The 275,979-nt window shown below is 41.1% G+C and overlaps 7 protein-coding genes across 40 annotated transcripts in view; 4 read left to right on the forward strand and 3 right to left on the reverse strand.

The window, feature by feature from the left end:
* The window catches only part of ptprfa (protein tyrosine phosphatase receptor type Fa), a 316,842-nt gene extending 305,466 nt beyond the window's left edge, over window positions 1–11,376 (reverse strand). For 16 of the 18 annotated variants that reach the window (XM_058637888.1, XM_058637886.1, XM_058637892.1 and 13 more), the window contains exon 1: window positions 11,062–11,375. The gene's annotated coding sequence lies outside the window, so the exon portion shown is untranslated. Of the gene's footprint in view, window positions 1–11,061 lie in introns of all 18 variants that reach the window. The other 2 variants (XM_058637876.1, XM_058637872.1) reach the window with 1 other exon arrangement.
* A 24,662-nt stretch (window positions 11,377–36,038) lies between these two features.
* Window positions 36,039–43,385, forward strand: hyi (hydroxypyruvate isomerase). Its single transcript, XM_058638913.1, has 8 exons — window positions 36,039–36,311; window positions 37,372–37,483; window positions 38,877–38,991; window positions 39,855–39,933; window positions 40,011–40,060; window positions 40,142–40,211; window positions 42,996–43,130; window positions 43,225–43,385. Exons 1-8 carry the CDS (start codon window positions 36,113–36,115, stop codon window positions 43,281–43,283), a joined length of 819 nt encoding a protein of 272 aa, XP_058494896.1. The 5' UTR covers window positions 36,039–36,112; the 3' UTR covers window positions 43,284–43,385.
* A 775-nt stretch (window positions 43,386–44,160) lies between these two features.
* szt2 (SZT2 subunit of KICSTOR complex) lies at window positions 44,161–146,646 on the reverse strand. Of its 14 annotated transcripts, none has more exons than XM_058638912.1 (75): window positions 146,472–146,646; window positions 145,523–145,648; window positions 145,036–145,209; window positions 144,312–144,482; window positions 143,329–143,451; window positions 141,734–141,899; window positions 141,377–141,483; window positions 140,852–141,062; window positions 140,109–140,279; window positions 139,785–140,016; window positions 139,269–139,398; window positions 138,313–138,458; window positions 138,049–138,201; window positions 137,073–137,187; window positions 135,951–136,156; window positions 135,602–135,838; window positions 134,459–134,537; window positions 134,269–134,357; window positions 133,417–133,585; window positions 133,214–133,331; window positions 132,639–132,752; window positions 132,347–132,547; window positions 132,158–132,255; window positions 131,035–131,173; window positions 130,106–130,420; window positions 129,217–129,412; window positions 128,904–128,951; window positions 127,191–127,318; window positions 125,699–125,966; window positions 124,193–124,376; window positions 124,011–124,103; window positions 123,819–123,897; window positions 123,222–123,509; window positions 122,027–122,162; window positions 120,814–120,930; window positions 120,648–120,717; window positions 119,296–119,481; window positions 118,325–118,573; window positions 117,068–117,314; window positions 114,879–114,953; window positions 113,294–113,432; window positions 112,639–112,777; window positions 111,989–112,109; window positions 111,621–111,773; window positions 111,118–111,220; window positions 110,552–110,666; window positions 109,379–109,466; window positions 104,415–104,533; window positions 103,962–104,126; window positions 101,258–101,342; window positions 94,595–94,762; window positions 92,201–92,392; window positions 89,146–89,345; window positions 88,753–88,922; window positions 87,445–87,542; window positions 86,450–86,582; window positions 82,319–82,449; window positions 77,355–77,402; window positions 73,709–73,830; window positions 73,344–73,529; window positions 67,903–68,158; window positions 67,685–67,764; window positions 64,669–64,794; window positions 64,203–64,405; window positions 63,396–63,492; window positions 58,136–58,216; window positions 57,114–57,188; window positions 53,581–53,646; window positions 50,380–50,593; window positions 49,124–49,301; window positions 48,917–49,039; window positions 48,228–48,738; window positions 47,304–47,414; window positions 46,419–46,487; window positions 44,161–46,325 (listed from the first exon to the last, which is right to left on the reverse strand). In XM_058638912.1, exons 1-75 carry the CDS (start codon window positions 146,493–146,495, stop codon window positions 46,167–46,169), a joined length of 11,202 nt encoding a protein of 3,733 aa, XP_058494895.1. In that variant the 5' UTR covers window positions 146,496–146,646; the 3' UTR covers window positions 44,161–46,166. The 14 variants fall into 14 exon arrangements, with proteins under 14 accessions (XP_058494895.1, XP_058494881.1, XP_058494887.1 ...); XM_058638898.1 differs by having other exon boundaries at window positions 49,118–49,301; window positions 57,114–57,209; XM_058638904.1 differs by having other exon boundaries at window positions 49,118–49,301; window positions 57,114–57,209; window positions 132,185–132,255; window positions 132,347–132,550.
* Window positions 146,647–147,996: 1,350 nt separating this feature from the next.
* Window positions 147,997–153,054, forward strand: ddx10 (DEAD (Asp-Glu-Ala-Asp) box polypeptide 10). The gene is made up of 2 exons (XM_058639067.1): window positions 147,997–149,561; window positions 150,614–153,054. The coding sequence occupies exons 1-2, from the start codon at window positions 148,212–148,214 to the stop codon at window positions 151,784–151,786; spliced, it is 2,523 nt and encodes an 840-aa protein (XP_058495050.1). The 5' UTR covers window positions 147,997–148,211; the 3' UTR covers window positions 151,787–153,054.
* A 901-nt stretch (window positions 153,055–153,955) lies between these two features.
* Window positions 153,956–169,003, forward strand: LOC131465220 (transcription initiation factor TFIID subunit 4-like). Of its 4 annotated transcripts, none has more exons than XM_058637658.1 (16): window positions 153,956–154,307; window positions 156,986–157,483; window positions 158,776–158,897; window positions 159,031–159,141; window positions 160,422–160,526; window positions 160,882–161,004; window positions 161,097–161,186; window positions 161,605–161,739; window positions 162,678–162,816; window positions 162,930–163,008; window positions 163,105–163,265; window positions 163,768–163,898; window positions 164,343–164,468; window positions 165,491–165,547; window positions 166,595–166,702; window positions 168,555–169,003. In XM_058637658.1, exons 2-16 carry the CDS (start codon window positions 156,994–156,996, stop codon window positions 168,678–168,680), a joined length of 2,103 nt encoding a protein of 700 aa, XP_058493641.1. In that variant the 5' UTR covers window positions 153,956–154,307; window positions 156,986–156,993; the 3' UTR covers window positions 168,681–169,003. The 4 variants fall into 4 exon arrangements, with proteins under 4 accessions (XP_058493641.1, XP_058493643.1, XP_058493642.1 ...); XM_058637660.1 differs by lacking the exon at window positions 153,956–154,307 and adding an exon at window positions 155,374–155,954; XM_058637659.1 differs by lacking the exon at window positions 153,956–154,307 and adding an exon at window positions 155,374–155,950.
* Window positions 169,004–170,495: 1,492 nt separating this feature from the next.
* LOC131465735 (uncharacterized) lies at window positions 170,496–178,998 on the reverse strand. Its single transcript, XM_058638603.1, has 5 exons — window positions 177,634–178,998; window positions 175,360–175,553; window positions 173,391–173,535; window positions 172,130–172,435; window positions 170,496–171,202 (listed from the first exon to the last, which is right to left on the reverse strand). The coding sequence occupies exons 1-5, from the start codon at window positions 178,990–178,992 to the stop codon at window positions 171,041–171,043; spliced, it is 2,166 nt and encodes a 721-aa protein (XP_058494586.1). The 5' UTR covers window positions 178,993–178,998; the 3' UTR covers window positions 170,496–171,040.
* Window positions 178,999–221,085: 42,087 nt separating this feature from the next.
* LOC131466060 (NACHT, LRR and PYD domains-containing protein 12-like) lies at window positions 221,086–238,233 on the forward strand. The gene is made up of 19 exons (XM_058639129.1): window positions 221,086–221,198; window positions 223,498–223,621; window positions 224,461–226,222; window positions 226,782–226,958; window positions 227,186–227,359; window positions 227,509–227,682; window positions 227,828–228,001; window positions 228,231–228,404; window positions 228,505–228,675; window positions 228,760–228,930; window positions 229,015–229,185; window positions 229,335–229,478; window positions 233,899–233,939; window positions 235,274–235,350; window positions 235,518–235,573; window positions 235,698–235,915; window positions 236,021–236,262; window positions 236,547–236,910; window positions 237,260–238,233. Exons 2-19 carry the CDS (start codon window positions 223,597–223,599, stop codon window positions 237,562–237,564), a joined length of 4,620 nt encoding a protein of 1,539 aa, XP_058495112.1. The 5' UTR covers window positions 221,086–221,198; window positions 223,498–223,596; the 3' UTR covers window positions 237,565–238,233.
* Window positions 238,234–275,979: the final 37,746 nt, after the last annotated feature.

Consider the following 275,979-nt stretch of genomic DNA (forward strand, 5'->3'; position numbering starts at 1 on the left):
AAAATAAAGAGCTCATTCTGAATCAGAAGAAGGAGTTACGTCGTCTTCAGACAAGTTAAAGTTTTTTAATTAAACTGATCAAACTCCGCTCACAGCATCTCCACCTCAGGGTTAGAATTTTTCTTTTGAATTACATGTAACATGGATGTAACGAAATAAGACAAAATCTGCGGGACCCAGGTCAAAGAACATTGGATTTACTGCTTTTATCTCATACAACCAACACAAATCCACTGATCCTTTCCTCAGTGTTTCCTCTACATTCACATCATCATTTAGCACAATCATTAATATTATTGTGCCACTAATGATTACCACTCATAAGTCGCACCAACGAGGAACCGAAAAGCTGCAAATTAAGACACAAACGTCAAATATTTTGTAATGTACAAGGATTATTAGACCATTTAATTCATTTAGTTTGAAGCTATTTTTGACTGGTTGTTGTGGCAGTTTTAAAAAACAACTGCAGGATTTAAATACTGCAGTTTATATTTCCTTGAGAAACCTTTCAAAGCAGTTTACACTTATTTGGATTTTCTTCACCCATTTGATTATTATCAGGTTATTGTTATCATTATTATTATTGTTATCATTATTATTATTATTATTATTATTATTATACGTGTTGCCCTAATCAGCAGTTGCCGTGGTTATGATGAGTGGTTGAATCCTCGATTCCACCTTTGCAATCGCAGGTTGAGACCGTGATGCCGTTTTGATCAATATTCGATTTACTTTGCAATATTCCAAACCGAGAATTGTCAAAAAATGTTCAATGAGTGACTTCTTCTGCCACCTTTTTCCAAAAAAACTCACTTTCCATATCTGGCAGTTATTCAACCGTTTAGGATTTACGGTATTGAGAAGCTGACGCGCTGGTGAATCTTGGCCGGTGATTGGACAGCAGTCGTGCTACCGTAATGACAAGTATATGGGCGCACAGCTCTATTGCTCTGCTTTCTGGTCTCCACCGCTTTATCCTCCACATGAGGGTCACGCGGGGTGCAATCTTAGCTGACATAGGGCGAAAGGCGGGTTCACACCCTGGACTGGATCGCCAGTGCATAGTTTTTTGAAATTTCTAGCGAACAGTCTAGGATTTACGGTAATAAGAAGTACACATGTCAAATCCTGTTGGAGACGACAGGATAACAGAAGGGTTAAAATGGTAAGATGATGATAATAGAGAAGCCAGAACATTGTCCAGCACTGACAGAAATGCATAAACATGTCTCACCCTCAACTGAAGAAGAAGTAGCTCTATACATACAGGCAAAGCCTTGATTTAATACTGAGGGAAGGTTTTACATTCAGAGGAGCATCCAGGGCCACGTCTCGGTCACAGCTCCAACACTAGAGTCTATTCATGCCAGCCATCCAGAGCAGTGAGGAGACGCACGCTGTCAGCGATCACTTCATTTCTGTCTGCTTCAAACTCTTTACGTCTCATTTCCTTCAATCATTTCAAATGTCAGCACAACATTTAAGGCTTTAAATCGGGCTTCAATCAGCCAACAGCTCCACGACCAGCTCTCAGCCCTCGTTTCCTCCACACAGTTCCGTAAAGACAGTAGAGTCATGTGCCGCGGGGCACAGCTGACAGCGAGAGCCCCAGAACCTCTGTCACTTTCATTTACCTGTGAGTCCAACTTATTCTAATGACATCTCACACTGCAGTGGAACCACACTGAGCTGAGCTGCCTGTGTTTCAATAGTGCTGCAATAACCGGGACCATTCAGTAGGTTTTATAATCAATTCAACTGTGGATTATTTTCTCCATTCATTGATTCATTTTAATTGTATTAATCCCTGTAGGGAAATTTCCTCACCTTCCTCGAATTAGGAGCAGTGGGCAGCGACTGAGCACTGCCCTGGAAGTGATACGGGTTGGGTGCCTTGCTCAGAGACACCACTGCCCTTGGCCTGTCAGGCAACCCTCTGGTTAAAAGCTGCTGAGTCCACAGAATGTCATGAAATGCTGAAAGATGTGGGGTGCTTTTCTCAAATCCCATGGTAGCTCAGTGGTAGAGCGAGTCGTCGTTCAACTCAAAGGTTGTGGGTTTGATTCCCGGCTCCACTAGTCTACAGCTTAACCCCACATAGCTCCTGATGTCTTCTTTGTCTTCTTTTGTCCACAAACCAAAATTACACCGTTTTAATTTTTCCATACAAAGCAAAGAAACTAAAAATATTCACATGTAAGAAGCCGAAACAATCTGAGAACTTTTGCTGATTTAAAAGCAAGAAGATTTAAGATAAACGATTAAGCGTTGCAGCCCGAGTTTACAGTGCACGCTTCTGTGAAACAGGGCCACAAAAAAAATGTAGGAAAACATGTGATATGCTGTATCAGACTAATGTCTTTAGATTACACTCAGATTACAACAAGATGGATTTAATGAGGAAAAAAAGGCTGTTAATAAATGTAAACATAATAATTTAAATCCAACTGTAAAGTCTCTTGTGGCAGGTATACAAGAAACTCTCTGGGGTGCGACGGGTTAAAGTGAAGAGAGCTGGATTGGAACAGAATTCTGACTTTAATCTCAGAATTCATGCCGTTTTATTCATTTATTTTTACATGTGGCCCTAATACTCATGTGTCTAGTGTCTACATGTTATTGATAACATTTTTGATTTACATATTAATTGTACCATAAATATTCTTTTTTTCGAGCACTGTCCATCTTTCCCCAAACAATTTGACTTTGAATTTGTTAATTCATTATTAATTCTTAACCATTTTCACCTCATGTGACCAGAATGAGACTCTTTGGCCCCTGGGGTGATTTCAGTTTGAGGTCTCTGGTCTAAACACCTCACACACGCTGCGATCGGGCTCCTGTCAGGTTCTGCACAGCCGCAAAAAAAGGTCATCAGAAAGATAGAGATATTTTCTCATGTGCAACCAGTCTGTGTCACAGCGAGGAAATTGTGTGTGTCAGCGTTGATAGGAGTTCACCCTCTCTGAAAGTGCGACACGGTGGCTGAGCGGTCAACCACCAGCAGCATCATTGTTGGAATAAAAAGCTCTGTGGACTGTTTCAGACCCAGGAACAACGCACGCCGGAGACACACTGTTCACTGCCATCCAATCATAACCACACACACACACACACACAATAATACACAACAAATCACTTCCCTGCTACACACACACACACACACACACACACACACACACACACACACACACACACACTCTGGAAATGAAATACTTGCAACTTAAAGGGAACACCATGTCTTGGACTCGCACTTGTACTGAATAGTTTATACAGAACACTGTTCCATATGATCCTTAAATATCCAGGATATTCAGGTCATTTCAAAACAGGCAAAGAAGAGGATTCTCACAACATCTGAGTTACAGAAATGAGTATCAAAGTATGTCTTGATTCATTTCATTGGCTAACTTCATTTTAAGTGTGACTACGATGTGAATAAATGGTTCAAAACTGCACATAATTCAGAGATGAATATGCAGCAATAGTGAAATAAGGGAATAAAAAAGAAAAAAAGAAGTCAAGTCAGAGTCTAGAGATGTTGACGTGGTGTCATTTTACTTTCAGAATCACAAAATACTTGATAGAGTCTACACTGAACCTTCTCACGAGGGACTTTAGGACACTTTTAAGGGTTAATACAACTCATTTTCATACATGGGACCTTCAGTTTATGTTTTGGTCTGTTGTGTCACCACTGCCACACTTTAACCTTTCTGTTACCATCTGTGACCATTACTGTAACTCTGTACTGTAACTGTATTCAAAAACTATGGACTGGGTGATCTGTCCACGGTGTGACCTCTGTCAGCTGAGATTGGCACAGCAAAAACACAACCCCACCCCCCGTGTGACCCTCATGTGGAGGATAAAGTGGAAAAGGCGTGATGGTCATAAGAGGCCATCATGAAACACACAGGTTTCCATAGCAACTGAAGCTACAAATCACAAATGCAGAACATTACCAAACCTAAAAAGCCTCAGTAGCCTTCTTAAAATCGTCTAAACCAGTCTGCATTTAATTGTTTTTAATTTACTTTTTTTCCTCATTGTGTAGCTTTTTGATATCAGTCATACTGTACACACAGCTTTTACTGTATTTCTCTGAAAAAAAAAGAATACTTTAATAGCGTGCAAGCACAGAAGTTAGTTTATTCAGCCTCGTGTTTTCTTCATTAGTGAAACTGCAGGATCTCCACATGTTTGGTTAATATTGTGGCGAGAATATCGTGGCTCTCCAGCTTTCTTGTTTCCTTATTATTTATTCTATTTATTCGCTGACTCAATCATGTCCTCAGGACAAAATGTCCTCGTACAGTAACTGTGTTTGTGTGTGTGGACAAACGGCAAATCAAATCTTGACTCGTGAATCTTGGGGGATTGTGTCCACTTGATATGAGGTCTGTGATTTCTTTTCCTTTTTTTTTTACAATTTACTTTTGAAAACTCAGTGGGAAACATCAAATCATGTCATTTTCCAAGTTTTTAACAGCAATTAAAGCAAACTGAGGTGGATCTGTGAGTGTGTGTTTCTCATCAAACACTGATTAAAAAAAACGGATTTTCTTTTCTTTCTTTTTTTTTTTGTCCTGAAACACCGAGCGTGTGTTTGGTTTGAAAATGAGAAAAGGGATCAATGGCGGCTCAGAGGAGCGCTGTGTTTGTCTCATATGGTTCAGCAGAGATTCATTCTGATACCAGAGTGAAAAAGAGATGCATCTGCAACAGCAGTCAGGGATCTTTATCACGTTTAGCATGTCAGGTTGTCTCACAGTTAGCCTAGCTTAGCATCGAGGCAGAAAGCAGATCCTGTCAGTAAAAATGTACTAAAACTAAAAGAACTGTCTTTTTACTTTTTTGTACATGTAAAAGCACCAATATTTGGTTCTAGTGGGAGTTAAATGCTAAAATGCTAAAAAAAAAAAAAATATATCGTGATGTAAAGGACACTTAAAACGTAAAAAAAAACCTCAGTCTGGACTTTTTAACTTATTTTAATCACAAAAGGGCCAGAAAATGATCCTGTAACTAAGTTGCTTTTGCCCGTTTTTGCACAATACCTTTCAATATCTGGCAGTTATTTACAATTTGCTGCATGTTAAGATAGTGTATTTATTATTTAAAATGAAGAAGAAAAGGAGAAAATGAACACTGCAGTTGTACACAAACAACAGGTTTTAAATTAAAATATGTGCGTGTTCAGGGTCAGCTTCTTGTGTCACGTATAAAGTTTTAGGGCACTTCTAAAATGCTGATGTTGCCGTGGCAACGCCCCTTTTGAATCCGCAAAACTTGTCGATAACGTTTTGCCTTTGATGTGTCTATCACAAATTGACATGTTTTTTTATGTTGGTATGACAAATGCGCCCCAAGTTTTGGGAAATTCAGTGGAACTCAAGTTTGCCTCTATCTTCACCTCAGGAGGTGCTATAGAGCCCTTGAGCAACGCACGGGTCTGGGAACTATGCCAATATTGCATTTTCGCCACACCTGACCTCCAAGCCAAGTTTCAAGTTTTATGCACATTAACCCCCTCAAAAATTGTGTTTTTTATGTCAGTACGGTGACCGCGCTCTGACGAGTTTGTTCATTTACGATGCGTGCAAAGCGCCAAGATGGACACCAAATTCAAAATTCGCCGACTTCCTGTTGACTTGAGGCCGTGGTCCCAATGGACATTTTTGTTCGTCTTGGTCGACTACAAGATCCCACCAAGTTTTGGGAAATTCGGTGCAACTTAATCTTGGCGTGCTCTATCCACGTTTCACTTTAGGGGCGCTATAGAGCCAGTGCAGAATTTTGATTGTAGCATGTAGAGTGTATCGTTGTTAGCTGTGAGCCTGTACAGTGTGGTGAATCAGCCTCGGTTGACACCAGACTGTAGGAACTTTTTTTAAAGGGCTAATTATGGAGCCATTAAGGCTGTGAGCAGAGGAGTCTGAAGAGCTCGGGGCAGGGTTTCCACGCCACGGGCCTGTTTGTCTCCATGTGCACATGCTAATCTGGATGAAAATATGCTGTGTACACAGAATGCCAAAATACAGCAGGAGCAGCAGCAGCAGCAGCAGCAGCCCTCTCCGTCCATATGTTTTCATGCTTGTTCATCCCTGAAATTACACACAATTTATCAAAGTGGAGAGGAGAGCAGAGCTGAGTGTGTGAGGAAACCCAGTCAGTCCAGAATCTACAGCTGACACCAGCAGCAACGCCTTCACAGGAACAGTGTTTAAACTCATGCTGCAAACATTCATCTATTATTCACCAATCATTCAATGAATCGCCGACTATTTTGATATTCGATTACTCAGCTCTAGCGTTACTCAGATTTTTCAGCTTCTGAAAATGCAAATATTTTCCGGTTTCTTTGCTCCACAAAACAACAACAACATTTTGAGCTTTGAAAAACACCAAATAACTTATTAAGTTATGTTAAGATTAATCAATTAATAGAATAATCTACCGAGCTTGCTGTCTGAAACCAGATGTCATTATATTAGAGCTGCAATGATTCTTCAATAGTTGATTATTAATCAATTAAATTATGACTTTTTAATAATTAAAACAAGATTACAGCTTCTTAAATGTGAATTTTAGTCCATATCACAAATAAATCATCATTTCGAAGTTCGAAAAACACCATTTAATGACAGATATAAAACAGAATCATTTTCATAATTTTCATCAAGTTTGCATTTACATGTCTATATCGTTACATTAAACTATTTGCAATTAAATTAAATTAAATTAAATTAAATTAAATTAAATTAAAAGAATATGCCTGTTTAAGCAGTGATATCAGATATCAATGAAAATAGACAGGATTTATATTTACAAATATAAATTGTTAGATGTTAGTTGTTGCCGAATTTACATTTTCATATAATTATTGCACACACACCAATTAATTAGGTGAGGTCAAAGGGTGAATTTGAACCCGTCCTTTTTTCTGTAATGGGGAAATGGATGCCTTGCTCATGGTACCGGGATTTGAACCAGCGACACTACTGTTACAAGCCCAATTCCTTTCCTCTTGGAGTAGATTCTCATGACTTAGTTCAGGCTTCACTTTTACAGTAAACAAACTGACTCATGTTTTATCGACTGATTATAATACAATTTCACCAGAAGACGTGAAGAGTCTCTTACGTTTCTGCAGCATCAGCATCGATAACAAAAGCTTCTGGGATGCGTGTTTTTCAGAGAATTGTGTGTCATAGTCTTTGCTCGTATTGTTTTGATCGCACGCCTGCTGCTCTGCTCAGCGATTTGGGGAGTTTCATGATCATCATCTCCTCTGCTCGGTCACGTCTTTTAAACGTACTAAACGTGCTGTGACAGATTCTCAGTCAACATCTTTTGTCTCCCTTCTTTTAAAAACAGAAGCTTCTAAAACTGTCATAGGGCGAAAGGCGGAGTCACACCCTGGACAGAGGGCCCAGAATTTTCTAGATATCACAAACAGTATTTACAGCAATGAGACGTACGTGTGACGACAAGATGCTAACAGAAGGGTTAAGAGAAAAAATAACCACAATCAACTGTTTTTTCCAGTTAACTTGTCCAACAACTATTTTAATGTAGTATTCTTAAGGGATGGGAATCGGTATAAGTCCAATGTCACAGATAAAAAATGTAGAATCCGATACTATCCAAAACTATCAAAAAAAACAAAATATCCTATATTATTGTAAAAATGTGGGCACAAATGTGTTAACAGCTTCATACGTTCATAAATGGTCTATAATGACTGTATCCGATAAACATCAGTAGATACATGAGTTTGTGATATCGGTATCAGGCACAAAAAGAATAATATATACTTCAATGAAAAAGAGATGTTTAATCTCAATGTGTGTTTTTGTTGTGGTTAAATAAAGGTTTAATAAAAATAAAATATATATATTTAATAATTTAAAAAGTCCAGTGTGAAAGAATCTACTGGTGAAACTGCAGATTGTAACAAACAGCCTTCATGCCCCGCCTCCTTCTCCCAAGCAAATCACAGAACTACGGTGGCCTTCACACACCAGAAAGGATGTTTGTCTGTACAAAAATGTAATGGCAGAACAATATGGCCGCTTCTGTATAGCATTGAATATTCACTTACACAAACACACTTAAGGTTAGTATATTTAAATTATTCCAATAAACCCAGCAAAATGTTACATGTCCAACCTTAAATGTGATAAAGCTCTTAACCTTAATATTATAATGTAATGTACACAATTATACACACACTCTTCAACAAAAGCAGCTGAATAATACCGATTTATTTGGAATTAAGTATTAGTTTGAATGCAAATGAGAACAAAGCCAGTGAGACAGAAAAGTTTCACACACAGACCATAATACCAGAAAAAAGAAGAAATGATGTTATTTAATTCCTGCAAAAAGCCCCACTTCGACTGAGCCGTCACTGAAATGTCAAGATGACTGTATCTTATGAAAGTTTCTGAGAAAAGAAATCTAGGATTGAATTGCAGTTACTTAAATTACACTTAGAAAAGTCCATTATTTGAATCACTATCGTTTTGGGAGGAAAAATGGAGTTATTATACTTACAATATGTTGTTCATAATGGGTTGTAATATATATTTATTGGTTTATACTGTATTTACCATATGACATCATATTTGTGTCAATAATGTATTAACTGCATGCTGGTGGAGGATAATTATTGTTGAAGATATACTGACAATAATGTTCAAGGTTCTCAAGACACAGTACTTATAATATATATATATATATATATATATATATATATACATATTTATCTAGAGAGTCTAGTCTGGTCAAAAAAGGGAGAAAAAAAAAAACTTTCAGTAGAGGGTGGCCAATACCACCTTCAAATTATGACATTCAATGATGATATTTTGCCTGAAAAAGTTGTGAGGAGCAAACAAGATGTCCTCACAAAGACACACACACACACACACAAACACACACACACATCCATTGATTTGGACAAAACTAATCAAAACTATATTAATAACCTAACCAGTTAATAACTTAACCCAAACCTTAAACTAACCACAATTCAAATCTTAGCCCTAAACTTAAGCGGTTCTGCCTCAATCGGACCAGTATTTGGTCACCATGAGGACGACTGGTCCTGACAAGGTCAGTGTTTGGGAGTCAGATTGTGAGGATCAGACAAAATGCCCTCACTTTCCCAAAATGTCCTCACTCCCTATGGTTTATAAGGATTTAGGTCCTCACAAAGATACCCACACACACACACACACACACACACTTGCACAGCAGTCTTAGGTTTTGGATCAGACAAAATGTCTTCACTTTTACAAAATGTCTTCACTTTTACAAAATGTCCCCAAAATGTCCTCAAAATGTGTGTAAGGATTTAGGTCCTCACAAAGATGCCCATACAAGAACACACACACACAAACACACATCCCGGCAAAGCAGACTTCTCAATCATCACAAATAAATGCCTCACCCTAAAACCAGGTCTTAAACCACCAAAAATGCCCTTTAAAGTTGTGCGGAGCAGACAAAAAAATGTCTTCTGGTCCTCACAAAGACACACAGACAACACACACACACACACACACACACACACACACACACACACACACATAAACAGGTTAACACACTGCATTGACTTCCATCCATATGTACAGACTTAACCAAAACTAACCAGTTAATAACTTATTTAACAATTTAAATATTGTCCCTAAAATTAAGAGGTCCTGTCTCATTAGGACCAGATTTTGGTCTCTCCATGAGGACGACTGGTCCTGACAAGGTCAGCGTTTATGCCAGCACACACACACACACACACACACACACACACACACACACGCACAGTGTGTGTGTTGGCATCCAGCTGAGGCACAATAACCAAGATATATGGACAACACACAGTGACAGAAGACAACACTATAACACTGTCTGTGTGTCTGTATCCTGTGCTCCTGTGACTCCTCCTCCTCCTCCTCCTCTGTCTCTCTCTCCTCTTCCCTCCATCTGTTGCACTCTCTCACTCCTCCTCTCCTTTCTTCCCAGCCTAATTTGGGATTCTGTCAAAATGCAGGTGAACTGACAGCCAATTATCAGTGTGTCACACAGAGCGATGCACTTTGTCTTCCTCTCATTCTCCTCCTCTTTCTCCTCTTTCTTGATTATAAATGATGAAGCATTTGAGATTTTTTTGGGATTGAGGAGCAGTGACAGGAAATGGAAAATCTGATTTATAATAATCTAGACTGAAACATACACACACACACACAGTGAAAGTGATGCTGTTAAAAAAAACACACACATGATTTTTTTCATTCATTACCATCTCTGTGCTTCATTATACAGGATACAAAATTACTGGTGGGATGACATGGTCATCATATTCTGGAGTTGTCAGCCCTATTTCCCCCCCACCACCACCACACACACACACACACACGCGCACGCAAAAGGTCACACACAAACACACGCATAATTAATGCATCAAACCAGTTCCAGAGTCATTTGTGGTGGAAGAAAAGAAAAGAAAAAAAAAAGTGCGCCCAATCAAAGTGAAATTCAACAAATACATAATTTAAAATAAATAAATAAACAAATATTCTAAAAATTCTATTTTTCCAAGCTCGGACCTGCAAAGCTTTTTTTTTTTCATTGCGCAGCAAAACTGAGCCACAATTCGCAATGCTTCACCAAACGCATTTAATTATCAGGAAACCATTTAAAAAAACAAACAGTTTAATGAATAAACAATTAAATATGTCAATAAAAAAAACATTTTACAACTGTTTCAACGCACCATCTGTTTTACGTATTTTTTAATCAGAAAAAATTATATAAAAGTTGATTTTAATCAGGTTTAACACTCATATTTAGAGTAGATATCACATCACCGTTATAGGATATTAAGTAGGTTCGGGGAAACTACGATTAGAGGGGTGATTTGTGCCATTATTATGATTTAATTGTTGTTTATTTTGATATCATAGGGGCGTCTATGTAAGGTGCGTTCAGGTGCAGCAGGGGTTCACACTATCTTCTTTAAACAATGTGAATTTAATTTAATTAAAAACTCACCATTTTCTAGGTTCTCCTGGAGGATGCGTGCATTCCGGAGGAGATGCTGAGGAGCAGAGAGGTCCCCGCTCACAGTTGAGGAAGAAAAGAGTGAGTCTGTCTCCTCCACTTCCTCCAGTCCCGCTAAAATCCTCCGAGTTAAACGGGAGAAAAGGCTCCGTGTGTCAGTGAAAGGTTTTCGGGTAAATCCTCCGCTCAGCAGCCGCGGGCTGAGCTGCTTCGGTCCCCCGTCAGAGTGCGTTCAGTGTTCCCGGTAACGCGGAGCTGCTGCGCCTCCTCTTTGACCGTCCGCTGCTCCTCTGTCACAGCAGCATCCTCCAGCAACCGTTGGCGCGCGCCCTCGGCTGTTGTCGGCAAAGCTCGGCTGTTTCCGGAAGAACTGACAAAAGAAGTGTGACTGTAAATGACGTCTGTGGCGACACATGATCACTAACGATAATAATAATGAAGTTACATCAGTGATTAATATTCATCTTTATACACACACACACATATACATATATACACACACACACATATACATATATACACACACACATATACATATATACATATATATATATATATATATACACACATATATATACATATATACACATATATACATATACACACATATATAATTCATTAAAACTCATTTATTAAAATTAATGAATATATAGAGGGGGGTAATTTCGGGTTTGAAGTTAGAAGATTCTTTCGGGTCTGAATTTACGAGATATTTTTCTTCTTTTTTCAGGTCAAAAATCGGAAAGCAAAAATTCAGGCCATATTCACATAAAAACATAACTTTTCCTTAAAAAGTCATAAACACAGCATTGTTAAAAAAAATCTTAATGTCTTGATATAAACAAAAAAAAAAACTAAAAACAAGGCTGTATTGTCACAGTTCTGATGATGCAGGAAACCTCAGGGGTAAATGCAGATAAAAATCCAATTAATGTATAAAATAAAGGCAGAGACGAGTGAAAATAAAAGAAAGCAAGCAAACTTACAGAGATGAGCCAAACCACAATCATAACAGCAACAATCTGACACACAGAAACAGCAACAGGTGAAACTAATTAGGGCGGGACAAGTAATCAACAAGCCAAGGCAAACAGACCGGGGAGTGTCCAAACAAAACAGGATGTTTCAAAATAAAACAGGAAATCCACAAAAACACAACACCAGTAACTGCAAAACAAAAAATAAAACTCTAAATAAATGGGTAGAATAAAACAAATAGAACAATCTTATCATATATGGTATATATTGTATATATATGATAGCTTTATATTTCATGAAGCTTGAAGAAGTAAGACAATGACAACATGAAGAAGAGAAGAAGAGATAGAGTTGGAGCTATGACATCACTGTTTTCCAAAGCTGCATTTTGGTTGTAAACACAAAATCATAAGGGTGAGTTGTTTTTCACTCTGGGACCTATTTACCAAAAATAGCATTTTTACAGCTCCCAAAACATCGATTCCGTGTGAATAAAAAGTCGATAGGATGTAAAAAATGTTTGCAGATTCTCCTGAAGTCATCGTCGTCCTCAGTCACGAGCAAAGTCACCGATAACTGCGCCTCGCTTTAAAGAATCCCTGTAAACAAATATAATCAGAAAGACAGGGACGAGCTGTGATTGTAAAAGCAGATTTGCAGTTGTAGACGTACAGAGTGTTGTGTGTGTGTGTGTGTGTGTGGTGGGTCTTTTATTCCAATACATAAACATGAAAAACTACATTAATTATACATTTTCTTCACGTTTAAATTGACCCTGAGGGAAACAAAGGAGAAAACAGAGTTAGAAAAAGTGCAGATTAAAAGGAGGCTTAACAATATCAAGGTTATATTTATAAATATTTTATGATATATATATTTATATATGTATATATATATATATATATATATATATATGTATATGTCTATACTGTATGTACATATATATACACATACATATACTGTATACACATATATGAGCTGCTATACGAGGTCAGATAAAAGAATAATAACATGTAAACATCATGAAGTATTTAAGACTATCTCGATCTTAGTCTGACTGATGTGTTTACATGACATTCAGAACCGAATGATTGTCTTAGTCTGACTAAGATCGGACTTTTGACGTGTAAACTCACTGAGTTAATCATGATCATGTTAGTGACGTAAGACTGAGAAGATTTAAGGGTCTAGACGTGCTAATAACTACCAGTGTGAGAGAAACCATGACTTCATGTGGAGCCATGAATCTACTGTAACATGTGCTCCCTGCACCTCCTCTGTTCACTCATTCACTCACTCACCCATCATCCAGCCGTGTTGTCTGTTTTCTCTCTCACGCGCTCATTTTTGTCTTACCTTGATGAACTCGGTGCGTCCACTCTCCCTCACCCACTCACCAAACCCGGCGTGACCCACGCCTCCGCTCCACATTAACATACTGTCCTCGCTGCTGTATCTCTGATGTGAGTGCTATTACTGCTGAACCTATACTTTTATTTTCACATGATGGTGTTGAATTAAAGATCATTCCCCTAAATAAACACAGAAAAATACATCATATATAATACAAGATGGCAAATATGCAAAAAAATGTGTACAAATACTGTGTAGAAAGAGATTTATACTGTTTAATCAGCTGTGTTCAAAAGAAGAGTAACATTTTTGAGGCTCTAAACTTTGTTGAAAATGGATGAAAATTGGCAAGAGAAGTTTATAAAATAATGCAAATAGGTAAAAGTGGTGCGGGGCAAAGCTGAAACTAAGTTGCACCAAATTTCACGAAACTCGGTGGAAACAGGCCACAGCCCAGAACGAACAAAAAGGTCTATTGGGACCATGGCCTGAACTCAACAGGAAGTTATTCTAGGAGGCTATTCTGAGTTTGGCATTCATTTTGGTGATTTGCGCGTTCCGTAAATTAACGAAATCGTCTGAGAACTTTACTTGTACCAACATTTAAAAAAAATATATATATTTACTAGACACATCAAAGATGAAAAGTTATCAAAAGGTCTTGCAGATTAAAAAGTGCATGGTCACAGCAACCATTGGAATTTTGGTGTATTTTGACCATTCACCCACAAAACAGGAAGTGTCCTATAATTTCGCAATACGTTGACCGATCTGCACAAAACTTTATATGTGACACAAGAGACTGACCCTGAACATGTCTACAAACAGGAGCGTCTGCAAGCCATGAGCTGCACACAGGAAGTCAGTAATCCAAAACAGGAAGTGACCTAAAACTTTGCCGTACATGGACCCATTGGCTCGAAACTTCATACTTGAGATGTGAGGAAAAACATCTGCAAGCCAAGATCTCCCAACAGGAAGTCAGCCACCAGAAACAGGAAGTGCACTGTAACTTTGCTGCACATTGACCAATCTGCACAAAACTTCACATGTGAGATGAAAGACCTGACAAGAACACATAAGCAGAGTCAAGGACTTACCCCACCTACTGGCATGGGCAGTGGCTGCTTGCAGCTTTAATTTATATTATTATCTGGTATATGAAGGCCACTGTAGTTACCTGATGTGCTTGGAAAAGTGAAGAAATCCAAAAACACAAAACTGAAAACCTTAAGAGTGACAGTAGCTCACACAAATGCAGAAGTCACATGATTCTGCCTCAGTGACAGAGTTACTGCTGGGGAACAAAAAAACAGAAACAACTGAAGAAGCAATTAAAGTTCACTTGTGCTTGCACATGAATGAGGCTGTTTACCCTGCGTGAAGCATCATAGCCGCATCCTCAGGCTCCAACACAGGCTGCTGCTCTGGGACCACTTTACTTCCTCACTGTTGATGCAGTGAAACCCCATCCACATGCTAATTCTGTCCCACTGGAACATACAGTGTAGGGGTGAGGGCAATGTATGGAAATTACACTTGTGTTTAAACATACATTTAAAACCCAGTCAACTCTCTTTCTGTAGATACTGTATGCCCCCCCCCCAAAAAAAGCTGCTTTGATTCCTCATTTTTTCACTTGAAATATGTATAAACCAATTAATTGTCTGGACAAAGCAGTTAGTTTTCAGCATGCAAAGCCACAGTCAGACAGGATTTATTTTTTCTTGGAGAACTGAATCAAAAAAAATCTGCAGAATTTTCCCATCCATTTAATTAAGATTTCTGCAACATATGTAATATACGAATTCATTTTTACTAATACTTTCTGCAAGAATTATCTCTCGTTACAATTTGACAAAAGAACTGAAACATTTTATAACGAATCCAGAATACATATAAAATCATTTGGAACTGTAATGTTTGTCTATTGTCATGAAGGGTGTGTTGTGGAGGATGATAAATGACTATAATATTTTATAATCCTATGTGGAATGAACCAGATGTCATGACAAATAAATAAAAAATTAACTGTATACAGCTTACTTCGATATATATATACATATATATGCATCTCATGACTTACATGAGAGGATTAGTGGCCAGATTTTTGGTCCCAATCTAGGTCCTTCTGACAATCGTGGGAATCTCCTGATTTTAGGCTGATTTTAACAGATTATCTGGAGTGTGAGGGATTAACAGACTCTATTTTAACATCACTGGACGCAGCAGAGTTTTCCTAATTTTAAGTCCTAAGAATTAAACATGCTTGATATTTATGACAGTCACGTCATTTTGTCCATGGCTACTGGTTTTCTCTTTTGTCATGCCACCAAAAAAGAAGCAAATCAACAGGCAACATTAGAGGATTTTAAGGAGGATTGTGAAATATTTTGAAACTAAAGATGATCCAGACTTGATACTGTCACACTGCAACAAAAAAAGCACTCTTTCGAGGAAAGCTAAGAAACAGAAAACCACTCTTTCAAGTGACGAGACAGTTGCATGGAGCAAACACTGAAAATTCCTGCCACGCCACAAGCACAGGAGTTGCGCTGGTACTCTGGTTCACAAGACAAGACAAACTGGCAACAGACAAAGGGAGACAGACCAAAATATACACAAGGTAATGGGGAACAGGTGGAAACAATCAGGGGAGGGCAGACAATCAGACTGGCAAGAAAACACAAGGGGAAGGAGCAAGTTACCTGAAACGAGAGGAGAGAGGAATTTCAAAATAAAACTAAACACCAGCAGCTTTCTGTTCTGTTCACCTGAGCATTTGTGCATCACTTCAACGATTGTCCATTGCAAAAGAGAGGCAAATCAGCAGGAGGATTTTTTGTTTACTTACTCACGACCTGAAGTCAATTTTTACTGGAAAATATAATGTCAACTAATGTTAGTTCATCATTTTCAATCAGGAAACTTAACTAAACTAAACATGTGTCCTTCAGGTTGCCAAATATTACGCACTTCATTTCGGTTTTGTCTCCTGAACTTAGGACAGTTTGCAGGAGTTTGCAACATCATTGCTTTTTTTTAGAAGTTTAACTTGTACAAGTTGATTCCTCGCTCGCACAACAGCTTTTAACTGACGCCGCTGACATCAGTCAATATTCTGAAGTCACGTTAAATCACGCGAGATTCTGTGAGATTCCAAATCCCTGAATTTGTTTGATTAAACGCCAAGTGTGACTGGATCGTGTCGTCTGTGATTTCTCAGCCCACGTTTTTCAAATAAAGTCAGATTTGAAAAATCCTCTGGTGTGGATTTTAGACTTTAATCTGATGCAATTAAACAGTGCACTGTGTTGGATTGAGCAGCAGACATCTCTCACCTTACCTTTCTCTTATCCTCAGACATATAATCATAACTTTGACTCAACAGCACATGGGAAGACAAACACCCCCCCCACACACACACACATTTATTAAAGCCTGAATATGTGACCTATTAACACACACACACACACACCCCAGGATGTCCATATAAGGAGTTGTGTATTATTCCCACGGCCATTTACCATGGGTGCACCTGCGGCACAGATCTGTAAACCCATGCAGACGCAGGAACAAAAGGCCGGGGGTGAATCCTGCACAGGTCACCATTCCATCGCAGGGACAACAACCATTCACTCTCACACTCACCAGTTCATCTAATCTGCATGTTTTTGGACTGTGGGAAGAAACTGAACCCACATGCACCCACACACACAGGGAGAACATGATAACTCCACATAGACCTTCTTGCTGTGAGGCAACGATGCAAGCCACTGCAACACCCTGTGACCTCCAGTATATGTAATAAAATGTGCTTTATGAATAAAATTGCTGTTGCTTTTCCCCAAGGTAATGACAGCCACGCAAATGCAATCTAAAACCATTTCCATTTTGCATATGGATCCGTATTGTGTCCAAGCACACACACACACACACACACACACACACACATTATATAATAGAAACCTTTTTGTATGAAAAGATCCTGCTGCAGTCTTTGTGTTGTTTTCAGCAAACTCAGTGTCACTGTCACTTTCCGGCTGCCACTGGTCGACAAATGGGGGCTTTGTGTTTTCCGGAGTTTCATTAAATTGGTCACACAGTGTACTTGTGCGCACAAAGACCTCCCTCACACACACGTTTTATTGAATGTCTTGAGTTTTTTATTAGACAGATGAAAGAAAGTTTTCTCTCTCTCTCTCTGTGTGTGTGTGTGCAGACAAAAACAGAATATTCTGAAGAGAATTCAAAAATGCATGGTCTGCTGCAACAGTCAGTAATTCTTCACGTACAGTGTATGCATGCTGTAAAAGCTGCTCGCTCCTCCTCCTCCCTCCTCCTGTTGTACAAATCCTAAAACAAGCCACCAGATGGTCTCCCCCAAGATTCTGCCACGGAAGGGATGAAGCCTACGCTGTGAAAAGCAGCTAATATTAGACATATTAGAGCATTTCTCCAGGTACTTTCACTGGCAGATGGTATTAAAGCATCTTTTGACTCACAGCACAATGTGATTGAAATGCGTCCGTGCAGAGCCACACTGGAAAACTCACTCTGTGTCTGAGGATAAAGATTTATAACTGTGCGTTTAAAACACATCAGCAGCTCCTTCTGAAATCCTTCACTTGTCGAGGCGAAGACCATGATAACTGTTTTTCGCTCCCCGTCAGTCTTTGTCAGCGGCTGGGTGACATTTTTCTCAGTGAAATATTCTTGTCTAAAGGAAAATATCAAAACTGTAACAAAAAAATATTGTACCATGAAAGTTAAATCAGCTCCAGTAGCTGACGTCACGCAACCAAGGCAGGCAATAAACCGCCATAGTCCCTATAAACCGCCATGTTGGCAGGCAAAGATGAACGGGACCGGTGCTGGATTCAACCTGTCAGAGTTCAAAGTCACCTTAGATCCATGGAGATCAAACAATATAACGCAAAACTTGACAGACTGAATGTATCTGAGCCGCAATAGTGCCCCCTGGTGGAGAGAACATTATTCTAGACCTGCAGTATCCTGACATGTTCAACTTCCTCATTAACTTTACTCACTGAAAGTTTAAAAGAGTCTGGAGGGAATCTGGCTTTGTGACAAACACTCAGCTCTGGAGTCTACCGGCTAAAGATAGTGTTGCGTTAGCATAGCATTAGCATTAGCAAACCGCAGTGTAATGTAAATAATTGCTGTCTTAACGTTGTTAACTAGCTTTGGGTTAGTCCGACAGAGGCCATGTTTTACCAAGAGTTAACCCCATCACTTGTGTCTGCTCCTGCTCCCTGTGAGCACGTTTCATAGCAGTGATTCACCTCCACCGTCTCTCTGGATCTGTGGGGATCTTTGTTTTGGCACAACATGAATCCAACATCTTCACAAAACAGCCGGAGAAGAGACGAGTCGTGTGACATATTGCCTGATTTAAGTGTTGCCTAGTATACGTCTATAGAAGGGAACAGCCTAGTGTCCTGCCAGGGGGGGTTAGCTTGGTTGTGTGACGTCAACTGCCGGAGCTCTATACTAGACAGAGACAAGCTTGAGCTTCAACTGAGAACTTTACTTGGTAGAAGAGGACCCCATGGATGTAGTACCCTGATTGTACTGTACCATTTTACTTTGGTACCCCAATGAAACAGCGAGGGCTGGTTATTTAGGTACTATTTCTAATGGAAATCCAAAAAATACCGAACTCTTCCGCTCTATTGAGTGTCTAGTTTGGTCAGTCGGGGGAAAAAAGTCAAACTTTTGAGAGAAATCCTTCAAAATAATAATATTTATGGGGATATTTCACACAGTTTCAAAACAAAAGTGTTGTTATGATATGGAACGATAAATAGTTTACAATATAAACGTATGTATGGTGCAAAATGAATCTTTTAATGTATTGATTAAAAAAACATATAGAAATAGGTCATTATAACTAGATAGTATGTGGCGGGCCGCATGAAATTGATTGAGACCTCTGTTTTAAAGGGTAACTGAACGCCTTCTGAGGCTAACTCCGCCCAATGCCTGATTTTGAAAAATGCCAAGAAGTGGGCAGAGAGCTGAGTGAGGGAGAGTGGGGAGGAGTTTAGGGGGGACGTGGTTTGGTAGCGAAAATCTGACATTCATTCCTCTGAGTCACAGCTGTGTGAAGGGATTGAGTCTCTCAATCGGCGACACCGCACTTTAGTGTATTTTTAAATTCTGTTCTTAAAAGGGGGAGGAGTCTGGGACAATGAGCCTCGCGTTGATTGGAAGAGAAGGTGACAAAAGTGTGGGTGAAAGAAGCCAGTGGTGAAATCTGAATGCAGTAGCTGGTGTCTGGGGGAGACAGTGGATACACCAATTTTACCAGATCCACATATAAACCGGTTTACACCTGACAAAAGTGGTTTAGGGGTTTCACTTTAATCTTGTGTGTCTGTGCTCTTTTTTAGGGTAAAATATGCATGTTCGGTTTTGTTCATATCAAAATCTTTTCATATCGAATCACATTTGGATTACATTACTAACCCCATAAAATGGCCACATCATTTGTATTCAGCAACTGGTTTATCTGACCAAGCTCTGCCAGTGCAGACCTCCCAAACAGAACAGTATCTGTATCTGTTCAGGCTTAATCACTGGAGCATGGGGAGCTAATCTCTGTGGAAATGCAGCTGTTAGCAGCGTGCTGCACATATCTCACCACTGCAGTGTCACACTAATCTCTGTGGGGTCACCAGCAGCAGGAAATGAAGCCTAATTCCCTCCCAAACTGAGTGTGGTATGCTTGCTTTGAATAGTAATGCATGTTTCTGTACACCAGAGGTTCAGGTGGAAGTTAATTATACTGTGCGTTGTATGTCCTGCGCTGGGACACCGCCGACCCTTGAGCTATTAAACCTGGAAAAGGCTGGTTTATACAGGAAAGTTACTTCATATAAGCACTTTTCTCCATACAAATGAGTTTAGGCCTTTGTTTTGTTGCTCTATAATAATAATGTGCCAATATTAAACTGTACATGGAAAGACAAACTTGCTTTGTGGTTAGAGTGAGGTTAGTTTGCATATCTGCCAACAACAACAACCCACAAAAGCTTTTCATTTAAACCTACTGAGGCTTAAACGTTGCATAGGCTCCTGCAGTGACTTAGCACTATCAGGAAATGGACCGTGGAAAATATCTCGAGGCTTACTGTTGTTCAGACAGAGGATCTGAACGCATCCTGTGCCAGGAAAAAGTTACAAAGTTGAGTTTAATTTTATATCTGTGATGTTGGATCAATTCTTGTCATGTTAAGCCTCTTTCACACGAAAATTAAGCGGGGTAGACCTGGGGTTTTTTAACCTGGGTGAAACCAGGATTCCATTATCAGTGGTTGTTCTGCGCTGTGGTGTTTTTCTGTGATGTCACAGACGTGCTAGAACACAAATGAGTCTCACTTATAGTGTTGCAGTGGTTACGACCCAGCAGCATGTCCATGTGGGCCCCATAATGGCTATAATAGGACTGACAATATGGATCCCAAGTGGGGTTGTACATGGTTTCCATGTCGGTCCCACCCGTGTTTGCCAACATAGGCTTCACATGTGGGGTGTACTGCTGTGTTTCCATCATGGTAAAGACGTGGGTCGGGCTTGCGTTTTGACTGAGAACAGTACCTTTACCTGGGAGGCGGGGTGTGGCCATGTCAGTGAGATACAGGTGCAATGACAACAGCCGGACCATACCATTTTACTCTGGTACCCCGAGGAGAAGGTGCCAAAAAAGGAACGATTGGGGCTGGAAACACGGCCTGTGTTATATGACCTGTATAACTTGCCCACTTAGTGTAAAGGTAGACTGGAAAGTGTATTAAGTGGGTATGGGCTTGAAGTGGGCAAACAGAGGTGGGGCCACAATGGAAACTATGGATAAACTTGCTTGGGACCCAGACCTGGGTCAGCCCTAATATGACTCTTATGGGGGGACTCTTATTTTACTTCAGTCTGTGTTTAAATGAATTGTTTAGATGATTTGATCACTGTCCAAAAATGTAAAAGTAGGGATTGCAACAAAGTCCAAACCACATGTGCATTGTGTCATTTCACCTACGATTGAAACCCATTCAAATCAGGGAAAAGGTCAGGTGAGTCAGTCTTTGTTTTGTTCTACCTGATGGTCCAGTGTGTAAGAATTAGTGACACCTGGTGGTGAAATTGCAGACTGTAACAAACACAGGACCCAACCGGCAGTTTACCAAGTCTGTCAGCGAACCACGGTGGTATATGTGCTCTATGCCTAGAGCATGTATAAAATGCTCTAAAAAGCATTTTGAAGCACTTATACAAACATACTTAAGGGTAGTGCATTCAGACTCTCTCTCATGTTTCACACTGGACCTCTGTGGACTCTCAGTAAACAGAGTTTTGAATGTAGGAACATACTTCTACTTGCCTCAACTCACCTCGTATTGAATATTGGAATGCACTTTTCACCTCGCTCAGTGCGTCTGCAGGCAGTTCACAAGGCTGCTGCGAGATGGCACACAAGGTCACGCGGAAGGTCTCGCTCACATCACTCCTACACTCGTGTCTCTTCACTGTGAGCTCCCTGTTGACATGAAGTTCTGAGCAGAACATTACACCAACACGTTCCTGCACACGGTGCCAGTCTACTTCAGCGCACTCATCAGCTTGCTCTCTTAGGTAATGAGCTAAATTTACTGTCTGTCCTACACACCCACTTACAGACGTGTTATGTTGGACCTAAACGAACTGAGGGACGTTCATGAGTGTGCTGAGACTTTTAAAAACCAATAATAAGGCAGGTACAGTTTGGTTCTAATGCATCAGGTATTTTGCTTTGTGTGCAAAGCTAAACAGCTAAAATCTGTGTGTGCTTGTATTTGTTAACTTTTTCTGGCATAAACACTGCACTTAGTTCTCATGGGGACCAAAACCTGGTCCTGATGAGGCAGAACCTCATTTCTAAAGGAACTGGTTAAGATTGGGGCAAACCTTGACTTGTGGTTAGGTGAAGGTTGGGGTTGGGGATTACCTGGTTGTATTTAAGGTTATAGGGATAAAGTTCTAGTAAGGTCTGTGATTCCCAAAGACTGGGTCGGGACCCACAGATGGGTCACAGGAGATGTTTTTGGGGTCCTCAAACGAATTTGTAGAAAAATAAAACACTCATTAAATTACGTTTCAATGAATTTGCGCTTTTCATTTTTATTAGGTGTTACAGATATTGCTGTAAAATTAGTCGCGACATAACACACACATTTGCTTTTTCCCCAATTTATATTGTGATTTGGTTCATGATCAGTTTGTCATCTTTAAAAAGTGGGTCCACATATAGGAAGTTAGGCTGTCGAAATGAATGGAAGTCGATAATGGTGTGTGAGTGTGTGTGTGTGCCCCCAGTATTTCCGTTGGCCTGCTCCTCCAGGAGTACTGGTTTTCATGGCTCCAGATTTAATTTTCACTTTCAGGTTTCCTCAACCCCCATGTGATGTTTCTGATTTCGGTCTCCTGCACTGCGGAGGGAAAGGATACTTGACTGGCAACAGGGAGAAGAAAAAAACCCTATTCTTATCTTCTTTTATTCCTGTTTTTCTCAGTTTGCCCTTCAAACTGCACACACTCTGATCCTCACTTCAAATCACAACACTTGACTGTGTGTCACCTTAAGGGCAAATTGGTGTGCCACAAAAAACATTTCATAACATAGAATAGATATAAAGTCTGTGATTATTGTGGGAAAAATGACGACAGGGTGATGAAGCATGCTTTATTTTGTTTATCTGTTAGCGACTTCCTGTCCGACAGTTTTTGACGGATCAATCTGATCCCAGTAAATGTGGCAGCAATTTAACTGTAACAAGGTTCAGTCGTGGTTAACACGTCCAGACGTGTGAATCTCAGCGACGTCTCAACAGATCTGGATGTGTTTTGTCATGTTTATGTAAGACGGTAACGGCTATAAGCAGGTAAAGTCCTATACAGATCCTCATGATGCATAAGAACAAGACAACCTGACCCACAGTTTTTCAAACAGCCTTTTTTTTAGTGGCCACTGCCGTCACTAGGGCTGTTGGAACAAATTTCAATGATAATCGAATGGTGTAGTTACTGTTCGATTGTGTATTTTTTTTAATACACGTGTTAAAACGTGGCGACGGAAGCCTGGTCCTCTTTCCTCGGCCTCTTTCCGTGTGAAAAACAAAATGCATTGATCACATACGACCCTCGCAGAACAGTAACGTTTTCTGAATCACAACAACGTCACGTTCAGTCAGAAATGGCTGATGCCGATAGAACGCCCACGGAGATCACCACTTTTTAAGTCCGAGCAGGAAAGTGTTACGTATTTTTTGCCTCCCTCAACATCGCAGGGTTTACAGCTGCTCGTCAGAATGCTATCACGGACAAACTGGTACGCTTTATTTACAAAGACATGAAACTGATTAACATCTCGCAGGCGTCCGGGTTCAAAGACTTCATCCAAGAGCTTGAGCCAAGGTACGAGGTTCAGAGTTTCCACCACGCTGCAGAGAAATTCAGTTAAATCAATGGCGATGGTTCAAAGTGGAGTTTCACATAAATCAGGAAAAAATATACGATTTTTTGAAGATTTCTGAACTAAAGAAACTGAAATAAGAATCAATTCCACATCTCAGTGGTCGATGGTCATTGATCGTCTGCACTCGGTTACAGAGTAGATAACATACAACAGTGATGACAGGGTGAAGCCTGTGTTTAAAGTGATGAAAGAAATGAACGTGTTTGGCCGTGATTGCCACAACATTGAAGGCACTGATGATAATTGTAAAATAATCCTCTTCCTACCTGTCATGACGAACCAGAGTGAAATCAAAGGCTGCATTTTTGTGTGTTTTTTTATGTAGGAACATAAATACACGGCTACTCTGGAGAAGTGACCACAGAGTCTTCAGAGGAGAAACATCACGCTCATGTGCGGTGACCTGTGTTTATCTTCAAAGCGCCATGAATATTTAAAGATTAGAGCGTCTGCCATTAGAGGAGGAAACACACTGGACTTTGTTTACACGGCTGTGGTTTAACACTCAATGTCTGTCTGTCCTTGGAGTTCGTTCTATCCCAGCCATTTCCAAATTTAAGAGTCTCAGGCTGAAAATCCTCTGAGGTCCATCCATATCTTGTAGTTTTCATGTGAACATGGGGAAATAAAGTAAGAGAATCAAGGTTGACGTGGTTTGGTCACATGCAGAGGAGAGATTGTGATTATATTTGGACACAGGATGTTGAAGACGGGAGCTGTTGAGAAGCAGGACATGAGGACGGTTGGCGTAACAGAAGAGGACACAAGGCAGAGGACAAGATGGACGAGAAACCCGAAAGAGGAAGAGGAAGTTGTGTTTAAGGTCAGTGTCCTGCTACAGTATGAAGACGTTTCCACACAACTGCAGCATGTAGCACAGCACGTCTGAAGAATAGAGTGTCCCGTCACTTCGGTGCAGGTTTAGACTCTCTCTCCTGTTTGTCTCCTTACACAAACCCTTCTCTGAGAGATATAAATCTTAGATTTATCAGTGAACACTTCAGTTTCCAGTCATCTACTGAGACTTGCTGGTGTTTCTCGGTCCACCTCAAGCGTCTGGTCCTGTCTCCCCCTCCTGAAAAAGTGCTCCTCTGAGACCACTACCACACAGCCTTCTCATCTCAGAGTTATCACAGATTGATATCTGTGATGAAGTTGCTTTCTCTGGAAAACCAGGCCTGATGTATTGATCCCCTGGTGCTGTGGTCAATTTTAGTCAGACTGTTTGTACTCTGAACTCAGCAGATCCACTTTCTTTAAAGTGTTTGACAGTTCCAAGCACTTCCTTCACAGAGACCGTCATCTCAACCATGAGCTGATGCTGGAAAAGACTGTCTTTACTGAATAACATGTCTGTTACAGAAGAGTCAGACGAGTTCACACAGTGCACTTTAATTTTAATGTCTGCGTGACACATCACATCATGACAGAGCAGCAGAAGCACAAGAAGCACACAGTGCGAGTAAAGCAAAACAGCTTCCCCAAGAAGAACACACAGAAAGTTTCACTAGTGGATTCTACAGCCAAAAAAAAAACCTCAGCAGGACTTTCCACATTTTAGTCACAGTCATAATTTCGACTTTCGACTCACGCCGTACTACGTTCTATGTGCTGTACTACGTGCCATACCATTTATTACATGCAGTATTATGTGCCTACTTTATACTGCGTGCCGTACTAGGTGCCATATTACACGCCTACTACGTACTGCATACTATACTACGTGCCGTATTATGTACTACATACTGTACTATGTTCTACATGCCATGCTACATACTACGTGCTGTACTATATGCCGTATTACGTACTACGTGCTGTACTATGTGCCCTACTGCAGGCCGTATTACGCACTACATGCCGTATTATGTGTCTACTAAGTGTCTACTACATGCCATGTGCCATATCACATGCCTACTACGTGTCTACTATGTACCACGTGTTGTACTATGTGCCGTATTACATACTACGTGCTGTACTACATGCCGTATTATGTACTACATGCGCTGTACTACGTGCCGTATTACATGCCTTATTATCTGTCTACTACATACTACGTGCCGTATTACTTACTACGTGCCTTATTATCTGTTTACTACGTACTACGTGCCGTATTACGTACTGCGTGCCGTATTACGTACTGCGTGCCGTATTACGTACTACATGCCTTATTATCTGTCTACTACGTACTACATGCCGTATTACGTTCTACGTGCCTTGTTATTTGTCTACTACGTACTACGTTCCGTATTACGTACTACGTGCCGTATTACGTACTACGTGCCTTATTATCTGTCTACTACATGCCGTATTACGTACTACGTCCCTTGTTATCTGTCTACTACGTACCACGTGCCGTATTACGTGCCTTATTATCTGTCTACTACGTGCCGTATTACGTACTACGTGCCTTGTTATCTGTCTACTACGCGTTACGTGCCGTATTACGTACTACGTGCCTTATTATCTGTCTACTACGTTCCGTATTACGTACTACGTGCCTTGTTATCTGTCTATTACGTACGACGTGCCTGTTATCTGTCTACGTACTACGTGCCTTGTTATCTGTCTATGACGTACTACGTGCCTTGTTATCTGTCTATTACGTACTTAGTGCCGTATTACGTACTACGTGCCTTATTATCTGTCTACTACGTGCCGTATTACGTACTACGTGCTTATTATCTGTCTACTACGTGCCGTATTACGTACTACGTGCCGTATTACGTACTACGTGCCTTATTATCTGTCTACTACGTACTACGTGCCGTATTACGTGCTACATGCCATATTACACGCCTACTACATACCACATGCCTTATTACATGCACTACTTCATTCTACATTCCTTAGTACATGCTGTACTTCATGTTGTACCACGTGCCTGCATGTGTAAATGACAGCTGCTGCTGTTTCCTTCATTATGCAGTTCCTAATTTTACAGTTCTGATGCTGTTGTGTGTTCAGTAATTTATGTTAACTATGGTGTTTGTTTACTGGCAGAGAAGAACCCAACAGCATGAGGCGGAAATCAGTTCAAAGGAGTGACTGTGACTTTTACTTGGTCACAAAACAGTCAGGGGTCCAAAATACCAGAGACTCAGTCCAACAAGGCAAAGAAATATGATCAATAGCAGCTTTGAATCCAGGGGTCAGAACACAAACCAGGTCAGATTAAGTAGATTATAGAAACTAAAGAACACAAGACAATCCAAAGAGGTTAAAGAGGCCTGGATCAGTTGCACAGAAAATCACAGAAAACGTTATTTAAACTAAAAAATTGTAAATTAAATCACTACACAGGCTTTCAGGGAGCCGCCATCTAAAGCCAGGCCCAACTTCAGTCTCCCAGGCGTCAGGAGCAGGTTGTCTGATTGCTTTCCACCCATTGATGGCAGAACGTCCACACCTGGGCAATAGAAGCTGCAGCAATCCTAAACATAAACACACACCGTGGCGCACATGCACGCGTACGAGGGGAAGCTGCAGCGGCCACAACAAACAGCTTCAGAGTCTCGTGAAGTCTCAGGTCTGACAAGAAACATGAATTGCTTCACGGCACCACACACACACACACACCCTCTTACCAGGTACCAGCTATAAGACCAAGGCAGTGATATTGTTATTTTAGACGTTCATTCTGGCAGAGCCGGCGAAAAACCATTGATGGATGAAGCGAGGAAGAGGAAATGACTGTCTGACTGAGCAAGAGGCCACACACACACAAGTCAACATCGGACCGGCTTTTTTCAAATGGCGAGAATTAAAAAAACACAGAAGCATGAAAAACATGGACGTGGTTTCACAGCTTGTGTTCACCAGCACCGATGAAAACAAATGCGGGCAGGAGAGGGGACGCGTCAGTGAGGATAAAGAGGTAGACGATGGATAGATGGATGTTTACAGTGGTGTCATAGAAATACATACTCTGAAACTGTAGGGGGCGCTCTGTAGAGGAAAAAGGCAACCAGACTTGTAACGTTCTGCTTAAAAAAAAAGAACATTTATGTCTGGATTTATTGAGTTTTTACTTTAGAATTCAACGAGATATTTTCCCTCAGGGTAATACTGAGCGTAAAGAGTAATTAAGCTTTTTCAAAAGTGTCTAATTTACTCCTTTGAGGAGGTAATTAGGTTTTCGGTCGTATTCGTCTGTGAGCAGAATAACTTAAGTAAAAGGATGAACTTAAAGTAAAAGATGAACGTTCTCAGTAGAAACCTAAGGAAGCACACTTAAAGCTTTCTCTAATTTATATCATATACATTTTTTCCCTTTGGCAAACTGATATACTTCTGTGTCAGTATTTTAAAACGCTGGAGAACTACAATAGAAACAAGCTATAAAGCTCACTATTACTGCAGGGTTATCATATATTTTGAAGAATCAAATAAACACACTTGATGGACGGTCACATTATTAAGCTGCTGCTGCCGGTGAAAGCCCGACCACCGACTGGAAGCTCCAGCCAAACCATAAAACCACAAACATCTAACTCTGCTTTGAGAACATCGTGACACGTGTAATTTACAGCTGTGCACAGCGGCGAGTTACTGCGGCTGGGATTATATTTGCTTCAGCGACCATGGAGGCTTCCCTCCGCCGTCCCCCGGGGCAGCGCTGCACACGAGCAACAGTCAGTCCAGACTTCAGAGGGTGTCTCAGTCTTACTGTATGTTTGTCGCTCGTCAGCAGCAGCAGCAGCAGCAGCGTGTTTAATGACCACACAACCTTCGAGTCATATGTGAAAATGAGTGTGATGTAAAAATGCCTGAGCTGATTTCTCAAATGATTGACTCATTTATACTTGAGGAGCAAAGTGGCAGTGGAAGAAAATCAGATCACGAATGGTTTTGTGTTTTTCCTTTTCAGTGATTGTTGTTTTTCCTTTCAGAAAAACCCTGCGTTGCTTAAGACTGAGAACATATGCAGTCGAGATACCACCACCTACCTACGTCTGTTTTCTGCTATAAAACTAGCATATTTGGGCTAAGATATGTTTTTTTGTTCGACTGCAGGCCTGGTTAGTATCTCCCAACACTTTTTTTGTTTTTGCAGGAAAATCACATAGCTATCTTTTTCCGTTTTCAATGATTGTTTTTTTTTTTTTTTTTTTCATTTCGCTATTTCAAAATGCTAATCAGGAAAAGACTTGCTTTATGATTTTTGGTTCTACTTTGGCAAACCAAAAATCCGTTGGCCATCAAGTACATGGACCTCTAACACACTGGCTTCTCTGGCAAATCACTCACATCAACCCCAAAGCTGCCTTCAGGGTCACCTCTGTTATTTTCACCAAAGGAAATTTCAGCCATTTTTGCCAATAAGAATAAACAGGACACCAGTACAATACAAAACAAAGTTGTTTGGAGCTTTTCTACAGAAGGCTTTTTGATGTGTTCGAGTAAGAGAAGGTGTGAACAATAAAATAAAAATTGTGGTTGAATTTAATGTAGTTACAGCAGATTCGGGAGAATGGTGGGCTACTGTATTATTCATGGTGCATAATGGATCTAACGCCGCATCTTGTCATTATGGAGGAATGAACACGCTCTCTCTCACTGCTCTCAGTGCTTTTCCAGGGAAAGTTCCAAAAAAGCAAAAGCCACTGGAAGTCGGAGGGAAATGGTGTTTCCCCGCAAAAGTCTTCCCCGTAAATACAGTTCACAATAAATATTAAATATTATATAATATATATATAATATGTCACATTAACACAAATAATTCTGCATATTCTGTAATGACATAACGATGACTTATTAACGACAATCAAAAAACCATGGAAACACAGTAGAAATACTATCCCACAATCTTGGATTCATACGAAATTCTTCCAAAGAATTTTCCACAATTTTGTTTCTGTGTTGTGTTGTGAGTGTAGAAGACTGTAATGGAGGATTACATCCAGAAAAAAGGCAGTGCCACGCCACTGAGATTACAGGAATCGTACCAAGCTACGATCGGATAGTAGCTTGGTTTAATAGTGGTATTCCACAAGGTTCCATACTGGGACTCATAATCTTCACCTTTATTTAAGGAAAAATGGGAAAACACAAAAACTGCCAATGCTACGCAGATGACACAACTGTATTTAACTAGGCAGCAGTATGACACAAATCAGATTGCTAAATTCTAGAATGTCTTTAAGACATAAGGCCTAGACGACCTGGAAATATTTAGTTCTTAAACTGACGTTCTTTTTATCGTCCCTGAACATCTTAGCAAAACATTATCTGAATCTGTAATTACTTGGATTTAGGCCTTCAGTTTTACTGTGAGGAACTTTGGAATTATTTTTCACCAGGGTATATTCTTTGATTCAAGGAGAATCTTCTTCCATCTGTGCAAATTATTTTAAATTGGAAACAATTAGTCTCAAAATTATTCAAGGAAATTTTGGTTTTATAGTGTAATGCCAAGGATTCAGTGTCCAATCAGCAAATGATAAGATACCATCACTATCTATGACGTCAGCATCACCTCACACTCATCAAGATCCATGTTATTACTACTTTACCGCAAATGTTCACATATTTTCAGAAGAACTTTGAGTTTGAAAAGACAGCACTTCATTATGTTCTTGGAAGCGCTTGTAAAAACTATCTTTAGTGAGTGAGAGCAACTCATCCAACCCAGGACGTAATAGGAAAGCAGCGCATGTTCTGTTTTATCTTCAGCACATAAAATCACAGATTACCCCCCAGTGAGACAGGGACATTCAAAAATAGGCTCCACTGTAACTGCTTTTCTTAGCCAAACTGTTCTCACTTGGTTGGTCAAAAAAACAACCCCACAAAGAATAATTATAATCTGAAGCACTTAACTCTTGTTGCTGGGATGAATCATGTTTGCTCAAAATACACTTGTTAGTTTTTAACCTCTGCATGACTATGGTGATGGCTGGTTCAAGTAGGTTGGTTCTTGCAGCTCTGACAATCTGTCTGTCAACAATTAAAAAACAGGAAGGAAAAGCTTTGAAAACAGTTTGAGGCCAAGAACACATGTAGTCGGGTATTTTAGGAGGAAAATTAAACTACAAATTGTAGAATTCTTTCAGCAGGGCTCCACTTTTTGTTCCCTTACGACAACTAAAAGGCATTTTTCATTTTAGGCCACGTTGAACCATTCAGGGCTAAATATTTTTGGTGTTTATCTGTAACGTTACCTTAAAAGTAGCAACAACTAACCAGAAGTTAAGGAACTAGCTTATATTTAAGCAGAAGATTTAAATGGCCACCCCCCCGGTGGCTATTGTTATAAATGATTACTTGCTGGTTAGACTCCCCCTGCAAACTGGGAGCCTACGTCCACTTTTTATATTCCGTCTATAGTTTTGACACGTCACATGTATAAATCTAAGGTCCTGCATGTTCCCGAGGGTGAACTTGTTTGGCAGCTCAATAAATAACAATAACAGTACCCTTCCCTTGGGGTACCAGAGTAAAATGGTATGGTACGGTCTGAAGCAGCTGATTGGGCGACAGAAAAATGTAACACCCTTGCGACCAGTGTTTCCTCAACGCCCTCAGTCTATCCTCGTACAAAGTTTGACTTCTTGTTGAGACAAACAGCCACAAACAGAGTAGGAATAAAAGAGCAGCTGGACGTCGTCCAATGTTGTTGTCGTGATATTACGAGGTGTATGAACACACACCTACCAAGTAAAGGTACTGTTCTCAGTCGAAACACAAGCCTGACCCAGGACTTTACCGTTCCAAACCGTACCGTACTGCACCACAATGGAAACACGACACAAATGCAGTTCCTATGCTCCGACACAAAAGAGAGAATTGCGTCAGGTAGAAGGGGCATCCTGAGTTTAAATCTATGCCAAATCAAATAGGAGGATTACAGAGCCGGTGATCCACTGTGGCGACCCCTAGAGAGGGAAGAGATGAGTCCAGGAGATGACCTGGATATCTGTTGCTATAGCTTCATTTCCTGTCACTCAGTGCTCACTTTCTAACAGTAATTTATGGTTTCCACACTGAGATCACCAGTCCATGCAATCAAAATAATAAACCCATCATTATCTTGTCACAGTCCTCCCCTTCCCGAGGAGCTCCGTCTTGTCAGGGCTGAGTTTGAGATTGCAGATCACCTGTCAGCGAGAGCAGAGCCGGCAGACAGTGACTGTGAGCTGGTGTCACAGAGGTGATAGGAGGAGGCAGTGAGTGGCTGCAGGGAAGAGCTGGAGGGAAGCTCACTGACTGAGGAATCCTTGGATGTCATCAGGCTTCACATGAATAAGTGACAAAATCTCCTTGAAAAGCGGTTGCAGTAGCAGTAGCAGTAACGGTGCTACTAATAAAATAAGATTAGAACAACTGTGCCAAAATGTTCTAATTTGCAAGAAAAATAGGTTTGCAATGTCATTTGACCATCAACATCAAGCCAAATGATTGAGCCATTTCCTGTGTTCAAGTGCTCATAATACACCCATTCATTCATCAACATGAGGCCAACTTGTCTTTGTCATTCAACCTCCAAACCTTACAATGGATCATTGATTCAGTTTTGAGTTCAAAGAAACGTCTGTACCAAAAAGTCCTTTGAGGTTGAAACACATGCTGTATTTTCTAAAAGTGGCCTCTGACCTTCAACCACTGCACTCGAATCAGTGAGTCCAGGTGAATGTCCAGCTGCTGGATCAGACAAACCAGCCAGGGGGTACTTTTGTGTTTTAAAGTAAAAGCTACTAATACAACTCTTGACTTAGCAGCAAGAAGACCTAGGTTCACGACCCGGTCAGAACAGGGGTCTTTCTGCATGGAGTTTGCATGTTCTCCCCGTGTGTGCGTGGGTTTTCTCCGGGTTCGCCAGTTTCCTCCCACAGTCCAAAAACATGCAGATTTGGGGATTAGGTAAACTGGACACTCTAACTCAGGGCCTCTCAATCCTGGTCCTGGGGACCCACTTGCTCTGCATGTTTTAGATGTTTCCCTGCTCCAACCCACGTCATTCAATGGTCAGCTCATCAGCAAGCACTGCTGAAGCCTGATAATTATTTCAATTTATTTGAATCAGACATGTTGGTCCCAAGGACCAGGATTGAGAAACCCTGCTCTACATTGACTGTAGGTGTGAGTGTGAGAGTGGATGGTTGTTTGTCTCTATGTGGCCCTGTGATAGACTGGCGACCTGTCCAGGGTGTGGTCCCGCCATTCACCCTATGTCGGCTGGGATTGGCACCAGCGCCCCTCATGTGGAGGATAAAGTGGTAGAAAAAGAAGAAACAGCTACTAATACAAATGACGAATGACCCCCTGTAGTTCCATGCAAGGAGTGGGTTGAAGCAGAATTTTGCAAATCTGGTCGCTTTTTCGCCTTCAACTCTATGGAGCTCCCAACTACGGAGTATTTTCTCCTGACCAAGTGCATTTGTTTTCAGCAGAGCCAGCGAACACAATCCGTGGAGCCATGTCCATGCTGATTGTTCGAGAAAAGCCAGTCCGATGTTTTCTTGTGTCTAAGAAAGTTGAGGCTTGTTGGTTCAGGCACTAATAGCCTTCACGTGAGTTTGTTTGCGGTGGATTGCAGGTTGTGAGCCTAAGACCCACGCACTTCGGGCACCCAATTGGGGATGAAGACGTGCTGGTTTTGGTTGGGGTGCTTGCAGTGAGCTGCTGGAAGACTTGATAAGAGTCAAGGTCTGCCTTAAACCATGCCAGCCCGCCTGGCGCTGCTCTCATCCGCCAGTTGCAAGACAACTGCCATTGAAGACTTGAAGGTTCCAAATTCTAGTAATGCAAGGGCCTGCTTAGTTTTGTGGCGCCGACCACAGTCGCCAGTCACAGAGTGAGTAGTAACGGGGTCACCTGTGCGCCGTTTATAGGTTTCAGGTTGGGGTGCACTGATCCCACTCAAAACCTCCCCACTCCACCTGGATGCAGTTTAGTGTCATAGCCAAACAATGACATTGCTGCCTTGATCTTATAGCTGGTACCTGGCTAGGAGGTGTGAGTGAGTGTAGTGCTGTGAAGCAATATCCTGTTTATTGCGAGACCTCCTGATTATGAGGACTTTCGTTTCGGCGGCCCTGATCTTGTAAGGATGGTTTTCCTCTAACAGACAGTAGGGGGCAGTGGAGACAGCCCCCAATCTCCCCACTAACCATCACAATGACTCTGAAGCTGTTATCACAGTCTCACCATTAGATGTCACCAATTCTCACACACTGGAACTACAACACTGACACTTCTTGTGCGTTCCATGTGTCCATTGTAGTTGGAACTCGGAATTTTCAACTTAGAAACTTGGAGCAACCTTATCAACCCTGACATGGCATACCAAGATGGCAGGCACTGTACAAACACTGCTAATAACTGTTAATAACACTTGTGTTCCACAGTAAATCAGTCATAAACATAGTACTGTTTAATTTTGTAATGTTACTAAGCGTTGTTATTGACTTGTATTGCCAACACTGTCCATGTTTTTTTCTCTCTTTTCAACTGGAACACTGTGAACTCCTGACTACTTCCGATGTTAATGAAACACAGCATTCCTTTGTGTGTCAGGTGAGGACAAACGGACGATCTCTGTGGAAAAACATGCCGATTGAGTGGGTTATTTTGTGAAAATGACAGTCTTCTCTGTGTGCAACAACTTATTTGTAGTTTTTGATGCGTGTTCCTGCCGAACTGCACTCTCTGCCGCAACAATAACAACAACAGCAGCAGCAGCAGCAGCTAAAGTGTGATTATCACTTCTTGTCAGAGGTGCAACCGTGTTAGCATTTGCATACATTACACTGAGTCAGCGAGGCTGTTTGCTCGGAGATAATGAGTCCAGCAGTGACTGTGGACACCTGTACACAAACACAACTCACCTACTGTATCTGACAGCTCAAACAGAAAAGTCCATGGAGAGAAATCGGGGGAGTTTTACATCACAGCACACAGGAGCTGTTGATCCACTGCACCGGTGAGTTCAAATGTGTTATTCTGTCTCTTTGGTTAGTGTGAGAGGTGAAAAGGGTAGAAGGTGGTGGGAGGTGGACACAGAAGACAGAGACCAGGAGCAGGTGTTTGATAGGTGTAGTTAAAGCTACAGTAGATCGCTGGAAAAAAATAGTGCTGACTGCTGATTTTCATTCACCAGGTGAATGAAATGCTTGAGTTTTGGGGATCAGAGCTCTCTGTCCTGATAAGATGGACAGATGGTGCGTTCCATTTTCATCGGAAGTCAGAACTGGGAGTGACCACATTCAAATTGAGAAGTTACAAAAAACAGGGACACACTATTAACAATACAGCAAATACAATTTTAACAGTACTATGTGTACGACTGATTTAATGTGAAGCAATTAAGACAGAAGTGCTATTAAAGCATCAGCATTAAAAGGGGCCAACGTGACTCGGGGTGGGGGTGCTATAGAGCCAGTGTGCCACGCCCAAGCCTTCCGACCTGAAATCCGACCTGAAGGAGGCGTTCCAGTTAAAATGTCTGACTCCCGACTACAACTGGAATGCACCAAGCAGTATATTCTCTCCCTGAACTGGCCTGTGATTGGTCAAAGTCTTCTGTGACCCTACAGATTTAGTTAAGAGTCCAAAGGACTTTATAGTAAAAGATTATGTATTTTTGTATCAATAACTCCCAAAGAAATCTGCCCAGTATAACTTGAAGTAGTTGTCTAGTTGTTGTAATGCCATAGTAATGCAGTATATTGGGTTGCATTGTGAAAATAATCACAATAATAGTCTTTTTCCAGTTGTTTAAACCTGATTTTACAGTTAAAAGTAGGTGCAGGAGTTTATTATTACACATTTATTGCAGTTTAATTTGGAGAATTTCAGTTTCATCTGTCATATCAGCAGCTTTTTAAGTTTACGTGCATCTGCACGGTGCCAGGAAGCATGGGGACAAGTCATGTGACAACAACACGTCTTTACTTCGGTCAAAACTGCTGTCAGTGCGGATACTTTCAAAATAAAACAATCAAGCCTCTTTTATGATAGAACATATAGAGTACAAAAATAATACGAACATTAATATTGCTGTTTAATAAGAGTTTGATTGAATTACTAGATGTATTTGTACCATTGGTTGTGTAGCGAACGTGCCGCAGTGTTTGTGAACTTTTATTTTGAAGGCCACTCCTCGAGTTTCCGCTGTGAGCACAGTAACAGTAGTGTGTGTGCGTGTGTGGTCAAATCTGAAGACGTTGACAGAACAGAACCGTCATGGCTCCGCTCAAGTTTTGTGCCAACCTGACGTGGCTGTTCACGGAGCTTCCGGACTTCAGCCAGCGGATCCACGCCGCCGCCGCGGCCGGTTTCAAGGCCGTGGAGGCGGCGTGGCTCTACGACTGTGAGCCGGGGGAGCTTCAGCGAGCCAGGGAGGACACAGGTGTGGAGGTGGTGCTCATTAACACCCCGCCAGGTAAAAAACAAAAAACAAAAAAAAACGGCTGTCCTCACATAGACACATACACATTACTGTGGAGCATACCACGACAACGAAATGACTAACCATAACCCCTTAACTTAACGCTTATTCCTAACCCTAAAACCAGATCTTAACCCTTAAAAAGGCCTCTAAAATTGTGAGGGCCAGACAAACATGTCCTAATTATTTTTTACAAAGAACGTGTCCTAACAGCTACACACACACACGCTGGTTTTGCATTATTTGTGTGGACGCTAACCTTAACCTTGACCCTAAAACCAGTACTTTATCTTCAAGAAGCTTGTTAAAGTTGTGTGGACCAGCCAAAACTGTCTTCACAAGGTCTAAATGTCCTCATAAAGACAGATTTGTCTGACAAATGGTCCACACGAGTATTTTAAGACATGTACATTACATTACATTACATGTCATTTAGCAGACGCTTGTGTGTTTGTGTGTAGACACACACAAACATAACTTAAATGTTGAACCCTTAATAATCCAAACCCAATTCTCACGTTAACCCTAAAACCAGACAAAATGTTGTTGTCCTCACTCCCTATGGTTTATAGCAGAGGTGTCCAACTCGCGGCCTGTGGGCCACAGGTGGCCCGCCAATCAATATCATGCATCCCGGCACTTAAATGTATTTTTTTTTCATATTTACAGACTTACAGTTTTGCCTCATAAATGTTTTATTTCATTGGGAATATCAAAACAAACACTGTGATTTTAATATTACAAAAAAAGTTGGACGTTTTCTGGTCACATACAACACACACACACACACACACACACTTGACTGTCTTTCATTTGGACAGCCTAAACAAAGCCTTATCACTAACCTTAACCATAACTAGCTAATGTCTAAGCCTAATTTTAACTTAACTACAATACAAATCTGAGTTCTTACAACTTCACCAGAACAATCATAAATGAGGTTCTGCATCATCAGGACCAGGTTTTGGTCCCAACAAGATCAGTGTTTATGCCAGAAAATGTTCTTTACATTTATTGAGTCCACTGTGTGTGTGTGTGTGTGTGTGTGTTCCAGGAAATTTAAAGGCAGGTGACCTTGGTTTGGCAGCAGTTCCTGGCAGAGAGACAGAGTTCAGACAGGGTCTGGATGTGGCCGTGAACTACGCTAAAGCCCTGGACTGCAAGAGGTGACGCCATAGTTAGACCTCATATAAAACTATGTGGATGTTGTCTTCTATTGAAAAGTCACCAGGGGGCGACAAACAGTGGTCGTGTTTTCAGTGACCTAAGATGGAGTTTGCATGTGTATTAGAGATGTAACGATATGAAAATTTCATATCACGGTTATTGTGACCAAAATTATCACGGTTATCAATATTATCACGGTATTGTTAGATGTGTTTAAAATGTTCAAAAAGTACTGAACACACACACTGAAATCTTTTAACAAAGTTTTATTTAAAAAAAATATATTTTATATAATATTATTATTATTATTATTATTATTATTATTATTAGGGACCGAGCACTCACACAGTGTGCAAGGACCTATTGTAATTGAAGGAACTATTATTATTATTAATTATCATCTGACTGACTGACTGACACGCGCGCTCACACACACACACACACACACAGGTCCTCGGATAATAATTAAGTAGCAGTGGTCGTACACAGCATAAAAATAAAATAAAATAAAATAAACACAGAAACAAACACATTTTGCTCTGCTACGGTACGTGTCGTCTGCACACTATTCGCTTTCGCTGATAGCGCCCAATAACATGTATTTTTACAGGAATAACGTTAGGTAACACTTAACTTAGGTTTCCTTTATTGAGAAAATAGGAACGTTTTACAGACAAACCATGACGTTTCCCACTATTCCGAAATCCCGTTTTTGTGGACTTACATTACACTCGCTGAAAAGTTGTGGGTGGTGGACACGGAGATGGCTCATCAAATTGGAAGTGTTACCCCCTTCACGGAGTTTTTTTTTTTTTGCATTTTCTGCACAAGGGTTGATTGTCTTCAATTATTTTACCGTGCCCAGACTTCTGATCTTGTTTTATTACTGGGGAGGAAAATCTCTGGAGCGCAGGTGGCTTCAGCCGTGTTGTCACAGGACAGACAGTGGAAACTGCGCATGCGCGCCCGCTTCTGAGCGAGTGCCGTTCAGGTGCTGCTGCTTCTCCAGGAAAAGAGCAGTATCACTGTGAGTTTTTCGGTAATCAGTTGCGGTAATCAATCACGGTTTTCACGATAATTAAAATTTGAAACGGTAGTACTAACCGTCGGGAATTTTACCGTGGTTTATCGTCATACCGGTAATCGTTACATCCCTAATGTGTATGAAAGACAAACACACATTAACAGGTAACAGTTTTCACATAGCCTCAGTGAGAAGGTCTTTGGGGTCAGATTTTACGTGCGTCGCTCTGCTGGCGGCCACTTTGTTCAATGACGGCGAGCAGCGAGCTCACTGGGACAAAGTCAGTGCTAAACTACAAACTCTCCCTTTATTAATTATATGACAATTTAATGACTGGTTCTACTTTTACCTCCACATTCCGTCGTCAGGATCCACCTGATGGCAGGGAGAGTTCCTGTGGAGTCACACAGGTCAGCGGTTGCCAAGGAGATGGAGGCCGTCTTTGTCCGGAACCTGAGCTACGCAGCAGACGTCCTGTCAAAGGTCAGGTGACCGTCTTACTGTCCCCCTCACGTCAACAGAAGCAGCACAGTTAGAGTTCAAGATGATATAAAGTGTACTCACTGATAATATGAATTAGCAACTTGTTTAGTTACCATGGTAACCCCCTGTTCTTTTCCATCTATGGCACACAAAACAGCTGAAAACTTACCAAAATAAAAGCACACTCTGCACATCATATACACGTCTGTTTAACTGCCACTGCCACTGCTTTTAAAAGCATTTACTAACAGTTAAGTCATGTTTTAAATAACAATTTGTTAATGTTATTCAGATTAGTGAAGTGAAAAATTACGTTAAAAGCTTTCATTTATGTATAATAGTACTGAATACTGAACATACTGAATCATTACTTAACACATACTTTACCTTAATAATGTATAATTTAGCATTTATTTAACCATTATTACCCTTAATTAATGTTCCCTCTGACCCTTATTTTAAAGTACTCCACAAGTATTTTATAATGCATGAATTAATACCTTAGTTACTCGCAATAACAGCATTAAACATTGCATTAAATCACTAAATGGTTAGTAACATTATTTAACATTACTTGCTGAGTGATATTTATCTTTTTATGATAAATTTAACCAATGAGGTAGTTTTTTTTTACAGTTTGACACAAAATATTCAAATAAGCAAAAGCAGACAGCTGTGGCTGACCTTCAAAATTTTAAAAAACTTCTCTTACTGTAACCACACATTTCTTTTCTTTTTAATAAAATAAAATAATATTTTCTGTAGTTTATTCATCATTTCTCTGTGATATAAAGGGTAGATGAGTTTAAATTGGACACTGTGTCCTCACAATCATCACTATAATCAGACCGTGTTCCTCACAGGAAGGAATCACTGGACTGATTGAACCAATCAACACGAGGATCACTGATCCCAGGTATTTCCTGGACTCTCCTCATCACGGTGAGACACTGAGAACACTGACCACTGTGGACACTTAGAGTCTGAGTAAATAAGAGTTTGTTTGTTTGTGTCTGCAGCGGCTGAGATTCTGGAGAAGGTCGGAAAACCCAACATCCAGCTGCAGATGGTGACTGACCTGAAATTAAATTCATTAAGAAATATAAAATAAAAATGTGTTGAATGACCAAATGTTTAAAAACTGTTTCAGGACGTTTTCCACTGGCAGATAATGGACGGAAACCTGACTCAGAACATACAGAAGTATTTACCTTTAATAGGTGAGTAACATGTGACCTGTGTCACCTTATTTATCGACTTTCTTTTATTGAGACACCCAAGCTTACTTCATTCACCATGTCATTTAAAATGGATCGTTTGGGTTGTTATTCAGCATTTTTTGTGTGGAAAAAGTAGATTTTCTCACACAATCTTAATCTATTTTATTTTCCTTCTGAAAAACAAAATTACACTGACAGACTATGACAAAGACATTTGGACAAAATTGACACTGAAGGGTTAAAGTGCGAGAAAAATACAAGCCTATAAAGAAGACTGGATGCCATGATAATGTAAACATCAAAAATAGAACCTTCTCTGTAAGTTCACTGCCTTGAAACAATATCCCAAATTCCAAGGATCTTATCTGAAACGCAGGAGCCCAGGAAGTTAAAAAGAAAACTGTTACAAACCAATTCTACTGAACTACAAATGCATCAATAAAATGGATTTATCGTTCAACCCACATAACAAACAAGTAGTAGACTGGACCCAAAAAACAATAAGTGGAGCAGAAGTCTGTGAAAAGAGGGAGGAAACTAAATGAGGAGACACTTTTTAACCCACATTTAAAATCAGAAAACAGAGAAAAAAGAAAAAGTCAACTGCAGATGTTGACTTTGTGTCTGGAGCAGAGTTTTCCTGTCAGTCTGTCTCTAAAACCTCACACGATGATCAGGCTGATCGACCTCAGCTGTGAGGGGAACAACACAGGTGCAGACAATCGCTGCTGATTAACAGAGAAACCTGTGACCCAGATTCAACGTCTTTGTCTGAGACACCTGTCAAACTGTCTGCTATTTATATTTATATAGAAAAAAAAAGACAGCCCATGACATCTCAGAAATGGAAAGAATAACTAAGAAAAACATGTAATAACAACATAAAATATGGATTTAATTGTTTAATGAGGCTGTTTAATGTGCTAGTTTTGTAAAACTATGTATAAATGAAAAGTATAAAATAAATACAAAAAATATGGAATAAAATGTACACATTTGCAAGTAGACATGATATTAAAGCTACTTGTTAACAGTATGGACTAAAATACCACATAAAATGCTTAGTTGAATAGACCTGTTTCTATTGATGTTAACCCTTTTTAAAAACAGCCGTTTTTTGGGAAGCGGACATTTTTTCGCCTCTAGGAACGAATGTGTCGGGTTTTTGTGAGAAACGACAATTCTACATTTTTCCAAAAATTAATATGCAATATGAAAATGTGCACTATATTCATTCAGTACAGTAAGAATTGAAAAAATATAAAAAGTGAATGGCACAAAATGTACATAGGGTTAATATTATTTCGTTTTCCAAATAAAGTATTTAAAAACAGGCACTTGAACTCAATCATTGAGCAATTTGAGCATGGGTGTTAAAGGTCAAGGGTGAAGGTCACTTGTCAGCCTTATAAATAAACCCTGTGACTATTTAGATTTTTTTTTGTGGTCCACTCAGACTTGTTTTTACCCATTTTGCTAATCTCAATAAAAACCAGTGGGTGGAGACAATAATTCTAGTAATGGAGTGAAAGTTTGTTCATCCACAGAGTAAATGATGTACATAATGGCTGGTGTGTGTGTGTGTGTGTGTGTGTATATAAAGGTGACTCAACACTAACACAGCACAGCCGTGTCTCCATCTCATGGTCCATTAAACCCTGTGCTGTTTGCTGTGCCTTTTAAAAATAATAATTTTGTGCACTGCCACTTTCATTAGGTTGTACTGTCAGGAAAAAAAATGACCAGTCTTACAATTATGGTAACTTGTAAAAATGTTGTAATATTTAAAAGGACAGTTCAAGTCCGATATCTTGAGAATAAGTTGAGTTTCAGCTGGAAACTAAAGGTTGTAAAACGTTTGCTCTCCTGCACCAAAGCCCAATGAGAAAATCAGCGTTTTTAGCTCACATGGACACTGGAGCTGCAGGTCTGCTGTTGTAAATCCAAACACCAAAGTCACAAAATAACACATTTAAACTTACCGATGGAGGCAGCAGTAGATCAAACAACTTGGGTGTGCCGTGTTGTAAAATTTCTGATTTTCTCTATGGACTTTGGTGTGGGGAGGGTGATTGGACTAGAGGCAGAAAAAAGACACATTGCAAACTCCCTGACATCGCTTACACTGGTTAATCTTTGAAGATTTATGATATTTAAAAGTTGTTTTCATAGATAAAAAGTTAGATTTGAAGGATTTTACCCGGCGTTTGTCCTCACGTTGTTCTGCTTCACTTATTAAAGCCTGTCCTCTCGTCGAGGATTTAAAAAAAAATCTGACTTGATTTTAAAAACCACAGAAAACAACCAACTTTGAAACCAATTTTCAACGTTTTAATCCGGAGAAAACACAGACTAGACCAGTGTTTCTCAGTGACACACCTGATTCAAATGAATCGGTCGTTACCGGGCTTTTGCAGAGCTTGTTAATGAATCAGGTGTGTTGGAGTCAGGTAAACATCAAAAACATGCAGGGCAGTGGATCCCCAGGACCAGGATGAAGAAACCCTGGATTAGATGATCCAGTCAAGACTCAAGGACCACACAATTGGCATTTAATCAAACCATTTCAGGAAGGACATTCCAGTGGACGCCATGTAGATGCAATGTCACCTATCGTGGACAAGTTGCCACGTACTGTCACACACTTGCCAGCGGCCAGACGCCGCTAATAATGGGCACTTGCTCTAAAAAAAAATCGCATCTACAGGACAGGATAATTTGGTGTGAGGGGCTGTTTTTGAAAATGATAACCACGATGCATCTGTGTCGCCGCGTGATTCTCAGGTCACGTTCAGGTCGCTCAGATTCCAGGCAGGAACGAGCCCGACAGCGACGGAGAGCTCAACTACAACTACCTGTTCAACCTGCTGGAGAGACTCAACTACCAGGGATACATCGGCTGTGAATACCATCCTCTGTGTAAGTGTGCTTTTGATTATTTGTTTATATCTTTACATGGAACAGATTTAGAAAAACAAAAATCCTCATCATCATCTCTCTCTCTTTACTGAAGGCTCCACAGAGGAAGGTCTGGGATGGATCAAAAATTACTGGACATGCAACAAGCAGTGATGGGACAGTCTCCTGACTGTTACACTGATTTAAACACAAAAAAAACACCCTTGCATTGAATTCCATTCATTTGGGCAAACCTAAATAAAACCATTTTTCCCTTAGTCCATTCATAACCAGTTCATTAACCAAACCAGTTCCTCAGAAATGAGCTTCTGCCTCACCAGGACCAGGTTTTTGGTCTCCATGAGGATGGCTGGTCTTGACAAGATGAAGACCTAAATACAAGTTTAAACACACAAACGTTTCCAGCCAGACTCACGGAGTCTATTGCTGAGTTGTAGTTTTACAAACACCAGTGCAGTTTTTGGTGTGTTTGAAAGTTTGCTAACTGACGGATGTTCACGCAGGAGCCAAACATGAAGCCTGTCATGTGACCCATCAACAGATTAACAGACAGGTGAACAGATTATCCACTGATGCTGTGCTTTGGGGCTTGGGGAGGTGCATGCTCTGTGAGTGGCATTGTTAGCAATATATATATATATATATATATATATATATATATATATATACATACATACATACATACATACATATGACCTGTTGGACAGTTATGGGATTATTAAATGTCTTTATTAGATAAATGGTGAACTGGTACTGAAATACAACTGGTACTTTGACCTTAATCTGCACAAAACAGAAATAATCTCATTTTCTATGTTTAGAATGTTGCATAATAGACCTTTAATGGGGAACTTTATGGGTTTTAATTGAATTTTAAATTGTAATTACTGTTTTTGATGTTCTGCCTTTTGATGCACTTTTTTTAATGCATAAAGGGTTCTATAAATAAAGTTATTATTTTTATTATTATTATAATATAGTCTTTGTTTCAGTGGCCTGGTTCCCACACACACAAAAATGATTCATGACATTCTCATTTATCCTTCGCGTTTTATTCATGATTTTTAACATCCTGTATAAAGTATTCTGTACATTCATAATAATATACATTATACAGTCAGTGAAGGCTGCAGTGTTTTTATATTACAGTGTCAACAGGTTCTACTTCACATTTATGTTTTCTCCAGTGTTTTCACAGAGTAGAATTCTTCTATTTTACATGTTTGAGTCGCGTGTTTTTATGAGTGGTGGAGTTTTTCTCAGTGATTTTAACGACTTTTTCACGCCCCCCCCCCTGTAAACTATAAAGTGTGATAAAGCAGAGTCGTCGTCGTCGCCACCTCAGAAACACACGAGTCACACGCTGCCGCGGAAATGACATGTGGCATGTTATTATGCAAATCGTCAGAGTTAATATGACCCATTTTCCTGCTTTGTGAGAGGCGACATTTGTCACATTTATCCAAACTGACTCAGGCACTTTGACTGCAGAGGGAGGACTGTGTGTGTGTGTGTGCGTGCAGGACTGATGGAATGACAACAGTATCGCTGCAGACGTTTGAGGAACTCAGGAAAAAAGAAAGACAGAAACGATCAAACAAACAGCAGAAGGCACTTAAGGGCAGCGGGAGGGTTTTTTTTTTTCTTTTTTCTCGGCAGTGAGGTGGAAAACACGGAGCAGGTCTGACACTTTGCAGGAAATGTAACCATTAAAGTCTCACTCTGCTCTGACACCACAGCTGTCTGTCACTGCGTATGAATTATACAACAATGACTTACATGGTGGTGAAAGAAACACCATCAGAAGGCACAGGGTCTGAGAGGCTGAAACTGATCTACATGACGTCACAGACGCTGGACCTCGAAACCTCCCTCGAGTTTCAGCAGAATTCAGTCGAGTAGAAAAGAAAATCTGAGCTGAAAAGTCACCACCGTTTTCTCTTTTAAATGTGTGTCGTGCTGCTCGGGCTGATTGATATGAGAGAATGTGCTGACGCCTGCTGAGCTGAATTTTGCAATGTGTCTTAGATTACGGAGGTCGTTACCTCCACACCAGGGAGGTGAGCTTTTCATCTGTGAGTCTGTCCTTCTCTCAGCAACTTCAGTCAATCTATGTTCCCATTACATTTAGGCAAGAATCCAGTCACTGATGATGATGATGTCACCGAAACACCCACCGTCTCATACCATGGACAACATTTAAGTAAGTGTACGCAGAATCAGGCGAACTTTCAGATTCAGCAGCAATTGAAATGTTTGTAATGGAGCTCCAAAACGACGCCATGTTGGCAGGAAAATCTGTGGATTTAAAACAGGAAAAGTGAGCGGAGAAGACGGAGAGCGACGGGATTCAGCTTACTGTACTGTGATCACTTTATATAAGGCACGATCGCTGAAGTAAGCCTTTCCTGATCGGCAGTTAAGGGAAAAACTTAACCGACAACCGTTTTTACACTTCTTACTGATGTTTAAGTGCAAGCCTAACTGTAGTTTAAGACACACTGATATTAATAAAACATTCATTCTATTTGAAAATAGCAATTAAGCAGTACACCGTGAAGTCTGTATGCCGACGTTAGCGTTGTTAAAAACTGACTAATAAACTGAAATGTCATGATTATTTTTCATGATTAATGTCTGCTTCCATACTCAGGAGAAACACCAGGGGGCAGTATGTGGATCAGATATTCTTTCTGTTTGTCAGGTTCTGGGAAGTCTCGCTCAAACTCTGTGGATTTAAAGTTTGTCTTAAAGTTTCATTTTTACAGAGGATTTTCCTGCCAACATGGCGGCTTGAGCAGAACGAGTCACGTGACGTCCGGAGCTCTACACAACATGGCCGTTATCTTATCGTCAATGGTCAGTACGACAGAATGAAGGTGGACATGTTTGACATGAAAGTGACATCATCACGATTCAGAATTCTGCTCTATCACAACAACAACAACACTCTCACACACACACACACACACTGTCCTCCACGTCCTCCTCTCTGCCGTGACTCCCCGTCTCTGTGTGCGTGCACACACATCAGCTCTACAACAGTCCAGTCCACAGGTTGTAGCAGGCGGTGTTGATGACGGACTCCAGGTGATGATACATGGACACCAGCTGAGGAGGAGGACTGCTGCTGCTGCTGCCGCTGCCGGCCTGAGGCGGAGGCGGCAGCGGCTCCCGAAACACAACCTTTAGACTCTGATCCAGGAAGGAAACGACAACGTCAGCACGTCTGTGAAATACTGTCAGTAAATCCACAAAATCACAGAACATCGACTTGTGAAAACTCACGGTTTTTCCCGCCTGTGCGTCCAAGAAGACCAAAACAAAGCAGTCGGTGAACTTCTGGTTCAGGACGGCCTGAAACAACGACATTAAACTCATTAAAGTCATTAAACTCATTTATTCTTGTGCAATATAACAATTGTAATTCACATAAATGCATCTCATGTGTGCAATCGTTTACAATGTGGAAAAAAAAATTATTTTCTACTTTTTATTATCTGAAGAGTCAATATTCTTCTATCTTGTACATTCACAGATTTATTACCTTTAGTTCAACTCATCTTTGCTGCTGTAACACCTTAAGTTTCCCTCTCGTGGGTCTAATAAACGATTGTCTTGTCTTATTATTATGTTACTGCCACTGCAGATTTATTTATGACAACATCGATTGTTATTTATTTGGCAAATAAGTGAAAAGTGAAATTACCTTTTTTTTTTTGACCCAAATGTGAGACTTCTTCTGAGAAGTCAGAAATGAATCAAGCGCAACAATCAACCACTAAAACTTGCTTTTCTGTTCAGAAATGCAAGTAAATAACTATAATTTGACATTTTAATCAAGAAATAATTAGTTTTTTTTTTGGTTTTTTTTTACCAAACAGTTCATGTATAACAATATTAATTATAATTCAGCATTTCAGTGAATAGTTTCTACATACTGTTGTACTAACCTTTACAGAAACATCCAAAAATGACCAATATTCTGTTCATTTAGGGCGGCTGTGGCTGTGGGTGGTGATCTAATAAATTGGTTCAGTGTCGAGCGCATAGAACACGACTTGTTTTCATTAAAGGTAAAGTGGGCAGGGCAGTTTTTGGCGTTATTGGTCAAAGCCTCGTGTCATTCTACAGTTTTCGAATCACTTCATTCAACACTAAACGCCTCCTCACCAGGTACTGGGTGCCGCTGTCGTCAAAGTGTCGGCAGCTCTGAGGGAAACGGCTCAGCAGGACTTTGATGAGACTCTGGTACCAGGCTGGACCCATGGTCAGAAAACAGTCCTGCAGCAACAGAACCACACACACACACACACACACAGTGCAAAACATTGTATAAAAGTCCAACAGTTCAGTTGACAGACTTGGCAGGAGACTCACTCTGGACACCGGTGTGTCCAGCGCCAACTTTGGTGACGTTTGGATTAGAAATTCTACAGATATTACAATTAATGTGTGTGTTTAGCAACTATAGAAAAACCAGGCACATATTAATGCACTCACAATATCCAAACAACATGAATGTAGTAAGTCTTTTAAAGACAAATGACTTCCCTTCTTATTATTGATTTGTCATGAATCATGAGCTGCGTCCACTAAAGCAGTCGTTTATCAAATGTTTTTCGACCGAAAACGACCAGGACACAAACCCACAACATGAACTGTTCATTTACAGCCACTTCTGTGACACGTTATGCTGTTCTGAAAAGTTAATTTAGTAAAGTTTATTTATATAGCATATAAATCACAGAGTGCTTTTTCTAAATAAATATTAAAAAAGAGACATAAAAGAGTTTTAGCTGCTTTTTTAAAAGAATCCACACAATTTTAGCCATTTCCAAGTAAAAAGGCTGGAAATAACTCGAAAGAAGAAATGAGACAGCTGGTTTGTCCATTCGAGCTGCCATAGAAAGACGGCTGTCTCTGTAATATAAAGTTTGTATAAAAGGCTTCTTTTAAGGCTACGAAAAAGCTAAAACTACTTTGTTTTTGAAGCTGTTATACGCTCATACAAACTGCTAATAAAACCTCTCAAGTGTTACATACTGGACCTTTAAAAGACAGTGAATGGATGAATGTAAAAGTCGGACGTCTCACCAGCTGCGGGTCGATCTCTCCCACTGAGCGGCTCTGCACGGCTGCCAGCAGCTCCTCCAGCTCGCTGAACGACAGCTTGGTGAGCTTGAGTTTGTCCAGTGCCAGGTGCTCGCCGTGGAACAGCCTCCTCCACAGGTTGTCCCTGCGGCAGTGACCCATGGCCTGCTCCACGATGCCCTGGATCTGTCTGCGCGCCGACGCCACCTCGTTGTTAAGCAGCGGGAACAGAGACGAGGGGTAGAGCAGCCCCTGAGACTCCGCTCCACCTCTGGCCAGAGGGTAAAACTCGTTCCCGTCACTCGGGGTCGAAGCAGCCGCGACTTCAGACGGCGTCTCCTCCCAGATGTCCTGCTCGCGTGACCCGCAGGCCTCCGCTCGGTCCGGCGGGAGCCGACCGCCCGGCTCGCCGGGGTCCCTGTGGATCTGAGGCAGCTTTCTGAAGCGGCGCATGTCCGCCGTGAGGCGAGGGAAGAGCTCACGCTGACTGGTCATGATCACAAAGAAACGCAACCTACACATAAAAGAGAGATTTAGAAGAATCACAACATCAATAGTGATTTTCTCCGTGGGCATTCTCTTCTCTTTCTCCCTCTCACTTTCTCTCAACACCGACCGCACTCTGCTGTCACCATTCCTCCGTATTCTGCACTTTTCTGACTCTTTTAATCTGTTCATTCTCATCGTCTCACCTCAGCAAATGCCTCTCCCCGTCCGACTGCTCCTCAAAGGGAACCGCATTGTGGCAAACCACCAGGGACACGTCAAAGTCGTCGTGGTGGTGCAGGCCCTCCAGGTCTTTGTAGGAACCCGAGCTAAAGCGGGACACAACAGTGAAATAAGAAAGTGCTGATCTCGGCAGCGGGCTATTTCTGTGTTTCAGTGGCGTGTACCTGTACCTGTTCCACAGAGCCACGAGAGCGTACTCGTGCAGGTCAGGCGAGCTCTTCTTGCTGTCGGTGGCCAGCGCAGTCTTGGACATGCGGAGCGGCTTCATGCCGTAGGTGCTGGCGTGGTCGGTGATGTAGTTGTAGAGCTGGTGAGCCGTGATCATCCCGGTGGAGATGGAGAAGCTCCCTGAGGAACAAGGAGAAAGTTCAGCAGTTATTTATATATAAAACCAGTGAGTGTGCAGTGTTCACTCACCCGCCACTTTATTAGGTACACCTGTTCAAGTGCATGTATGTGGAAATATCTCAGAAACTGATGAGATATTAGGAGTTTTCTAGGCACAACTCTAGGGTTTGGAGAGAACAGTCTTTTACCTCTTCTAAACAACGTTGCTGTTAATACGATATTTGCACCACGTTATAACCAAGCATTTTAAAATCCTACTGCTCCACACATCCGCAGTCATCACTCATATGACGGTGATGGTGGACATCTCTCTGTTTACAGCATTTTGCCTGTGTTAGTTTAGAGTTTATGTCATATTTAGGGTTCATGGATCACATTAGATTTGACTTTTATCTTCTGAGACCTTGTATTAGTTTTAAACAGAGGGACACATGGTGACAGTATGAAACAATAGCCAACATAGGGTGGAAATATGAGGTGTTGCAGGTAATGCATAGAAACTACGTAGCTACGATGGTAGATCTTATTTTTTAGTGTTCTGTGAAGCTGATAATCGCTGTGATTGGCTCGTCTGGTGGGGGCTGAGTTGAAAACAACGGAAGGGACCAGTCATGAAAACATACAGTCCTCCTGTGTGTGACTGTAAAGGTTCTCAGGAATCTTCAGTAAGTTAAACAGAGGAGGTTTTTGTCCAGAGAAGACAGAGGGTCAGATGATCTACATTAAAACGGGAGAAACCATCGCCCCACAGAGGAAGTGGGTTAAGGCTCCAGCTATCAGCCACCGACAATGCTGTCCTGAGCTCAGCACTCACACTACAGCAGACTGTTTCTCAGGTGACTAATGACCCTCTTTCACTCCTAGGCTAAAAAACTGAAACTGGGTGAGGGGAGAGAATGACCTGAATTGTTTCACTTATCGACTCTGGAGACAGGTTTCCCACTCACAGAGGCTAAACACCTGGGTCAGTTACTCAGGACTGAAGAAGCCTCCTTGGATGAGAGGTGAACGGTAAACCTGGTCTTCCAGAGAAACCGCAGTAACACACGGAAACATCATCGCGTCACACCGAAGTCACCTTGGATGACGTGATTGCGGCCAAACTTGGGGATGTCCGGGTGATGGGAGATGAAGTCGTCCAGGAAGTCGGTGAGCTGGTAGCCCTGCCGCAGCGTCATGTGGCATCCGAGCAGGTACTGGTGAACGACGCGCAGGTGGAAGTCGTAGCTGAAAGAGTGGACGTGCATCAGGTCCCGCACTTTGTCACACTCCTCGGTGAAGAGCATGGAGAGCTAAAAACACAGGGATGGACACAGTCACCAGCAGCACACACAGAGGCCTCGTTCAGACCAGGTAATAACATCCACCCCAGTGATCTGACTGTTAGCAGCTGGCGTTCGTGTCCTAGACGTGTCTCCTGTGACCACATGGGATTGGATGTGGCTTAAGGCCCATTATTTTTTGTCCATTTTACGTCCTACTTTTGCATTGGTACGGGCATTTGCGTGATACTTCCTCTCAAGGGCAGTGCCGAGTACCAAGTCGCAGACATCGACAAACATGGCGGCCATTGAAGAGGTTATTTTATTGTGCAAATATTCCAAAATTAGACTGAAACGCAAGCATATTTCATGGGGGTTGAATGTAAGACCACTGAACGTTAAGTCGTCCCATTAATGGGGAACATTACTCGTTGGTATTGCCCATGAGAGAGACTGATGACGAGTGGCATTTTCAATATTTCCACATGTCCTAACCCAACTTCTTTTTAAAGGCTCATTCTTCTTTGTGGTTTTACGAACCGATTGGACTGTCTCCATCTTTAGTGTAGTTAAAATGGACCTTTACCCCACTCTTCATTCAGTTCCACACTGACGTCGCTCAGACTGTGGCCTCTAAACTGTCCTGATGCTCAGGATGTGGTTTCTGTGATCAGGTCCGAGGACACATTGGTTGCTCAGGGTGGATGTTAATACCAAGTCTAAACAGGGTGATTATGTCTCTTTGTCCCGACTCCAAAACTTTATTTACAAGCACCCCCTCTGGTTAATGATCACAATCTGGCAAATTCTGATTCCCTCAGCATTACCTTTGCAATTATCCACGACTGACCCTGTTTTGCATTTGAAGGCAACGCCTAGTTGTGCTTGGAACTGTGCACCTGAACGACCCGCTGCTCAGCGACTCCCATTTACTGCTCGGGCGAGAGCCTCTTGTAAGCAACTTTGATATCAATCTCCCTCATAACAGTATCTTATTTAATTAAAACCAACATCAAAGGGGAGGGGAATGACAAAAGCATTAATTGCGAATGCAAATAGCTGCACAGAAAGGCCAAGTTCTGTGTAATTAATTAAAGCACAAAAGGAGTTTGGAGAGAGAGCAAAGTACTGCTCTGTGTTTACTTTCATCTGGACCATTTACCTGGAACACATACAAATAGGCTTCATTAAATAAAGGGGGGGGGGGGGGGGGAAGGTGCCCGTGTTAGTGTCTGGAACCTTTTCCCTGCCTCGACACAAAGACAAAAAAAGAGGAGTATATTTTGGCACAGAGGTATGAAAAGATAAGACAATAACTTTTCTGTCCCTGGTGGTTGCTCCTGAAGTCTGGCAGACAAATTAAGTGTGACCTTTTAGCCTGTGATGTGCTGAGCCACGATGCCACGGGGACTCAAAGATCTCTTTAGCCTCAGAGCCACTACATTTCCTGTGTGTGTCATCCTGACTATCGGGCCAACATTTATTATTCTCTAACCTGTAATCCCAAATGCTTCATCTTCTTGCTAATTAAACACAACCCCGGTGTAAACTTTGACAGGAATAAATTGGTAGGTTGATTTGTGGGGGGGGGGGGCTGCGGATCGTCGTCTGCCAGCGGAAGAGAAATTAATGACAGTGGCTGCATTGACGGGAGAAGCTGTAATCATGAGGTCATACAGGAAAAAGAGAACAGACACACTGATCAAAAAACAGCAAGACAGAAAGCTACACCCACATCCATGGGTGTTTCCCTCTGAGGTTGCAACCCTAGAGTTTTATACACTGACACTATCAGTGGAAAATAAAGAATTTCTTATAAAAGATTTGCTACATGTGGGTTCTATATCCACGTCTTTGATGGTATCATTTGTCGAATATTGTAAACTCCAAGTTGAGCAGCTAGGAGATGCATTCAAAGACCCTGCTGAAATTCATCACCTCTGCTGGATTGTACAGTGTGTGTTGGGCTTAAAAGAAAGAGCAGCTTCAAGACGATTCAAGAAGATTTCATCACTTCTGCAAAAACACACATGAAGTCCAGAAACTGAGCACTCACTGCTGCCGTTTTGTTTTTGTGTTTGTGGAGACACAGAGTGATGCAGAAGCACAACGGCTACGCTATTAAAGCGAGACAGCAGCAAAAATTCAGGTTAAAGAATTAACTCAAGCTCTCTGGAACGTAAGTGATGTTAAAACAGATCTTGAGGTTAAGGAATTAACCCAGGTTCTCTGAAACATGAGTGTTGGAATACAACAATTCTGAAAGTGTTTTTTGCGGCACAGGGTTGAACGCTGTAGTTTTAAATTTCACACATGAAAAAGCTGAAGACGACTTACCTGCGTCACCAGCCTCTAAAAAACAGATTGTGACTTCTAATCTGACAACCTGAACACCCAGGGAAACCCACATCATTTCATCTGCTTCAGCATTGGGTCAGTATTAACACAAAACAACTATTTAAGCAGTATCTGAACCAATCAGAAGTGGGAGAAAAATACAGACTGAGCCCCACCGCTACAAAGGAAGCAAGGAGGAAACACTGTAAGTCTGTCAGAGAAAAAGGCAGAAGGGACAAAAGGTGGTTGCACAGGCACTTAAGAGAATCACAAGCCGAGATGCCCACGACACCCAAACCAGCAAGCACGGACATGAACAGCCTTTGGAAAGTCAAGGAGGAAAAAGGTAATCACAGGGGAGCCGGACTTACACCGTCAACCTATTATTTCCTCCCAACACCTGACCATCTTTGAGACTCTACATCCATCCAAACCTGGGAGCTCCTACGCAAGCTGTGGGGTGTAACATCTGTAGCTCCCACAGATGTGAAAGCAGAGCTCATTAAACACTGAGACCCATTCACTCCCACAGAAACACAATGACAAGGTCAGTAGATTTGGAAAGAGAGAGAGCGAGAGAAAGAGAGACTGATGGCAGCAAGCAGAGCGGCGGGGAAGGGGCGAAGCCTGATTGGCATGAGACACGGCCCCTCCCCCACTGGAGAATGGCTGGGACATACCGCACAGTCAGATACTGGGGTGGCGTCTGGAAACGGCTTGCAACGAGGTTTGGTGAGGAGGTTGCCCTGATGGAGAGATGACATAAGGTGGGACGAGGCAGACACACACACACACACACAGATGGGTGAAGACAAAGACTGAAGAGATCCTACAAGCATCAACACAACAAAAATATGGTTTCTCATGAGAGGGCCGACAGGACGGTGTGGGCTGTATCTCCGGATCTCCTTTACCTGACAGAGTAAAAATAATTTACTAACTTCAGAATGACAGTTAAAATGGCCCGGGACACATTTTGATTCCTTTGTAGTTTTGCCCTCCACCCGCACATCTGTTCTTCTTTTATTTTGTTGGTTTGCCATTGTAGCCAACAGCCACCGGCTGAAGCAGTGGTGGAGTAATGTAATAATAATAAGGGACAGTCAAGAGAAACCGTGTGAAGCCTTGTGTAAAGGTAACTTAGCGGTCTGACTACGACCACGACTACAATAGCAGCACAAACCATTTTTCACCGTTCAGTTTCACTACGTTGAAGAGAGGAGTGAAAGAACAAAAGGATCAAGAATCAGAGGACGACATGGTGGACACCACATCTCCATCACTTCAGCAACATTATTAGCCACTCTTGCTATGAAGTCGGCCATTAGAGATGCTGCTCTGCTAACTTTCAGCTAAACACCAGGTTCACGTGAGAAAGACGTGTAACCAAAATATGCTGCAGTGATTCTTCTTCTTCTTGTTCTCCTTAGGGGTTTAAAGGCACCTTGCATCTACAAAGTTGAACTCCTGCCATCGTCTGGAATTAGAAAACTCCTGCACTACCCATATTCTTTCTAGTCTCTTTGGTCCCGTCCTCTCCTTTCCTCAGTCTGATCTTCTCCTCTCCTCAGTCTCATCCTCTCTTCATCTGCTCCTCTCCTCAAAATTACGACTCTTTTATCTCATAATCTTGACTTTTTATCTCATAATCTCGACTTTATCTCATAATTTCGACATTTTATACCTCCTTTATTTTTTTTGTCTGGCAGTAACAGGCTCCCATATCATCCTCTGCTCTGCATTTGCTGATGTAGTTTAACAATCCCTCACCAGCAGGTACTGCACGTTCACATCAGCAAAGGATTAGCCTTTAATACAGAGATGCAGGGTCATCAGTCAGTCAGTCAGTCAGTCAGTCATGTTGCACTGATCTACGAATAAAAACAAGTGATTGTCATGGACTCCAGGTCTTTGTGCTCAGAATAACAGACCTACATGAAACCCAGAGGCCACAAAGCACCAAACCCCACCAGCTTCACCGTATGTGTGAAAGCTTGAATTTAAAGTCTGGACTCACACTGGATGAGACCAACGAGAACCACCAGGGGTTTCCTTTGACTCAGCTTAAATGTCTCCCAGGTGATCAGAGCTGAGTCACTACGTTCTTGTTGTCTTTTTTTCCACCTGACTTCAGCTGCAGAGATGTTGCTCAGATGTTTGAGCTCAACTTCAGGTTGAATAATATCATTAATTGTGTTTCTGTAGACACTCGCTCTGCAGCATGAGAGAAGGTCATGGAGGAGATGACATACATCACATATTCCTATACAAAAAGGTCATTTCAGCTGCTTTTTCCTGCAGAAACCGTCTCATCACGAATGCATGAGGGGTGAGATTTGTCCTGCCAAAGATCAAGCTGAAGTCACACTGGAAGGATACACAAGCATTCTGAAGTGCTCTCCAAAGAGAGTCAAAGTTAGTGGTTTGTTCCTGGTCGGAGGCTTTTAGTTATTTATACTGTGTGTTGTGGGATTGTATTTTTGGTGAAGAATGAATTCTCTCTCCTCCCTGTGCTGTGATTGCTGTGGAGCATGTGCTGCTGCTTCTTAGCTCGTGCTCTCTCTCCCACATCGTGGTCACGACTGTGAACTCCACTTTTACCGGATGAAGACTCCCATGTAACTGTGTGGTTAATCAGGGCAGTTTCTCTCACACACACACCTACTTACATTTGAGTGCACAGATAACACACACTGGCATGAACCAGTTTCCCCAAACAGCATCTGATTGTGAGGGACACGACTGTTATCATTGCCCCTTTTGTGTCTCACTCTCCCAGTTTAAAATATTCACTCCTTTCTGCCACGTTGAGCTTGTGTGACAGGTCATTGACCACAGGACCTCAGGTCTCTCACCAATCTACGCCCTCACACACACATAACATGTCCACACATGCACTGTGTGTGAAGGACTGGCCACTTTCATAGCATGTAGTTGTAGAACTACAGTATATATCTATCATTATCTATTCTTTCATTTTAGTTTATTTTACTTCCCTGGAAATCCTCTTATTTTTAGGACTCTATTGAAACTGAAGATAATTCTTCTTCATTGATGGCATTTTTGAGGACCTACTGGTGCACGTTTACGTTTGAAAGTGGTTCGGTGAATGGGCGTGGTCAATTGGAAGTGGGAGGGGCAAAGAGAATTGGGGAAAAAAATTGCTTTTATTTGGCAATTTGTACAGGTGAAGTTGGTAAACTCTCTTGTCGAGTCTTGATCCAGTTTTTGTTCAATGAGTCGGGCTGCAACAATTAATCGATTATCAACCGATGACTAAAATTAGTCGTCCACTATTCTCACAACAAATTTGATCATTTGAGTGTTTTGGTTTTTTTTTACAATTAAAAGAAGGTCTCTGTGTTTTAGCTGCGTAAATGTGAGTATTTTCTGGTTTCTTTGTTCCAGAAACAACAAAATCATAAAAATGTATATGTTTTTTGTGGACAAAAATAAGACATTTGAGAACATCATCGTTTCTTCTTCCATTTTCTTTTTTCTTTTTTCAATTGCAAAGATAATCATTAGTTGCAGTGTTTATTTTGAGTCCATCTCCAGTGGTTCCTCACCGATGACCGGTGAGATTTATGATGGGGGGGGGGGTTTCTCAGTGTAGTTTATTTTGTTTGATTTGCTTTATGTTTTGGTTAATACGTGATAAGTGGCTTTGTATTATCCTGTGAAGCAATCTGAAGTTCCATACCCATGTATGAAAAGTGCTATTGATTGAATAAATAATGTCATGCTTTTTAGCTGTGAATTAAAGGCAGGGCAGGGAGGTGTGAAAGTGCTGGAGAGATGGCACGAGATCCCTGAAGCCCAGTGTTTCATCAATCCTCAGAAAACACGACATAGGACAGACTGTAGTCAGCTATTAGAGTAAACACACCACAAAAGTGACCTAAAACAAACACTACAGTGTCCTGAGAGTGGTCTGAATCCTATCGTTTACCATTTAAATTGCTCTTCACATCAAACATTATCTACACCGGCTTCTATCAGGGACAAACAACTAGACACTAATGGTTTATGACAAGGTTACAAGAGACTTCCAAGTAAACGCACATTATTCTCCAGACTTTATCTCCACATTAAAGAGTTCAGGTGTATTGAAATGTGCTTTTTCTCCTTTCTATTGTCTCCATTTCAATCCCAGAGGAAATAAGAAGCGCTCAGTGTTGTGTATCCCCCGGCAACGACGTGGTGTGTTTACCTGGGAGTTGACGGTCTGGCCCATGGGAATGCGGGAACACTCCAGCGCATACTGCTTCACACAGAAGTAACAGCCCTGGCAGAGAAAGGAAACATGCTGAACACATGCAAAACATTAGAAACACAGAGTAAACAGTGTTTCCTTTCAGTGAGATTTACTTTTCATAGCTTCATTCAGCACTTGATGGAAGCTACAATCAATTTAATTTGTAAAATCTGAAAAAATAACCTGTCATCCATCAATGATCTCAGCGTGAGCCCCGAAACTATAACTAATGAGTATGTAAGGGACATGACAGTGAACTAAAAGTCAGAATCTCTGTTACTTTTTCCTCATCACTTTAAAGGAAGAGTGGCTTTGGAGACTTTTCAGGAGTTATGTGAAATTTCCAATCATGCTGCACAGAAGATCAGTGGTGTGGTTATCTTCTGTCTTTTCCTACCATGAGATTGACATTTCACTGAGCAGTGGAAAATATCAAAAACCCGGAGACTGCTACGACTGCATTTGCTTTGGAAACAGTATATGACTGTAGGTCGGGGTGAATTATTACTTTGATGCTGCTTTGCCTTTAAAGCAGCATCTAGCATCCAGCCTTAGACTAAAATAGTCGAGTCTAAACATGGCTTCGAATCAAGGGTTTGGAGAATCGTGTCGCTCCTACACAGTACTGTTCAATTATTATCCGTGGTTTATTATCTATGCTGTTTGTGTGTGAGCAGAACACTGCATAGAACGTTGTTATCTACAAACAAAGGCTAGCCCAGAATATTTTTGCATCCATGTTTCTTTTTCTAACTTCTCAACTGGTGAAATCAGAGGTGACGTCGCTCCCACTTCTGACGTCTAAATGGTATGATCTGAGATGAGCTAAAACTATACACAACAGGTATTTACTGAATGTGACGTCAGTCTCTAATAACAAGCTCAATACCCTTGTATATTACATCTTGTAATGTGCAAATGTGCCAACAGGAGGAGCAATAACAGGTGGTGAGTACCCTTCATGATTCTCATCTCACCTGAAAAGCCAGTTCCATCAGCACGATCCCTCCTGGCAGCGCCCTCTGCAGGTGATATGCAGTGGTGCCTGCTGCTACAGTCTGAAATGTCAAATTTACAGATTAGTTATTCAAATTCAGTCTGAAGGTAACTTACGTGAAGCTACTGATGAAAAGCAAAACTGTGGCTCACGGTTCATGCCAGTTTATCTCATGTTATATTTTAAATAATGAACAAAATAATAACTTTAACTGTTTTTTCCCCTGCAAGTTGGATGTGACTCAACTTTACAAAAGTGCTGCTACTGCCTCCAGCAAACCAATATGCTTGCACTCCAAATGCAAGTCCAAAGCTGACAAAAGCTTTCACCTTCTCCAGCCTACTCACCTGTTATATAACACTACCAGAGCTGGACAGGGACGAAGACAAGAGGCAATGGCATCAATACGCCCTGGAGTTAAATTGGGTTTTGTAAGGACAGGGAGCCTTAGAAAGGAGAAGGGAAACTAATTCACTAACTAATTAGTTTATTTTTTAAATGGTGGACATAATGTTTCCAGCATTCTTTGAATCCATAGAATTAAGTTTTTCCATCCTCTTCTATTTCTATTCATTTTTTATCAACTTTGCGTTTTACATAAGGTTTGCCTTTGAAATTTGCCAAAAATGCTCCTCTGTGCTGAACGAAATGCCCAGACTTTGCAGTGTGAAGCCACACATTCACTAGTCCCTGCAAATACTTCACAATAAAGGCCTTTTTGAAGAAGGGAAACAGAAAACAGAAATGCTAGAGTTATTTTAATTTGAAACAAGTATAGGAGGACGTGCTGAGATCTGGTCATTGTTTTGTGTTGTATGTAACCTAAGAAAAATATGGAATACAAAGCTCACACAAAGCTGCAGCCCGTTACTCACGTTCAAAAATTAGATAAGCACTAGACCAGTATAGTATAGATCATTTGTTTATTTAATTCCAGGTAATAAAGTAAGAATTTAAAAAAACAGATTCCTAATTCAGACATGAGTTTGGGGGGCATCGCCTCATGAGAGTTGTTCAAAAGTATCTGTCTGAACGTCTGGTCCACACCACCTCTCAGTGATGTTAGCAGCTTTGAAAAGGTTACCACTGCAGGACAAAAAACACACATATTTCTTAAAGGCCCTGCAGGGAATTCACCACCACAGTCATTTCTCATTACTACAGCGTGAGCAGTGGTGTAGTTGGAAGCTTAAGTCTGATTTACTTGGAAAAAGGAGCGACAGGCAGAGTATTTTTCAATGTAGACAGACGGCCCAGTCAAATGCTGAGCATAATTCATTACCAACTAGTATTTTCTCTCATGAAACCTCCACATGTTCATCCACATCCACTATCGCCTCCTGTGCCGGGAAACAACTTAAGACAATGTCAAAAAATTAGGGATGCACCGATATGACTATTTCCACCGATACCGATATCCGATATTAATATTGCTGCTATGGCCGATAACCGATATTTACCGATATCGATATATGTTTTTAAAAAAAAGTTTCTGAGATGATAAAAGTTTGTACAGAATGAAAATCATGCAAGCTGAATTTTTGAATGTCTTTCTTTATTTTCAAAACATGTTTTACCTCCAAATAACAAGGTCACATAAGACACAAGTAACCAACTACAAGTAAAGGTTTTTAGAAACCTTTACCACTTGTAGCAAGTGTGTAACTAAATTAAAGTACAGTTTAACTCCCTCAACTCACTAAACTCCTGTGAGAAAGTTTGGATCATAAATTACAAACATGAACATAAATAAAAATAATACCCTGCCAAAGTTACTGTAACCGAGATAAGGGCGTCTATACTGGGTACGTAAATAAAGTCAACAACCCTTCCTCCCGACAACAACAACCGCGCCACTTCCCTTCACAATAAAACTACACAACAGATATGAGAAACAATACCTGACAAGCTCTACTAAGAGCTGCCATAATTAAAAAAAACATGTTAAAATACTTTATCAAACTTGCCAGTATTCATGGCAACCAGATATTTATTCAATTGCAAAACATCGGAAAAGTAGCGCCGACTTGGCAGGTTGTTGCGGGGTTCAATATGCGCTATCAACCGTCGGAACCCTCGGCTGGTCGTCAAGAGCAATCATTTCCATTACCTTGATCGTTATTGCCCTGGCCACTGTCTTCCTTTGGTCGAGTCCCAGCTGCGCTGCTTTCTTTTTGTCTGCTGCCTAATGTTACTAGCGTTAGCTTCCTGCCGTTGTTTGTGTACTTCTGGGTGGCGGTTTTTCAAATGACATGATCAAATTTGTGGTATTGAATGACTTGACGCGGAACCCTCCTCGCATTACCTCGACTTTGCAAGTGTTGCATAATGCTTTTCGCGTATCTTCTATGGACACCCTGAAAACTCGCCCACACCGCTGACATTCTCTCTCCTCCACACACACACACACACACACCTTGTGCTGCGCTTGCATCACTGACGCTGTCCCCTTCCCGACACGCATACACAAACAGCAATTAGACGGGTATAAACATCGGTTGTTAAAATCGGCGCAGTTTTACTCATTGCACCGATGCCGATATGTTAAAAAATGACGAACATCGGCCGATACCAATATTAATGCCGATATATCGTGCATCCCTACAAAAAATCTTTATTTCTTTTTAAAAATGTATGTTGAAGGAAAACAGTCAACTTTAAGCTAACTGTTACATAATGTAACAAATCATACCGTCTGACTTTAAAATGGCTAAGGTTATTCCTCTATTTAAAGCAGGTGATCCTGGATCTTTTACAAACTATCGTCCAATTTCAATTTTGCCATGTTTTTCAAAAATCTTGGAGAAACTGGTATACAAAAGGATCCTTGAACACTTGAATAAGTACAACATTCTCTATAACTACCAGTATTGGTACTGTTCATAAGTGGCTTTATAACTATGTTCATAACAGAAAACAGTATGTTTTTATTAACGGTCATGAATCCACAAGAACGTTAATGCAATATGGTGTACCTCAAGGGACCATATTAGGACCTTTATTATTTATAATTTATATAAATGATCTTCCTCATGTTTCTAAATCTATATTCCCTTTGCTTTTTGCAGATGACACCAGCCTTATTCTCGCAAACAGAGACAAGTTTAATAGATGAGCTACATCACAATCTTTTTCAGTATTCAACTTGGTTTCAAACAAAGATGTTATCTCTAAATGTCAAAAAGTCAAATTTCATGTTATTTGCTGTAAATAAGATCCATGACAAGGATCAAATTAAACTTTATATCAATAATGACGAAACAGTTAAGGCCACTAAATCTCTAGGGATCCTTTTTGGTTTTGTACACAATACATGTTTGTTAACACTATATTACAGTTTGATTTATCCATATTTAACATATTGCAACATTGTCTGGATGAGTACATTTCCATCGTATTTGTATAAAATCTTGCTACTGCAGAAAAAGTTTGTTAGATAAGTGACCTTCTCTAAAGCTGTCCCAAGCGCACAACTCTTTTAAAATTCAGTTGTTTTTGAAGTGAGATATAAGAGTACAGACTTACCTTACAATTTTAGATGTTATTTTGTTCAAAACTCAAAATTTCATAATTACAGTACCAGACAGGTTGAAAATCTTCATCTTCCTCTGTATAAATCTTCCCGCAGCCAGTTTTTTAATAAATATCGTGGAGTTCTCTTATGGAATGAAAACATTAATTTATTAGACTCTTCTGTCTCACTGTATACAGAAAGAGACTATGAAATGCTCTACTGTCAATGGCAATTAGTTCTACTAAAACTCTTCTTGTTGGTATGTTCATTGATGACTCTTTGCTATTTGCTAGTTAATTTTAACCCCACATATATGCCCTACACCTATACTGTTTTGCAATAGATTTAAACATGTATTTGATTGTTTTGTATTTGTTTTTAGGATTTTAATTGTTCTCTTTTTTGTGTATTGTATTTTCATAATCAAAGGTTTTTTGGGTGTGGTTTTCATATAAGCCTTTACAGGTTTCTGCTGCACCCTCACATGTACTTTTATGCATTATTATCTGTGTGTTTTTTTATATTGTTTATATGTGAAAATAAACTAAACTTAACCAACATGAAGCTAAACAATTATGTTTAGGCCAAACGGTTAACTTTAAGCTGTTACAATACGTCACATAATGCTAAACAATTATGTGTAAGCTAAACATTAAGATAAGTGGTTATCTTTAAGCTAACAGTTACATCACGTAACATAAAGCTAAACAGTTAACTTTAAGTTAACTGTTACATAACGTAACATTAGGCTGAATATTATGTTTGAGGTAAAATGTTTAGAGCTGCAACTAACGATTATTTTCATAATCGATTAATCTGTCGATTATTTTCTCGATTAATCGTTTGGTGTTTAGAATATCAGAAAACCTTAAAAAATGTGGATCGGTATTCGTCAAACCTGGAAATGATGATGTTCTCAAATGTCTTGTTTTGTCCACAAACCAAAATGATTCACTTTTGATGATTTATTTGTTATCCAGAGCAAAGAAATTAAGAAAATATTTTTTAATCATGTAAAAAGCTTCAAACCGATTATTCGATTATCAAAATAGTTGTCGATTAATTTAGTAATCGATTAATAATTGTTTAATCGATTAACTGTTTCAGCTCTAAAAGGGTTAACTATAAACTGCAAGCTAAACAATTATGTTCAAGATAAACATTAAGCTAAGCGGCTAACTTTAAGCTAACTGTTACATCATGTAACATAAAACTAAACAATTATGTTTAAGCTAAACAGATAACTTTTAGCTAACTGTCACTTCACATGAAGCTAAAAAGCTACTTTTCAGCTAAACATTATGCTTAACAATTGCTTATGCTAAACATTAAGCTAAACAGTTATGTTTAAGCTAACTGTTACATCACGTAACATAAAGCTAAAAAGCTACTTTTCAGCTAAACATTAAGCTTAGCAATTATGTTTAATCTGTTACATTACGTAACAAAGCTAAACAGTTATGTTTAAGCTAAACGGTTGTGTTTCAGCAAACGGTTACAACTGCAACTATTAATCTCGCCTTCTGTGAAATTTAGTAAGGTTCATGTGTAGGTTTCCAGAAGTGAAAAAGAAGGTTTAAATGCAAAAAAACAAAACAGGACAGAATTGTTGTTGTATCACTGGGGAACAGTTAATGTTAAAAAGATAGGCTTGAATGTGTTTTATGTCACTGTTACAATACCACGGCCAGAATTAGATTTCCTCGTCTCTGGGGTGAACACTAACCTTAGGGCTGTCCTCGCTCTTCTGTTTTACATAAGAAAAAGACATCCTTCCTTCAGAGGACATTGAATTCAGCATGGCGGCACGGGCCCGGGCGGTGCTGGAAGAGATTGGAGTGGGGTGGGGTCGGAGAACAGGTCAGTTAAGAGTCTGGTCAAACCAGCAAGGCCAAGGCCCAGAGGCTAATGGACCACCGCTGGACCAGATTGTCTGAGTCTGAGCCTGGAAAGTGACAGGCGGCAGCAGAGACGGACATATGCCCTGCTTCTTCTCTGCTCACATCAGCCAGTGGGCGGCAGAGCAGAGGTCAGAGATCAGATGAGGATCAAAACACACAAGATGACTAATGGATGAACGCTGCTCACTATGGAGGGAGAGAGACTAAGGGGCTGGAGGAGAGGCAGAGATAACGTGATGATTAATTAAGTTCCTCACAAACGACTGAGCAGATAGATGAGGAAAACATACGCATACACCCATTAACTAAAGGGATGGTCAGGAAATTTTTTTTTATCTCTTCATTTGGGAAAATCTAAATATTCTACTACAGGAATCCATCTGTAAAATCCACATCTTATATAAAAAAAACCCTTTGGCTCTTCATTACTGCAGTGCATAGAAATGGATAAAAGTATTTTTCACTTATCTACTGCTGTTAGGGTTTAAAATGCAGGACGTGTCCTGCTTCACAGTATTGGTTTCAAATGGATTCAAGTGGAGTGCTGCTCAAGCCACAAAAAGTATCCTTCATTCAAACACAGCAAAATACCCACTGGCAAAAAAGATATGGATGCAAATGCAAATACAGACCTGCGAGCTGGAGACTGAGGCCGGACTTGGACCAAAATGAAGCCCATGCTCTGCAGGTACTGGACGTACTGCTGGAGGAAGGTGTTGCAGATCTCCTGCAGCCAGGGTTCTTCTTTCAGTCGACTGGGCAACATGTCAGCGGAATCGGTGCTGTAGCTTCTGTCCCGACCTGATGCTGTGGAGTCACTGGAGCGATGCCGTTTCTGGCGCACACACACACACGCACGTCACAAAACATTCAGCATTTATAGAACAGAACACCTCAGCTAAATATAAAAACAGAGTCCCTCCAAGTACGAGCTACCACAGTTGAGAGTACAGACGGACAACCAAAGGCCTTCGGGATGAGAAGGTCATAGTGCACTCAAGACTTCCTGGAATATATATGAATTCTATTCAAACTCTTAGTAATCTACTAAGTTTAGGCTGCTACGATAGTTTTCCTTGAGTCAGACAGCAAAGGTACCTTCACTGGAGGCTGAACAGCCTGTTCCTCTTGGATCTGCTTGCGGAAGAGGGGGTCAAAGAGGAGGGGGGTGGCACAGTAGTGGACCAGCCTGGACGACTGCTTCAGGGTCTCCAGGTCTGCCGCCTGTTCACACATAGAGTACACGGTAACTGTCACAAACAGGAGGATAATAATATGATGATACAGCCGCGGATAATCCCGGTTAAACTGCGTTACTCTTCACAGGCAGCTGTGATTTTTAAGGATTCAGCAGATGTAAGTACATCCCAGTGAAGCGGGAACAAAAGCTTGACATTCAAATGCAAACCTGTGAGTGTGCTGCTGATACATCACATCTAATAATTAATTTAGTTCATCCAGGGTCACATAAATAAAAAAAAAACCCAAATGCCATGAGAAATGGCTGCGAGGCCTGCTGCACCTGGATCAGAGGAGTCTTTTTTTGAATGAGCCTGAATTCGTCTGCTGTGTGGGCGTCTGTTGAAATACCAAATTTGTAAATTTAATGTCACCACGTAACCTCTCGAGATGTCACCGTGGCAGACAGAACCTTTTTAATTAGCTCCCAAATTCCCCACTGAGGAAACACGGCGACGTTAAATGATTTCCCACAGGAGTGAAACATAATCCCGGCTCTTTAAAAAAACCCAGAGTGTAGTGAGAGGCTTCATTCCCCTGTGATTTGTCAGGTCCCATTAGTTATATTTGATATTAAGCTACTTTCACACTACAGGAATTAATACTCAAATCCGACGCCCCGGTCAGATCCAATTTGTTGTTAGACTATTCAAATTATGTTTTTTTCAATGTGTCCAATATTCAACTCCACTTAAAATCTGCCACCCGCTTTCAGTGCAGCACCACAGTGGATTTCAGAACCACTGATGCTAATGCATGAGATCACATTCTTGCACCTGCACTTTATAATCACACATGTCACTGTTGTATGTAACAACGTCTAGATTCATATGTGTCATTCAATTTAATCTTCTTTTTTTTTTTTTATTAATGTCTACTATACAGAGCCTGTAGGGGGCAGTGTTATGATCTGGAGTTGCTTCAGTTGCTCATGTCAAGGGTCAACTAAGTTACATGAACCAAAAAATTAGGTCAGCTGACTTCCTAAATAAACAGAATAACCATTTTTTGGACTGGTCCAATGTCAGATTCAGGCAGGAACCATGAGTCATCATTTCCACACATGGATTGACCACCTTATAGATGGATAGATAGATAGATAGATAGATACTTTATTCATCTCACAGAGAAATTCACAATATGCTACGCTGCAGCTGCTGAGAGACGATGAGAAATCATTCTGCTGCTTTTCGGTTCTCAGTTATTGAAGTAATCGATAACTAAATGAATAGCCCACTATGCTCGCCTTGCCTCGGCACGGCACGGCGCGGCATGGGTTGGTTTTCCACTACAAAAATAGTACCTACTCAATGTGGGTGGAGTCATTGCTGCATGGCTGCATGAAACTGCCGTGACTTTGTTTTACATACGACACACACACACACACACACACACACACACACACACACAAAACAGTGACTAGTGACTTGTAAAGCATTTGTTTTCAGTGTAACTGAATTGTTAGAATCAGTTCATTAAAACTATTTGTTCAGTACTTCCTCCACAACCGGAGCACCGACTCCGCCTGATACTGGACTGAAATGACAGGGTTTGTGATGCCACTTGCCGGTAAATACACCAGACTCCTCTGTTAAATATTGAGATTTTAGACATTTCCCTGGTAGTTGTTGGAGATTAACCCACGTTTTTAGGCTTGTTAAGTCTTTTTAACTGACTCAGCTTTGTTCGGCTTGATTCTTGTGTCGGACGTCTCTTCCTGTGACGACACTCTGACCAATCAGTGGCCGGCAGTCTGGCGACATTACACATAGTACCTACTCAGCGCACTTGCAACCTTGCCAGAGCAGGTACTCAAAAAAGTACCTGGTACCTGGTTCGATGCTACGCTCTTCTACGTTGCTCCTTTATCTTTACATTTTTAGGTTTTTCTTGTCTCCAAATCAAATGTTTTATGGTCACAATTATCAGTGTCAGTGCTGATGTGTTAATGGCAATTTGCAAATTAAAGGCCATTTTTTTGTTTGTTTGTTTTTAAATTGTATTAGTTGCGTGTAAAAAGAAGGCTCAATCGCTTAATCAGGAATTGAAATAAATCAATCAATAAATAAATGACGCTGCAGCTGCTGAGAGACGATGAGAAATCATTCTGCTGCTTTTCGGTGTCACACAATCATTCTGCCACATCTCAGTTATTGAAGTAATCGATTACTAAATGAATTGCCCACCGATTATTCTGTTTTATTTGATTTTTTTTAGTAATTAAGAGAAGCTTTCTGTTTTTTTCAGCTGCTTAAATGAGAATATTTTATGGTTTCTTTGTTCCATATAACAAATATATCATGAATCAAAACTGAATCATTTCCATGTATGGGAAACATTTTTCAACCTATTTTTTGACATTTTACGGAGCAAACAAGTACTCGATCTATAAAGAGCCTGTATAAAAAATAGAAGGCATGTAAACCGGAGCAAATACTGTTGCAGTAATATTTCAGAAACACTCAGGCTTATTGCACTTCTTTTGATTTAAAATGATGAAATAACTAAAAAGTCAAATTCATTAAGTAACTTTCTATGCATTCATTTAATGCCCAGTCAAGATACACTGGCAAGGGTTGTTTTACAACTAAAAACTGTGGTGAATTGGAATTAATACAGTTTTACACGTGATGATTAAGAAAATACAAGAGGAAACTCTCAATGTTAGGATCTCCATGGAGATTTTACTTTTTAGTTTCTTTTGTTTTGAAACATGCAAATATCGAAGTTTATTTGATTGTGAGAGTTACATAGACTTGTTTCACATTTGTAATTTGTTATATTTGATATTAACTACATACTGAAGGGAAAAAACTCTACAAGAAGGGAACGCATTTCAGATTTTAAATTAAACAAAAACACTTTTGTGACTTACTGAGATGGGCATGTTGGACTGCGCTGACCTCTGCTGCCATGTCACAAACAGGTTCTCTATCTTCATCTGTTTCTCCATTTCTGTCAACACAAAGTTCAAAGAAGTCATTACACCTCCAACCCAGTGTGGAGTTGGATGAAAACAAATGAAGAAAATAAATTATTCTAATTATATTTTTTGGGGGGGGCAGAAGTTGTTGTAGTCAGAGGAGGATTCACCTCTTCGCTCAGCGGCTTTGATGTCCAAGAGTTGGCCGCCATGTCGGGCCACCACATCCCCCTCCATCAGGGGTCGGATGGTGCACACGTCCCTCAGAGCCTCGTCAAAGGGCAGCAGCTCAGAGGGGAAGTGGAGGGGAGCGAGAATTCGCCCAGAGCTGCTCAGTCTGCCCTGTTCTTTACTGGGAAGAGGAGGAACTGCACTGCGCAGCAATGCATCAGGCTCCATGGAGGGGCTGAGGAACTGGTTAGGATCCTGGAAAAGACACACACACCCACACACACACACAAATGAACAAGTTAAACCTGAAGAGATCCAAGGGACATTTTGTGCCATTCAATTTTTTAATTTTCAAGCCATTTTGAATTGTCGTCTCTAAATAAAAACTGACACATTTGTTCCTAGCGGCAAAAAATGTCAACTTCCCAAAAACAGCTGTTTTGAAAGTTTCAAATCCCCAAAATATAATGAATTGTTGATATGTACAGACCAGGCTGAAGTAGTTTTAAAAGTCATTTAAAGTGGAAAAAAAATATTGAAAACATAAATAATAAAATAATAACTACTACACTAAACACTCCACTGCTTTATAGTGCAGCTTCACTCTTAGGCTGGACTCTCAGGGGAGGGGGGCAGCCTCATAAAAAAAAAAAATGTCTCATTCCACTGACAGCGTGGCAGCTGGCATCAACACGAGAGAGCTTCTGACACCTCTCTGTGAGTGATTGCTCCACGAGTAAACAGAGCTGAAATCACAACCATCACACCACAGTCTTCGTCTGATTTATGTGCGAGTGTGTGGCGATTTTGGTGAGAAGAGGTTATTGATGCTGTTGTGGGCAGAGTGGAAATGGCTTGGGTGTAAACATAACATATGTTTTAGTCATTGCTACCAACAGACGCAGAGAAAAGTGTACATGAGGAGGAATGTGGCTAAAGTTGTACATGGGTAGGTGGAGTAAGTAAGGATGGGTCAAAATATAGATTTGGTGATAAACCGTGCAATATGAACATATTTTAATGAACAAACCAAGGCGCTCTAAAGTTAACAGTCCCTGCCCGTTTCACTCGCTGGGCCTTGTTACTTCATGTCTCCTCATGGCGTTGCTGCTCAAATGAATGAGGGAAAGAAGCCCCATCCACGTTCAACTGACTTTATGACCTTTGTTCTCTATGTTGTGAATAAATAGAAAAATGCTGCACTTTTAAATTTTCACAGACATTTTGTTCTCTTCAGTTAGACAGATATCGCGATGTATCACAATACGACTGTCTTGCAATATACTGATCATCACAGAATTGTTGTATGGTGATATTGCTGGTATCGTGGACCATGTGTTGCGTATCACATCGTGAGGTACCCTGTGATTCCCACCCCTGAGGTGGAGTAATGTGATTTTACCAGAGGACATCTGTAATATTAATGGTTTCAGTTTGACCACACACCGTTTGGGAAAACTAAACTAGACTAAAACATCCCAGATGCCTAAAATATGAGTCAAACTAAATGGTATTTTAGTCATAAGACACAAGATAACTAAAACTAAATCAAAATTTGTCGTCAAAATTAACACTGGTGGTCGCATGGTTTCATTAAACACAAAGAGTAAAATCTGATGGTAAGCAAAGCACCAGTCAAATATGAGATGTCAGCAGCTCTAAATGTTCTGGAATACTGTTAATCGCTCGAAGAAGCTCGATGTTGTTTCCTGTGGCCATCAAAGTTAAAGAGGTGTGACTTCAGTATTTTGGTCGGTGGCACCTGTCATCAAAAAACGTATCATTCTTATAACCTGAGAAGCTCTGCATTTTCAATTATTTGCCGATAAAAGTCACAGTTTAAAGCACTGCGCGCCATATTTTCAAAGCGTCAAGGATAAACCCGTGTAGTCCCACGTCGCTTTGAGAAAGAAAGTCCAGGTGACAATGGTAGCTTTCACATCCTAGCAAAGACGATTTAGGGGATGTAATCTCTGGCAAAGGTGCTTTCACTAAGTGCTGAGTGAAAGCTCTGAATATTAACGTGGTCACAGTGGTATAGAAATGTGCCATTTTGCTTTTGTCACGACCGCAGAAAGAGACGACGAATGTGGGGGAAAATGCATTTTAAAAGATTTAGCACGGACCAAACTAAATGTTAAAAAAGGAACTTCTGAACACTTTCTGAGTGTGTGCACGATTCAGGCCTCAGGTCATCCAAGCATTAGTGTGTGCATGGTGAGCTTTTACACTCGCCTGACACAGATCTCACACTGCCATAACCTGTGGCGACGACCACGACGGACACACAGACAGAAAGAGAGTTTACTGATTTATATTCAAACACTGAGAATTCACTGCATCATACATTTAGTGCTGATTGGTATTATTAATTATTTTCTGAGCAGGAATTGTTCATATGCCCTGCTTGCTTGTTGACAGGAACTTTTGGGGCGAGTTTGTTCAGTGGAGCAGCTCTGGACCCAGATGCCCCACTGTGGCAGAGTGGCCGTGCCATGCCCACAGGCTGCAGGGTCAAACTGTGCGCTGGTGCTGCCTCTGCTTCCCATCAGGACCGTGACAGATGAAGCTCTGTTCAGGCAAATTTTATGCTGCTCTGACTCTGCCTTCTGTCTGCACTCATTAGTAATGCAGTGATGAAGAGCCAGGCCGTCGGAGGGAAAGGAAAACTTTCTTTCTATTATTTTGAGTTTTGTAATTGGTCATGGGAGGCGGGCTAAAAGGGCATGTGGTGTCCGTCTTTGCTCCAACAAATCCCCACTTCTGCGTGTCCCACACAACAATGCGAAAAAGAATGTGTGACATTTGTCTGTATTTTTTTTTTTTTCTTTTAACCTTTTTTCATTTCAAATCAACCACACTGACACGGTAAGAAGGCCCTGAGGCAGAAATGCACTGCAGCGCCCCTATTGACCCATCCACCCACCAGCACTCCCTTCCACCCACTCATTTAACACATTCTGGATGTTATTCCTGTGCTGTAACACAAGCATGACAGTTTGTTTTTTCCCCAGCTCACTTTGAATCAACACAAATGCTTCTCGGGAAGAAGCATAATGTCATCAATGAGACCTTTTGCTCTTTGCAACTGACACACAGATGTTCTCGGAGAAGCACCAACGCAGTTTGCGCAGCCAAGACCTTCCACTTGACCCTGATTACATTAATTCAGACTCTGCTTCAGACGTACGTGTTAACTAACACGTTCTCATTTTATCGTCTTACTACGACTCAACAAGACAAACTGTTCATGGAGATGTCACGGCCCCACTGAAGGGAACAGTTCAGTTTCAGTTTGCAGAAAAACCAGCCCCAATTAAAGTGACAATATACTGACTTGCCAACTGCTGCTTTGTGCAAAACACTCAGTTTGAATGGAAGTTTATGGAAAAATTTGATTTCCCTGAGAAGTTAAAGGTCTAAATCCCTAATTTCGGGCCTTCCTCAGTAGCACATGATGTTTATTTTTGTAAATGACATCACATTTATGATTGACAGCTGCTATTGTCCAATAGGAGCCTGGTTGCATAGGATGTCTGTTAACTTTTGCAACAACAGCAACTTGGTGTTGACCATATCGTGAATGTGGAAGTTTCAAAATGGAAGTTCAGATTGTTATGGGTGACGATTGGCCCTCCACTTGAAGCCTACCCCTCTACCTCAACAAGAATCAGGACACACAACACAGAAAACGGAGAGGTCAGGGGTGAAATGGGATTGAACCGGCATCTCTTGAGCTTTACGACAGATTAAAAGTTGTCTAGTTGTCTCCAGTTATCTATAAAAGGCTATAAAATGTAACGTTGTGTGCTGGTACGGCTGGTGAATGATGACATTTACCTTTCCAGGTGTACACACCAACTCCATATTTAATTACGTGATCTCTGGCTGACGAGACGAGGTGGCATCAGTGCCAGGCTGAATAACTATCGCTCTGTATTTGTGTTCATCCTCAGCCAGCAGTTTGCAAATGATAACTTTGCCCGCTTGGAGCCCAGAAATATGTCTGAGTCACTGAAGTGAGGATGATTTAACAGCTGACTCATGATGTTACCATGGAGGGGAGCGGAAAACATTCTCTATGCCAAAGCTGATGACAAAAAATCAAAGACGACAAATGAAGAATGGCACTGGTTAGATTACAGTCAGGTCTTAGTCACATGGCTGAGAAATCTTATTTTGTTTTGTGCTGCCGAGCTGCTGCATATTGATAAAAAGCTCAATATTAAATACAGATGGTCGAGCAGTTTTGCTGAGGCGCTCAGAACAGAACACAAGCCCAAATAAAGCAGTAACAAGCTCCCATGTATCCACAGATGACAGGGATATAGAGGATGATTTAGTGACATCCTATGAATGTGTGTACAGTTTGTTTTTTCCCCCGGAACAAATAAGTCTCTTCTGACTTAGGGATAAGAGTTTTCCCAAGTTTGTTGCTGAAAGCACCTTTTTTTTTTTAAACTTTTACTCCCTTAAACATTTGCACAGAGCCAGACATCCATCAAAATAACAAACTGGCTGTTTTTGTGCACTCTGTGTGGCCACTGAGCACAGACAAGAACCAGAGTCAAACCTCAATTACAACTCCTCGTTTCTCTTCTGAGAGTAAGATAAAAGAACTGACATTTCTTTAATAACTTGAAGACATTTTAGTTTCCTACTACTTTGCATCTTTCAGGCCATTGATTCGGTCTCACGGTTCTCAATATGGATTCCAGCAGCACTAACATAGCTAACATATATCAGGGCATCCCTTATAGATACAACACTATAAATGTTTTCATATAAGCCAATGTAATAATAACGATAAATATCAGATAATTAAATATGGATTTTTTTCTCCCGAGTAAAGGCTGAAGAACAAAGTTAACTGTGGTTTTGAATTTCTTTATAGACAGAAAATAGCAAACAAGTATTATTGCCCAGCCCTAATATCTTTATCTTTTTTATACATTATCAATAATCAGCTTCAAACTGAACATTAGTAGATGATGACGCTGATAACCTTACGATTTATATATATATACACACATACATATACATATATACACACACATACATACATATATGTATGTGACATGTAATGTGTGTATATATATATATATATGTATATACATACATACATATATACATACTTCTTTTGGGCAATATCATCACACAGTAGAACACTATATGCAGATGACACCCAGCTATTTTTTACCAATGAAGCTGAAAGAAAAGTATCCTCCAAATCAGTCAGGGTTAACTTGTATCCTCTTTGGAATTAAGGGGCGATTCAATGAAATATCCCGGATATCATTTTAGTTTTCCTGATTTCAAGTAAATGGAAAGACCCATCATTAAATAATCTAATACTGATGTGTGCTTTCTACTGGCTTGCAAAAGCCTTTCTTTCGTTCTGCTGCTGACTCACATCAGAAGGCATTTTCAGTGTTTTTACCTGCTTGGAGTCTATTTCATGGATTGGTGCATCAGAGAAGCAGTAGTGATGGAAGAGGCCCATCTTCTGGTTGAGCAGGCAGTGAACAACATGGGCCCTCGCATTCTGCCAGTTGACAAGGCGAACCAACTCCCGATTCAGGGAGGTGCCCAGGTCCACAGACCAGTTATAGCTGTACAGAGTCACCTAAAACAAATGACGGTTATAATATCAGAATCAGAAAACCTCCATGCAGGGGAAACAGCTTTGATTAAACTATTCTGCAGTCACTTCATAAAGAGTTGTCTGGAAAATCAGTCACAGCTAAACACAAACAGGATGCTCTGCATTTGTAGGGACTCTTGGATATCCATGTGTCAATTCACCTTTTTCTCCAGGACTCTGATGAAAAGGAACCTCTGGCGAGGAGCCAGTCCTGCCCCGGCCTGGCCCGGAGTGAACCAGTCACTCTGCTCCAGAGCCTCAAAGCGCTGGAAGCCTTTATGAGCTGTGTGGAAGAGAGAGAAGGAGAGAGGAGAATCAAAGCCAGACAACAGTAACAGTAGCAGCAGCAGCAGCAGCAGCAGCAGCAGCAGCAGCAGCAGCAGCAGCAGCAGCAGCAGCAGCAGCAGCGTGACCAGTGCTTTCAACACAGGTCTTTAACCTATTCTTCACCTGTCTGAGTCCAGTCAATGCGACAGCAACAGCGAGGTAAAAGTGGATCTCTGAGAGGCTAAACTCACAGTTACATCAGGATTGTCTGAGAAATGGTGGAAAAAACTAATCAAAAGAAGAACTTTGTACTTTGGTTCTTTGGATTCCACCAGTGTCTGTGGATATTATGTCTTACAGTGAGAAAATGATGCGACATTGTGATTGAGCAAACATCATCTCTTAACTCTTTAAACTAAAAGGTGACAGTTGTGGTTGTAAAATTATCTTGTAATGTGATGTCAAATTTAAAAGAAAGCAAATGGGCAACAACTTCCCCCAGATGTGCAGTTCAGTAATTGCAAAGCCCATGGCCACGTTGTAAGAGGAACTGGTGACTGGAAGGATGCTCCCACCACATCACAGGCTGGGCTACCCCTGAGCAAGTTACCCAATCCCCACTGTTCATTATAAAGTGGACACAGCCATGAGGGCTACATCCAGTGCACTCCGAGTGCTGGTCCTAAACTCGGATTAATGGGTAGGTTGCATCAGGAAGGGCATCATGTGCAAAAATCTCTGTCAAATCATGTGTGCGGATCAGGTTTGTGTAGCTATTCTTTTTAGGACTTCCAGTCATTTGAACAGTCTAAACACAGTGTTGTCTGTAGCCTTAACCAAAACCAGAACCACAAACATGTCTAACCTTGGCCCCAAACTTAACCAGTTCTGCCTCAATAGGACCAGATTTTGGTCTCTATGAGGACGACTGGTCCTGACAAGGCCAGTGTTTATGACAGAAAAATGTCCTAAAGAGGTAACAAATGCAAGTTCCTCGCACAGCATGAGAGCACACACTGTGCACAATGTTCAGTGAGATAAAAAGAAGCCCAGAGTAACAGCTCAAAGCTAAAAGGAGTCACTGGAGCTGATTAACATCTCTATTAATGAGTCTGTCACACACAGATCATGGAAACCAATGATGTCGAAAATAAAGCATCACTGTGTGCCTCAAGTTTGACATCAGAGAGTTTTTACTTTTCACAGCATGACTGTGAAGACGTTTTCTCGAACTGATGCTGACTTAGAACACAGCAGGATACAGTGTCGGGGTGAAAATGAAACCCTCACCTCAGCGGTGACATAGAAATGAACTCTCAGGTTTATCAGTGTTTATCTGTTCAACGCGTTCTCATCCGAGAATGTCGTACAGGCGGGTTCTGTCAATAGCAGCCAGTAACCAAAAGCAGCTCAGTAGGTTTGACAGGGTTCAAATTCAAGGACTTTTCAATGACTTTCCAGGACCAATTCACACAAATTCAAGGACAGAATGTGCTGACACAGCTTAAGATGGGAGGACAACTTGTAAGAGCGTCTTCTTCCATGATGGTGTCCACTCTGATTGATTTGACATGTGATTGTCCTTGGGATCTTGAGTCAAAATCAAAGTCTTTGTCTTTGGTGAGACAGAGACAGAGATGTTGGTATTTTCATTTCTCAGTCGTCATGTCGTCATTTGCTCGCGTCAATGGTCGGAGAGAGAGACAGTGGACAGTCTCCACAACACCACTAGAAATGATGACTCTGTTTGTCCTGCGTAGGCCTCGTCTATGTACATCAAACAATGCAGGGCATGAAACAGTAGGTGTCGTTGTTACAAACAAGGGAGACATTTACCTAAATATCCACCTTACTTCATTCTTGCACAGAAATCAAGCACTTTCAATGACCCATGTCTGTTCAGGGTGATTTTCAAAAACTTTCAAGAGCCTGTGGGAACCCTGGTTTAAAATAACTGCTGCCACAAAGTTACTAAACCCAATGCTTGACTTACTCTCTCCACCAGCACTTTGGTGTCAGTCCTTGAATCGATTGGGTCACATTCTACCACCGGTTTATGGAGAGAGAGAAAAAAAAATGTAATTCCATAGTTTCCAGACATTTTCTTTCTGCTTGGCAGACTGAGAGATTCTGTTCCTGAAACTGATGTGACGCGGACATTCAATCTTCTCACCACAGAAACATCCCTCTGTTAGAAAAACAGAGACACTCAGTCCACTCTAATTGGTTAGTGGTGTTTCAGAGAGCACTCTGGCTGAGTGCACCGGCCTGTAGACATTCATTTCAACTAACAACGGCCAAAAGATCATTTTGGTCTCTTATCACTTTACTTGTGAGATCTGGGTTCTGCCGCAACACTGGTCAATTTACTTTTTTTTTTAAGTCGAATGAGAGGATGTGGTGTGCAAAATCCAGGGACTCTGAGGAAGGTTTAGATTAAAAAAAAATAAAAATACTGTAGCCTGAGACGAGGGGAAGTGTTTGGTGGTGAGTCACTCATCGCGTTCATCATACGTTTGTTTTTCATGCTGTCAAACATGCAAACATCTTGATTCCACAAAATTGCCATCATCTTGAAAACAACAATGCGTAATTTTGGTGTTTTTTTGTTGTTGTTGATTAGAGGTAGGAATCACAGGGTAACTCATAAAAAGGTTTGTGACACATGGTCCACGATACCAATAATATACATAAGATACAATGCTAATCAATACATTGCATTATACTGTCCAACAGAGGAAAACCAAAGGTCGTAGCTTTCTCCATTATCCCGCTTTTCAGCCAGATAACTTCAGCACAACTTCCCCCCCTCATTCATTTGAGAAGCGCTGCCATGATACAAACATTGACATTTGCCCTGGTGTATGGATAATCATATTGCACAAGGAAGGATATTTTACAAAATGGATATTTTTGACCCACCCACAGCTCCTTCTCGTCTGTGACTCTGTGTCTCTGTCTTTCTCTCTCTCCAGTCAGACCAACTCTCCATCCACAGTAAATCCTGCTAGATATGGCTCACTCATGCGCCATAACTGCCAATTTACTTCTCGGAAAGTTTGTCGCTAGTTGCTTTTTTGAAGAAAAAAAAGGTGCCACCAGGCGTCTAAAAATTCTTTGTTTCCCCAAACCTGGTTCATTCTGTCTCTGCTGCTGTGATTATAAACAGTACATTGTAACCTGTATAATGTCGCCTTTTCCCTTTTTGGTGAAGCATTGAAGCCTGAAACGATGCTGTGTTGACGGGAAAACTTGAAAGTTTTGTTCCATTTCCATGTGGATTGGACTTAATCCCAAATTGCGTGAATGTGTGAATGACTATGAAAGTTGTATATTCGGAAAAGCGCGTTGTAGGGTTGAGAAGCTTTGAGTGGTCATCAAATAAAGACCATTTACCATTTGCTATCCAACTCCAGCTGCTTCATTTGACAAATACATAGATATTGTATATAAAAAAATTCAGAGAGGAATACAAACATGTATATAGTAGTTCAAACATCCCATCAGCATCAATGTGTCGAGCCTTGAGGGCAAACTTACGTGTGAACCTATTAAGCACTGGGGTGTTTTCCTCATCTGAACTGTCTTCTGTAGGCAAACAGAGATGGTGCAAACAGCGAGGCGGCATGGGCGGCGGCGGCGACACACACACACACACACACACATACAGTGAGAAAGAAAGGAATGTAAGCAGACACTTGCAAGTTAGAGACAGCTGCTAGCATGGACAGAGAAACACAGAATCAAAGCAGAGCATGGTGGAGGACTCGTAATGCTATAACCTCCTCGTCAATACTACGCACAGCTGTTAGCAACATGCTGCTACAAGGTGGTTATTTACCATCATAGCACACACTTTTATACAGTTCAGAGGCGGTTGGTGCTCTTTGAAACAGGGGAAGCTCATTTCAGTTTCTACATACATTCTGCAAATGTGTTTATTTTTTGACTTAAACTATATTTGTTCTGTCTGTTCTACTGGCTCAATGTTGCTGCTGCCTCCAAATCACTTCCTGTGTGCAGTAATAGACAGTGTGTTAATGTTGTAGTAATGTGACAATGAAGGAGACATGAAACTAAGAATTCAGAACATAAGCTCCTCAGGAAAATGTTTAATAACGTTATAAATCGAGTGAGATGTCTGGGCTCATTTTCTCAACCTCGTAAGTGCAGGTAAGTGGAGTCCCCCCCCCCGATTGCCATTCAAGAGAATACACGTTTAAGGCACTTCCACACTGCTTTTACTTTGTGAACCTATAGAAACATATTTATTTGTTGAATAGACGATGTTTGATGACTTAATTTCCAAATGTGTGAAATTCAATAGCGTCATAAACTCTAAGTCCCATAAAGCCTTGTGATAAAGATCCAGTAACAAGGTTTTAAATTCAGCCACTTAAATTCCTCTAATGGCACTTCTAATGTGCTTCTAAATTATAATTTTGTGAGAGTTTTTAATGCAAAGTCATTTGATGAATTCAGCAGTCAAACGTTGTTTTCAACAAACACAGCAGGGAAAACAGTGACACTGCACAGTGGTCAGCAGTGGATTTTAAGGGACTGAATCATTTGAGTTAATTTATATTTCTATTATATATATTTTCCCTGAACATCATGTATTTGACAGCCTTACTCAATGATTACTTTTCCTTTTTATTAACACAATTAAATCAGCTGTAAAATAACGATGTCTTCTTATAGACGGAAATTAGCACCGACTTTTACGTCCCGCACCATCACACGACAGATGTAAAGGCAGGAGGTTTTCACACGATGAGAACTGTCACACAAATAACAAGAGAGCATTTCCATTTGTAAATGAGCTGCTGACTCCGAGGAGCTGACAGAATTCTATTAATAAAACAGACGAGACAAAAGAAAATAGCATGTTATATCACTGAAGTATGTTAGTTTATATGTTAGCACAATGTTTTCTGCCTGAGGTAATAGCCCTAATACAACACTAAAATAAAATTTACAAGGGTTTAAATATCTCTGTGTGTGAGTGTTTTCATGTAACTATAGAGGGAGTACAGAAATAATAATACACTTTGTCTATTAAACTGAAAATATGGGTGCAACATCTGTTTTGATGAGCAGTTAATCACTTTTGAGTGTTTTTCTTTGCTCCATGTCACAAAGAAATCATTAAAACTGAATCATTTTGAGGTTTGGGGAAACACAATGAATTGAATGAATTGCAAATTCACCGGGGTGAAAAGAATCATGAGTTGCAGCCCTGTGACATTGAAAATGTCTGTTTTTGTGAGTATATTAAGTAAAAAGTACTACAAGCGGACAAATGTTCAGTATTACAGCTCTTTTCCCAACCGCAGCTAATGATTATTTCCATTATGGATTAATCTGATGATTATTTTCTTCATTAACCAATGGATTGATTGAGTTGGAATAAAATAACAGAAAGCACTGTTTTTTTATACACTTTGTTTTTCCAAATAACTTTGCATAATGAACCATATTAACAGTAATTATTTGTATGTCTCAAAAGTTAAATATTGTTTTGAGGGACATTATAATCACAACACGACTGAATAATCCCTGAGTTTGATCCTCACTCAGTGTGGAGATGATTCCACAACCGATTGATCAAATTTGTGCTCTGACCCACTTTGTTTTCTTAACTTTTTCAACATAACTTTTGTGTTTCTTCACAAGGTCAGATCAGGGTCAGTGGAGGTTGACTTTGAGGACTTGCGACTTGCTTGACTAACATTTGGTAAAAGACTCGACTTAAGACTCGAGTAAAATGACTTGACTTGTGGAATATGTACATTTTCACAAGGATTGAGGGGGTCACCCTGTAGCAACCGATAACGTAATAACGGGCAATAACGTAATAACGGCCAATAAAATAATAATTTAAATGTAATAAAACCAATAACGTAATAAATTGCCAATAAAGGAATTACGTTATTGGCAAAAAGTTAATACGTTATTGGCTCAACAACTTTATTACATTATTGACAATTTATTACGTTATTGGTTTTATTACATTCAAATTATTACGTTATTGGCCGTTATTACATTATTGGCTGTTATTACGTTATCGGTTGCTACACACCGTTACAATTTGTGTTAAAACGTTGGGTATGTGCTTTCATGGCCTTGTGTACAAACCTGGCAACCAAAGCGACACCAATTCAACTATGTGAAATTTTATTTGACACTTTCAAATCCCACGGGAAGGTAAGACAGGAAGTCAGTTGGTCGCTATTTTAAGCAAACGCAGTTTAATCGTTCAATATAGGCCTATTGTCAATATTATTTACCTTTTAGCCTCTGTAATTTTATTTATCTTCATTTTACTAAAGTTAATTATATATATATATTTATTTATTAATTTTTTTTTAGAAAAAAATCAGTTGTATAGGAAAACTGTAAATCTGTGCTTTTTTAGCACTCAACTTGACTTGCTTCAGTCGTCCAAGTATGACTTCAGACGATGCAAATGTAGCAGCGAGTGTTTTTAATTTCAAATGAGGTACATCATTTGACCAAGGGAGCAAGGCAGCAGCTGTTATACATCCACACTTTTTTACTTTTCTCTGTCATTTCCATGTTGTTTCTTTGTGTTTGCATGTGTGTGTGTGTGGAGCTGACAGTACAGATTGTCCTGTGTCTACAGATACAACTATGAAGTTGTGAACAACACATTTTGTGCCGAGTCATTACAAAGACACGATTTCTCCAACTGTGAACAATTATTGTTCTCCCAAATAGAAGATAGGATTTTTGGATTGTATCGGATTTTAAATTTTTATCTGTCCGATATTAGATCCTGTCGTATCGAACTATTACCCATACTGACCGATACCAATTCCGACATTATATGTATTATTACATTACATTACATGTCATTTAGCAGACGCTTTTATCCAAAGCGACTTACAATAAGTGCATTTAAACATTTGGGTACAAATAAGAGCTAGAAGTAAGTAAGAGCTTCAAGTAAATCAAACTATGAAGTGCTAGTCATAAGTGCGATTTTTTTTTGTTTTTTTTTTTTTCCGTCGTCGTTATCGTCTTAGTCGAGGTAGAGTCGGAAGAAATGTGTTTTTAGTCGGCGGCGGAAGATGTGGAGGCTTTCCGCTGTCCGGATGTCAATGGGGAGCTCGTTCCACCATTTGGGAGCGAGGACAGTGAACAGTCTCGAGTTCTGTAAGTGCCTCTGCGATCCTCTCAGTGAGGGGGCAGCGAGCCGGTTTGCCGATGCAGAGCGAAGTGGGCGGGCTGGGGTGTAGGTTTTGATCATGTCCTGGATGTAGGCTGGACCGGATCCGTTTGTAGCATGGTATTATATATTATATGTATAGTATAGACTTCTATTTTTAAGGACATATTTGATTGGTCAGTGCAGTGTACTGTGCAGTGTGTTGAGGCCAAACTTGAGAATGTCTTGTTTTTTATATGTTTGCATCTATAGCTGTGCCACCACAGTGGTCTCATTGAAATTAGCGAGGAGTGTGTGTGTGTTTTCCACACAGTCCGGCACTTACAGAACCTCACAGGTCCATTTTAATGTGTGAGACAGAAGCTCCTCTGAGCAGCAAAATCTAAAGAGCCTTGTGAAGAAGAAGAAAAAAAAAAACGTGTCCAAACTGCAAAAGAGCTGATGGTGATGATGATGATGATGAGGCTACGGATGAGTCACACTGCTTCAGAGCGGAGCTGTGACCAGCTGTCCAGGAAACTCATAATGTTTGATTCTTCACAGAACTTACACTGTTTTTATAGTTTACACTCACAAATGGCCGTTTACAGGAGCGTTGCATTTCCAACAGCAGTTTGTAAAAACAAACAGGAATAAACCTCGCAGGAGAGAATAAAGAGGTAAAAATCCTGTTTACCATAGTCATGGTTGGCTGGTCACTTAGTACTTCAAGTTGGGGATTTGCCTCTACATGTAACTTTGCATTTAGATTGGAAAAAAAAACAACAACAACCCATAATGGGCTTTTTGCAGAGCAGCCATTTTGACAAGTCACAGCAACAACTAGGACTGCACGCAGTCATGATAGGGCCCTTGAGAGCCCTTGAGCAAAGTATGGGTCCAGGAACTATGCCAATATCACATTTTTGCCACACCTGACCTCCATGCCAAGTTTCAAGACATTTAGTGTGAACGCAGCATAGGAATTAAAAAAAGTAAAAGAGCTTTTCTGTGTGTTTTTAAGACATTTTCACGACAAAGACATCTCAGCTCGCAGGTGAAGTTACTCACAAGTGATCGGTAAACTGCTGATAAAGCTTGCTAAGGGTTTTTTCCACATGTTTTCTACCACTATTTTCTAACATACTGTAAATATAATGTGGGAGGAGCAGCTCTGTATTGTGATCAGTAACACTGGCTTTTCAGCTAAGAACATGTCAAAATGGCTGCTGTTCAAAAGGCCCATCATGGAACATTTTGTTTACACTATAATACTAATACTAATACTAATACTATATATACTATAATATGAACATGAGACTTCAGCTCTTACCTTGCTCTGTGCTACACTGCCACTGATTGAAGTTGCGTCCGATGAGAATGAAGCTCCTCGTCGTGTCTGGACGCTGACTCAAGTTCTGGAGTTGAGCAAATGGGACAAACATGTCTCCAGATGTGGGACAACTGCAGAGGTTTAAGAGATGGAGGAAACAATTATTGTGATGTCAGTATAACACAACACACTGCTAATGCACTGCTCTGAGATACTGAGGACAAAGTGAGGACACAGCTGTAAGACTGTAAATAAAAAAAGCACATAAAGCAACATAATGGCTGAAAAAAGCAGCTGCAATTGTGAGGAAAATCTACTTAGCATAGTCAGACACAAGTAACGCTATAATGAGTTACAAAATCATTGTTTGAGTCCAAATAATGAACATACACAGTATGTGCCTTCAGAGTAACTGCTCTTCTCCAAAAATATAGGAACACCAGCTGGCAATCGATCAAGCTATCAAGTGATTTTGGCAGCTAGTTTTTTTAGCTATTTTGTCAACTAGCAATGTATCTAGCTATCAAGCTTAAAAGCTATCTATTTACCTAATCTGTAAAGCTATTTTGTCAGTTAGCAATTTATCGAGCTATAAACCTACTTTGTCAGCTAACAATCTATTGAGCTATCAAGCTATTTTGCCAGTTACCAACCTATCTAGCTACCCAGCTCCTTTGTCATCTGTCTGTCTGTCTGTCTATAATTCCTGCAATAAAAAACACAGCAAAAAATACAATTTGCAACATGAATAAAGTATAATAAAGGAAGAAGCTTGAAATAATTTGACTAAAACTTAATTACAACCCTATTGACAAGACAGTGCCACAGTTACACTGAAAATATTCAATTTTTATGTAAAGAAGGGCCAAATTCGACAAGCCGCCGCCTCTTCAGTCTCATCCACAAGATCATTACTGTGCTTAGTGAAATGTCTCTTCTATCACTTATCTAGGATTACAGACAAACACAAATACTACTTTGGCACAGAGTCAGAAACATTTTTCAAAGTGCACTTTCCTTGTTAATGCAGTATTTACTAATAAGCAAGATCCATTTTTGCTCTTGCATTATTTTCAGTGGTCCTGTTTTCACATTTTAATTATTTATGTCTTGTTTTAGAGGACACTGGAGCACGTTAATCTCACTCTTTTTAGTTACTTACTTATCGACTTATTACAATGTTTGTCACGTCTGTGCAGTCTCTAGGATGTTGTTGAACTGGTATCCAGTAGCTGTCGTCACATAATCCCGCCATGCTACACTCGGAACCAAAACAACGCCATTTTGGCAGGAACACAATCATGTTGTATGTTCAACTTCCTTCAAGTTTCCCCTTAAGTGCCAACCAGGAAACTGAATCTGGATGCAAACGTCAGCATCGTTACAGACTCCAACGCTGATTAACTGTGCTGTGTAAGTGTTCTCCGGAGTAAAATGAGGGAAAAGTTTATTAGAAAGTCAAACATGTATAATCATGCTGCAGGTCTGGAATAATGTCCCCTCTGGCTGTTTCCATACATGGGTGAAAAGCACCTGGGGGTGTAATTAGGATGAGATATATTCAATTTGTCAGATTGTGCGATATATTACTTGATCTCTAAGGATTTTAAGTGTGCAGTGAGCTCACTCTTAGAACTTAAAAACCTGCACTGGATAATTTTCGGAAGCTTTTCCTGCCAACATGGCTGTGTTTGCTATGTTTGTGAAACAAGTGGATTAAAGAGTAATGCGATGTACGGAGCTCTATTTTTTTGGTTATGGCTGACTGTAGTGTTGATATAACATGTGCTCTCTACAGTGGGTTGCATAAATATCCGCACCCCTAACTTTTCAACATTTTGCCATGTTAGGACCAGAAACATAAATGTATTCAATTGAAATTTTATGTAAAAGACACACACTAAGGGACACGCAATCGTGAAGTGAAATGAAATGTATTCATGCTTTTGAACTTTTTTCATAAATACAAAACTGAAAAGTGGGGTGTGCAAAAGTATCTACCCCCCTGAGTCAATACTTCGTGGAACCGCCTTTTGCTGCAATTACAGGGGGTACGTCTCTACCAGCCTTGCACATCTTGAGACTGAAGTTTTGCGCATTCTTCTTTGCAAAACACCTCAAGTTCAGTTAGATTAGATGGTGAGCGCTTGTGAACTGCAGTTTTCAGATCTTTCCACAAATTCTCAATTGGATTTAGGTCTGGGCTTTGACTTGGCCATTCTAACACATGGATATTTTTTGTTTTCAACCATTCCTTTACAAAACTCATTCCTTAACAAACTCATCGGGCAAAGCCAGCCATGTTGTTGGAGAGGAGATTGACTCCCTGACAGCAGTGTCAGAGAGAAGGATGTTGTCCAGGATTAGGTCCATACTGGACAACTCTCTCCATCCTCTCCATGATGTGCTGACCAGCCACAGAAGCACATTCAGAAAGAGACTCATTCTACCACGCTGCACCACAGAGCGCCACAGGAAATCATTCCTGCCTGTGGCCATTAAGCTGTACAATTCTTCTGTAGGATAAATAGGCTTATATTTCCTCTGTATATATTGTTAATATGGGGGGAGGGGGAGGTACACGTTTTGAAGTACATTCTGGAAATTTTTAACTTTGTAAATTTATTCTTATTTTATTCGTATTCTTTTAACTTTGTAATTTTATTCTTAGCTTTATTCCTACTTATTCTTATAGTTTTTAACTTTGTAATTTTCAAAAAAAAATTGCTGCTATAAGATTTGTTTGCTGCTACAAAATTCGTTACCTTTGTACACCGGAGCGCTGTGACGAAAGAATTTCCCGCAAGGGATGAATAAAGTATATTCTATTCTATTCTATTCCATTGTTGCCCTGGCTTTATGTTTAGGGTCATTGTCTTGCTGGAAGGTGAACCTCCGTCCCAGTCTCAAGTCTTTTGCAGACTCTCAAGTTTTCATTCAAGATTGCCATGTATTTGGCTCCATCCATCTTCCCATCAACTCTAACCAGCTTCCCTGTCCCTGCTGAAGAGAAGCACCCCCAGAGCATGATGCTACCACCACCATGTTTGACAGTGGGGATGGTGTTTTCGGTGTGATGTGCAGTGTTTCTTTTATGCCAAACATAACGTTTTGCATTTTGGCCAAAAAGTTCAATTTTGGTCTCATCTGACCAAAGCACCTTCTTCCACATGTTTGCTGTATCACCCATGTTTTTTTTTTAAGAATGGCTTTATTCTAGCCACTCTTCCATAAATGCCAGATTTGTGCATTGTACGACGAATAGTTGACCTGTGGACAGGTTCCCCCACCTGAGCTGTGGCTCTCTGCAGTTCATCCAAGGTCATCATGGGCTTCTTGGTTACAGCTCTGACCAGTCCTCTCCTTGTTCGGCCAGTGGGTTTAGGGGGACGGCCCTGTCTTGGTAGGTTTGCAGTGATGCCACACTCTTTCCATTTCTGAATAGTGTATTTAACAGTACTCCAAGAGATGTTCAAAGCTTTGGAAATCTTCTTATAGCCTAAACCAGCTTTATACTTCTCCACAACCTTATCCCGGACCTGTCTGGTGTGTTCCTTGGACTTCATGATGCTGTCTGCTCACCAATATTCTCTAAACAGACCTCTGAGACCATCACAGAGCAGCTGTATTTAAACTGAGATTAGATTACACACAGGTGGACTCTGTTTAGTCATTAGGTCAACATGTGATCATTCAGAAACCATCAGGCAACTTCTGAAGGCAATTGGTTGCACAAAGAGGATAGGGGGGTAGATAGTTTTGCACTCCCCAGTTTTTTATTCATAAAAAAAGTTCAAAATCATGTATAAATTTAATTTCACTTGATGATTGTGTGTTCCTTAGTGTGTGTCTTTCACATGAAATTTCAATTAAATATATTTATGTTTGTGGTCCCAGCATGGCAAAATGTCAAAATGTTCAAGGGGTGCGGATATTTATGCAACCCACTGTATATATATGACACAAACAAAGAAAAATTACATCCTTTCTGGTATGTGAAGGCCACCGTAGTTCCCTGACAAGTCAATCCGCAATCAGATGTCACTAATTCTCACACTTTCAAGTGTGAATTTATGTCATAATTCTTCACAAAAACGTGCAATTATTACAATGTAATAAATGCATGCTTACCTTGTCTTTTCAAACACTTTCACTGTGGTGTCACTGGCCAGAGAAGTGACCAAACTGACCACCTCTGCTAAGACGGAGGGCAGCAGGAAGTGGGAAGCAATTTCAGCCGTGCACTGCTGAATGGAGGGACAGCCTGTTCATGAACAAGCAGAGATAAAGGGAGAGGTGTGTCAGCGTCGACCTCATCATCAGGCGAAGCAGTTTTTTACTGAAATCAGCTTTCATTTTCTGGCTGGAAACGGGGTCACAAGGATTCTAAGCTTGTGACACGACGTGTCAAAAGAAACATTTTTGTGTTGACACAAAGGATTAAATAATATCATGAATTGTATTGAGTGAATTGCTTTGTTTTGGGTTCAGAATAAACACAAATAATGCATTATTTATTTTATTTTATCATTTTCAATTTGGATTTTTTTTTACCGCTTTTCCACAAGACAGTTTTAGCACGTCACAGCTCGTCTCGACTTGACTCTTTTTTTGTTGCTTTTCCATTAGGGATAAACTCTGCTACCTGGTACTAAATGTGACGTCAACAGACTGCTGAGCTACTGATTGGTCAGAGAGTTTCGTCACTGGAAGAGTCACGAGCGTGAAGTCTGATACAAGAATCAAAAGCGAACAATGCCGCCATCAAGCTATTTTGCCAGGTAGAAATCTATCTAGTTATCAAGCTAATATGCCAACTAGCAATATATGTAGCTATCAAGCTAATATGCTATCTATTTACCTAATCTGTAAAGCTTTTTTTTTTTGTCAGTTCGAGCGATCAACCTACTTTGCCAGCTAGCAATCTATTGAGCTGTGAAGCTATTTTGCCAGCTAGATCAGTTAAAAAGACTTAAAAAACATGTTCAGCCATATTTTAGTTTAGTGACTGAATCTGCGCTCCGGTAATGCAGCACTTGTAAGGCACAAACTTCAAAAAAGGTGGCATATTTCAACAAGCTTATGATCAATTTAACCCTAATTTTAGTCCATAAATTCACACTTACCAAGTTTAGCCATGAAAGTGATCCAGGGCTGGCATGTAACCTGGTAAATGGGGTGTAAAGTGCCTGCATCTCCTTCCTCCAAATGAGACAAATGCCTCCTACACAGCCACAAATAAAAAAAACATTAACACACACACACACACACACACACACACATTAAATGATATTTAATCAGATAAAGCACATTAAATCCCTTAAAGACCAGAGCGGTGGGCGTTTAACAGATTCTTGATCGGCTTTCTGTGAATTCTCTGCCAAGTGCTGAGACTTCTGCTTTTTTCAACAGCGGGAAATTCACGACTATGTTAAACTTAATAGTATTGTAGGAGCAATATTTGACAAACAACAAGGCCTGACACTGGAGTCTGAGTCTCATTATGGAAGGGGATATTCAGTGTTTTTGTTTTTTGTTTTAGTATAATTCTAATTTAAAATTTGAGTGTAAAACGATACACTCAAACTCTAGTCCACAATCTGATGCTAAACAGTTTAGCTAAATAAACATTTCCTATATATTGTATATTTATAAAACATAAATGCAGGCACTAAAATAAAGTAAGAGTGCCTCAATAGAACAAAGAAGCAACAATAAAAAAGTTATTTCACTCGTGCAACAAAACTGATACTTTAAAATTTCACACAAGAAAACATGACAGGGCAGTGACAAAGTATTATTCAATTATTATTATTATAATGTGCATCACGATGTGAACATAGATGATTTTGTATCTTATTGATTTCAGCCATGTAATATTACTTGTCGGTTTTCCATTGGCGAGAAGCTGCAGCTCGACTCCAGAAGCGTTAGTTTTGTTTTTGGGGGGAAAAATAATTTCAATATCACTTGCCAAGAAATGTTTTAAATTCATATTTATCTGACTCGAGGAATCGAATCAAAGTGTGAGACCAGTGAAGATGTTTGTATGTCTGTTTGAAGCCTTTAAGTTAGGGGGGCCTCAACAATCAAATGCCCTGGGGGCCATTGAGAGTCTACGGTCTGGTCAGGAGGGGGCGATTAAGTGGAAAAAAAGTCAAACTTTTCAGTATTGATAGAGATAGTTTACAATAGAAAATGTATTCAGGTTGAAAAATTCATCTTAATAACTCAACATTAAGTGTAGGGCCACCTGAAATTGGTTGGGGTGCCACACATTTAAGACCTCTGCTAAAAAAACAGTCCTACAACCATGACCTTGATGCTTGGATCAAATATGAAACATCTACAGCCACTTTCAGCTGCCCCTGAATCTCCATGAGCTGAATGTGGAATCTTCTCACGCATCCAGTGTCAGATGAACCGCACTCTACCTGTGGGCCTGGTGCAGATCCAGAGTGGCCGCCCTCTCCTGGCTCCACTGCTGCTTGATTGTCTCCGTCTTGTGTCGCCGGCGAGTGGCTCGGCCTTCCTCGCCTCTCTCTTGCACGATGTCGTCGGTCGTCTTTGGGCTTCCCAGCTCCGATGAATCTGGTTTACTCTGCTGGGAAAGTGTGGGAGTTTTCTTTCTTTATGTGAGGCACTTTGTGCTACATTCATGTATGAAAAGTGCTAAATAGATAAAGACGTATTTGGTGTGTACGACAGGAATAACATATCAGTCTCCATCTGAGGATCTTAGATGGTCGTGTTATTTTCTTTTCCCCATTAAGACATCAGTACTAACACAAAACACAAGAAACTGTTTAGTCTATGGAGGAACTGACCCATATGTCCCATAAACTGCGGAGGGTGCTCTTCCCGGTGGGTGTAGTGGACTCAGGTGTGCCGGCCCCCATCATGGTTGTGCTCCCCAAGGCTTGAGTTAAGGAGATGGGGGAAGGACTGGTTTTAAAGACCCGGGAGCCGCTGCGCTGCCGGGGACTGTCCTTCACTTCCTTCATCTCAGGCAAAGGATTCAGCAGCGCTACAGAGACAGAGAAGGAAATTACCAAAACGCACACACACATCAAGACATATGTAAGAACATTGATGCATAGTGATTTAGCTCAGGGTTGATGTGTGTCCTTTGTTATACTGATGCTGTGTTTAGGTGCAAAGACACTTCCAAGTTTACTGCGTTCCAGTTGAGAAGTCGGAAACGTGAATTTATCTCAGACTAGCCACTGTTACAGCTACTGTAACAGTATTATGTGTAAACATGTTCTACCTCGGAATGCAATCATTTCTAAACATTTCTCATCTCTGAATGTGAACATTTTCTAATCTTGGAATGTGAATATTTCCTAATCTCTTAATGTGAACGTTTTCTAATCTCAGAATGTGAACGTTTCCTAATCTCAGAATGTGAATATTTTCTAATCTCAGAATGCAATCATATTCTAATCTTGGAATGTGAACGTTTATTAATCTCAGAATGTGAATATTTTCTAATGTCGGAATGTGAACATTTTCATTTTGTTTGAATGGTCGCTGTTGCTATTGCACAACAAAAGTTCTGTTTAACTTTATATTTTAATTATATAACAACAATAATAATAATAATAATAACAATGACAAATAACGACAGATGGAAATAAATGGATAATAATTGGGTGAGTGCTGTGTAAGTAGGGGGCGGATGCAGCGGCTCGGTACACTGGTGCCGTTAGTAAGTTGCCTGCCAAGTTTGAAGCCTGTAAACCAAACTGTAGGGCAGGTACGCCATTACAAATCAGACAGATTTACTGCACATTTTTTGGAAATATTGGACAATATGTACACAAGCACGGCAAAAGAATATCTTCTCTTTTCTTTTTCCCATCCTTTTTGTTCAGTCACACAATTTAAATAAGAGATCTACTGGCACACCCCGTTTTTCAAAGCACATCCAAAAACCCTGTTCATCGCGCTCATCACAGCTGCTATTCTTTTCAAACACGGGCCAAATAAACAAGGAGGAAGAAGTGGGAAAGACGACAGAGTCAGCGGCAAATTTATTTGCTCCCACACTCACAACAGATGCGAGATGTCACGCTAACACTGGAACAGCTGTTGTGTCTGCAGCCCCCACTGCTACTCCATCAATGTTACTGTTAGGTATGCAGAATACATACAGTATGCAAAACAGTAAGTGTGTGAAAAATGTGGGAGAATTTTTAAACCGGTATCGTCTTCAGGATCATGAACTGAATGTGAAAACCAGTAAGAAAGAAAAGGCGAGAGGGAGTGGAGAGAATGCAAATTTACCCTGTGTGGTTTTGTTGATGTGATGGCAAAAAGTGGCAAAAACAAACATATTAGGAGTTTAAAAGCGGAATGGTAATTGAAAAATACAAAAATATTAATATTTATATATGAATATATAATAACCTATTGTTATCCTTTGGATTATTATTACATCCAAGAGGTTCTCCTCCTGTTGCTCATATGATTCCAAACTAGTTTCTAATTCTAACTTCCATTAGCACCGCTCAACCAGAAGTCTGCCATTTTTGGAAATACAAAAAAATGGCTAGTCTACACATCTAGCAGGTTTGAGCGAGCTGCATCACACTCGGTCCATGTGTTCTAGACAAGTTAATGATTAAAAGTTATCGAAGGATTTTCTCTACGTCAAAAAGCATGGCCTCAGGGCTCCGACAACCTTGACATTAAAATGACGGGGAAACTACTTTTAAATTCCACTTTCCTAATGCTTGAAATTACAACATTAAATTTAATTAATGAAAGAGACTAATAAATTGGTTGGTCGATATTTGCCAGAGAAAAATAAGAAATTGTGTCAGGCTGTAACCGATGAAATGGTTAGCCAGATTAAAAAGAGCATTTTAAAGTAAGTAAAACATCCCTGTTTCTGGGAAATAAGTTTTTTTCGCCTAAATTAAAAATAATGTCAACAACCAAGTTCTGCTTGCACTAGAAAAATGATTTCACCTTGAGCAAACAGTCTGAATTCTTAAAGGCAGCTTCATCGAGACTAGGAGGATTTATTTTAAGTCAACATTTCTTACATGTAAAAATTATGTTGGTTACTGGTAAAATATGGAGTAGTTTTATCTTGTATGTTTGGATTTTAAAGATTTTTAATAGCTGCACTGAGCTTTTTCTCATGATGTATTTATGATGTTTATGAGTGTAATTAATCCCATTTTCAAATTAGAGCAGTTTGGGGGAAGTAAAAGGACCCGTGGGACTCGAGGTAACCTTGTAACAGAATCAAGTTGACTTGACTGAAGATGTCAAGGAAGAAGTGTGACAAACTAAGAGTACATTATCTGATATCACATATGAGATTTTCTCAGTTCTACTCAGCTTCAAAAAAAAACAACAGGGATTTGAAGCAGGCAGAAAGATAAGAAATTGTGTCAAGCTGTAACCGATGAAATAGTTAGCCAGATTAAAAAGAGCATTTTAAAGTAAGTAAAACATCCCTGTTTCTGGGAAATAAGTTTTTTTCGCCTAAAATTAAAAATAATGTCAACAACCAAGTTTTGCTTGCACTAGAAAAATAATTTCACCTTGAGCAAACGGTCTGAATTCTTAAAGGCAGCTTCATCGAGACTAGGAGGATTTATTTTAAGTCAACATTTCTTACACAAAATTATGTTGGTTACTGGTAAAATATGGAGCAGTTTTATCTTGTATTTGACCTCTTAGTTTTTCTAGATTTAAGGCACATTGCATTGTGAAAGTGGCTATATATACAAGCTTGTTTTAAGAAACAAGAGCATTAAATCAATTTAAAAATATTAGACTTGTTTCTCGTTGCATTATTATGTCAGTATCCTGCATTTTCATAGAAATCATCAGTGGTGATGACGATGATGATGACGACCTCACCTTTAGCCTCTTCTTTCTGCGCTCTGGTCGCTAGACAGGACATGCCCAAACACAGAGGATGCGGCAGCACCCGCAGCTCCATGACAACGTCGCAGAGAGCATGGCGCAGCGACCCCTGCAGTTTGTCGCTCAGCTGCAGGGGGCTGACGTTGCCTTGTTCCCAAATGTCAAAGCGAACAAACAGCTGTGGCTCTGTCAAATAAAAAAAACATTACAAAAAATAAAGACAATAAATCACACACTTGGCAGGCATGAGACAATATAGGGAAAAGATACAGCTCCCCCTTGGGGCAAATTAAAAAAGAAATCACAAGGACTGTATGTTGTTGAGTTGGACAGGATTTCCAACGGAAATTCACCAAAAATAACTGACTTTGGTTTTTATTGCGACGAGTGTTAATGTCATTTATTGTCAATACTCTGTGTCTGTAACCAAGTGTAAGAAAACATTAAAATGAAAGAAAAGTGTTTTATTTTGATATCAAATGATACAAAAACATATTTAATATGAAAAATGTATCTGTAAATAATAATAAAATACAATAAATAAGTAATGAGGACAAATGTAATTAAAAATACCAAACTAGCTTGTATATAATAATTTAATGTTGAATTTAATGTATAATAAAGGAGATCACAGACCAGTTTTCATTAGAACTTAATAAAAAAGTGGTGGGGCCCCATTAAATTGATGAGGGGGCCACAAGTGGCCAGCGAGCCGCAGGTTTGAGGCCTCTGATCTGCTGCTCATCTTGGTGAAACAACACTCAATATATATAATTAAAGCTGCAGTACTTAACATATGGTGTTTTGTTGGTTTTCTTTGGCCTCCTACACCTGAAAACAGGCACTGTCAAGTAAAACTATCAGACCTGAGTGAGGGGAGCGTTTGAGTGTATACAGCAGGAGTGCAGGGTCGGGAGGGGACATGTTTTTTGTAGTACTCGCAGTATAAAAAACTTGTGTTGTGTGGAGCTGATAACATATGAATCAACACTGTGTGACCTCATTTGTTTACATTTAAAAGTTAGTTCGTTTTACAGCTGGAGTGTTTGTGGTTTTTTGAGTATGACAAACACTTCTATACACACAACTATATTAATAATAAACTCCTACACCTAATCGTTCAGTGTGATTTACTGTGCTGTGACGCAGTGGCAGTGTGATAAATATAGTAAAGTTGTGTTCATTAAGCAGGGTGATTTACTTGTTCAATTTAAGGGACATTTAATGTTTGGATTTTAAAGATTTTTAATAGCTGCGCTGAGCTTTTTCTCATGATGTACTTATGATGTTTATGAGTGTAATTAATCCCATTTTCAAATTAGAGCAGTTTGGGGGAAGTAAAAGGACCTGTGGGACTCGAGGTAACCTTGTAACAGAATCAAGTTGACTTGACTGAAGATGTCAAGGAAGAAGTGTGACAAACTAAGAGTACATTATCTGATATCACATATGAGATTTTCTCAGTTCTACTCAGCTTGAAAAAAAAGCAGGCTGTCAAACCCTTTTTTCATCACAGGAGTCATTTCCTAGTTCATATACTGTAACTTGACCACAAAATATTACTTCCTGCCTCACTTCATAAATCAAACTGCCCATTCCAGACCAATTCTGCCTCTGTAAAGTAAGTAAAGAGTTCAGAGTGATGATGACCCAGGGGGTGGGGGGGGGGGGGTCTTTGAGTTTCACGTCAAAGCCAACATGTGGTTATTATGGTAATTTCACGCAAATCAGCATCTTTGTAACCAGAGCGAACACCTGTACATAGTTTCCTTCTTTTTTTTGCCTGTTTTTGGACATTGAGACAAATGCTACGTTTACTGTAAACGTAGCATTTGTCTCTCTGCGCATTTTCAGACCGTCATCATGTAAACGGTTTACATGATGACGGTCTGAACATGCGCAGAATGACCTCGACTGCAGTGGCAAACTCATTATCAATATCTATTAACAAAAAGACTGTGTAATGAAATGGAAAAAAAGAGGCAAACAAATTCAAAAGATATCATAGAGGTAATAATAATAATAATAATAATAATAATAAGGTGAAGATTTAATTTGGTGAAGTGGCTAACAATCTGTTGCTGTCTTCTGTTCCTGCTGGCAGCCATGTTTTCATTAACAGTGAGTGTCCAGGTCGTGCGCTGCTTCACGGAAACAGTGAAGATCTCATACAAGCACATTTCAACAAATCTGAAATATGCCTTTTATACTTTTAATTGTTTCCTTCCAGTCAGAAATGTAAAAATGTCACGTTTAAAACGGACCCCATAATACTCAATACTAAAATTAAAAACATTAGAGATAAATATTAAATATAAAGATGAATAAAACTATGCAATGAGTGCCTTTAAAGCAGCATTAACCTATGAAGTTTATGTTGAACTGTACCTGAGCCGACGGTGATTGAGCCCACTTTAACCACAGTGGTCAGCTCGTCAAACTGCTCCGGGTGAGGAGGGGAGACGGGGATTTCCGACTTCTGCACCGAGTCCTGAGTTGGACCCTGAAGGGGGCGACCATGAGCGTCCACAAAGGAGAGGGCGATGCAGGCGATACCTGAGAGAGCAAGAGGACGCGTTTAGTGGTTTTATTTTTAGCTCAAAATTTGGCAATTTCAAACACAACTAATGATCGTTTGGTCCAAAAAATTTAAGAACATTTTAATTTTGGTAATGATGATGTTCTCAAATCACAAATAATTCTGTTTTAATGATTTCTTTGTGACACGGAGCAAAGGAAGCAGAAAAATATTCAGATTTAAGCTGAAAAATCAGAGAACATTTACTTTCATTAAAAACAAAACATTCAAATCGATGAGTCGATGATGAAATGTATTAATTTAGTAATCGATGAGTTGTTGCAGCCCTGTAAAGCAGTGACATCAGTGCTCCCTAAGTCAGGTCTGATAGTTTTGCTTGATAAAGGACGCCTTACACAGAGGATGTTGCATAATTTTTTTGCACGACGACCAAGCAGAGGCAAAATAATAATAATAGTAATGATCCACTCATCAGAGGTTACATACTGCAGCTTTAACTGGGATGAGAAAATAGCGTTAAATCGTGTGCGTTAATGCTCCAACACATCTATTACATGGTGAATATTTATTTGAGGCTTGACCTGCAATTGCAATATCTGTCAGAAAAAATAGCAAATAGACAATCCTCTCTCCCTCCTTCTTACATTTCCCACCGGCGCTGACAAATTCCATATTCCTACGCCTTCCATCACAATTACACAAAGATCCGTGACAGTGAAGTTATTTTCATTTAAGCATGAATAATGTAAAGTGTTTTAATTGCGATGACGTCTCTCTCTGTCACTTTATCCTTCCTCAGTTTCTGCCGCACCGGCAGCTTTAAGAGTGAACACAATGGAGCTTCACAGTGGCAGCGAAAATGCGATTCTCAATATCCATTTTTAGTCCCTTTGACATTTCTGGTTTTCTTCTTCATCTCATTTGTGTTCAAGTGAAGCTGCTGAGTTTGCCTGAGTGAGACTGTGTTGCATTCACTCCGACATTTGGTACAGTACTGAGAGAGTGTGGGGGGAGGGGTAGATAGAGGCCTCGTACACTGGACTTACCATTTTTAAAAACAGTCGACAAATGAAAGGGATTAACGCATGTTGTCAGGATTTTTAAGTCTTTTAAGAACGATCTACAGTCATTGTTGGCTTTGATTCGGCCGATCAGAAAGACATAATAGGTCACACACATTCATTTAATATATTAAACAGACTGTGGAACGTCAGCATATATGTATAAGCAAACGGCATACTTTCCCCAAACTTGGTGGGAAGATGTGATAGACCAAGACGAACTAAAAAGTTGACCGTAACAATCAGGAAGTTGGCCACTTTGAATTTTGGCGTCCATTTTAGTGATTTGCCCCCTACGTAAAATGAGCGAGACACATCAAAGTCGAAAAGTTGTCAGAAGACTGTGCAGATTTAAAAGTGAGGTCAGGGAACTGCTACACTCGCCAACGAATGCACATCTAGACAAAGACTGTCTCCTGCTTTAAAAGTAAGTCGCATTAGTGAGGACGTAGATTCAGTTTGACAGTAAAGAAACTTTACAGTGCTGAGTAAGAGCTTTAGTTTGACCAGGTTTATATGAACACACACACACACTGCTGCAGATGACAGATTAAAACATAATTTAACACGAACACCGAGCCTCCGTTTCACCACTTACTCGACTAAAACACCTAAGAAAAAGTTCATTTAAATGTGAACTCCCATGTGAAAGAGACACACAGAGCCATTTATTTCACAATGATGTGTCTACTTCAACCGAGCTAACAGCTCTAAATAGCCGAGTTCAAGCCTTGCCACTGAGATACGGGGGAATCTGAATCTGTGCTGCCTCACAGCCTCAGATTGTCTGAGAAGTAATGGATGCCTGGGTGTGAGTCAAGGCTGCCATCATTCATCACAGAGTCAGTTACTCTATCACTCTCACTGCGGCCCGTTCCTACACTACATGCATTATGAACTCAGGGGGTGAAATTTTTCCCCTTTCAAAAATCTAAAATAGGACTCCATTACACACATCATAAAACTGCTGCTGCCTGACTTTAAAACAAGCACAAGCCCCCAATGCTGAGGCCATCATTCATAATGTTTGGGTACAATTTATTCAAATCCACACCAGGCTCCATTGAAAAATCCTTCATGTCCAAAGGTTATTGTGAAACTCATGAGCTGAAATTCAAACATTACTGAGCGTAGAGTCTTCTGCTTTCACGGCTTTTCAAACAGGAGGAAAAGAAGGTGTAAATCCAGAGCCGGATCAAGGCATGAACTAAACTGGCTGCTTGGAGGGGGGGGGGGGGGGGCCTTAATCGTAATCTAGAATATTTAGATACTTAAATAATATTTTATCTTTTAAAAATCAAAGTTATTAAACTGATGGACCACTTGACTCATTTGTTCACTCTCTGTGTCCTCATCGTGCAGGTTGCAGGATCCAGATCCTGCAGAATTTCTACTGCTGCTTATGTAAATTAAATCATAGCCTTTTAAACATGTTATCACTGTCTTGTGTAAACCTCTAACTTGATACAATTGTTGTATATCTGCTCCTGGTTTCTTTCTTCTATCTACCTCATCTCCTTCCTCTGTCCACCATTTTTCCTTTCACCCCAACCTGTCTTGGCATGTTGCCGTACATCTTTGAGTCTGGTTCTGTCTGTTAAAAAAGAGTTTTTTTTCTCTCCACTGACACCTAGTGTTTGCTCATTGTGCTCAATGTATGTTATGATTTGGTGCTATACAAATTAAATTGAATTCAATTTAATTTAAGTTCATTATCACCACACTTTTGTTCAAAAAGAGTGACACTGGTTTTTCCTACAATTGGAGGAGCACATTTTCATTTTTCATATGGGTGGACGTAGGTACGTACGCCTGAAAAGTTGGCGTACAGAAAGTGCTTATGGACATCAAATATTCAGATTTATAAAACCGTGCCAGTTTACATTTATAAATCACAGTCAATTCAGCGCAGCTTTTGCGAGCTTCATGTAACGCCCACACTTGACTATCAATAGATAGTCATAAACACGCCCCCCAGATTATTTGTGTTTTATGAATCCCAAGCTTTACAAATGAGGCCCCAGCTCTGATGAGCATGTGATGGGGATCCCTCACGATGGTCTGAATGAGGTCAACTAAAAGCAACTCAAAGATGAGCAGCGTGTATAATGTAATATGCTGAGGGGAAAATACAGCACTGCAACAGAAAAAAACGGGCTGAGAGCAGCAGCAGGAGAAACAGAACCAGCAGCAGCAGCAGCTCAGGCTTCACTTAACGAAAAAAAGAAGAAGGTGAAGGTACCTTTAAACTGAGACGGAGGGAGGAGTTGCTGAACCAGCTCCGACATGGTTCCTGGACCGGGCATCAGAGACAACCACAGAGCAGCAGCGTTACACGTCATTTTAAAGTGACAGCAACAACTCTGCTTTTATGAGTGTCCGTCCACTGACTGAGCAGGCAACACATACAGAACACGTGATGACACAATAACCCAACAAAAAACAAAAAAAGTTCACCTTAACCATGGCCTCAACTCGACAGGAAGTCAGCCATTTTGAATTTTGGCGTCCATTTTGGCGATTTGCACCCTAAGTAAATGAGAGAACTTGTCCGAGCGCGTTTGTTGCACCGACATAAAAAAAACAAGCTAATTTGTACAAGACAGATTTGTACAAGACAGAAGTTATCGAAAATGTATGCGAAGTGCCCTATGACTTAGGCATACGATGAGTTCCACCAAATTTCCCGAAACTTGGTGGGAAGATGTTATAGACCAAGACGAACAAAAAAGTTGACCGTAACCATGGACTCAGCTCATTCTAAAATTCTTAAATGTGAATATTTTCTAGTTTCTTTTGCTCCACATAACAAAGAAAAATCATTAAAACTGAATAATTTTGAGACCTTTGAGAAACATTGTCATTTCCAGGTTTACAGACGGTTATGAAAACAATCGTTGGTTGCAGCCCTGGATGTACTGTAATTGGAATGTATGAGCAGGACAATGACAGAACTGAGACATCTGACCGTCCACATCATTGTTAGTGTGATGCCTGCAGAGAGCAGCACACAAAATACACTTTTGGTTTTAACAAATCCGATGTAATTAGCACAACAAGTCAGATGCTCTCCTGCAACAGGCTGGTCGTCTCTGGTAACGCAGCTAATTAGGCTGGTGATTTTTAAAAGCAAACACAAATGAGGGAAGAACTTCAGCAGCAGCAGCAGCACAGACGATGTGAGATCAGTGTCTCGGTGTGAGGTTTGCTGCAGTGCTGATGCTCATCTAATAAATTAGCGTTGTGTGCGTGAACTGTGAGGTGAATAAGAGTGAAGGGGTTTGTTATGGCAGACAGGCAGCGGAAAATGTGTTTGGGAATTTTAATGTGGCGGTGGTTATAAATAGTGAAAAAGAAACTGTCAGCATATCCTCTCGCTGCCTCCATCACATCAGCAGATTAACAACAGCGAGAGAGGAGTCGATGGAAAACGTCAAGTCAGAGCAAACTATATCTATTAAATGATTTCCTCACCGTGAAAATGAGGTTAACATTAAACTGCTTCACTAATGTCAACGTCGGCAGTGTGCAAGCTCCTCAAGAGCCACTCCTGAAAAACTCAAGACCATAATGAAGTCGCAAACGTCGTTTATTTATTGAGCAACAACTGCTTTTTGATGAAACGACAATGGAATTCACTGAGGCAGACATTTAGCAAACTCCTGCTTCTTCTCAGCTCAACAGTGGTGCCAACTACTTTCAATGGGAAGTACCACGATTGGGCCACGGGCCAGGCTTTGAACACACCTGGTCTATTGTGATTAGAAAACAGGGCTGTCACTTTTGTATCTGAAATTCTGTTCACCGTTTAAACTTAAAAACAATGTTTGAGTTCAAAATAATACAGCCTCAAAGCGCGTGTGAAGTCATTACTGCAAGGTCCAGCAGAGGGTGCTCCGTATTAGGATATGATACGATGCACGATACATGGTCCACGATACCCAATAATATCATGATACAACGATTCTGTGATTATCAAGACAATCATATAGTGACAACATCGCAATATCTGTTTAAACTGAAAAAACATGAAAAGTTAAAAGTGCAGGATTTCTCTGTTTATTCACTACATAGAGAATAAAGGTCAAAGGTCATAAAGTCTACGTATTGAACGTGGATGGAGCTTCTCTTAACGTAGCTTTCTCCACCGTTATCCTGCTGTAAACTCCCTTTTCTTCAGCCAGGTAAGTTGTGTACAGTGAGGAGACATAGTGAGGCGCCTTCATTTGTTAATTAAAATATTAATATTTGCCCTGGTGTGTATAGATTATCGTATTGCACGAAGAAGGACGACGATATATATATATATCACCAAATCCATATTTTGACGGACCTTTTCTCTGGATGCAGCTTGGCTTTAGATTAATTTGGATCCACGCATGACGAATCTGAAGAAAATGGCTAAATTAAATAATAGGAAGCCTTAACTTTTACAAGGTGGATAAATGGATGTTGTTTGTGGAGAACATTGTGCTTAATTCCCACTATTGACATATTTACAGTTGATAATGTCCTTTATAAAAATAAGGACTTTTTTTTTACTTTTTGCTTCAAGATATGAAGTTACTAGAGTTCTCAACGGGTCAGGGAGCCCCGACCAGGTTCGGTCGAGTCGGGCCTCGGGCTTCCTTTTTCCCACTCACAAAACACATTTCTTGCAGTTTGTAAATGATATGTTGTTTGCTGTGAATCATCTCTGTTCATGTGTGGTGAGGAGTAAATGTGGCTGCCTGCTTGATGGAGAGGGGTAGACCTGACGCTGCTGCGTGCGTAACCCCCGACACTTTGGGCATGGTAGTGTCATTTTTGGAGCCCTCTATGATGCTCAGCATGACCTGGAGGGAGACAAATATCCCACTCTGCATCTTGTGCTGCTATGGGCAGAACGACTCAACGGCATGCGCAACATGTGGCCGAAATTCAAAAAGTTACGGATGCTGCCACTGACCAAAGGACAAATGTACAACATGTGAAGTCCCGCCTGTTAACTGCGCAGCAGCCAGTACCGGAGGACCGGCTTCGATCAATGGGCAAATGTATTTTGGGCCGGGTCGGGTTCAGGCAGACAATTCATGCTGGTGTGTTGGGCCGGGTCAGGTTCAGGCTTTAAAACCAGGTCGGGTGGGATGGGGTTGTAATTTTCGGGCCCATTGAGAACTCTAGAAGCTACTTTTGTAAAAAATGAGGAAAAGAGGAAGAAGACATATAGTAATGTAAGAATTGTTTTCTTGTGTGAATGTTGAAACGTGTGAAAGGTCAGAAGTTGGAACACAAAAACAAAAACTTGCATTCCACAAAATGCACCTCGAAATGCAGGAAATGGTGTTTCAGAGAGTTAGGAGTTTCAAAACTTGATTTCGGGAATCAACTAGATGGACAAACCACAAATACAAGCGCACACAAACACACACACACACATCTGTAGCCCTGGTGGCAGAGCAGTATGATTACCTTTGCCTCCAGTCCCCTGGCCTCCAGGTTTATTATAGAGGTAGATATCACCATCAGCCACATCACTGCTCAAATGAAAGTAGTGCTGCAGAGAGAGAGAAACAGGGAGGAGGGAGAAATCAGCCTGTGGAATCTGGGAAAAACCAAGTCAGCACTTACTCCCCACGCCACAGTGAGACCTGTCAAAGATGATTTTAGTGTGTGCCACAGTTTTGTGGAGAGTTTCTGAATCCGGCAGCACTCATATTCTCTACACTAGTACAGGTGGACTCATTTTGATTAATGACACACAGACAGCTTTAATTACTCAGCCTCGCTCACACAGCGACGGCGCAGCAGCAGTGGATTGTGGGATTATGTGATTATGTGATTATGAGAGAGATTTCTCCCTGTGAGGAGTCATTGATCCTGCTTTAAACAAACGCCACAATCCTTTGTTAAAAGAGGGGGATACTTTAATTCCATTTGTACTTCTGACTCTCAGCCAAACAAGAAAGATTTTTATAGGTTTTCACACCGTCAACCTTTGTCTGTATCTACTGCAGATCAGTGCACACACACACACACGAGCAGTGAAAGATTATTAAGCCACATCACTTTTTCTCGCAACTCAACTTCCAAGTGAAGTGGTTAAGATCATTAAAGTAAAAGTGTTGTTTTATGGGACGGCTCGATTGTTTCTTTCCGCCACGATCAGACTCTGTTGTCGGAAGTAACTCTGTGTTATAATGAATTATCTTGAGCAACAGATAACAAAATGAGACCCGAGCTGCGATTAATCAACATTTTCTCTCAACGATCAACAAATCTTGACCCTGTTTAAAGTTTAAAATCCTCTCACTAAGTGTTTCCTAACCTTAATAATCACGTAAGTGTTTACTAAATCAGGTTTTTAGTCACTCCTTGCAAAACCTTTACTGGCAATTGTGTCGACCAGCAATAGATCAATATTATATCTACGTCATGACATGAGACACGATATTGTCTTAGACTTTTCCTGCTTTTAAAGGCTGTTGCATTGATAATCATCACATTTATGTTTGAGGACTACAATAAATATGACATATGGAAACTACAGGATTATACAGTATATACAAAAAAAGTAACTTCTTTCATTTTAAAAATTATTATTTGTGATATTTATCGTCAATTTCATTCATTTCAGGTTTAAAGGCTGAATAAGACGGAGTGAAATACATTAAATATTATGTATATATATATGATTAAAAAATATATATATACATTTATGTTTAAAAAAATCCCTTCATAACACTTCTTTCAATTTTAAGCCAGAATTTGACCGCATTTATAGTCAGTTTTGTTGTTTCAAAACATATGTAAATATCCTTCATTCGACATTAAAGGATAGATATTAGATATTTAATTTTAGAGTGTATTTACAGTGTAAGAAGAAACAATTCCCATATATCTCTTATATCGGGATTATTTTATAAACCACATATAGAAAGATTGATTTGATCGATATCGAATGATGCAAAAAAAAAGTATATAATGTTAATAATCCTTTTCCCCTTATTGTCAAGCCCGGGTTTGGAGGTTAGTTACTCAACATTTTAGTAACTATATATATATATGGAGATATAAAGCAGCGCACAGGTTATTTCTCTGGTCTTTTTTTTCTTACACTTGTAAATACACTCTAAAATTAAATATCTAATATCTAAATACCTTGGACTTTTTAATGTTAAATGACGGATATTTAGATATTTTTAGAAACAATAAAACTGACTATAAACCTGGTCAAATTCTGCTTAAACACAAGTACTTGGCCTTAAAATTAAAAGAAGTGTTATGAATTTACTTTTTTTTCTATATAAATTAGTCAATTCCATGTATTTTTATAATAATATATAATGTATATTTAATGTATTTCACTCCGTCTTATTCAGCCTTTAAAACCAGAATGAATGAAATTGACGATAAATATCACAAATAATTAGATTTAACGGGAAAGAGGTTTCTTTTTTCCATGTCATATGTAGTGTATTTCCCAAACATAAATGTGATGATTATCAATGCAACAGCCTTTAAAAGCAGGAAAAGTCTTCACAAAATGTCATCATTCAAATATATTGTTCAAACTACTACAACAGTGTCTAACAGATATCTGAGGTCACTGACAGCTTAGACCAGGAGGGGGTTGGACTGTGTAAATGTCATGATTCTGTCTTTTGGCTCCCAGAAGGTGCAAACCTTTGAGGTTAAAATTCTCCCTAAAGCAGTTTGAGGAGTGCCAATGTTCAATTCACCACATCTTCTTCTTCAAATATGTCCAGATTTCCATTGTTGGAAAGTTTAGAAATCACACTCTCAGAATCTTGTTGCTGTTTTTTTCCCATGGCTGCGCACAGATATTTAAACCATACTCAAGTCTACTCATAAATATTGTCAACAAAACAAAACACAAAAGAGAATAATGAGTCATTTAGAGAAGGATGATGATGAGGAACCTGCCGTCTGCAAAAGGGTTCTGAGAGACAGAATTTAGATGAGTAGAAATGAGACAGATATTTATTTCTGTCGTGACCAAACAATAAAAATCCCAGATTTGCACTGAGCTGAGCTCAAACTCTTCTCTGCCTTCAAGTTTGTATTTCACCTTCTCCGTAGTAGTAGGAAAAACGCAGCTAAAAGATTATTGTGTGACTTGATGTATTCCAGTTTTTACAGTGTGGGACTGTACCTTGAAGTGGTGTGCCGTGTTGCTGTCCGTGTACTTTGGAACGTGCAGGAAGATGAGGAGGTTCTGTCTGAGGTAGTGAGCCACGGCAGGTAGCCAGGGGAGACAGTATGACGGGAGGCTGAAGTTCATCACCTCGGTGGCTGCAGATCCTGACGGCTGGATGAACTGAGCAGAGACAGTGTTGCGTACACATGCATACCGACGTTTAAGATGCGGAGACGGAGGTGTGAAGGGCAGCGACAGAGATAACGTAGCGGACAAAAATGGAGTGGACGACTGCTTCACAGAATAAGAATCATTTTCAGTAGCTTAGTGTATTAACACAGGAATAAAACCTGTATCTCCAGTTAAGTAAATCCACAGCTTCACGTACACAGATATACCAAAACTTTTTAAAAGAAAGTGCTTTTTCCTCTCAGGATGTAACAAACAAAGGAGTTTAAAGCAGTTTACCTCGACATCAGCCGGCGTCAGTTTACAGTTCCTGACGAGCATGACCGTGATGATGTCCAGGGTGGTTTCATCCAGACGCTTCCGCAGAACCTTCACTAGCTCGCCTGTGATCTCTGGACCTGAGCAGAAAAGTAGAAACACAATAACATCAGTGTATCGCTCTCATGCTTCAAAAACACTAACATACACACACACACAGGTTATTCCCAAGGTGAGTCCACCAGGTGCTAGAGTAACATTGTTAACGGTCCAGGACGTAACAATTTACTGAATAGCCACCAGGGGGCGGTACAACTGGTTGCAAAAGGAACGCAGTAAACTCAGCTACTTCTCACTTGATTTATAACGTCGGTAAACATTTCCCTGAGGAGTTAATGGGGCATGATGAATAGAAAAGATAAATAAAAACGATGATAATGCACAGCCCAAAAACTGGACACCAGTGTGATTGGCAGCTGGTATTAAGTAATTGAAAAATATTAAAAAAGTTGCCTTGCAAAGTATTGAATTTATATATAATGTATAAACTAAGTATTAAATAGATGAAAAAATACTTTTGATTTTTTGTTAAGTTTCAGAGAACAAACATTTATATGCTGATGATTTAAAAAGTCAAATATCGAATTAATGGTCTCGCTCTCATCAGTGTAACAAAATAAAGGTTAAACCTCGTATTGAAATCATCTGAAATACACGTGCATGGTATCAAAAGTAAAATAATCATTCTTCAGTCTTAGACAAGTCTTAAAGTTCAGGTGTGTGATTTGTTTGTGAAACCCTGTTTTTATCTCAGTCGTTGAATCCTTCCTGCTCTTCATGTCCTGATGTGTTACTCACTGTTGACACTTTTTTTATATTAGAAATAAGAAGAAAGTTCTGGTGCCTGAGGCTTAAAGAAAAAAAAACAACCTCCAAGCTTAATCCTGAACTCTGAGCTGATCAAACCGAAGATGGCAAACATCTCACTTTCACTTTCAGGACAAACGGAGTGAGTTCAGTCAACTGTGAATTCAAACAAACAAACAAAAGAAAACAAAAATCCAGTGGAGTCACACGTATACTGTGTGGCTGTGCAGATTCATTCTGCCATAAATTCATTTTTAATATGAGGTGATTTATGTCATCGGCTGTGTGTAAATGTGTCAGAAGCTTCTGGAGGCTCAGCAGGAGGAAGCAGGTTAGCTTCACAGGATAAGTTACCATGGGAACCGACTCAGAGAGTTAAAACCCATTTCATTTTTGGAACTAATAAAACCTTTGTTTGTTTTCTAATCACGAGACAACAGAAACAATGTATTATTTCACCTTAAGTCATGGTCTAGTTTTAGGATTTTATGGAACTATAAGAAAATAACTCACATCCACAGCTGACACGAGGGAAAACAGATTGAAGCACTCGACAAAAGGCTCAATTAAAGGAATTTAAATCAGCTTCAGTGTCTTGCTGCTTTTTCCTCACAATTTGAAAACATTTTCAGACAGACAACGGTCATGTGTGAGACTTTGCAAAAACCACTGGCTCACCCACACCAAAGTCCATAGAGAAAATCGATTTTGACTTCACAGCAGACAGGTGTTGTAAATCCACTGCTCCACTGCCACCTCCCCTCAGTAAGTTCCAGTGTGTTATTTCATGATGCGCGTTTTTGAAATTCTTCATTTGGATTAATCTCAGGGAAATAAATTAGCCACATGAGGCAGCATTAGAGCAGCAGCTCCTGTTTAACTACAAGCTTAAAATGGGGATTTTCTCAATGGAGTTTGGTGTGGGGAGAGCGAGCAAATTACAAATTTGAGTTTCCAGCAGGTAAACATACTCTAAAGATATTGTAACGTCCATTTTAAAAAGCCCCCTTTTCCCCGGCGTCTCCACTGGCAGCCATGTTTCTGAAGAAGGAGCTCTCAGACCCACTGTGTTGATCACTTACAGACAGAATACGGTTACTGATTTAACGATGCTTCACAGGGTTCAGATGTTAAGTCTTCTGAGAACTGAGATTGTCTCTCCTCTGTTGAATGTGGTTTTCAAACACAACATGCAGACATATATATATATATATATATATACTGTATATATAAAGAAGTGAATTTAAACTTCAGGGAGTGGATGGAGCAGAGGAAGGGATTCAGACAGCACGATTATTTTTTTGCCAGTGCAACACTGCCATCCAGACATTCACAGCAGAAACAGCAACCTGCTGTTTGGCCACTTCCTTACACACACACACAGAGACCCTTATCGTCTCGTTATTAAAGCTTCTATTTGTGGACTTTTATTTTGATCAACCTGGACACGGTATCACAGCTGTGTGAGTTCATAGGTTTCTATTTACTTCCCTTTTCTTTGTTGTACGGAGCAAAGAAACCAGGAGAATATTCACATAGAAGCTGCAAAAATCTGAAATCTCTTTTCAATCGTTTAAAAACATTCACAAAGATTAATCGACTCTAAAATGAGTTGACTTAAATGATGATTAATCGTGTCGTCGATCAATCATTGCAGCCCTACATGGTGCTGTTGAATTCTTATTAAGCTCTTCATGATCATGAGCAGATCCTTTCTTTCTCCATCATTTTGGCAAAAGTTCATCTTTGTCTCACCAGTTCTAAAAACTTTGAGGCTCGTCTCTGTACTTTTTTTTTTTTTGGCAGATTCCAGCCTGTCCTTCCTGTTCTTCTTCCTAATGAGTGGTTAGCATTTTCTGGTGCAGCCTCTGTACATGTGTTCATCAAGTCTTCTGTGATACCTTCACTCCTGCCCTCTGGAGGTTGTTGCTGATGTCATTAACAGTTGTTTTAGGCTCTTTCTTTACAGCTCTCACAATGATCTGATGTTTTCCTTGCTCTACCTATTGGGCATGTGTTGCTTAGGTCACCAGTGGTTTCTTTCTTTCTCCAGGACACTCCAAATGCTTGTACTGGCTATGGCCAATGTTTGTGCAATGGCTCTGATTGATTTCCCATCTTCTCTCTTGTTGTTCACCCACAGACAGCTCTCTGGTTTCCATGTTGATTTCACTTCTAAATGCAGTCTGCAGATGTAAAACCTATCCTACCCAATCTGAAAGTGAGCGTAGATGTCACGATTACTTTATTTCACAATTAATCGCGGTATTAAAGACTACGGTATATTAATCGTAATGTTTCCTCAATACCGTTAGAAAAGATTATGCTGGAAGCCCGTAACCATATAGGCAGTTCAGCGCAACTCAAATGGAACGAAAACAAAGCTAGGGTTAGGGTTACAGTTGTGTTGCTTTGTTTTTGTTCCGTGCGAGTCGCAGAATAGAGCCGTTCCTGGTTGTTAAAGTATGGCGCCAGCCTGGAAATCATGCCACAAAAAATTGCCATGAAAGGAGGAAATACGAGTAATATGTTTGACCATGTGTGGGACCATGTCTGGACGCCAGAGTAAAGGTAAACACACAGTAACTGGGTTAAATTACATAAATGTTCAACTAACGTAACATTGAATTGGTAGGAACTTAAATGTTAGCGTGTCATGTCATTGCAACTAATTGTGTATGACACGTGTTCGGGTTTCAGTGTAACGTGACGAGTTAAACGGCGCTCACTTGACGTTATGTTATACGTCATGTGATGCCTGTTTCATTTATTACAAATGTATTTGTGTCATTGTTATTTAAACATGAAATAAACAAATCACAATAATAGACACGTTTTATATCTGGCCACATACAAATAGATACATCATTAAAACAATTAAAATAAACTTAAACATTTGGTATAGATGACAATTGTTGACTTAAATGATTTAAACATTTCCCCTGGGGGATTAATAATGGTTCCTATATAATAGTTTAGTGTATTTGCTACATTATTTTGTTATGTTGGCATCAAAAGATATAAATAAAAGAAACTTTCAGACCTATAAGCAGTGTTCATGTGATTTTACACATTCATAGTGTTGTGAAATCAATTAACGCATAAGAATCATGATAATCGTAATATCGTGATTAATTCTCTGACAATAATTGTACAAAGGAACTCTATAATCGTGACATCCCTAATTCAGTGCTATTTATTGTTTGAATAAACAATGTAATAGGATACACCTGTCAGTCACATGTTCCAATACCTTTGGATGGGGCTGTCTTCTATGTTGTCTATCAAATCTAGATGTAAATAGCTGACGGTAGAAGCTGAAATATGGGAATTGGCCTTACTGTTCCAATCCTTTAGAATGGCACTGTATATTAGTAAGGAGGTTCCAGACATACAGACAAAACTTTGTTAAGGAGAAAAGTAGTGAGTGTCAATCATGGTGGTGAAAGTATAGTGTATCGCAGTGTGTTTGAAAAGGTGCTGGCCTTTCTTTTGGCTGCACGGCTGTGTTTTTTAAAATCACTCATGCACACCGTGTTCTCCCACACATCCAAAAACTCCGGCAGTGGGGTTACACACACACACACATCTAGGGAAAAACCAATTTCCATCTCCATGCTCTTTCTTTGTGACTGAAAAAAAAGAAACTTCAATCACAACTTTCTTACTGATTGGTTGGAAAAACAAAAAAAGAACCTTTAGGCAGCAAAGAGTCAAAGCCACAAGCTCTGGGCTCTGGATCTACTTCTCCCCTGTCATTATACAGTATGTTTGCCACGAAGAGCAGCACCCACTGTATTTGATTTAACTAAAGCTGAAACTGAACTTTACTCGCGTTGTACCACTGCGTTGTAATATTCTGCTTTCAGATCTCACCAAAAGTCTAGAAATCAATGGGGGGGGCTGCTGCCAAAGCTTCAAATGCATCGAACACGAGCTCATATTTCTCTGATTTTCACTTAGTCTTGTACAGAAGTTGGTGTGGACTTTTTTTTTTACCCAAAATAACACTGACTTTGTTTTTGATTTTGAATTTTGCCGACTCCGACACAAACATCTTGAATTATTTACATTTTGAGAATATTTACCAGCGCCTTGACATTTTCCCCAGCTCTTACCTGCATTTCCCACTCCATGGACCAGCAGCAGGATGTGCTTGTCCACTTGACCGACCGGACGAGAGCCCTCGAGAGACGTCCTCGAAGCCTGAGGACACAGAAAAGAACCAAATCGACAATGTGACAAGCACGGTATGAATGTGAGCATAGATGAATGTGTAAAGCAGTTCAGTGATGATCAAAGAAAGACTGGGGCGGGAGATTTTATTTGGGTCCCCAAATAATCTCTGCAACCCTTTAGTTAAGATTTATATAAGAGCATATGTTTTAAATGGAGGCTGTCTGTCTGGAACTCATTCCACAAATTTTCCCCGTCAACATCTGACAAAATAATTGTAAATATGTAACATTTATAATCTGACAAACGTTAGATATTTACAATTATTTTATGTATAAATAATAATGTATTTTCAAACAGTAAAACAGTTTTAAATTCTACTTATATTTCCAAATTCTATTTATAATTCCAAATTCTACCTATATTTCCAAATTCTACTTAAAGTTCCAAATTCTACTTATAATTCCAAAATCTACTTATATTTCCAAATTCTACTTACAATTCCAAATTCTACTTACAATTCCAAAATCTACTTATAATTCCAAATTCTACTTATAATTTCAAATTCTACTTAAAGTTCCAAATCGTGGGGCGGCGTTAGCTCACTTGGTAGAGCTGCCGTCCCATGTTGAGGTTACAGTCCTCACTGCAAGTCACACACTTGACATAGGCCATTATCTTAAAGGGGTAAAATCACATGATCTGATCAACTGAGGATGTAGCCGATTTTACCATAGGTGGCCGGTGTCATGAGGATATGATTTAGGCAAAAAAATAATAATTTGACAAAAAATGACTTAGGCGATTATTTTTAACAGTGTGACGAAATTCTACTTATAATTCCAGATTCTACTTTAAGTTCCAAAGTCTACTTATAATTCTAAAATCTACTTGGCCCTAAAAAACAACAAAAGCTATTGAATAGCCAACAAAACTCGGTATGTTAATTTACTGAAGTATCACCACAGCCACTAAACTAGGAATCGGTTCACAGCGACAACAACCCACATTCAAAAACAAAGTTTATGGTTTTAAGACCACCCTTTACTGGGATTTGAAGCATGGAGTGGCTTCTTCGAAACTTCAGAAACGGGTGACATTTGTTTTTTACGTACCGTGAGGTCCTCGGAAAACAGCGGCTCTTGACTCCTGAAGAGCCCAAGGGAGCGAGTGGTGTGGAGGTTTCCATCCACGTCAGAGTATTTCCCCGTGAGTGAGGTTTCACAAAGTCTGCAAAGAGAATAAATCAACAGTTATAACGTTTGGAAAAAAGCCACTTTTTCCCTCATCTTTCTTATCCACAATAACTCTTTCTTTGTGTGAGCGTTCCTCTCACAGATGCTCACGCTCAAAAAAACAATGTGTCGTGTTTACTCGTGACTGGCACGGCCATGTGAAAAATGTTTTGAAGTGCAGTGTTTGACAGCTTCATTTGAAGCTCCACTTCCTTTCCACCACATTTTCTGCCTAAAAAAAAAACACATCTGTGGGTGGTTTTTCAGTTCCAGCACACTGAATCTCCATAAAGCTCAGTTACAGGTGAGCGGCGTTGCAACAGAACGCTAAAGCGAAAGGAGACTAAGATTAAATGTTTTGCTGAGTGAATTTGAGAGCGACAGCGGCAAAAAAAAAAAGCACCTTGAATTATGATGTGGACAAAAACAAAGGAAAGTCATGGAACCTGAGGTAGTAGACGGATTTGGTTGTACGCTCCTGGTACACAAACATGTTCTTCCTGTTGCCCACGCTGAAGGAGTTGAGCACAGAGCGCAGGGCCTGGATTGCTGTGACGGGGAGACATGAAACACACATTAAGTGGTTGTTAAGTAAGTTTGGATCATCAACATCTGAAGTACATTTTCGATATAAAAGCAGAAACTAATGGAGCTTTTCCATAATACAGTTCTAGCACTGCGCGGCTCGACACGACTTGACTCTACCTTTTCATCAGTGATTGAACCTGGTACTTCTTTTTATGTACCTGTTCTGACGACGTTCACAGCGAGCTGAGTCGATACTAAAATGTGACGTCATCAGACTGAAGGTCTCTGATTGGTCAGAGAGTGTCGTCACTGAAGAGTCATGAGCGTGATGTCCGACACAAGAATCAAAGCCAACGAGCCAAAGCCAAAGCCAAAGCCAAAGCGTGTGCGCCTTAACTCGCAAACAAAAACAGCCGCTCACCTCTGGACACGCCCATGTTGGGCCCCATCTTGAGACGTGGGTGAATGTGGATGATTGTGCTCCACACCACTTCACAGGCAAAGTGTCCCGGGATGAACTGCATGGTGGCCGCCAGGTAATCTCTGGCCGGGTAGCTCTCCTCTGTGCTGTAATCTGTGCAGTCAAGGAGAAAAATATTGTTATAAAAGAAAAACAGAGAGACAGTGGAATTGTGAGAGGACATAACTGTTAACAGACACAGCTGCAAGGTTAAAGGGTCTGTTCACCCAAATACTAAATCATTTTATTTCACCACAGCCTGGTACACACAGAAATCTCTCAACCTGGATGGATGAAACCATAACACCTCCTCCTCCTCTGTGACTCACCGTCAGAGGTGTTGAGCCTCTGCCTGTACAGAGACTCGTTCTTCCAGATGTCCTCCTCACTCTCGGCCACCAGCAGGGAGTTACACACATGACTGTCGTGAAGGTCCTGCAGCAGCATGCGCTACACACACACACACACACACACATTCAGGATATAAATATATATAACAGAGCAACGAGAAACTAACGAAATAGATGACAGGACTTTAAGACTGGGTCGGGACACACAAGAGAACAAATTTGCTGAATTCTCCAAACTTTTAAGTTCAGATTGAAATAAACAACAGGCAGACACACTGATATTTATGGCTGCAACAAATATTATTATAGTATTTTCTCTATTGTATAGTATCTTATCTATTTGTTATATGGAGCAAAGAAACCAGAGAATATTGACATTTAAGAAGCTGAAAACTCTATAAATAAAACCTACTGATATAGTAATTCTGGTCACAATAGTTTCTATTTTTCTTTACTTTACTCTCATTTCTCTGTGATACTGGTACAGAATTCAACGTTCATATTTGAACCGTATTCATTCATCCCTGTACAGTATGATTTTCTTAAACGATTAATTACACACTAAAGGACAAAGAAAAACCACAAAGTGGTTGGTTGTACAGCAGGTTGCAGAGAGCTGCATCGCTCACCTGGTTGACAATTCGGCACATTTCACCAATCTTCCTGACCACCATTTGATGCAGCTGCAAGTACTCGGGCAGATCCTGCTCTTCCTCCTCCTTCTTCTCCAGCTCCTCAGCGCTGACCTCTTTCCCTTCTGTGAAGCATCTGAAAAGATTGGACACAGTCGCTGAAATCAACGGGCTCCAATCACAGCCATTTTGATCCGTCCAAAATAAACTGGAGACAGGAAGTTGCTAACGGACGGACATTTAAAAGCAACACTGATGAAAACATAGCCTCCTTGATGGAGGTAAAAATGTATTCAACCCAACAGGGTTTTAACCACTTGACTCCTTAGCCTTTTCCTATTTTATTCCACCATGTGTTGTATTTTACTGTTTTATTTGCATCTTTTGTTTTATTTCAAAGTTAAAACAGGTTGTTTTTCACCCTATGTCAGCTGGGAGTGGCACCAGCACCCATGTGGAGAATAAAGCAGTAGAAGATGGATGAAGAATCGAACGCTTTGAGGGTTAAAGTGAAAATAAAAGCCTCAAAACAAGTATATGAATGAATATACTAACAGCAAACTTAACAGGACAATGATCTGGACGACTGAGAACGTTCACAGTCGCACCCGACACAAATATCAAGCAGAGCAAAAAAACGTGTTTGACTCACCTGGAGTGGGAGTAGACTTTCACTCTGTCCTGCTGGATATTCACGATGAGCCAGAAATCTGGCATCAGTGGAGACCGACACTCGTGTTCGTCCAGAGTTGGACTCTCACACTCTGAGTCGCTGCTGCCGCCGTCATAACCTGCAAACACACACACAGGAGAACAACATTATGAAATGATGATTTACAATATTATGGTTTGAACAGAACATTAGTTCAATCATACACGACCACAAAAAAATACAACGTAAAACATGTTCGATTTTTAAATCAGAACCAAGCCCACTTTGGAGCCTCACAGTATCGTCATACTTTTACATAGAGACGTGGTTAGAACTTTAAACGGGTCACAAGACTTGGGACTTTTCTCACTGAAGTCAAAGTTTTGATACAGAGTTTTTAAACAATCGCAGTTTACGTTTTGTACTTTTTTTGTTGTTGTTTTCAGATTTTATAATGAGTGTGTGTGGGGTGTGTGGGCGGCTCCTAGAGTGGCCCACTACCACTGAGATGCAGACAAATAATCACAAACATCTCTAAACAAACTCTTCTCCTGCCCACAAATTCCAACCTACACAGACGTTTCCATCAAAACGTTGCTATGGTTGTCGTCTAACCCTGTGTGTGGTTTTCATTTTCATATGACTTGCAGTTTTTCTTAAAATCACCTAAAAGCGCAGAGAGTTCTGGTCAGAGCTCCCATTAACGCCCATGTTGAAACTCTGCCTTGGAGTTTTTTAAAACTAATTTTTCTGTCAATTCACACCTGTTTATTCACAAATTTAAATATGGGAGCTGCTGAAAGCCTCGTGACGCTCACAAACCAAACATTTACTCGCTATCATCAACCGTTCTTGAAATAAGACAACTTTAAAACATGTTTTCTCTGTTTCACACAGGTGGGGGGACAGGGAGCTCGGGAGTCTCTCTCTCTAAATATTCACCTGGTTTCTTTGCTCCTTAAAACCAATAAAAATAATCATTCAAACTGATTATTTGATATTACTTGAATTGATAAAAACATGATAAACTCTGCTAATAGAGGTCAAATTATATTTGTTTCTTCTGGCTGTTTTAAGTTTTAAGTAAGTAAATAAAAATGTTTATGCATTAATGTAATGTACTTTCATTCTGACCAAAGTGCTTTACAAAATAAAAGCATTACAGACACAGCATTAAAACAACCATGAAAATACCAATTAAAAACACACACAAGAATAAAAAGTGAACTAAAAGAATTAAAAGAATAAAACTTCATGAAGTTTCTGAGAGCAAAAATACGTAACATGTAATATTGAATAATTATTAAATAAAAATCTAATAAAATTTGCAAACATTGGCTCCATTAATTGGTTTACTTCTAGTTGCTAAATCACTAAAACTTCAACCAAAAGTTGTTGTTTTTTCATGTTTAATCCAAATGTTTACGTTTTAATGAGACCATGAGTGCTGTTTAATAACGTTTTTGTAATGTAAGTTTTCATTAAACAATTACATATATTTGATCAGAAATAAAGAAAATCAGTTAAATATTTTGTGTAGGCTGATCGTCGCCGTACTTTGTGAAGTTTGTGAGGACTGACTTACCCTGCATGTCTGAGTCCAGGCTGCCCTGACTGGAGACCACGCTCTGGACTCGACTTGGTCGCAGTTTGCCACAGCCTGAGGGAAAGAGACAGTTTAACAACTTCAGTGTGAGCTGGGGAGAGGGAGAGAGGGAGAGGGAGGGAGAGAGAGAGAGAGCAGAGCTCAACACGTTCTCCTATGGTTAAAATAAAAAGTACAGAGAGAAGAAACAAATCCAAAGCCAGGTTGTAAGGTGTCCCTCTTGTAAACTGAAGACCGAGGGTTCGACCGTGGACAAGTGGAAAGTAATTGGGCTTGTAACCAGAACAGGTCACAATCACTAATTGGTGTGTATGTGTGTGTGTGTGTGTGCAAAAATGACGAATTCTTCTTAATCCACCAACAAGAAAACCCTGCGTAAATTACTTAACCTTTTCTCAGATGTCAAATTCAATGGATTATCTGTGCCAAAATGTGATCTTTTTTACATTTTGATCTTGAAATTCATGAGCTCCAGCACCAGACAGGATGAGGTATCTTGTCTGGTGCTCACACTTGTTTACATACATACATGTTTCAGGTATTAAAACCCAATTATTTTATTGCACAGAATGAGCAGTCATACACAGCTTTATGCACAATCTTTACATGAGAGTTGAGACAATTACTCGATTAGTTGATTATTAATCGATTACTAAATGAATCGTCAACTATTTTGAGCATCGATTCATCGGTTTGAAGATTTTTTCATTATAAAACAAGATTTTCTGATTGTTTCAGCTTCTTAAATGTGAATATTTTCTTTGTTTCTTTGCTCCACTAAACAAAGAAATCATTAAAAACTGAATCATTTTGGTTTGACAAAAACTGATCGACATTTTTTTAATGTTTTCTGACATTTCATGGACCAAACGATTACTCGACAAATCGTGAATTGTTAGTTGCAGCTCTGCTTTATTCAGGATGTTAAATTGTTGCTCCAGAAGAAAACAATCTGTGTCGTGAAGTACGAGCTCAGAGAAAACTGTGGATGTTCTGTCCTATTTATCACCACTTAAAGTACGGTTGTACTTTTTAGATTTTTTTTTTCCACTAAAATGTCCTTCATGTGTGCTGATTTATTTGGGTTGGACGATAATGAAAACTCGAGAGTTTCATGAAGAGAAGGAACCTCTGCTGTGGTACATTTGATTTGCCAGAGAACGGCAGTGAATTAGTTTAAAAAATAAAAAAGAGAAAAATCCATAACCTTCGACAATGAAATGAAATGAGATGAAATATCAGACAAAAAGCTGAAGTTGTGCTTTTTTCCCTCTTAAAAAAACCACAGCACTTTTTTTTGTGGGCTGACACAAAAATAAAGAGTCAATCCGTCAATTTACACCCAACGCTTTACAACTGTAGTTTTAAGAAGTGCGGGATAATATTTCTCATTTATTTAATGGGGGACAGTTTAACATAAGTTCTCAGACGTAAAGTGCTGCACAAAGAGATAATACCAGTAATTCCACTCCCTCGTTAAAATACATGATAAAAGCTGCAAATTCATGACAGGATAACACAATTAAATACAGATATCTAAATATCTGGGTCTAAAATCTGTCATAATATATATTGTACAGCAATTTAAAAATGAATTATAATACTGAACAATTTAAAACATTAATTTAATTATTTAGATTGAATGACCTTTCTCGGCCCAGCTGCAGTACCGTCACGGCCCACCAAGGGGCTGCGGCCTACACCTTGGGAATCGCTGGTATAGTATAATTATATTATATTATGTTATGTTATGTGTGTTTATGACTAAGAGGAATAAGTAATGGAACTATAATTCCAATTTATGAGGAAATTATAGTTTTGATGAAGGATGAATTTATAGCTTTAAAAGCTTTAAATCAGTGGTCAGCAACTGGTGGCCCGGGGGCTAAAACTGGCCCGCCAGCATCAGTATCGGGGCCCGGCAGATGATTTGACAAATATGATCTGATCAGGGCTTTTATTCTGAACAAAATATGACATTTTTCAAATAGATTCTGTTGCTAGGATTGACAGTTGACTTAAAACTAAATCTTTGGTTTGAAAAATACAACAAAAACACTGCTGTTGTCATGGTAACAGCACCAAAGATTCGGTGACCTAATCCTCTTCTGTACGTACAGTATGTGGGGTTTTTTTTGTGGTAACAAAGACGCAGAGGTCGGACTCACTGTGAGACGCTGACTGTGTGGACTCAGCCAGGCTGATACAGGACGGCGTCTTGGGCGGCGAGCTCTGCTCAGTCTGGAGGGGAGGGGCACCGCTGTAATGATGACCTCGATCACCCGTCGTGCTCACTGGACTCTGATTATTAACATTGTCGTCCACTCTGATTGGCTCAGTGGCGTCTGCGGTTGTGTCACACGGAGCAGCACCAGCACAAGCCGCAGCAAAACTGATGGACTTCTTATCTTCACTCTGCAGTTGAATAAAATGAACAACAGCAACTTTACACAGGTGATGGGTGGGATTTTTACATGACAAATTCCTTAACTTTGATAAACAAATTAGTGAAGCTGTTCAAACTTTTATCTCCCACTGGCTTAAAAATCACAGTCAGGTTATTCTGCAGTTCCCTCTGAGCACTTAGAGGTCGACTTTTTTCTATGTTTTGCAGATTTTTTTCCCTCCATCTGATAAAATATAACTGTTTAATGATAACAAAAATGAATTGCTTAACTTCAGTAGCCAGTTATTGAACAAGTCTCAAATTAAAGTCTAACCACAAAACCAAAGGTCAGCTGGAGGAAACACATTTTCTTCTCTTATGTCACTTTTATAAAAATCACTTTTATCACTTTTTCTGGCTTGCTTCTTATTGTTTTATTAATTTATTATATGTTGTTATCATTATATCATTTAATGTTATCTTACCTTTGCTGCTTATCATCTTTAAAATTATTTGTCCAGTAAATAAAGCAGAGCTGCAACTAATGATTATTTTCACTATTAATCGAGTCCGTGAAAACGTTAAAAAAATGTTGATCAGTGTTTGTCAAACCTGGAAAAAGGATGATGTTCTCAAAATGATTGAGTTTTAATGATTTTTTTTTTCTTTCTTTTCTTTGTCACATGGAGCAAAGGAATGAAGAAAATATTCACATTTAAGAAGCTAAACAATCAGAAATCTTGTTTTAATCATGAACAAAGCCTCAAACCGATGAATCGATGATCAAAATAGTTGGCGATTCATTTAGTAATCGATTAATAATCAAGTAAACTGTTCTACTCATCTTCTTACTACACTTAGAAGGAATGTAACTTAAAAGTCAGAGGTAGGTTTATGGAGGTATTTTTCTCACATAATTGCAGTTAAATGGCAGTTAAATTCTTGCTTTTTTTTTTTGGTTAATTGTGCAGCTCTGTGAAAAAATTATTGTGTTATTATTGTGACTCTGCACATGTGAAAGCACACACACATATCTGACCTCGCTGTCTGCCTCCGCTGCCCGAGCCTCTGCTTCACTCTCCAGCAGCAGGTCTTCCACCTGACCTCCGGTGCTGCAGGGGGCGACGTTTGGCGTCACGTCGGCGGCTCCCACCGTGTGTGCGGTGCTCTCCGAGAGCCTCTTGGTGGCGTGGATCCTCTGCGGGTGCAGTCTGCTCAGAGACATGTAGTACAAGTTGTCCTGCTGTCCATTCAGGACGTAGCCAGAGAAGGACATTCTGCGGAACTCCTGCAGGATCACACGTTTACGAGCATGATTATTGGCATTTTGTGCCAAGAAGAGAGAACATCGTTGTTAAATCCAGTGTTAAATATTCTGTCAGTCTTTAATGACCTTTTTCCACTGGTCAAAAAACCCCACAAACACCTGCTAGCATGTAGCTTTTGTCAGCTATAGGAACAAATACTATCAGCATTCACTCTCAGATGAAATGACCCAGTGCTTCCCGAGCGTTTTATACAGCGTTAAACCACTCTGTAAAGTGAGACTAAACCCTGTGATATGAGGCCAACTCTGCCAAATGCTTGGTTTTGAAAAATGCCAAGAAGTGGGATCGATGAGCTCAAACCTCTACCTCAGGTGTGTCACGATGACAGGAACCCACGACGAACAATGACTCACTTAAGTCACTTTTAACATTAAAAGATGAGTTCATGTTCATGAATTTTGTCTAAACTGGTTCCAACAAAAAAAAGCTGTGTTTTAGAAAACTAAATAAACATGTCATTAATTCATGTATTGATCGAGTCTGAGCACAGACCTTCAGGTACACACTTGATAGTGAATTTGATAGAAATTATGAGATAAAAAGTCATAATTATGAGATTAGGACTCTTATCTCATAAATTGAAATTATGAAATATTATTAAATTATGAGATTAAAAAATGGAAATTTTGTGAAAACAGTGAAAAACAGTCAACTCTGTGTGTGTGTGTGTGTGTGTCCTTGCCTCTCTGAACTTCTCCAAAGACTGCTCAGGCCCGAAGACAAACTGAAGTGGAACGTCTTCGCAGTGACAGTGCGGCCGTTCGCTGGAGCGCACAACATGCTCTGCCACTTTCTGCAGAGTGGCCGAGCCGATGACTCGAGAGTGACGCAGAGCAGAGATGATCTCGTCCTCCAGCAGCCAACGGATCTGATTCACACAAACGAACAAACAAACAAACACACACACACACACACGGGCAAAAACATCACATCACAAACATCTTCAAGCCTGCCAGCTGCTCCTGAAAGCTGTAATTAAAATCTAGGAATGATCACCTTGGGTCATACCAAACGGCAACCAGTTAAATAAAAAACAAAAAAAAACAAAAAAAACACCTGTTCACTAACTAAGTCAGTACATTAATTTTCCTGGTCTGGTGAGAATTACTAACAACAGGAAACATAAGGAACAGTGTCTTTTCTAACTTGTCATCTGAGCATTAGCTCATTCATTCATTGAATTGTCTTCCACTTTAGGGGAACACTAGGGTCAAAGGTCATCGCAGGGCAAACATCTCTACTACAACTCTATTGAAAATATCAAATGACTACACTATAAAATGAATATATAACACACACACACACACACACACCTGCACCCTTACACACACACACACACACACCTGCACCCTTGCACACACACACACCTGCACCCTTACACACACACACACACACTAATGCTGCAATCAGATCGGATGAGTTTACATACGAGTGACGGTGCTTCGCTGGTTAGATAATAAGATAATAAACATGGAGGGAGATAATGATAACTCCTGAACTTAAACCAAGACACTTGTAAAAGAAAAGAACCACGGACATCGTTCTTAACGTTGTCTTCGACATAGGCTGCCTCGCTGTGTTTAAGATTGTAATCCTTAAACAAAGCGCCACAAACTAAGCACACGGCGTTACCTTTGATGCCTGTAAAGAAATATGTAGCAAAAAAAAGCAAGAAAAGTTCATTCTGAATGGCGCGTTTTCAACAAGACATGGACTGTCTTGTTGAAAACGCGCCATTCAGAATTAACTTTTCTTTTTTTTAACGTAAGCTGACATTTTTAGGGGGCCAGGGGTAACTGGCTAGCATCACCTGTCGCTGCGCAGACAGACCCAGATACGTGCGTCCATACGTCAGGCTTTTCAAAATAAAAGCAACACAGTTGTATTGCATGCGCAGCATAAATACTTGTTATCTGTGTTTAGGACGTCTCATTTAGATGAAAACGAGGTTGTAGCTCATTGACCGCCGTATCGACCGTTTGTGTCACTATCTGTCACATGTTTTCCATGTTATAAGGTCGTTTTCAAACTCACCTCATCCATTGTGGCCAGAATTGCTAACTTGTGAGGGAGTGGGAGTTTGGATAAGGGATCACCAGAGACGCTGAGGAGGACAAAAACAAACGGACACCTCTGTTGATGCAGAACAGTCAAAGCCATTGAGATTATGATCAAACGTTCAAGTGTTAAACTAACTGACCCCTCCAAACCAGCGCCTCTCAGACTGTCCAACACTGCCATCAGCCCCTCATCGGAGCGATACGAGGAAGGCTGTCCAGGTGAACGATTCAGGGACATACTGCTCTCTGACGTGTACCTGCAGGCACGCACACACACACACACACACACACAGAGGGAGAGAGTGATGATGTAATTATGCTGCAATCATGTGGCTCACACACTCCTCACAGAAACACATTCACAGAGCTGAGCCATATAATCACATTCTCATATGAGATGACGTTTGACTAAGAACCTCTTGACATCATCTGTACTGTGAAAAAAATAAAGCTGCACGCAGCCTTGTGCAGGCCTCCTCAGCCACCATGACTCAGTTTTCATGCGCTGAAGTTTTCTGGCTCGGTCTCTTTGTCTCACGTACGAAGTTTAAAGCAGATCGTACCGACGTATGGCGAGATTACAGGGCACTTCCTGTTTCGTGGCAAAATGGCGGCTAAATTCAAAATGGCCAACTTCCAGGTGGGTGAACTTTGTGTACATAGACATGTTCATGGTTGGTCTCTCGTGTCACGTGTGAAGTTTCGAGCAGTTTGGTTAATGTATGGCGAAGTTACGGGGGCACTTCCTGTTTCGTGGCGAATGGTTGAAATTTGCCAATATTTTGATGGTTGCCGTGGCCACGCCCCTATATGAATCAGCGACACCTTTAGATAACTTTTCCTCTTTGATGTGTCTAGTAAAAATTGACGTGGGTTTTTATATTGCTACGATTATTGTACGATATTATTATATTATTTGTAGGATGTGCAAAATCACCAAGATGGACGCCGAATTCAAAATTTGCTGACTTCCTGTTGAGTTGAGGCCATGGTCACAATGGACTTTTTTGTTCGTCTTGGGCTGTGACATGTTTACACCAAGTTCCGGGAAATTTGGTGCCACTTCGTTTTGGCTTTGTCCTACCAGGTTTCAGGTTTGGAGGGGGCGCTACTGAGCCATTTTGCGCCACTTTTACGTATTACCCATAAATTCTGATTTGCGTGCCAATTTTCCTCCGAAATGTTAAAAATGTGTTCCTTTCTGAAAGAAAAACAAAAGATTCTAAGAAATCCAATCCATTCCAACATCTTCTAAAGGCTAACTCCTGCCCACTTGCCTGATTCTGAAAAATGCCAAGAAGTGGGCTGAGAGCCGAGTGATTAAAGGTGGACTGTACAGAGGTCAACACGCACCTGTTGTGATGGAAATCCGCCATGACTTCAATCTCCAGAGGCAGAGTCAGGACAAAGATATCTAAAGTGACCGAGAGCTCGTTCAAATCCACAGTCTGCAGCTCGTCAGCGTTCTCCAGGCAGGAAATAATCTGACCTGTGATCACAAAACCAGAGTGAATCTTAGCATCTTAGAATTTAGTGCACTAAACTTGCTCAATTTACATTTAGATAACTTAAATGTGGTTTTACAAGACCATTTTTTCCTAGTATTTAATATTTTGTGTATTAACCCTGTTTGAGCTGTAGTGTTTCATCTATTGTAGATCTTTTTTAATATCTTCGTATTAAGTGCAATAATGCCGTACAATTTGGACATGAAAATCTACTAATTTTGCTTAGTCTTAGGGTCATGGTATTGTATATTTTACTATTTAGTGCAATTACACTGCTTTATTTGCACATAAACTCTTATATTAAGCTTATTAGATAGAGTTTCTATACTATAGTGCTGAATATTTTTTAGTATCTAATAGTTTAATCGTCCTTATCCAATGTCTTTGGCTCAGATATTGTTTTGTTTTAGTATTTACCCAGTTTAATTTGCACATAACACTCTAGAATTTCAAACACTATGTAACGTTTTAGCGTGATAGTATTGTATATTTGAGTATTAAGTGCAATAACACGGCTTCATTTGCACATTTATCTCCACCTTTTTAATATTATCTTAGTATATTAAGTGGATTAAACCAGTTTTGTTTTCACATAAACTCTGGCTTTTTCTTTTTTTTTTACTCATCAGAGCTTTTTCATTACAGAGCTGAATATTTTGGTATTTTAGTACATTAACCCTGCTTAACTTGCACATAATACAAGCTTTTTTAGATATTTACACTTAGTATTAAAAATGATTATTCTTAAATATTTGTGGTATTGTATATTTTTAAATGATATTGAAGTTTTTTTAATGTATTTTCTGTGTTTTTTATGGTTTTTTTTTAATCTCGTTCTCCTGGTTATAGAATAGAATAGAATAGAATATAAATACTTTATTCATCCCCAAGGAGAAATTGTTTTAACATAGCAGCAATACAATACAAAAAAAATATTATAAACATAAAATGTAATGTAAATGTGGCATAAAAGAGTGCAATGGCATTGCACTCGTGTCTCCTCCGGCAGAGGCGAGGAGGGGAGGAGAGACCGTACTTACCCAGGCAGGTGGGCAGCGTCTGTATGGGCATTGAGCCATGGCAGCTTTTCATGTTCACAGAACATGTGATGTGGACAAACAGGGGGGGCATGTCCAGCTGTGGCCCCTCCAGGTGCAGTGGCGAGTCTCCCTCCAGGATGCTGAACGAGTCCTGGTCCTGGTTGACCGTGTTGGAGTCGGACAGGGACTGGTCCTCGCTCTCTCCGTCGCAGCCAACACCCGGATGCTCCTCATACTCCACCACCAGGTCTGTGTCGCTCTCTGTGGCCGAGCAGCTGGGCAAATTTTCTACAACAACACACACACACAATTAACTGAGTTAAAACACTTCCTGAAAACAGATTCTGTAAGTGAGGAGGTCAATTTAGGAGCCTCGCACCTCCTCATACAACCAGTAATCATGAATTGAAACAGTTTAGGCAGCTATATGCTGCCCCCTGCTGGCCACAGACCATGAAAAGAGACCTTTTTAGCCATTGAGAAACAAAAGATCGGCTCAGATAAATGTTTTAAAACCGTCACACTGACCATTGCCCCTCGCTGAAAGAAAAATTTTTGGATTATCAACTCAGATAAACATTTTTAAATAATCCTCACCATCCTCTGTAGCAGGTTCAGCCTCTGAAACCAACTCCTCACTGGGTCTCCTCTCTCTGTCTCCGTCCTCCGAGTCCTCCTGAGGACACAAATGCACAATCCTTCATTTCACATACTATTATTATCATCATCTTAAACCAGTGTTAATCCAGGAAATTTCCTTTCCCGTGTATAATATCTGACTTTACTCACCTCTTTCTTGGATGACGGCGGGCAGTAGAAGAAGTAGTGCGGATTCGACGGCACTGTTTTGAAATACTGCGACACGATCTCCATGAACTTATCCTGTTGTAAAAAATAACACTCGGTTTAAAGTCGTTTGTTTTAATGAAAACAAACAAAGTGACGACAGAGTGAACTGATGTGAACGATACCTGGACGATTCTGTGCAGATCCGGGTACACTTCACACCTGGGCTGAGTCTGGAGCAGCAGCAGAGGGAAGTCAGAGGCCTTTGCCGACTTCACAGGTTCATCCAGAGGCGACGACGACGTGGGAGCAGGCGACTTCCCGTTGGATTCGGCTTCACAAGCGTCCACCGCTTCAGCACAGGATTCCCTGTGGAGATAATTGTGATTGTCGCCATCCGACACATGCGAGAGTTTTAAATACGAGTGCATGAATGCAGCAGATTACGAGCTCAAGTTCCACAGACGTTCAACATTATAATCCTTTATTTTCCCCCACTGTTCACTTAGACTTGCCATTTATTCATTACAATAAGAGTTAAAATGGGTTTTATTGCACATACACACCAATTAATAATAGTGAATTTGACCTCTGGATTTAACCCCATCCCTTTTCTTTTCTTTTTAAACACCCGTGGGGAACACACACGAACCAGGCACAGGAGCAGTGGGCTATGAGCAATGGAGGATTGGGCACCTTGCTCAGGGGCACCCAACCCTTGATTTGAACCGATGACCCTCTGGTTACAAGCCAGATTTCTCTCCTCTTGACCACAGGCAGCTACATAGGGAGTGCTACAAATTAGAGCTGAAACTCGATTTATCGATTATTAATCTATTACTAAATGAATCGTCAACTACTTTGATAATCGATTAATCGGTTTGAAGCTTTTTACATGATTAAAACAAGATTTCTGACTGTTTCAGCTTCTCAAATGTGAATATTTTCTAGTTTCTATAATTTTTCCACTTCTTAAATGTGAATATTTTCTAGTTTCTGTAATTTTTCAGGCATATTTTCTAGTTTCTTTGCTCCATATAAACAAAGAAATCATTAAAAGTGAATCATTTTGGTTTTTGGACAAAAACAAGACATTTGAGAACACCGTTATTTCCAGGTTTGACAAACACTGATCATAATTTTTTTAAGTTTTCTGACATTTTTATGGATTTTATGTCTATTGTGAAAATAATCGTTAGTTGCAGCTCGACAACAAATAATCCTACTATACATTTTAATTGTTTTCCTCCTTATTCAGCCATATTTGGCCATTAACGAGTTTGACATACTTTTACATAGAAACTTCAAAACGTTGAGCTCAATCAGGACACGATTGCTTGTATTTTTTCTGATTGGAATATTTCATAATTTCTGAAATATTCAACATTTTCTGCACATTTTTTCACACTAAATGTAGAAACTTCAGTCAAAGCTCAATGAAGACACAGAGTGTAATTCACACACAAAACCTAAAACATGTTTTGTCACATCCTACATATCAACATTAATAATAACAATAATAATAGTACATTTTAATCATATAAATGGTGCTCAAAGACACTTTAAATACAATAAAAAGGTCATAAAGCGAGCACTGACAAGTAAATTAAAATAGCATTAAGTGTCCAATATACACAATAAAAGTGTGTTAAAACGTCCAAGAGCTGTCATAAACAACTCTCTGCTCGTACCTGGACAGTAGAGGCACGGACGCCCCGCGGTCTGCTTGCTCCTCCTCAGATTCCCCAATAATAAACTTAGCAGGCCTCCGTGACGGTTTTGAATTGCCTCCCCATCCTGGAGCGTAGCCGTGCTCCCTGAAGACCCGTATGTGTCCACAGAGCGTGTGCAGGAAGGAGGTGACGTCAATCTCCTGCAGGGACTCTTCACAGTAGTCCACGGCCGTCAGGACGTCCTGTGAGCTGATGCTGTACGACTGCTGCAGGCTGCTGTACACGCCTGAGCAACACAGGGAACACAGATCATGTCATGTCAGTTATTATTTACAATTTAATAAATTATGATCTTCCTGCTCTTGAAAGATCATTTGCATCGATAAACCACAGAAAGTGAGGAAAGTTTTGCCCATTCCTCACATTCTGTCACACCTTAAAAGTGGTGTTTATGAGTGAAGACCTGGCTTTAGGTTAAGGGTTATATTAGAATTAAGTTAAGGTTAGGTTAAGGGTTGGGGTTAGACATTTAGTTGTGATGGTTAATGTTAGTTTTTGTAAGTATGTGTGTATAGAGTGGCATAGAGAGGCATTCTACTGAGGTAACCATGGTTTTGGGTAACCATGGCCACAAAAACGCCCACTTTGGAGCCTCACAGTGTCGTCATACTTTTACGCAGAGACGTGGTTGGAACTTTTAAACGTGTCACAAGACTTGAGACTTTTCTCACTGAAGTCAAAGTTTTGATACATGTAACGATTTTTAAACAATCGCAGTTTGCGTTTTGTACCTTTTTTTGTACATTTTCAGATTTTATAATGAGCGTGTGTGGGTGCGTGGGTGGCTCCTAGAATGGCGCACTCTGCCGAGATGCAGAAAAATAATCACAAAAATCTCCTGTACATAATACACGAATACACTAACACTAATACAATAAACTACTTATATGGACATCCTGCAGTGTGTGTGTTTATGGTTCACATATTCAGGCCTTAAAAAATGTGTTTTTTTTCGTGTTCTTGCGTGTTGTTGAGTCAAAGTCATGACTCATTTTAATATTGCATTTTTAGTAGTGATATAAAGTAGCAATAATTGTTTTTTCTATTCTTTTTGTTCATAAAAATGAGCCAAGTGAGCTATGAACTGTGACGTTATTTCCAAATTTCACAAATTCAATATGATTTAAACATTTTGAGGACTCTTTGCTCAGGTGTGTTTATAAAAAAAAAAAAACTAGGTTGTGCTGAAATAAAGAATATAAAACACTCTATATTGCACATTCTTATAGCCTCTGTATATACTGTATGTTTAAACATAGTAATGGAAAAAAGCAGCCGAAATGCTCTGTGTTCTAAGGGTTACACACTCAACACAAGCAACTTTTTAACTACTCAAATGTAGCTGGGCGGTTCGCAAAATACTTTCTTGTGGGGCGACAAAGTCACAAGGGTGTATTTTTAAACGCCTCATCAGACATATGGTGGTAGGTGGATGTGAAGAGGACGTCACCTCTGACGTAGCTCTGGTGGTAATGCTCCTGCAGCAGGCTGCAGTAGTTGGCCAGCTCCTTCTGTTTGTGAGGCTGAGCCAGGAGGTCGGCCCACGGGGACGGACTGTTGCGGTCCTGAGACAGAGACCTGAAGGACGAAAGCAAACAGAGACACGAATGAGAAAGACTCTGGGAGGAGGAGCTGCAGCTGTCCCCGTTTATCCACACACACTCTATCCTGAATCACTGTGAAAGTTACAATCCACGTTAAAAGGACGGTGGTTCCATGTCTTGAAAGCAAGTTCACAGCTCCAGTCCAGATCACCACGACAGTCAGCAGAGTGAATGAAAGTAAAAGAGCCAACAGGCCTGTTAGGGGGAGAGCTGAACCTCCACAGCATGCAGCTGAAGCATCGTGTCAGGACAGAGCAGGAACGTCAAAATAAATGAAAGTTTTTCTTAATGGAACAACGATAATGTCTGACAAAGCTACAAGGACACCCGCGAAGCTGCAGCGAGCACAGCTACGGTTTACCAACTGCAGTGCAATAAAAAACGACAGAGACGTAGACGACAACTGGGACTAAATGAAATCTTTATCATCTCATTATTCTGCACTGTTTTCACTCTGTGGTCGCTTTCATTTCATTTTAGATTCTTTCTGAGAGGAGTTTTACGAGCTGTGGGGAGAGGACAGGGACGATATATAACTTTATCACTCGTCGTACAATAACACCATGTATATGTTCTTATGGTGTTACATTTTATTGTATCGTTAAACATGTTAATTTAATGTTTAAGCATTTATATCAGTGCATGGTGAGTCAGAGGCCCCTTCATTTCATTCAGATGTGCACTTGAAATTCTATCAATCTATCCATCTATCGATATCGTATCCATCTATCTATATCGTATCTATCTACATCGTATCCATCTATCGTATCCATCTATCGTATCTATCTATCTATCTATCTATCCAAAACACTTCCATTTTTGGAATTATTATATTTGGGGAAAATGTGTTGCTGCCTCGCTCATCGTTACAGTCTTAGTGATTTATTTTTAGGTGCCACAAGAGGGGGCTGGGAATCTTTCCAGCCTTTCCAGGATCTCAGGATCTTATTTATTTATTTATTTATTAAGATTCCAGTTTGTCCCGCTTTCAAATAAATGTCCCCTGAAATCATGAATCCTCTCTATAATAATTAAACTTCGTTTTTAAGGTGACATCAGTGTGCTTTAGAGCCATTTTAAACGTATTATTTTCTTTCTTTTTCATATTCTTAGCCTCATAGTAAACAGTAGAAAACGATGACATATCACAAACAGAATCACAGCCATCGCTTCATGTGAACACTTCATGCTGATCATCAGTGCAAGCGGTGACGTTTTCCATAGTGAAATAAACAAACTTGCGATATCCACACATAAACGCTGTCCCGACGTCATCGACCAACCGCCAAACTCGTGTGTAGCAGCAGCAACTCAGAGAGACTGAGGCGGAAGCATGGGGAAGACGCAGCATTAAAGAAGCAGATGAGAAACACCTCAGATGTTCTCAGAGTTCACCTCAGCAGAGGGAGAGAGGGGGAGGGGGAGAGAGAGAGAGAGAGAGAGAGAGAGAGAGAGAGAGAGAGAGAGAGAGAGAGAGAGAGAGAGAGAGAGAGAGAGAGAGAGAGAGAGAGAGAGAGAGAGAGAGAGGTGAGGGGGGGGACTGAATCAAACATGGCTACCTGAACTTCATCGGCTGATAGAACTCCCATGAATCAGCATCTTGAGCTCTATTCTCACCCAAAGACAACCAGAGACACACACACACGTTAAACCACAGGTCACCTGCGACATCATGTACATAAATGTATCCTTAATTTAATCTGTAATTAAATTTCCCCTTCTGCTGGCACAATCTGGCACAATCATCAGGAGCACGTTGGGGTTCAGTGTGTCGAGAGGAGCCAGGGATCAAACTCGCCAAAGTCTCTGGTTGGAAGATGATCCGTTCTAACCAAAGCTGCCAAATAGGCGACCTAGAGAAACGCTCAGTACCTGAAGATGTCCCTGGGCTGGCGGCTGGAGTTGGGGTGAACCAGTTGCTCCTTGAGGTGGTCCAGGGAGCAGCTGTACACGTAGACTGGACACTTCAGTTGGCTGCCGTCGCTGGCACTCTGCTGAGAAACCTGCCGGCCAAAACTGAAATCTGCCTTCTGTGGTTCAGAGAACTGCACCTCTCTTTCTCCCACGTCTAGGAAAAAAATCAGAGAAAGACATTTTCTGCATTTCAGTATCCATTAAAAATGTACATTTTGATAGTAGACATAATAGTTTTTGCCATGTGTCAACAGTGTGGGTCTGTGTTAAGGTGTCACAAATAGTTTTCAGTCCTGTTTGACTCTCATAGAGCTGTTACTGACCACGTTCATCCCTAGTCACAGTTTTTCATTCCGATTGTAAAGTGCCTGTAAAACTGTTTTTTAAAGGGTTCTTTGAGGTTCTGACACAAAATCCAGATTTCTTCCACTTCACTACACGCTTACCTTATAAAATCAACATGTTTTGACCATCACCATTAAACAGTACTTTTCTGACTGTAAATTGAAGTTTGTTTTGCTTTGTAAAAATGTGTTATTTTGTGACTTAGATGTATGAAATATTCTGTTCACATTTTCCTAAGTAATACAAACTTAATAAATAAGGCAGAAGTAGACCAGCAGCTCCTGTTTCCCCCACAAGCTAAAAATGCCAATTTTCTCAATAGACTGTGATGCAGGAGAGGAATCGATTTACAAACTTCAGTTTCCAGTCAGGGAAACAGAAAGATAAAGAATAAAACAAATTTTTAAGCTTTCATAAACCTTGCATGCTCATCTTCTGCTGGTTCTCGGCACAGATCAGTCGGCACTGACCCATAAACCGTGAATAAGAGCATCAGACTGACCTGACAGAGGTGTCGCTGTTTCTGTCTCTGACGTCCAGATGTTTTGGTCCAGCAGCAGAGAGTCAGGAGGCCACGTCTGGCTCTCAGACTGTGGCGACTGCACCGGAGACCTGGTTGCAGAAAATCCACTGCTGGAGTTCCTCTGCAGTTTACCGGCCAAACTGAGGCCGGACTCTGATCTCTCAGGTCCACTGGGGGAACCAGATAAGGTGTCAGCCTGCGACTTGTTGCTGGGAGTCAGAGTGTCGTCGTCCTGCATGCTGATGTTACCCTGCGGCTCCATCTCCAGTCCTGTGGCCGCCAACATCAGCACATCTGCAAAATAAAAGCACAGTAACAAGACTTAAAGGGATAGTGTGCAACATTTTGGAGGATTTATTGACAAATACTGATGTACTTTGAAGGAAAGTATAGCTGTTTTTACTGTATATTCATTTTGAAATGAACATTTGGTAATGACAAACCAGCAAAAGCTTGTATTTTGTTTTTTTGTTTTTTTAAATGGATGCTATTTTGATAATTGATTAATCAGTTATCTGATTTTTCAGCTTTTAAATGTGAATATTTGTGAATTATTGTGTCTTTGCTCCATATCACAAATAAATCATTCATTTTGAAAACATTATTTCCAGATTTGGGAAACACTGATCAACATTTTTCAATATTTTTCAAAATTTTTCGGACCAAAAAAGTATGTGATATAATCCATGATTTGAATAATCGTTACTTACTACAAAAACAAAGAACAACAACATCATTTCTGGTCTGTAAAAGCCACTGTAGCTCACTGGCACACACAGGAAAGACAAGGTGCAAAGGAGTCCTCAGTTTGTAGCTATCTACAGTCTCACCTTGAGATGCAACAACGTCTTACACAGCGGCCTTTTTATAACTTAAAGAAAACAAACAAACCAAAAGACGTCATGCACCTGTGAAAGAGACGGGGAGAACGGTGAGGAGGATCTGCTGAGGGCTGATGTACTTGGCGTAGCACCTCCACTGTGGCACTGAGCAGCTGCCGTCTGCCAGCATGGGCTCTTCATCCACCAGGTCTGCATTACTGAAACTCTGCAGAGAGGAAAACAAGAAAGCTCATTAACAGAGAGGCGCGTTGCTGTGCAACGTCTGTCACGGATCTGACTGGAGCATTATTTTAACTTCATTTGAAACTGTGTCTGCCAGCAGCTAAAGACCATGATACCTCCCCCCATTCCTGCTGGGCTTTTAATTTGAAATATCAGTGGGTGAATGCAGTAATATTTACAAGAGCTTAACAACAGTGTGACATCACTATGGAAAAAAAGAGGTAAAACTTAGCCTTGATAATAATAATATCTTCAAAGTAAGTCATAATTATGAGATAGAAAGTCAAAATTATTTTAGTCTGTTGCTTAAAAGACTTAACGATTATGTCTAACATCCGATGTTAATGTTACTAAAGTCACCTGCTATAGTTACTTCATTTATTTTTATCTCATAATTATAACTTTTTATCTCATAGTTATGACTTTTTGTCTCATAATTGACTTTTTGTCTCATAATTGACTTTTTATCTCATAACTTTGAATTTTTATCTCATAACTGACTTACTTTGAGGATATTTTTATTATAAAGGCTAAGTTTTATGTCTTTTTGTTTTGTTTTTTGGCAGAAATGGGCTCCCATACATTACTCTGTTTACAGACTGTAAAAAGGAACTAATGTGAACTAATGTTGGCTTTTGGAGCAGAATAATCATTACACTGTTTTTAAAAAGGCAGTTATGGTTAGTAATTTAACACACTCGAGACACACATTGTAGAGCATTTTTAAGAAAATATATATAATAGAGCTTGGTAAAAATCACGAGGCTAATGTATTTCTATGTCAAAAGTAAGGCTCTTTTGACAGGAGATAAGAAAAGGACACATTAGAAGAAATAAAGAACGACAGAAACTGGGAAGTGTGGGAGTTTTCTCCAGTAGAAAATAGTAGATATGCAAAATCATAGATGCAAGCTGGAGAAGGAGGAGGAGTAAGAATAGGAAAGAAGGAAGAAGAAGAAGACTGAACCTGTAACGTGCTGGTAGATCCCATCACCTCTTTGCTGCTGCCTGTGGTGTGGAACGACGTCACAGTGTCCTGTCTGTCCGCAGGCTTCAAACTCTCCTCTGAACACAAAAGTTACACAACACAATAAATTCAACAACATTCACTAATATTAGCTTGATATGAGACTTGTGTGCAGACACGCGCACTCACCTTTAATGACAGGTAACGAGAACGGAACGACATGGCCGTCACGCTCTCGCTCCAGGATGTGGTGCATGAAGGCGACGTGGTCGCCGTCGGCCAACGGGATCTCTCTGTCACTGAGCTCGTGCTCCAGGCTGCTGTGGAAGAGGCTGAGCAGGAGCTCGTTGGGCAGACAGGGGGCACTGTGAATCTGCTCCACACTCTCCACTGCTGAGGAGTTTTAACACAACATGACAACAAGGAAGCGTAAGTTTGCATATTCACTTCTGAAGTAAACTGAGCAGCATGAGACCAGTACCTGTGCTGAAGGTGAGGAAGAGGAGTTCAACCTGCTGACATTTGGGCAGCAGCTGAACGAGGTCAAACTGAAAAGGAATCATGTGAACGTTGTCTTCGGAGGCGAGAGCTTCTCCTGCAAACGCAGAAACAAAACACACACACAGGTCTACATGTGAGTGAAACCCAACACTGACTGGCTATTGAATCAAAACAACAGTAAAAAAAAAACACTAAAGCATAGAAGCCATTAAGAATATATAGAATAATTTCTTTTGATCTAATATTTATGACTTTTTAGCTCAGAATTATGACTTTTTATCTCATAATTGTGACTTTTTATCTCATAATTCTAACTTTTTATCTCATAATTATGACTTTTTTTCATAATTTAGACTTTTTATCTCATAATTATAACTTTTTATCTCATAATTATAACTTTTTATCTCATAATTTTGACTTGAACGCCGCTTATCTCCATGTTTGTTGAACACTAGCAGACCAGTATGTGTGTATGAGTTCAGGATTTAAAACATCATTTTTCAACCCAGTACAGTTTCAGCGTGATGAAGCAGCAGTGTTGTCGTCGTGCATCACCTCTCACATCCTTGAGTACAGGTGGTAAAGAGCAAACCTGGTCCTTATTCTGACACAACTGGCTCAGATACTCAAAGGTCATCATGGTGGACATGCAGGTCAGATCCCTGGGGAAGATCTACGACGACACAAAGCAAACATTTTCAAACTCACATGAGAGGACATGTTATGACACGACCAGTTAGAAAAAGACGAATACTCACTGCTCGAGGGATCTCCTGGTAACTGAGGCCCTGGAAGTGTCGATGCTGGTCCATGCAGTTGGCCACTGTGCCAGTCTGTGGCTCCACCCAGCACTCGGTCACCAGGTTCAGCTCTGTATCCATGTCTACAGCCTCCACCTCTGTGTCGTTGTCGTCATCGGTGGAGAAGCTTGGGCAAAGTTAACAAATGCAACATCACAGCTCAACCACAGCTGCTCATAATGAAGTGGGGGTTTCTACGTCTACTGTTTTTGTGTATTTCGGGTGTGTTTTAATGGTCACTGACAAACAGATCCATGTATTTCTTATCCAAACACCGTCAAAGTCGGCACTGCGCACACATACACATACACACAGGTGCCCTTGGTCTCATTGGATAGTTATGAGACTAAAGGCCAGACAGATGTTATTTGCCTTGATGGATAGATAAAACAAGTGATGTAGCCTTGATTAAGGGCTGCAGTGATGATCGGTTAATCAGTCTTTGAATCGTCAACAACTCTGATAATCGATTCAGTTGCTTTGAGGGGTTTTCTGATTTCTTTTAGCATCTTAAATGTGAATATTTTTCTTGTTTATTTGCTTCAAATAACAAAGAAATCATTAAAACTTAATCATTTTGGATTGATTTCATCTCTTTCCTCATGTCTCTGAATGTTCATCGTCATCTTGGATTTGCTCCAAATCCAGTTCCATGTAGCCTCTAAGCATTTCTCCTCTCACCTCAATCAGCTGTGGAAGACATATTTTTCTCTCCACTCATGCCAAGTGTTTGTCTCTAAAAATGGTTTCATTGGTAATGAACACCAAAATGCAATTTTCTCTCCGGATTATGGCTGTTATAATTCTTACCTGTCCTTTGTCGAGGTAGAGTGCGGCGGGAACACGATGTACTGAATGATACAGGAGTGAATCTCTCGGTCCGTGTCCCCCGACATTCCCTGAAAGATGGAAATGACATCCAGCGCAGATCAAAAATAAAACCCAACTAAAAAAAAGGTATCAAATGGAAAAACATTCATTTCCTGTTGTTTCTTTGTACCTTCATCGGCAGCTCGATCACCATGTTTACGATGCCCTCTGTGCTGGCGGCGAAGTGGAAGCCTTCTGAGAGGCGGATGCTGCACAGACGTGAGAAGAACTGATTAGACATCAGAGTCAATGCAGCTGCTTATCTCACAGTTAAAGCAACCAAGTAGTAAATAATCACAACAAATATGTGTCCCAAAACATTAGGATGAAAAAAATAATAAAGTTGTGACTTGTTTCAAGTTTCTGTAATAACTGCCCACTTCATAAATAACATGCAGCGATACAGATGATTGAAAAATCGCAAATATTGCGCGTGATAAATTGTGTTTCCTATCAAAACAAAAGAGAAAAGAGTATAATGTCACTCAACTCTGAAGATATTAGTGCTAGGACTAGTTAATATTTGTTTCCTTGTGAGTGTTTCTTTGACCCAGTTGATTAAATTGATATAAACTTCATAGCCAAATTATAAAATACAACAAAATCTTATTGCAATAATTCTTCTTTCACCAGGATTAAAATGTCCAGTTATAATTGATAATTAACAGTTGATTATTCCATTATTTATTGACAACTAGAGCTGAAATAAATTACTCAATGAACCGTCACCTCTTTTGATCATCGATTTATCAGTTTGAAGCTTTTTTTCATGATTAAAACAAGATATCTGATTGTTTCCGCTTCTTAAATGTGAATATTTTCTTTGTTTCTTTGCTCCATAAAACAAAGAAATCATTAATAGTGAATAATTTTTGGTTTGTGGACAAAAACAAGACGAGAAAATAATGGACAGATTAATCGATTATGAAAATAATCGTTAGTTGCCGTTCTATTGACATCTATATTGATAATTGATTCATCTGTTTCAGTGGTTCCTTTGCCAACTATTAACAAATAACAAATAATTAAAACTGAATGATTCGAATGACATTTCAAAACATCATCATCATCATTTTGAGGTTTGGGGAAACACCGATTAAACTTTGTTGAACACTTTCTATAATTTCAATTTCATGGACCAAACAAAAAATGGAGTAAAGATTAATTAACAATTATTTGTTAGTTGGAGCCATATTGTTAATATACATATCATTTTATAAAACAGATTATAAAAATGTAACACCTCCACGAAACACAGAGGGCATGAACTCACTCGGAGAGCATGGAGAGGATGTGAGCTACGGCCTGCATGGCCACGGCCGGTCCCTGGCTGCTCTGCACGGCCCACACCCAGCGCTGATGCAGGAAGTAGCGGGACAGCGAGGCCAACGTGGAGGAGGCCGTCCGATTGGCGGCCATGCTGAGAGGCACGGCGGTGCTGGAGGGCTGTATGAAGTTCTCCATGTTTAAAATGAAGGGGGTCCTGAAGTCCAGCGGCAGCTTCTCGTACCTGCCGAGCACCCACAGTTTCAGAATACGGACATCCATCCACCACTTTATTAGGTACACCTGCTCCACCGCTTGTTAAAGCAACTATCTAAATCAGAGGCACGTTCACTGACCTGATGAGCAGCTTCTCCAGGGGCTTGTTGAAGACGACCACACAGGGTCTGTCTGACAGCGCAGGTTTGGGAGCAGGGATGGAGGGAGATTTGTTTGGAGATGGGTTCCCGACGACTTTCCTCTTGGTCTTGGGAGTGGCCTCTTTATTCTGGACACGGTGGGGGAAGCGAAGTTTGAGGATCTGCTCCCGCAGCTCTTCAACGATCTGATGATGGGGGGTGTAAATGAGACATGAATGGTAATATGGCACAATTTATTCAAGGTCCAATGCGTTGATTGGGGGGGTTGTTTGGCAAAAGTAAAAATCATTTGGTTTTCAAAGCTAGAAAAGACAAAGCTAGAAAAGACAAAGCTAGATAAGGCAGGAAAAGCTCTGCATAAAGGGTGTGAAAGGAAGAAGTGTTGTGTAAGGCACTTTAAATCATCTTTAAAGGCGACATAGAATGCTTGTATCACACATATATGTTAGTTATGGAGGTCTACTTACATATATTAACTTGTTTTCATGATTAAAAACCTCCTAATCGCTGCAAACGAGCCGATCAAAATATCTCCTCGCTGACGCTCTCGTCAGCCGCGCTGTTTCAGACCAAACAGTTGCTGTGATTGGCTAGCCAACGAGAGCTTTCCTACTGTCCTGTGATTGGCCAGGTACCTGGAAGTGACGTAATAGATAGGCCAGCGCTCAGATACACAGCTCCCCCTCTGGCACGGTGGATGCTCTGCATCTCAGCAGCTACAACGAGACTAGTTCTTCTTCTTCTTCTGCGGTTGAATGTATGCAACCGGATGTGCCCGGACTAGTGCCCTCACCGGGAGGCGCTACGGTGGTCAGAATTTCTGATGACGACATCAAATTAAGGAAGTGTCGATCCGCTTCGCAGAGCCCAGGAAAACAATACAACACTATTTTCTCAGCAGTGGCTGAACTGTTTGTTCTGAAACTTTAGGGTTTCATAAACGAGTTAATGACGCAGATACACACAAAAACGCAGCGTTAATTGGAGCTTCCGGTCTATGTCACCTTCAAACGGTCTAGAGAAGTGTTATATATATATATATATATATATATATATATATATATATAAAATACAAACATTCACCAGTTTCGATGCACATACCTTGTTTCTAACATGTGCCGGTGTGCCAATGGGGAAGCCGAGACGCAGCACCATGCAGGGCGTCTTGGAGATGAGACGAACCAGGTAGAAGGACGTGGGAGGCTGGTCAGAGGAACTGTGGAGACAACACACTCAATCTTACCCAAGAACAAAAAGTGCTTTGATCTTTAAGCACCAGTGGTTTTGGAACATTTAGGTTTGTGCTGCCTTTACACGAGTTCACTACTTGACACCCTGGACTACAGATGATGTGAGCACCTCAGCAAAAAGCTGGGTTTTTTTCATGGATTATTTGATTTTAATGCTTGAGGAAAATATCCCAGGTGATATAATTAGGGCTGGTTTCCAGTCCCAAACTTCAATTAATTTTCCTATTCAAGATATTTCAGAACAATGGCTGGGGGTAGTAGAGGAAATATTTGACATGGAAAGACTCACACACATTTGAGTCTAGGTGGGAAAAGTGGGTCGAGTATAAAGGAAAGCTGAACGACACCACAAATTAGGAAGGCTGTTGCACTACAATTAAAGAAGGAAGCTCACGTCACCTTGTTGATTTTAATATAGTTTTTACTGCCTTTTTTGTTTCCGTTTCTTTTACTTTATTGCATAATTGTTCTTTAATTTTAACTTTGGTATAAATACCTTAATTTGTAATACAGTTTATTACAATTTTAGTACATGAGGGCTCCATTTGGAGCTTTTTCCAACACAGGTCTTCAACTACATTGTAACACTGTCTATATGAGGACTTGTATGTTTACAAAATTTTCAATAAACTTTAAGTGAAAAAAAAAACTTGGATCTCTGTAACCTGGTGCACCACTAATAATAATATCAATATTCATAACTCGACAGAATAGCTGTCAGTGATCGTTCAAACTCAAGCATTTAAATCCACTGAGTTTCAATCCTGTGCTACAAAGACTGTGAAAATTAAATGATGTCATAATGTTTGTTTTTTTTGTTCTCTCACCTGTATATGAGTTTAACATACGAGTAACCCTCCACCAACACAAAGCTGCTCCAGTCCTTCAGCAGCGACGTGAGAGCAGAGTGGGAGATTCGACACTGAATGGTGCTGTAGCGTCCGTTGTTTCCGGCTGTGTGCAGGTGTTTGGGGACGGGCCTGAAGGAGGAGGAAGAAGAAGTTAGCAATGGAAGGTAACGCTAAAGAGGTCAAATTAAACAAACCCCAGCAATCTGTTCGTAGGTGCAGTGTGTTTACGCGGTTTCTTACATGTCGTGCTCCAGGATGATGGTAATGCGATGCATGTGCAGCCATCTCTGCCAGAAGTTTGCATCCATGGAGAGGATGGGCTTCCAGTAAGAGGCGAACTGGGACTGAGGGGAGTCTTTGGAACCACTGTGCTGCAGCGACAGGACCTGGAAACACAGGAGATTAGTCACTCATCAGTAAATGAGCATTGGGAGTGGATTAGACTGCTTTGGTGTTAAGTATTGGTTAACTCTTCACTCCAGGTCTACTGGTCCGTACTAGAGATCTAAATATTTAACAAATATACAAAAACTACAAGTAAAAATTATTTTAATGTCAAAATAAGTGCTACAACTTTGTTCAGTTGTGTGTTTTTTTATTAGCTATTGGTTAAAAAAAAGTAATCTATCAGGTGTCCATGTAGGACTGGGCAATTACTCAATTTAATTAATTGAATTTTAATTTGGTTGAGGATGATTTGTTTATAATGAAAATCGACTTCTCTTTAACTTCCCTTGCTGCTCCCTTTGGGCTTCTGTAGTTCATACTGGTGCATAGAGACTAATGAGAAGCAGTGGAGAGGTTGTTTCCTCAGGACCATGGAATAAGTCTGGTTTTTCAGTGTCAGACATTTGCTCAAAGTAAAAAATAAAGTGTAAAAAAAGAAGATTGTAGATTTGAATTACAGGACATTGTGGCCCTTCCCTACTACACACACACAATCATTCGTTAAAGGCAATCAGAGTGGGTTGAGAGAGCAATTATTGAACACAAAATTGAACAACTGCAGGCGTCCATTAATCTCAATTCATTCCCCGACCATTTAATGAACACGATAAACCACGGTTTGGGATTTTTGCAATGAATTACAAACCTCAAGGAAAACGGGTTCCTCTGCCACTGGATCTACACTAATCTATTTTTGTGGTGACCAGACTGTACATTTAAATAACGCTGCACTGAAAACAGCACAGTACCGGAGTGGTGGAGCCAGGAGGGATGTAGAAGAGAGGAACTCCATTTTTGGTGCTTTCAGGTATTGTGTAGTTCTCAGGGATGGAGTTGAAGGCCTGGAGGTGAACCAGCATCTGATCCGTCTGATTAATGCTGAAAGAACACGGTGAGGTCGAAAACACAGTCAGTCAGCACTTTTTGTATTCTTTAGTTAGACAGATGTTGTGATATATTGTGATCAGATTGTTTTGCAATGTATTGATTATCAGGAGTTACCCTCACATTAACAAACAAAACAAAACCTTTGCAATTCATGAATAAATACACTAATGACTAAAGTGCTACTGACTGTAATAGCAACTTACAAAAACTTTTATTATCAATTAATCTGACGATTATTGATACACTTGTTCAGCCCATGAAATGTGAAAATTTGCTGCATATAAAAACGTAATCATTTTGGTTTGTGGACAAAAAAATAATTGCCATTGTTTATCGTCTGAAAGAAACATTTTCCCTTCCAGTCCCAGATGTTGTACCTCTGTAGTGTGTTCCAAAAGCGTCGGATGACAGAGGTGCGGTACGGGCTGGTGATGGGTTTCCTCTGTGTGCAGCTGATGTCGTGCAGGATGTCGTAGCTCCCTTCCATCGTTACCTCCACCCGTGTGGTTCTCTTGGCAGGGTCCAGTGGCCAGGAGGCAGCGGCCAGGTACTCGATGTGCATGTTGTGTTTCCACAACAGCACCAGCTTCACCTCCAGCTGAGTGCCACCTTTAAAAAACAAAAACAATCTAAAAGTGTCACCAGGAATCTCTTTCTCAACAAAAAGTCCAACAAATCTCGACAAAAGTCAAGAGGTTTACCTTTCGTGAAGCTGATCTCTCTAATGGTGTAGCCCTCTCGCAGTCGCACAGACACTACGCTGAGTAAATGAGCATGAACCTCCTTCTCTGTGTGCTTCTTTCTCCTGATGACCAGTGCAGGGTTTCCACTGGCCGATACCAAGTGTTCATTGAACAGTTTGTGCTGGGAAACTACAAAACCATGAAAAAAAACAAAAACAATTATGATCACCATAACAGTGCCAACAAAAAATATAAATACACAAAAAGGAGTTTTTTGAATGTAGAAAATAGTGTCAGTAAAGCCAAGGAGAAAGATAAGATTTCTAAAACATAAATATTGTAAATATTTAACTTCAGTTGATCTGAACTGGTCATATTGGAAACATTAAACAATAAAAATAACTATTTATAATGTCAATTATTAGTGATGTTTTCCTCAACATCCACATTACTTATCATTATAAACTTATCATTGTCTGTAGGTGCATATTTTGGGGTTGCCCAAGGCTCAGTGTTTGGCCCATTAATGTTTACGGTACAAATAAATCTAATTTGTTGTCCACACATTTAGATATACTTAATTTGCTGATGTAACCTATATTTTTTACAATTAATAAATAGTATTCTTTTAACACAGGGTTGTATTTCTTCTTCTGTTCTGTTTCATTGGTACACAATTGGCTCTATTTTGTTTCGTTTTCATTATCAGAGTTTGTTCAAACTTGGTTTCTAGAAAGAAGTTGTCAGTCCTAGTGTCTCACCACAATAATACTCAGAATTCATGGACTCGGGAGTCTTGAGGAAGGAGTAGGTTAGGAAGGCCTTGTGGTAAGTGTTCATCTCTTGGCAGCTCAAGTCCACTTCAGGGCAGCTGGGTAGGTAGGAGCCAAATGTGGCCAATGAGATGAACTTCATCAGCTCCACATTGGGGATGTATCCAAAGCTGCAGTCATAGGAGTACGCACCACCGACCTGGAGCACAGACATCAAACACAGGTAAAGGAACAGTCACACTTTTGCAGAGTGGAATTACTGACTACCGTGTTGCAAATTCTAATTATTTTACAAAGAACACAGATCTTATTCATGGCTTCCTTCCCTTTTAGCCATAAACTTGTCCCCCTGTCATTTTTATTTGCCAGAAACTAAGAAGGATTAACATGATCTCAGTGGAACGTTGGTGTGTAACCAGCAACAGTACCCACCTACAGGTACAAACTGAGAACTAACAGTCTCTGGCAAATAGTTTTGGTTTTCCAAATATGATGTGATGTCATCATGTTTACCTGCACAAAGGAGCAGGCAATGGTTCCACTCCTGAGCTGGTTGAGCAGGGTTTCACACACGGCTACATCGGGAACACTGGTCACTCCATCTGTAATTATGATGATACCTGGAACGCACACACACAAAAATCTACCTTTTTAATTTTGTGTGACAAAGTTTCACAGCCCTCAAATGAAAGCTTGGGGGTTCAATAAATCAAATACATTAGAATTTCCAAACAAGAAGTTGCTGTGTGTTGTGTATTGGTTTGTTCCATGAGATGTCTCGTGTGAACTTGTGCTCGTGCACCATCTGACTGCAATCTGATCACGCAAAATTGATTTTGCGTTTTTAGGGGTACTCAAGGAAAAACCTACCAGCACTGGAGTTTGGAGGCAGCAGCTGCAGAGCCAGGATGCCCTGGCGAACCATGCTGACCAGACCCATATCAGCCGACACCATGGAGATGCCCTGCTTCCTGTGAGGCTGGTTGTATAGGTTGTTGTTGTTTTGCAGACCTGGGTTTTGGACTGGCTCCACGGTCTAAAGACACAAGGGAAAAAAACAAGAACATCAAGACTGTTGAAAATCATGACCAACCAGTAAATGGGGATTTTGGGGGATTATAAATGAAAGGAACGTCTGTCTCTCTCTGCGTTAACTCCATAACTGTTAAACCATTCACTTTACAGGCTTCAAACTTGGCAGCTTAAGATATGGTACTGCACTTACCTAAAAAGGAATTTGGCTCTCGAAAGCAAATTTCTTCAGGTGAAAGCCAGTATACATATATACATATATACATATAATGTATATACAGTATATATACACACACACACACACACACACATATATATATACACACATACATATATGTATGTATATGTGTGTATATATAAATATATACATATATACACACATATATGTATATATATATGTGTATGTATAGATATATATACACAAATCTATGTATGTATGTATATATACATACATATATACACATAAATGTATATATATACACATACACATATATATATATATATACACACACACATACACATATATATATACACACACATACATATATATATATATACACACACATACATACATACATACACTGCCTGGCCAAAAAAAAAGTCGCCACCTGGATTTTACTAAGCAAATAGGTAAGGGGTTGATGCAGTTGGTCAGGTCTAGGTTCTAGGTTATATATATATATATACACACACACACACACACACACACACATACATACATATATACAGGTATCCAGTCATGTTATCTGTTGATCCTCTTGGCCCACTTTACTGGCAATTTTCAAATTTGGGAAATTGTGATCTTCAGAAAAGGGTGTTAAATTACCCTCTAATGAGATTTTTTTTTTTTCTTTAAGTAAATACTCTCCCATAGGCACCACTGTCTGCAGTTTGACAATGTTTAGATAAGAAATGCAAGAGAACAGCTAATATTATTAATATTAGCACAAATATTAATAACCCACAGGATGCAGTAAGTGCAAATATAAAATAAATAGAGAAAGAAAATCCTAGTAAATCCCTTTGTTGGGGCTTATGGATTTATCAGAAAATTAGAAAGGTAGCTCCAGCCTCAGTGACAGCTAATGTGAGTTTATTGGATAAGAAAAGGTTTGTCATTTTGCCTTAGGGATTAACTTCCATCACAGAGCACAGGCGAGGTGGCTTCACTGAATAATACACGTAATGTACATCCAAAGAAGCTCTGCCATGATTTATACAATTATGTATAATGGTTTTAACGTAATGTTTGAATTCTAATGTCTTTGTAACATATTTTTTGCAATTTAAATCAAATCCAGCTCCTCACAATGACTTAACTCTGTGATGTGACTCTGCTGAAGCACTGAGCAGACACTTTATTTAATGATACGGGTGTCGCTAACTATGTAAGAAAATGTACAAAATGAGTATTATCATCCGTGAGTACTTGCCTGCTCGTGTTGCTGATGAAGGATCTCAGCGATGCTGCTCTCCACAGCTCTGAGCTGCTGATAGATGTGATGCAGGAAGTCACTGAGGTCGGTTCTGTCGAGCTGACAGCCTTGTACCAACACCTGCAGAAGAATCAAGGCTGTCAGATGACTGCTAGAACATCCACAGCACGTTTACGCAGCTATTACAAATATATGTAAACAACCAGCAAATAATGGGGAGATATTCTGACTGAAAAGTGAAACAAAATGAGTTCTGTGCTAAATGATGCTTTCAGTGTACTGAATTTAATTTGGGTTGTAAAGTCCCACGCTTAAACTGAACTAGTGTTCTCCAGAAGTCCACTCTGAAGCAGCAAGGACAGACCAGGTTTTTTCAGGTTAAGTGGGGTTGTAAAAGCTAAGTCAACACTGACTTCACTGTGCTCACAATTAGTGAGCCAGCAAGGGAAACGAAGACTTTCCTTGACTGAAAACATGAGAAAAACTGATTTTAGCCACTTAACAAATGGCTCCTCTCATAAATCCTTCACCTGCTTAAGTCTACAATATCTTAAAAATATATTCACCCCCGATTTCTTACCATTAGTCAGCCTTTTCCAACTGGAAACTACATTGTGAACGCTTCACTCCCCACACCAAAGCCCATTGAGAAAAACAGCCATTTCACATCACAGCACACCGGGGTTGTTGATCCACTGCTGCCTCCACCCGTACTTTCAAATGTGCTGTTTTGTGACTTGAAATTATTTGTTTGAATTCACCCAAGTGACACAAACTTACCAAACAAGGCAGCAGTAGACTCACAGCTCATTTGTCCCTATGAGCTAAAAATACCAATTTTCTCTATGGACTTTGGTGTGGGAGAGTGAGTGTTTTACAAACTTCAGTTTCCAGCCATCAAAGGCTGTTCAACAGTGAGATAAAATGTAAAACATAAAAATAACAAAAACAAGATGTCATGTAAGCCACTGTCCTATCACCTGATGGGAAGTGAGGCCAATAATTGATGAATATGCCAGAATGGTGACGAAGATCTTTGGCTTGAAAAGCCGATCTGTTCCAGGGATTGTGAACGGTTGTGCCAAACCAGCCAGACATCGTGACAAGGCATGAAAAACCTCATCGAAGATCATCTCTCCTGTGCTGTCATCCTGCGGCGCAGAGAGAAACAACTCAGACACAAATGAATTCTGTCACTGCTGTACTCCGTGCTTCAACAGCTTCATGCCGTTCTGGTACAAAGGATTATTATTCTACTGAAGGACGTAGGAGGAACTAAACACAACAATCACTTCTGACTTGTAAGGTATGGTAAAACTTTAAAGCTCCAGTGTGTAACTTCTGTTGCCAAAACACCTCAAATAAGCCATCCAAACTTTCTGAATGGACGATTCTAGGTCCATATTTCAACCTACCACACTCGTGTTTCAGAGAACCAGGGATAACTCCTTAACCTAAGGTTTGCTGACATCAGTTTTGCTGTCTATTTACCACAACTTTGGTATTTTTGGAGTCAAGCATTTTCTAGCAAAGGGGGATTATTGTTGACTGGCATCAAATTGATATTTTTACAGGAAAATTATTATTGTAAATGTATAATAATCAAAGGCATCACGTCAAAGATGATCATTGTTATGTAAACAACAATGGGCCTGTAATATTTTGTTGCCCGTGTTTATTTAGGAAACTGTGTCTATGTCTTACCACAATCCCTGTGGAGGGGCTGAGGTCCAGCTCGATGATGAAGCGGTACCTCCGGGCCAGAAAGGTGGCCCGAGTGGACGGCATCAGCATGTGTGGGTACAAAGTAGGAGAGAAGTCCGGCTGCCATCCTTTCGGTAAGATGCTCAACAAATCCAACTCATTCTCTGAGTTAAGCTGTGAATGCAGGATGATAACAGTCAAAAAGGTTTTTTCTTGTATTTTGTAACTTTTAGATGGCAGTTAAGGCTCAGTGGTAAACAACTTAGTAGCTTCCTCAACAAGCTTATGTCATTTAAAAGAGGTTAAAAAAGACGATTCTCAGAAATGTGATATCTTTATCGATATCACACACAAAATTGGTATCAAGCCACCCAGTGGATGAGCAGAAAGGTTTCACCGTGAAACAGGAGGTAAAATAAAGTATCTACACTCTGGCCTAGCACTGTTTGCCACTATCATGGTAACAGTGAAAAGGGAAGGAACTCACTAGTTCAGGCTTTGAGGCCGGCCAGATGACTTGGTTAAGTTTACCAAGGAACCACGCCAGACGCACATTCCTGGAGATGCGATACTCCTCTTTCATCAGCAGGTAGATATGGTCAGCCTCCTCCACCTGATGAAAAGAAGCACATGTACACACGTATATACAGTTTATTTTTCAGAGCTCATTTAGTGGACATATGGTATATCAGGCAAACAAGCGTAAGACAGCTGTACGCAGGATTGGAGAGGCAGCAGAAAGAGCCACTTGTTGGCTATGGCACAAAAGCCCAAAAACACTCAGACAAGATTGGGCACCATCTAACAAGTGCCTTAAGAGTGACTGCATGTATTTGGATGTACTAAAGAAGCTGAGGATTTCACAAAGTCATTGTAACTGTTTGTTATTATACAATTTGGCCTACGACATCAATACAACATGGATTAGTTTCCAGTTCAGCCAATGTGTGAACTGTTGTCTACAATATGCAATACACTGACTTTGCATGAATACCTCATTTAACACACACACACACACACATTTGTATAGCATTCATAGTGCCTAACCCTAACCTTTCCCCTAAACCTAATTCTAACCCTAAAATCATTTGTTAAGGGTGTCAGAATGTGAGGACCAGCCAAAATGTCCTCACTTCCTCAGTATACAAGTTCTTACAAGAACACACACACACACACAGTTCTCATGTTCACTGACAGCTTGGCAGCTCCTGCAAACTGCTAAGCTAACCAGCCGCTAGCACAAGTTTGTACCCGAGCACACAAGTCAGCACGGGCCTCCGTGGAGACCGCTTTAAATCACGGTTCACCTAAACCTGGACTTTGTTGCGTTTTGGACTCTCTCAGCACATGTGACCAAACAGAAAATGGGGCTTTCTTCTACCCCCCCAGTAACGCAGCCTGTGTGCGTTTTGAACGTGAACAGAAGCTAACATTACCTCATTGTCCTGTTTCTCTGCCATGCCTTGTGTATCATACGGACTGCGGGGATGTTAGCGAGCCTCGGCTAACATATATCCACTGAGTTCTGTCTGTGCAAAACAACCGCTGCTGTTTCTTGTTTATCATCTGTGCTGTGACTTACTGACTGCACATACACACACACACACACCACTGTCAGGGCACATAGGGTGACAGCACATACGCATCCGGTTATGTCTTTCAAAATAAAACGTGGAAATGGGTATAAAAGAAAAGTGAGGATTGTTTTTAGGTGAGGTTAAACTTCACTAAAACTGAAGAGCAGCAAATTCCGTTGCATACAATGCAATGAAGTCAAGCAATGCCATAATTTAAAGGGCCAATGTGTAGAATAATGATATCTAATGGTAACACAGCATAGGAAAGAAAACTATCTAAGACAGAGGTCTCAAACTCATGTGGCTGCAATTAACGATTATTTTCCTAATCGATTAATCTGTCGATTATTTTCTTGAGTAATCGTTGATCACTGTTTGTCAAACCTGGAAATAATGAGGTTCTCAAATGTCTTGTTTCTGTGCACAAACCAAAATGATTCACTTTTAATGATTTCTTTGTTATGTAGAGCAAAGAATAAACAAATAAAATGTTCACATTTAAGAAGCTAAAACAACCAGAAATCTTGTTTTAATATTTAAAAAAACGATTCAAACCGATTAATCGATTTTCAAAATAAGTGACGATTAATTTAGTAATCGATTAATCGAGTAATTGTTTCAGCTCCAGTGTGGCCCTCTTATTGATTTCATGCGGCCCATTGTCATAATGAAAACATGTTCCTTGATCTCCTCCTAAATAATACTGTGCGTATGCTGATGTGATAGAATATAGACAAACTGAAAGAACTGAATACGTTTGTATTTTTATCATGTGTCGTTTTTTTCTTTTCTTTTTGGTCTTTGGCTTCTAACTCCCTCCCTCTCCCTGTATGTTTGATTTGCCCATTTTCATAATAATAACAATAATAACAACAATAATAATAATAATAATATAGTATACTATTTTTTGGATTCATTTTGCATCATAAATGTTGTAATAAACACTTTTACTTTTAACTTCATCATACTTTTGGTTATTGCCATTTTTTAAAAAGCATGAAAGTTCTTTTATTTTTAAGTCAAATTCGATGAACTTCCGCAGCAGCACGTGATCCGGAAGTGCCGCTTCCCCTTTATCTCCCTAAAAACAAAAAGTGGACCAACCTCGAAATTAACTTTGTTTTTGTGTTTTTTTGTCAAGAATTACACCAATACGCTGCCACAATAAAAGTATTCAAAAATAATTACGATAATAAAATGGCCACATTTTAACAAAGTTTCACATCGGCTCAAATATATAATGTGTCATTTCTGAAAAAGGAATATATAATATATATTTATATACATGCATTAATAAGTGCATTAATCATTTAAAATATACGTAAAAAAATGTGTTTATTTAAAAAAAGGAAAACTGTGTCGCATGATGATGACGTCACGACAAACGCGACCCGTGCTGTCGTCTTCTTCCACGCTGGTCAGCCGAAGGTAAAGTTTATGTTTCCAACCGACGTTTCCGGCTGTTTTTGTTTTAAATCAGAGAGAGGGGACACTGAGTCCTTGTTCGGACAAACATTAAGTCATTAAGTCCTTGGTTCTGTGTCCCGCGGACAGCTCCGTGTCCCTCATTAATACCCGTGGTCTCCACGCTTTAAAACCATGGAGACCAAGCGCTTAGACTCGAAGGGGAAGAAAAACAAACCGGGGAAGAAGTTTGACGGCGCCGACCCGGTGAAAAACTTCGAGAGATGGAAGAAAAAGTACAGTAAGACGAAAGCACGCGTGAAGCGAGAGAGAGCCGGCCAGAAGAAACCCGAGTGGCAGGTGGAGCGTGAGTACATCCACAAGCTGGTCAGCAGATACGGACAAATCAACGCCAAGGACGCTGTCAAGTTTTCAGACTTCCCCATTTCAAAGAAGACGCTGCTGGGTCTTCAGGGGGCTCAGTACAGGCAGCCTACAGAGATCCAGAGGCAGACCATTGGCTTCGCTCTGCAGGGTAAAGATGTTCTGGGCGCAGCCAAGACTGGCTCGGGTAAGACTTTGGCTTTTCTCATACCAATCCTGGAGTGTCTTTTCCGACAGCAGTGGAGCTCCATGGACGGCCTCGGTGCCCTCATTATATCCCCCACCAGAGAACTTGCGTATCAGACTTTTGAAGTTCTTCGCAAGATTGGCAAGAACCACGAGTTCTCAGCAGGACTCATCATTGGCGGCAAGGAGCTGAAGAGTGAGACCGAGAGGATCCACCGCACCAACATCGTCATCTGCACCCCGGGCCGGCTGCTCCAGCACATGGACGAGACGGCCGCCTTCCATGCATCCGACCTGCACATGCTGGTCTTGGACGAGGCCGACCGCATTCTCGACATGGGTTTCGCGGATACTCTGAATGCCATCCTAGAGAACCTGCCCAAGACCCGGCAGACGCTGCTGTTCTCCGCCACTCAAACCAAGTCGGTCAAAGACCTGGCCCGGCTCAGCCTCAAAGACCCAGAGTATGTGTGGGTGCATGAGAAAGCAAAGTTCAGCACACCGGCGACCTTGGAGCAGAGCTATGTGGTGTGTGAGCTCCACCAGAAGGTCAACATGCTCTTCTCCTTCATCAGGAGCCACTTGACAAAGAAGATCATCGTTTTCTTTGCCTGCTGCAAGGAGGTGCAGTACCTGTTCCGTGTCTTCTGCCGCCTCAGACCAGGCATGCCCCTTTTGGCTTTGCATGGCAAGCAGCAGCAAATGAAGAGGGTGGAGGTCTACAACGACTTCATCAGAAAGCAGAACGCTGTACTCTTCGCCACTGATATTGCTGCCAGAGGCCTGGACTTCCCCACCGTCAACTGGGTGCTGCAGTTCGACTGTCCAGAGGATGCAGACACCTACATCCACAGGGTGGGGCGGACTGCCCGGTACAAGGAGGGTGGAGAGGCCCTGCTGCTGCTTCTGCCCTCTGAGGAGAAGGGCATGCTGACTCAGCTGCAGGAGAAGAAAGTTCCTATCAATAAGATTCAAGTGAGACATCACACACACACACAGGTTCACACAGCTGTCCATTGAGGACTTGCATTGACTTCCATTCATTTGGACAGCCTGATAAAAGCATTAGTTCTAACCTTAACCATAACCAGTTCATTTAAAGTTAAAACTTTAGTCCTAAACTTAACTTAACATAAAAGAAAAAAAAGGATGTCATCATCCTCTTGATTTTCTTTTCCTACATGAACCCCTGGGTAATTATGACATTTAATGTCCTTGAGGATGAACAGCTTATTCAGTCTCATGTACTGATAGTTTTGGGAACTTCTTAAAATCAAACTCAGCTGTTTCGGGGGTTAACATTGTAAAACTGAGAATTCTAAATATCACTTTCTATAACAAAAACATCTTTAAAAGTTTTTAAAGAGATGAAATAGAGCTGAAAAACACATTTCAGGAAGGTTCTATTCACAATGAGGTGTGTATTATCTACACATGTAAAATATTTATTATTGTAATAATAATAAAATAATAATGAACTACTTATATTCCAAGTACAAAGATTAAACAGTCAGACTTTTGCCATTTAAAAAAAATAAATGGCATTTGCAGCTGCACTATTCATTACTATTTACATTTTCACTCTCTGTGTGTGGTTCACTGAGTCGTGTTAAAATGAAGTCGATTTCTTTATACTGTATGTTCAGTCATACTTAAGTATGAGATTATTTGTGTGATTTTAAAAAGCCAATCAGTTCCTGTGACTATTCTAATATATTAAAAAGCTACAAAAAACGAGATAGATGTGTTTATATGAATCCAGTCGTTTATAAAAACAACTCTTTCTATTTTCATATTCGATTAATCTGTTGGGATATTTTCTTGATTACTTGAGCACTTGTTTGGTCCTGAAAAATGTTGTTTGAATGCATCTCATTAGCTGCGAACACGTTGTGAACCCTACATTACTTTCACTAGCTCTCATGTGCTGTAGTTAAGAATATATAAATGAATACCATTATATTCAAATAACATTTTTGCTAGAAATGCCCATCCCTAAATCAGTATTATTGTGTGTTTGATTCCAGGTGAACCCAGAGAAGCTGCAGGCTGTCCAGCAGAAGCTGCAGGCCTTCCTGGCCCAGGAGAAGGAGCAGAAGGACAGAGCTCAGAGGTGTTTTGTGTCCTACCTGCGCTCCATCTACCTAATGAAGAACAAAGAGGTGTTTGACGTCTTTAAACTGAAGATCCAGGAGTACGCCGTCTCCCTGGGCCTCGCTGTGGCTCCGAGAGTGCGCTTCCTGAATAAAGCTCAGGTACAGAGAGCTGAGAAGGACGGGCAGAGAGAGGAGCAGCAGTCTGAGGAGGAGGAGGAGCTGAAGAGCTTTAAGGCCACGCTCACGGGAAACGCTCCTCATGAAGGTCAGAACTCAGAATCAGAAGAGTCCAGCAATGGTGAGGAAAGTGATGATGAGCAAGATGTGAAGCAGAAGAGGATGTTACTGCTAGGTGCAGGTGACAACAGCGAGGAGGAGGATGATCTGAAGGACCTGGATCTGTTCACGGTGAAAACAAAGGATGTCTTCAGTGTCACACAGGAGCAGGAGGACCCAGAGGAGTCTCCTGAGGACCCCAAAAAGAAAAAGGCAGTGACAAAGTACACAGAGGCCAAAAAGATCCTTAAGAAAAAGTTTAAAGTCAACACCAAAGTGACTTTCGATGAGGAAGGAGAGGCTGTGCAGCTGTGGCCACCTGTCCAATACACAGTGGCTAGCGAAGAGGAGGAAGAGGAGGATGTTTCAGGTATCAACGTGGAGAAGGCCAAGGAGAGACTGAAACGTGAAGATCAGGAGTTTGACAAGCAGGAGTACAGCCGCAAGGTGAAGGCCAAACACAGAGAGAAGCGGCTGAAGGCCAAGGCAGCCAGGAGGGAGGCCAGTCGACAGCACGGAGAGCAATCTGACGACGAAGAGGACGAGGTGCACGCGTACCTGGCCAATTACAGTGACGAAGAGTTTGACCCCAGCACACTGCCTGACCCTGACAAAGTGCGCTCTCAGCAGGAAGAGGAGGATGAAGAGGAGGACGATCATGTGACAAGATCAACGAAAAGGCAGCAGAGCAGCGATGACGAGGATGAAGAGCTCGCAGCAGGGAAGAGGAAGAAAGTGAAGGTGAATGATGAGCACAAACCTCTGGACACTGGTCTCTCTCTGGCTGAGGATGAGGAGTTAGTGTTGCATCTGTTAGGAGGACAGTAGAGCCGGGAAGGTTTGCAGTCGCTATGGAAACACCAGTGAAATAGAACTCAAGAAGAAAGTCAGGAGTCGCATGAGAAAAAAACCCATAATATTCCTCTTGTATAACTGGTTGTTTTTTTTACAGCCGCAACTAAAGTCCAAACTAACTCAAAGTAAACAGCAAATGTGACTTAATGAGGACCACACATGTGTGATTTAATCAGAATTGATTGCCAATAACTACACAACCCATTTACGATCATCATGTCAGCAGAGGCACAATGAAAAACAGATTTTAGCCACTTAAGGTTCACCTAATAGAATCCTCTTTGGCTTCTCCCTTTAGGGGTCGCCAAAGTAGATAATGGGTTCACCTAATAGAATCTACTTCTACATTATATTAACATCTTTGCCACTTTATGTCACTGTTAATCAGTCTTCTCTGACTGGAAACTCACGGTTGCAATCTGCCTGATCTTTCACACCAAACTCCATAGAAAACAACATTTTTGTAGCTCAAGGGAACAGAGGAGCTGCTGGTCCGCTGCTGCCCTGTGGTGAGTGTGTCACTGAGGCAAATCCAAACAAAGGATTACAAACACTGAAGTCACAAAATAACACATTTGAACTTACTAATGGAAGCAGTAGTGGATCAACAATGTCTGTGTGCTGTGGCAAAAATACACTGATTTTCTCTATGGGCTTTGGTGTAGGGAGTGAAAAGCTGGCGAACTGTGACATAATCATATATTTTAAGTGAACATTTTGTTAAGTAGCTTAAAAAATCTGTTTTTCCTGCTGGAAGCCATGTTTTCAGTGCAAGCGTCCACATCACAAGCTGGTCATAAGTGTCCCACGCTGGTAAATGTTCACTTCCCTTTTTACAGTTTGTAATGCAGACTCATTGTAACACAGCTGTCAGCTCTGAGGGCAAGCAGAGGTAATGCTGATGACATCACAGCATGACATCACCAGTGATCTTATTTAAGCATTTTAACAGCATCATCGTCATCATTTCCTCATAGTAGAATGAATATACAACAGAAATGCAGGATTTAATCTCAGGAGATTAATTTCCTTGTTTAACTTGGTGTGATGTAATGATTGACATTTTACCCTTTTTTTTCTCAATTTGCTTCATCATCGTATGAGATTTATTCAATATTTAACATGATTTATGGTAGATGGTGGATAGATGGATGTCTTCTCTTCCGTAATCAGTGTCAGAGAACATTATTGTGACATTGGAATAAACTTGGATGTTGAGCAGTTGTGCTTAAAAGATTTGACTTTGCTCATTTGTGTGTTGAGTTTCATGGTTTTTGACCACAGGTTTTACATTTCACAAGAGCTGCATTACATTTAGATGACATGTTTTCAAGTATCCTGAGATGGAACTGAATAACTGAATAATGGTAGGGTCACTTTTTGTGTCAAATAAGACGTAGAAACTTACTTCTCGAATCAAAAAATGATCTGGTTAATTACAGGTAGCTTAAAAAAGATTTTTCCATTGCACTTGAGTTTTTGTGACACATCTTTAATCGACTCAACCTTTAAACCAAATACTAACATGTTTTTCTCACAATTTTACCCACTTGGTGAGCATGTAAACTAGTTTATGGAACAACATCATACCCATCACTCTTTGCTCTTGAAGGTGTCATTTAATATTTAAAAGATAATGAAAAGTGAAGAGTGTAGCATGCAGTGGCATAAAAAAGTAACTGAGTTTCAGATAAAGATGTCAGCAGTTGAATATGTGCACAAAAAACAGCACTTTCTTCAAAAGAGTGTTAGAGTAGATCTCAACAATGTAAAACCAGAAGGTTAAAAGAGAATTAAAGAAATAAATTACTGGATTAATGCTTTGAGTATTCATCAGAAATGTTACACTTTAATTATGGACTGTACAGTCTGTCAGACTTTATTTAAGAATAATCATATTTTATGTATCATTAAATACATTTTTGCTGGTTTTGATCATATATAAAATGTTGCACAGCTGTTTCCAGCAGGTGGTGTAGAATGACTAAGATGTTTCTCCGTCCCTATAACATTAAAGACAACAGAGGATGGGGATTTTCATTCATTCGTTCACACTCCTTTGTAGAACATGCTGTGTATTGCTTTGATGTTATTGCCTTTGGTTGCCTTTGTTTGACAGTCAAGTCTTCCTTCATATGTGCTTCCATTTAAAATCTTTGCCCACATACTGTATCTATATATTTGCAGGTATAGTTGTTGATTTAATCACGTGTCACATTCTGGAATATGCAATGATTGTGTAATGATAAGTAAGTTGTATCAAGCAGGCATGTAATCTTAGTTCTAAACTTAAAACCAGCTCTTCAGAAATTAGATTCTTCCTCACTAAGACCGGGGTTTGGTCTCAGTATGAGAACTACTGGTCCTGCCTGACAAGGTCAGTGTTTGTACCAGAAAAAAGATCCTAAAGAGGCTACAAATATCAGGAAGCACACGCACCGTGGTCCTTGAACGCAGCAGGTGATTGGAGCCGGAGCCGTGGCAGCACCAGCAGGTGTGTGTGTGTGTGTGTGTGTGTGTTTCCAATGACAATGTGAGCAAGTTTAAAACGCTTCCTTCTGATTAAACTGTGATTTAAACGTGACTCTATAAGGTCACTTAAGGTATAAATGAGGACAATTGTCGAATGTTATCGTATAAAAGTGGCGGCGACGTACTTTGTCCTAAGTTAAAAGTCTTCATGCTCGTCAATTAAGCTAACTAGCTCCAGCTTTGCCTCACGTGCAATAACGTGACGTCATTGAAACGACTTAAATGCTGTGTATGCATACTTCCTCTGACAAAATAAAAGCCTTTCTCACAGTTAATATCAGACAACTATCATGTCGTTTTTGTAGCTGGACAATAATAAAAAAAACATTGTGTAATATAGTGTCGAGTGCTATAAAACATATTAAAAATGGTGATATCAACAGTATAAAATAGTCTTTTTACGTAATAGGAAACGCTTGAGTGCTTGATGTTTGAAAAATATTCTTCATGTTCATTTTTGTTTTAAGCCTCTTAAATGTTAATATTTTCTAGTTTCTTTTCTAGGGATGAGTTGACACAATACTACATCATTGGTCAAAATCACTGGATCGGATATCAATATTGAAATAGCTTAAAATAGCTAATATAAATGTGTTTTTATATAGTTTGTGATGTCGGCATCGGACATAGAAAAGTGGTAGTTATGGTGTCACTCCTAGTTTCTTTGCTCTATATTACAAAGAAGACATTAAAACTGAATACTATTTTTTGCCAAATAAGATGTAGAAATTTACTAATCGAGTCAAAAAATGATCTGGTTTATCACAGGTAGGTTAAAAAAAATTGATTTTTCCATTGCACTAATTAATGAGAATTAATTAAATGAATTATTGGATTAATGCTTTGAGTATTCATCAGAAATGATAGACTTTAATTATGGACTGTACAGTCTGTCAGACTTTATTTAAGAATAATCATATTTTATGTGTCATTAAATACATTTTTGGTGGTTTTGATCGTATATAAAATGTTGAGCCAGTGCTGTGCTTTAAGGTCACTGCAGTGGCACAGCTGTTTCCAGCAGGTGGCGTAGAGTGAATAAGATGTTGATAACATTAAAGACAACAGAGGATGGGGATTTTCATTCATTTATTCATTCATTCAGTCATTCGTTCGCACTCCTTTGTGGAACATGCTGTGTATTGCTTTGATGTTATTGCCTTTGGTTGCCTTTGTTTCACAGTCAAGTCTTCTTCATGTGCTTCCATGTAAAATCTTTTGCCCACATACTGTATCTATATATATATTTGCAGTTATAGTTGTTAATTTAATCACGTGTCACATTCTGGAATTTGCAATGATTGTGTAATGATAAATAAGTTGTGTCAAGCAGGCATATAATCTTAGTTGTAAACTTATAACCAGCTCTTCAGAAATTAGATTCTGCCTCATTAATACCGGGCTTTGGTCTCAGTCTGAGAACTACTGGTCCTGCCTGACAAGGTCAGTGTTTATGCCAGAAAAAAGATTCTAAAGAGGCTACAAATATCAGGAAGCACACGCATCGTGGTCCTTGAACGCAGCAGATGATTGCAGCCGGAGCCGTGGCAGCACCAGCAGGTGTGTGTGTGTGTGTGTGTCTGCGCATGTGTTTCCAACCACAATGTGAGTAAGTTTAAAACGCTTTCTTTTGATTAAACTGTGATTTAAACGTGACTCTTTAAGGTAAATGTTATCGTATACAAGTAGCGGCGACGTACTTGACTAAAAGTCTTCATGCTCGTCAATTAAGCTAACTAGCTCCAGCTTTGCCTCACGTGCAATAACGTGACGTCAGTGAAACGACTTAAATGCTGTGTTTTCGATACTTCCTCTGACAAAATAAAAGCCTTCCTCACAGTTAATGTTAGACGATCATGTCCTTTTTTTTTTAGCTGGACAATAATAAAAGCATTGTGTAATATAGTGTATAGAGTGCTATAAAACATATTAAAAATAAAAATTATATATATATGCCTGACTATTTAAATTAGGGATGCACAATATTGGAACTTGGGTTGGGACGATACAGATATCACAAACTTGAATATCAGACATTTTAGACAATTTATGAACGTATGAAACTGTTAACAACACATTTATGCCGAGTCATTCCAAAGACATAATTCTCCAACTGTGTAACAAATATTGTTCCACCGAAAAGAAGAAATAGGTAGCGCAAACATGACTCAGTTAAAAATGCCATTGCTGATTTTTATTTACATTTCTCCACATAGTGAAACATGTGATTTATACGATTTTTGGATTTATTGGATTTTATATTTTTTTTCTGCCTGATACCTGATCCAGGGCTTTTGACCAGTATCGAACCGATTCTGACTGATACTGATTCCCATCCCTAATTGGCACAATATCAATATCGGCTGATATTGGCTTTAAAATTAATTATGTAAATATTTTAAAATCGGATATCATCGCCAAGATAAGACTAATGACTGTTGTTGTTTTTTTTAAGTTTATTTATTTTGCATAATGAGGAAAATGTTTATCTTCTTCTGCTGCAACATGAGTATGCAAATGTATGTTAATTTCACCACAGGAAGAAATTCTGGCATGTTCGCAATATTTTGTAAATATTTCTTTATATTATGCATATTGGACATTTAATATTTGTAACGGCTGTGTTGGTCTTCTGCTCAGGAATAATTATGGCCACACCAAAGCTGATAAGTGGAGCCCAGAAGCTGCTGGAACCCTTTGGAGAAGCAAAGTTGTTACAGATCCCTGGCACATGTGCAGCCATGCCTGCTGCACAGACCACACTCTCCACTGCAGCTGCATCAAAGAGTGACTTTGTCTGTGGTCCACCTAAAATGATCGCCTCTGTCCAGAGCCACCAGCCTTCTCCTTCCACCCTTCCTGTCGCTGGACCACTGCCTCAGATTTCCCCCTCTTCATCCTCCTCCATCATGGTGGTAGCAAAGATGGCCACCGCAGGAGGAGTGAGTGCCAACAGTCAACTCCAGGTGACCAAACCTCCTCTGAGCCAGGTGTCTTCCATGACTCAGGCCACAACACCCGGACGGACAGTGGTGATAACTGTACCGAGGACAGCCACTCCACAGCCGGTCACTGTGGCTCCTCGTCTGCCACAGAGCAGCTCCTCACATCTGCCAGCTAACATCCAGATACCAGCGGGTGAGTCTTGTGCCAACATATTGTGTCCGGTAGACCACTGTAGTCCAGTAAGCTACTGTGTCTTCTAAACTACTAAGCCTGGTGTCCACCAGGCTGCAACTACTGTGTCCACTAAACATTTGTGTCCAGCAGGTTAGTGTGTCTAGTAAGCTTCTCTGTCCAGCATGCTACTGTGTCCACTAAACTACTGTGTCCCGAATGCTCCTGTGTCCACCAGGTTACAACTACTGTGTCCACTAAACCTCTATGTCCAGCAGACTACTGTGTCCAGTAGAATAAAAATCATAATAAAATAATGCAAACAAACAACAATAAAAACAGAATACTACATACAATCAGCTATTATGTCCACTAAACCACTATGTCCAGTGTCCAGTAGACCACTGCGTCCAGTAAGCTACTGTGACCAGCGGGCAACTGTGTCCAGAACACTACTGTGCCTTCTAAACTACTGTGTCCACTAGGAATGGGAACGACACGACAATTTGAGAGTCGATTGTTGAGGCCCTGTGTCGAATTTTTGTAAAATTGTCTGCCTTTTTTTTTTTTTAAAAGCAGCAGCACAGAGGGTGGAAAATATTCTGTACTCAGAGCCGGCCCAAGACATAAGCGAACTAAGCGGCTGCTAAGGGCCATGTGACCACCAGGGGGCCCTAAGAGCAATTAAAAAAAGAAAATTCAATTATTTATTTTTTTGCGTGGGAGTGATGATACATATCAGTGTCCTTGAGGGGGAAAAAGCAGCGAAATGTAGTGAATTTAAGTTGAGTCTTTAGTTGGAGTGGAAAAAAAACGGCAGGCTGCGGGGGGTAAGTAAATCCAGCCTCTTCTTCTTCTTCTTCTTCTTCTTCTTCTACCTCCATCATCTATGGTAAAAAAAATATCGCTCTTTCATTGTCTCCGTTACCGCATAAGTTTCCCTTTTGAAATCCCACCACACCATGATGACTACCAGGGCCGGCCCAAAGCATTAGTGAACTAAGGGCCTCCTACCCACAAGGGGGCCCCCAATTGAGTGTTTGGGTTTTTTTTGTTTGTTTGTTTTTAAACATATTAAATAACAAGTGACATGATTGAATGAATGAATTAATGCTTACTCTACAACTTATGTTAGTTGAATGTTTTATTTTGAACACTTTTGATTAAAAAATAACAATAAAACCAAAATAAAAAGATGTCCCTAAAAAAGAACAGGAAGAAGCCAAGACGGTTGGATGCTGTGCACCCACATACACACTGAATGTTCACTGTGTCTGATTTATGCATATCTCTGTTTTGTGTCATTGTTGAAGGGATGATGTTGATCCGCAGTGACACTGGGCAGCTGATGCTCGTATCCCAGCAGGCTTTGGCTCAGGCTCAGCAGGGACCAAGAGTTACCAGTGGTCAAGCACCCAGAATCGTGTCCCATCAGGTGTGTGTGTGTTTGTGTGTATATGTGTGTGTGTAAACTGCTGCTTTAAGTGGAATAATGAAGTTGTGAACAAGAATGTGCTGACATCTCCTCCTCCGTTGCTCCTGTGCTGCCTGTCATGTCTGGAGTTCAGGTGTCTGCGGCAAACGGAGGTAAAGGTAATGAGAAGGTGACGGTGATCAGGATGGCAGCTCCTCCCAGTTTCCTGCCTCCACCTTCCATCCAGAAGACATCGCTGGTAAAGGTAAAGAGCTCAGCGTACATCCACTTGAGAACAACTACACCTGTTATTACTCGTTATAATGATGACAGGATAATTTAGCTCACGAGTGACGCCAACCAAATACACAGCTTTGCGCTCTGGTTACTGTGCTCCTGGATAAATGGATGCATGTTATGGTTGTTGATTCCTTTTTAACACATTTAAGTCATGTATGTGTTACACTTTACTGGAACAACCAGCTGAGAAACATTCTTTCTAGATCCCCCTGATTCTTCAACCACACTCTCAACACTAACCAGTAGAGGTACAGTAAACTAGTTAACTAATCTGGCCCTATTTATAAGGCGGACTATTATTTATTATTAGAGGCAAGAAACTTGATTAATGTTGCAAAGTCACTAAAACTTTTTTTTTTTGTCTTTTGTTGACCTTTTTCTTGTATTTAATATTTAGTTAATGCAGTGCAGGCATAATTTGGAGAGACAGACCCATTAGTGGTGTCTAGAGCTGAAACAATTAATCGATTACTAAATGAATCTAACTGTTTTGGTAATCGATTAATCGGTTCAAAGATTTTTTCATGATTAAAACAATATTTTCGATTGTTTAAGCTTCTTAAATGTGAGTATTTTATTCATTTCTTTGCTCTGGATAACTAAGAAATCATTAAAAGTGAATCATTTTGGTTTGTGGACAAAACAAAACATCTGAGAACATCATCATTTCCACGTTTGACGAACACCGATCAACATTTTTTATGGTTTTCTGATATTTTATGGATCAAACGATTAATTGGGAAAATAATCGACAGATTAATCGCTTATGAAAATAATCGTTAGTTGCAGCTCTAGTGCTGTTCAATAACTGGTTACTGAAGCAGCTCTGGGTGGAACAGAGTCTTTGTCATCAGTCTGCCCTGTGGCTCATTTCATGTCTTTAGATTAAGGCAACTAGTGTTTTAAAAATAGACAACCACATCTATCAAGAATGTATGTTTTCACTGGACTTTAGCAAACACCATTTACCAGTTTTGAGGACCACATTCTTGAACTAAGTCCAGGTTAAAGCCAGTATTGGTCTTTATGGTCTTATCTGATTTTAGAATCAGATTTTCAACAGCCCATTTTTAATATTTGCTTCATTCATTATCCAAATGCCCTCAGTTTTCCTCTGAACAACTCGGCAAACAGAGAACAGATAAGTGAAAGGACTGGCACCAGTTGATATGCAATAATGGTGGGACATCAGTCGGTCTGAGTCCACACCTCACCGCTGTCCCTGTGTGTTGCTGTGTCGTTCAGGTCGTCGGTGTGACCCAGAGTGCTGCGTCTGCTCACGAGAGCCAGCCTCGCATTCAGGCCCCGGCCACAGAAACCAGAAAGGAGCCTCTGGGCACGTTCACTCAGGTGAGAGAGCCTCGTCATGCAACTATAACTTGGAGAATATTTTCCAAAAAAAGGATTGATATCGGCTTTAAAATGTCTATATCTACATCTGCTGCAATGAGTGTGAAAAATATTATTTTCATTTCTCTACAGAAGAGACTTGATGACCTCTGCGGTTCAGGGGAAAAACATAGATATTGCTATTGGTTATTGTCCCGAACACCTTTGCTATATCTGCATTTTGGATATCCAGAAAGTCCAGTGTCACTTGCCCCTCCTTTTTCTTTATTTCGCTGGACCTGGAAACTGTGATCGGTACTAATGAATTTGACAATCAAACGTTCAAAACAGGTAGTGAAGTGATATTACTCAACAGGAAACACTGGAAAGTGTGAAAAAGTGCAAGAACTTCCTCGTGACCCTGATCAAGTTAGCCTCCAGTGACTCCAGGTCAGCCAACATGGCCAACAACGTCAGGGGACTGGTCCGAAATCTGCTGGTGCGTCCTCCCCCGTTCATCATCACACAAGCTGCTCGCAGTTGAAAGAAAAGTAAAAGTATTCAGCCATGTGTTTTTTTGTGATTTTGCAGGAAGGGAAGCTGGAGGCAGAGGAGTTCACCGAACAGCTCTATCAGGAGCTGAAGTCCACTCCACAGCCGTGTCTGGTGCCGTTCCTCAAGGTGACCACAGCCTCTTCAGCTGTACTGTAACTGTACACTTGCCTACAACAGAGCTTTTTGCTTGTTTTGGTGGGGAAAAAAGATCGATTTTAAGCATTCTCAAGTACCTGTGAGGGGAAATTCTTTACCCTCAGTCGCTTTTTAGTTTATAAAATATGATTTATCAACATTTTCAAGTTTGGCTTCAAGAGAAAAGGCGTCTGTGTTCATTTCCTGCACGGTCTTGGTGTTGCCTCTATTCTTCTTGTATAAGTATATTCAAATGAATGTAGTTCAACTTAACCCATCACAGGCTCCAGGACTTTCTTCACTGTTCTCCAAAACCCCAATAGGAAAACTTGCAGTACCCTAGTGGCAAAGTGTATTATTGCTAATAATACGATGGCTTTTCCACTTGTCTGTCTTTCACGTCTTCCAGAAAAGTCTTCCTGCTGTGCGTCGCCTCACTGCAGACCCTCAGTTATTCATTCAACAGGCTTCCACCTCTGCCTGTAACTCCAGTGCCCCGCCGCCCGCCGCTGATACAGGACCAAACTTTAACAACAGCAAGCAGGTAAACAAATAATGTTCGGTTGTTTTAATGTGACTTTCCTCGCATTGTTTTGCTTCAGTCCACAACTTTCGTTGCGTTATATTCCACGGTACCATGTGCTGTATTTTCTTTAAGGTATCTTTGTGATTCCAGACGGGCAATTTGTTCTATAACCAAACATTTACAAGTAAGCCAGTCATAGTGAGATAGAAAGGCCACTGTCGGCAGGGATACGTGAGAAGGTTGGTAAAGAGACAATAGTTGTTCAAAAGTTGAATATATCATAAATGGTGGGATTAGGGTTGGGTCATAATGAGATAATCCGCAGCCCATTCGGCAGATAATGTTTAATAATGTTCATAGACGTAGTTGACGTGTTGACACTCGTCTTCAGAGGAGAGAGAAAAAGAACAAACACGGTCATAAAGTGAGTCTGTTGCAGTGTCCGACAACAAAAACACCAGGTTTACAAAGCTGATTAAAAGCTGGATTTCTTGTCAAATCATAATATACTGTAAAAGCAAAAGTTGCCGCACAAGTTATGCACGTGCAGATGCTTGTTCCTTAAACCAGAGACATGCAACACCCCAAAATAATAATGACAGCGTGCGTTGCATTGTTGCCAACATTGTTATTATTGTTACTTTTCACTCTCTCACTTATTTTCTACCACTTTATCGTCCAAATGAGGATTAATCTCTGCATGTTTTTGGTACCAGAGGACCCAACAAAAACCCACATACACACAGGGAGAACATTCACACTAAACACAGAAAGGCCATTAGTTGAACCGGTATTCAAACCGTTCACCTTCTTGGCTGTGAGGCAACAGTTCTATCCCCTATGATGTCGTGTGAACCCTGGTCTTGACTCCACAGTTGTTTTTTTACTCTTTTCTAACACAAACCATATGTGAAGAAGAGCGTACACTAACATGGTCTCTAATGATCGTTCTGCAGGTTATTCAACCGGCTCGGAGAGTGATGATGAGACCCGCTGTGACCTCATTAACTCTCCCCAGAAATTACATATCAAAGAGCAACAACAGCAGACCCAACATCAAGCAGACGCTGCTCCCGCCAGGAAAACCATTACCAGGTAACAGTTTGGGAGTTTAGTAAAGTGCTGCTGCTGCTGTGGTCAAACGTGATTATAGAGTGATTCATTCCACAATGCACCCAAATCATCAGCACTTTTTTTCTTTTTTATAGGAACGTTCTCACTTTCAAAGCAGCATTTTTCCCAGGATCCATCTGGATTTGTGTTCAAGAACTCTACAGGCTCTTACAGGTAATGGAGTTCATTTTCCTCAGCACTCTTAATTTAATGTTAGGCCTGAAAGTGCAAAGCTCTACATGCCTGTGTTTGTGTGTGTGTGTTCCACAGAGAAGACGATGACATTAACGATGTAGCCTTCATGGCTGGAGTGAACCTGAGAGAGGAGAATGCAAAGTTCCTGACCACCACCGTTGGCTCTGTGGTGCAGTCTTGCCAGGACCAGCCCTTCCTCTCCCCTAACAAGGTGCTCAGTCGGATCCTTCGTGCAGGTACATCTCTCAAGTCGAGCCTACGAACACGCCCAGTATTTCAGTTAAAGGGGGCGATATGCAGCCCATGACTGAAAGATGTGTCACCGGAGGGTTAGTGGTTCAAAACCACACAGGGTCAGGGTACCTCTGGGCAGGGTACACAATCCCTATTGTAACTCATTGATTCCTGGATGAATTGGACAATTTAAAATTGACCCCAGACACAGGGTGTCATGTCCAGTGTACTCCTAGTTCAAAGCCTGAATAAAATGGGGGTTTGGCTCAGGATGGTCTGGCGTTAGAAAAGCAAACAAATAAGAGTTTATAAAAAAAAAACAAAAAGAAAGCTATCAACTAAAAACAGCCATATATTGAACAGGTTCTTCACTTGTTTCTTGTAAATAATTTACCGCCAACTTCTGGACATGGATTAGAGTGTTTTACTGAGCATCAGAGGAGGAGACTTCAACTTGACTTTGTAGGAATGTTCCAGAAAATCTGGTTTCTGTTGTGTTTCCAGGGCAGCCGCTGGGAGTGACCGACGTCGGTCCAGAGGTGGTTGCTCTGGTGTCTCATGCTACACAGGAGTGTCTCCGTGGACTTCTGGAGAAGCTCGCAGTGGCTGCGGAACACCGCAAGGCAACACTGAAGGTGATTAAAGCCTCATCCCAACACCTGGTGGTGCCTAATTAAACCGTAAATGATGTTATATTTTCATACAGTCATGAATGTCCTTTTATTATGTCGGTGAAAAAAACATCTTCCAAGTGATGATATAAAGCAAGCAGCAGACAAGCGTCAGCATGTCAACAGGGTCACCGCCAGGCTTCCTGTCTATTCATCATATAGGTTTAACATTTACTGTATATAAAATACTGTTAGTTGCAGTATAAAGTGGTGAATATACAGGGAGTGTTTTTTGAATGGCCATCAAGGGGCGGCTACATCAGTCTGTGAGAAAATGACCCTTCTATTCACTTTATTATATCAGTAAACATTTTCCTTTTTAATGACTTTTTCTGCAATGCGTGTGTTTGCATGTGGGTGTGTCTTTGCACATGTGTGTGTGTGTGTGTGTGTGTGTGGTTGTGACAGGAGGACGTGTGGCACACCAAAGTGAGTGACATACGCTCTCAGCTCCGTTTCCTGGAGGAAGTGGAGACGCTAAACAGAAAGAGAAAAGATGAAGCGGAGAGAGAGAAACTGCTGCGTTTGGCCCGAGTGAGCAAAGCCACACACACACACACACACACACACACACACACACAAAGACACATGGTCTGAGCCAGATTCAGACAAATACTTTGAAATGAACACGTCTGAATTAGGGTTGTCACGATTATAGAGTCCCTTGGTACGATTATTGTCAGAGAATTAATCACGATTATTATGCGTTAATTGATTTCACAACACTATGAATGTGTAAAATCACATGAACACTGCTTATAGGTCTGAAAGTTTCTTTTATTTATATCTTTTGATGACAGCATAACAAAATAATGTAGCAAATACACTAAACTATTATATAGGAACAATTATTAATCCCCCAGGGGAAATGTTTAAATGATTTAAGTCAACAATTGTCATCTATACCAAATGTTTAAGTTTATTTTAATCGTTTTAATAATGTATCGATTTGTATGTGGCCAGATATAAAACGTATCTATTATTGTGATTTGTTTATTTCATGTTTAAATCACAATGACACTAATAAATCACATCACATGATGTATAAGGTAACGTTAAGTGAACGCCGTTTAACTCGTCACGTTACGCTGAAACTCGTGTCGTACACAATTAATTGCATGACGTGCTAACATTTCATTTCCTACCAATTCAATGTTATGTTAGTTGAACATTAACGTAATTTAATCCAGTTATTGTGCGTTTACCTTTTAGACCTTGGTCCCGGCTGATCTGATGCGCTTTGTTGGAGGGAATAACTTCCTCTGCCATACTTTAACAATCAGGAACGGCTTTATTCTGCAACTCTGCACAGAACAAAAACAAAGCAACACAAGCGGTAACACAAGGTTGTTGAGTTGCGCTGAACTACCTGTATGGTTCCGGGCTTCCGGCATAATCTTTTCTGACAGTATTGAGGAAACGTTACGATTAATATAGAGCGATTAATTGTGAATTCAAGTAATCGTGATATCCCTAGTCTGAATCCCTGCTCAGTGCACTGTAAGTGACTGCATTCGTTCTAACTCTACACGTGTACTCACCGTTTGTGATCACAGAGCCGCTCACACCCTGAGGATCCTCAGTTTCAGCTGCTGAAGCAAAAAGCCAAAGAGGTTTGTATTTGTTTCACTTTCTTTAACCCTGTAAAGCCTGACGCATGAAAAACAAAAAACATAAAACCCTTTCCAGCCTTTTTATTTCATTTTGTGTTCGGCACAGAAACACTCGCTGTCCTTTGTTCAGGCAAAGATGCACCTTACACTCCGCATAGAGGAATTAATTGTTAGTGTGAAAATACCTAAAAATTTATTTTAAAATGGCATTTTAGTCAATAATTATTTAAATTAGATCATCCGAATAGTGTGTGATGGTATTGTTGAAGACGTGATGTCAGTTATGAATGTTCAGAGATGAAGCAGCTCATATACACGCAGTATCAAATTGGATACGCACACATTTAACACGATTGTACTGTTATATAATTAATATTTTTTTAATGTGATTATGCATTGTGTGAACACAGACGATATATGTGTATATATATATATATATATATATATATATATATATATATATATATATATATATATTCTGAAGTACGTAAAACTTCTTGAAAATTAACAAAGACTTTCCTGCCAAAAGTGTGTGGATGATTTAATGACGCCATTAAATCAGTAGCCATTTTGAAAAGGCCAAAAAAAACAAAAAACCTTCCACTTCTTGCAGTGGAGTGATAGTCCACTAGGGGGCAGTATACAGGTTTTAAAGGAAATAATTGAGACAGGTCTCAGAAACTTGTGTAGCAAATATGATACAAATGGTTTTGTCCTCCTCTCCAGCTCGGTCAAATAAGTCTGTTTGTTTTTGGGTTGTTTTTTTTACTTTTGCATGAACAAAACTTGATTAATTCAGTATTTACTAATCAGTATTCAAGTCAGGAAGACGTCCACTGAAAGGTGAATAAGCTGTAATATATATATATATATATATATATATATATATATATATATATGCCATGTGTGGGATAAAGGTGTGGATAAAAATGTGATACAATACAACTACAACTGTAGTGTTTTTCCTCCTGAACTCATTCTCGTGTGAAGCAGACTCACAAGACTTAAAATGTGCGTGGTGCTGTTTGTCTGTCTATGTCTCTCCAGTTACAACAAATAGAAGAAGCTCAGCTGCAGCAGAGAGAAGCCAACATGACGGCCCTCGCCGCCATCGGGCCCCGCAGGAAGAGACCACTGGAGCTGACTGACAGTCAGGTCTGTGTGTGCACCGCTGTTTTTAATCTGTGTGTGCACCACTGTTTTTAATCTGTGTGTGTGTAAGAACAACAAAAGCAGTGAGTGGGAAAATACTCCCCAGCTCAGGGTTTTTCAAACTCGCAGCACCGTCACTCGATTTCATACGGCGCACCACTATCATGTGATCATTTTTATATGTTTTGTATTTTTATGCGTCTTTTATTTACAGATTACATTAATATTTGAAGGATAGTTCCATTTCAGACAAGCCCCTTCACTGTCCATTTTTAAAACTCGTCTTAAAACCCACTTTCAACCCAGCATAAGACTCTGCTCTTGTTTTATTGTTTTTTTTATCGTTTTAACATTGTAATTGTTTTATGGTTTTTGTATTGTTTCTATGTTTTATGTCTTACGTTCTACTTATTTATGGACAGCACTTTGTTCCAGCTGTGGCTGTTTTTAAAGCGCTATATAAATAAAGTTGAGTTGAGGATATTATTGTGGGGGAAGCCTCTTACAATTCACGTTGAAGTAGGACTGAACAAATTAATCCAAACTTATCAAAATCAAAGTGCAGGAGGTGCAATATTTCTGAAAGCTAAATGTGTGTCAAATTACCGTGTTAGAACAAATATTGTCCTGACCTACATGTATACACATCATATTCTACAGACTGAGGAAAAAAACACATTTGTTTCTCATAGATCTGTACGACAGAGATTAGAGCCACATTGAGAAAAAAACAATTCACAGACCCAGAGAATAAAGTCTTAATTTACAAGATTAAAATCGTAAATTTACAAGAATAAAGTCATACTTTTACAAGATTGAAGTCATACATTTATGAGATTAAAGTCACAAATTTACTAGATTAAAGTCGTAAATTTACGAGATTAAAGCCGTGAGAATAAAGTCTTAATTTATGAGATTAAAATCGTAGATTTACAAGAATAAAGTCATACTTTTACAAGATTTAAGTCGTAAATTTAGGAGAATAAAGTCATACATTTACGAGATTAAAGTAATAATAAATAATAAATAATAAATTAATAAAAAAATAAATCAATAGTCTTAATTTATGAGATTAAATAGCTCGAACTCGTCCACTTTTTTGTGGAAAAGATGCATGTTCTTGCATCTACTGATACTTATGACAATGTGATGCTGATGTGCCAAAAGATGAAGTATCTCCTTGTTTGTGAAACCTATTCAAAGTACAATTCCAGGAAATGCTCCACGGCCTCATTTACGACTTTATTCTTACTCTACTCTCCACTACTTAGCTCTGCACAAATATCACTCAGTAATCATCAGAAATATGTTATTCCAATGAAAATAAGTAATAATCGCAATTAGATATTTATTCAAAATCATTCAGTGCGATGTTCAAGTTAGAAATAATTAAAATGTATCAATACTTCTCATCTCATTAGTATCAGAGTATCAGCGTATCAACATGAAAACACCCAAGCAGCAAAAAGAGGAGTCGTGTCAGTTACATACTTAATTGTCTGAATTAAGAAGCTCAACAAGTCTCGACTCATTATCACACAGCACAAGGTACAAACATAAAAGAAGGAAAACATCACACAGAAAATATAGAAGAGGGTACGAGTCGGTATGAAAGCAAATGAAATGTGATTATCGCTGCTTATTTTAGGCTATTTTTGGAGGAAAAGTGGAAACGAACGAAGCAAACAAAGAAGAAAAATCAAGCGTCTACTGTGGAGTCCTCCATGTGTGACATTCTACAGTCCAATTCTTCCACACTGGACATTTTTAACATTCAGGTTTAAACGAGGGAATGCATTATGTCCGTGCAGGAATAGTGAACAATGTTGTGTCTCTGTGTGTTTGTGTGCGTCAGGTCTCGCTGCTGCCCAGACTGGACGTTCCCAGAGTGACTCGGGTGATCCTGAGGGATCTGCTGGTGTGTATGGAGCAGGATCACTTCCTGCGACACTCTCTCACTCTGTACAAAGCTATGCTCTGATTTCCTACTACTTTAATAATGTAATCGTCATCATTTTTGGCACTTAGCCCCTTACGTTCAGATCATCTGCCTCTCGTTTAGTTTGTTTATTTATTAACTTTTTAGTATCATGCTGTAGAAGTGAGTGAGTGAGTGATCAGGTTTGAGTTCATGTTGTGTTTTTGAGGAGGAGAAAGTCATGCTTTCAAAATAAGATGAAGTGGTTGTGAGGAAACGCCACTGCTCACTGGAAGGTGTTGAAATAATGATCTATGTATTGTTGAGTTCTTCATTCATTCATGTTTGTTTTGTTTCCCATTAAAAGAACAAAAGTAGTGAAATCATCACATTGTGATATTTTCTGTGTAATCTGTTATTGGTACATTTGTGTGGGATTATTGATTTTTTGATTAACTGATGGGGAAACTCTTCTTAAGGACTCTCCTGGGTCTCTGGCGTCCTCCCACAGTCCCAAAACATTCCAAATAGTGATTCCATGAATTGGACACTGGACTGAATGGTCAATCTTCTCTATTTGTTTGATCCATGTCAGGGGTCTGCAACCTGTGGCTCTTCAACGCCTCTGCAGTGGCTTCCTGTAGCTTTCATTATCCATCCATCCATTATCTACCGCTATATCTCCACCGTAGGGTCACGGGGGGTGCTCTGCCGATCTTTCATTATTTCTTTCAAAATGATTTATTTTTAGGGATCAAGGCGATTAAATGAAAGTGGTTTAATATTTCGTCCACTAAAATATGCGTCACATCCTCAGTCTACGTCAATTGCGATATTGAAATCATCCCAGAACTTCATTTTATGGATCAAATTGATTTTTCGCATTTAATTGTGTGGAGAAGGGACAGAAATGGGTCTTTTAATAGTGAAGGTTTCAACTGGGATTGGCTGCAGCCCTCCCTGTGACCCTCGTCGCGTGGAGGGCAAAGTGGTCAGCAATGGATGGATTTCACGAGTCATAGATTTGGTTTCCATTTCCAAATAAAAAACATTTCTGGGATGCAAGACCCTGTGAGAGCTTGTCTGCTCTCTGGGGCTGAAACACTTGGGTGTCTTTAAGATCAAGGTCTCTCAATCCTGGTCCTGGGGATCCACTGTCCTGCATGTTGTAGAACTTCCCTTGATTTATATAAATGGCTTGTTGTCCGGCGTCTGCAGTACTTGGTGATGAGCTGACCATTTGAATGAGGTGTGTTGGAGCAGGGGAACGTCTAAAGCATCACTGCAACTACCCACATGAGCATCAAATGTAAGTGACACACGTACACAATCACACAACTAAAATGCTTTGATGTCTTTGAAAATTGTTGTGTCTGTTAGCGGTCTGTGTCTGTTTCTGTTATTGTTTTTGTGGCCATTGCTCTCTTGTCTCTTGTCCTATCTGGTCCCTTTGGTCTCCATAAATAATAAGAAATAGTATTGCATCATCCGGTTGTGTATTTCCAACTCCTTCCAGTTCTATCAAGCATCCAAATCTTTAATTTGACTAAGTACAGTTTATTCATGTAGCACTTTTCATAGATAAAAATCACATAGTGCTGTACCGTCCTAAATAAAATACTACAGCAAGGAAAAATAACGGCACACGCTACGCACAGTTGTCACAGCCTGTCTAAAAAGATCCACACAGTTTCAGAAAAACACTCAAATATTCATTCGCTTTCACCACACTTACCGTTCCGATAAAATAGGAGGTTTTGGACAATTCAACAAACCCAACGTGAGTCTTTTTGGTTTAAAAAGAAATCTTTATTTCTAACTTTAACACTGCACTGTATTCTAAATGAAGCGTGCACATTTAATTTACTCCGATTGTTGTATTCATTCATCTTTCTTTCCTGGTTTGTCTGAAACACGTGGCTGAGGCTGGAAGTACAATTACCCAAGATCAGTGGGTGAATTCTGTTCCCCCTCTGTCTCATGTGTTGTTGAGTCATATTTTTAGTAAGAGTTCCGTGTTGTCGACCTCGTTTATTGGGCCCAGATTACTACTTATTTGCTCATTTTTCATTCATTAACGATTTAGACGTTGTTCTCCCTTTGACTGCTTGGTCCATGGCGACAGCCGACTGTTACAGGTAAATTAAGCATCTGAAGACGCTCTCCTGCTCACCACGGACGCCCATCTTTCCCCCCCGGATCTGAACATGGTCCTGGTGTTTCATGGAAAAATAAAAAAGCACTGCATCTCAAAAATGTCAACATTTCCCATGATCCTCTGCAGTCCCTGCTCTGACGGTGCTGTTCTTCTACAGTCCGGCCTGAATGTGGCAACTGGAGGAGAGTCAGAATTTTGTGACGGGTCACTTTTTGACTCCTTTCTCGCTGAAGCCGATCGCTTCTCCATGTGACGCCTTCTGACCTCAGTCCGTGACTTCCTGTTTGATTTGTATCAGGGTGGGAGGCGAGGCTTGGCCGTCTCGGCTCTCCCTCCGCAGGATGTATTCACTGAACTGAGAGGAGTCCACTCCGCTGCCACATGAACCTGTGATCCAGAATCCCCGGTGCTGCAACCGCTCCAACACCTGCAAGTCACACACGCACACTGTTTTACACTTTTAACTTGACCTGAAAAACCTAAATAAATAAATAATATGTTGACAGAAGCAGCACGTAGAGGCTTCAGTGCTCCGCGTGTGGACTTGACTGGTCGCTGATAGGGAAAAACAAAAATGTTGTTTTGGAAAAAAGGTTTTTAATGATTTGTGTCAGAAGTTGACGTGACGGTTTTACTCTGCATCGAACTCCATAAAGAAAAACACAATTTTAAGGTCACGAGGACGCATAGTCACAAAATAACACATTTGAACTTAACTGATGGAGGTATTAGTGGATCAACCACTCCTGTGCGCTGTGATGTAAAATCACTGATTTTCCCTATGGACTTTGGAGTTGGGAGTGAGCTACAGGCTAACAGAGTTACACAAACTTCACTTTCCAAAACACAACACAGCAAATGTAGTCAGTGCCAAATGAAGTCAACGTTAGATGAAAAGTACAACCAAAAACGTCTAAAACAGTTCTCCATTATATAATGAATCTCTGTCTGACATCTTGACTCCAGAGAGAATTCATGTTAGCTACGCAGGGCATGACATGGTTGAGTGTTTTTCATAATTAAAACAAGCGCTCTAATTTTTCATCTTAAATGTGAATATTTTCTAGTTTCTCTGGTCCGTATAACAAAGGAGCCATTCAAACTGAATAATGTTGGTTTGCTATGTAAGACATTTAAGAACATCATCTTCAGTTTTTACATTTTTCTGATCAAACATGTACTTGATGCATGGATCTTAACAGATTTAAACTAATGCTAAAATTGGTCCCCAACTATTTTCACCATCTTCTTGTTCTTCACAGAAGCTTGAATTTAAAGAAAAAACTGAAGTGCAGCTAAAACCTCCTGACAGAAAGTCTTTGATGTTGAGTTTAAAGCCCCGCCCCGCTCGTACCTGCACAGAGTTGAGGTGACAGTAGCCGTTGAGCGGAAAGCAGATGATGTGTGTGGACTCGTGATTGCAGCTGCCGCTGAGGGACTTGGCCATGACGTCTCTGACCTCGGGGAAAACCTCCTCGATGACGGAGCGGTGGGCGCTCACGCTGATCCTCTCCCCGAGCTCCGGCACCACTCGAACCACAACACACTGGCACTCTCGGCATGCGCGCTCGCAGTCCCACTCGGCTCTCCAGCGCTCGAGCTCGGCCTGAAGAGGAGCCAGCTGGAAGAAAGTGGCCTCTTCATACAGCAGGGAGTATTCCTGCAGACACACACACACACACACACACACCACATGTATTATCACTAAAAACAGACCTGTGTTCACAAAATACTTCATTCCCCAGATTGTCCTTCTTTTGGCTTCTCCCTTTTTGGGGTCGCCACTGTGGATCATCTGCCTCCATCTTGTCCTCATGTCCTCCTTCACAACGTTGTCTCTTCTCTGCACGTGACCAACACATCTCAACCTTCACTCTCTGACTTGTATCTCCAAAGCGTTTATCCTGAGCTGTCCTTCCTGTCCTTCCTTCCTGGACCTCAGAGTAATTACCACAGCACTGTCTCACTCTCGATGGACGTGTGACCTGTCCAGGGTGTACCCCGCCTTTCACCCTATGTCAGCTAGGATTGCTGGCACCAGCGCCCTCCATAACCCTCATGTGGTGGATAAAGAGGTAGAAGATGGATGGATGTCTCTCTCAGGGGAGAGTAAAAAAGTAGGTCAAATCAGAATCATCCAAAAGGTGTCTTCGGTTCTGATGTTGGTGTGGGGGTCCCCAGGTTCTTAAACCCTTTGGGGGTTTAAGAACACTGTGTGCTTCTTCTGCTTCACCTCACTCACTGAGTCCGACTAAGACAAGCAATTGGACAACTTGTACGTCTGACTCCGCCGCCATAGGTGGCACTATATAACTCTATAATCTAGTGCGTAATTGAACGTCATGTCTCACTAAGCGTATACAGTAATCAGACTATGAATCGCATTATCCAGGTATGTTAGTCTGACTAAGACTAGCTCGATTTTAATTGGACTAGTGTGTTTACGTGACATTAAGGAAACCAAGTTATTGTCTTAGTCAGACACTAAAATCTGACTTTTAACATGAATGTAAACTCAGAGGTGGGCGGAGTCAGGCCGAGACACCTGCAGGTGCAGTCACAGAGGGGCCGCTGTAACAACATGGTTGTACCTGCTTAGAACTCCAGACACTCACTTTGAAGTCGTCGGGGATGAGGAGCTTTGCCGTGCGCAGGAAGTTCAGAATGTAGCGGAACATGTGGCCGTCTCGATCGATGAAGTAGTGCTGCTTCAGACTGTCGAGCACGATGGGTTCACTTCCGTCAAACAGGCGACCGATTCTGCGGGAAACAATTCAAAAGGTCAGACACGTGTTAAAGAGGCTGTTATTCTCATGTGGACGTGTTTGTTGTAGTTATAGAGTTTCTGCAGCAACATTTACTTCCCAAAATGCACTCTGTCTGTCACTTTTACCGACATGAGTCGCTACTGTGTACTGAAAGAGTTATGAGTCCACTTTCTAGCTGATGGTGGTCCTTTCCTATCAAAATAAAGGAAGTAGTAGTAGCTTATTTGTAAGATGCAAACAATTTATATAATATATAATTGAAATAAGCAACAACAAAAATTAATCATACAAAAGTGGACAAAAAAAAAACAACACAATGATTTTATTTACATATCCGAAAAGAAGTACAATTTATTTAATCCCAACAACAAATATTTATCTCCCTCCAATTATTTATCGCCCCAGTCCAATTAAAATCGAGCTAGTCTTAGTCAGACAAACATAGCTAGTCTTAGTCAGACTAACATACCTGGATAACGCGATTCATAGTCTGATTACTCCTGCATGTATACACTTAGTCAGACAGGCATCAGACATGGCGTTCAATACGCACTAGCTTATAGGAAGATAAAGCGCCACCTACGGAGGCGGAGTCAGACGCACATGGTACAAATTGTCCAATTGCTTGTCTTAGTCGGACTACGGCCTTAGCTTGATTAAACTGTACAGGTAAACGTACTCAGTGAGTGAGGTGAAGCAGAAGAAGCACATAGTGTGAGTAAAGCGAGACAGCTTCAGACAGCAGCACTATGACTGATTTGAGCCTCTTCTTCCAAATGCTGTCAATCAATCACTATCAAGTGCTTACTTTTTTTTTTTACAAATACAAATAAGCAAATGAATGACGGCCGAGTTCCCTTTAGCTGTTGTTCTGTGCATGCACAGAAAAGTGGTTACTTCCAGTCATCAACGCTGTTTTTCAAAGATTACAGTTAAGTCACACGTCGTGTTTCTGTACGGTTCGTGTAGTAGCAATTGAACAGAGCCATGAATCGGTCATGTGATCAGTAACACCTGCACATGGAGTTGTGTAGAATAAGTGAATTCGTATACAGAAACAAATCCATGAATTTGCAGATGAACTAGTTGACTTTTCCAGTGCTTTAACTATCCTGTTTTTGTCGTGGATTGTGTTTTACATTTATATTCCTGCATTTTTTGTGTTCCATGTTGTCTGTGTTTTTTGTCCAGGAAACTTTGTCTGTCATAACTAAAGATTTTCTTTGGCGAATGTGTATATTCCTAAAACAAGTGTAAGACCAGCACAAAAAGAAGTATAATAGGCTACATGCAAAGTGACATAATGCATCAGTTGTTCATTATCAGAGATCAGAGTTCTTTATCCGCTCGTCTTATTTCAGTCTTACATCAAGCTTCTCTCGTTACCATCACCTGTGTTTAATCCGCTTCACTTCCAGTTCCACCTGTTGCTCATTAAACCCTCAGTATTTAGTCTCCACTCACCCCTCACTTCACTTCAGACTGTCTTATCTGCAGCTTGAAAGCTTAGTCTCTTATGTTTTACCAATATACATGGATAGTTAGGTCCTTGTCCTTGAATAAGCGAGTCAAAAATGAATTTGAATTTGAACACAAAGCCAAACAATATCTAGTGATGTGTTTCCAGGGCTTAAAACTATTTAAGGCACATGTGAGAAATGTGATTCCAGTTTTCCATTCATCGCTGTATTTACATGTTAAAAAGACAACAAAACTGCTCCATTTTTCAATTTAATAATAAGATTAAATAAGAACAGTGTAGAAAACGTGTAGATATATGCTTTATTTACAGTGCACATGTGTGCAAGTTTCTCACCTCGACTCGGGGAACTTGGTGAGCGTGGCCAGGCTGCTCGTGTACATGTGTCCTCCTACATCGATATGGACAGGTGCGTTGGTTTTGGTGAGTTGGGCATGTGTGGGGATTCCAGCAGAGTTCAGAGGGGACACAGAGATGCCCTGCTGACTCGACATGTTGCTGCTGCTGCTGCTAACCCCTACAGGGCTCACCTGGAAAACACAACACACACACATTAAATTTCATGTAAGCTGTGTCCCAATTGGGGTTCTGGATCGATAGGCGAGGTCACACACTGGAGAGTTCGCCAGTCCAATGTCCAATTTACTAAATCCCTATAGTGCATGTTTCTGGACTGTGGGAGTGGCCACACACACAATTTAAATTTGCACCATAAAAGGTCAAAAATGGCGATCAAAATGTTTTTTTTCAACCAAACTTTAAGACGATGTTCTCAAATGACGTGTTTTGGTCCACAAAGCAAAAATCATACGGTTTTCAATGATTTCTCACTTACACAGAGCAAAGAAACCAGAAAATATTCACATTTAAGAAGCTGAAAAACTTGAACTCAAACTTAAACTTAAATTCTTGATTAATTTAGATGATTCGTTGCAGGCCAACATGAACTCCCTCTGTGCAGTCTGTCAGGCACAATCTCACCGTACTCTGTGGTGTCCTGTGAACTTGCTGGCAGACTTTGGCCGAGCTGAGTAAAGTTTGTTTTCCAGTTTTAGTGCTGACGCAGCCTGGAGGCTGTCAGACGGTGCCAGAGGCCTGACGGGTAGTGTAGCTCAGAAATACAAGGACAACCTGCCAGGCTCATAGAAATGACTCCACTCTGTCAGAACTACAGTGATTCCTCCTCACACCGCCTTGTCGAGTCGACTTGACAATGCCAAGTACCTGACAACAGAGGAGCAAGAGGCTTAAAAAGAAGCTCGCTGAAGTGCCAGGAAGGAAAAGCAGAGGTCCCTGTGGCTCTTCCGCTCCTCTTGTCTCTTTCACTCTGTTCCACACAGCTATTTTTTTTTCTGATCTCAACATAATTTTTTTTTTTTTTTGCTCCAATCTTCTCTGACCTGATCTTCGTTTTTGGCCACGCAGCACAAAACACACACATCAGCTGTCCAGAATATTTTCATCAGGTTTGTGAAAACAAATATCAAATATTTTAATTAATAAATTAAGACTCGCTAGGTGTCGCTACTTGACGTCTCCTCACGGTGGCGCTGCGCAAATGAATGAGGGGAAACTTAGGGTGGAAGTGACCTGGCTCCACCTACATTTGTATCTGCCTGACGATTGTAAGGTCATAGAACGTTGGTTCTCAAACAGTCCATGGCACACATGGTGGGGGTCTGTGAAAAATGCCCAAATTCATCCATTATTAAAGGGTAACTCTGCAAAATGCCTGATTTTAAAAATGCCAAGAAAGTGGACTGAGAGCTGAGTGAGGAAGAGGGAAGGAGGGAGGGTGTGTCTGGTCATGAAATCTGTATTTCTATGGTCAGTTAGAATAGTGGTTCTCCAATTATGGTTCAGGGACCCCTAACGGTCCATGGCACACTATGTTGGGGTATGTGGAAAAATGTCCTAATTCATCCATTAAAATGATCAATTTGATCAACCGATTTTCAATTTCCCAACTTTTTAAAAGCACATACTGGTATCTAACAGACATTACAACCACTAACACATCTATCTTCAAATGTTATTTCCTAAAATGTCCCCTCAAGGTCTGGGCTACCCCTGAGCAAGGCACCCAATCCCCATTACTCATTGTTAATTGGACTGCCGGTTCCAAGCCCGTATAAATGGGAGGGCTGTGAACAGCATCAGGGTTAAAAAATCTCTGCCTAATCAAAATATCATTAATAATTAACACCGTCTGCAGTGTTATCTCATTTGTATCTGCGCAGTTTATGTAGACGCATATTTAAGACGACAAAATATGAAAACACTTATTTATTACCTCAATATCTAAATAAAGAGATGTTCACTTTAAAATAAATTTTTTTTTAAATAAAATGTCTTTGTACTTTTCAACAGGGAGTCACAGCTGAGGGGCTGAGGAGCACATGTGGCCCAAGAGCCACAGGTTGCAGACCCCTGTTGTTACTTTCTTCCTTGTCTGAGCCCGTTTGGTTCAGTGTCAATATCATATTTGATATATTTCACCATTACATCACATAAATGTTAAATACTGTGACTGCAGCTCGTGCTTGGACAAAGCTCACGCTCCTCACGTGGCCCGCGGCAGATTTTACGCACACATGATAAACGTGTTACCTGTGTGCCCGGGAATCGAACCGAAGCCTGTGTGTGAACATTGACCTCCGTGGATCTCACAAGAGCTGACGCGCTCTCCTTCTGTTCCACGGGCGAGTCCACGCGCGTCCCGGGGCGCACGCACAGCCTCTTGGCACGTGGAGCCTCCTGCTCTTCCTCGTCCTGAGCGCAGACTCTCCGCGCTGCTGCCGCTGCCGCGGTCTGTGCGCGCACCGCCGTCACCGCTGTTGTCAGCTGCGGCTTCACATCCACAGAGTCTGCCACGCGGCGGTGATACGGCACGAGCGTTTCCGAGGCAACGTAGAGCGTCGTTGTCGACCTGGAGCCCGCGGCACCCACGATGCTGTTGAGCGTTGCTATGGAGACGGCGCCGATACAGTGGTTAGTGTAGGTCTTGGAGAGCTTGGCGGCGCGCGACAGCATCTGCATCCTCGTGCCCAGCAGGTTCTTACCGATGGCTTTGTTCTCGAACCACGTCACGTCGCTCGCGCAGCAGTGGTCCCGCGGCCGCTGGAAGAACGCGCGGCACAGCGGGTTCCGTTTGGACACGTACCGGACGAAGCTGGCGTACGGACACTGCTCCGTGCCGGTCTCGTACATGCGCGGCAAAGTGTCCTCGTCCGAGTCCGGACGCTTCTTGGTCCAGGCGGCGGAGCGGGACTTGTGATACGGACCCAACGCTTTGAAATACACAAACTTTCTCCCGTCCTCGTCGACGGCCAGACCGAAGGAGTCCTCCTCCAGCTCCCGCTGGTTCTCCCTGCCGCGGGTGCAAAAATACATGCAAGTCTCGAACCAGACTTTGTTGAGGAGTCCGAACGGCGTGTCGGTGTTGAACACGGAGGACTCGTATAGTCTCCGCAGGTCCGAGCGCGTGATGGCTTGTTTCTGCACCACAGGACCCGCGCCCTGCTCCTCCAGCCTGCGTATGACCGCGGCCAGGGTCAGGTTGGCGCTGCGCAGCTCCGGGTCCTTGGTGAGATCCAAGGTGCGACTGTAGGGGGGTTCGTTCAGGTACCGGTTGAGTGAGCTGCGGATGCTGATGAGGGACGACTTGCTGTACAGCTGTCCACTTTTGGAGCGCGCCTCCGCGTAAAAGGAGCGCAGCAGCGCGCACAGCGCCTCCTTGTCCAGAGTTTCAAAGTCTGGACTTCGGTCCTTCTCGCTCAGGAACTCCCTGAAGATCCGCACCGCATAGCGCGTGGCCAGGCGCGTGTTCTCGCTCAGCCTGCTCCGGTCTGACCGCTGAAGGTCTCCATCCAGGTGAGACTCCGGGTTGGAGCCAGTGAAGGAGTCCGCCTCTTCGTCGTCCTCCTCCTCCTCCTCCTCCTCCTCCTCTCCGCGGTCCATACGCCGCATAACGACCGCAGCGGAACCGCTGGAGTCCAGCACTGTTGTCCCTGACTCCCACTCCAGCTCCACAGCATCTCCCTCTGACTCCTCTTCCTCCCCGGTGATCTGGACCTCCTGGATCTCATCCTCCTCCTCCTCCTCCTCGTCCACCTCCTCCCTGCTCCTCTTGGGGCAGCTCATCTGCTCCTGCTCCGCGTCTCCTCCGCTGGCAGGCATTCTCGCCATATTGCGGTCGGTGAAGCAGTCCTCCGGCAGCGCGCATGCGCTATATTGGACCGCAGCGCTGAAAGCCTTTTGTGTTTTAAGTGACCTTCAGCCGTGCACGCGCTTTTTAAAGAGAGAGAGGGGGGGGGGGGAGCGCGAGGCGGGAGGGTAAATTTGGAAGCGCGTGCCCGCTGTGTGAGGCTGCAGTATTGGACTAGAATATGAGACCAGCAGCGTGGTGGTGAACAGCAGGACTGCAGGACTGTGACCTCCACACAACAACAACAACAACAACAACAACAAACAAACAAACAAACAAACAACAACATTTAAAACATAACAGACATCTTGAGAGTGTGTGTTACATTTAATTAAACATGGTGCATTGATTATTCATTTATTTACATATTTGTATGTGTTGTAGTTTCCTAAATTATGTTGGTTCATACATGTGTTTGTGAGTGTATAAACCCAAAAACAGTGGTTCCCAAAGACTGGGTCCTGGCCGGTAGATGTGTCGCAGGTGATTCTTTTGTGGTCCCCACACAAATTTGCTGAATTTTCCCAAACCTTTTCATAAAAGGAAGTTGTAATAAACATTTCTCAGAACTGATTTGGTTACAACTTCCAAATACGATGATGTCTTCACAGACGTGGCTGCGAATTAGTCGCCACATTTTGCTGAAAAAACAACAATAGTTTGCCATCTTTAATTCATAAATGTGATTTAAAATAAAAGTAAAGGGCAAATATTAACCATATATATATGCTGTTGCTGGATGAATTAAACCTCTGGGTTATTTTAACATAAAATGTTTGATTATTTTGAATTAAAACCCCCCAAATACAGCGGGGTCCACGAGCACTGGCTGAGTAACAAGAATATGAACATATCGTGTCCGTATAGAAAGTTTGGGAAACTCTTTTCTAATCCCTTACCTCTTATTCGATGCAGACAAACAATAATCGAGTTAACGCTACACAGCTAAACGTCACTCAGCTATGAATGAAATAAAGGTTCCTATCAACATAAAGTTTTAAATATGATAAAGGTAAATTATGAAATTAGATTTGTGTCAATTTTTTCAAACAACACTTTTCAAGAAGCGGGCCACATGGTGGTGTAGTGGTTAGCACTCTCACCTTGCAGCGAGAAGACCAGGGTTCGAGCCCCGGTTGGAACAAGGGCCTTTCTGCATAGAGTTTGCATGTGTGAGTGGGTTCTCTCCGGGTTCTCCGGCTTCCTCCCACAGTCCAAAAACATGCAATGTGGGGATTAAGTAAATTGGACACTCTAAATTGACTATAAGAGTGAGTGTGAGAGTGAATGGTTGTTTGTCTCTGTCTCTATCTGTGTGTGGCCCTGCGATGGACTGGCGAACTGTCCAGGATGTACCCCGCCTATCGCCCGATGTAGCTGAGATTGGCAAAGCACCCCCCGCGACCCTCTGGTGGAGGATAAAGCGGTAGATGATGACTGACTGACTGACTGACTGACTTTTTAAGAAGCAAAAAAAATATCAATTTAATCATTCAAAAAATTGTATTTTATTGTTTGAAAATCTTTGTGCTCCCTGATTTGCTCTTTGCACTGTGGTTTTTTTTGTTTGTGGGCGGGGCCGTAGGAAGTAGTATCTAAGTATCTAACGTTAGATATTTACAATTGATTAATTGTCGGATGTCGACGGGGAAAACTCGAGCAACGATTTCCACACTGGCAGCAACTCCAAGCCTGTGCCGACTTCTGGTTTATTGAGCTGTCACTCCAAAACTCAGTAGCCAATCAGCAGGCAGTTTCCTAAGGCCTGCCCACAAACAAAAATACCACAAGCGAGGAAGGGATCATTTAAATTTTTAAGAATGACTGCTTCTTCTTGTGCAAATGTAGTTACTCTCCACACCTCTCTGCCAGTTCTGGCCCACGGGCCACCGATTGCTGACCACTGTTCTGTAGGGGATGTCTTTGTCGTCTCACCTTCAAACAGACACCGTCCACACCACATTCAGATGCAGGCGTTTTTGCTCCCTGTGCTCAGTTCTGTTGCTAGAAGATAATAACATTGATCCTCTGTGTCAAAGACGATGTGCAGCTATATTAGCACCTTCTTAATTTAGTATCCCATCATGCTTTGGTTCCGCTCGCAGCTAAAAGGCACGGGTTCGTCCCATGGGTGAACGTGACCTTGATATACTGTCTGTCTGCATCTCATATGCTGCTGCTGCTGCTGCTGTTTGGACCAGATCACCTTCTCATGTTAGACTATTATATCTGCTGCTGTAGATAGTGATATTATTATTATTATTACTATTATTATTATTATTATTATTATTAGCCACAAATGGCAGGGGCTGAAACGGCTCCTGGCACAGGCCTATTGTAATCCTTCAGATTATTCTTATATCCGTGGGTTTGCGGTTATTTTTGAGGGGGTTAACGTGCATAAAATCTATTGAAACTTTGCACGGAGGTCAGGTGTGGCGAAAATACGATATTGGCATAGTTCCTGGACCTGTGCATTGCTCAAGGGCTCTATAGCGCCCCCTAAGGTGAAATGGAGTTCCACCGAATTTCCCCAAACTTGGTGGAAAGATGTTATAGACCAGTACTTCTCAAATAGTGGGGTGGGCCCCTCTGGGGCTTGAATGATAGCAAATGATAAACAAGTCTCCTGTCACTAGGTGGCAGCAGTGCTCTGACTAACCAACAGAGCGAGAGAGAGAATTACAGAGAAGTTTGAAAAAGTGATTAAAAAGAGAAACGGAGGAGACGACAGAGACTAATAAAGCAAGTGACGGTAACCGGCAGGAAAAGGTCTCGGAAATATGACGAAGTCTACGTAGCCCTTTGGTTTACTGTGACTACTGTCGGTAATGAAGACTGTATGTCTTTTAAAACTCTGGCAGTGGACTGCATGAAGCCGAACAAATTAAGACGGCACCTGGACACTTTACACTCCACCTTTGTCGATAAGCCACTGGAGTTTTTTAATCGATAACCCGAGGAGTATCGGCAACAGGCCATCAGTTCATAGAAAAAGCACTGTTAACCTCATATAAAGTTGCCCACCACATCCCAAGGTGCATAAAGCCTTACACTATAGCAGAGGAGCTAATATTCCCAGCAGCATGGTCTATGGAATAACGTCCCTCCAAGAACAACTCAGAACATCTAACAGACAAACGTTTTGCCACTGACAGCAATAAAGACTGTTTGTTTATTGCTGATGTTTCGACATGTCAGGGTCACTGTGAACACCTGCACTTTTCTAAATATGTACCAACAAGAGCAACAGCTGATGAGCTCTTCAAGCTGCTGGAGGGTTACCTGACTGAGGTGTGTTGGTGTTTGCACTAATGGGGCGCAGACCATCAGAGGAACCAGAGGAACGGGCTGCAAGCCCTCATCAGGAGGGCCTCGCCAAATGCAAAGTGGACCCACTGTGTCATACAGAGGGAAGCACTTAGCTCAGTCCCAAACTCAATGAGGTTTTAACCGACGTCATCAGCGTTGTCAACTTTAAAACAAGACCACTGAGAGCGTGACTCTTCTCTGAGAAACGAGCTGCATATTCACAAACACTGCAGACTCCTAAAACAACAGCAAGTCCCAGAACGCCAGCAAGTCCCAAAACATTTGCGTTTGCCCCTTTCTGCCGACAGAAACGACAATGGAAGCGTACTCAAAAACAGAAGTGGCCGGGTCTGTAGGAGCTCTAGTTTTCGTGCAGCTATACCACCAGCTGTTAGGATGCTAGGGGACTACTTAATTGTTACTTTATAAAAAGACCTTTAGGACCAAGACGAACCAAAAGGTCGAGCCTAACCATGGCCTCAACTCAACAGGAAGTCAGCCATTTGGAATTTTGGCGTCCATTTGGGTGATTTGCACCTTTTATGTAAATGAACGAGACACAGATGTCATTATTATTATACTGTGATTCACTGAAAGTAAAATTGGAATAAAGTTCCTTGTACATGAGTGTACACACATTAAACTGAACTCCACTTCTTCTCCTCGGCATTCCCTGATCATTTGTAAGACTGTTTTATATTTTATATTCTTTTTATTGACCGGTTTTCTGTGTTTTATTGCTTTTATATTCCGTTTTTATTGGGGTTTTTTATGCTGCTTTTATGGTTTACACTGTTACATATCCTGTCTGTTTTATGTATTTATGCGATGGACAGCACACTCTGGTCAACTCTGCTGTTGTTGTTGTTTGAACGTGCTGTGACACAAACAGATTTGCAAGAGAGTGTATTTATTGTACGGCTTGTTATATACACACACACATATATATATATATATATATATGTATATATATACATATATACACATATATGTGTGTATTGTCTGTTTTGTTGTTTGTTTTAAATGTCTTTTTTATTTTTTTGCTCAGAAAATGTCCTATAACTAAGCTGCTTTTGCCCATTTTCCAGAATAACTTTCAAAATCCGGCAGTTATTTACAATTTACTGCATGTCTGTTGTCTGTTTTGATTCAACAAAGCGTTTCAGATCCTTTCAGAGTTATGCTATCTTAAATGACAGTTATTTCCACTGTAGGGCCACGTGCGACTTATTATCTCTTAAAAAAAAAATCTGTCTATGTCGCCTCCAGGGCTCCGTACAAATGTCCAAAAACAGGCTAAAAAAATGTAAAATTATGTACTGGAGTTTTCCCGCTTTTTCCCTTTCTGGCGACAAAGACTCTTGATTTGCCGTCTTCCTGCGACAGTGTGAGTTTTAATTACCGTAATAACCACATGCTTTGACGTGCAACTTCTCAGCTTTCAGAAACCGTTTTAATTTTTTTATGATAGCACAAACTGTGGCATAATATACGGTCATGCACAGCGCACATGTCGCCTGCGATACGCTCGCTGTGAAAGGGTTTCACTGTAAAAACATCTTTAAAAGCAGGTCTTTGTGGGTTCCTCCTCTCTCTCAAAGCTGTGACTGAGAACTTCAGATGAACTTCTTTACTGAGGATTTCACGTCTTTGGTTGGGGCTCAGTTTTCGGTGTTGAGCAGAATCGTCGTCTTGTGATGAGTGATGAGAGGACGAAGAACTTTAAAATTGGACATTGGCTGTCGGTGTGAGTGTGAGAGTGAATGAGTAAGGGACTGATCTGCGGTGGGAGACTCTAAACTTCTGAGGAACCATGAAGAGAAAATGTGATTACAAACACTGGACTGTGGAGGGCAGCGTTGCACCTCTTAGTGCAGCCTGCCAAAATTAATTGAATGAAGAAGAAATCTACTTTATTTCAAAAAAGATGCTGCAATCAAAATGAAGAATACTGGAGAGTTTTTTTTACACAATGTAAACATAAAGAGAATCTGCATGCTGTCAATAACACACTGGCTACATTTCAACCGATGTTTCCTGGATTACATTACATGTCATTTAGCAGATGCTTTTATCCAAAGCGACTTACAATAAGTGCATTTAAACATTTGAGCAACAAGAGCTAGAAGTAAGTAAGAGTTTCAAGTAAGCCAAACTATAAAGTGCTAGTCATAAGTGCGATGTATAAGCAAGTGATGTTTTTTTTTTTGTTTTTGTTGTCATCTTAGTCGAGGTAGAGTCGGAAGAAATGTGTTTTTAGTCGGCAGCGGAAGATGAGGAGGCTTTCTGCTGTCCTGACATCGATGGGGAGTTCGTTCCACCATTTGGGAGCTAGGACAGTGAACAGTCTTGAGTTCTGTGAATGCCTCTGCGATCCTCTCCTTGAGGGGGCAGCAAGCCGATTTGCCGATGCAGAGCAGAGTGGGCGGGCTGGGGTGTAGGTTTTGATCATGTCCTGGATGTAGGCTGGACCAGATCCGTTTGTAGCATGGAATGCTAGCACTAGAGTCTTGAAGCGGATGTGAGCAGCTACAGGAAGCCAGTGAAGGGAGCGGAGGAGCGGTGTAGTGTGGGAGAATTTTTGGTGAAGTTGAAGACCAGTCCAGCTGCTGCATTCTGGATGAGTTGCAGAGATTGTATGGCACACACAGGGAGACCAGCCAGGAGGGAGTTGCAGTAGTCCAAGCATGACAAGAGCCTGGACCAGAACCTGTGCCGCCTTCTGGGTTGGAAGAAGCCGTATCCTTCTGATGTTGTGCAACATGTATCTGCAAGATTGAGCTTGGCTGTTGGCAGTGAGGGAGAGATGGTCATCAAGTGTCACACCCAGGTTCCTTGCGGTATGAGAAGGAGCTACCACAGAGTTGTCGAGGGTGATGGTCAGATCTGTGGTGGGAGAGCCCTTTCCTGGGAGTAAAAGAAACTTGGTCTTGTCGAGATTGAGCTTTAGGTGATGGTCAGACATCCACTGAGAGATGTCGGTCAGACAAGTGGAGATCCGTTCTGCTACATGTGTTTCGGAGCTGGGAAAAGAGAGAATGAGTTGGGTGTCATCAGCGTAGGTGTGATGGGAAAAACCATGAGAGTGAATAACAGAACCAAGAGAGTTGGTGTATAGAAAGAAGAGGAGAGGGCCCAAGAAAGAATCATGAGGGACCCCAGTAGCTAGAGGACAGGGTTCCAACATAGATCCTCTCCAGGTTACACTGTATGTTCGGTTTTGAAGATAGGATGAGAGTAGGGTAAGTGCAGAGCCTGAGACACCTAGTTCTTGAAGGGAGGAAGTAAGGATCTGGTGGTTAACTGTGTCAAATGCTGCAGAAAGGTCCAAGAGGATGAGCACAGAGGAGAGAGAGGTAGCCCTGGCAGTGTGGAGTTGCTCAGTGACAGCAAGAAGTGCAGTTTTGGTTGAGTGACTTGCTTTAAAACCAGACTGAAGAGGATCGAGAAGGTTGTTCCGGTGAAGGTAGGAAGAGAGTTGATTAAAGATAGCACGCTCCAGAGTTTTGGAAAGAAAAGGAAGAAGAGAGACAGGTCTGTAATTATTTTGGGAATGTCATCTACTTTTTTGGTGAAGTAGTTGACAAAGTGAATTGGTAGAAGGGAGGAGGGGGAGTGGGGGGGGGGTCAAGGAGGTTAGAGAAGATCGAGAACAGTTTTTTGGGGTTAGAGAAAGAGGATTGAATTTTAGTCTGATAGAAAGATGTTTGGCTGCAGAGATAGAGGCAAGCAGGTCGTCAGGGTGTTTTGATTTCCTCCATTTCCTTTCTGCTTCCCGTATCGTGGCTCTCTCAGCACGCACTGAGTCAGACAACCACGGGGCTGGGGAGGACTTACAAACCCGCCGTGAAGTAAGAGGACAGAGAGAGTCAAGAGAGGAGGACAGAGTAGAGAGGAAGGTGTCTGTGGCAGAGTTGGGATGCATGAGGGAGAAGGAGTCAACTGAAGGAAGTGCTGATAGAACAGTTGAGGAGAGAGAGGAGGGAGAGAGAGAGCAAATGTTATGACAGACACAAAGTGCAATATCTGATGAGATGAGATCATCAGATTGGGAGAGTAGGAGAGAGTAGGATATGAAGAAATGATCAGATACATGAAGTGGAGTTACCTTGAGGTCGGAGGTGGAGCAATTTCTGGTGAAAATGAGGTCAAGGTGGTTGCCAGCCTTGTGAGTTGGTGGAGAAGGAGCAAGTGAGAGAGAAAGAGAGGAAAGTAGAAGAAGTAAATCGGATGACTTCTCTGACTGCATGTTGAAGTCGCCAAGAAGAACAAGTGGTGGGCCATTTTCTGGGATGTTTGAAAGGAGGACATCTGCTTCCTCCAAGAAGTGTCCCAATGGGCCTGGTGGACAGTAGACAACAATGATTAGTTTTACTGGGTGAGTTACAGTTATAGCATGAAATTCAAACGACTGTGAAGAGATGTGTGGCAGTGGGTAAAGAGTGAAAGTCCAGTTGGGGTTGATGAGCAGACCTGTCCCGCCACCTCTTCCAGTGGATCTGGGTGTGTGGGAGAAAGAGTGGGCGGAAGAGAGAGCCGCAGGGGTGGCTGTGTTGGAGGGTGTTATCCAAGTCTCAGTGAGAGCAAGGAAGTCCAGGCATTGCTCAGTAGCAAAGCCAGAGATGAACTCAGTCTTGCAGGTAGCTGACTGACAGTTCCACAGGCCCCCTGCAACAAGGTGTTGGATGTGTGTGGAGCGGGTGGGATAGAGAGTGAGGACAGATTATGGTGATGCTGTGAGTGAATGTGAGGTTTGTAATATCTACGAGAAGAAACATGAATAGGAATGGAAAAAGTGCACATACTTAGCCTCATTAGCCTCCTTGCTAGACTCCAGTTTAGACTCCTTTGTCTTTGTCTTCCTGAGTCTGCCGCTTCAAAGTAAATGCTGCTTTTTAAAAGACACCTGATTAGGGGCTGATTGGTTACAGCAGTGTTGGCCACTCCCCTGTAGCCAATGAAACTTCACACCTGGTGATGGTGATGACTCAATAGAAACTAGGTCAAAACAGCAACAATAACAACTTTCTATTTGACCTAGCAGACAAAATATGAACAACAAACTTTCACTGTAACTAAACAGACAAGTCAAAAGTCAAGCAACCCAGCTAGTGAAAAAGCAACCAAATAAGAAAGACCTACGTCCTCATCATTTACCTGTCCTTATATACCAGTCCTCGTCATTGATTCACCTGTCCTCATCATTCACCTGTCCTCGTCATTCATTCACCTATCCTCATCATTCATTCATCTGTCCTCATCATTGATTCACCGTTTCTCATCATTCACCTGTCCTCATCATTCATTCACCTGTCCTCATCATTGATTCACCTTTCCTCGTCATTCATTCACCTGTCCTCATCATTCACCCGTCCTTATCATTCATTCACCTGTCCTCATCACTCACCTGTCCTAATCATTCATTCACCTGTCCTCATCATTCATTCACCTGTCCTAATCATTCATTCACCTGTCCTAATCGTTCACCTGTCCTCATCATCCTCATCATTTACCTGCCCTCATCATTCATTCACCTGTCCTCATCGTTCACCTTTCCTCATCATTCATTCACCTGTCCTCATCATTCATTCATCTGTCCTCGTCATTCACCTGTCCTCATCATTCACCTGTCCTTATCATTCATTCACCTGTCCTCATCGTCCTCATAATTTACCTGTCCTCATCATTCATTCACCTGTCATCATCATTCACTCACCTGTCCTCATCGTTCACCTGTCCTCGTCATTCATTCACCTATCCTTATCATTCACTGCCAAAGTTTCTGGTGCATGAATTTATTAATTTTTTTATTTCATGTTTATTACTCAGGAACGGATGTGATTTCACATGGCAGTCGGTCATAATGTGGTGCACGTGTGAGTGAAACAGGAATGCGACTTGTTCGGCGTGAGTCACTCCCTTCAGTCGCTCCTCGCTCTCCTGTGATGTTTTCCAAAGCGTCGTCGTCGTGTGTAGACGGAGTCAAACCAGCCGCAGCCTCTCTGAGTCCTGCTGTGTCTGTGCTGCTCGTCACTGTGTTTCCGCTCGGGGGCAAGTCACCAGGAAGCCAGAGACATTTCACAGGCCAACGGCGCCCCCACGTTTTTAATCCTTGTTAGCTGAGCCTGAGCCTCAGACCTTGCTATACCCGATTAGCAATTAGCCTGTTTCTTTTCTTTTTTTTCTGTACACAGGGACCTTTCCTGTGCTGTGTGATCTGGGCCTGATTTGTATGCAGTTTGTGCAGACGCTGATAAGAGCACCTGGGGTACAAGTGCAGTTAAAAATTTAATTTTATGATAATTTGCATGGCAGTTCCACCGCAGGGTGATGGCGAAATAACATGGCCTGTCTTCAAAAGGAGATCCTTGCACCAAGCAAACCAAAAAAATTAAATGTGTGGGTCTGCGTTTTGTGTGTGTGTGTGTGTGTGTGTGTGTGTGTGTGGGCAGGTAATTTGCTCCCTGACTAATCTGCAGAGACAGAGAGAGGCACTTACACACAGAACAGGCTCCAGTTTAGAGGCTGAAATGTCACAGTGAAGTGTCACAGCAGCACAGAAAAGGGGGCGGGGGGATGATATGAGCTTAAAATGACATCACAATATTCTGTCGTGATGTCGCGATATTCAACATAATCGATATAACGACATTTCAACTTTTATTGAATTTATTCTCAAGTTTTACAGTTTATCCTCTTTCATGTTTTTAATGTTCAGTCTTCAGTATTTTTAGTTTCCTTTTTTCTTTTACTCACACTTACAACTTTAATGATCTGGTCTCGTTGTTAATGACCTGGAGGCAAAAACATCTGGCTGCATGCATTCATTTTATTTGATTTGATTCGTGTAAGGTATTAAGTGTAAGTTAGTTCTACGTTTATTTTATATTGTTTTTATTGTATTCTGTATATTTTTAAAAATTTTAGTTAATGTACATTTCAATATTTTATGTTGTAGTCTGTGAATTTTAAGTTTATTCTATGAACAGTTTATTTATTTTTTATTTCTTATTTTAAATGTTTTATTATATTATCTATTGTTATTATTATTTGAATTTTATAATGTGTATATTTCAAGATTTGATATTGTATTCTGTGAATTTTAAGTTTATATTATGTTTATCTTATTTACATTTGTATATTTTAAGTTTATTTTAATATTTTATATTGTATAATGTATATTTTAAGTTTATTCTATGAAAATGTTATGTTTATTGTATGCTTATTTTAAAATGTAAGTTTATTGTACATTCCATGTACAGTACATTTTATATTTTTTTGTATATTTTAATATTTTTTTGATCTGTATTCTTTATTTGCGGTAAAATAAAGGTTAAATTAGGGTAAAGCAGTTATTGATGACCGGTTGATTGATTGATCAGCTCTGAAATGATCTTCGGTTCATCCACAATCACTTAAACACAGTAAAGAGCTGTGAATCAGAGACTCAACACTGACATGGAGTGTTTGTTTGACATGCCATCCTGTCCAGCAGGGGACACTAGAGTTCCACCTGACAATCACAGTTTGAGTGAAGTCTATCCTCTCACTCACCCCCTCACCCATCACCCCCCACACTCTCGTTCTTTCAAATTCAGCAGAGGTAATTACAGTCTCTGTCTTTAAAAGAAAAATCTTTTCAACTATAATGCTGAGGCAATTATTTCTCTTTCTCTCACAGTCACTCACACACATTCACCCTCCATGTCTCTGTGTGTGTCTCTGTGTGTGTCTCTCTCTCAGTCTTGACAGCCACACACACCGTCGGGGGTTTCTGTTCTTGTCCAGGATTGGATGATTGATTCTGACATTTCCACAGCCTGATCATTTCCCCCTCGCCTGAATATGTGCAAATGTCTTCTCGGGTAATTTAGGGAGTCAGCTTCGCGTGTGTGTGTGTGTATGTGTAGATATGTTTGCATGGGTTTATGATGTCGTCAAGAAATACACTCATTCACATGTGAACAGAAATGTTTGTTATGAGGTTTTTAAAAGACGCTCCATGAATAGACGCTGTCAGATGGTGAGATGCATATTTATTTAAAGCTGTGATATGTAACTGTTGTAGTAAAGCAGTGTTTACATCCGTGTGCTGCACACAGGAAGTGTTTTTTTGTTTAAGTCACACAAACATCGTAGAAACACGTGCACAGCTGGGACTGATTTACAACTGCCGTACACAAAGTTATAAGCTATATAACAGCAGTGTTAAACTTAAAGGACCAATGTGCATCTAGTCTGGTCGGGGGGGGGGGGGGGGGGGGATGATGATATTTGACAGAATTTCAAAGTAAAAGTGCTTGTTTTAATATGGAAGGATGTATCCCATTCATGATGCAAAAAAACCGAAATAAATCAGAAATTTTGCAAATAATGATGTGGATAACTGTAATTAAACAGCCTAAATGTGTGTGTCATAAGTGTAATACATTTAATAATGCAATAATTACAGGCAAATGTCTTATTGTTACTTATAATAAAACTTATTTAGTATTGTATTCTATCGCCTCGCTGTGCCTCAGCCACACAGCATGTAATCTAATGGGGGGGGGCTCGTATGTGGCCCACATTCCGCCAGTTTGACACCCCTGCTATATAAGCTATAGTGTTTGAAAATAATATCTAATAAAGGACAAATTCCACTACACAAAATAAATAGTTTTATTTTTGCCACATAAATTCAATTACTTTGGGGAATAAAAGATCCCCCCCGTTGACGCCTCATCGTATTTTCACTTTTTCACTACATCACAGAAAGAATCCTCGCAAGCTCAGTGTGCTCCTGTTTCTTTGGTCGGTCGGTGTATTAGAGTACAGTATTTTCGTGCAAGAAGCAACGCGAGAAAGAAAACCCAGTCTCGCGACTCCAGCTGTGCAGCCGTGCGGAAGCGAATCAGAGCGCAGCGCATCCATTCTGCAACCGCTGTATTTAACCGTGGTGGCTGGCGATAAAAAGATTAGAGATCAGACATGACACACTGTTCAGAGCTGACAGAGTGTTGCCTCTTGCTGTGACAGTATCATGTTTCAAACTAGTTTCTACAGACACGATGGACTCAGTCGTCACGTGTCTCACCTGCTGTGGAGAAGACGTGCGCTCACACAGACGCCGCCAGATCTGCATGCCCCGGACTCCCGGTAATTACCGGAGTAACATGTTTATGTCTGGTTATCTGGGCCAGTCCGCTCGGATGTGGGCGGTCTTTGGCGCTAAATAGTGCACCCAAGAGTTTTCCTATCTATTGCATTGCAAGGGCGTCTGTGTGCATTCTCACTATAGCAAGAGAGTCCATAGTGAAATACGTCACTTGAGCGGCACTCGCTGTAAAACATTTTTAAACTACACTTGAATGCAGATCACACATGGTAGTCACTGTTAAAGGTAAGACTAAAATGTGTAGCTCATTTATTTAAACTTTCCTTGTTTTTCTAAATGATTTTAGATGATTCATATCTTGTTCTTCTACTTCTTGTGAGACTAGTGGGGCGCCCGAGCTCCCTCTATGGACGGGCCGCCACTAGTATTTACCCGGCTACAAGAAATACTATTTTCTGATTGGCTGATAGGCTGTTAATTGAAGACAGCTGTATGAATGAACCATCGCATCATCAATTCATAGATTATCAATTTATGTGCGGTGGCTTTTTATCACTTAGCACTCAGCGTGAGAAATGTCACATGTGAGTGTGTGAGGGAAGTGTGAGGTGACGGATATTCATCTTCGAGATGTTGCTAAATCCCACACACTGCACCTTTAAGGACAAAACCATGATTGTGCACAAAGACATTACATAATATTGATGCCACCATCCTCCGCTCTTACTCCTCCTCTCTAAATTCAACTACAGCCTATTATTATGAATATGAGTCTGGCCGATCTGTCAAGTTAGGGCTTCTCTGTAGGCTAGAAGGTCCCCTCTCCAATTAATTCAGCTCAGCTGCCAGGTTTTTTTTTTTTATCCCATCGCAAATAAAATTGAAGTTTCTTTTTTTATGATTCACAGATGCTTTAGTGACTCTTCCCCCCGCCCCCCCATGACAAAACGAAGAAAAAAAACCAACTCTCCCAGATTGTGTGGTAGAGAGATTTGTTATGCTTTGAGTCATTGTGTTCGATTATCATTTTTAAACCACACATTGTGGAGGAAAAAAATATTCATATTCAAAAACAGATGACTGGATACTACAGACAGAACATGACTGTGTGTATACGTACAGTAAAATACTGGATCCTCGAAAGTCTGACTTCACCGTTATACCTCATAATATATCACATTAGCAGTCATTTGTTCATCAATTTATTTGTTTTTGTTTCCTCCTGAAAGAAACAGTGGTGTCATCAGCAAACCTGTTTACAAACCTTAAAAACATTATCAAGGTTAAAAAAAGGAAGAACAATTTTGGCCCCAGGACCGAACCCTGAGGGACGCCACCATTTAAACAAAATTAATTAAAATACAGATTTCTGTTTTTCAAGTAACTCGAAGGCTCCCATTTGTGCTGTGTCATGTTTTGAGACTATGTTGTCTATTTATTTTAATAGTTTTAAAATAAATTAATTGATTAAATTAAAGATTAATTGATTTTGTAAATATGATTCAATATGAAATATGACTGGGTTATAGTCTCAAAATGGTATATTTCAATTTTGGTTTTACAGAGGGAATGAAAATCACAATTATTGATCAACAAATCGCAATATTTGTACCCAAGTGTATCGTGATGCAATCATCCCAGCCTTAATAACAAAAATTTTATTATATTATTTATATTATATTATATTTTTATGTGACCAAATCACTTGAGGAGTTTTTGAACATAATGTGCCCGACTAAAAACTGAGTCACAGTTATACCACATTCATCACATTAACAGTAACTTGTTTATTTACTCATTTATTTGTATGAATACTATGGATGACACAATACCATTTTTCTGTTTCTTCCAGAAAGAACCAAAGTGGTGTCATTAGCAAACAGTTTAATTAACAAACATTAACAATATCATTAATGTTCAAAACAAAAAAAAGAAGAAAAGTTTTGGCCCCAGGACTGAGCCCGGAGGGACGCAACAATTTAAACATATATCATACAATGACTGGGTTATTGTCTCAAAAAAGGTATATTTAAATTTTGGTTTGGTTAAAAATCATTCAATTTGTTAGTGATCAAATTATTGATCACTAACAAATCGCAATATTTGTACCCAAGTGTATTATGATGCACTTTTTAGTCACAGTTATACCATATATCACATTAGCAGTAACTTGTTTATTTGCTCATTAATGAAGAGTAGGGATGACACATTACCATTTTTTTGTCGTGTCGTGTGGTGTCGTCTGCAAACATGTTTACAGACATTAACAATGTAATTTTTACCATTACTATGTTTAAATGTACAGTATATACAGAGTGTCTTATATCGTTTTTTTCAGCACAACCTAGGAAATCATTAATAAAAAAAATAATTTCACAAACTACATAAAACACACAAAAGTCTGAATTTGTGAAATTTGTAAATAAAGAAAATAAAATCGGTCTCATTATTGCTACTTTATATCTCTACTAATATAATATGATATAAAATGAATCATAACTTAACTCAACAAACACATAAGAAGAAAAAACAGGCATTTTAAAGCCTGAATATGAGACCTATAAACACACACCCTCAGCATGTCCATATAAGGAGTGTAATGTATTATTCCCACGGTAATTTATCAAGGGTGCATGAGCACTAAGGGTTAAGATCGCATCTGTTAATCCCTCACACTACTTTGATAATTTGACCACATAATCTGTTCAAATGAGCCTAAAATCTGAAGACGTCCACGATTGTTGTATGGTGCCAGATCAGGAACGAAATCTGGATAGTTATCCTCTCGTGTGGGGTGGGGCTTAAGGTGAATATTTTCCTTTTACAATTTTTGCATTATCTGTTTTGACACATACACACAGTGAAGCTGCTGCACTGTCAAGAAAATCACCGCTTGTGTGTGTGGGTGCAGAGTTAGAGCTGTCCTCCATTGTTCTGACACACAGCAGTGGAGAGAATAACAGCCTCATTCTTCTCTTAAATGGCATTATTCCATTGTCAATGTTGATTGTTGAATTTTAATTCATTCCTCAAATAAAGCAAATACAAACACACTCACACACACAAAAAGAAAAGAAAAATCCCAAAGAATGAATGAAAAGAAGCAGAAAGAGGAATAATCTTATATTTTCTGCATAATTCACAGAACACAAATATATTCAAATAAAAATAAAACAAGACTGAGCCAGATTCTCACATCAGACTGTTTCTAAAAACACATTTTATAATATTCTACACAACACAACACAAAAAGCAAACCACAACATATTCCATCAACATTTTGGCTATAATTATATATATATTTTTTATGTCATATTTGATTTAGATTCATTGACGTTTTTGATCAAGATATTTTGCTCCTTTTAAATCATAATCATTTTTTCTTTCTTTAAACCTTTCTGAATATTGGAGGGCAAAATGATCTGCCAAATATAATCTACATTAGGGCTGTCAAACATACGGCCCGCAGGCCAGAACCAGCCCACAAGTGGTTCAAATCTGGCCCCCAGGATGAATTTGTGAAGATTTAGTATCGCATTTCACAATTTTTTTTGTGAAATGCTATATTTTTCAGTTCTAGATACCTGTAAATGGTTAACTTTGGCATAATATTGTTGCAATTGCAGGCTGTTCATAATATGTTTTGTAAAAAGGATACTTCACTTAATGTGAAATAAGGGGAAACATTTTGAGTGCTTGTTGTTAATAGGTTATTATGCTATTATTTGACTGTGCCAGCTCATTTGAGATCAAATTGTGCTGTATGTGGCCACTGAACTAAAATGAGTGTACATAGTTGTACATTTTTCTTTAACAATTTTAACTTAATGAATAATGTGTTTGAATCTCTGTATCAACTTCTAGTGATGAGTAAAAAAAACAAGAATTGAGTATATATTTTAAAGTACGTCCCCATACTTCAACATAGCAGACCATAAATGATACATAATTCTGAATTTTGGCTCCTTCTACATCTATACTTTTATCTTTGTTACTAAATATCAGCTGTAAAGTGTAATAATTAACCATGTCCATCTTTTTCTCCAGAAAGAAACAAACAGGAGACTTTTGAACAGTTTAGTTTGAAAACAAACAAAAAAAAGGTTTTGGCCCAAGGATGGAGCCCTGAAGACGCTACCATTTAGATGTATATATCATACAAAAATACAGATTTTATATAATTTATCTGAACAAACTTTCCGTTTTTTTAAGTAACTTGAAGGCTCACATTTGTGCCATGTCATGTTTTGAGAGGCTCTATTAATTTTATTTTTTAAACAAAAAAGTCAACCGTAACCATGGCCTCAACTCAACAGGAAGTTGACCATTTTTAATTTTGCCGATTTGCACTTTCCTGAATAAAAACCGAGTCAAAACCTGTTGATTTCTTAACTCTGAAGAGATAAAATATTTTTATCAAGGATATTTTTTCGATATAGAAGTGTCTCACATGTCTTTGTATTGAAATCACACTCATTATTATGGGATTTTCAATGGACCATCACTCTTATCCTTGATGAGCGCCTGGTTTTCACTGACATTTTTGACCCAGTCCTTTGTTTCTTTTGTTTCTTCTATCTTCTATCTCTTCTTGTCACATTTTAAAAATATGAACATGACCTTTGTACAGAATGTTGAATATTTTCAAAAGTAAATATTCAGTCAAAAAAAATATACATTTTAATTGGGTTTTCACTTTAAAATGCTTTACAGATAATTAAACATTGAAAAAGTTTCTGAAGAGCAGGTCAGTGATGAAGGGTTTTAAGGGTCAGGAGAAGGATTTTGAACTGGATTTATCGTTGGTCTGGGTCTGCCAGTGGATGTTTTGTGGGACGGTTGTGATGTGGTTGAGTGAGTGAAGGTGAAGAGGTTCTAGTTCTAATTTAATGTTAAATGTCATATTAATATTATAAAAAAAGAGAAATTGTGTTTAAAGGAAGAGGAGGAAGATATGAAGTGTTGGGCCACATATAATTGAGTGGTGGGCCACATGTGTCCCCCGGGGCCGCTTGTTTGACTCATTGACATGAACCTTGAGATAGAACTGTTGTAATTAAGTGCAATACCCCATGTTCAATCTTTATTTACACTGTAAATATCAGGCTCATACTGTATATACTGCATTTTAGTAACTTTATGTCAATACTCTATATTCTGTTCTATTTGTATAAACTTAAAAGTCAATGTTTTTCTATATTGTACAAGTGAAAATGTTTATCATACTGTATATTACATTAACTGTCTTTCCCCAATTGTGGGACTAACAAAGGGCAGTCACACCATATATCTAATCTTGTTTTATTTTATCTTATCTTATCTTATCTCAGTGTTATGTATTAGTCGGTAACCCCTGAGGGATTCGACATGGCCTTAAATGACGGTTTGTGCTATTGGAAAAATCCCAACGGTTTCTGAAAGCTGAGAAGTTTTTAATTTATTTTAGCCTGTTTTTACACATTGAGACAAAAAACTCAAACAAATGTTATTGTAAATATGTTTTATACTGTTTAAAATAATAAATAATAGATTTAACACGCCAAAACTGGTGGTCATGTACAAATACAGTGTTGTTGTTTTTTTGTTTTTCTTCATTTCAAATTGTTAACACACTATTTTGACATGTAGCACATTGTAAATAACTGCCATATATTGAAAGTTATTCTGGAAAAATGGGCAAAAGCAACTTAGTTACAGGACATTTTGTGACCCTTTTATGGTTTAAATATGCAAAAAAAAAGTCCATATGGGCATTTTTGGCGTGTTCCACTGCCTTGCCCGCCTCAGCATGGTTAAGTTGTGTCTCCACTAGCATAGTAACTGCTACCAGGTACTTTGTAGGTACTATGTGTGATGCCACCAGACTGCCGGCCACTGATTGGTCAGACTGCTGTCACAGGAAGAGACGTACAGCACAAGAATCAAGCCGAACAATGACGAACTGTAGATCAGTTTAAAAGTGGGTTCATCTTCTACAATTACCAGGGAAATGTCTTTAATCCCAATATTTAACAGAGGAGTCTGGTGTAATTCAGTCCAGTGACTGTGTCAGACGGAGTCTGCACTCCGGCTATGGAGAAAGTACTGAACAATAGTGTTAATTAACTGATTCTAATGATTCAGTTACGCTGAAATACCTGCTTTACAAGTCAGTAGTCACTCGTTTGTGTGTGTGTGTTGTGTGAAAAACGAAGTCACAGCAGTTTCATGCAGCCGTGCTGTGATGACTCCGCCCACGTTGAGTAGGTGCTTTTTTTATTTTTAGTGGAGATGCAACCTAAACCGTGCCGAGGCGAGGCGAGGCGAGCCGGGACCACAGGTGTAAAAGGGTCAAAGTCAATGATCTCCTGGGTTGTACAGGTGAAAATTACTGTCTTTCCCTAATTGTGGGACTAACAAAGACCATCATTCCATATATCTTATCTTATCTTAGTATTATGTATAGTTGACCTACGAGGGATTCAACATGGCCTTTTGGTGATGTGTCTGTCTGCACCTTAAAAACTGACCTGTCCTTGAAGCTACAACAAAGCAAAGATGCAGGTTGATGCCACATTTGCTCGCTGAGACGTCATAAAAAAAACAAACACAGCATCACTCTCTCCACGCTCTCTCCATCGTCTGTTTCTGCTCTCAGCCAGCACCAGGCTCCGTCCATTGTTCTGTCGATAAGGAATCGTTGTCCGTCTTCATACACACACACACTCTTAATGTCTTCTGTCGAGTGTCCCTAATAGACTCGCTTTAAAATGACACCACTCTGCTATTCATCACCACTCAGAGCACTTGACAATAAAAGTCACATTGGCTGACATAGTCCTTCTTATGTGTCAGTCCTTCTCTCTGTCACTCACGCGTCCACACACTGATGGAGCGGCGACAGCCATCACAGACACTGGAGACTCAGTTCAGGGACAACGACAGCTTTTTGACGACATGCGTGTAGGATAAATATCTGTATTCCCCTCCGTCGAACCTGTTGGAATTCAATGCTCTGTTACAGCAGCAGCAGCAGCAGCATGATGCAGCTCTGTCATCCCATGGTTTCAGCTCCCAAAACCACGGCGCGTGTGTCTTTGGCTGAATAATGCAGTACTCTAGAGATAACATGATTTAATGCATCACTCAGCGGCAGTCATAATCAAACCAGGGAATTGAAAACAGCTCAACTCGCATGACTATGGCAAAGGTTGTTGGAAACTGCAGATGAAAAGCAGTCGACAAACACTACTTCAATTAGTGTCACATAAAATACTTAACCTTTTGTCTCCATGTAACTGTCTGACTTTAAATTAAATGAATTTAGTTGTCACCAAATGAGGTCATTTCTTCACGTTTGTCGAAGAATTAGTGACGTCTAACTTTGAGACTGAAGATTGTGAACAAACAAATGAGTTCTCCGCTCACTCACCGTAGATCCCTTAGCGTGCCAGGGATCTACGGTGGCCTTCGCATACCAGAAAAGATGTCATCCATGTGTGTTCATGTGTGTGCTCGTAGTTGTTTTACTCCTTGATGTCATAATAACTTTTATTGCTTCACACACACACGTGTTCGGGTTGCCAACCGTTGCGTAAAATAACTATTTGTTTTCCGCATTTGAAAGACTAAAGTCGTGTTCTGTACTTGTAAGTGACTAGCTAATCTAATTACTGTTGTTTATTTTTTTTGAAGCACAGTATTTCTATGTGTTTTATGGTTTGATTGAATGCACTGTGGAAATGTGATTTGTATTAAATAAATTCTTTCTGTTTATTTTTAGTTTTCACGGTGCTACTAAATAAAGGAAATTGCACCTGTCGAGACTCTCTGCCATTATTATGTACGTCAAGGGCTGCAACAGTACGGATTGAACAGAAATGGAAGACATGTTCATCATCACAGATTACAACTAAATTTTTTTGATGAAAAATAAAATCTTTTACTGTGTTCTTCTTGAGTAATCCATGGTCAAAGTTCACTTTTTGCAACTTAAATGAGGTTAATCGTCCATTTTTGATGAAGTATAAAATCCGTAACTGTCATGGTTTGGTTTGTCTGTCATGTTTTGTTCTGTGTTTTGATTTATCTTTCATGTTTCATGTGTTGTCTTCCTGTTTTATTTTGTGAGCACTCACCCCTGTCTCTGTTTCAGGTTCCTGTTTGCCCTGCCCCCTTCTCGTCTGCGTCCACCTGCTCCCTGATTGTTCCTGCGCACCTGCATGCACTTACTCCCTAATCAGCATTGTCTTAAACCCTCTCTGTGTCTTGTCTCGTCGCCAGTTCGTTTGTAGCCTTGTCTTGCGTTCCAACACTCTTGTCCCACGTACCTAGTCTCAGTTCTTGTCTTCCCGTGCTTCGACCCTTGCCTGCCTGATTATCTCGACCTCGTCTCTTGCCTTGTGATTCTGTTACCTCTGCCTGTTTGGACTGATCTCCCGTGAACTGACTTGGACTGAATAAATGTTTTTTGGAATTTGCCTGAATAATATCACTGCTATGAAAAAGAGAGAGTGTGTGTGTGTGTGTGAGCGAGAGAGACTGTGTATGTGTGAGAGAGCGATAAAGAGAGGCCGTTTCTCAATATCCATACTTGTGCGTACTTGCATACTCCCGTACTTGTGAAAACGTCATCAGCCTCAGTCCAAGTTCTGTTCCAATTCTCAAGTAAGCGGTAACCCGGAAGTGTTCTCACTCTACCCATTTTACCAAGTATGCATTGGAGGTGACTTAAGCGTACTTGGGATGGCCATGTATCCCAGAATACATTTTGGCGGAACATAGCAGCAGATAATAGAAATATTAATCTGAAATAAATATTTTTCTGTGTCCCGGAACGCAGTTTTAAGATTATTTGAGGCGAGAAATTAGTCATTTAGAATTCAAACATGTGGTTTGTGTATTAAGATATGACGTATTTATAGTTTGGCTCTGCTGACGCTCGGCGCTCACTGTGCCCGGCGCAGAGCAGCGTTACCTCGGCCTGTCCTGACGAAATGATCCGCTGGCTCAGACGTCGCTGTCATTAGATGCTTGGTGTGATCCATAGATTTGTTGTTGACGTGTTATTTTGTTTTTAATGTAAATGTTTTGACCTGACAGTTTGAAAGTTTGTATATTATTAATGTTTTATTTATTTTAACTTAGAATTTTAGATTTAAATTAAATGTTTGGTGGTTCTATTTATTTATTGTAAATATATGTTATAGGTTTATCGGCAGGGGCAGATCAGTAACTGAAGAGTGAGGAAGATTAGGAGCTAAAGGTAAAAGGAAAAAGTGTCACTTGGTAAAATAACCATTTGATAGTATTTTACCTCATTAGTGGAAGAGTCCAGTCATGGTTAGTTGGTAGCACAGTATATAAGGCGCCATTTTACCATCTGTCTGTGTTGCTGGTTTAACTTATGACTCTCACCGTCCTTTTCATCTGTGCTGCTATTGGTGAAGAAATAAAAGAATTGTGAAATACGGAAACCTGACTAGTTCTAAAGACTTTTCTTTGGCATCATCCAGCCGCTCACTGGTCGCCTTTCACAAGTGGTGTCAGAAGTTGGGACCCACACCGAAAGAAAACATGATGACAAGAAAAGGAAAGATGGATGGACAGCAGGAACCAGATGATGGAGCTTGCACATCAGCTGACACAGGTCCTGGCGCAGAGGCTACAGCAGAAGAGAAGCTGGAAGAGCTGACAGATCTGCTGAAAAATCTTGTTTGTTCCCAGACCATAAAAGAGCAAAAGATGGAGAAAGAGTCTGCTCGGGAAGAACAGCGATGGAAAAGCATGCAGCATCAATTTTCACTAGTGCAGCAGCAAGTAAACTTGATGAGAGAAGAAAATGGACATGAGCATGAAAACCAAGTCAACGACGATGATGATGATGATGGTGATGGTGTTGATGACGATGATGATGGTGAACTTCTAGGTGAGATGACCAGCCAAAATTTAAGGCCAGGGAGAGCACCCCTAGCCCACAGGGAGCCCAAACAGCTTCCGTTGTCCGCAGAGGATGACATTGAACATTTTCTGACCACATTTGAAAGAATGGCCTATGTTTGTCGCTGGCCCACAGAGGGATGGGCTCTGCACCTTGTTTTCCCTACTTACTGGCAAAGCTTGTAGTGCCTATGTTATGATGGACATTAAAGACTTTGAAAACTACGATAATGTTAAAGGGGCAATTCTTACAAAATATGAGATTACTCCAGATACCTACCGAAGACGATTCCGGTTCCTGAAGACTGAGCCAGGTGAGACTCCACGAGAACTGTATGTTCAGCTTAAGGATTTGTTCTCCAAGTGGATAAAGCCAGAAAAATCAACTGTAAAGGAAATATCAGAGACTATTATCCTGGAGCAGTTCCTGAGGATGGTCCATCCAGAGCTGGAGATATGGATTAAAGAACATGACACCAAGACAGAAGAGGATGCAGCTTGTCTTTGATCTGTGTTAAAAAGCCTCCCCACAGATCTGTCAAACAGGAAGTCCGGTGCTACCACTGTAATGGCTTAGGTCACACCAAGCAATTTTGCCCACTCATGAACCACACTAAGCCAGCTCTCCTGGTTTCAGTTCCAAGGCCAGCCAAAGTAGACACTGTGATTAAGGCAGGCAGAACAACACCAGTCCTGATAACCTGCGGGGGATGACCTGGCTGGATAACCTGGCTGGATACAGTGTGCTACCAGACGGTGGTTTTGTTCAGTTTGGTTCCCAGAGAAAAGTGGAGTGAGAACAGGTCAAGGATAGGATGCATTCATGGAGATGAACATGCGTACCCCACAGCTGAGGTCTATCTGACAGCAGGAGGCCAGACGTTTCTTCTGTCTGTAGCTTTAGCGCCAACATTGCCATATCCAGTTGTTCTAGGTAACGATGTGCCTACTCTCTATGACCTAGTGCAGCAGGCAGATAGTGAGTCTGACAGGTGTGGAGATGAGACTGAGAGTTTATTAACAGTCACACCCTGTAATGTCACCACAAGAGCGCAGAGTGTAAAGGGAGTCCTCAGGGAGTTGCCTTTTTTTGGGGAAGACTGGGAGGCAGGCCCGGTAAAACCATCAAAGCCAAAAGCACAAAGAAGGAGAGAAAAGTTGCTCGGTGCCCCTAGGAAAGAGACAGAAGGCCCAACCAAACCCCCTGGTATGCCAGAATTTGACTTTCCCTCAGATTTAGGGATGTTGCAAAAACAGGACTCCACACTGAAACAGTGGTTCGAAAAGGTGATAGAGTTTGAGGGTGTTGGCTAGATGAGGCGACCTATGTGATCAAAGAGGAAGGGAAAGACTGAGGTTTTAGCACTTCCACAACAGTTCAGGCATAAAGTTATGGAGCTTGGTCATTCCATCCCATGGGCTGGTCACATGGCTTTCCAGAAGACCTTGAGTAGGATTGGAAGTCGTTTTGTTTGGCCAGGGATGTATAGCCAAGTCTCCCAGTTCTGCAGTTCTTGTGAAACATGCCAGCTCACCTCAGCTAAAGGAGTAGCACGTGCCCAGCTGCAGTATTTACCAATCATAGACCTCCCTTTGAGAGAATAGGCATGGACATTGTGGGACCCTTAGAGAGAAGCTCCTCAGGTCATCGTTACATATTAGTCATGTGTGACCATGCAACCCGTTACCCTGAAGCGTTTCCTCTCAAATCCATCAAGGCCCGACAGGTAGCAAACTGCCTTTTACAGTTGTTTTCCAGGGTAGGCATCCCTAAGGAGGTCCTCACAGACTGTGGGACAAATTTTTTGTCTAAACTATTGCGGAAGGTGTATCAAGTGTTAGGAGTGAAGTGCATTACCACCCCCAGATGGACGGTTTGGTTGAACACTACAACCAAACACTGAAAAGCATGCTGCGCAAGTTTGTCTCAAACTGTAGGGAATGTCAGCACTGGTACGAACATGCGGTCTGCTCAGCAAAACCAGAAGGCCTGGTATGATCGGAAGGCAAGAGAGAGGGTCTTTAATCCTGGCCAAAAGGTGTCGTTACTGTTGCCAACCAGTGACAGCGACCTATGAACCGTTTATGCCAGAAAAGCGTTAAAAAGTATGTCAATCTGCTTAAACAGTTTCAGGTCGGCCGGAGCCTGTGATCCAGCAGTTGTTTGTGCGGGCTGTTCAGGATGAGGACATAAATGAGAAATATTTTCCAACAAACACCACTGCAGCGGAAGCTGTGGAGGTTGATGTGTCACATCTGTCTCCCAATCAGCAGGCTGAGGTCAAGCCCCTACTTGACCCAGAACCTTTTAAAGAAACGCCAGGATTCACCTCTTTGGTCCAACACAAGATTCGGCTGATGGAAAATGTTCCAGTCCGGCAAAAGAGCTACAGGATTCCTGAGCAGTTGATTCCTGTTCTGCAGAAGGAGATCAAGCTGATGTTGGAGCTGGGGATAATCATACCAGGCCTTCTGGTTTTGCTGAGCAGACCGCATGTTCGTACCAGTGCTGACATTCCCTACAGTTTGAGACAAACTTGCGCAGCATGCTTTTCAGTGTTTGGTTGTAGTGTTCAACCAAACCGTCCATCTGGGGGTGGTAATGCACTTCACTCCTAACACTTGATACACCTTCCGCAATAGTTTAGACAAAAAATCCTTTGCAGTGAATGGTGTAGTCCTATTGTGCTTGTTCCAAAGAAAGATGGATCTCTCAGATTCTGCATTGACTTCAGATACCTGAATGCAGTTTCCAGTTTTGACCCCTAACCCATGCCCCGAATCGACGATCTGGTGGAGAGAGGCGGCAGGGCTCAGTACAGCACCACGCTGGACCTGAGTAAAGGCTACGGGCAGCTAGCCTTGGCACTAGAGGCTAGGGAACTGACTGCTTTCAGGACCCCTTTTGGGATGTATCAGATCAAGGTAATGCCATTTGGGCTCCAGGGGGCGCCAGCCACATTCCAAAGACTTATAGACCACGTGCTGAGGGATGTTAGTGACTTTTCAGCAGCACATTTGGATGACGTGGTTGTTTTCAGCCAGTCTTGGAAGAGCACAGGTTTCAACTACAACAAGTCCTACAGAGAATCCAAGCAGCCGGCCTGACGATCAACCTTTGCAAGTGTGCTGTGGCCCACAGAGAAGTAGCATACCAGGGTTACATCATTGAATTTGGGAAGATCAAGCCACAAGTCGGGAAGGTGGAGGCCATCCATTCTTTCCCGGTCCCCACCACTAAGAGGAAGGTTAAAAGTTTCCTGGGTCTGGTGGGTTGGTACAGGAAGTTTATGCCTCACTTTGCAGACACGTCGGTGGCATTGGATGACCTGACCAAAGCCTCAGCACCCAACAAAGTGCGATGGACAGAGGAGTGTGACAAAGCCTTCCAAGATCTCAAAAATGCGGTCTGTATTCACTCAGTGCTCCACAGTCCGGACTTCGACAAGCTGTTCACCCTGCAGACAGATGCTTCTGGATTGGGCCTGGGAGCAGTGCTGCTGCATGAGAGAAGAGACCTGTGGCATTCTTGAGTCAGAAACTGCTGGACAGGGAGACGAGATACTCAACGGTGGAGAAGGAGTGCTTGGCGATGAAGTGGGCGATCGACACCCTCAGATACAATCTGCTGGGAAGACATTTTTTCTTGGAGACTGACCACTGAGCTTTGCAGTGGCTGCATCGCATGAGGGATGCCAACATGCGTATTGCTGGGTGGTACCTGGCTGTCCAGAGTTCCATTGACCTTAATGATAATGAAAAATTTGAACTGTCCAACCTGTTGTGTGCCTATGAAAGTGTCTTTCCAGGGGACCTGGTGACCTGGGCCGGACCAGTCTGGTGCAGCGCGACATGATAACCCGACCTGGAGCTCCAGTGAAGCAGCCCCCTCGTCGAATGGCTGGGGAAAAGCAGCAAGACGCTGATCAGATCCATGAGAGTCTCCAGAGTGGCCTTGCTACCCGCAGCCACAGCAGTTGGGTCTCACCGATTGTTATGGTGTGTAAAAAGGATGAGGTTTCCGCCTTTGTATAGACTACAGAGCACTCAACGACCGCACCATCACCGATGCGTACCCACTACCTTTCATCCAAGACACCCCCTGGACACTCGCTCCTCTGCCAAATGGTTCAGCACCTTGGACCTTGCTACAGGTTATTGGCAAGTCAAGCTAACGCCAAGGGCCCGCCGTGCAGCCGCCTTTTGTACCCGGAATGGATTATTTGAGTGGAACGTCATGCCATTTGGCTTATGCAATGCGCCTGCAACGTCTCATGGATCGCGTCCTGGAGTGGGAGACCTGTCTAGTCTACCTGGACGATATCATTGTGCTGGCCAAGGACGTCCCCGAAAACCTCAAACTGAAACCAGCCAAATGCTCTTTGTTCCATCGCCAAGTTGCCTATCTAGGTCACATTGTGTCCGAGCATGGTGTGGCCACAGATCCTAATAAAGTCCACAAAGTCCAAGCTTGGCCCCCTCCCTCATCAGTCCAAGAGGTCAGACGGTTCATTGGACTCGCCTCCTATTATCGCAGATTTGTGAGAGACTTTGCCTCCCTTGCTGAGCCGTTACACGACCTGACAAAGAAAAATGCACACTTCCAGTAGCATGCTGAACACCAAGCTGCATTTGACATGCTCAAGCACCGCCTCACCACAGCCCCTATCCTAGGCTACCCACTGGACCATGGCGAAATGATCCTCGACACAGACACCAGTGACACAGACATCGGCGTCGCCCTCTCGCAAATGCAGGATGGTGCAGAACGCGTGCTGGCATACAGACGCCGCAAATTGGCCAAAGCCGAACAGAATTATTGCACTACAAGACGAGAACTGCTGGCCATTGCCGATTTTACCTCACATTTTTGGCAGTATCTACTTGGGCGGCCTTTCAAGGTACGTACTGACTACAGCAGCCTGCGCTGGCTAACACGGATGAAAGAGCCAGAAGGTCAGTTAGCCCGGTGGCTTGAAAAGCTAGCAGAGTACGAGTTTTAAATTATTTATCGGCCAGGTCGCTTACACACTAATGCTGACAGTCTCTCCCGCAGGCCTTTCCGCCAGTCCTGTCCTTGTAATCTGCAGGACCCCTCCTCACAGCAGAGAACCACAAGCGGTTCAGTGTGATTTGGATTCCGACACTAGTCCCCTGTCGCTGAGTCCGGTGGGGGTAAGTGCAGACAACCTGATCAAAACAGACACTTTAAAACAAACAGAGACTGTCTATGTGATGAACACAAACAAGACCACACTGTTTCCTGGCTGGACCATAGAGGAGTTCTGCCAGGCCCAAGCTGCTGATACAGACATTGCACTAATCACAGCTTGGCTGGAGGCCAGCAGTGAGCGCCCCCCCTGGACCACAGTCTCCCCATGCAGCCCATAATGGAGTCAGTGGAAAAGACTGTATTTCAGAGATGGAGTTCTGGTCCATCGCTTTTACGGTTCGGACGACACACAATTCTATCCCCAAATTGTCCTGCCATGTAAAATGTAACCCGATGTGATGCGCTAAATGCATGAGGGGCCAGTTGGTGGACATTTTGGTATCGAACGAACTGTGGCCATACTTCAAACCAGATACTTCTGGTACCACATGAGAGAAGATGTGGCCCTCTGGTGCCGGACTTGTGCTGACTGTGCATGCAGAGCCAGACCCTACAAAACTCCACAAGCTCCCATGGGAACTGTCAGGGTTGGAGCCCCTATGGAGCGCATTGCACTGGTCATTATGGGCCCACTCAATGAGACGGAGCGCAAAAACCGCTATGTGCTCGTAATACAGGAGTACTTCACGAAATGGACTGAAGCATTTCCAATTGCTGACAAAAAGGCTGTGACAGTGGCACACGTTGTCGCAACAGAATGGGTGTGTCGCATTGGAATGCCTCACGCTCTGCACAGCGACCAAGGGTGTAATTTTGAAGCGGGGGTATTTCAAGAAATGTGCCGTCTGTTTGGCATTGAGAAAGCCCACACTACGCCATTCAGAACGCAGTCCGATGGCCAGGTTGAATGTTTCAATTCCACACTGCAAAAAATCCTGGCCTCTACTGCAGAACGCTGTCACTGGGATTGGGACCTGATGATCCCTTATGCACTTATGGCCTACAGAGCGACCAAGCACAGTGCTACTGGTTTCATACCCAACTACATGATGTTTGGACACGAAATAAGTGAGCCAGTGGACCTTGTAGCTGGTTTTCCACCAGATTCTGATCCTGCACCTTCAGCCCCAGAGTATGTGCAACAAATGCGCGAGTGGCTGGAACTGGCTCACAATATCGCTAGAGAAGCCCTGGGCGAGGCAGTCACACGTGCTAAAAGACAATACAACAAGAAACGCCAGGGGCCGTGAGCCCCTGGACAACACCTGGGTCCTGGACCGAGCCCAGGACTGTATCTTGCCACCAGATGTAGACGGGAACCCAGTGACCAGGACCTTGGCCTGCACAATCTCTACCCTACTGCCTCCAATGACGGCCCCAGCGACTCCCGACCGTCTACTCCACCTGCTCATGATTCCAACGTGATCGGGTCTCTTCCGTCCACTCCTTCCCATGTGATACTTGACCATGGTGGGGGTGACACTTGTTGTTGTAGTATAACCTACCTATCTCTCTGATTCATGCAATATCTTGGACACGGCTATCTCTTCACATTTTAGGCCTACAGATATGGAGATTGTGTACAGTTTTGTGTACATGTTGTTTAGATGGAATTGAATTAGTGATAATTGCCAATCCATGGTGGGGGTAGTGCTGTGGGATGTGTCTAACACTAATGTGTAACCCAGGGAGCTCAGTGTGTGAATGTGAGTGAGTGAGTGAGTGCGTGCGCGCAGCCAAGGGGTGGCGCACGAGTGAGCCCGCAGAGCAGAAGACGGGTGTGTTTTTGTTTACATGTGTGTTCCGGTGAATGAATGGTGGAGATGGCGACCGGAGCAGATAGGGAGTTTTTAATGTTACTGTGCGATCAGCTAATAAAGCCGGATTCTCTTCAGCAAAATGGCCTGTCATTTGTGTGCCACCACGTAACAACTGTGGAGTAAAAGTCTCGGGAGTTAACCCCGTTGAAGAACGCTGCCTCCGGCCCTGGAGAAGATAGATCTCCCACGGTCAGGAGACAAAGCAGAGAAGGTTAACACTTGAGTTTTGAGAAAGGGCCCATCTCTGGGTGCCAGCCTCCTTTATACAAGTCACTTGCGTCACCCAGCTCACGTGACTTTGTTGGTATTACGTCTTGATCTGTGCATGCGTGTGATGGATATCCAGGTATTACATACCATGTCTGGCGGTCAGGAAGAATAAAATAGAACCGGAAAACCCAGTTCTTATACATCCATGGGAGCAGTGAGAGTGAAAGTGTTCAGTGACTTTGCTTCCGTAGCTATTTTCACTGCGGAGCAAAGCGACAGAAAAGTGAGTGTTGACGCGATTATGGCGATAATACGTGATGATATATGATTCCTGTTAGAGTCTGTCTTTTTGTACATTTTCACGTTTCTTTACTGCCCTGTTGTATTCGTGTTTGTGTCAAGTACGGAGCCTCAAGTTAAATGAAGTTTGTGAATGACACCTAATACACAATACATTTAAAATAGACAACATAGAAAACAGTCCCTTCACACACTGTCAAGTTATGTGTTGTTTTAGTGTGTATTTGTTGGCCACAGCTCTGCCCAAACTTGAAAAAAGGCTGATCAACTGTTGAAGGACGACGATGGACAACTCAATTCTGTTCAATCTTCAGTTTTTATATTTTGGGGCAGAATGGAATGAACGGGACGTAACAGAATAGGTTAATAACCTAGGATAAACAGATAAACAAAGCCATTAATAGCATATCATTTCAGTTCATACTTCTTAATATAAATAATAAATGATAATAATAATGTTAATTTTACTTGATAAATGAAGACTTATTCAGATTAATTAACTCAAATCACTTCAAATGGGTTAATCATTAAAGTAACAAAGCTACACCAAAGGTTATGATTAAAGTACCAGTAACAAAAGCACAAGTAACAAAGTACTTCAAATCATCTCTATCATCATAAATCATATAAAGAAGTTTCCAAATTACTCAATTTAAATAAAACATTGCATCCACAAACACACAATCAAAGGCATTTGGGAAGCGTAGCCTCCAAACTTAAAGTTCAACACTACTATACCAGCGGTGTCTTCAATTGTTGAGCAGGAGCTATGGCTGTGAGGTGTCTCCAGGAGAAAGCAAGCTGACCGAACCAACTCCAAACATTTCACACCATGCTTCCTGTATTCCTCAGGCACTTCCTTCCTGTTACCTGGGGCTCCACCACTGATGTGGTTGCCCCCTGCAGGTTTGGAGTGTCAGGGATCAAGTCAAGTAGTCAAGTAGTTTTATTTGTCAAATGTACTATATGTACGACATACAGCACAGATGAAATTGCAGTCCTCTCAGACCCACGGTGCAAAACAGGCAGTAACATAAGTAAATATAAATAAACAATAAACAATCAACAGACATGACGTAAACAATCAACATGAAGAGAATCTTCTAAGAGAAGATAAGTGAGGTAGTGCAGTTTAGTGCAAAATAGTGCAGTTTAGTGCAAAGTCCCTGAGTTCAGAGTGTGGGAATGGTGTTGGTGGAGGAGGAGGAGGAGGAGGAGGAGGAGGGGGGGGGAGTGGGGGGAGTACAGTCCTGGTCTGTGGCAGGGGGCAGAGGGGGGGAGGATGAGTAGAGGTGGGAGTGATGGTAGAGGTGGTAGGGAGGGAGTTGAGTCTCCTGTCGCAGGTCTGCGGAGAGGGCTTATAGTCCGTGATGGTCTGCATCCCTCGCCACAGGTTCCTGGTGTCTCTGCTGTCATTGAAGCGATCAGCAATCCTCCTGGAGTACTCCCTCTTGGCCATCCTGATGCCTCGTGACAGGTTGGCCCTGGCTGTCCTCAGGCCCATCTCGTCTCCTGCTTTGAAGGCAGCGTTCCGAGCTCTCAAGAGCCTGTGGACTTCACCTGTCAGCCATGGCTTCTGGTTGGCCCGAATGGAGATGGTTCTGGTGACCGTGACATCATCCATGCACTTCCACATGTAGGAAGTAACGGTCTCTGTGTACTCCTGGAGGTCTGTGGTGTTGTTGTAGGTGGCTGCTTGTCTGAACATGCTCCAGTCGGTGGTGGAGAAGCAGTCCTGGAGTGCCTCTGAAGACCCCTCAGGCCACATGCAAATCTGCTTTGTAGCTGGTTTGTTGACTTTGACCAGTGGCCTGTATGCTGGCATTAGCATGACTGTAGTGTGGTCTGAGGCCCCAAGGTGGGGGAGGGGGCGAGCTTTGTAGGCACCTTTGTGTGTGGTGTAGACATTGTCCAGGATATTGTTACCTCGTGTTGGAAAGTTGATATGTCCGTGGAGTTGTGGAAACATGCTCTTGGGGTTGGCGTGGTTGAAATCCCCAGCCAGGATGAGGAAGGCATCTGGGTGGGCTGTCTGCTGATCACTGATGTGCTGGTGGAGTTCCTGCAGTGCCTCGCTCCTGTTGTTGTTGGAGCCAGGGGGATGCATATTGCCACCAGTAATATGACATTAAATTCCCTTGGCAGGTAGAATGGCCGGCATTTAATAACCATAAACTCCACCAGTGATGAGCAGTGTTTGCAGACAACAGCATCGCGGCACCATGCATCGTTGATGTAAACACAGAGTCCCCCGCCGCGAGTCTTCCCCCCCTCGACGAGCGCTCTGTCCGCCCGGTAGCATGTCCGCCGGGCTAGTTGAATAGCACAGTCCGGGACGCTGTCGTTAAGCCATGTTTCCACAAACACAAATACACAACACTCACTCACAGTCTTTGAGGTTGTGCGTAGTAGGCGGATGTAGTCCATATTGTTTTCCAGCAAGCGTACGTTCGCCAGTGTGATGGTCGGAAGAGCTGGCCGATGAGGGCTAGCCGCTAGCCTAGCCTGGATACCTCCGCGCTTTCCCCTCTTCTGCTTCCTCATACACTGCTTGTGGCGCTTCCACTGTGGGCTGGTTGCAGTAGTGGGGGTCGGTGGCTGAGCAGGCCTCTGCAGCAGACCACAGCCGGGTAGCTCTTCCGTGTCTGCTGGATTTATGTCCGTGAATGTGGTTATGCTGATGGCGAGCAGAAACTCACGGGAGTATGTGCGCCTTGGGTTAGCTGGACGTAACGGAGACGAACATATGCACGTAGGTGCACAACACAAAAAACATAAAAACACAGATCTGACGGGAGAGAGAGGAGCCGCTGCATGTCTATGCGCCGCCATGTTGGTTTTATATGGCCCGTTAGTTGGTGGGATTGTGGCTCTTTGCTCAGTGAACCAGGTTTTGACACAACACACACACATCATCATACAACATACAAAGTCCAAATCTACTAAATCATAGTAGGGTTAGGGTTAGGGTCAGACCACCATCAGACCAGTTTTCTAAAAATTATTTTAAATTAAGTGCAAATATTTTTAGTTTATATAAAGTGCATGTATAATGTTCGGGGTAAAGTATCAACCATATGAATATACAGTATGCCACACTAGTGTTCGTTTATACGATTACAGTTTCAAATATCAACAATGATAATTTGACTGTACAAAGTGTTTGATTTGACAGTGTCACCATGTTATAGTCTGTGCTGACAGCGCTGATTACTCAAAAGCCACTTTTGCCAAAGTCAAAATTAAAGAACAATTTATGAATACTTGATTTTTTTTATGAAATATTGTAAAGTGGTGAACATGGTTTGTTGTGAACTTACAACTGAATGAGAAGCTAAAGAAAGAGGGGGACTAATAGGGCTGCACGATTCTCGGAAAAAATTGTGAATCACGATACTTTTTTTGCTTAGACTTGAGATCACGATTCTCTGGCATAATTTTTTTCACAAATCAAAATGTTCATTGCACTCATGAACAAAAGATTAGAAACATTCAATTAGGCATTCAAGTAAAGTAATGTAAAGTGCCTGAACATGGCCCTGCATAATGGGCTTATTATTATTGTAGTGGCTTAAGTGACATATGGCGTGTTTCCAGTGGTGTAGTGGTCCCTGGAGAAGTGGGTATACTCCCAGTTTTCACCTTTTTTTTTCTTTTTCTTTTTTTAAAGTAGTCAAGAAAAAAAGCCCCGTTTTAGAAACAGTGACATGTAAGACTACTCTATTTATTTTACCCAAAAATCTGTCATTTCTACTTGCTCACTATTATAAAATGATCATGACTTGATTAGGACCAGTTTGTAGTTACTACTGGTCACACTAGCAGCCTGGGTGTGGGCCTTAGACAACGCATATTTCCACAACTTATTTCTCAAGACTGACAGACTTGTTGTTCTAATTCACTTGCCAGACACTTAAATTTCAAAGTTCATCCATTCTCTTCAGAGTGATACACCTTGCTCCTTGTTGATCCCAATGGAGTTCACATTGCTACAGACCAGACATCCTGTGAAGCATAAACAAACAATGTAACTACACCTGTACCCACAGCTGTACATGTGCATGGTCCTTTTTGCACATGCACGCACACACACACACACACAGTCATCTGTGCCCACTGTTCCAGAAGTTACCCAAACTAACAATCTATCTAAACTTACCCAATTACCCAATTTTACCCAACCAGGGGTTCTTGGATTTGAAGTCTTCTGTTTGCTAAGCACTCCACAGGTCTGGCCAGTCATTATTGATGTCTACAGAAAAAAACAACACAAATGATGTATCTCCCTCTCTCTCTCTCTCTCTCACACACACTACTACGATCACAATAGTCATCAGCAAGACATGGGTCCCCCTCTTTACATTAACAATCTGCATAACCAAGTGGAAATATTTTCAGCAAGTAAAGCTGAAGCATACAGCATTGTAAAAAAACATGGATACAGACAAAATAAATAGAACAGCAATAAAATAACATCACACAGAAATTCATCTATTGTTACAAGCTAAATCAACATTCAAAATGAGGCTTAATCTGTCAAAATCACCTTTTGTTACAGTGTGAGGCTTCACTTTTCAATAAACTGGAGATGCAATTTACTGCCTCTGTATGTTCTGACCTGGTGGTGGTAGACTGGGTCCTTGTCTATGCTCACACTGCCTTCCTGGCTAGCTCCCGGTTGAGAGCTGCCAGGGCTGCTGGTTTCAGGGGTGGGGTCTGTCTGGGCCTGGTCTAGGCCTGATTTGTGCCTCTTTACAAAAAAGTCAGCAATATCTCCCTTCATTTTCATTGTTATCTGTCCCTATACAAAATAAGACAGCCTGATTAGACCTCAATATTGTTTTAGGCTGACAGACACAGAGTTGCAACAAAATATCATCACAGTTATTCTAGAATGATTCAGTCTGTAGTTTTTCATTTGACAACAACAATGTCACAGAAAAACATGACATTGTCAGTTGTTTTTTTTATTTATTTTTTTTACCAAAATTGTGCAGCCATATTACATTTTCTTTTTAGTTTTTCTGTAGCTGATGAAAGTAATCATCAGTTGCTGAGGTTCTTTCTGAAGTCTGACTTTCAGCAGATGTTGGTCTGCAGGAGGTTCTAGATGAACATAAGATCAGTCTGAGGAGGAAATTTGAACATGTGACTGAAGGAACTGATGGAAGAGGAAGTAGAACCCTCCTGAACAGGGTCTTCACTGAGCTCTACATCACAGAAGGACAGAGTAAAGAGGTCAATACTCAAGGGACAACCTCCAAGAAGGAGATCATCCAAGACACTCCCATCAAGTGCTGCAACATCTTTAAAGCCTTACCTGACCAGCAGGGGCGCATCAGAGTCGTCCTGACCAACGGTGTCGCTGGTGTTGGAAAAACCTTCTTGGTGCAGAAGTTCACTCTGGACTGGGCTGAGGGTTTGGAAACCACAGAGGTCGTCAGTCAGCGTGCTGCTGACAACCTCATCCAGGGGAATCTGCTTCCCTCGGCTCTCATCTGGATAACTTCCCCACCTGCAGCAGCCAGTCAGATCCCACCTACATGTGTTGACAGGGTAACAGAAGTACGAGGCTTCACTGACGACCAGAAGGACGAGTACTTCAGGAAAAGATCCAGAGATGAAGATCTGTCCAGCAGAATCATCTCACACATCAAGACATCCAGGAGCCTCCAAACCATGTGTCAAATCCTAGTCTTCTGCTGGATCAGTGCTACAGTTCTGGAGCACATGTTGACCACAGATCAGAGAGGAGAGCTGCCCAAGACCCTGACAAACCTGTACTTGCACTTCCTGCTGGTTCAGACAAAGAGGAAGAAGAACAAGTACGATAAAGAATATGAGACGAGTCCACAGGATCTGATGGAGCCTGACAGGGAAGTTCTTATGAAGCTGGAGAGGCTGGCCTTTGAACATCTGCAGAAAGAGAACGGATGTTCTACCAAGAAGACCTGGAGCGGTGTGGCCTTAGTGTGTTAGAGGCCTCAGTGTACTCAGAGATCTTCAGAAGAGAGTTAGGGATCTTCCAGAAATCAGTCTACTGCTTTGTTCATCTGAATGTTCAGGAGTTTCTGGCTGCAGTCTACATGTTCCACTGTTTCACCAACAGGAAGACGGAGGTACTGCAGGACTGTTCAGGAAAAAAGATGGTGGTGGTGGTGATGATGATGGTGGTGGTGGTGGTGGTGGTTACACTTCTCTGGATTTGTTCTTGAAAGAAGCGATGAAGATGTCACTTGAAAGTGAAAATGGTCACCTGGACCTGTTTGTTCGCTTCCTTCATGGACTCTGTCTGGATTCCAACCAGAGACTCTTAGGAGGTCTGCCTGGTCAGACTCAGAACAGTCCAGAAATCATCCAGAGAGTCATCAAGAACCTGAAGGAGATGAAAACAAACAGCATCTCACCTGACAGAAGCATCAACCTCTTCCACTGTCTGACAGAGATGAACGACCAATCAGTGCATCAGGAGATCCAAGAGTTTATGAAGTCAAAGGACAAAGGACATAGACTCTCTGAGATCCACTGCTCGGCTCTGGCCTACATGCTGCAGATGTCTGAGGAGGTTCTGGATGAGTTGGACGTAAACAAGTACAACACAACAGAAGAGGGAAAACACAGATTGATTCCTGCTGTGAGGAACTGCAGGAAGGCTGTGTAAGTTCAGACATGATCAATAACATCCTCAATCAGTTCAATCCATGGTTTGGTTTATCAAATATAGTCGATATTGAATTCTCATTCTTCAGCAGTGTTGTTTTTCTGCACATGTTTTAAATTATCAAAGTGCAGATTTATCAGCTGGTTGTGATTCTTGCTTTGAACTGAATGAAAACACTTGTTGTCTTTATTTTGTCATTTACTGTGAATGTTTCATTCTTTCACTTTCACTTCATGTGACTTTGATTCTTTTTGGTTTCACCTAAACCTGATAAGACTCCACTGTGTACGTCTACACGGGTCAATCCAAACCCAAAGACCTGATGGGAACCAGTACGTGTTCAGATCCAGAGAAGTCTGCTGATGTTACATTAAGACACAAGAGTAGTCGAGTGAAGTTAGTCTGAGTTTGACATGAGTCCAGGTCCCAGGTGTGTTCCACATACTCAGACTGTGGACATGATGGACACCTTGCTGTGACTCCATGTTCATGTAGAACATGAAATATGTGTGTTGTTTTTCACTTTTTTATATTTTTCTATAATCACAACAGACTCCGCGCTGGATGAGTCAAAGGACTCCGAACTAACAAAGGCGCAAAAAAGTAATCCTGTGTCTAACCTGATTGGCTTAGCCTAAGCCTTGATTCCACATGGCGACAGCTACGCCAACTACGTAAATTGTGTCATATCGCATGTAAGATTTGAGGGAGACTGTCACATGACACCCATGACTTATGTGATGTTTGTTCTGACTCTCAGCCTCCATCAATCTTTACACCTGAGCTGCAGACTGAATGTACCTGTAAGTCACTTACAGGTAATCACATGACAAACTTCCCTGGGCGGAGCTTATAACGTTGTCATATACGTGACTGAATGAATGTTTGAGAAAAATTTTTTTCACACTTGAACGATAAGGGTTTTTTATTATGTTCTTCAGGTTCAGGTGTCCTGGTCCAGGTGTGTTCCAGTGCACTCTGACTGGACTGGTGTTTGTTGTGGATCAGGAGGCGGGGCTGCTCTACAGGACCGTCCAATGGGACGAGCGCATACTCCAATTAGCTGCTGGCAAGATGGCTGCAGGGCCGCTGTTCAATATCCAGTGTCCTGAGGGTGGCCTCAGTGAGCTCCACCTGCCTCACTCTGTGAGCAAGGAAGGTAAAGTGTCGCCGCTCCCGAGGAAATGGCGGCGTATGAAATTTACTGAACTCAGATGCTAAGAGCCAGATGGTGTGAAGTTTAACAAAGTCTGTGCTTTTTCAGCGCTACGACCCGACCTGCTGTCTGTCGCCCACGTCACTTCTGACGGAATGTACGCAATGGAGCACTGAAGGTCACTGACACTCACGTGATCGTGAAGCTCCCTCATCTGTCCATCTTCGGCCTGATCTACAACTTCATCATCCGCTCCTTTACCATACGGCCAAGTTCTGCTTTTCCTCCGACCGCCGAACACTCTGGATCGAATTCTCAACGTCGTTCTGCTGTAGGAGAACATCCCGTTACACACACACACACACACACAGACACACACTTCAACCACCTCTACACTAGTCCAGGATATACGCCGGTATACGGCATATACCTACTTATTTTTCAGTCAGCATTGCGTATACCCACTTCTAAATCCCCCCTGATGCGCATCATTCAGTAATATCTGTGAGCCACCCTCCTCTGTCTCTAATTGGCTGGTACTCGCTGCTTTCACTGATTAGATTGGTTTTAGGCATGAGGACTGATGAGCCAATCAGAGGCAGAGTAGGGCGGGTCATGCACCTCGGTGCCAGTGAAAAAAAACAAAACAAAAAAAAAATCTGCAGGTGCCAGTGCCACTTGACTACGATAACGGCAGCAGACCAAACAACGTTGAAGTGTAACAGGCAGCTGAGCTTCAGACCCGTGTTCCTCCACCACAAACCCCGCCCATCGCTGACGTCACTGAGCACGAGCAACTCCTGATGTGTTCAGCGTATAATCTATGAAGAGGAAATATCATCCTCCAAGGTGGAAATCATAAGTATTTATGTTCAAAGTTGAAGAACATGTACTTTTATGACAGTGCACTTTTAAATTTATCTGATTGGTTTTGATGTTTGGAAGAGAATGATTTGTGTAGTAGTATTAGTAGAAGTATTTTATTTAAATAAATGTGCAAAAAATAACCGAAACACCATGTTTCCCTCATGATAAATACATTTTACATTCATCCAGGCGGCTTGTGTGACCAGTAGTAACTACAAACTGCTCCTAATCAAGTCATGATCATTTTATAATAGTGAGCAAGTTGAAATTAAGGATTTTTGGGTAAATTGAGTAGTCTTACATGTCAATGTTTCTAATAGGGCTTTTTTCATGGACTACTTGGTGAAAACTGAGAGTATACCCACTTTTTCAGGGACCACGACACCACTGTCTACACACGTGTGGTTTTCAGGGATACAGCTTCCGCTCGAAGTACGGACCAAATTTCCTCCCAACCTTTGAGGTTTTTCTGCCTCAAAAATGCGACGAAGTGACTTTGATCCTCCAGAAAGATGATGAAATGAGGGAAGTCGTCTGGGAACGTAAAGTTTCTCTGCCAGGTAACCGCTTTCAAAATCTCATTTCTGTTTGTCCACACTCAAACACAACCCAGCAGCTGTCAAACAAAACATCCAGTTTCTCTTTGTCCAGTTTTCCAAATAAAAACCTCAGTTTCTGATCCATCCAGACTAAAACACAACGTTGTAGTTTTTAATTCATGTTCGTTCATGCTAAGGTCTCAGTTTCTGTTTGGTCACACTAAAACACAACCCCCAGTTTTCAAAATAAACTACATCCCTTCACTTTCTGTTTATCAAAGCTAAAACACAATCCTGTTGTTTTCAAAATGAAAGTCTTGTTTTCTGTTTGTCCACACTGAAATGAAACCCTGCACTTTTCAACATAAAAAAGGTCTACTGCAAGCTGCAGCAAGGAACCTCAAACAGGGGAACATCTCAGATGAGAAGCTCCGCAGGTGATGAGTCGAGTTTATCAAATGCATGTCTTCACCCAATCTCGACCATGTTCTGGACGAACTCCGCGACTGTGATGTCATAAGTGATCCCGAGAGGGAGGAGGTCGCAGTTGAGAGAAGACGTGTCAAAGCACAGATGGTGGTGGACATGGTGCTGAAGAAGGGAGATGAAGCCTGCTCACATCTGATCGATCTTGTCCGTAGGGTGGACCCGTATCTCTCCAGAGAACTCAATCTATGAGGACCATTCGCTGTCTGACGCGCTCTCATTTCTCCTGGCCCAAAGTGTGAGGAGTATATTGTTCTTCTTCAGATTTGTCACTCCGGCAGTTTGCCCCGCCCCCTCCTCTGCCGGCCTGCCGGCCCTGATTACACACACCTGCTGACAATCAAGCCATGTGGACTTTAAAAACTCTCTGCTCCCCTGTTCCAGTGCCAGTGTGTTTTTCGCCCATGCCTGATCACCCCAGCTCCTCGTCACAGCCACAGATGCCACAAGTTTTTGATCCTCTTTGTGAGCGACGCTTTCTTTTTGTAAGTTTTCTTAGCATAGCCTGTAAGCTAATACCTTAGTTTAGATTTATAGCCCCTTTTGTTTTCCTCCTTGGGAGAGATTTTCTGTTTGTTCATTTTCACAGCCTTTTAGGAACTCCAATCACTAGGATTGTGACTTACGTTTTATTAGTTAGACTGAGTAGATCCAATCATTTAGATTGCGTTTTGTTTTTGACCTTGTTCTTAGTTAGATAAAGATCGCCAATCAGTAGGATTGTGCTTTGAGTTTGTTTTCGTTTTTGAAGTGCTTAGAGCCGTTTGGAGAGTTTTCTGTTTAAGTGTTACATGATAATCATAGTCTGAGTTTGTTTCCTCTTCGGAGTGATTTTTTGTTTCCGCGTTTATAGTTCTGCAACGTTTCTTTTGAAGAGCATTGCGCTCCCCATTGGTTATAGTTTTTCATAGCCACGCTTTGTTTTCCCTCAGTAAAGAGCATCTGCCTTGTGCCTTGTTTAAGAGTGCCAATAAAGACAATTAAAAGGCCTCTGCGTCTGAGTCCTCGCTGATCCGTCTTGTCAAGATTATTGTTTTTCTCTGCTGATGCTTGCATTTTTGAGGGGCTGAACATGCATAAAGAAACCTTGAAAGTTGGGAAGGAGGTCAGGTTTTTTAAAAAAAAATGGCAAAGTGGCATCGGTGGCTCGGACCCACAATGAAGGGAAAAGTGTCCTTAGATTGGGACGAAACCAGTGGCGAACCGTGAGTACTACATCTGGGCCTTTACTTCAGCCATCATTGCCGAGAAAATAAATAATCGCGGAAAAAAAGCAACAGTATGATGAATTGAAAGCGTTAAACAACTGCAATTCTTTAACGATGACAAGGATGACAAATAGACCATAACATCAGTAACATTCCCCGCAACAAGATACATTCTCAACATTAACTTCATAAAACTGGAGACCATTAAGGCTATATAGTTGAAATTAAATAAACATAGAAATGCCTTCATGTCAAAGTCAGTGGTCATTTCAGCACCACCCATACTGAACAGCTCCTGACCGGCTCTCAAGTGCTGGTGCTGAGGGAGCGCAGCGCTGTCCGTGGTCCTTATCGCTCCCCCTTTTTCCCCTTCTCAATACAACAGCAAAATTAAACACAACACATTGCTGTGTGTGTCTGTTTGAAAGCGAGAGAGAGAGTGTGTGTGCGCGCGTGCGTGCGTGCGAGAGAGTGCATGTGATCCAACACGCTAAATTACAACTTTTAAAAAAAAATGAAAACCACAGAAAACATGATCCTACTTCACAACTAAATGGTTTCAACACACTTAGAATCATCATCTATCTAACATAAAGTGGTCATAGGCGTCTATAAATCTTTATAATCTATATTTTTAATTCAAGTAGTGTCATATTTGAAAAAACCTTTCCTAAAGGCCATAAAAAGGCCGGAAGAAACGTTGTTTCCCAGAGTGACGTCACAGCTGCGTACGAGCACACGAAGCGCGGTCATGTGGCGTCTCGGGAACGGCGCTGTCAAAGAATCGTATGACATGGAAACTTTATGAGAGATGTGAATAAATGAAGGAAGTAAGGGGTTTGTGTTTACATTAAAAAACTAATAATAAAAAATACGACTATGCAGGTTTTAGAATTAGAGTGGAAGATAAACAGTAGTAGTAGTTTAATATTTTCTGATCGTTATATTAATATAATATCAATGTAAGAATGATATTAATACATTAAACACTACAGTCACTGTGTTACTTCCGTCATGCCTTTGGCTCGTCCACGTAGTCGAGAGGCATTATGGGAGTAACTTATTGTAAGTCGCTTTGGATAAAAGCGTCTGCTAAATGACATGTAATGTAATGTAAAGTAATACTACTGCCCACGCTCTCGTACTTGTAAATAGACCCGGAAAACTCCATGGATGTACTTCCATGGAAACTCTTATACTCCCTTGGGAGCAGTAAAAGTGAAAGTGTTCAGTGACTTTGCTTCAGTAGCCATTTTCACTGCGGAGCACAACGACAGAAAAGTAAGTGTTGACACGTTTATGACGATAATACGTGATTATATATAATTACTGTTAGAGTCTGTGTTTTTGTGTGTTTTCACGTTTCTTTACTGCCCTCTTGTATTCGTGTTTGTGTCAAGTACGGAGCCTCAAGTTTAGTGAAGTTTGTGAAACATATTCACAGATTCGACAGCTTTTTAAACGACACGTTGTCCAAACGCACGCGAGACGCGTTTTGAATCATAGTGACGTAAAAGACAAAAAACAAACGGGCTCATTTTCATCAGAAACAGCCCGGGAAACGACGTGCAGTCCCTCAGTGACTCCGCTGCGCAGGTGCCCTCTACAAAACTTATTTTTTTTAAATATTCACCGACGAGACCCTTATATAGCGTCACCTCACATGTTTTCTTTGGGCTATACTACACCACTCAGTGTGAAATAATTTTATATAATTTTTGTTATCATTTATGAGGAATAATTGTCAAAAACCTGTGTAGGTCTAAAATGGCGACTGAAAAAAAGTCAGAGTGAGTGAACCTGTCTCTAGAAGGCTGTGAGGACTAAATGTAAATGTCATGCAAACCCATCTTTGTGAGGACATTTTGTCTCAGTTTTTTTAATTTTTATTTTCAGGACGTGTGCACGTACAATAATCATTTAAATAAAATGAAAAGTTGGGTGCGCCAGATTTAGTGTTTCCACTTAGCTCGACTCATTACATTACATTACATGTCATTTAGCAGACGCTTTTATCCAAAGCGACTTACAATGGAATCAAGTACAATTAGTCTTTGGTACACAAGGTAGGGTCTTAACCACTGAGCCACTCCACCCCCACTCCTGACGTCATAACCAGGGAAAATGTGTGATGTCGTCAGACTGAGGTGCACTGATTGCACAAGAATCAAACCGAACAACGCAGTGGAGTGGTGTTTTCAGCAACAACACTGCTGAAAGCCAGAGATTGTGAGCGGCGAGCCGAGTGCAAGCCTTTATTCGGCACAAGCTTGGGTCGGGTGGTTGTGTGATTCTCATTACTTCCACCTGGGTTTTCATCACCATCCATTTTGTATTTATTTCTCCTTAGCACACACTTTCTCCTCTGTTCTGTGCTGCACTCACTCAGCGCTGCTGCTTGTAAACGCTCAACTGCAGACGGCTTCCGCCTCCACTGAATCACGTGACGTAAAGGCACTTCATATGTTGAGAGAGAAGGCAGCGTTGCCGCTAGACAATACCAAGACCAGAGGGGATCAAGACCAAGACAAGATCAAGACCACATAAAAGTGGTCCAGAGACATACAACTCTAGTTGCCAATGTCGTGAGACCAAGACAGACCAAGTCTAGACCAAGAGTCTGACGGCTCTGAAAGCGTTTTGCATCACGTGCATCTGCGCAATATCATAGCCCATGATTTCCGAAAATATACTATGTCAACTAGTGAGAACTGTTGAAGAATATTTTGATTATTTGGCATCAAATAGTGCATGTCCTCGCACAGAGCAAAACTGAACATAGGAGCTCAGCTTTGTGGCTGAGACACAAATAGACTGCTGCTGTTGTTGCGGGCAAGTGCGCCTGCAGTTATAAGACGACTAAAACATTGAAATATGCCAATTCTGATATGTTTATATACTCAAAACGGACGGGGCAACATAAAGCAGACAAGTTAGCTTACTATTTTTATATGATATGTCATGTTTGTAGTCGAGCTGTGATTTGCAAACTGTTGCTGGCAGACTTTGCATTCAACTTTTTTCCCACCATCTATTTTTGTAAAATGCTGCCACACTGCAGATGTCTTTGACATGGATGTTAGAGGAGGACTGACTGTAGCCTAAAATGAAAACCTCAAAATTAAGTAAAACCACCAGACATACTTTAATCTATCTGCCTCCCTCTGGAAACACCCCCATTTGCACTTGATACATTCCTCCAGATTAAATCAAATTAACCATAGACTGTATGAAATTAACACGGCAAAAAGTCGACCAATCAGAATTTGAGACAAATCGGAACATATCCACTCATAAATTGACCAGTCGACTGGGACTTTACAGCCCTACATACAACTCTAGTTGCCGCTGCGGTGAGAAACTCAGAGAGAAAAAAAATGATTATTTATTTGCGCTGCTCATGGAATAAAAAGCAGATGAATCGTTGTCATTTAGAAATTAGATCACGTGTAGTAGTGAATTGAGTACAGTGTCACTGTACAAGTACATTCTTGCCCAGAACGAGAGTTCACACGTACAGTCAGTGGTGTTGGAACAACATCATCAGTGATGTGGATTATAACCTTCTTTGTGTTTACAGAGGTCAGAACCAGAACCAGAGACAGAGGACTGAGTCTCTGGGACCCAGCGTTCTCTGTGAAGAGTGACCAGTCTGTGGATACACCTGTAATCTTCAGTCATGAACCTGGAGCCTCAGAGAGAAAGTAAGAGACAGTTTGTCCTGTGAAGAAGTCAGAATCATAAAGACTGACACAGAGATGTAACAAAATATCATCACAGTTATTCCACAATGATTCAGTCTTTCGGAATGAAGTTATTACAGTGAAACTTACTCTAGTTTTTCATTTGACAACAACAATGTCACAGGAAAACACGACATTGTCAGTTGTTGTTTTTTACCAAAATTGTGCAGCCATTGATTTTAAACTTTTTAACTTTTGTAGTGGCCGTTTATATCACAGTCCAAGTTCCTACGGCCACTTATTTTGCAGTGGTTTTGTTTCTGACTCGTGTCCGATTATTATTTTTTGAGAAACCCAATGTTACTCACAAGTATTCCACAGGAGGCAGGTAAACGTTTACGTCGATTTATTTGAAGACAAAAACCAAGAAAACAAAGGTCTGGTCCAGTACCAGAATATTGCAGTCCAAATTACAACCCTTGCCTGCTTACTTATTCAGTTTTATATGCACAAACGCACGGTCAAAAACTTATATACATCCACACGTGCAAAATCCTCCATATCCTCACATTACTGCCCACGTGACCAAACTACCTTAAAACCTCCCCTAACTGTCGTAAAGCTCAAATATAACATGCTTTTATCCAACACAAATCAGTTTCACACTCACCATAAACTTGAATATATTAACAATGTATTACACATACTACACTACATATACTAAACTTAACGCTACAAAATTAATTTGAGTGGCTCTCACAACTTTGATTAAAGTTTTTTTAGATTTTCTGTAGCTGATGAAAGTAATCATCAGCTGCTCAGGTTCTTTCTTCAGTCTGACTTTGTCTCTTGTCTTTCAGCAGATGTTGGTCTGCAGGAGGTTCTAGATGAACATAAGATCAGTCTGAGGAGGAGATTTGAACATGTGACTGAAGGAACTGATGGAAGGGGAAGTAGAACCCTCCTGAACAGGGTCTTCACTGAGCTCTACATCACAGAAGGACAGCGTAAAGTGGTCAGTACTCAAGGGACAACCTCCAAGAAGGAGATCATCCAAGACACTCCCATCAAGTGCTGCGACATCTTTAAAGCCTTACCTGACCAGCAGGGGCGCATCAGAGTCGTCCTGACCAACGGCGTCGCTGGTGTTGGAAAAACCTTCTCGGTGCAGAAGTTCACTCTGGACTGGGCTGAGGGTTTGGAAAACCAGGATGTGAATCTGCTGATTGTGCTTCCGTTCAGGGAGCTGAACCTGATCAGAGACCAGCAGCACAGTCTTCTCACGCTGCTCCATGTTTTCTATCCAACATTACAGAAGGTCAGTGCAGAGAAGCTCGCTGTCTGTAAACCTTTGTTCATCTTTGATGGCCTGGATGAAAGCAGACTCTCACTGGACTTCAACAGCAGGACGCTGGTTTCTGACGTCACACAGAAGTCGTCAGTCAGCGTGCTACTGACCAACCTCATCCAGGGGAATCTGCTTCCCTCGGCTCTCATCTGGATAACTTCCCCACCTGCAGCAGCCAATCAGATTCCTCCTACATGTGTTGACAGGGTAACAGAAGTACGAGGCTTCACTGACGACCAGAAGGACGAGTACTTCAGGAAGACATCCAGAGATGAAGATCTGTCCAGCAGAATCATCTCACACATCAAGACGTCCAGGAGCCTCCACATCATGTGTCAAATCCCAGTCTTCTGCTGGATCAGTGCTACAGTTCTAGAGCACATGTTGACCACAGATCAGAGAGGAGAGCTGCCCAAGACCCTGACAGACCTGTACTCGCACTTCCTGCTGGTTCAGACAAAGAGGAAGAAGAACAAGTACGATAAAGAGATGAGTCCACAGGATCTGATGGAGCCTGACAGGGAAGTTCTTCTGAAGTTGGCGAGGCTGGCCTTTGAACAGCTGCAGAAAGGAGACCTCATGTTCTACCAAGAAGACCTGGAGCGGTGTGGTCTTAGTGTGTTAGAGGCCTCGGTGTACTCAGAGATCTTCAGAAGAGAGAGTGTGATCTTCCAGAAATCAGTCTACTGCTTTGTTCATCTGAGCGTTCAGGAGTTTCTGGCTGCAGTCTACATCTTCCACTGTTTCACCAAAAGGAAGACAGAGGTACTGCAGGACTTCTTCAGGAAAAAAGATGGTGGTGGTGGTTACACTTCTCTGAATTTGTTCCTGAAAGAAGCCATGAAGATGTCATTTGAAAGTGAAAATGGTCACCTGGACCTGTTTGTTCGCTTCCTTCATGGACTCTCTCTGGATTCCAACCAGAGACTCTTAAGAGGGCTGCTGGGTCAGACTCAGAACAGTCCGAAAATCATCCAGAGAATCATCAAGAACCTGAAGGAGATGAAAACAAACAGCATCTCACCTGACAGAAGCATCAACCTCTTCCACTGTCTGACAGAAATGAACGACCAATCAGTGCATCAGGAGATCCAAGAGTTCATGAAGTCAAAGGACAGAGGACAGAGACTCTCTGAGATCCACTGCTCGGCTCTGGCCTACATGCTGCAGATGTCTGAGGAGGTTCTGGATGAGTTGGACGTAAACAAGTACAACACAACAAAGGAGGGAAAACACAGATTGATTCCTGCTGTGAGGAACTGCAGGAAGGCTGTGTAAGTTCAGACATGATCAATAACATCCTCAATCAGTTCAATCCATGGTTTGGTTTATCAAATATAGTCGATATTGAATTCTCATTCTTCTCACTTTGTGAGTCAGCAGTGTTGTTTTTCTGCACATGTTTTAAATGATCAAAGTGCAGATTTATCAGCTGGTTGTGATTCTTGCTTTGAACTGAATGAAAACACTTGTTGTCTTTATTTTGTCATTTACTGTGGATGTTTCATTTTTTCACTTTCACTTCATGTGACTTTGATTCTTTTTGGTTTCACCTAAACCTGATAAGACTCCACTGATGACGTCTACACGGGTCAATCCAGTACGTGTTCAGATCCAGAGAAGTCTGCTGACGTTACATTAAGACACAAGAGTAGTCGAGGGAAGATGTTGATGAACATGTCAACATGTGTGTTGTTTTTCACCTTTTGATATTTTTCTATAATCACTGGATTATTGTGAACTCTGAGAGACTCAGTGTGAAGTTGTGGTGTCAGCTTTAAACACATGATCAAACACTGACTGGTTTCAAACAGCAACTTCTTCTTTATTCAGGTTGAGTGGCTGCAGATTGTCAGAGATCAGCTGTTCTTCTCTGGCCTCAGTTCTGAAGTCCAACTCCTCCCACCTGAGAGAACTGGACCTGAGTGGGAACTATAATCTGCAGGAATCAGGAGTGAAGCTGCTGTGTTCTGGACTGGAGAGTCCACATTGTAGACTGGAGACTCTGAAGTGAGTTCAGTGACTGAAGCTACTGTTGTGGTTTTAAACTTTCATTTATCAACATTGAACTCATTTTATTCACTGATTAATGAATGAAACACACACACACACAGACAGTCTCTCTCTCTCTCTTTCTCTCTCTCTCTATCTCTATCTCTCTCTCTCACTCACTCACACACACACACTCTCACACACACAGTCATTGTCTAAAGTCTCATGTTTTATTCTTTATTCAGGTTGAGTAACTGCAGTTTGTCAGAGATCAGCTGTTCTTCTCTGACCTCAGTTCTGAAGTCCAACTCCTCCCACCTGAGAGAACTGGACCTGAGTGGGAACCATCTGCAGGATTCAGGAGTGAAGCTGCTGTGTTCTGGACTGGAGAGTCCACGTTGTAGACTGGAGACTCTGAAGTGAGTTCAGTGACTGAAGCTGCTGCCGTTTTAAACTTTCATTTTATTAACATTGAACTCATTTGATTCACTTATGAATTAATGAATGACACACACACACACACACACACAGTCGTTGTCTAAAGTCTCATGTTTGATTCTTTATTCAGGTTGGGTGGGTGCAGTTTGTCAGAGATCAGCTGTTCTTCTCTAGTCTCAGTTCTGAAGTCCAACTCCTCCCACCTGAGAGAACTGGACCTGAGTGGGAACCGTCTGCAAGATTCAGGAGTGAAGCTGCTGTGTTCTGGACTGGAGAGTCCACGTTGTAGACTGGAGACTCTGAAGTGAGTTCAGTGACTGAAGCTGCTGCCGTTTTAAACTTTCATTTTATTAACATTGAACTCATTTGATTCACTGATGAATTAATGAATGAAACACACACACACACACAGTCGTTGTCTAAAGTCTCATGTTTTATTCTTTATTCAGGTTGGGTTACTGCAGTTTGTCAGAGATCAGCTGTTCTTCTCTGGCCTCAGTTCTGAAGTCCAACTCCTCTCACCTGAGAGAACTGGACCTGAGTGGGAACCATCTGCAAGATTCAGGAGTGAAGCTGCTGTGTTCTGGACTGGAGAGTCCACATTGTAGACTGGAGACTCTGAAGTAAGTTCCGTGACTGAAGCTGCTGTTGTTTTAAACTTTCATTTTCTTAACGTTGAACTCATTTGATTCACTGATGAATGAATGAATGAATGAATGAAACACACACACACACACACACACACACATACAGTTTCTCTCTCTCACACACACACACACACACACACACACACACACACACACACACACGCACAGTCATTGTCTAAAGTCTCATGTTTTATTCTTCATTCAGCTTGAGTGGCTGCAGTTTGTCAGAGATCAGCTGTTCTTCTCTGGCCTCAGTTCTGAAGTCCAACTCTTCCCACCTGAGAGAACTGGACCTTGATAAGAACCCTCTGCAGGATTCAGGGGTGAAGCTGCTGTGTTCTGGACTGGATAGTCCACATTGTAGACTGGAGACTCTGAAGTTAGTTCAGTGACTGAAACTGATGTGACACATTAGACACACACACACACACACACACACACAGAGTCGTCTAAAGTCTCATGTTTTATTCTTTATTCAGGTTGAGTTACTGCAGATTGTCACAGATCAGCTGTTCTTCTATGGCCTCAGTTTTGAAGTCCAACTCCCACCTGAGAGAAGTGGACCTGAGTGGGAACCCTCTGCAGGATTCAGGAGTGAAGCTGCTGTGTTCTGGACTGGATAGTCCACATTGTAGACTGGAGACTCTGAAGTGAGTTCAGTGACTGAAGCTGATTTGACCCCTTAAACACACACACAGAGTCGTCTAAAGTCTCATGTTTTATTCTTTATTCAGGTTGCGTTACTGCAGATTGTCAGAGATCAGCTGTTCTTCTATGGCCTCAGTTTTGAAGTCCAACTCCCACCTGAGAGAACTGGACCTGAGTGAGAACCCTCTGCAGGATTCAGGAGTGAAGCTGCTGTGTTCTGGACTGAAGAGTCCACATTGTAGACTGGAGACTCTGAAGTGAGTTCAGTGACTGAAGCTGATTTGACACATTAGACACACACACAGAGTCGTCTAAAGTCTCATGTTTTATTCTTTATTCAGGTTGCGTTACTGCAGATTGTCAGAGATCAGCTGTTCTTCTATGGCCTCAGTTTTGAAGTCCAACTCCCACCTGAGAGAACTGGACCTGAGTGGGAACCCTCTGCAGGATTCAGGAGTGAAGCTGCCATGTTCTGTACTGGATAGTCAACATTGTAGACTGGAGACTCTAGAGTGAGTTTAGTGACTGAAGCTGCTGTTGTTGTTTTAAACTTTCATTTTTTAACATTGAACTCATTTGATTCACTGATGAATGAATGAAACGTGCACACACACACACACACAGTCGTTGTCTAAAGTCTCATGTTTTATTCTTTATTCAGGTTGAGGGGTTGCAGTTTGTCAGAGATCAGCCATTCTTCTCTGGCCATAGATCCCATCGCCTTCGAACAGGGAGGACTGGACTGTAGCTCGGAGAATTGGATGAGTTCAGGAGTGAGTCCAGATGACAGACTGAAGATTCAGAGGTCAGTAGAGTGTTCGAGTGTCCACTTTGATCAGTGTAGTAATCACAGTGTCAGAGCAAAGATCCAGTGCTTCCTCAGTGAAGCTGTCAGAGCGGAATAATGACAGGCTTCATGATTGGACACAAAGACACAGAGAGGCAACAGTCGACCAATCAGCTGGTGGTGATCATGTAATCACAGACTAGAGCTGACCTCCTCACATGATGGCGGTCCGTCAACTGTTTGACAACACTGAAGTTCAGTTCAGTTCGTTCAGTTTGTGAAGTTTGCCACCAGAGGGGATAGTACGTTGGACCATGTTTACTCCAACATAAAACATGCATACAAAGCTACTCCCCTCCCCCACCTGGCTGGATCTGACCACCTCTGCATGTCCCTCACCCCCACTTACACCCCCCTGCTGAGGAAGACAAAGCCTCAAACAAAGACAATAAAAACTTGGCCAGAGGGAGCCCTCTCTCAACTACAGGACTGCTTCTCCACCACTCTATGGGATTTATTCTCAAGCCACAACCTCCAGGAGTACACAGACACTGTACTCTGCTACATAAAAAACTGTATTGACACTGTCACCTTCAACAAAAGGGTCAGGGTTTTTCCAAATCAAAAACCCTGGATGAACAGCAAAGTGCAGTCCCCCTAAAAAAGCCGAAACGCCGCCTTCAAGTCAGGGGATAGGGCCCTGTACAGCGTTGCCAGGTCAGACCTGAAGAGAGGAATCAGGGAGGCCAAGGCGGCATATAAGAGGAAAATTGAGGACCATTTCGCTGTGAAGGATCCCAGAAGAATGTGGCAGGGAATAAATCACATAACAAACTATAGAAGCAGTAACCAGGCGACTGCTAGGACTGATGCCTCGCTGGCAGAGGAACTAAACAGCTTCTTTTCCCGCTTTGAGACAGACAGGCCCTCAGCAGCCTTAGCAGCCACAGCACTCCCACCCCTCCCCAGCACTGGCATGATGACACTTCAGGAGTATGAAGTGAGACATGTGCTGAGGACTGTGAACCCCAGGAAGGCGGCTGGCCCCGATGGAATACCCGGCAAGGTACTCAAAGCTTGTGCCGACCAACTGACTGGAGTCTTCACAAACATATTCAACCTGTCCCTGGCGCAGGCCATCATCCCACCCTGCCTCAAAACTTCCACATTAATTCCCGTTCACAAGAAGACAGCAGTGCACAGCCTCAACGACTACAGACCTGTTGCACTTACGCCTGTAGTCATGAAGTGCTTTGAGAGGCTGGTCTCCCAGCACATCAGGGCCTGTCTGTCTCCCACATTAGACCCACACCAGTTTGCCTACAGGGCAAACCGATCCACGGAGGACGCTATCACTATAGCGCTCCACGCCACGCTGAGTCACCTGGAGCACTGGGGGAGCTATGTCAGAATGCTCTTCCTGGACTTCAACTCAGCCTTCAACCACATCCTACCGGAGATCCTGGTGCAGAAGCTCTCACAGAAGCTCTCACACCTGGGTCTCTCCAACCTTTGGATTAAGGACTTCCTGTCAGATCGTCCTCAGTCAGTCAGACTTGGTCCACACCTCTCCAGCACCATCACACTCAGCACCGGCTCCCCACAAGGATGTGTATTGAGCCCCCTCCTCTTTACTCTCTACACACACGACTGCTCCCCGACCCATCTCTCAAACAGCATCATAAAGTTTGCGGATGATACCACCGTAGTCGGGCTCATTTCAGATGGTGACGAGTCTGAATACAGAGATGAGGTCAACAGACTAACAGCGTGGTGTTCAGTTAATAACCTCAAACTGAACACCACTAAAACAAAAGAAATAATACTGGACTTCAGAAAGGGCAGAGCGGCCCCGACCCCACTGCACATAAATGGGGACTTAGTGGAAAGAGTCCACTCCATCAGGTTTCTGGGCGTGCAGATATCTGACGACCTCTCCTGGACTGTCAGGCAGGCGGTACAGATCCCACAGAACCAGGACTAACAGGCTCAGGGATAGCTTCTTTCCCAGAGCCATCACAGAACTAAATAAATAAACGAAAGCAAAAACATTCATAGGGAAACACCACTGGAAAGTGCAATAATCTGATGCTTCAGTCACTTTGTTTACACAAATACAGGACAATCACTTCTCTCTTTTAAAGTGCCTTCTTTTTTCTGTTTTTACACCGGTCTTGCTGCTATATTTTGTTATCTTAAGTTCATTTATACATAGTCATAGTTTCTGAAAAAAAATGTAAACAACATTTCTCATTCTTATTTTATTGTTAATATTTCTATTTTCTCTTTTAAAATTGTTATTTATATATTTGTATTTTGCACCAAGGGAGTGGCACCCAAATTTCGTTGTCCACAAAATAACGACAATAAAGGCTATTCTATTCTATTCTAAGACAGTCCATATTGACACTAGCTGTGTGTATTTTGCGTCATCATCGTCCTGCTGCAGAATATACAGTGTCTATCATAAGTATTCACCCCCTTGGATGTTTTACCATTTTATTGCTTTCATTAATAGATCATGGTCATTAAAATCTGGATTTTTTCACACAAAAATGTATTGGACAAAACTCTTTAATGTCAAAGTGAAAAAAGATTTCTAAAAAGTAATGTCAATGAAAATATATAAGGGAATATAATTGTTTGCATAATTATTCCCCCCCTTTTTAATTTAATGGTCTAATTCAATAGAGGTCCATCCATTTGGTACCAATAGTCTCACAATTAGTGAAATGAAGATCACCTGAGTGGCGTGGGTGTGTCTCAAGTGATTGAGGTATAAAACACCTATGTCTGAAGGGTGAGAGACTGGTTGATCAGTATTCCTGGCGACCATTACACCATGAAGACAGAAGAACACTCCAAGCAACTCAGGGAAAGGGTTATTGAAAAGTACAATTCAGGGAATGGATACCAAAAAATTTCAAAGGCATTGAACATCCCCCGGAGTTCAGTGAAATCAATTATCAAAGAAATGGAAGGAATATGGCACATGTGTGAATCTGCCTAGATCAGGCTGCCCTCGTAAACTGAGTGACCGTGCAAGTAGGAGACTAGTGAGAGAAGCCACCAAGACCCCTATGACTACTCTGAAGGAGTTACAAGCCTGAGCTGCTGAGATGGGAGAGACTGTGCATATAGCAACTGCTGCCCGGTTTCTTCACCGGTCAAAGCTTTATGGGAGAGTGGCACTGTTGAAGAAAATTCATATTAGATCTCGACTAGAGTTCACCAAAAGGCATGTGGAAGACTCCATAGTCAAGTGGAAGAAGATTCTTTTGGCCATCAAACAAGACATTATGTTTGGTGGAAACCAAGCACTGCACATCACCAAAAACACACCATCCCCACTGTGAAGCATGGTGGTGTTAGTATCATGCTGTGGGGATGTTTCTCAGCAGCCGGCCCTGGAAGGCTTCTAAAGATGGAGGGCAGAATGAATGCTGCAAAATACACTGAAATCCTGGGGGACAATCTTATTCAGTCTGCAAGAGAACTAGATCAACACAATGATCCAAAGCATACTGCAAAAGCTACACAGGAATGGTTTAAAAAGAACCAGGTAACTGTTCTGGAGCGGCCGAGTCAAAGCCCAGACCTCAATCCTATAGAGAATTTGTGGCTGGACTTGAAAATGGCTGTTCATGCCCGATACCCCCGCAACCTGACAGCTTGAGCAGTTTTGCAAAGAAGAATGGAGCAAAATTGCAGTGTGCAGATGTACAAGACTGATTGAGACTTATCCACAAAGACTCAGAGCTGTTACTGCAGACAAAGGTGCATCTACTAAATACTGACTTGAAGGGGGTGAATAACTATGCAAACAATTATTTTTCTTTATATAATTTTGTTTCATTAACATTACTTTATAGAAATCTGTTTTCACTTTGACATTAACAACTTTTTTCCAATTAATTTGTGTGAAAAAAAAAACAATTTTATTGACCATGATTGATTTATTAAAGCAATAAAAGGGTAAAACATCCAAGGGGGTGAATACTTATGATAGGCACTGTATTTGGGCCAATCATGCGCCTCCCTGATGGTCCTGCATGATGTATTTTTCAGAATTAAGGACAGACACCATTAATTCTGATCAAATCCAAACTCCATCTGCAGAAATGCAGTGGAGGAACCTCCACTGTTGCCTGCACACAGTCATTATTGTACTGTCCAAAAAAACACTGCCTTCATTCATTCCTACTAGTAAAATGGTACGTCTGGGTGGAGCCAGTGGACAGTCAGCTGATCATCCTCTGAATTTACAGGAATTCAGTTTCTGGGGCTCATTTAAACACCATCACTGCTTTCCTGATGTCATCACATTGATGTAGAGTTTGGGTTTTTCCTGGACTTGTGTGGTGTGCAGATCAGCTGGTTACCACAGCAACGCCATTGTTTTCCACCTGCTTTATAACTGTGATGTTTGCCCCCACAGAGTTCACAAAGTGATGGAAGAACTTACTGTAGACGACACATGTGAGTGCTTTCTACTACATTTCCCAGAAATGTTCAGTCCCAGCAGCGGTTGTAATTCCATGTCAAGTGAGCTGTTCAAGATGGCTGTTCCATTTATTTTTGTGGTGCAGTCCACACAATGAAACACCAACATAATGTGTATCAGCTGAACTAGATTGGGTCACACGATAGTGCAGATGTGTTAGCGCTGTTGCTTTTGCAGCAAGAAGACCTGAAGAGGTCTGCGACCCTAACCCTTCTCCAGGTTCTCCGGTTTCCTCCTGCAGTCCAAAAACATGATTTGGGGATTAGACAAAACACTGTGACTAGGGATGTTAAGATTACTTGATTTCGCAATTAATCGCGATATATTAATTGTAATGTTTCCTCAATACCATCAGAAAAGATTATGCCGGAAGCCCGAAACCATACAGGTAGTTCAAGATTCAAGATTCAAGAAGTTTATTGCCATGTCACATAAGTGATAGGAATGTGTCTTGGTTTTGCTCTCAGACAGACACAATACAGTACATAAATTAACCACCACAAACACCACAACAAAAATTAAGTAACAGGAGGAAGGGAGGAAATACGAGTAATATGTTTGACCATGTGCGGGATAAGTACCGGCTCTGTACAGCAGAGTAAAGGTAAACGCACAATAACTGGATTAAATTACATTAATGTTCAACTAACGTAACATTGAATTGGTAGGAAATTAAATGTTAGCACGTCATGCAATTAATTGTGTGCGAGACATGTTTCAGCGCAACGTGACGAGTTAAACGGCTTTCACGTAATGTTACGTTATGCGTCATGTCATTTTTATGTCATTAAATCATTTAAACATTTCCCCTGGTGGATTAATATTTGTTCCTATATCATAGTTTAGTGTATTTGCTACATTATTTTGTTATGTTGACATCAAAAGATATAAATAAAAGAAACTTTCAGACCTATAAGCAGCGTTATTGTGATTTTACACATTCATAGTGTTGTGAAATCAATTAACGCATAATAATCGTGATAATCGTAATATTGTGATTAATTCTCTGACAATAATCGGACCAAGGAACATCCCTAACTGTGACCCCGCCTTTCTCCTTATGTTAGCTGGTTGTGACAGCAGCTCAGGATAAAGAGGTAGAAGATGGGTGGACGGGATCAGATTACAAATTAACCTGATTAACCTCCCACTGTGGAAATTTAATTGCACGTCATTCAGGTGTTATTTAATCGTCACTTGGACTTCCAAGCCAAATGGAACATGCAATAAATGGGTGTGAGCTTTTTGTTGAGCTGGCTTGTTCTTTGACTCGCGAGCCACAATAACCAAAATTTTTGCATTCAATCAGGTGACTCTGAAGACCAACTGGACCCAAGCACAGCAGACTCAGCGCTGGATGAGTCAAAGGAGTCCGACCTGACGAAGGTGAGAGGAAGTAATCCTGTGTCTAACCTGATTGGCATAGCCTAAGCCTTGATTCCACACGGCGCCAGCTACGTCAACTACGTAAATTGTGTCATATCGCATGAAAGTTTTGTGTGAGACTGTCACATGACACCCATGACTTATGTGATGTTTGTTCTGACTCTCAGCCTCCATCAATCTTCACACCTGAGCTGCAGACTGAATGTACCAAAATCACTTACAGGTAATCACATGACAAACTTCACTGGGCGGAGCTTATAACGTTGTCATATACGTGACTGAATGAATGTTTGAGAAAACATTTTTTTCACACGTGAACGATAAGGGGTTTTTATTATGTTCTTCAGGTTCAGGTGTCCTGGTCCAGGTGTGTTCCAGTGCACTCTGACTGGACTGGTGTTTGTTGTGGATCAGGAGGCGGGGCTGCTCTACAGGATCGTCCGATGGGACGAGCGCATATTCCAATTAGCTGCTGGCAAGATGGCTGCAGGGCTGCTGTTCGATATCCAGTGTCCTGAGGGTGGCCTCAGTGAGCTCCACCTGCCTCACTCTGTGAGCAAGGAAGGTAAAGTGTCGCTGCTCCCGAGGAAATGGTGGCGTATGAAATTTACTGAACTCGGATGCTAAGAGCCAGATGGTGTGAAGTTTAACAAAGTCTGTGCTTTTTCAGCGCTACGACCCGACCTGCTGTCTGTCAGCTCTGACGGAATGTACACGATGGAGCCACTGAAGGTCAACGACACTCACGTGATCGTGAAGCTCCCTCATCTGACCCCCTTCGGCGTGATCTACAACTTCTTCATCCGCTCCTTCACCATAAACGGCCAAGTTCTGCTTTTCCTCCGACCGCCGAACACTCGATTTCGAATTCTTGACATCGTTCTGCTGCAGGATAGCATCCCGTTAGCAGAGGTAAAGTGCTCAGGGCTTTTGACACGTACTCGGTGCAGACTGTGCTGTGAACGCCCCCTGCTGCTGAGAACCTGCCTGGGACACAGAGGCTCACTCTCAGTGGTAAAAACATGGCTGCCACAACCAGAATTTTTAACCACTTCATGAACAACTCCGCTGATAAACTCTACATCAGTTTAAGTCTACTGTTAGGGTTTCCCTTAGATCCTTCAGAAGTGGACTATGGACTTTGGTGTGAAAGAGAAATCTGTAATTATCATATTTTTATATCTTTGTTGGAAAAGGTAAAATCTCAACAATGTGGAGCAGAATTTATCAACATCTCAGGTGAGTGTCCGCTGATCCATGGTCAGAGTTACAGTGTCCACAGTGACTGCAAGGAGGCCTTCATTCAGCCTTCAGTGAGTCCACACACGCACAGACACTTCAGCCACCTCTACACAGACACACACACACACACACACACACTTCAACCCCCTCTACACACGTGTGGTTTTCAGGAATACAGCTTCCGCTTGAAGTACGGACCAAATTTCCTCCCAACCTTTGAGGTTTTACTGCCTCAAGAATGCGACGAAGTAACTTTGATCCTCCAGAAAGATGATGAAATGAGGGAAGTCGTCTGGGAACGTAAAGTTTCTCTGCCAGGTAACTGCCTTCAAAATCTTATTTCTGTTTGTCCACACTCAAACACAACCCAGCAGCTGTCAAACAAACCATCCAGTTTCTCTTTGTCCAGTTTTCCAAATAAAAACCTCAGTTTCTGATCCATCCAGACTAAAACACAACGTTGTAGTTATTAATTCATGTTCGTTCATGCTAAGGTCTCAGTTTCTGTTTGGTCACACTAAAACACAACCCCCAGTTTTCAAAATAAACTACATCCCTTCACTTTCTGTTTACCAAAGCTAAAACACAACCCTGTTTTCAAAATGAAAGTCTTGTTTTCGGTTTGTCCACACTGAAATGAAACCCTGCACTTTTCAACATAAAACAGGTCAACTGCAAGCTGCAGCAAGGAACCTCGAACAGGGCAAGGTCTCAGAGGAGAAGCTCCACGGGTGTCGAGTCGAGTTTATCGATCGCATGTCTTCACCCAATCTCGACCATGTTCTGGACGAACTCTACAGTTGTGGTGTCATAAGTAATCACGAGAGGGAGGAGGTCGCAGGCGAGAAAATACGTGAAAAAGCACGGAAGATGGTGGACATAGTGCTGAAGAAGGGAGATGAAGCCTGCTCACATCTGATCGATCTTGTCCGTAGGGTGGACCCGTGTCTCTCCAGAAAACTCAATCTATGAGGACCATTCGCTGTATGACACACTCTCAAATCTCCTGGCACAAAGTGTGAGGAGCATATTGTTCTACTTCAGATTATTGTTTTTCTCTGCTGATTCTTGCATTTTTGAGGGGGTGAACATGCAGAAAGAAACTCTTGAAAGTTGGGAAGGAGGTCAGGTGTTTAAAAAAAATGCCAAAGTGGCATCAGTGGCTCGGACCCACAATGAAGGGAAAAGTGTCCTTAGATTGGGACGAAACTCAGTGCCGTTAATGTTCTGTGATGTTTTCTAATTCCCACTAACACCACTAACCTTAAAATAAAAATCCACAAAAACGGGCGAAAAAAACCCAAAACCACAAAAGTTTTAAATGCAGCAGCGTCTGCATGTTTTTTCTGTGGGTTGAACACTAGACGGTGGAGTCTACAAATCAGACAAGTCTTTTTTTTTTTTTAAGGCCAAATTAAATCATTTATTCTGTTAAAATATTTTAATACATTTTGTTTCAAACTTTTTTGTGTTTGACGTCTCGTCTGTAACAAATCACACTGATAAAAATGTGTGATGCTCGTTAATGACTGATTTATTTTTATTAAAAAAACCCAATCACATCCAAAGTGCTTTTGTCAGGATTTGAATCCGTGTTTGTTATTAATAACAACTCAGACTAATAAAGATGAGAGCAGCTCATACTTTGTTTGTCTTTGGTTTATTTGTCGTCTTGAAATAAAGCCTCTTATGTACTTAAGGCTCTTGGCTGCCATTTTGTTTCTACAGCAGCTTAAACCGACGTGCAAATCGCATTCCTTACGTAGACTACAGCGATCCATTTTTTCCGCACACATAAACCTGAGGCAAACCCCCTCAAAGAAGAACGAGGGAGAGTGGAGAGAGTCATGAAAGCGCGTTTACATCCTTTCTGGTACGTGAAAGCCACTGTAGTTCCTGGAAGTGCTTTATCGCAGCATAATATGTGACTAATTCCTACACGCTGAACCTCGTGAGCTAATTTACCGCCTCTCTTCTTTTTTAATAAAAAAGGAAGCATCTGATTACTTGTATCCTGTGGTTGGACCTAAAAATCAAAAAGAAAAAAACCCGCCACACACTTCTTCAGCATGTGACAATATAAAGCTGGCAACCCCTACGACTGTGCTATAGTTTTCATTTGATCGTGTAAAGAGATGAAGGAGAACTGACGCATGTGCCAAATTTAAAGCCTTGCTGTCAATACAAAAAGTGGAGCAGCAGCTTTGTCCTTGAAGAATGAAATTAAAATTGAAAGGCAGAAATCATCAGGGCTGCGCTGGCAGCAGCCCCCGCTGCCTCCCTCTCCGTTTAGGGGGGTAGACAGCTGGTGAGTGTTAGCAGCATGCCAGTCCTCAGCACAAGACAATAGGAAACCTCCACAGATCTTATCTATGGTTTCCGTGCGGTGGAGTGACATGTTTTAGCAGTGTGTGTGCCTGTGTTTAATTCAGTGAAGTGAGTGGAAAGAGAGAGACAGAAGGAAGAGAAGAGGGAGATGTGGAGGAGGTGGAGGTGAAATGGAGAGGGAAGCAAAGCAGACAAAGACAAAGAGGATGAGAGGGAATGAGGTAGGAAGAGGAAGGAGAGGCAGAGAAAAAGAAAACAGAGACGCGGCTTGGAGATTTGTGAAGGGATGGAAAGAGGATGAGAGTTGGAGGGAGGAATGAGAGAGAAAGATTGGGATTTCTTAGTCTTTTAAGTTGGCCTCATCTGGCTCATTCACCGAGGCAGAGTGCTTCGGTTTCCATGGTGATACAGTGCGCTTGGGAGAGACAGAGAGAGATGTTTATCCTCCAGTAAAACATGTCTCTTAAAAGAGAGAGCCCACAAGCAACATGGAGCAACACACACACACACACACACACACACACACATTCTCTCACAACGTTCACAACGACACTCATAGACGTAATGCATTCACTAACCATCTCAACTAAACACCTAGCCAAAATTCAAATCTTATTCCTAAACTTAACCAGTTCCTCAGAAATTAGGTTCTGCCTCGTTAGGAGCAGGTTTTTGTCTCCATGAGGACTACTGGTCCTTACTAGGGTGGTGTTTATGCTCGATCCTTAAGAGGCCACAAATACAAGCCCACACACACACACAAATCTTAGTCCTCAACTTAACCAGTTCCTCAGAAATGAGGTTCTGCCTCAATAAGAGCAGGTTTTTGTCTCCATGAGGACTACTGGTCCTTACTAGGGTGGTGTTTATGCTCGGTCCTTAAGAGGCCACAAATACAAGCCCACACACACGTATTCAGACACAGAGAACAATCTCATTGCAGTTGATCTCTAATCAGCTTTCTCAGTGATACAGTTCTCATGCCACATTGTTCACGCTGCTCCACTGATCAGCAGCTTTCTTATTAGAGAATCATTAGAGTGGTTGGTGCATTAAAATGACAGAGACCAGCATGTCCTCATCACCATAACCACTCATAGATTGTTTCCACTCTTTGTGCGAAACTAAATTAGACAGTTAATGATAACAGACAGACTCAGACAAAGAATAAAGACGGGCTCTGTCAGAGAAGCACATTCAGTAATGATACAATGCGTATCCTTATCATGGATCTAATGCAGGGGTCACAAACTCATGTGATTATCAAGATCAAGTTTCCCCTGAAGAAAGTTTTGTGTATGAGCCACAATTCAGGTTTAGCAACATCCCGTTTTTCTCGTAAAATCTTGTCCCATGAGACTCGAATTTCCATATTTTTGGAACAGTGATCTCGACAGAAGATAAAGGCAGCTGATGAAGTCTGTCCATACCTTCTCCGCCATTTTGCCTGAAGTAAACTGGTCATGTGACCAGTTTAAAAAAAAGTTTGAAAAAAGTGTTTCCATTACACTTTTGCGATAAACCTTTATATCGACCCATCGCAACGACCTCATCATACGTTAAAAAAATTGCAATATTTGAGAGCTTCTTTGAAATGTACTGTAGGTGTTTCCATTCCATTGCGATATTTAGGTTTTTCCAACCCATCTATCTGTTGTTGCAAGGCCTACAGACACCAGAAGAGGTGAATATTTCAACACCAAAAAAACATAAAACGTGTTGTTGTATAGTTTTAGACAAAAATTACAGTAATTACAAAACTAGCATTAAACCATCATATCACGGCCACCCGAGAAACACTAACTCACCATCACATTACAGCCAAAAGAGAAAAACAAGCAGTCTTAAGGGACATGATTGCAGTCCCTGAGCAGACTGATGGCACTTTTGCATCCAAAGCCCAGTATCAACAGATGGAGGAAACACAAGAAAAAGGCAGCGAGCAGAAACTCTACTGAGACCAGACTCAGTCAGCATCCTCAACTCCACATAGGCCTGCCAGGTTTTATTCTTAAAATAAAGTTTGAAGGATTTTTTTCATAGATATCGGGGTATTCCCTCTTAGCAAACACACACGTGAAAAAAGACACATACAAAAAGTATATTTTAACGCTGAATCTCGATAGGTAGACAACACAGGCAGGTACAGAACCAAAAACACAAGGGGTGGAATTCAAACATTAATCCACATTAAAATAATCCCCCATATTATTTCAGTTTACTAGATATTTAAGATATTTAATATGTTCTCTATAATATGCCATGCACAGAACTATTATATTTAAATGCCTATAAGAAAGTATAATTAATTTGTAATTATGTGCGACAGAAAAAGGGCAACAAATATAAATACAAGACGATATACATACCATAACCAAGGTAACAATATTAAAAGTGAGTCTACAATATCCTGTATAAATGAATAAATATGACACATACAGTATGTTTATATTATAATGTATGACCTGCGCAAAAAAAAGAGAAGCTTGAAACAATTACAGTACATCACAGTGAGAGAAACAGACATGGACAAGAATAGCAAGCAGTTATAAAACAGAGTAACAGCTTTGTCCTCCCGAAAATTTTTTGATTAGAAATTGAAAAGTGAGAAAACTAAGAGGATGGAGATTTTTTATAAATAAAAGAGCATGTTTGGAAGACATTACTGTCACAAACAGTCAGAAGCTGAGGTCTCTGCAATAATGGAAAAACAACCTAATATCACTAACTTATTTTGTAAAATACAGTGCTCATATGAACTTCTAGGCTGTATATTTTGACCTCAAACTGGATTTTAATGTTCAAGTACATATTTTTGGATACACATATTGACAACCCTAACTCCTCACACCTTTTAAAATTTGACCCGTAACCCCCTTGAGGTTTTTGCTTCAATAAAAATAATTTAAAATTTCTTTTAGTAATCACTGGCACCAGCACATTCAACAGGGTTACAGCTCAATTTACAGAGACAAGATATTTTAAATCTTCATCCAGAAGAAAAACTAAATACAGAATGACAAAGCTCTGTGAAGCCAAATCTTAAAGGTTCAGCTCTTTTTGTGGATCGTTCCAAACGGAAATAGCAGCAAAGTTGAACGTCTCATTGTCTCTTTACTGTGCTGTTTAAATACAGTCGGAATATTAAGTCAGTGTGGAACCACAAGAAGAAACCTTCACTTCACTGTGAATGGTTTGAGTTCCCACATGAGAAGAGATTTTTTACTCTCTGTTCAGACTGTGTGAGTCGACCCTCGACCCCTCGGCCCACTCTGGACACACTTACTTTGGCAGTGGGCAGCAGTCCTCCTGCTTTTTTCATGGACCTGAACGTTGGACCAATTCTTAAACCGGTGCGTTGTGTACAGTTCTCTGACCCCTCTGCATCCTCCGCCTCTGCCAAACCCTCCCACTCCTTCTTTTCACTTTGAATACCCTAGAACAGAGAGCGTCTAAGCAACACCTGCACCTCGAAACTCGCTCAAACATTTGGCCTTTTTTCTTTTGGCTGATTTGACTTTTTTTGATTTTTGTCATTTTTCCTGATTCTGGAGAATAGGAATAAGAAAATGCAGGAGAAATGTATTTCTATTAATTGATGTATTATATTCAGGGTGGAGTAAAGGTGGTTTTACTGTATCTGCACTCAAACTGACATTAATACGGAATATGTATATATCCTGCGTGGGCACGACTACATATTATTATATACTGTACATATTTGTTTGAGTCCTACATAAATGTTTTAATACGTATCAGTATAAATGCTACACACTTTTATTCGTATTCTTTACTTATTTATGTTTTTGTCTTGTACTTGTTTTTCTGCTATGGATTTTATTCCCATTATTCCCTACAATAAAGTGGGGGGAAAAGGTAATTTCATAATTTGCTTCTCTAAAAATTTGATTAGAAATTGTAAAGTGAGAAACCTTGGAGGATGGAGATCTTTTATAAATAAAAGAGCATGTTTGGAAGATATTACTGTCTGAAGTCTCTGAAATAATAGAAGATGGTTTACCTTGTCCTCCATTTTCACAGCAAAACAACCCAACATCACTAACTTATTTTGTAAAATAGATCTGAAGCCAAAGAGTGCTCAAATGAACTTCTAGGCTGTATAGTTTGACCTCAAACTGGATTTTAATATTTAATTTTTGAACTTTTTTTCAATAAAGTAATTTTCATTGCTTTAGGAGTGAGTACTAAATCCCATTATTCCCTACAATAAACTGTAATCCAGGAAGTTCATTGTTGGGATGTGGGAAAAAAAGCTACTTTACTAATTTCTCTCTCTGAGATGTCCTGGAGAAAATAATGGAAATGTAGCCTCGGGACTCCAGTTGGCAGTTCTAACTAAGTCTGTCATGCGTTTTTAGTTAATTTTCAGTGCTTGTACAGTATGTGCCGTAACAGATGGAGGGGTTTTAAGTTCAGGTCGGGAGTTTCCAGTCACCAGAATCCAATGTATGCTTCTGCAAATATGTCAAAGGTTGTAACAACCTCTTCATTAGTGAGCTGAAGGCGACTGGACTGTTGAATGAGAGGTGAAACGTCCTCAACTTAACTCAAACAAGTCCAGTTGCCTCTAGCTAACGACTGAACATGTCAAAAGTTCATTTTGAAATGAACAAAAAGAAAAATAATAAGGAAGGTCATTCTATTCAATTCTCAAATTATATAAAGTATGTTCACACAGCCGGGTAACTTTAATATGTTTTGAGTTTTTCCAAATTTTGTACCCTTCTTTTATGCACACCAGAGACGTTCTTCAGTCAAGGCTTAAGTCACGCTTTCATTCCATCTGCTCTGTCCTTAACAATGCATTGTTCAGTCTTATGAATTCAGAGCATGAACTGTTCTACCATCCATACAGTACAAGTATAAAAATGGAATAACTTTAAAGAAACACACAATAAAAAGACCTTAAAAGACCCGGTGTAACAGACCATAGTATACCCAGAACAAAAGGCCTTTTGCATGGAGTATGCATGTTCTCCCTGTGTGTTTGTGGGTTTTCTCAGGTTTGCGAATGTTCATTGGACACTCTAAATTGAGATTAGGTGTCGTGTTCCGTCGTCCATGTCATCTTATTGTGAAATTCCCTCTTATTTTGAAGTCTTTTTCGTCCCTTGTCTGTGTGCACTTTACTTTTCCCCTCTGTGATTACCCAACCCGCTTCACCTGTGTCTTGTTCGTCGTCTCCCTAATTCCTCAGTGTATATAACCACTCCCTCTTCCTTTGTCTGTGTGAGTGTGTCTTCGTCCGTCACCAGTGTATATCACACTTTTCTGAGCCTTCCCGGTTTGTGGATTTCCCATCAGTGAAGTACAGTGGATTATTTGGCACGTTTGTGCTCTTTGTGGATCCTATTTTGTTTGCCTTTTACAGACTGTTCCCTTTGTTACGTGGATCCTGCGCCAGCGGCTTTTGTCGCCTAATTCAGGATCCGCTTTTGCTACAGACTTTTTTTTGTGTGCTAGTTCTAAATAAACTTTGTTACTTACCACCGTTCTGCATTTGGGTCCATTCCTGTTCATGATAGGTGTGAAAGTTGAATAGTTGTTTGTCTCTATGTGACCCTGTGATGGACTGGTGAGGTGTCCAGGGTGTGCTGGCCCCGCCTTTCGCCCTATGTCAGCTGGGACTGGCACCAGCAACCCTCACGTAGAGGATAAAGAGGTAGACGACGAATGAATGAATGTATAAATGACATTGTAGTTCTATAAACACGCCATCACTCATTCAGAACTCCTGTCTGCCGTTTTTCCTTTCACCCCAACCTGTCTAGGCAGATGGCCGCACATGTTTAAGTCTGGTTCTGTCAGAGATTTCTTCTCCTGTTAAAAGGGAGGGTTTTTTTTTCTCTCCACTGATGCCTAGTGCTTTGCTCATTTTGTAAATTGTCACTGTTTCTCTGCTCTCTATAATGTTGTCTATGTACAGAGCCTTTACATAATATGTTGTGATTTGGCTAAATTGAATTGAATTCAATGAATGAATGAATGAATGAATAAATGGTCTTAATGTTGTGTATTTAGTTTCACGTCTGTGATGCACAGGACTGGACCTAGATGCAGAACGGTGGTAAGAAACGAAGTTTATTTTTACAGTAAAAACAGAGGCAAAGGTACAAAACCAGAGGATCCTCAAATAGATGGCAGGGAGCCGTCGGCGCGAGATCCACGGTTAAGACAGAGTCAAAAAAAAAACAGGCAAACACAGAGAGTAATCCACTGAAGCACAGAGGTGCAAACAATCCACAGAATAAATCCCACTGGATTGTGAGAGAACAGCTAGGTACATGTCACTGACGACAAACGAAGACAAACTCACGATCAGACAGAGGGAGAGGTTATATACACTGAGGAATTAGGGAGACGACGAACAAGACAGGTGAAATGGGTTGGGTAATCACAGAGGGGAAAAGTAAAGTGCACAAAGACAAGGGACGAAAAAGACTTCAAAATAAGAGGGAATTTCACAATAAAATGACATGGACGACAGAGCATGACAACATCCAGTTCCACCTCTTTTTTTAAATCTGCCTCAAGCACAGTGATATTTGTCTACACAGATTTTTGTCTTTTATTTGGGTCCAGTCACTCTGGAACATGATATCTTTTCCTTTTTGCAATTTATACTAAGATATAATGGATGCCATCCTATTGTGTGATGTATTTCAGATCCCCTCGTCTAAATTTTGCCTGAAATAGTAATTGGACTGAACTCTGTCTGTTGTATCTGTGGTCTCCCATGTTTCAAGTCCTGTCTTTGATCATGCGTATATCGTCACAACAGCCTTATAACCACTCATTTTAGGAAAAGAGGGATGATAATGTTCATCAGTTCCTGTTTAATGACTGTGGTTAGGTTTAGACACAACATGAATCTTGGCCAAACGCTGAAATCAAACCTTGTTTTTGTCTGCACAGAACGTTCCCCACATGTTTGCAGGAAAGCGAAATAGCAGCAGCAGCGTTAGTTTCTTTCTCGGGGAGCGACCAGGCTGCTGTTTGCCTTTGTTGCTGTGCTCTGCTGCACCTGCTTTGTTGTTCACCAGTCTGTCACATGTTGGTGAGAAATGTTGGATTGTTACAGTCACTTTAAAAAGAGAGACGGAGCTCTGGGGAAGAAAACATTGGCTGTTTGATGCTGATCGTTTCTCCTCCTGTTTGTTTGTTAACTATTCGCCAGCAGCAAGTGAAGGAACTCACTTAACTTAAGTTTTCATTTAAGACCACGCTACCATTGATTTAACTTAATCACCATGGTGGTGGATCTGTGTGCAATAATGAGAGGAAGTGGGATTGAGATCAACTGAGACTGGCTTTGGTTTAATTTGTCTTTTTTTCTCATCAACTTCGTAGTTTATTTGTATTGTGGAAAAAACTGGTGCATTTGAAAGTAGTTGATTAGTTATTCCAACCTTTTTGTTGCTCCCAATGAAACCAATGTCATGAAAAAGAGGATTGTAGTATTTTGATGTTTCAACAGAGTGCTGCTCAGTCTGTATTTTTCTGTCAGAAACTGACCTGAACCTGAGGGATTATTGACCAAACCAGATCCCAAACCATCTCAAAATATCATATATATATATAAAAAAAAAGATGTTTGTGATCCATTTCATTCAGAAAATATTGTTCTCTATGTTTTATGTTCAATTATTTTAGTTTTCTATGAAGGAAAAATAGACATTTAAAGACAGTTTCACTGGGTCCAGTTATTCTTAATTATATAAAACCAATTTCCAATCCCATACTGCTCCTCATATCCTTTAAGACATATGCAGTATATTTTCTTCTTTGATCCTAGAATTTCTAAGGAAATTGGGTGAAGATCCTTTCAGTATAAAGCTCCATCTGAGTGGAATCCTCTTCCAGATTTTTTTTAAAAGATCGCTAAAGTTTGTTTTGGATCTATCTATCTATCTGTCTATCTATCGGTCTGTCTGTCTGTCTGTCTGTCTATCTCTCTCTCTCTCTCTCTATATATATATATATGTATATATGTATATTTGTGTTTGGTGGATTATTTCTTTGTTGTACCAATATTACGCCTGGAAAAAAACAAGGCATGTTGTCATTGGATGTTATTCTTAATTCAGAGAGATATCGAGATGAGATTCTGCAACCAGTATCTGTATCTCCACAGTCTAGGGCCGAACTCTAACCTCCAAGATGACAATGCTCACCGCCACAGAGCGAGGTTTATCAGACCTCCAGAACTATGAGAAACGATGGCGTGTTTTTCGAGACAACAAATGACGTTTTGTTAACCGTTAACCGTGTGGATTGAGCGTAAAACCAACGTGAAATTACCATGTGATAGAACGCAGTCTGAGCCAGATCGGATTCCATGTTCCATGTCTACATCTTATTCTGCTATTGACTCGTGTTTGGCAACTCCAAAATTCTCCAAGATGCCAACGCTCACCACCAGAGTGAGGTTTATCAGAGGGTACCTCTTGATTTTGGGAGTGGGGAGGATGGAATGACCTGCCTGCAGTCCTGACCTCAACCCACACTGAACACTTGTGGGATCAGCTTGGAGACATTTCCTGAAACGATGCCGTGTTAACGGGTCACCTGACTCTACCTGCTAAGACACACCTCCTCATCAAGAACAACACTGCTCACCTGTGATCACAGCTGCAATCAGCCCTCCTTATATACTCGCTCCTTTGCCAGAGTGTTCTTAGCCCTCATGCAAGATTCTCCAGCGTTTATTTCCAGACTGACTTTTGATTGACAACCCTGCCTGTCCTTGACCTGCCTGCCTCTGCCTGAACCCTGAACCCTGAACCTTGGATCTCACCTCACCCTTCTGTCCCTGACAACGTTTCTGCCGCAGTGTGTCTGGTTTCTGCAACATGCAATATGGGAATTAGGCAAATTGGACACTCTAAATTGACCATAGGTGTGAGGTTTTAGTCTCTATATGTGTCCTTGTGATGGACTGGCGGTCTGTCCAGGCTGTGACGCCGCCTTTCGCCCTATGTGGGCTGAGATTGGCACCATCAACCCTCCTGTGGAGCACAAAGTGGTAGAACATTGGTAGAGATGGATTGAAGCCACGCTGTCGTCAACATCACGTTGATGTTTCTGCATTGTTCACTGTGGGAAACTGCCGCGGCTTTTTACTGCTGACCTTTCTGTGTGTGTGGGAAAAAAGCCGGAAAGTCACATTGTCACAATGTTCAAGGTGTTCTCCCTCACCTTCAACCTCCCTTTCTCCCCCTGTTACTGCTTTTCATGACAGTTTTCATGAACCTCACACTCACACTTACACAATATTCCTCACATCAACACACGGATGCACAAAATGTACATAATACAGAGCAATCGTTTAGTAACAGCACACATCAATATGCACGAGATTCACACACACACACACGTGAATGCTGAGAAAAACAAGTCTGATAAATCCATGCCTGCTCTCTCTCTCTCTCTCACACACACACCACAAACACACATACACACACGCACACACACACCTGCTCAGGGGAGATAAGTGTTAACGCTGTGAACAGAGCCAGAGTCTTCTGAGCCTGTAAAGTGGAAATGTGCAGTGCTGCTGACTGCTCACACATCACAGCTCCACTGCTGAGAGCGCTATCATACGCCGCTGCCGCCGCGCCTGCCCCACATTTTGCCTGACAATTGCAAAAACAACACAATGAAATGCCTCTAAAGTGGTGATACTGGCTCAGAGTGGCACTAGAAGAAAACATTTACGTGTTAAAGTAAAAAAAAAACATTTTTGGTAGAAAATGGGGAAACAAAATAGGAATTAATTATAGGTTGTTTGGAAGGCAGAAAAATACCCACCTGGAAATGATCCAAATGATCATATATACTGAACGTATTATATCAAAAATACTACGTCACTACCAAAAGTGATAAAGTTATTGTAACTTAGAAACAATTAGGTGGTTGAGTGGAGGAGTGGCTCACGGTCAAAATGTCGATGTGTATAAAGACAGACATAGAAGATCTCAAACTGAAACATAGTGACACAGCAATTAAATAAATAAATAAATAAATGTGGATTTACTTATTTAACCTTGATTTAAACCCATTGAGGCAGAAATCTGGCCAAGAGGTCATAGTAAATGTGAGAGATTTAGGAGACAGGAGGTTACAAACAATCATTTTTGACAAAAACAATAATGTAACAGTGTATAAAGTTGAATTAAAAGGACATCGATACAGTTAATTATGTTGTGTTTTTTTTTAAGTGTCAGGTCCGTCTTGTTAAGTTTCTGTACTTAAGGCCATGTCTCTTTTATTTTGTTATTCTATCTTGTCTCATTTCAGGTGTCTTTACTTCCTGCTTTTTCCACACGTCTTGGATTACCTTCACCTGCCCTCATGCATTCCACCTTTTCTAACATTTGTTTTATTTTGAAATTGACATATCTTATCTCATTTCCTTCCTGCCCTGCTGTGTTTCCCGCTTCTTTGATTACCTGCACCTGCCCTAATCTATTCCACCTGTGTCTAATTCCACACCTAGTTTATATAAACCTGCCCTTCTCTCTTTGTCCTGAGTGTCAAATACTCCACTTTGTCTCTCTTTCATGGGATTATTTCTAGCGTGTTTAAATGTATACTCTTGCCTTTTAACCATGATTTCTGCCTCTGGTTTTGAAAACCTCTGCCTACTGCTGGTATTTTAGACTTTTTACAAGTGAGTCATGCATTTTTTTGGGGTTCAACCTGTTCTTGATTCTCACATCAAAAGAAAACAGCATTTTAACGACGTATCCAGTGTGGATTTGAGTAGAAAATGTAACATTTAGTCCATTTTGTAGAATAAAAATAATAATATAAAAAACAAACATGGCTTCACAGCCTTTAAAATAATGAGACACAAGTTTTGTGTCAGGCACCGTGTAGAACTGCACTTGAGTGGTTTTTCAAAAACAGTCAAATAAATAAAAATAAAAGTGTAGTAAGATCATTATTTTGGAATAATTTTCATGGGTGCTTCTCAGCCCTGTGACGCCTGTGATTGCGGCTCAAACTGACAGACCACATGAAAAGATGAACTCTATTTTTAGAATGACTTCACATGTACAACAAAACGCCTTTTTAATGGTTACATTTTAATTCTGCGTGACAAAGGCAGCCTCTTCCCCCCACGTCTCTTCACATTTCACGGTGATGACAGGTTTCCTCGTCTCTCCCCGTCCACGTGTCTCCGCCTGTCTCTTCTTTTCCAAATGGATTGTAGAAGAGGAATCTTTCCTCCTGAAGAGTTCCATCACTTTTACAGACTAAATGAGGCTAATTTTTCCTCATCTCATCTCAAATGTTTTACATATCCTATTATGCACAGTATATGTGTGCCTTCATTCTGTTATTTAAAGGAAATGTCCTCATTACTTACGGCGCCTGCCGTCCCCTTTTTTTCATTTTAACATATAGTCTGGGGAGGATGAGAGTGATGATCGCCATTATTTCCCCTGAATTACAGGTTCTTTGTGACATTTTAAAGCACTTAATTCTTTCCGTTCTGTTTTAATCGTCCACAGAGACAGAGGGAGATGTGTCTGCCTGTACAGTGGTACTCACACTCGACACTTTTTTTTCCAAGAAGGCCACACTGACATAAATGAAGCACGCGACGGGCCACGACGACAAGTTTTTAAGGAAATCATTCATCATCAAATCCACAGCGTTGTCTCCTCATCACGTCTCATCTAAAACCCCTTTTTGGAACAAAATCAAATCAGCAAGAGTCGACTTGAGGATGTGGCCCCAGGACCTTATGTTGCCCATGTGAGGTCTACTGGTCTACACTATTATATAGACTAGACCCATGGTTCTCAAACTGTGGTACGTGTGCCACCAGTGCGTCCTCTGGTGGTACTTGGAGGAAAATCAGTAATACTGTTCTTTACTGGATAAACCAGGTTATGTGATCGAAGTAGACAGGATGATGGGACCCTCGCCTTAAGCAACTCGTCACATCCGTTGACTGTGAGTAATTTCATGTAGTTCTGTTTACGTTAATGCTTTAAAAAAGTGGAATTTTAAAGTAGTTTTCCAGCCATTTTAACGTCAACTCTGTCAGAGTATTTATTTGGCAAATAGCAAACTGAATTAAACCTTTTTATTTAGACCCTCATTTGAGCCAGCTCACTGGGCTGAATCAAGAAATGAATCAAGCATAACTTTCAACCACTAATGTGAGTACATAACTATAATTTGACACTTTAATCACATAATAATGTGCTTTACTATTTTTTTTTGTAAAACAGTAAATTGGAAAATTCATGGATAACAATAATAATTATAGTTAAGCATTAAAAATGATCACGGTGCATCAAAACCATTTTGGTTAAAGAGCTTTTACAGACCGATGTATTAACTATTACAGACACATAAAAAATGATTTTGATAATTATCAAAGCTGTGGCATGAACCACACATTAAGTTTTTCTACAGTATCGCAGACACCAGCTTGAATTATATTTCCGATATCTGATCCAATCCAACTTTATTTAAAAAGGACATTTAAAACAACAACAGAGTTGCACCAAAGTGCTGTACACTCTCAAATCTCTACGTACATAGTAGGCCCGTAAAAAAAGACCTAAAAACAAACAAAAAAACAACACAAACTTGAAAAACACCCTCAAAACTAGTAAAACACACAAACAAAAGTTGCGGTAAAAGCAAATGTGTCTTTAAAAACAGCATTGGGAGCTGTGACTGCCCTCTGAGCTTCAGCCTGGTCTTACAGGGACAACCAGACATTCACGGTCAGTGGTATCACACATCATTAGTGGTGATCTTTGTCTAAATCCCGTGTTAGAGGTGGATAAACAGACGGTGGAGCTGAAGGGTGTGTGAGGTACAGCGGTTCATGGACAGACGACACAGAGAGCGAGTCATGCTGACGTCTCGTGCAGACGCTCTCTTTGCTCTCTCCGTCTCAAAGTGCAGTAAGAGACTCACACTGGGAGCGGCTTTAACCCCACAGCTGCTCACTGGAGGCGAAGACCTCACTGTTTTTTTTTTTTTTACCCAAGATAAATTATTCACAGTTCAATCTCAACACGACACAGTCAAGCTGTGTTTGAGAGGGGAGGCTAAAGGAAAAAAGAAAAAAATCCAGCTGCCGCTAAAAGCTCAGACTTATCATTCCACTCCAGAACCGACAGAGTTCCAGAGAATAATTCCGAGACGTCCTCTCTGTCGCTGTCAGTCACAGTGACGGGGACAGGGAGTCACTTCACTCATGCAGGGGCAGATTTCATCAAACACACGTACAATAACTTTATTAAAGGCGAACTGAACCCTCTCTTCTGAAGGTTAACGCTGTCAAATGATTTTGAAAAATGCCAAAAAAGTGGGCTGAGAGCTGAGTGAGGGCAAAGCAGTCTGGTTCTTACTCTGAGAGAGAGCCATATGCTGCATTTCCACGACATGGTTCTGCCCCAGCACGGCACGGCACGGCACGGCTCGACTCTACACGGTTTGGTTGCTTTTCCATTACAATATAGCTCTTCCTCAAAGTGGGGGCGGAGTCATCACAGCTTTGTTTTATATGTGCGACACAAACGAGTGACTTGTAAAGCAGTTGTTTTTGGTGTAACTGAATCATTAGAATGAGTTGATTTAGAAGAATTTGTTCCCAGAATCGTTCATGAACTGAAATATACGACTGAACCGGTTGTTATTGGACTCGCGATCGCCGGCTTTCAGCACTGCTGTCGCTAAATACACCAGACTCCTCTGTTAAATATTGACATTTTAGACACTTCCTTTGCTAAATGTTGGAGATGAACGCATGTTTTCAATCTTTTTAACTCTAATCTACAGTTCGGCATTGTTGTCTTTGATTCTTGTTGTTGGACGTCGCACTCGTGACTCTTCCAGTGACAACACTCGCCAGAGCAGGTACTAATACCAGTACCAGGTATTATCACTAATGGAAAAGCAAAAACAACACGTGCCGTGCCGTGTTGTGTGGTGCCGAGGCGAGGTGAGTCGTGCCGGGACGCTGCAGTGGAAAAGTGTCAGTATATACTGGAAACTGTTCATGGAAATAGCGATAATATGAATACAATAAATGTGTGTGTGTGAGTGAATATCCACTAGGCCTCATAGACATGGGTTTTACGAAGTTTAAATCCAGGTTTAAACTTTTCTTTTCTCATATGCTTATGAATGAGCTCATTTAACATATCATGTTTTAATAATTCTACTAAAACTATTTTAAGCTCTGGTTTTAGTCCAACTTACTCTTGTTTTATTTATGTTATAAATGAGGTTTGTTCAATGGTCATTTCACAGGTGTTTCCTCTTGATTTCCTGCTCATTGCAGGACTCACAGATGATTGACAGGCCTTGTCCAGGTGCGTTCACTGACCTCCAGGAAATCTCACTCACCATACGAACTTCATTCCCAGTTCACTAAACATGAAACAGATAATAATAATAATAACAATAATAATAATAATAATAATAATAATAATAATAATAGTGATAATTTACTCCCCTCTTTCCTATCATTAAATTTCCCAAGAATCAGGAAACTGGTTCTGATGGGATTTTCCCAGGATTCAACCCGTGTTACCATAACAACTACTTAGATTCCCTACACTACGCGTCTGTGTGGAAAAACACCCGAAAACACGATATTTTCTACAACCTTTATTGAAGACTACATGCTCTTGAGTCCAGCCATGTACTTTGCAATTATTCATGCTGACATTTATTTGATTTTGCACTCCAGGGAGGAAAACTTCAATTATTTAAATCTGAATGTCTTGTTTTTTCAATTAAAATGTTCTCTATTTCAGTTTGTTTGCTTTTTGCGTCTGTTATTTTGTCAGTCTTCACCTTTTCCTTCTTGTGCTTTTGTGCTTCTTTTTTTTTAATTTTAAGACGGAAAAAAAGCTAATATAAAGGCGGGGAATCAATAATCTGACAATGGAAACAATGTTTTGTCACTTTGGTATCAGACGTAACGCAGCCAGCAGCTCACACACTCATGCACACTCACTTGTGTTTGTACACCTGCCTGACCTCCTTATCTGAGCTGTTACCTGCTCCGATTTCCTGGACTGAGACTGTCAGCCGCCTCACAGGTTATTAATAATAAATACCTTAAAACCCTCTGTTGTCTCCGTGTTCTGCATTTGAGTTTCTGGAGACAAGACTCAGTCTTCCGTTGTGTGACGTAAGAGTTTTTGTCCTGCAAAACGATGACCTTTCTCTGCATTATTTAAACCGCCGCAGAGTGAACCTGCCGTGTCTGTGCCAGCGCCGAGCAAAATAAGTCCATAATCTCGTTCAGCCAGTCAGCAAAATGTCTCAGCTGATAAGTTCCTCTGTTATTGTGAACTTTTTGAAAAAAAAACAACCTGGTTTTCAACCCAAAACCAATCTTACAGCCTGGGAAATGAAATGGTGCTGTTTGACATTGGTACAGAGGAAAATAAAATGAATTTTACCCATCTGCCCTGAATCTGGACCCTTGATTCTTTCCCATTACATTGCTTTTAGCTATTGTTTGGACTTTTCATTGTCCTGATTTTGTCCTGCATTTATTAGTGTCGTATATATGGTGATTTCTCTCATCGTTATGTCCTGTATTATTCAGGGACTTAACTCCCTGTTTTATTTTGCATCCGTGTTTGTGTGTTGTCCTTCGCTGCCAGATTGTCTTGTTTTTTGTTGGATTTCTGTCGTAAATGTTCGCCTTTGCCTCAGTTTTGGGCGACTTTGCTTGTGAATGCATTTTGTTTTTTGAACCTGTGTTAATTTCATAATTAATTTTTGCTAAACCTGCGCTCTCCCATGACTTCTCCTGCTCTTGGATCCAATTTTTTTCTCTCTGGGTCCCCCTGCAGTTGGTAAATGGTATTGTTCCCTACAACTGTTGTGGTAACACGTGCATTATTCGACAAACTCTGAAGCAGGACTTCTGTCTTCAGACCAGGTACAGCATTTTACTGTTTTATTTTTCATATCAGTAAAAACCCATTGCTCATTGTATGCACGTTGTTTGAATCACTTGATCCATGAACATGAACGTGGGACTTACGTCGTACTGTACGACAGGTTTACAGACGGCCGTTGCCTGTTCTGACAGTATCAGAAATTTAGGATGTATACATCTCACAGTCTGACGACTGCAACGACTCACGTCCACTACAGAACCAATAGAAATGCAGCATGAAATGACTCCAGAACAAAGAAAGCCCTTTCACACGGTCATGGCTCCGGTTGCCGCTTCCCAAAACTTCTCCGCTGGAGGTTATTCCTTGAAAACTGTGACATCATCAGTGGGCGTGTCATGTGAAGTATGGAGAAAAAAGTTATGGTGTTGTGTTTACTTCTGCCTGAGTAACGCGGAATAACGTCCTCCGACTTTGGTTCTTCTTAAACGGGTGTGAACTCGGGGTGGTTCGACAGAAAGCACCATGGCTCTGAGGCTCCAGAACAGAACCAGAACCAGAGCCATAGCCAGAACCAGAACTGTGTCTGTCTGAAAGCACTAAGAGAGCTCGAGGAGCTTCATGGTTGGTAGAGGGGCGACGCGCGCTGATGCGGCGCTTGCTGATGACGTTTTACTCTGGACGGTCTCGACGCACGTCGCGGCCTGCGATCCAGTCGTCACATACATCAAACTCGATGTCCCACCAAAGTTGATCAGATCCATGTCACACAGCGTGGCGTGCAGTGAACTAAGTTTACTAAAAATCTCTTTCTAAAAGCTTGCATGAGGCTTTAACATGACCTGACTGACACACAGGAAAACATTGGATACAGATGGTAAACAAACAAGTTCCGCCTACTATTCTGTCAATAACAAGAGCAGGTCAAAGGTTATTTTATGGCTGTGACATAGGTCATAGTTAATGGTGTTTACGTGGAGTGTTTTCCTGCTGTCGTGGGGACACACTGGTGTGTTTTCAGCTTGTGACGTCTTTACACACTTTTATGAAAACTTTCCAACATCAGATTATCCTCATTAAGGAGAAACCTTGAAATTGTCTCGCACACCAACTCCCTATTCACATTAAATCAACTGTCTCCGTAAAACTGCAGCTCGTCCCAAGTGCCGCAGCCCCACATCGTACCCAAAAAAAAACAACACTAAGAGGAAATGCATTACTCCTAATTTAGCTTGACTCCATTGGCCTTCAGCGAGTTTAAGAATTGATTGTGAGGATTTTATTGTTGACTTTTAGGGCCCTTTCTGGACCTGCACCTAAAAACGTTGACGTTTGTCTAAAGTAAGTAAGTCAGGCTTGTTTATATAGCACTTTTTTACAAAGTGCTGTAGGGTGCAAAAAAAATCAATGAGCAGTAAAAAACACATATTTACAGAGGTCACCACAAACAGTTAGTGAACTAATAAGCTGAAAAACTGGGGATTGTTGAAGCAGGAAAGCTAGGCTGTAAAAACGCAGGCTGATTCTTCCTCTGTGCCAGAAGAGAGGAGGCTGTGCCACAGTGATGATATATGCAGTATACTGTTTACAGAGTATAGGTTGTTGTAGCAATACCTTCATGACCATAAAGTATAATTATTTCTTATCACTTTATTGGACAAACATGTCTGCAGTCGTAATATTTAATTTTTTAGCGAACGCTCTGCATACATCATTGCTCTGATTGGTTGTCGGTCTATTCAGCTGTGTAAGGAGGCATTTTTATGTCCGTTGGTTGAGCCTCATGAAAGTGGGAGGTGTTAATGATGCAAATGGCGTGATGTGCACGCTGGGTCTGCGTTCGGAAGTATACCAGGGCCTTAACAGATCCTGGAGAAACAGTGGACTCTTGACACCTGATGTTTTTGTGCTGAAACATGACCAGTGGTAAAACATTTAAAACACTCACCTGAATGGAAATGTCTGGAACACACTTTCAGGCATCTCCGGATGCTCGTACACTGCATTTCAGGGGCGCCTCACCGCTACTATCCCAGCTACAAGGGTTCATTGAAGTTGCTTCCACGAATAAAAAAACCACAAAACGATCTTCCGTTGCCGAGTTAGTTTCCTTAAAGTCGTGTTCGTGACCAAGACCAAGGAGATGGTGGTGGACTACAGGAGGAAGAGGACAGCTCCACAACCTTTGAGGGTACTGGGGGAGGACATTGACATGGTGGAGGATTACAAATTCCTTGGTGTGAGGCTGAACAATAGACTGGATTGGAAGGCTAACACCAGTGCTGTGTACAGGAAGGGGATGAGCAGGCTCTTCTTTCTGAGGAGGCTGCGGTCCTTTGATGTATGCAGCGAGATGTTGGAGTTATTTTACCAGTCTGTTGTGGCCAGCGCACTGTTCTTTGCTGTGGTGTGCTGGGGGAGCAGCATTGGAGCCGGTGAAACTAACAAACTCAACAAACTGATAAAGAAGGCCGGCTCCATCATCGGCTGCAAACAGGACACCGTAGAAACGGTGGTGGAAAGGAGGATGCTAAATAAACTTTTTTCCATCATGGATAACCCCGATCATCCTCTCCACCACATCCTCCAGGCCCAGGAGAGCACATTCTCCAAGAGATTCAGACAGCTCCGCTGTCACAAGGACAGATTCAGGAAATCATTCTTGCCATCAGCCATCAAGCCTTATAATAACTCTCTGTAATAAAAACAAACAAAAACAAAAACAAAAAAAAAAACACTGCTCATTTGCACAATGCACATTTTCTCTTCGTGACACACGGTATGCCATTGCACTCCTTTATGCCATTCCTTTATTATTGCACCATTTTTTTCCCCACTGTTGCACATTTTACATTTTATGTTTACATTCCATTTTATGTTTATAATATTTGTTTGTATTGCTGCTATGTTAAAACAATTTCCCCTTGGGGATGAATAAATTATTTCTATTCTATTCTATATTCTATTCTATTAAACGGACATCGCAGGTCCTTCCCATGACTAACACTACATCTGGTGTGTTATTGTTAGTTCACCACTCTCTCTACGGCCACATGTGGCCCCTGGAAAAGTTTTGTTTTTGATATTTATAGATTTATCTATATATATATATATATGTATGTATATATATATATATTTATATATGTACATATATATAGAGAGATATATATACATATGGTATGTTGTTTTTATTGTGAACTATATCTTGTTTCGTATCAATACAAATGCTATTATTGCTATATTATGATATAATTTTAAGCTCTTTTTTGACACACAGTTGGTCTATTTCTCACTATTTCCCCCAAACTAGAAGCTTATGTGGCCCCCAGGTCACTTGAGTTTGAGACCACTGCTCTGCGGCCTCAAGGTGGCTACCGACACACTACCGGTGACGTCACTTTTTACCGAGCTGTGCGTGTGTGTCAGAACGCTGGCTGGTTTGGCATCAACCAGAGATATTGTGTGGTGTTTTTTGTTTTTTTTTCATTCCTGTGCAGATTTCAACCAGTGACAGTTTAGATGTGGGTGTGCTATGCTAATAACATCGTCTTAATCTTATAGCACATTGTCACAATGTCGTCAATTAAATTCATTCGGGGGAAAGGGAAAAAAAAAGAAAAGAAGAAGAGGTGCTGATAAAAAAGATTCCACAGACAAGAGCTTTAACACTCAGCCTCATTAACACGGTTCCTCTGCTCGCCGACATGCAAATGAAGCAAGTTTATCAACTACTCTCCTCCTCCTCCTCCTCCTCCTCGAGTACCTGTCAGTTGTGTGAAGTGTTGTGTTTGACAGGAAGTCAAGGCAGGAGATGATGATGATGATGATGATGAGGGAGAGGAAGAGAGGGAGATGACGAAGACTGGTGTGAATAGAAAACTGCCAGACAATCTTCCATCTGCAGCAGAGGAGCACATCTGTAATTCACTGTGGCAGCTCCCCATCAGATCTGTGTTCTTCACAGCCTCAGTCTGCTGTGAGTCCACTATGGAAGCAGCTTTAAGGGCTCGGTGAGGACACACGGTGAACTCTCCTCTGCTGTGAGCCCCACTTCTAGTCTACTCCTAACATGGTTCCCACACCTCAGTTGAAATCAAATTCAAAGACTCTTCAAGGACCAATTCCCTGAAATTCAAGGACCTAATGTGCGGACACGGCTTAAGATTGGAGGACAACTTGTAAGAGCTTGTCTTTGTCCATGATGGCGTCCACTTTTATTGATTTGCAGCACGCACTGCATGTGGACAAGTGATTGTCCTCGGGATCTTTGGTCAAAGTCAATCTTGGAATTTTCAATTTCCCAGGCATCACGTCGCCATTTGCGCTCTCTTGCGTAACTTTACTCGCTCATTGTTCTGCACGTAGTCCCACGAGTTCTCCAACTGAAACCTAACTATGGGTTGTTTTGGTCAACCCCTGAATTACAGCCCATAGGTAAGTTTTTGGCACACGACTCAACTAGGCATGAGGCGAGGCAGTCAGCTACAGAAAACCACATAAAAACAAGATTTACAGTTTAAGGAGATTGTTTAAAAATACAGTTCTGTGTGGCATTTATGTCTGGTGTTGTTAGAGTGATGATTGTAAAAAGGATCATTTAGTTTTGCATATTGTCGTTGCATTTGTCTTTTTGCTGTTGTTTTGTTCTTGTTCTGATGACTGAACTCAATCTTTCTGTTTCTCTGAAGTTTCACAAGTTTAGTAAAACAGAAAATCCCCCAAAACATCTTCCCATTCTTTAATTGTGCATCATTACCCGTTTCTCGTCCAAGGTTTTTGGCCAAGATACACGAATACGTATCGAAACTGATGTCCGAAACACAGACGCGTCTGATTCCTTGTCATTGTTGCAAATGAAACCCCCACCCACCTCCTTCTGTTTCTTTGTTCTGCAAACAGATGGGAAGCTAATTGAAAGTAAAGGAACCGTCAACCCGAGAGAAACACAGAGGAAGAGAAAGAGTCATCTTTTGTGGGTGAAAAGAGAAAAGTGTTAAAGAGTTTCCGTGGGAGTTACAGCATGAACCCTGACCATCGATAAAACTCTGCATTGTGTTGTTTGAGACAAGGAAATCTCAACTATACCATTTGAAAAGATATGTTTCTGAGGAATTAATGTCTGAGGAACAATATCTGCGATTAACTGCCGATCATCTGGGCCTTTATGACCTTAATTGACTCAACTAATCGGTTTCATCTGGCGTCCTTGATGAGTCCAACTGGGTATTAAAGCAACAGTGCATAACTTTTGATGATTTCGTTGTTGTTGTTGATGCTATTCTGTTATTTTGCCTCTGTTTGGTCTTTGAATGGGAAAGTTTTCATGGGTGGTTCTTTGTGCTTCGTGTGTTCAGTCGTACCTCACGTCACATGTTGCTGTTGCCCACGTCTGTCTTGACATGAAACAAATGACTTCCTGTGTGCAGTGCGGGATTGTTGCCGGGCAACACAACATTTAAACACTGCTATAGTGAGAGTTATATGGAGCTGATGGGTCCACTGTAACACTGCCACAGAAATACAACAAAAACGGAGAAGAGAAGACGTGGCACATTCGCATAAAGCCAGCAAGGATAAGGATTAGGTGAAAGAGGCGGAGCTGGGACATCATCATTTCTCAAAAGATGCAACTTGGTTGTATACATGAAATCACAAGGGTGATGTTTTGAGATGTTTCACTCTGGACTCGTGCTCCCAAAATACCAACAATACCAAAACCTTTGAGGATTCTCCAAAACTTGTTCTTGAGTGAACGGGTTGTTTGTCCACCATGGCGGTCAAAGTTAATCTTTGTAATGTACAAATACTTCATTACTCTACTTATTGTTGGAAGTTTTTCGTCTGTACCTATTATGCTTTTGTTGTTAAGAAGCCACAATAAATGTCACATTCCAAATTGTAATTGCTCACTTTGTTTTAATACTTTTACTTTTACCTCTTAATACTTAAGTACATTTTATTTCAGAAAATTACTTTTGATACTTAAGTACAGTAAATGTCAGGTACTTTAAGTACTTAAGTAATATTCTAAAAGGTGACTTTAACTTCTTCCAAAGTCATTTTCTGGTAAGATACTTGTACTTTTACTCAAGTATCGCTTTCAAATACTTTATATATGAGTGCCTGAGATTCTGAAGTTGACCAAAATGGCACTGTAGGAGCCGGGTCTCATTTTTATTTGTGAGTTTTCCCCCCAACAACCGGCCCAGGGTCATGCTGGGTTATTTGAGGTCACCTGTCATTAGACTCAGGTGCTGCTGGTTTAAAGGGGCAAAGACATTTCTACTGTGCCCAGGTTTAAATTTCTTTTCGATTTGTTTCGATTGAAAAATGAGCAAATGTTGGAAGAAAATATCATTTCAGACACCAAGGAAGAATCTGGCCGTGATTTATACTCGAGGGCACGTGAAAACAATACCTACCAGCAAAACAATCAGGACTTTCAGGCGTCTTCTTCAGCTTATTGGATTTGAGCTGTAGTAAACCTGCTAATTTAATGTTTAAAAAATCTCCACAGTTGGACGAGGTGGTCGCTGGTGTCTTTTATTTGAAAGAAAGAGAATGTGAACATTTGAATTACCATTACCTTTTTTCTTGGATCTTGCGCAGCAGTTAGCAAGAAATAAAGAAAGAAAGCACTCTGTCCTTTGACGTCGTTTAATTAAAATTCATTTTTTATCTCAGATATTTTAACATTCTCTAATAATCCATAATTTCTGAAAGACGGGAAGAAAGCGCTTTAATTAGGACGACGGACAAATGGATATCTATCAATCTAATTAAAGCGCCTTTCTTCCCCATCTTTAAGAAAGTGACGGATCATTAGTCGGTTTAATTGATTGATTACTTTACTACGTTATCACAACACTAAATGTGAAAGATTATTTGCTTCTTTTTGTCTCAACGACATTTTTCCTTTAGAGTTTAGTAAAACAATGACCTACTTATTAAAAACCTTCTCCTCCTAAACTTTTGACACACACACACACACACACACACAAACCAGAGATAATGAGCTCTGATTGGTCCACTCAGTAACTATATACCTGCAATTAGTGTCATAGTGTTCTACCTCCTGCCTCTCTGGAGTCCAGAAGCTAAAAGCCTGTCACCCTCCTTCATTAGCCTGGAGAATAGTCTTTGCTTCTCACACACACACACACACACACACACACATGTTTTATAAGGAGGGAGAGAGAGAGGATTTAGTAAATGTCAGGGCCTTGGTTCAGGCAGACTCTGTGTTCTGCTCCTGCAGACAGAAACAGTGAGGAGATGGCTGCCGTACTCGCCGCTGTATTGTGTAATTAAACTGACAGAGTCGTGACCTTCCGTGTCAGAGTTCACGCCGCCGACGAGCGGCTCCACCTTCAGTCAGAGCGTTCACGTTTAAGAAAAAAGAGAGGAAAAAAAAGGGGGAAGCAGGGTGTTCACGTCGTGCCAGGATGAAATTCTTCTTTAACATTTCTTAAATGAAGCCAAGCATGAAGGAGCTGACAGGTCAGCCTGTCATGTGTCTGCCTTTATCTTTCAAGGGCTTTCTTTTAAATATCTAAAAAAAAAATCCCCACGTTAAAGAAGACGTTCACACAGAGCTCAGCGTGGGGTCATTCTCCGCTCATTCAGAAAGTTCTCACAAGTAAAAATAACTGGCTCTTCATTTACAGTATGAAGCTTTTCTGTGCGTTAACGGTCATTCAAAGGAACTCAGGCATAACATTAACCTCCGAGTTCTGACTAGAGCTGCAACTCACGATTATTTTCACGATTAATCGAGTAATCGTTTGGTCCATAAGATGTCACAAAACCTTGATCAGTGTTTGTCAAACCCCGGAAATGATGACGTTCTCAAATGTCTTTTAATGATTTCTTCGTTATGTGGAGAAAAGAAACAAAGAAAATATTCCCATTTAAGAAGCGGAAAAAATCAGAAATCTGTTTTTAATCATGAAGAAAGCTTCAAACAGATGAATTGATTATCAAAATAGTTGACGATTAATTTAGTAATTGTTTAATAATTGAGTTATTGTCATATATATTGTAATATTTCTGACATAAATGGACGTTGCTGTGGTGACCCCTAATGAGTCGTACCATGTCAAACAAACCCCCCCTTTTCACTCATTTTTAATTATTTGGAAAATCGTGAATATCATTCATATATCCATATCATGAATATCATTTGTGCAATATCATGATGGAGTACTGTGATATGATTTTCAAGCTTATAACAACACCCTCTAATACAGGGTCTTAGGGCCATATTGATAAAAAGTAATAAAGTCGTAATACTACAATAATTCATTCGTAATCCTTCAAGAAAAAAGCTGTAATATTTGACTTTTTTTCCTCAGTGTGGCCCTAATACTGTCACATCCCCCCCCCCAAACAGTCTGACTTATTTTTGCCCTCTCCTGATCAGTCCAGATCAGCAGTGTCCAAACTACGGCCCGCGGGCCAATCACGGCCCTTGGTGAGATGTTGTGCGGCCCACAGTTTTGGTTATTATAACGTATTATTTATGGCCATCGTCGTAGGTCACATGTCATCCCCTGTAAGCTCAGCTGGAGGAGTTGGAGTCCTGGGTTTTGGCTATGAATATGACTTCATTATATGTGTCCTCATCTTGCAGGTTGCAGGATCCAGATCCAGTTTTGAGGCTATTATTGTTATTATTATTATTATTATTATTATTATCATAACCATTATTATTATGCTCTAATTAAAAGTCGATATCAGTATAATTTTTTATCAACAATTTCTGCTGCTGCTTATATAAATGAAACTGTAGTTCTATAAACATGTCATCACTGACCAGAACTGTCCAGTCTAAACTTATAACGTAATACAGTTGTTGTACATCTGCTCCTGCGCTCTCTCTTCTGTCTCTACCTCACCTCCCTCTTGTCCTTTCTCTCCCCCCTTACTATCCCCCATGTTTCCTTTCACTCCAACCTGTCTTGGCACATTGCCGCACATCATTGAGTCTGGTTCTGTCAGAGATTTCTTCTTCTGTTAAAAGGGAGTTTTTCTCTCTCCACTGATGCCTCTGGTGTTTGCTCATTGAGTGAACTGTTGGGTTTCTCTGTTCTCCATGATGTTGTCTGTGTACAGAGCCTTGAGATAATGTATGTTATGACTTGGTGTTATACAAATAAAATTGAATTGAGTTGACAGACAGCTGTATGCACTCATCTCATATTGTGTTATTTGACTCCAGATGTGGAGGGAAAGGACATTTTTCTTTTAATTTTTTCACTCCTGCGTGGCTTAGACTTGGTTACATTTCCGTTTAAAAATGATAATTGTGACAATGAAAATAATTTTTTTTTTATAAAGCAGTGCATTTGTATGTAAATGTTTCTGTTAAAAAAAAGGACCATTGGTGCTCACCGGCTCCCCAAGCCATTTGAGTTTGATAGCCCTTCTCTACTGAACCTGTTTTCACATAAATAGATGAATCAAAAATGACGCTCTGCACCTTTAAACCGTTATTTCTTACTCACATTCCAAATGACATGGTGATGATTAGAATGTGTGAGTGAAAATAAAGATTTTTGGTAACTGGTTCCAATAAATCCCCACAGTCCTGTTATCGCTCCTGTGAAAATAGATGCAAAGCTGTCCCTGGATTGCCCTCTCCCCCCCTCTCTCCCCCTCTCTCCCCCTCTCTCCCTCTCTCCTTCCTGTCACTCTTTGCTGGGCGCGATGCAAAGCAGATTACGATGCTGCACAGCCTCGGAGACAGTGGCGCCATGTCCAAACAAATCTTCCAAGAGTCGGAAAAGCAAAATCGCATCCCAGAGGAGAGAGAGAGAGAGAGAGAGAGAGCACTGATGCCAGCAGGCAGAGAACGAGGACAAGGCGTCAGTCCAGTTTTGTGTCCATGTGCATGACACTGACTGTGGCTGCACATCTCCTGCATCACATCCCCCCTTGTTTTGTCATATTAGCGATTTCGTCACACTTAAGTAAAACTGTCAAAAGCTGAAGTGACCAAAACAATGTCACTTTATGTGTTTGCTGTGAAGCAAAACTATCAGACCTGACTGAGGGAGCGTTTGTGTGTATACAGCGGGAGTGGCATACTTCAACTCACTTTACTTTCTGTCAGGGGTCAGTTCCTGTCCTTTATTTTGTTAAAGTTCTTGGTTTCCTGTGTAGTGTGTGTTCTGCTTTTGTTTCAGGAGGCTGGCTGGTCGGCGAGGGCGGAGCTTCTGAGCCCCTCACCTGCAACTCATCTCCTCGTTTCCTTCTGCTATTTAAAGGTGACATAGAATGCTTGTATCACACATATATGTTAGTTATTGAGGTCTGCTTACATATATTAACTTGTTTTCATGGTTAAAAACCTCCTAATCGCTGCAAACGAGCCAATCAAAATATCTCCTCACTGACCCTCTCGTCAGCCGCGCTGTTTCAGACCAAAACCACACCCCCAGAACGTGGACTGTGTTGTGATCGGCCAGCCAACGAGAGCTTTCCTACTGTCCTGTGATTGGCCAGGTACCTGGAAATGACGTAATAGATAGGCCAGCTCTCAGATACACAGCTCCCCCTCTGGCACGGTGGATGCTCTGCATCTCAGCAGCTACAACGAGACTAGTTCTTCTTCTTCTGCGGTTGAATGTACGCAACCGGATGTGCCCGGACTAGGGCCCGCACCAGGAGGCGCTACGGTGGTGAGAGGAGTGGTGAGGATTTCTGATGTCGACATCAAATTAAGGAAGTGCCGATCCGCTTCGCAGAGCCCAGGAAAACAATACAACACTATTTTCTCAGCAGTGGCTGAACTGTTTGTTCTGAAGCTTTAGGGTTTCATAAACGAGGTACTGACGCAGATACACACACAAACGCAACGTTAATTAATACACTCAAGTCATCGTACAGTGAAATTCAATTTAATAAAAACTCCAATTTCCCTTTAAATTTACTACATTTCATTAACCTGCGATGGACTGGCGAACTGTCCAGGGTGTACCCCGCCTATCGCCCGATGTAGCTGAGATTGGCACAGCACCCCCCGCGACCCTCTGGTGGAGGATAAAGCGGTAGATGATGACTGACTGACATTTCATTAACTCTTAATGAACCAATTAACTTGTATTTTCAATTCACCACATAAGGTTGTGTTGATTTTTATACCAATAAGTTTGAAATGTCTTGCATTCATGTTAAAATTTAACTTTCAATACAGATAGATTGTAATTGTATTTTTAAGACCATTAACTGCATGACTCATCTTCTTCTGTCTGAGAAATATTCATATCACCACCCTGAGGTCCAAACTGGTCAAAGAGCCAACGACTATACAATAACAGTGAGGCGTTTTGTGGAATCGTGCCGCAGGCAGTATTCTAGAAGATTCTCTGCCAGATGACGAAATCCACAATCAGATAATGAGATAATCCTTCTCGAAAAGTAATGAAAACAAAGAAGGACAAGTCAATTATACTGACTCCATGGATCCATCGCACAAAAGTACTGCTCATGTTTCCTCCCAAACAGGTTTGACATCTGTATTTGTACAATCAGACTTCATGATATCATATCAAGGTCACATACCTATGATATCGAGGCCTCAATCTGATGGTATCGAGGCCACAAATTTTTGGTATTGAGGCTACAAACTCATGGAATAAAGGCCACAAACTTATGGTATTGAGGCCACAAACTTATGGTATTGAGGCCGCAAACTTATGGTATTGAGGCCACAAACTCATGGAATAAAGGCCACAAACTCATGGAATAAAGGCCACAAACTTATGGTATTGAGGCCACAAACTTATGGTATTGAGGCCGCAAACTTATGGTATTGAGGCCACAAACTCATGGAATAAAGGCCACAAACTCATGGAATAAAGGCCACAAACTTATGGTATTGAGGCCACAAACTCATGGAATAAAGGCCACAAACTCATGGAATAAAGGCCACAAACTTATGGTATTGAGGCCACAAACTTATGGTATTGAGGCCGCAAACTTATGGTATTGAGGCCACAAACTCATGGAATAAAGGCCACAAACTCATGGAATAAAGGCCACAAACTTATGGTATTGAGGCCACAAACTCATGGAATAAAGGCCACAAACTTATGGTATTGAGGCTACAAACTTATGAGTCTCGAGGCCACAAAGTTATTGTATTGAGGCTGCAAACTTAAGGTATTGAGGCCACAAACTTCTTGTATCAATGCCACAAACTTATGTTACTGAGGCTGCAAACTATTAGGTCTCGAGGCCACAAACCTTTGATCTCAAGGCCACAAAGTCCATACATTAATTCACACATATGGCTACTTCCAGTTTATAATTCAAGGCCACGTGAACACATACAGTAACTCTCTAAAAGCTACTGCTTAATCTGAGAAGTGGTTTATTGCGTTGTTGTTCTAAAGGTTTGTGTGTAACCAAGTGTGAAATTAGTTTCCATAGGTATTTAATGGCACTTCAAACCCATTTTTAAAAGCAAAAACTACAGGTAACCTATTTGTGTTTGGAGATAGAGATGGTTGTAATTTCAGATGCTGATTGTGTGATAATTAAAAAAAAAAAAAAAAAAAAAAAAAAGTTATTAGCTGTTCAGCCATGACAGGCAATTAATTAACAAAGAAAACGTCATCTCTTCATTTATTCTGTTTACCTAGCTAGTAATTGCTCTATTAAACAACAAACCCATCCCTAAAGATGTGAGTACATGAGCGTAATCATGTCAGCATTTAGTTGAAATGTCTGATCTGACCACAGCCTCAGTGGGGCCTTTGTAAGGCGGCCATTTTGACAGTTCACAGTTGGAAAACCACAGGTGTAAATAATCAAATCAATGATGACTACTATGCATATACATACATATGTATATGTACATATGTACATATGTACATATATATATATATATATATATATATATATATATATATATATATATATATATATATATATACATAAACAGTTAACAATAAACAGTTACCTTGTCAGGACCAGTTGTCCTCAAGGAGACCAAATCCTGGTCCTAACGAGGCAGAACCTAATTTTTGAGTGGTTTCAAAGTGTAGTTATGGTTGAGGTTAAGGAAGAACGCTTCATTTATTCTGTCAAAATGTATGGAAGTCAAAGCAGAGTCCTTGAACGGATGGCTGTGTGAACCTGCGTGTGTGTGCGTGTGTGTGCGTCAACAGATCAGCCAAATATGAATTAGAGTTGGCCCCTGATCAGTTTAGCATATCTGCGTCCACAGCAAACTTCACATTGTTATTCCCGGAGATGAGATGAGGGAGAGCGAGCCAGCGTGAGTCTTTGAAAATCATTGGCAGGCCGAGAGACTGTGAGACCTTCCTTACTTAATTATCCACTAAGACAGGCTGTTTTTGGCCATTAATGAGATGTAAAGCGTTGTGTTGGAAGTCACAGCTGAGCTGCTTTTACTGAGCTCCATGTTTCACTGGAAGATGAAAAGAGAGTTGATTACTTTCCCTCTTCCCAAGGTCACCCGTGTGCACTCTGTTTGATTTTTGTATCAGGTTATCAGAAGACCCTTACTGTGGCAGAGTGTGTTCAGTTTGTTTTTTGTACGTGTTTGCGATGCACCAAACTCAAATTTAAATAAGTGGCATGTGATCATTCTTATCCTTAGCTGACTGAACACAGTAGATGATAGATATTGTGTATAATTATAGCTCTTGGGCAAATCATAAGATGCTGTGTAAAAAAAAAAAAAAAAAGTTGAACCTCCCAAGTTAGTGCTAGAGACACTAGAAAAAAGACATGTCCCAATTAAGTTAAGTATATATTTATAATAATTAGAGAACATGAATCTTAGGAGATGTCAAAGCTATTTTAATTTATTTACCCATTATACTTTGTATTATTAAAAAAAACCCTCCCAACTTTTATGTTATCAATGTATCACTGTAAATTGTATCTATGCATTTCTGGTATGTAGTTAAGTTCTTTACACGCTGTCTTTCACATGGGAGATGGATGAAAATGTAAAAAAAAGATGTGTCAGGATTTTAAAAGAATGTCGTGATGAAATGTCTCGGAGGAAATGTATGACACAATAAAGTATAATAAAAAGACAGCAGATGAAAATGAGCCTAAGGGCTGGAGCTTTTATTTTTTTTAACAACCAAGATAGATTCTGCTGAGTTGGAGAAGTCTGCTGAATCAGGATAGGAGCTGGGAAGAAGACGTGGGAATCTGTCTGTGTGAGACAGGTGGCGTCTCCTATGAATCCCATTCCAGTGCCTCTCCACCACTTTTATCTGAACCCTTAATTTAATGATTAATTCATTCATTGTCTACCACTTCATCCTCCACATGAGGGTCACAGGGAGCTGGAGCCAATCCCAGCTGACGAAGGGCAAAAAGTGAGGTCCATCCTGGACAGATCTTCAGTCCATCACAGAGACAAACAACCATTCACCCACTAAGTGTCCAATTAACCTAATCTGCATGTTTTTGGACTGTAGGAGGACATGCATGGAGAAAACCCATGTGCACATGTAGGAGAACATGCAAACTCTGCAGAGACAGGCCCTCATGGACTTGGACCTTCTTGCTGTGAGGCAACATTGCTAGCCACTGGTCTGCTGTGTGGCCCCTGAACCCTTCAACAAACAAGGAAACGGAATCTCCATCCATCCGTCCATTGTCTCTGCTTTGTCCTCCACATGAGGGTCATGGGGCTGCTGGTGCCAATCCCAGCAATCCAGTCCCTTGCAGGGTCAACACACACAGAGACAAACAACCATTCAACTCAATTTAGAGTGTCCAATTACTTGGAGAACATGGAGAACCTGGAGAAAACCCACCCATACACACAGGGAGAACATGCAAACTGCGCAAACCAGCAACCCTCTTGCTGTGAGGCAACAGAACTTCCCATAAACAATATTTTTCTTAATCCTTGTTCAAATAGTTTCCATAAACACAGCATTGTTTCAGGAAATGTTCTCATGCACAACCCCCCCCCCCCCCCCCCCCCGCAAGAACCTCTATGAGCAGTGTAGTATTAATGCCAGGCCTGTATGTTGCACTGTAACGCTGTGTACACAAGAAGAATAACGTGATCTCGTGTGTATGGTCCCATAAGTCACAATCTCCCCTGAAGCAGAAATGCCAGATCCAGTCGAGGTCGGGATCTTCAGCCTCCTCTAGATGTGATATCCACTGCAACATTCAACATCCCACAGTACATGCACAGGTTTGAGTGAGGAGAACTGAGTGTAAGTGTGTGTCACTGTTGGTTGTTGGATACCTGAGCTCTAGTATAGCCCAAGGCAAATACTCGCGGGAGTTTCTCAAAACAACCGCTGGTTCTTAAACACAGCTACATTTCCCCTGAGGTCTTTGTGACTCTTTCATGAAACCAGTGCCTCGGTCTTGGTGTGACACCTGTGAATAGACGGGTCACATGACCAGGAGACGAAGAGGCATTGTTTAATGACATGGGTATTATTTGTCCAATGAAGCAAAAAAGAACAGTGTTCAGTGGGTTTCTTTCTACGCCCTTAGGGATTTTTGTTACACTCCTATTATCATTATGCACACTAATGTGTACATGACATCTATTGCACCAGACAATCCTGGAAGAACTGTCCCTCCTCTGTGGCTCTTCTTGAGGTTTTTTCTTTGTATTTTTTGTTCAGAAGATGAAGAAATCCACTGAGGCAAGCTGTGAATTGTGTCTTTGGGTAAAACCAATACATTAAATTTGATTTTCAATGTTTGGCGTCCACTTGCGCTCGTCCTGCTGCTCTTTTTACCCAGTCTCATGTGCCCAAGCATCACACAGTCCACTCATGCAACAGTCGGTATCAAAACATTGCCATCTTGGCAGGAAGCTGTGCTGTTCTATTCTATAGACATACATATAGACTGGCTGCATTCATAAGCAAGGGGAGATGGTTTATAGTTGTGTCCCAGGATACCAAAACAGCCGGGGAGAAGATCCTGAGAGACAGCAGAGTAGGATCACGGCCACAAAACGTGTTTAAAGCAAGTCCAGAAGACGGAGCAATGGAACTCCACAGGCATCGAATTCCACTTGTGCATATCAAGTGCAGAATGTAATGCTTATTACAATTCCATCTGATAAAATACAACTGTTAAATGATAACAAATAATCCGCCTAAAAAATTGCTTAACTTGAGTCACCAGTTAATAAACAATACTAATCGTCTGTCTCTCCAGGCTGCATTTGATGTCTGCAGTGCAGTGCAAGTATAATCAGTATTTTTTTAGTTAAAATAATGTATAAACTATTTATTATAACAAAAACCTTTTAATAACTGCCTTCGATATCGTGTTTATTTTGAATAATTTGGTGATTTCTGTCCATCTACAGCTGTGGTTCTCAAACTTTTTACGACAAGTACCAAGATCTCTCTATGTAACACCATTATGACCAACATTAAAATACAGTGGTGTAAAGTCAGCTACAGACTTTTCGCAGGAGGCAGATTTATTCTCTCATCATCATCCAATGACAGAGTACCACCAGAGGAAGCTTGCGTACACCACAGTTTGAAAACCATAGACGAAGACTACACCACTGAAGATGTTGATAATGACATCATTCATAATAAGAATCTACTTCACTAAATCATGTTTTCAGGGCGTTTGAGAACACAACTTGCTTATCGTTCCTTATATTTCTGACTAAATCATCACAACACACATTGTATTCACACATTCACACAAATTCCTATAGGCAGTCTCGGGTCAGTCCATCTCACCCAGTGCATGCTGGGTAAGACCACAGTCCACGACAAGAGAATAAATTGAATTCACCTTTATCACTGTTGAAACACAGAGCAGATTATAAATGGGTTCACACAATTTTGTGATAACAAAGGGGAGAAAACTAAAGGCTGTCACAGGTCCCCGGCATTGATATTCAGTGTGTGAGTTCTAATGTAGTCTCAGTAGAGTCTTGCTTCTTTGCAGCCGCTTTAAATCTGCACACTCTTCTTCCTCCTGTGTGGTCTCCTGTAACACACTGAATACTATCATACACACAGCAGCACCGAGTGAAAACGTTTTAGACTGATGTTGTTATTTCCCTGTACAACTCCCACGTTGTCTAAATTGCAAATTCACTGTGTGGTGCTCATCTGCGCACAAATAGTTTTTTATAGCAGAACAGGTAAACACAGCTGTGATAATGGTGGGGACTGGGCTCATTAGAGCTCCAGGCGTCACGTGACTTACTGTGTTTACGCAGCCATGTTGGCAGGAAAAGTATCTGCAAAAGTTAAACGGCACCAGTGCTGGTTTCAAGGCGTCAGAGTTCACTGTGAACTTGTTTACACCACCATGTTGGCAGGCAAAGCGTCTGCAAACATGAACGGCACCAGTGCTGGTTTCAAGGCGTCAGCGTTCACTGTGAATTTTGTTTACACCACCATGTTGGCAGGCAAAGCCTCTGCAAACGGTGAGTGGCACCAGTGCTGGTTTCAAGGCATCAGAGTTTACTGTGAACTTTGTTTACGCCGCCATGTTGGCAGGCAAAGCGTCTGCAAACATGAACGGCACCAGTGCTGGTTTCAAGGCGTCAGCGTTCACTGTGAATTTTGTTTACACCACCATGTTGGCAGGCAAAGCCTCTGCAAACGGTGAGTGGCACCAGTGCTGGTTTCAAGGCATCAGAGTTTACTGTGAACTTTGTTTACGCCGCCATGTTGGCAGGCAAAGCGTCTGCAAACATGAACGGCACCAGTGCTGGTTTCAAGGCGTCACGGTTCACTGGGTACTTTGTTTACACCGCCATGTTGGCAGGCAATACGTACACAAACATGAACGGCACCAGTGCTGGTTTCAAGGCATCAGAGTTTACTGTGAACTTTGTTTACGCCGCCATGTTGGCAGGCAAAGTGTCTGCAAACATGAACGGCACCAGTGCTGGTTTCAAGGCATCAGAGTTTACTGTGAACTTTGTTTACGCCGCCATGTTGGCAGGCAAAGTGTCTGCAAACATGAACGGCACCAGTGCTGGTTTCAAGGCGTCACGATTCACTGTGAACTTTGTTTACACTGCCATGTTGGCAGGCAAAGCGTCTGCAAACATGAACGGCACCAGTGCTGGTTTCAAGGTGTCACGGTTCACTGGGATGATGGTGGACGATTTCAGGCAAGCTGGGATGATGGATTGTGTCAGGGAGAGGTTGAAGATTGTGGTGAAGACCTGCGAGAGTTTTGCGGCGCAGGCCTTGAGCACCTTCCCTGGAACACCGTCCGGTCCCGAAGCTTTCCTGGGGTTCACCCTGCTTAGCATCCGTTCCACTTCATGTGCCTGCACAGTCAGTGGTTGGGGGCTGGGAGCTGGGTTCGGCTGGGGTGGTGTGGCTGCAGACTGTTGGGCAGGGGTCTGTGTGCGAAGAAGGAGTTTAGCTCCTCCGCTAGTGTGATGCTCGAGTCCACTCCTGTATTGGTCTGTCCTCTGAAGTTGGTAATCTGCTGGATTCCCTGCCACACCTGTCGGGGGTTGTTGTTAGAGAGGTGGTTCTCAATCCTCTGTCTGTGCTCTGCTTTTGCTTTCCTGATTCCTCTCTTCAGGTCAGCTCTTGCAGCGTTATAGAGTTCTCTGTTTCCAGACCTGAAGGCAGTGTTTCTGTCTTTGAGGAGTGTCTTGACCTGGCTGTTCATCCAGGGCTTCTGATTGGGGAACACTCGGATACGTTTCTCCACTGTTACATTCCCCATACAGAACTTGATGTAGGAAAGTACAGCCTCTGTGTGTACAGTCAGGTCCTGATGTTCGAAGACACTCCAGTCAGTGTGCTGGAAACAGTGCTGTAGTTGAGGAAGCGCATCTTCAGGCCAGGTTGTGATAGTTTTGGTTACTGGAATTTTGCTTCTTCTTAGAGGCGTGTATGCAGGGGTGAGGAGCAGAGAGAGGTGGTCTGACTGGCCTAGGTGTGGGAGTTGTATGGCTCTGTATGCATGTTTATTGTTTGTATAAACATGATCTACTTACATGTTGGTAGAATTTAGGCAGGACAGACTTAAGTTTTGCCTTTTAAAGTCGCCTGCAACAATTACACCGCCATGTTGGCAGGCAATACGTCCGCAAACATGAATGGCACGAGTGCTGGTTTCAAGGCGTCAGAGTTCACTGTGAACTTTATTTACGCTGCCATGTTGGCAGGCAAAGCGTCTGCAAAAGGTGAGTGGCACCAGTGCTGGTTTCAAGGCATCAGAGTTTACTGTGAACTTTGTTTACGCCGCCATGTTGGCAGGCAAAGCGTCTGCAAACATGAACGGCACCAGTGCTGGTTTCAAGGCATCAGAGTTTACTGTGAACTTTGTTTACGCCGCCATGTTGGCAGGCAAAGCGTCTGCAAACATGAACGGCACCAGTGCTGGTTTCAAGGCGTCACGATTCACTGTGAACTTTGTTTACGCTGCCATGTTGGCAGGCAAAGCGTCTGCAAACATGAACGGCACCAGTGCTGGTTTCAAGGTGTCACGGTTCACTTTGAACTTTGTTTACGCTGCCATGTTGGCAGGCAAAGTGTCTGCAAACATGAACGGCACCAGTCCTGGTTTCAAGGCGTCACGGTTCACTGTGAACTTTATTTACGCTGCCATGTTGGCAGGCAAAGCGTCTGCAAACGTGAACGGCAGTGCTGGTTTCAAGGCGTCACAGTTCACTGTCAATTTTAAGTTCATGAAACTCAAGCAATATGTCGCAGACCTTTATAGACTGAATATAAGTGACCCTTATAAATTTCCCATGATGCTTTTCACCTGCATGAAAACTACCAGACATCAAGGTTATTATAGTTAACAAAAAAGTAACGATATGACAAAACTAAAATTGCATATTTATTTCATACCTAAGTCTTTTGGGTTCATATGAAGTGTATTTATTTTTTTATAATATAAGGACTTATGTATTATTGCTGTGTCGAAGGGTGCAAGGGTGCACCTGAGGCACGGACCTGTGCTGTGTGAGCAGCATTTACAAAAAACTAAAACTGTAACCATCAGTGGTTTGCAAGCTTGCTCTGGTGGACGAAATTTCCTGTAGGTCAGTGAAGTACGGTACAAGCCTCATTTGTGACCACAATAGTGTACATTTATATAATAACAGTGAATTCCTAAACTTTCTATCTACTATCTACTCCAATTTTAAATCGGGGCAATGGGCAATTTATTCCCTAACTCTTTAAAAGTCTTTGTGCTATAAAATAAACACTTTAGCAACAGTCACTTTAACATTTGGGTCCCTTAAGCACTTTGAAACTTATGGTCCCTGTTTCCTGGTTTGCCTGGCTGCATCACATTATATCGTTAGTCATCTGTCTTTATTAAGTGGAACAAAGCCCATGCTGTTCTCCCTTATCTCTTCCTGTTGTCGTTGGTTTTATTTCATTTCTCTTCTTGTTCTCTTGTTGTACTTGTGTATTTGGTTTCATCCCGTCAAACCCGCCTATAGAGACGACACGTGTAAATGAGCAAATAGCTGTACATCTGGCATAGTTTACATTTTGATGTTCCTTAATTTGCAGTGTCTCCACTCGAATAAATTAATGAATTCAATGCACAGAAATTCATCTCACTCAGTCGTCCCTCATGTGCACCTGAGCAGGGATTGATTCTCACACTGGTACAATCTTGCACTGATCACATTATAGGGAAAACTGGAACATAAAGTAAAACCGAGGCCTTACTTTCCCTTTCCCTGATTAAAATATTAACAATAAGTATCACTGATAATAAAAAAGAAGTTTTATGTGGGACAATTAAATGGATCCACATATTTACAGCACCTCTTCATGCCTCTTTCCAAAGTGAAGGGTTATATATTGTAGATGTTCTTGTCTCCGACCTTGTTTTTAAAATATTTTTTAAAGTTTATTCTATTTCCATGTATTTATACTGTATATATATATTTTTTATTATTGCTTATTCCAGTGTCTCCCATGTATGCCTGGTCCTTGGGGACTTCCGTCCCGCATGTTTTAGATGTTTCCCTGCTCCCAGGTGTGTTAAAGTAGGGGAAACATCTAAAACATGCAGGACAGAAGTCCCCGAGGACCAGCATCGGGAGACTCTGTCTTATTCTATTTGTGCTTTTGTTGCTGTAACTGGTGAATTTACTCATGGGATCAATAAAGCCTAATCTAATCTACAG

The sequence above is a fragment of the Solea solea genome, chromosome 9, assembly GCF_958295425.1.
Source record: "Solea solea chromosome 9, fSolSol10.1, whole genome shotgun sequence".
Taxonomy (NCBI): domain Eukaryota; kingdom Metazoa; phylum Chordata; class Actinopteri; order Pleuronectiformes; family Soleidae; genus Solea; species Solea solea.

Coding starts and splice junctions, on each gene's coding strand:
- hyi (XM_058638913.1), top strand. CDS start 36,113: ATGGCTCCGCTCAAGTTTTGTGCCAACCTGACGTGGCTGTTCACGGAG. Junction 36,312..37,371: donor GCTCATTAACACCCCGCCAG/GTAAAAAACAAA, acceptor TGTGTGTTCCAG/GAAATTTAAAGGCAGGTGAC. Junction 39,934..40,010: donor CCTGGACTCTCCTCATCACG/GTGAGACACTGA, acceptor TTGTGTCTGCAG/CGGCTGAGATTCTGGAGAAG.
- LOC131465220 (XM_058637657.1), top strand. CDS start 155,872: ATGATTGCAGCCGGAGCCGTGGCAGCACCAGCAG. Junction 155,906..156,985: donor AGCCGTGGCAGCACCAGCAG/GTGTGTGTGTGT, acceptor TCTTCTGCTCAG/GAATAATTATGGCCACACCA. Junction 158,898..159,030: donor CCAGAATCGTGTCCCATCAG/GTGTGTGTGTGT, acceptor TCTGGAGTTCAG/GTGTCTGCGGCAAACGGAGG.
- LOC131465735 (XM_058638603.1), bottom strand. CDS start 178,992: ATGCGGCGTATGGACCGCGGAGAGGAGGAGGAGGAGGAGGAGGAGGAG. Junction 173,536..175,359: donor ACCAAGTTCCCCGAGTCGAG/GTGAGAAACTTG, acceptor TGTTTCCCGCAG/AATCGGTCGCCTGTTTGACG. Junction 171,203..172,129: donor GTCACCTCAACTCTGTGCAG/GTACGAGCGGGG, acceptor TGTGACTTGCAG/GTGTTGGAGCGGTTGCAGCA.
- LOC131466060 (XM_058639129.1), top strand. CDS start 223,597: ATGAACCTGGAGCCTCAGAGAGAAA. Junction 227,683..227,827: donor TGTAGACTGGAGACTCTGAA/GTGAGTTCAGTG, acceptor TTCTTTATTCAG/GTTGGGTTACTGCAGTTTGT. Junction 235,574..235,697: donor TGTACCAAAATCACTTACAG/GTAATCACATGA, acceptor TATGTTCTTCAG/GTTCAGGTGTCCTGGTCCAG.
- szt2 (XM_058638897.1), bottom strand. CDS start 146,495: ATGGCAGAGAAACAGGACAATGAG. Junction 124,377..125,698: donor TCCGTGCCTCTACTGTCCAG/GTACGAGCAGAG, acceptor TTATCTCCACAG/GGAATCCTGTGCTGAAGCGG. Junction 67,765..67,902: donor CAAAGCCGCTGAGCGAAGAG/GTGAATCCTCCT, acceptor TTGTGTTGACAG/AAATGGAGAAACAGATGAAG.
- ddx10 (XM_058639067.1), top strand. CDS start 148,212: ATGGAGACCAAGCGCTTAGACTCGAAGGGGAAGAAAAACAAACCGGGG. Junction 149,562..150,613: donor TTCCTATCAATAAGATTCAA/GTGAGACATCAC, acceptor GTTTGATTCCAG/GTGAACCCAGAGAAGCTGCA.